The 248,069-nt window shown below is 37.4% G+C and overlaps 4 protein-coding genes and 1 long non-coding RNA gene across 35 annotated transcripts; 1 reads left to right on the top strand and 4 right to left on the bottom strand.

Moving 5' to 3' along the window:
* Nucleotides 1-28,321: 28,321 nt before the first annotated feature.
* MACIR (macrophage immunometabolism regulator) lies at nucleotides 28,322-40,771 on the bottom strand. Of its 3 annotated transcripts, XM_066339855.1 has the most exons (3): nucleotides 35,480-36,585; nucleotides 32,164-35,320; nucleotides 28,322-30,738 (listed from the first exon to the last, which is right to left on the bottom strand). In XM_066339855.1, the coding sequence occupies exon 3, from the start codon at nucleotides 30,715-30,717 to the stop codon at nucleotides 30,094-30,096; it is 624 nt and encodes a 207-aa protein (XP_066195952.1). In that variant the 5' UTR covers nucleotides 30,718-30,738; nucleotides 32,164-35,320; nucleotides 35,480-36,585; the 3' UTR covers nucleotides 28,322-30,093. The 3 variants fall into 3 exon arrangements, with proteins under 3 accessions (XP_066195952.1, XP_066195953.1, XP_066195951.1); XM_066339856.1 differs by lacking the exons at nucleotides 32,164-35,320; nucleotides 35,480-36,585 and adding an exon at nucleotides 40,715-40,771; XM_066339854.1 differs by having other exon boundaries at nucleotides 32,164-36,585.
* Nucleotides 40,772-44,063: 3,292 nt separating this feature from the next.
* PPIP5K2 (diphosphoinositol pentakisphosphate kinase 2) lies at nucleotides 44,064-93,751 on the bottom strand. Of its 18 annotated transcripts, none has more exons than XM_066339328.1 (31): nucleotides 93,604-93,751; nucleotides 81,864-82,264; nucleotides 79,899-80,094; nucleotides 79,467-79,557; nucleotides 78,422-78,507; nucleotides 77,311-77,465; nucleotides 76,855-76,956; nucleotides 74,993-75,154; nucleotides 73,767-73,888; nucleotides 72,303-72,404; nucleotides 71,662-71,748; nucleotides 70,674-70,753; nucleotides 70,479-70,584; nucleotides 69,324-69,409; nucleotides 68,923-69,048; nucleotides 68,687-68,808; nucleotides 67,066-67,248; nucleotides 65,051-65,192; nucleotides 63,578-63,801; nucleotides 61,906-62,033; nucleotides 61,593-61,707; nucleotides 60,212-60,319; nucleotides 60,009-60,125; nucleotides 59,186-59,359; nucleotides 56,605-56,778; nucleotides 55,327-55,396; nucleotides 53,152-53,271; nucleotides 52,219-52,281; nucleotides 48,268-48,415; nucleotides 46,583-46,711; nucleotides 44,064-45,970 (listed from the first exon to the last, which is right to left on the bottom strand). In XM_066339328.1, the coding sequence occupies exons 2-30, from the start codon at nucleotides 82,005-82,007 to the stop codon at nucleotides 46,624-46,626; spliced, it is 3,621 nt and encodes a 1,206-aa protein (XP_066195425.1). In that variant the 5' UTR covers nucleotides 82,008-82,264; nucleotides 93,604-93,751; the 3' UTR covers nucleotides 44,064-45,970; nucleotides 46,583-46,623. The 18 variants fall into 18 exon arrangements, 14 of the variants coding, with proteins under 14 accessions (XP_066195425.1, XP_066195419.1, XP_066195421.1 ...); XM_066339322.1 differs by having other exon boundaries at nucleotides 48,284-48,415; nucleotides 93,604-93,750; XM_066339324.1 differs by lacking the exon at nucleotides 93,604-93,751 and adding an exon at nucleotides 93,429-93,456 and having other exon boundaries at nucleotides 48,284-48,415.
* GIN1 (gypsy retrotransposon integrase 1) lies at nucleotides 93,474-104,036 on the top strand. Of its 11 annotated transcripts, XR_010745838.1 has the most exons (10): nucleotides 93,474-93,617; nucleotides 95,555-95,598; nucleotides 96,956-97,101; nucleotides 98,034-98,227; nucleotides 99,328-99,633; nucleotides 100,343-100,531; nucleotides 100,627-100,794; nucleotides 101,246-101,534; nucleotides 102,974-103,287; nucleotides 103,362-103,488. XR_010745838.1 is itself a non-coding variant. In XM_066339342.1 (9 exons), exons 3-9 carry the CDS (start codon nucleotides 96,963-96,965, stop codon nucleotides 103,661-103,663), a joined length of 1,527 nt encoding a protein of 508 aa, XP_066195439.1. In that variant the 5' UTR covers nucleotides 93,474-93,617; nucleotides 95,555-95,598; nucleotides 96,956-96,962; the 3' UTR covers nucleotides 103,664-104,036. The 11 variants fall into 11 exon arrangements, 10 of the variants coding, with proteins under 10 accessions (XP_066195439.1, XP_066195440.1, XP_066195436.1 ...); XM_066339342.1 differs by lacking the exon at nucleotides 102,974-103,287 and having other exon boundaries at nucleotides 98,094-98,227; nucleotides 103,362-104,036; XM_066339343.1 differs by lacking the exon at nucleotides 102,974-103,287 and having other exon boundaries at nucleotides 100,403-100,531; nucleotides 103,362-104,036.
* Nucleotides 94,153-100,329, bottom strand: LOC136374138 (uncharacterized). Its single transcript, XR_010745839.1, has 2 exons — nucleotides 99,927-100,329; nucleotides 94,153-95,167 (listed from the first exon to the last, which is right to left on the bottom strand). It is a non-coding gene; the product is annotated as an uncharacterized lncRNA (long non-coding RNA).
* A 7,665-nt stretch (nucleotides 104,037-111,701) lies between the features above and the next one.
* On the bottom strand, nucleotides 111,702-236,244 carry PAM (peptidylglycine alpha-amidating monooxygenase). Of its 2 annotated transcripts, XM_066339337.1 has the most exons (26): nucleotides 236,190-236,244; nucleotides 180,774-181,289; nucleotides 179,507-179,627; nucleotides 177,312-177,369; nucleotides 170,460-170,547; nucleotides 162,594-162,679; nucleotides 160,826-160,909; nucleotides 154,084-154,132; nucleotides 153,537-153,604; nucleotides 151,868-151,948; nucleotides 151,686-151,762; nucleotides 151,300-151,403; nucleotides 148,334-148,521; nucleotides 147,318-147,389; nucleotides 134,813-135,118; nucleotides 129,906-130,035; nucleotides 124,823-124,939; nucleotides 124,216-124,288; nucleotides 122,750-122,957; nucleotides 121,897-122,097; nucleotides 119,129-119,247; nucleotides 118,046-118,145; nucleotides 116,665-116,718; nucleotides 114,128-114,340; nucleotides 113,047-113,103; nucleotides 111,702-112,509 (listed from the first exon to the last, which is right to left on the bottom strand). In XM_066339337.1, the coding sequence occupies exons 2-26, from the start codon at nucleotides 180,863-180,865 to the stop codon at nucleotides 112,328-112,330; spliced, it is 2,928 nt and encodes a 975-aa protein (XP_066195434.1). In that variant the 5' UTR covers nucleotides 180,866-181,289; nucleotides 236,190-236,244; the 3' UTR covers nucleotides 111,702-112,327. The 2 variants fall into 2 exon arrangements, with proteins under 2 accessions (XP_066195434.1, XP_066195435.1); XM_066339338.1 differs by lacking the exon at nucleotides 134,813-135,118.
* Between the last annotated feature and the right edge of the window lie 11,825 nt (nucleotides 236,245-248,069).

Genomic DNA, 248,069 nt, shown 5'->3' with positions numbered 1-248,069 from the left:
TGCCAGCAAAGAAATAATAGTCAATCCAAATCTAGATTGCTCCAAAGGCTGAGGAAGTTTAGATTTAAAACCTTTTTCAAAGTTCCCCTTTGGAATGTGAATTTTAGTTCCCTTCTAAGCTTTTGCTGCAATTCCTTTAAAAGAAGTGAAAGTGGGGTGAGTTACTTCACTGCTGTCTTGGGTGTCAGCAAAGCTATGCAATCACTGTATGGTGATTATCCTACTTATGGGTCGTTTGATTGCAAAGAAGACTTCATAATTATTGCTAGGTGTATCTGCTTTCAAGGTTTTCTTTCCAGTATCAGGAAAAAGATAACTGTGTTGAAACTAGAATGTTTGCACTAGCAGATGATATTGAACTGAGAAGAAAGTGTCCTTGAAGCATGGTTCAAATGTTTTTCTGCCCTCCAAACTGAGCTATTTTTCTGCCTTCTTCAGCAGAAAATATGTACAAGTGTCTGCAGCAGGAAGGCCACAAAGGGTCACCAAGGCATTCTTCAAAGGGATGAGTTATTTAGCTGGAAAGGGTTTGCCCTGGTTTGGAATAAATTAGGGGAGAACCTCTAAAAAGAGTCCCCTAAAAACGAACCTCCACCACCCCTTCCCCCCCCAGCCCTGGGTTCGGGAAGGAAAATGCCTTGGAGGAAAAGTGAAAAAAACCAGTTTATTGACAAATGAAAAAGAACACTCCCCAACACCAAAGGAAGGAAAACAGTACTTGGATTTCTGTGAGGGGAGGGCGCAGCGCTTCTTCCGCGGGCCCTGGGGATTCTCCGGCTTCTCAGGTCAGGTCAGGTCCGGAGCCGGTCCAAAATCTTCGGGGGGTGGGGGGGCGGGGAGGGAAAAGAAAAGGAAGGAAAGAAAAAGACAAACAGAAGAGGCGAAAGCCAGCGGCAGGGGCAGGCAGCAGGTGGGCAGAAAGAGAGAAAGCAGAAGCAGCAAGCGTGCAGCCGAGCCAGAGCTCGAGAGAGAGCGAGCAAGCAACAAAAGCGGCAGGCCCCGCCAGAGGGAGGGGGCAGCTGCCAGACACAACAGTGTAATCCAAGATATGGGATAGGGGACAGCGTCAACCCAGAACAGGGTTTGAGGCCACAAAAATATTTTTGGGAGATGGGTAACTCCCTTTTGTATCAGGTTTTTGAAGGATAAAGGCACAGGGGTTAGTTTTTCTACCTTCTTTCTCCTGGAATCTGAACCACTTAAAGCTGATAGTCATTTTAGTAGGAATTTGTTTTCAATTTTTCACAGTTAATCCACTTTACAAACACAGCAATGAGGAGATATACATCAGCAAAAACTGAAACACCTCAGCACTCTGGGACAGAAATCTGACTAATACCCAGACTTTGCTGATTCGTGAGCACATGGCCATTCCCTCTGTCAGCAACACAACCACTCACCAGATGACGCACTAATTTTATCTAAATGGAGGGGAGGGATTTCAGCAAAATGAAGAATGTGACAAATCTTATTCAAGATGATCTTCTCAAGGGTGATTTATCTGACCAAGCCAGATATTGACTATGAAAAAACATGCTGACAGAGCCAGGAAAGACATTCATTTTTCTGGGAAAAAGAGGCTGCTTTCATCTAAAGGCTTCATCATTTTGGAGAAAGTGTCCTAAAGATCTAAAGTAATTCCTTAAAACTTTAGGACAACTAAAGGTTTTGAAGATTATATTTCATGAGTTCATTTGCAGTTCAGATTAGCTATAGTAATGTATAATATCATGTCTATATTTATCATTTGTAACAGTATTTTCTTAATTTTACATTGCTGAGAACCTCTGCTATCTAGCACCGCCCAAAAAGCATTGTTTTCATTACAGCATGCTAGTTACCATGATTAGGAAAAATATTTGGAAAAAACTAAATAGCAGATAATTATAATATAATATAAAATTATAATTTTTGTAATATTTCAATATAAAATAAATAGTAAGGCTTTTTACATTTAAAATAATAAAATATTTAAAGAGAAATTAATTTCTACATGTCTAAACAAAAACATTTGAAAAGAAGAAAGATATCCTGCAAGAAATTAAAAATATTTTTTTCTCTTGTCCCATTTAGGAATGTAAAACAAAATTCAAAATGTGATTACTGAGGAGTTAACTTATTGAGTCAATACGAAAGTATATACCATATACAATCAACTGCAGCTTATTTTTTTTTCCCTTTAAATCTTTTGTTGGATTTTGGCCTGGATTTTTCTGTAAATTACATCATTGTTCCACATTCTGAAATAGGATGGCATGCAACATTATTTAGAAACACTGTAAAGTTTTCAGCTAAATATTCTTCTTTTAAAATTATTTCTTTTAATTTTTTTCCTGTAAGGAAATTCTGCATCATGCATGTCTTGATGAAACCACTCAGAGTGAAAAGACTGTTTGCTGGTGGCCCAATACAGGTTGGTTGGGTACTGGAAGCAAGATCCAGCTTGCTCCCTTGTGCAGCACCCCACAGGAAGGAGACAGGAAACCAGCTTGTATTCTGTGTTCCTGTGTGAGACAGAGAGACCACAAGTCATGATTCACAAACAAGAGTGAAAAACAAACTAGATTTTTACCAATTTAACAGAGCTCTCTCTACATAATTAGCAAAGTAATCTGACGGAGGAAAGGATTGAAGCAGTGAGAACCACCAGAAAGCAAATTTTCAAGTTCAGTCTGCAAGAACCTAAGAAGCAGCCCTAGACAACAGCACAACATTATAATCCACTGTCAAGGAGACAACATGAAAGCTCAAGTAATATTAGTAAGAGCTATAGTGTAAAGGTAGAAGAAAAAAAATAACAGAAGTAGTCACAGTAAGTAAATGAATGGCAGCAGTACACACAGTGACTGACAATCCCATGGGAAAAGGGATTCTCAGAGTGACTCACTGTAGTAGGGGCAGGGAAATCTAATCCTAACTTTGTATTTTACCAGACACAATACAAGCTGGCACTGGTTGGAAACAAGAAGAAATACACATAATCCCTGTGAAATTTTGTTTGAGCCTGCTATGCCTTCATGACAGTAAATACATCCGTGGTAGCAAAACAGAAGTTTACATATGTCTGCAGCAGTTACTCTGTGCCATGCATTCTGGGTATGCTGCAAAGCCTGCTCATCTGCAGCTCCTCTGTTCCATCACTCGGTCACTGCCAATTTCATCATGGTTGCAAGAAAACTACAGCAAAATCCCAACATTATCAACAAGTTGCAGCAACAGAGTAGAGCATATGGCAAGCTCCTTTTAAAAATCATTCCAAGGACAATCTGTGGGAAGAAATGTAGGCTGTAAATAGGACAGGACTGATGCTTTGAGCTGATTGCAAGTGTGGATTTGAAGGAGTTCCACCCACAGCATGGCAGTGTAAGCAAGGTAATCCCACAGGATATATTCAATGCTAAAAAAAGAGTAAGAACAGTCATTTCTCTCCATCAAGCAGGAAGATGGATCAATGATCTCGATTTGAGTCAAGGATTCCCAACAAGTGGACAGAGTGGGATCAGCAAGACCCTCTCCTCACGGACACACAAACAAATATGTAGGATTGACAGAAGAGATAGTGCGTGAAGAACACTTCCAGAGAGCTCTAAGTCCTGATTTGCTGAGATAACAACTGGTTGATAGAATCAATAAGAAGATAAATCTACCTTTGAAGATTTTTAAAAGCATATTCTGACATTCAGATAAGAGTATTCAGATTAACAGCAGCTGTATTTAACCTTTTTACAGAGTGCTATGCAGCTTTCATAGGTAAAGCTTATTTGACGTAAAGTTTGGAAATGAAATCTCAGTACTTGTTATCAGAGATCTGCCAGGAGCTTGGCTCCAGCTACAGAGACTTCAGATCAAAGGACGAAAGACAGAATTTAAAAAGTCATTTTTCCATCTCATCAGCATTTCTCCTAATTTCTTGGGCTTTAGTTGGTAGAATGAAGCAGATATTTTATTGTAAGAGGTTTAACAGAATAGTGATAGTTTCAGGTCCACGTAGCCATGACATAAAATATTTTTCTATTTTTATCTGCCACAGATTTGAGCTGTGATTTTTTTTCTCATATGTTATTATGGGCATCATACTAGTAACAACAGATGTAATTTCTCTCCCAGCAGTATAACATAGCCTTTAACTACTACTCAGAGCTGCCTCCAAAGAGATAAACTGACTCTGATCCATTAAGAATAGCCAAGTAACACCTCCAAAGAAGCAGTTATTTCTCAAATCTAGTGGTAAAAATAAATATGCAAAAACTGCTAAATATGCAAACAAGCCAGGGCAAAGTGGCTGGACTATAAGGTGACAAGCTTATTCAGGTACATCTCAGCTGTGGTGTGTTGCACACACAGGTTTTGCACCAAATTGTCTGAGGCTTAACAGTCTGGGAGATCTAAGCCCCTGCTGATATAAAATGAAAGTTTGCCAACTTCCCTGTGCAGTGCATTATAGCCACTCTGTATGCAAAATATGCTTTCTGTTAACAGAAAGAATGGTGGCTTGCTTGAAAAGCTTGATTTGCTGCACCTACAAAAAACAAAACCAAACCAAACAAAAAAAAAAAAAAAAAAAAAAAAAAAAAAAAAAAAAAAAAAAAGACAACTCTTCCAGAAGAAAAATTGAACACAGCACAGTTAGTAAACCAGCTACTGGAGAACTGCAGTGCCAATGGAGACAATGGAGAGTAAAAAGAAAACTTGTTAGCAAAAACAATTTCTTCAGCAGTCAACGTACATCAAGGTATGTAAGAAACAGGAAGTATAAGAGTTGCTTGAGCTCAAGTAACAGCTTATGTTGTTAATGCATTACTGCATTACTGTCCCATTGTTTGTATCCTCAAGAGGAAGAAGAGATGAAGAACAACACAAAGCAAGTATAAATAAATTAAGATTTTATTTCTGGATATGCAAAGTTATCTTGTCACTGTGACAACATTATGGAGCATTAAAAGACAAAGAGAGAATAGGTGAAAAGAGTAAATTATTTAAAATCTTGGAAGGACTGAGAAAGACCTTGTCTGATGTATCTGTATCCCAATTTATTTATCCTGTAAGTTGTTTTGCTTGAGGTTGCAACAAGGTTAAATAAAATATTGGTAGTCAACATTATACATGCACATGTACACAGACACTCTGGAAGGATTGTACTGCTTGTCACTGCCTTTATTTTAACTTTATCCAGATCACCCTAGACCCTGTGGGACTGAACTCTTGTTTACTGTCTAGAAGCTCAGACATGATTTTCCCTGGAGATAACTGCCTAGAAAGAGCCTTTTGACCAAATGGAAACTCTCTACCAAGACACACTTAAGGGAATAATTTAAAGATCTCCACACTGCTGAGGATAAAAACTTATAATACAAAGCCAGGCCTCTCCTAATTCAAAGTACGAAATCTTTTTGGTTTCAGGTTTTTCTCTCCTCGTTTATTTGGTTAGAGTGCCAAGCTGGCATTCTTACAAAAGCATTGAACCCTAGAAATTTTGGTTCAGAGAGGGAAAGCCAGGTAGATGGAAGTGCTTAAGGGAAGATTTTTTTCTCTTCAGCTTCAGTCTAGTTGCTGTATCAGTAGAAGAACAAAGACTCAGCAGAAATATCTGTACACATGCACAGTGTGCAGCTTCTTGATATTAAAATCTGCAAGTGGCACTCTGATGAAAAAGAAAGTTCTTGCACAGTAGGAGGAAAAATAAGGGTTGGTCACTGAAGAAGTATTCATTGGTGACAAGTGATGCACTGCAATTAATCAATATCACACAAAGAGAAGTTTTAAAGTATTCCACATAAGACATGATCTCTTGGAGGTGTTCCAGCATCTTTTATATATGCCTCTGCTCACCTCAACAAAGTATAAAAGATGTCCTAAAACATTAAACGGGATCTCAAACTATGTTACAGGCTAAAAGGAGGAGCAGTTTCTTTCTCAAACTGATTTATTTATGCTATTCATAACCAACAGAATTTTGATAATTTAATAATTTAATTAAGATTTTAATGCTTGCAAAAGTCTCTCATACTAAGGAAGTGTAGAGTAGGAGAACACAGCACGATTTTATTCACTAGCTGTGAAACAATCTCATGCCTCCAAAGGTTTTTTTTTCTCAGGTTTACTATTCGCAATATGGTCATACTGTTTCTGATCCCATGACACTCCTTAAAATCACACTTTTTATCTGCACTACTCTCTCGGATAATTTTGTTGTTGTAGTTGTTGTTGTTGTTGTTTTAACTGTTCAAAGAGGCACACTACTTTTGCTGACTTTTTCCCTCCACATAAATTTTCTTCCTATTACTTTTTCTCCTGCAAGGGAAAACTAAAAGCATTAAGCACTAAATCATACCGTAAAATCATTTATTCCTAAACAAATAAAGCACCTCTGTGGGACATTTTGGCAGAAACTCTAACCATCAGCATCTAACATTCAGGAAAAGGATTCACCTCAGTGATGAAAAAGCCTTCAAGTCAATTATAGTGCCTATATATATAATGTATGCAAGAGAGCAAGCACAGAAAATGCTTAGTAAATAACATAGATATGTATCTTTCTCTATATACATACACACACACACATATATATACATAGATATGTAACATATACATATAGATAGATATATATATAACATAGAAAACGTGTAATTAATGTAAATGCAGACTGGAAGACAGGAACGAATAACCTCATGCAGCAAAAGCAGCTAAACCCAGCTACACACTAAAACTAACATTCCTGATGGTATACACAAAGCGAGCAGTTCAAGACCAGTCTCAAAAGGAATATACACTGTCTGAATGCATGCTGTGTACATAGAACCACACACTCAGCTTTGAGGGTGAAACCGCAACATAGCTTTATAACCATTAAAGCAAGCAAAGTCTGTCAGCTTCAAAGAGCATGAAGAATCGCTAGGGGTAATGCAAAGAAGCAAAGGTGCAGATGCAGTAAGATGTGTTTCAGCAAGTCAGCTTCAAATTTCCTGTCTTCTGACCCCACCAGCATCTCCACCTCCTCTGCCCTCTCAGTGTCTCAGTAAGGGAACAACGAAATGCTCTGGCCCTGTGAGCAGCAAGGACAAGCAAGCAAGCAATCATTTGTGGGCTTCATGTAACAACTTCATTAGTGCCAGGCTTAAAACAGTACATTCCTCCCTGATCTCTTTTTAATCAGACAGCCACTGGTGACATCAGAAGGAGTGCTGCAAATATGTGTTTCACAGCTGCTTTGCTGTCCAGCTGATGGAACTGTCAGAACTGCAAGCTTGAAATAAGAACTGGAGTTTTAACAGCTTTGTATCCCTGGTGGGCCAAGAGGTAGAAAAGGCGCTATGACACTGCTACAGCCTTCAGTAATGTACAACAGGTTCACAAACCCAGATTAATGGCTTTTCTGTGCCTCCTGTTGCCCCTGCACATAAGATAAAATAGAAAAGATAGAGGAAGGAAACGCAAAAAACTGAGAACAGATACTACAGGCAAAGCAAATGCACCATAATAGTTCCTTCAAGAAAATTAATTTTAAGGGTTTCATTGATGACTGGGGTTTGACAGATAGAGGCAGCAATGCAGGCCAAAGGGACTGCAAAAAAAAAAAGCACCAGCCAGAGACTGTAGGGAGATGAAGCGGGGAGATAAAAAGAAAAGAGCATGATGAGCTGAAACAGACAGGGAAGAGAGGGAAAACAGTAGTAAATGAGGAATTTTTGGGGTACAGCAAGACAGTGAAGTATGCCAGTGAAGACACACAGGAAAGTCTAGACACACAGGCTAGACTACAGTGTCTAAAGTTTGTCAGCAAAGGTGCCACTTCATGAGTACTGAAGGAGCGAAGCTGGGAGAAATGCAAAGTAAACAAAGATTATAAATCTTTATAACTGTATGCACAGCACAGACATCTTTAAAAGTTTCAGCAGTGATGGGGGAGAGAAACATTGCACTTTGACAGGTTCTCCTTGCTTGAGGCAAACTGTCATGTTTGTCTAATAGCAGGTACCACTAAAACCTAAAACACTGGTAACCTAGAAAAACTCTTCAAACCTTCTTCTGTACAGCAGATCTGGAAAAATAGCCATTAAAACTGTAACTTACTTAACCTAAATAGGTTAGCTTACTTAAATACTCAACAAATATTTGAATTCTTTCATCTTCCATATGATCTTGGAGTGTCCTTGTGAATATATAAAGATTACAGCAGGCTATGTGTTACAGAAGAAGCCATTTGTTGCAGAAAGCTGTTGTCAACAAGCCTGGTAAAAGCATCTGGCCTGCTCTGCAGAGAAGCATTATTCCTAGTCATTCATATCTTTAAATCACGTCTGTGTGCACTCAACGTTTGCCCACAGCAATCATCAAGAAAGCTTAACTGTGATACCTCAGATTTACAGATTATCTGTAGTGCTATCTCAATTCCCTGAGGTGTCTCTCAGAAAAGAGTTTGTATTGCAGTTTTTGTGTTGTTTTTTGTGGGTTTCGTCAGTCTCTCTTTAAAGGTTAAACACAAGATTAACCCCCTTTAAAGAAGTAAACAGAAAGAGAAGTGAAAAGAGTTTCTACATCTGTCATGTTACCAGAAAGCTTTTCTTGCCTTCTCTAAAATTTTATACGAAATGCATTTCACCAAGGAGCCAATGTAGTTTCAGTACCTATTCAGCTATTTATATACCTTCAGAAATATTTGTGTAAATAGATACCTTTCCTTAAATTTGGCAGAAAACAGTAGATCTGAACTTCACCTTGAAGATAAAACCAAGTTAGTGAACTTCAAGAAAGCCATGCTATGCACTCTGGTGATAGGCAACATGTTACTTTCCATCTTGAAAACCAGAAAAGCTAGACTGCAACCAGGGAACACTCCTTACTCAGCCTTCTGCAAGATAAATCAGATCTAAAGCCCCAAAATGTCACAGGCACTTCGTTGGTGTCTTGCAGGAGAAATGTCAGAGTCACGAGAAGGTGGAAGTGAAACCAGGCAAAACCCTATTCTTTGTGTGCAGTTCAAAGTGCACCCAGCATTCCCTAGCTACTGAATGTTTCTTGAGATAGACGATCCATACATCCGACCTAGTACTATAGGGCTACAATGTTCCTGTAGGAAGCATTTCTTTCCCAGAGGAAAGTTTGAGTGCAGACTTCAGCTACCATTCTGGCAACCACATAAGTAAGTATGGGAAACATGGAAAAAAAATCTCTGTAATTGTAACCCAAACATGCAAGGCAGCGAGCCTCTTCCAGAGTGGATTGAAATCAGGTCTCTGTTACATGTCCTTTTGTCACCCTCTTTACCTGCAAATGTAATGAGTTCTGCCTAGCTTAGCTGGAGTCTCATCACAGATTTGGATTTGTAGCAATTTGTATAGGTATAAGACACTGGAGGTTTCCTTCTGTCAATACTGTGAGAGAAAATCTAAAATTTACTTTCCATTGAAGCAAGCGGTAACATAACCTAGTTCAAGGCACTGTATTTTGTATACATGCCCAGAAATATGTAACAGATTTCTTGGTCTTCAGATCAGACACAATATATACTTAAATTGACATACTTTTAATACATTCTGATTAAAATTTTGCGACAGTATTTCCTTTACAACTTCGCTTTACTAGCAATGTATACATAATTTAAATAAGTTTATCTTCATGCTTTTATTTTTTCTACAACAAGTTGCATGAGGAGAGCAGCATCTATGAAAACAAAATTGAAACTGGAAAACATGAAACATCTCCTGTTTCAAAAAAATCTTCAATTTACATATCCCCTTATCACCCCAGAATATATTTGCGCAACAGCATCATCAGTGATAACAGCAGAGGTTTGGAAGGAGTAGTGTTTGTTTATTAAGAGCTCTTGCAGAATCATACGATAACAATACCTAACAGATTGTTTGCTTCTGGAATATACTGAGCTGATGACCAATACTTTTCTCATATTCATGTTGTTGCCAAATAAGTAATGACTATTTTAAAGATATCTGTGGCAAACACTTGGAGTCAGATTTACAGGCGTGCTGAATATCCATCCCAGCAGGCATCAACAGGATCTGCAGGTATTTGGCCTCTCTAACAAGCAGATCTATAAACTTCAGTAATTTTCTAACAGTAATACTCTAACACTAATAATACTCTAAGTTAAATAGGTCACAATTTCTACCTACATTGTAAGCGAACTTACATTATTGCATGTTATTTTATCTTGTGGGATAGTATATGTGTTTTCCAAGAAGCTGAATTTACTGGACTTAATATAAAGAATATAAATGCATAGATTATGTTTATATAAATATTTTAATATATACACAAATCAATGAAAAAGGACCATATATATTAGCAACCCTGCTGGAGTATAAATATGCCTCATGAAAAGCTTAATAATCATACACCCAAAGCTTTGTTTATTCTCAGGAAATACAGGAAACTGAAATAAATGAAATGTAGATCCTGACCAAAGCTAAACTAGTAGTATTCAGAATATAGTGCTTACCACTGTAGGTATGAATTCTGAATAGTGACTTGAGACATGCAACTGTTAGTCAGTATAACCTGTTTGACAGACCTCTCACAATTGTGAAATGTTTTTCTGTGTGGAGAAACAGCAGTAAAAATGTCATGAACAAATATATTCATGACTGAGGGATCATAGATATTAAAATGCAATGTGAGTTTCTCATTGCAGTGGACAGGTATCAGCTACTTGTGCAGACAACAAGGAACAGCACTGAAGCCAAGCCTCTGATGGAGGAACAAGATTGTTAAATCCATTGTTTCATATTTTTCTATTTTTGAACGACAGAGAAAGTATTTCAGTTATGAAGACCATAATTACACACCTCCTAGCCCTGATATCTACCTACCACTCAGGTGCTATTAATATTATGTACCGCAGGTTTCCTAAAGCCTTCCACTCCTCTCTGCAGATATTTTGTTTCATCCTTCTTTTTCTGTTTATTGTTATGACTGAAGGATACATACAAGACCATATGTTTGCATGAAATCTATCTTATTAATTGCTTGAATAGCTGTTGGCAGGGCCCATTAGCACAAGCTGAATAGATAGGAATTAAATCCGGGGATGAAGGGATTGTGTTCTGAGGAAATCAATATTTCATATGAATATATCCTTGGGCTTTGTAGCTATTTATTTTGGGAATCCATATAAAATAGATCCTTCACAATGTATTCACATTTAATTCTCAAATACTTCATGAAAACATTCCACTCAGGTGTCTGGACAGGTTGTAATTGTCCTTCCCAGGCAGGCTACTGGGAATGCATTACGCCCAGATAGAGAATGATCTTTGCCAAATCCTTCTCTGCTGCTATCTCTTCTGAGATCCAAATGCTGTCAGTTAGAAGCAATAAAAAGTTGATGCAAATATCTGTGGGCTCCACACTCTTCAAGTCTCATATAGATTTATCCCAGTCATGTCAACTGTGTTTAAAGGGATGTAAGTATGTACCTGTATCAATAGGAAAAGAAAAATTATGTAAGTCCAAAGGGAACACAGTTATTTGACTATTTCTGCTTTTAATTATTTTTTTCTGTTTTTAATGTGTATAAAAGAAAAAATACAGGAAACAGTAATAATCTGAGCACAGAAAGGTATATGACCACAGACTAGTTTATTAACAGATAAGTGGAGAGAATCCTAGTCTATAGGATTTTTCTGACCTGCAGAAAGATTTTTCAACCAAACTTCTAAATTCCAAAGTTTATCGATTTAAATTTAAAAGAACTTCAAAAATTCATTGGCATTCCAGCTGTTTTGACTCAAAAGTGAAATTGAAAAAAAGACCTTAGATTTCTGTTTTTCAGTTTGAGAGTTCAGTATTTAATTTATAAAATGTATAAATGGTATTAAATGCATGTAAGCAAAATTATCCAAGGTTAACATGTAATGTAAGCAAGACTTCATTTTTGTCTGGGTTGTGAAATGTAAATAAAGATCAGCCCCCTGACTGGATGCTACAGGAAGTGATTTATATCCAGAGTACACAGTACTCAATGAATCTCACACTCAGATTTCTGTTTAAAATCTAGAATATGCCCTTAAGATTATATTTCAATTCTTCATCTCATTAGCTGGAGTTTGATTTAAATTAGATGGGAAAATCCCTGTTCTTAGAATCCTAATGGAAGAAGACAGTCCCTATGTAAAGATTTACAGGCATTAAGGAATGGCTATAAAAACCTTTGTGTTGGTTTAATGTCTTACCCCAAATCATAGTAAATGTTCAAGATTTTTTTGATACAAACACATGAAATTTCTGAAGATATGATTTTAAGCAGTTCTTGGCTTTCCACCTAAAGCCAATGTCTGAACCTAGCTCTTTAGGAGGCATTCATTATTATTTATCTTGCTGTGGTTCTGTCTGCAGCCCACACCCCCATGTGCTCTCTGCCCATCTCAAACCCAGGTTCATCAAATATCTCCAGAAAGCCTCTGTTTTTCCCTTTCTTTCCTCTCCCACATTTTCAAACACTTCCTTCTGGTTTTAGAAATCCTCCCGTTCCCAAATGGTGAGGTCCCTGCTAGAGCTCGAAGTTGGGGTTCAGCTTTTTCTGTTTTTCTCCACTTAATACTCATTCACATGCCACGACATGTATGCTTCCTGCTGTAAGGTATTAGCCACTTCTGCCCTCCCCCCCCCCCCCCCCCCCCCCAACAGCCCCTTATGTTGTTCACACGTGTGTTCTAGATGTGCTTGCATTATGTACTTATTTCTATCCCAAAAGCACCATTTCCTCCTACACCACCCTCCTCACTGCTGCCATTGTTTTGGCTCCTGCCTGAGTGAGGACTCCCTCGACACAGGAAAACACACTTCCTTCCCTCTGGCAGATTTCCTGCCTCCTATTTTACCCTTCTTTTTCCTACCTGGATGAAATCAAAACCCATAGTAGTGCCAGCTTTCCAGCACAGTACCAACACTCGCCTGCCCCATAGGAGCACGTGGGCTGATCAGGCACAGTGCAACATCCATCCTGTTTTCTGATTCCTGCTGAAGTCTGCAGGCTCATCCAGTCTCCTGCCTGTGGCACACACACAAGCAGCCAGAAGACATCAGACTGACTGTGCTATAGGTCCTCAGCCTTTGACCACAAACCAGAATGTGGCAGCTGATTTTTATGCATTAGCAGATAGAAGAGGGACTAATTAAAAAATCATCATTGAATTATAATAAGGCGCTTACTTTTTATGACAGGGGCCTAATAGCCTTTTTCCCAGTTATCAGAAACAACTACATCTTGATCAAACAACCTCCAACTTTCAGTCTTAATCCTAAGGTATCTATTATTCAGGAAAGATGCAATTATTAGTTATTTATCAGGAAATGCAAGTTATAATTATACAGAGAAGTCTAGCTTCGGAGACATAATTGGCCAAATATAATGGTGACATTTAAATTGGAATAAAGGCTAAATTGAAGGAGCCAAATTAGTAGTGGTCTTGCAGATGATTGGTTGTGAAAGAGGAAGTAAATTTGAATATACCATTTTATGCAATGTACCCAGAAAGGCACTATAACACATTGAGTAGATAATTACAAAACAGTCAAATAATAATTTATCAGAGAAATAATCTAAAAACTCAGTGTGATACTGGAGAGCGGCATGTACTATAAGATGAAATAATTCCTTTTGGCAATTTTAATTTTAATTCAATTCTTACCATACGACAACTTTGATTCTGTTTTTGCATATAAATTCTGCTTGTCTAAAAAAAAAAATAAAAAGAGAGATGCTACAACTGAGATGAGAAACCATTACTGTCAAAAAATATATAAATTCTCATCTCTCATATGCAGGCTAAAATAATTTAGGCACCACTACAGAAACAACTTTTCTTCACATCTTATCAATCAAAATAAAACTTATCTTACCTGTATGTTCCTCAAATGCTCTTGCTTTCTAGACTGAACAGGTGAAAGAAAAGGTTGTGTATTCACCTCTGACAGTGAGATGTCACGATAGTTGACTTCCTACTGCCCAGCCAGGCCATGGCATTTGGCTCCCCATCCATCTCTCCACTGTTTTAAGAAAAGAGAAACATTTGTATCAGGAACCATTAAGCCTTCACCACACCATATTCAGTTCCCAGGAAAAACATTTCAGGTCATGTCTAACAGCTCCTTCACATTTAATTGCTCCCAAGTCATGACTGAAATTTCCCTGTATATTAGATACTCTAAAGCAATGTGATTTTAAACTGCCTCATCTTAACTGAAGCAACGTTTAAAGAAAAGAGAGGAATAACTGCTTTCTGTCATGAGATTCCTGCTGGGCTAACACAGGCAGAAACCACTACCATAACAAATAATCAACTTCATCTGCCTTGGGCTGGACTTCAAAGCAGCTACAAATGCTAGGGACAAAAAGCTGCTCAACCGTGCACACACACACAGAAAACATGCACCTAAAACAACACCAGCATGGTTTCACGCTGTGCAACACCTCCAGAGAGTGTGCTTAGACTCTGAAAATGCAGATAGAAAGCATGAATGTTTGAACTCATTTCCTGAGAGGGCCTGAAAACTGCTACTCTGTAAAAATATATTTCAGCTTCTGGTCCCAAACATAGTCAAGAAAACCACCAAACAATGACAGAAACACTGATCTTTTACTGCTCTTGTTTATTCCACTTTCAAAAATGCTCCTTAGAAGTCTTGCTATTGAAAATGCTGGCCAGTCACAGAAAACTTGTATTTGGTTATTAAAAATAATACATATCATTAATATATATCACTAGTTATTTCAGGTTTCTCCTCTTACTAATCAATCCACAGTGCTTAGCATATGCTTCATGCTAACACATAGTGCATATTAAATAATTAATCTACCTTACAGACTCATTTCCAGTTAGCATCCTTTTAAAATCATAATGTATATTTTGATGAGGCAAATGACAACTCATATTAATTTATTTCATTCTATTTAGATGATGAAAGAAAACTAATATAGTCATTACTATTATCTTGGTTTTAGCTGGCCTTGTAATCTCTTATTTTCCTAAGTCACAAGCTCTTGTACCACTCCACTACATGCGGTTCTTCAATATTTGCCACAGCTTGGTACTAGGTACTTATTATACAGTATTGGTTTTTATTACCATTTGGAAGCCATAAAAATGTATCAGGAGCGTGTGTTTTCAGTCATTCTTAAACTAAGTTAAACATACCTTAGCTCTATAATTGTTCATCACAAAATAACAGTTCAACAATTCAACACTTTTTTTCCTTTAGAATTCTGCTGTAGTTTAACCCAGCAGGTAGCTAAACACCAAAGAGCTCCTCACTCATTCCCAAACCTCCACAGGGATGAGGGAGAGAACTAGGGGGAAAAAGTAAAATTCACGGGTTGAGTAACAGACTGTTTAACAGAACAGGAATAGGACAGAAAGCAATAACAACAACAAAACCAGAATTAGAATATACAAAAAAGAGATATAAAATGCAATTGCTCACTGCTCACCTATGGCCAATGCCCAGCTTGTTCCTGATCAGTGACTTCCCAACCAGCTTTCCACCAGTTTGTTTATTGACCTTGTCACCAAAGAATATAGCATATCCCTTGGGTGGGTTGAGATCAGTACCAGGCCATGTACCTTCCCAGCTTCTTGTGTCCCCCAGGCTTCTCACTGGTGGGGCAGCACAAGAAGCAGAAAATGCCTTGATGCTGTGCAAGTCCTGCTCAGCAGTAACAAAAACATCCCTGTGTTATCAACATTACCCTCATATTAAATTCAAACACAGCACTGTACCAGCTACTCGGAAGAAAATTAGCTCTGTTCCTGCTAAAACCAGGCCAAATTCTAGTTATTCTTTTTTTGTCTAGATATGACATTCGAACGCATGCTACATCCTAGTAAAAAAATGGTTTTGCTTCAGGATTATACCACACTGTTTTAGCAAAACTTGATTCCATTGAGAAATAACAACACTTTTCTGTTAATAGTCATACAGTTGAATATATGATTTGGAGATACAGCTCCTTTTCTTTTGAAGCATGGATCCTGTGAGTCATACAACAAAAAGAGCTGACATGGACTGTTAATAAAGCTAAATATTACTACAAGAGACATTTCTGACTGAAGGTTTTGGGGTTTTTTTAGCAAATTCCCACCCTTGCATTTTATTCAAGTAGATGTGGAATGGTATACCTTACCGTACTTAATGACACCTCACTGCTTTCTTAAAATCAACAATTAAAATTGCTACTACTAAAAAACCAGCAAGAGTTTACTTAAAGAAAATAAAGTTCACTTTCTACAGGAAAGGACAGTTCTTATGAACTCCTCTAAATCCTAGCATTAAACCAGTAAAATTTCAAAGTCCTTTTTCCCCTGCCCCTCAACTGGTATAATTTATTTCAAGCTAATTTCACTATTTTACCCCTCCTGTCTGTAGTTATTCAGCATTTCATTTTCAATAAATACTTTTTTTAAAAAAATAAGATAAAACAAGACAAGACAGAACAAAACAAAATAAAATAAAATAAAATAAAATAACTTATTTTAGTTTAAAGAAAGAATGCTAGAAAGCCACCAAAGTGGAAGATATGCACCTGGAAAAACCTAGAACCAGCATGAGCTGAGGATCCTGTGATTAATTGCAGCCTTCCATTACCTGAAGGAAGCCCACAAGAAAGATGGAAAGTGACTAGTTATAGGAGAAGGTAGTGACAGAACAAAGGGGAATGGCTTCAAACTGAGAGTGCAAGTTACAGTAAGAAAAAGTTCTTTACAGTGAGGGTGGTGAGGCCTTGGCACAGGTTACCCCAGAGAACCCGTGGATACTGCATCAAATGGAGGTGCTCAAGGCCAGGCTGGATGGGGCTCTGAGCAGTGAAAGATGTCCCTACCTACAGCAGCTGGTTGGAACTAGATGATCTTTAAGATCCCTTCCAACACACACCATTCCATGGCTCTATGTTTCTATGATTCTAAATACTATTATTATCATCTCTAAGCGTCACACTATTTAGAAGCCTGCAATGAAAGAGTGGTTGTACAAAGATGTCCAAAGAGATAAACTCTTTAACAAAACCCAAGAAGTAAAGGAGCAACAAAGACAGGGATTGTGCTGGCCAGTGACAGGAGAAGTGAATTGACTCTGCCCAGTTTCCCACCAGATTTGCAATAAACACTTAGCTGTGTGATCTCACCCACACCCAGAGCAATAACCTAGCTGTATTAAGTTTAAGCAGCTGTCTTAGGAGGACATGTCTTAGGAGAACTGCAATAGTGCAATTTGGTTGTCCCCACACTTGCTGTAGATACTGTACAAATCTCATCACCATACTTCTATTTCACAACTCTTCTGCAAAGTTTTATACTATCTACAAGGGTCATATAGTATATACAGGGTCATAGATACAGAAAATTGTGGCTTTGTGTTATGCCTGTTAAAATCATTCCTAGTTATTGCTAGAAATACCAACAGTCCCATTCATGCTCAGACCACATTTTTAGGGAACTATTAAAGAAAACTTAAGATTACCTTTCTTGCTTGAAAGCTTCTTTTTTGTTGTGCTGGCAATGAATCTCTCTAAGCTCCATTTTTAAAATTGCTCATCCACTTCTCACTGATTCAGGATACATAAGGAAACATCAGTTAAAAGTAGCAAACCTTTTTGTGTGCCTTACTTAATAAGCCTAACAAAATCTGCTAAGTATCTTGACACAGAAAAAAGAGATTTCACAACAAGATGTATTTTAGCCTGTATTATTGCAGATGACAGGGAGTTACCATTAATACAGAGAAATTATCCAACAATATTCCAATTGGAAAAAATTTTATCTGCATCAGCTTACAGTTTCTCTAGTTACCTCTAGGCATTTTTTTTATCTTAATATCAAATTACAAAGCTATTGAAGCAACTAGAATTTTCTAGTTTGTGAATTCAAAAACTAGAAAAAGAAGTGTCATCATAACTCTGTGCCTTCTCACAGACTTTACCATACAAAAAGCCCAAGGTGCATTTCATACATATTTCAAATCTGTTTGGTGGTATGACATCAGTTTTCTTTTTTTCTTTTATTTACAGGATTACCAGTGCCACTTAAATATAGCATTGAGAATCAGATTCAGTCACGAAGAGTTTGAAATTTAGGCTCTGATCTTGTAAGACAACCTTTTTTGTTTGTTTGTTTGAGTGTTTGCAAACCCTGACACTCTTCAGGAACTTGTTACTGGGTGAAAACAGAGAACTTATCATTCCTTTTTTGTAAGATGCCACTTTCAGCAATGTCTTCATGGTGACCAGAGACAGAACCCAAGGGGACGGTCTGAAGTTGTATCAGGGGAAGTTTAGGGTGAATATTAGAAAAAGGTCCTTCCCCCAGAGGGGGCTGGGCACTGGAACAGCCTCCCCAGGAAAGTGGTCACATCACCAAGGCTGACAGAGCCCCAAGAAGTGTTTGGACAATGCTCTCAGGCCCATGGTGTGACTCTTGGGGGGTCCTGTGTAGGCCTGGGAGCTGGACCCCATGATCCTGGTGGGTGCCTTCCAACTCAGCATATTCTTTGATTTTATGATTCTTTAAAAACTCTTTAGAAAAATCAGAATGAGCTTGTAAATAGTTTTGAGAATGTCTAAAATAAATTACCACTTTTTTCCCAGACTGCTAAAATAATGTTTTCTTGTGTTGTAACAAGCATCAACTATCATGCCTAAAAGCAATAGGAAAGTATACCTCCAGTGAGTAGGTTTGGGATCTTCTCAGCTGAAGTCAATTACCATTTACAGACATGAATTCCTAAAATCCCCTTATTTGCACTCATGTTTTGTATTCAGACTTGCTGGTTTCAGTAAGACCAGCAAATATTCATATCTACAATAAAAGATCATTCACATTCAGAAGTAATGGCTAAATTCACACACTTATTATGAGCTGGTTTCAAACAGCTTTTTTTTTCCATAGGATATGGGGAAAATGACTGAAAGCAAAGCAGTTATTTTCCAAATTATTTAAAGAAATCACTGTAACACTTAACTTTCATATAAATAATACAAATTGCAATATCTTCTGAAACCAAGCTTTGGTTGCTAAGGCTGCACTGAAAATAGTAAGCTTTTTCAGCTTTCCTCTGAATTTATTTTCATCAAAAAACACCAAAAAAGAGATTCTTTGGCTATAAAATAATATCAAATGTGGTCATTTCTATCAAGTTCAAAGTAAAAAAATATATTGTTGTTGGGTTTTTCAAAAAAAGGCTTTAGAAATCATATTTTTTTGTGAAAAGGATTGGAAATAGATGCTTCACTTCTAAGTAAAATACACTTGCAAGTGTGTTTAATAACAAGAAGATGTCAAATGAAAGAAAAAAAATTTAAACAAACTTGACACTGGCTAAAAGTCAGGTACCTATAAACAAATACACAAATATTCATTCATTCTTCTCTGATACAGCTGAGTAGAGGAGGGGGAAAGAAAAATTGAAGGGCTCATGAATTGACATAAGGATTAGGAGAAAATATTAAAGGTAAAACAGGCTCAAACTTAAAAGATATAGAGAAAAAAATATTAACAGAAATAAAAAAGGCTAATGGGAACTAAAATAAACCTTTAGAACACCTTTTTCCTGTCCAGCCCCTCCCTCCTTTCCACCGGCACAAGGAGACAAGGCATGGGGAGTTCTGGTCAGTTTTTCACTGGAAATCTTCAGTATGCTTAGGGAGAGGAATTCCTTCTGCTATGCTGTGGGGTTCTTCCCATGGGAGACCACCTTCTGTGAACTTCTTCAACAGGAGTAGGAGTCCTGCCTGACCTGCTGGAACGTGAGTCCCTCCCATGGGCAAAATAGTCTTGAACTACACGGCATGGGTCATTTTAGTTCATCGGCTGTAGTCTTAGTCATACAAGCTACTTTAGAAGCAATGGCTCTCTTTCTCTGTTTCTGGAAGCAAGGGTCTTCTCCCTCTGTTCGAGTTCTCCACTAGAATACAGCTTTTCAGCATCCACGACCTCCAGCGTGAACACCTTTTCTCACGGGCTGCGAGTGGACCTCTGCATCCCCCCATGCACTTCATGAATTACAAGACAGCAGTTTGTTTGTTGGATTGTAGTCCTCATCATGGCTTCTAGAAGAATCTCAGCTCTGACGGCCGAAGCACCTCCTGCCCATCCCTCCTTCCACCGACCTTGGTGCCGCCACGTCGTTCTCCTCACGTGTCTTCACCTTTTCCTTTTTGTTCTCAAGTTCCATCAATTGAGAAGTTCCTATAGGGTTTAGCAGTGCAGAAAGGTCGACCCTGTCCGGGCTCTGCCCCGGGAAATGTCTCGCCATGCCCCTCGCTGTTGGCCACGAGGCACCTGCCTCTCTTCACACGGGGCACTGAAAAGGTGAAGCTGCTGCTGCCCCTCTACCCTCAGCACAGCTGGCCAAAATCAGCCAGGCAGGCAAAGTCGGGCGCGGCTGACTGCGGCCCCAGCCACAGCGCCTCCCCACTGCTCAGAAGGAGGACAATGCACAATGGTTTTCTTTATTAAATGTCATCACAGAGCTGTGACCAGCTTCTCTAATTGGGCCAGCAGTCCATCTTCAGAGCCACCAGAGACTGCCTCAGCCAGAGGCTTCGAGCAGTTTCTCACAGAAGCTGGCCTCTGTGGCTCCCCCTACCCCCACCAAAAAAACCATCCTGTGTTAAACCAACACAGTTTTGTTCTCTTTTTGCAAACACTGTTAAATCTTTGCTTCAGATTACTATGAACTATGAAGATTCCTAGACTGAACTACAGTAAGAAGCAAAATGACAGTGCTCAATATTTTCTAAATAATTTTATTCTGCTTAAAGCCTTTGTGCTGTCAGCAGCATCAAAATTTATTGCCACAGAAAAGCTTGGAAAAGTTAAATACGCTCTTCTAAATTTCAATATATCTTGCAAATATAAATGAGGCCCTATCTGTGAAAGCCTCACTCTTTCTATAGTTTAAGTAGGGGTCAAACACCCATCATGTTTTGCTGTAAAAAAAAGTGTGGAAATGAAATGCCACTTCCCATTGCTTTTTTTAGGCAAGAAGAGAGTAAAAAATGAGGAAAGAAGGCAAAAAGCCCCCTCACAAAGAGAGGTTCTTATAATAAGCAGTCACAAATAATGCTTGTTACCCTAGCAACTGCCACATCCCATGGGATTCAATCTGCCCCCAGGCTGCACAGCATATTATAAAAATTTACTAGGTTTTGATCTTGAGAAATAGTTTATGTTCACACAATACAGACACACATGTACTCCAGAGATTTAATACCCAGGGAAGGAATGCATTTATGTTTCTGAGTAAAGCTTTGTGTACTTTCTAATTTTACTACTTCGTTCTGGAACCCTGTTTGAGAGTTGATTGCATAATTTTTTAACACTGGATTTGAGAAGAAATTAGCTTTCTGATGCAGAGAAAAATAGCACTAATTGGGACCACTGGGGTAAGGGGAAAACAAGAATTCAAAATAACCTATGTGAATAATATGCACAGGGTTGTTGCAAAGCACAGGTATATGAGCATGCCACTTGTTCCAGAAGAATTTATCTATTTTGTATCATTCTAGCAAAATAAAGCAGCTCATAGATGGTGGTGTGCTGCGACTAATAACACAAAGTGAGGAGTGGGAACATAATGGAAAGGGGAGTGAATTAAAATCTTAATTCATGAGACGTACGAAGCCAAAATAAATAGCAAAACTGACATTTTTCATAATTTTAGCAGCATGGAACACCATAACTTTTGTGTTATCATTTCTTTTCTTTTTTTTTTTCAGGAAGATGTATGTTAACAAAAAATCACTTTTTTGAATCATTATAGTCAACATATCAGATGTTGACTTTCATCTACAGTTATTCAGTTCAAATTTAGATAAGCATAGAATAGCCTAGGAAATTATTTCACAAAAGAAGTGTTCACTAAAATATATCTGCTTCTCAACAATAGGGAAATGTGCACCTGGAGGTAATTATTACATGAGAATTGGTCAGAACTTCATCTTTAACTATGCTGTGACAGTAGTTTACATGTAATAGGGAGTTTTTGAGTAAGAGTGATGCAGAAGCCTGTTCTACTGTTTTAATATTGCAGAGAGCACTACCACGTAGCAAACTCTCAGTTACATCCTGCTTTTCTACATAAACACAAGCACAGCAACTGAAAGAAAAGTTTTTAAGTAAACCAGACTACATGCAGCCCTGTTCAGTCTATGGCTGCAGCTTGGGACTTGAAGAAGATTGGAAGCCTTTAATGCAGACCAATGCTTTGTTCAAGGAAGTCTAAACTCTCTGCACTGCTGTATAGGTAAGCTCTGGCAACTGTGAATTTTAGATTTTTCTATTATAAAAGGTAAACTCTTATTTTAAATAAAAACAGTTTTCAATTGGTAATTAAAATAATGTCTGCTTTAATATGCCTAGTGAGAGTGAAGTGATATAAGAAGGCGTAAGGGCATAATGGCTAAAGGTGAAGTTCAGTTGAACATGCAGTTCCAACCAGAAATTATGGCTCTCACGTGCATATATTGAATGTTATATTATGATCAGGCTGAACACTATAATGATGTCTCCCAGTCTTAACTCTAGCAGCCTCAGGGGAAGATGGAAGGAAGGAAAAGAATATAGAAATTCAATCTCCAGTAAGAGAGCTTCACCAATCCAAGGTTCAGGATTCCAACAGGAAATACATTTCAACCCACAAACATCTCTTAAAAGACAATCAAGAACATTACAAACTATTATGAATTATGGACCAACTTTCAATAGAGGTGGGTGTTTGAATAAAGATTTTTCATCCACTGTGTGTAATAATAATTATTAGCTGCTCTCTCAAGAATATTTCCTGCATCTTCATCCATTACCAGAGTTCAGGGCAATAACTGCAAACAGCACCTTAGAATGCTGGAAATAATTTGAACTGTTAAGTCTGGTATGAGACAAAAGACTCAGTGTAAGTAGTTTAATATTTTATGTTCCATCATAATCTCCAAAGAAGATTATACCTGACATTAATAATATCATTGCAAATTATGGGGAAAATTAATTTTTAGGTTTTAAAAATTTTAAATTTAAAAATCAGACATGCATGAGGGTAACAACTTCAGAATTAGGTTTTCTTTTGACCGGGGGCATTTAATCCTTCAGCCAGTTTATAGCATCTTGATAATGTCATCTTATCTGGGTGAATAAAGACAGATTTAATCTTCCAATCAGAGAAAATATTCAGTCTAAAAGGGAGCTTTAATCAGAATAATTACTTGCTGTGTAGAAATCGCCCCAGCAAGCATCATTGTTGACCCTCCCTCTGCAAGAAATTCAAACTTCTGCCAGTTGATCAGTCAGGATTACTACCTTTTCACACCACCTGAAGATTAAATGGACTTCCCAGATCAAAGATACAAGAAAACTTTTCACTTGCATGAGTAGAATATTGCAGACACCTATTGTTATGGGTTTGTTTTTCTAAGTTGTCCTTAAAAAATACCTTGGATGATTCCAATTACTGAACAAAGACACTGCCATGTTTCCTCTGATTAGCAGGTATACTTTTGCTTTTTTTTATTCTAACAGTATTTATATAAATTAGTAATAAGCATTAGCTGCTGGCATAAGGTTTCTGCCTTCTTCCTTCATCTGTCAAATAAATACAAAAAATAGTACGTTCAAAATTATTTCTCCTGACATAAGCATGTCTTAACTGATGATATTTTCCAAACAGACAAAAACAAGTTAAAAATTTTTTCTCCTGGAAAATTGGCCACCTGAGGCAATCTTTTCATTCCAAAAATATCTTATCTTCTGGCTGACGTTCTAAATCAATCAACCAAAATTCCACAGGAAACAGGAATGCAGGCAGCATACTGGAGGTTTTACAGCAAAATAGTGTCACAACTTTTATTTTTTCTTAGTCCAGATCCTCTAATATTAAAACCAATGGTTATCTTCCCATTAACTGGAAGTCTAAATCATGTAAGTAGGGAAAACTCCAACATTTATATGCAGTTAAAAATACACCTCTTTTTGAGGCCAGATAGAGAAGTTACCAATTACTGCAGTAGCAATTTCAATATTGATTAAAACCTTGGATGACTGCAGTTAACCATATACAGCATGTATTATGTGACAAGAGTATGTAAGAATAAGAAAGATTTTTTCCTCCCCACATTTCTTAGAACCTAGATCTAAGACAGAAGTAGTTATTTCAAATGCATCACTGACCTACTGAAAATGGAAGGCAGATAAAAATATTCAGAAGATCAGCTGCACCTCAAATTCAGTGTTTAATTTCTTAGAAGAAGAAAGACATTGAGGTGCTGGAGTGAGTCCGGAGAAGTGAATGGAGTTGATGAGGAGCAGCTGAGGGAGCTGGAGGGGCTCAGCCTGGAGAAAAGGAGGCTCAGAGAGGACTTTGTTGCTCTCTACAATGGCCAGAGAGGAAGGTGTAGCCAGGTGGGGGTCGGCTATTCTAAAGAACAAGCAACAGCACAATACGAAACAGTCTCAAGTTGCACCAGGGGAGGTTTAGTTTGGATGTTAGGGGAAATTTCTTTATGTTAAGAGTTGTCAAGCACTGGAACAAGCCAGCCAGGTCCATGGTGGCATAACCATTCCTGGAGCTATTTAAAGACCTGTAGATGTGGCACTCAGGGACATGGTTTAGTGCGGACTCGGCAGTGTTGGACTCAATGATCTTGAATGTATCTTCCAACCTAAATGACTCTGTGTTTCTAGGAGAGCTGGCTACTCCAGCCTTCTAAAAGTCTCTCTGAAACGTTAAAATTAATACAGCGAAGCATTTCATCATTTCTGAAACATGGCTGTGTCTCAGAAAATGTACAGACTGGAGCAGTGTTTACAGATCACTGTATCCCACCTCTGCTGCCAGGAGTGGTGAATGATTCCTTTTTTTCCCCTCCTAGGTTTGCAGTTCTACTTATAAGTTACTAAACGGATAGGATGACCACTATTTACAGAAAAGTCTATAATCCATTGTTTTCCTGTGAAACTGAGACCCCCATCAGCATCTCTTACTTCAGTATTTTTTTCCAACAATCTCTTTACCAAGACTAATTCTGAAAAAAAAAAAAAGTGGAATATTGAAAGGCTCATGAAAATAAAAACATTTAAATTCTGTAAAAAGCATTATTATAAATGGATAGGTAAAAATCTTGCATACAGTCAGTTGCTTGGAGCTGTAGCTATTCTGGATATCCTCCAATTTTTCTTCATAAGAATTGGAAGATGCTCACCACAATTAACATTAAAAACTTAAAATCACTGAGATAGGGCAGAAACAAATTAATTTGCATTTAATACATTCTTTTTTGCTCTCATCCACTTAGCTTAAAAGGCTGGTGTTCCACTACTCAATATTCCAGTGCACAATAAAATTTTCTCTCCCCTTCTTCTATCCACTTGCAGTTCACACCATGAAGCTCCATGCTGCAACATTCCTGGCCTGAAATAGACTTCTAAAGGCATCCCAGTGCCTCAAGCTTTTTTTGAACATTTTTTGACTTTCTGAAAAATCAGCTGATGTAAATCATTACAGGGAATCATGGCTTGCTCAATTTTCCCATAGGGTTCAGGCTGTCAGTGCTGTTCTCAATGTTCTTGCATATTTTAGCACTTCTGTCTCATCCCAGAAAGAACAGCTCATGAAGAGCTTCAGCAGGCGAGAGTCTAGCAAAATGCGAAAATGAAATGCAACAATATTCCTACAAGGTATCATAGTTAGTATTTGCACCATAATATGAAGCTTGAAAGCTTCCTAATTTTTAGAACTGAAATTAATAATAATGGAAATTAACAGGCTTTTTTTTTTTTTTTTGGAAATTAAAGTTTTGCTTTCTCAGCTACAAAATTGCACCATCTACCTATTCACACTGTAGGGCTGCCTAATAGCATAAAACGCAACAGAATTTGAATTCAGGCTATACTCAATTGGATTTTTTTTTTTTTTTTAAATTCCTTCAGCACTCTTATCTGAATTTCATTTAAGCTTATGAGTATGAAAGTGTTACACAGCCTCAAGCTCCTGCTTCCTACCTTCACTGCAGCCCAGACTGATCACAGCATTTTGCTGAAACATCCCATCGGCCTCCTTAACCGGACAGAAATGCACTCCATTGCTTCCTAGACATCTGAGGCCAGCACACCACCTCCTTCCATGTCTTTGCTTTTTTTCACACTGGAGCCGCACTCCTGCTATTCTTGTAGCACTGCTCCTCTGAGGTTTCCCATTTATTTCTCCAGCCTTTCTCTGATATATTATGGTGATTTTTTTCTGTGCTTCTACTCTCTGCAGAAATTAAAGCACTGTGCAAGGTCCTCCTTCTCTCAAAAAGAGGCTCCCCCTCTTTTTACTACAGGCCAATTCCCTGATAGGCGATACCAGACATATGCAAGGTGAGAGAACTTGTCTGCTAAAAATGGATGGAATGTGGTCAGTTAATTTCCTTACCTTCTCTTCTGTTTTCAGCACAAGACAACTTGTTAGCGAGGACAACACATAATCAGGGGGAATTGATTACGTGGGTGCTTTATTGATGAGAGCTCTGGGAGCCGGGGTACAAACCCAAAACTCCAATGAAGGTCCAAAAGGGGCCCCGTATTATACCATTTCATTACATAGCTCTATGTTAATCATGAAACCTACATTGTTCTATTGTATACATCCAAGCATGGATTTTGTAAATATCTTCCTGTACAATTCTCACGATTCTAGTTTGAAATAATAATAATAATAATAATAATAATGTTCAGCTACCAACAATTATTACAATTCAATCATCTATCTTATGATGATCAGGTACAGCTTCACCCGACCTAGTAAAGGATAGCTTTATTTCCAAGTACAAACCGTCCCAATCTTTTCCTTCTCCCCCCATCCCGATTACCCAGGCAAAGTTATACTTGATTTGGTTGGAACAATGGAAGCAACACCTGGTTGCAGTGAAGCTGAGACTCTATTCCCAGCTTCTGTGGTAACAGAAATTATTAACCCTATCCTAACAAACTGATTCTAGGTTTTCCCCCCAAAAGTGTTAGTCTTCTTTCCCCAGTTTTTTTAATGTGGACCCATAGGTGTGCATCAATGTCATTCTCTACCACCAAACTACTTAAAACTGGGTATTGAAATATTAATGTTCCCTTGCTCCTTTCAAGAAGGAAAGGAAGCTTTCCACATTCTGTAGACCTGATGATAGTTTGATCTTCTCCAAGTTCTTTTGTGATGCAATAAAGAGGAAAAAACAATATTACCCTGGCAAATTCACTGGGGGGGGGAAACTATATGATCTGTCAGAAGGCCTTTCAAGGACTTAGAAAGTTGGCATTCCTTCTGGCTAAAACAATGTGCTCTGAGACACAGGCAAAAAAACCCCAGTAATTCAAACATTATTGTGTTCTTCCAAGGATCTGTCTACCTGGCATGTCTGTGCCACTCTTACAGTGTAATCACCCATCATGGAAACTGATGTCCCAACTAAGAGATTACAGCAAACTAAGAGATTCATGCAAAAAGTTGTCCTCAGAATCATCAATAAACCTGCACTTGCTGGCTCTAGCAACATTCAAAGATATGTACATTTTACTGTTGGTTGCCAAGCTTGACATGGTCTTTAGAACTATTAGCACTGTAATAAATTCACATTTTTCAGTTTTAATCTAGATTTTTCCTGCAGCAGTATAACAACTAATTAATATTTCTGTAGTGTAGCACCACTTTAAAAATAGTCTTATTCAAAGCATTTTTTTCTAGTTCTTGCTGCCTATATTCTCACTAAGGATGATCACTTCCAATTGTGCCCTTTAGCACATAATGCTTTTAAGGTGAAACTTACTAACTGGCTTCAACCAGACCACCTTATAGAACTTTTTAAAACTGATTTATGTTGGAAAATTTGTTTCCGATTTTTGGTACCATTGAAACTTAGAAAAAAATTAAGTTATCTATTAACAATTTCTTGCTTAGTTTGTATTACAGTAGTATAAATAGTATTTCCCACATTATGAGGGCTGCACGTGTGTGTCAGTTAAGCAAACACCATGACCATGTCTGAGCACACTGACAAACAAATCTCCAAAGATAAAATACCAACACATTTTTTATGTCTGAACTGAGCTAGATAGCCAACAACCAGTTCTTGGTGTAGCCACCCAATTACATCACTGGACAACATCAGAACCACGCACAGAAGGCAAATGCATGGCCCTTTTCCCAAAACAAAGCAACGGAGCCATGCATCTATTTCACAGAAATCCAGGACCCAAACTTTCAAGCTGTTTCTAAATGTTCCTCGGTCTAAAGTTTTGTTTTTTTAATGCCCTCATTTTTTTCTACACTGCAAATGAACCCACAACAACAACTGTTTATAATACCCTTTTTATTTTTCAGTCAGAAATACAATTTAATTTAATATTTCAATAAACAGTGGTGTTTATTCCTTAAACAAACCCATCTCTTTGGCATCTGACCATATTCTGTCTTGCAAACTAAAGACTATATAGAAAGACTTTGCTTTCAAGATCATTGTTCAATACATTAAATTTACACCAGTGCAGTTAACTTTGAAAAATACACATTTCTTTTTTTGTTAGTTTCTAATAAACCTTAAAAAACACAAAACCAAACCATAAAATGCTCACTAGTGGGCTGCCTTCATTTAAACTGTGCAGTGACAGAGTAGGAACTATTCATTTTCCAGAGCACATGCACTAACCAGTGCTTTCTAGTAATTCTGAGTGTAAACAATCAAACAAACAAAAATTAACTCCGTCAGAAAAAAACTGATCAAAAAATTTATGTTTCAATGCAATATGAAATTATTTTTCACTTCTGCAAAGGTCATCAGGCAAAATCCAGTTATACACTGCTTCAGTAAAAGACTGCATCTAAAATAAAAGACAGTATGAAAACTATTTTTCATTTTTAAACTAAAGTTACTAAAACGTTTTAAACACATCTAGGAATAGTGCTGTCAAAACTGCATTTGATGTCATGTTTGGATAAAAATTTATTAAGTAACAAAAGTAACCCAGTGCATTATTCTGCTGAAAAAATCAAGATCATCTCTTCTGCACTGACAAGAAGTATTTCACTTGCACTCTAATCAAGAAAAAATCTGCCCTCCAGAGTTCATGCTTCAAGTCAATGCAATTTCCAAAGCTATGATGAAACTCACACCTTCTGCTACTATAGATGAAATAAAAATCACAAACTAAAAGCAAAAACATTAACAACATACCACTACAGACATTCCAGTTTGTCTCAAGACAACGTAAACCCAAAATCTACTAAAAAAAAACCCCTCAAACCCAAAAAAACCAACCAACAAAAAAGAAAACAAAACAAAACCCCAAAAACATAAAAAAAGAGCAACAAAATAAACCAAAAAACACCCCAAAATAACTTCACTTACTGAAAGATTTTCTTTAAATAACTGAAATATTTATTCTGAATATGTTTTATAGAATAAAAAGGACAGCAATTACTTCCAGGCAGAAACTAAAAAAAAAAAAAAAAAAATTTAACAGGATTCAAGTAGCAAAGGTTTCTTTTATGAACAAATCTCACCCAGTACACTAGTACAAGTGCAGTCTCAAAATCTATGAATTGGATTGTTTAAATAGCAAATGATTCATCCAGTCAAGCTCACTTTCCTGTCCATGTGGTAAGAAAAACCCATACATTTTACAACAGAAACAAAAAGTAAACCCAAAAAACTTCCTTGAGTATTTATCCAAGAGCAGTTTCTAACATCAAGCCAAAACTAGCAACAACTAAGCAAACATCATCAATTATTCAGTGTTGAATTACTGTAAATAGTATATATAGCAGTACAGAAGAAGAAATCCCCAAAAATCAAAAGCTTTTTTTTTTGTTAAAATGTGTCCAAAGAAATATCCACTAGTTGCAGTCAAATCTGCATCAGAAGCTGCTTGATCACAAAAAGATTTCTCTCTCTGAGTATTTGTAGAACACACTTACAGTACCAAGGCTGCATTCAAATAAATTACTTTCTGGTAACACTGAGATGGTAAAACCACCTACAATGTGGACAGTCATGGACACAGTATAACAGTGGATTTTTGCAGCAACAGAGAAAAGATCAGAAACTATTTCTAAATTTGAGATGATAGCTCATGTGCTATTCCTTGAAAACATACGATCTCCTCTAAGAGTAAGGTGTTGGAGCTGGTATTGTAGCACTTCTGTGTCAGCAGGTTCCTTAATGTTCATTTTGTCTAAATTGAGGTAGTCCAGGGATTTTGAATGAGCCCTTTTACCTTTCAAAAGGCAGAGAGGCAGGGGACCATGAAGTGCCTTGTAAGGTTCACACGGTAAAGCTCTATTGTATTTATCCCCTGAGCTGGGCATCCGTCTCCTCCTCCTTCCATTTACTGCTGGGATCTCATATGGCTGGTAGTATCTACTTCTAGTTTTGTACAAACGTGAGGAACGTGGGAGTCCTGAATCAAGACGTTTGGAATCCGAGTTAACACCAGATTCTCCTTTATTCTCTTCACTTCCTGTACACTTATGGGCTAATTTTAGCAGCTCCTCTCCAGTTGTGAAACCAACCAGGTAGTGAGAGTCCATGTGAAGGATCTGATATCCTGCAACTGTCCGCCGCAATGGGGAGCAGGGGGTGCTGGAACAGCGTGGCTTTTCTGCTTCCATCCTGGCTGCAGAACTCACCTCTGCAAGAGGCACAGGGAGGGTGGAGAGGGCAGTTCTGGACTCCCCATTCACGTCAACTTCCATTTTAAGCACAAGATTTTGCTCCTAAAAATAAAACAGAGCTTGATCAGAAAATGCAACACAAGATGCTGATAGAGGACCACAGAAATGGAATTTTGTATCACCTCTAAGTCATAACCAGCACTTCCATATTCAGCCTGGTCTTGCCTCTCCACAGTGTCACATAAGAAAACTATCACCAACATTTGTCATTTCAAGTTATCTTGGATGGGTTTTTTAATAAAAGATATGTGGTAGTTTAGCACAGATATGAGTTTTTTTCCTAAGGAAGTCACAGCAGATGTTGACAGCTTGGTTAACCAATTAAAGAGTTAAGATATGCCGCTGGAAAATACCCATATAAATCTTGAGGGTGTCCAAGCCAGGCCCTTTTCCTTCTGGTCAGCAACCGGTCACCACCAGCTCCAGCAGGCGCTCTGAGGAGCAGCCAGGCCAGCTCAGCCCTGCCTGCTTCCCTCTCCTGCCAGGGGGGATGTCGGCCCAGGGCCTGGGCTCCGTCGGCTCTTGGTGGGGAATGGGAGGCTGCACCTAAACATCAGATAATTGCAAGGCCGGGAGGGAGCCATTGGCCCCTGGTAAAAGTTATGAGCCTGATTATCACCAAGGGGTGGGCAGGATTCCCCTGTCCTCCAGTGATTCCTAGGCAGGGAAGAAAGGAAGAGAAGCAAAGCCTGGCTCTGAGATCCCATGCTGGAAAAGCTGCTGCCCCACAGAGATCACTGCAGGCCTGGGCAGATTTAACTCTTTTCTGGCAAAATGAAGCTTCCAAGGCTTAACCTTTCCCGGAAGTGAGACAAGAAAAAGACAGAGTGAACTTAGAGAAGACACAACATTAAGTCAGTGGAGCGAGAGAAAAAGAACTGATTGGAAGAAGGGATGGAGGAAGTGGACATTTTTAGCTGGACTTCTCTGGTATAAATCATGGAGAAATGGACCATTTTTTATAATATCATAATGTTTTTGGTGGAATGCTGATTCTAGTCAAAAGCTGTGGACTGATGTAATAGAGACTTATTTGAGAATCTTGAATAAAGTGAGGCCCTGCTCCTGGGGTAAAAGGATGTCTCTATTACTTTTGAGATAGAGACAATTTTAAAGATAGAAGAAGAGAATCCTTGTTTTATACTAGAAGAAGCATTCTTAAACAGTACCCCAAATATTCTGAAAGGCCCATGATTACCCAGGATAAAGACAGCTAATGGGTGGAGCTGCACAGATCTGCAAAATTCCGTGTGGTAGCAGATCTGTGACATTGAGAGCCACCAGACATTTTTTTTCTTGTGACAAATGTCTCCATGGGACTTTAGAGAGACTCCTCTCCCAAAGCAATGAAAGATTATGTTTAAATGGTGAAACTGAAAAGGGAACAGTTTATGGGTAGCATAAGTGTTTTGAAAGTTTCATTTTTTCCTTTTTTTCTTTTAGGGTGTGTTAATAAAATCTGTTTACCTTATGTAGGGCGTGTTTTGCCTTTTCCTCCCAATGCTATCTCCCAGAGGGGAAAGACAGTAGACACTCAAACCACTACAATAAATTTGGCAAACAGAAACAGAATTCAGAGAATGTGAAACACACTAGAAGATATCATAAAGATACTGATAATTCTAAACTGATAAAAATGTACTTAAATACTACCACACACAAAAATGGAGCATCTCTCTGGATCATTTTTTTTGGCATTTTGGTGCATTTATTCCTTGTAGTCCCTCACCTCTTGGAACATGTACATCCATTAGCAGATCCATAGCATCATCCCCATCTTTACTGTGTAATCTGTCTAGTGACAATATTCTTATTAAACAAACCTTTCAAAAACATGCTTTAAAGATACCACCTCATTCAGATATGACCCTGGACCAGACATGATCTGAGTATACTGCAATGCTTCCATCTTCCAGATGTGCAGACAGCTTGCTTTAAATTCACAGAATGGCATCCTAGCTGTTCCATGCTTGTCTGATTAGGACATCAGCAATCCTCACCCACTCCCCCAAAAAATTCACTAATCATTTTATTCACAATTAATCAAACACACACTCTTTTATCCTAACAGGATTCCAAAGTATTTCTAACAAAGTATACTGCATTTAATTAATATAGCATTAGCCTTACAAGCATCCTAAGAATAAGCAATATTTATTTTGTTTTTTCCCATTTCTCTTGGAAAGAGAATATTTTACTCTTCCCTCACAACTATTCCAAATACATTATTTGGTGTTTTTACAGACACAATTGCAATCTATTAGCACTTTTAACATGGAAAGATATGGTCACCATCACAGCAAGAATACACCCCTAGATGCCAGAATACTAGAAAGCCTTATTTTCATTTCTATTTTCAGCATCATCTGAACCATTTCAGTGACACAGCTATGTCACAAACCAGAGAAGTCACATGTGTTTCCAAATCCATGCTTTCTTCATTGTCAGACTCATCCTTGCTCTAAACTGTAGCTAGTGGCTCTGTAGTCAGTATACTTCACAAAAAAATTCAGAGTAGGTATGTCATGTTTAAAGGCAATGACTCAAAGGAAGGGAAGTCAGCATCTAAGCGTTAAGCAGAAACAATTCTGAAATTCCTAAGTGACCATAAACTACATTCAGAATATCAATAATACTTCATAAATAAGACTAACTTAAAACATGTTTCCAGTACTTTGCAAACTTTTGAAGCCACTACTTCCTGCCACTATGAGGCTTAGAACATCACAGGCCAAGTAACAATGATGGAACTAACAAGGAAATACTCTATTCCATCTTCTGCAATTAAAGATACCCCCCCCCCAAATCCCATTAAGACCAATCTAAATTAATTTGTTTTAAAATAAAAGAGGGAGCTGTGTGCAAATATGACTTGGAAAAGAAAATACTAGCCTTATGCAAAATGCAAGATTTACTTTGTTTCTATAAAGGGACTGAGAAGGAGCAGCTCAAATAGTGTTCTGTCAGAGACTGGAAATGTGTTTTGAGAGACGCTGGGGGCTTGGAATGTGTGGTAGGGGGTGGGTCAGGCCTTGCTCTGGTGAGGTGGTGCCCTGCCCTGCATATTCCCCAGCCTCACAGTGTCCATCAGTCATGGCACAATGGAGGTAGTGCCCAGTTGTTGCCTAACCCAGCCCCTGAGTAGGCAAGCAATCAAAAATCCCACCCAGGAGGCAATGTCTTCAAGAAGGCTGACCACAAGGAAAGCATGTTTTTCTTTAACCCTACCTTCACCTTGGAGCTTTACATGCCTGGAACCCAGGACTCAATAGTTATATCTGTTTTTCTACACCTTTCCTATCTTTCTCCCTTTCTTCTAACTTTCTTTTCACAGAAGACAACATCAAATGGGTTTAAAGGTTTTGTGTGTTCAGTAGACTATGTGCTGTGGTATTTCATGTTGTACTAAATCATTTGACAAAGCTCCTCATTTTCTATACCTCACTAGCCAACTTTTGTGTGATTTTTTACCTCCTGAAGCTATCTGGTTGGTATTTCTCCTTTGCATCAAAAAGGATCTTGGTTTAACCCTGGATTTAAGTGACTGGAATATGACCTCTTCTTCCCTGCTTAGTCCCCAATCAACCTGCTGCTCGTATGCTAATAAACTAGGAGTAAACAAAATGCCCACAGTTCTGCCAAAGAGGATTTTATTTATTAACAGACTTATATCATGGAAAGACTGTTCCTAATGTTCCTTTAGTTTTAAATGGTCTCCTTTCATTCTCACAGTCATGGTGCACTAAAGATTTTTCATCACCAGATTTTGTGTATTGCAACTTTTGCAGATACACTTCATCCAGTAAGTTTTTAAGCATTTTGGGGTAGGACTAGGTAGTCTGTGGTTGGACTTAAATTAAATATGATACAAAGCATTACTGAGTTGTGTGAACTTTCTGCAGTGAAAAATTTTGGCACTTGGTTTGCTTCAGTATTCCAAATCTTTCAACTGTTTTACCTGTATTGTTTGATTCACAGAATTGTTAAGGTTGCAAGGGACTTCTGGAGATCATTTAAGTCAGTATGTATTTATGGAGTCAACTGACAGTTTTAGAATTGCAGAAGCAATTGTTTCTTACTTTAACACCATATCAAGCAGTGAAACAGTAAATTTGATGAGGCTTCAGCTGCTGAGACAGAGGTATTAATGACAATTTCTTTAGTTCAAATTATACACCACCAGGAAGCATGATTACTGGAGGTACAGCACACAGAAATTCTGCATTACAACTTTCATCTACACTGTGATTTTAGGAAAGAAACCTAAGTATCTGTACTTGCTCTTAATTCCCAAGTTTTACCCTGCAGTCTGGAATCTCTCCTGGAACGTTCTAGAAAGACTCAATTTGTTCTGTTAGAAGAAACTGAAATGATGTTAGAAAATGTATAAATAAAATGGGCGTACTGCAAGGTTGGAAATTAATAATATTAATTAATCAATCAATCATATTAATTAATAACATTCATTAATCACATCACCTAGTCACATATAAACAGTAAAACCAACCAAAAAAACAACCAACAAAAACAAACAAACAAACAAAAGCCCAGAACAAACTAATCATTTACCACAGCAGTACGTCCCCTATGGAAGGAGGAAGAGGCATCTTTTGGAGTTTAAAATCTGAAAAGCAACACAAAGGCTCTTCTCAGAACACAACTTTTAAAATTAATTTACTTTCGTTTGCAATATGGGTGTGTGCTCTGGTAACCAAGAGCAATCAACTTGGAAAACTAACCATGCAGAAGGGAAGGAGTCAGCAGTTAACTGCACAATAATTACCCTCACTGTAAACCAGTACAAAGGAAAATCAGATCAGAAAGTCTTCTTATGGTCTTCAAGCCAGCATGGTCCAGCCTAGTATTTTAGGTTCTGTAACTGTGAACTACCATTCTGTACTGTAGTGTGAAGAACAGTACCAAAACCAAGAAATCTGTCATACACTTGAAAGCAACAGAAACATCAGTGGCTGGTGCCACAAACACCAAAAATTCAAGGGAACAGCACTGCTAGCTGGTGACAGGAATGATTGGCCAGCCTCATAGGCAAAGGAACAAAACTCAGCACGTATGTCCTCAGCTCTTTCTTCCCAAGACTTCTAATGCCAGTTATTCAAGCTCCCATACAACTTCAAAATTATTGGTATTCTTATCTGGGAAAAAAACCCAGAAAAGACATAAAGACATTACTTAGAAGACTCCTATGAAAGAAAACAGAAAATAATTTGAGATTCACAGTGAGTGTAGGTACCACCACCTATAAATAGATATTTAAAACTTTTTGACAGTATTTTTAGGACACTTAAATAGGATAAAGCATTTGATAACTTCTGTTATGTTCACTGCTGTTTACAAGTATAAGCTCATCAGTAGTTCCCAGCATCAGTTATAACACTGGAAAAAACAGTACTTCAGTATAACAAGATTACTTCTTCAGGTCACAAGTAGCTTGTCTTCTTGCCTCTCAAACAAAACGACATTTGTGATACCAACTCAAGACAATTTGTAATTACAGATTATTATTGAATCTAAGCAAGGAGACTAAGAACAAGATGGCATATCCTTTGCTGCTGGTCCACATATTAAAAAAAATTTGCAAAGTAACTGAAAATAGCAGTTACCACAGTTACCAAGGGAAATCATTTGACCAATACCTACTAGAATGGCCTCCAGAACAGAATTCAATGAGATTTTAGAAGATTTTATCAATTTCCTTTGCATATTTAAAGCAGGCTCTGCATATAAAATAACAAGACCCAATCCAGATAAAAACTGAGAAAATTGTCTAAAACACAGAGCAGAGAAATAATGAAGATAAATACTAAATTAACTACTAAAATTCACTGTAAGAATTCATTTATTTATTTATATTCTTGAGGTTTTCTTTCACTGTAAAACCATCAAAATTTCTACACTTTGCTAAGCTTTTATAGGCTTTTTCATTATTGAATATTTCACAAAGTTTTCAGATACCGTTTATATCCTTCTTATAACATGAGACAACTGAAAAGCACACATGCATGACACACTAGGGCCTTATATCACCATATATGCACTGCAAATCATTTATTGTTGAAGTGTCTTCTTGCCCTGTGCTTCATTGCACTCAAAATCTTGTAGATTTTCTCACCCAATAAAATGTTATTTCTTCTCTTACATGTATTACTTACAGTCCTTCTGAGCAAAGAAACATGACTTACAAAATACAAACTTTAATTACACAGTACCTAAAGATAAACAAAAATGAAGAGGGAATTTTCCTTGATACTCTCATGCTTTGTAGAAAGTCTGCATTATTTTGGAACCACTGTAAGTTACTCTTAACAAAATAATCGGTTCTCTGTAATTTGGCATTTCTATTGTTACTTATCTCCTCAGCTAGAATCTGAATTGATTTGACAACATGCCTTTTTTTTCTTTTAGATAAGCATTCTGTCCATTCAGTAAATGTTTTCTTCCTAAGAACTGGTTCTTCCTCCTAGATGCCAAGCCTGTAGGCAATACCATTAGTTAAGAATCACTAAGATATGTCACATTGATAAAATGATAGTAGTTGCAACAAGAAAAAGCAGAATGAACTGGTTATAACAACCGTGAAAGAGTCAAACATACTGGACAGAGATATCAAGCCAGTTTTGACACCTCCCTTCTCTGTGCTACCATTACTTGATATATAAAATGCACTTAAAAGACAAAATGTTTGTCTGTTAAACATCAGGCGTAAGCGAATTTGCCAGCGTATGAAGCCAGGACACCTTTAATTATTTCAACCGTCTCTTTGTGAAGAGTAAAAAATAAGGTACATCATTCTCCTTGCAGTCTGAAGGGAAAAAAATGTTTGCTGCTCCTTACAAGAAATTCCATACTCCTCTAAAGAGAATGGGGGCAGTAAGAAACTGTTGCACCACATAAGACAACGTTCAGATGGAGTAACAACTAAATGTAGCACAGATTTACTTCCTCAAAATTAAATGCAAGAAAATGCAATTATGTGTAAGACATATGCTATTATCCTACAGGCCTTAAGAAAACATGAATTGATATTACTGAATTTAAAAAGGCAGTGTGGTAATTTCAGAATGCAAAGTAAAGCAACAGCCTACAAAACAACTAGCAAAGTGTGTGTGTGTGCATTGGAGGGAGGATTCCTGTCAACAGGTAAAATATTAAGCCATTCAGCTACCCAGTATACCAGGCAATAAATACCATATAGCTTACATAAAACTAGGATTTACAAAATGTTCTTTTTGAAAAGATTATCACATCAATTTTTACCATTATGCGCCTACTCCAAGTAGCAGTAACCAATTTTTAAAATTCTTGTTATTAACACAGTTTTATACAGAAAACTATTATGACCCAGAAACCTACCTTTTAAAATTGAAGACGGTCATTAGTGCATTACTGAGAAACTACAACTAGCAACTCAAGTGACTAGTCCAGAGTCCAGCATGACAGAGCATACAATTTATGAAGAAGAGACAGATGGAATGTCAAGGGTCTGACCAGACTACTAATTTTTGTATGAGCAGACTTAGCAAGCAGAAGTGAAAGAAAATGGTGGGAAAGAAGGCGATCTAACATCTCTTTGCCAAGCAATCCTAGATGGAAGTGTTTAACAGACAATAGTTTCTCTGAAATATTTAGAGTCTTCCACATGGACAATGTGACTCCCTTGGTGGACTGAATCACAGTGAATCCCCTTCACTTGGTCAGTAAAATGATGCTCCTGGCCAGCACAAAGGTGATTGTTAACTATGCTGATTCATCAAAAATGAAACAGTGAGATACCTGCAAAGAAGCTGATGCATATTGTAACACAAGTAATTTTTATTCTTTATTGGATTAGTAAGTAAAATCACATTTCCCTTATCATTTTTACTTCTTTGTATTTTTGATCTTCCACCTTTTCATCAATGAAAATCTAAGTTTCACTTTAGAAGTTCTTCTTATTTTCAGGTTAGCCCACTTGGGAGGACACCAAACAACCTGACTTATCAACAAAAAAATAAACTAAAAAACTAAAACTGCCTTTTAGAAATAAGAGCCAGAACAAACAAACAAAAGAGTGCTTAAAGTATTCCAGTTTTCACCTAATACTGATTTCTTTTCTTTAAAAACCAAAGTTCTATTGGGACTTTTTTTTGTGTTAGAGAAGAAATTCAGGTTGGGTAGTATTCTATACTTACAAGTCAGTGCAGCTCTGTGACATTATTTTGAAATGATCAGCCAAAACCATACAATATTCAGCCTTTTACTGGGAATAGCTATGCAAAGAAAGAAACTTTAAAAATAGACCTACTTACAGATATTATGAAAAACATGTTTAATCAATGCAATTTAGTTTTGTCAGCTTTTTTTAACAGAAGCACTTGAAGCACTTTCTCAGGCTTACTAATGTACATAAAGGCTTAAAATTTTGTTGTTTGCCTCCTTCTCAAATGCTCCTTCCCTTACTTAAATGCTGCTTAAAAACAAGTATAACTCAAGTATGGAGTAACAATTAATAAAAGTCCAATAGTACCTGCAGTCACAGTAAATTTCTATTAAACTTACAACTAGTGTGAACAGAAATCTTCCTCCAGGAACACTCAGTTCTGACTTAACCATACCATACCACATTTGCATATGATTATACATGCCCAGTGGCCAAGCCAGCAGCATAAGGCTGATCAAAGAAGAGAATGTACAGAAAGCCACGCCATAATGTCATTACTCTTACGCAAGAGCTTAATTTCAGTGACTGCACTGCCACTGCCTCATTTCCCTCTGCTTCAAAGCCACTGTGAAAACCACCCTCCTCTATCTTCATTATCCTAACAAATGCTCTCCCTCAAGGCAGAAAAAAACCAAAACTGAAGCAAGCACACCCGGTTAGCTGGAATATGGTTCAAAATACACCAACAGCAGGAGGGTGGTGGGAGGAGCAGCTTTCTGACATCGATTTATTTCTGCATGCAGCTATGCAAGCACATATGTATAACATCCTGCTCCACTCTAGAGAACTTTGTAATAGATTTCTTTGAAAGAGAGAATATATTTATGCTAGGCAAAATCCCTATATAAAACAGCATATAAATAATATGCACAGAGAATTAAGATCTGACATTGTTTTCCTGCATTCTACAGACCACTCAAAACAGCACTGCAGCTGCTTAAAGACACTCTTCCAGTAAATGTGCAGAGACAGAACAGAAATAACATGCCTGCTAATGAACCGAAGCACCATAGCAAGTTTCATACTCTAAAGTAATACTTTATTGCACCTCTGCGTGCACAAGGGCATCTAGTGAGCTTCACAGGGCATAAGAGTAAACATTAAGACGAAACTCTGAGTCTGTCTACTGTTCTTATTACAAAGAAATATAAAGTTACGCAGAGAAGGCTGCGCACTAGTGCACACTGTTACTGTCAGAATTAATAGTAAGGTCATATTCAAGTTTATTGCTTGCCTCAGAGTATGGGGCTTCCAGTGGCTTTAAACCGCAACGGGGGGAGACAGTTATGCACACTAAAGACATATATGCACTAATACTACATACAGCCGCGAACAGGTAAGCTCTGGGCTTTTCCACCGCTTACACTGTCACCCATCGGGTGGCACGTAGAGCGCACCAGGAGCAACCTCAGCGCAGGCTGCAGGCCCTGCATGCCAACTCCAAGCTTCCCTGCACACACCGGGACTGCCACCAGCGTCCTGCTCTCCATGCGGGGCTGCCGGGCCGCTCCTGCCTCGCTCCTCTCCCTGCCGGCTCAACCCCGCCGCACTCGGGGCCGCAGGGCGGGCGCTGCCCGGGCACGGTCCCCCCGGCCCTCAATCCGCAGCCCGCCGCCGCCCTCGGGAGGCCCGCTCCGCGCCGTGCGGCTCCCCACATCTCCCCGCCGGCGGCACCACCGCGGCCCGGCGCTCCGCCGCCCGCCCCGCGCCCCACGGCCCCTCCCAGGGCCCACCCGGCTCCGGGAGCCGAGGGCAGGGCCGGAGGCCACGGGCCGGGGCTCGGTTCCCGCCCGCTCCTACCTGCGGCCCAGCGCGGCAGCGGCGGCCAGCGGCGGCGTGCGGGGCGCGCCGGGTCCCGGGCCCGCCCGGCGCCGGGCGAGGGCGGCGCTCCGTGCGGCGGCGCTCCGTGCGGCGCGTCCAGGCCGCTCCGCCTCCGTCCGCCGCCTGAGCCTCGGTGTCCTCCAGCTTTCCTGAGCCTGGCTTAATAAGCCGGGATCCCCCATGCGGTTTTCCGTCGTATACAGCTGTAAGAATGGATCAAGTAACCATCTCTTGGTGACCTTCTCATCAGAAGGATACCTCCCATTTCTGTAATATTTCCATACAGCCTGCAAAGTTTGAACGCTGGCTAGATAACAAACCTTTAGTAGTGGGTTTTGCCAACAACCAAGTAGATAATTTCCCTGTTGCATTTTTCTCCTCAAGCAGATATGTTATTACTGCAGCAAAACTTGCAAACAATTGCTTAACTTGGCTTTTGCAAGTAAAAGGGAAGGGGGAGAGTGTGATGTCATAGTCTTATTTTTCTCCTTTAATAATAGCTACAAGCTCTACCACGCAGCTCTTAAAACCCTAGAGGTGAATCCCTAGCTTTTGTTTCTGAAACTGAGTCTTTAAAGACTCACTCTTAAACACACAGCTGAAGTTTATTACTCTGATTGGGAAGGCATTGATGACCCCTGTACAAAGGCCATGTTCTGTTCTCCCTCTAGTCCCAAAGGTCCTGCCAAAAAAGTCCCAGGTTCTGTGGGTTGCACTGAAGGGTGTCAGCATTCCGTATGCACCCAGAGTAACTACCGTGCATCCAAATGTGGAATTTGTGTTTCTTGGAAATTCTCGGCTAGAATGAACAACAGAGAAATAAAACCCGAAGTTTTTATAAGGAATTCGAATTACAGGCTCTGCGATCCTTAAGAGTTATAGGGTTTGCAGTATCACAAAAGTGCTCTAAGAACTAAATTAGAAAATTTAGCACTGAACATGGGGAATGCATCTGGTCAAGCAGCAGTCTTAAGAAAGGGAACCTGGAGTGTAATTCAGGGCATTACAATGCTCTATGTTGCTTACAATACACAAACTCTTTTGGTTCATGTTGATGCCTGCAATACTGCCTTGAGCAGGAAATCCCATCTTCCTTTGTTGTTCCGAGGTACAAATGAGGCTGTAAGATCTTGTGAGTTAGTATATCACAACTTTTTCCCAACAAACTTCCTCCCAACAACTTTCTGCTCTCGCTGGCAACTGAGTTTTCAGACTCTGAAATGGAGTTCCAAGGAGGAGAGGGCAGGCAGCAGTGGTGATTGACATCAGGACAACGGGTGCTTGGGGTTGATTATAATGTGATCTGACTACATAACTGTTTAAAAGAAAACATGTTTTCCAGATAAGCTGTCCTGTCCCATCATGTGTTCCCCTGCTCTCTCCAGATATTTTAATATTTAATTAGCTGTAAATTTTTTTAACTTCACACTGACTGAATTAACATAGTGCAAAACTTTTAAATTCCTAGGCACCAAAAGAAAGGCAGATCCTGAAGTCTTTTCCTAAAGCTAGTATTCAAATTCCAAGCCAAATATTTGAAAATGAACGTACAGTTTCCTAAATCCCCATAATTTTCAAAATTTTGCATTTTCAATGCAATCATGCTGTTAAGATTTTCCCAAGATAAACTACTGTATTTCATTGCTTTTTTGCAATGTTTATTAAGGCATCCAAGATTGAAGATAGTTTGTTTTCCCACATAAGATCTGATTAACATAGTCCTAACTGCAACACAGAGGGAAAGAGACCGTTACAAGCCATTTTCTCTGCATCATTCTGGCCAGAACATGAAATACCAACATCTTAGAGTTTCTGTGCTCATCTGTATCTTCCCACATCAGGGAAGACAACACAAGATTCTTATAAGGTGTCTACTTAAGTAATAATCACTGTTGTTCACTGTTGTTAATGTTTACTCATTGTTAATGCTGCCTCAAAGCTGTACCCTTGTTAATGCTCCTGCTTGTTTTATCTCCTACCCCATAGCTCTTAATGCTCCTAGTTGCTTATCCCCCACCCTGCAACTCTATCCTTGTTAATGCTCCTGGTTGTTTACCTCCTACCTTGTAATTGTATCCCCTTTCACATTGGATTTTTGCCTCCACTGCTCCCCAAAATGGCAGACATGCAAATGAGGAGACCTCAAGTGCTCATGGGGCACCACTCAGAAGTAAAACCCCTAAAAGCAACGAGCCAACACCACATCAGAAACAAAGAGTGGTACCCCGAGGCAAAGAAAGCAACAGACTACTGGCCAAAGACTTTTCACTTCATCACTGTAACAGTACAGCACTGTACCAACAGGACACCCCCAGACAACGAGCCAAATAATGCCTTCCTGTGGCTCTTGTGAGGACAGAAGCCCCAGCTATGTCAGTCATCTGGCAGAGCTGTTTCACCTCCTCCTCCTTGTTGCTCCAAGGAGCAGTGGCAGTGTGCACAACCCCTCGTGTTCCCCACCAAAAGCTGTCCTAATAAAGGCATTTAAAGGGAGATTTGTCTCATACATTGATGCTGTTGCTCAATGTATGATCATTTAAAAAAAATTCTATTATTATATAATAATGTGTGTAATTACTTCCTGTATGCATACCTCCCCAGGCTTGTTTATATGGATTCCTACGAAAGTAAACTTTGGAATCCCATCTGCTTTCCCATAACAGCTTCTGTGTGCTTGGATAATTACATAACTGAAATTTATTTAGTATAATAAAGAAACATAAAACAGCATTTAAATTGATTTTAGGAGTTTTCACACACATTTTTATGGTTTGGTCTGTTTTTTATGATGCTTCGTTTTTGAAGAGATGCTAACCTAAATTATTACTTAAAGTACATGGCAGGGTGATAATATTTTGGGAGTCATATTCTGACTACTGATTTTCTGTAACCATCTTCTTTGACCTCTGTAAAATCTGGTTGGAATAGAATGTATAGTTAAAACGTTTAATGTGAGAGAGAGTGCTATTGCATTAAAAAACTTAATTAAAAATAGGATCAAATCTGTCCACATGGTGTCCTATTGTCAGTCTCAATAGCAAGTAGAAGAGTACTCACAGTGGTCCTGTATTTGATGTTGCCATTCTGGAACATGACAAAGCACTGCAGAATGTGTGACTGACGCTTATCTTTTTGAATTATCTTTTGATTTCAGTAAAAAATGGTATGGTCATTTCTTTTATGACACATCCTTACCGCCAAGAGTAGGTTTGGCTTATTTGTAAATTGTAAATTTGGCTTACATGTAAATTGTTTTCCACTGAGATTATTTTTTCAGCAACTCACTATACTACACAGTGCTTTTAAAAGAAAACACAATAGAGAGAAGTTGCCAGTGACCTTGGTTTTATTTATGAGCACATAAAAAAATTATGCCACAGCTTTGGTTGAATGGAATGATACATATAGTTAAATTTTTAGAGTTTTTTTTTAATGGTAAACAAGTGTACATTCAGTTGTATGCAAGACCAACATTGTCAGTAACACAATTACACTACAGAAAATGAAATGCTTGAAGTATAGCTGTGAAACCCTTCATATTTTTGGTATTTAACCAGCATTGTTAGAAATAGTCTGCTGAAGCCATTTCATATATGTAAACACTGAAAAAAGACCCTGTGACAAACTGAATTTAACTATAGTTGCACTGGCTCTGGAGACAAGTAAGAGCCCTACTTAAACATTTTACTCATAAGCTATGTCTTCTGCAGCTTAAATGTGAAAGGAATTATCTAACTTGTAGTTATGAAGTCCATTCTTACTACTCAGCAACTTGAACTTAAAGTGGTCTGTATTTTCATACATTTGGGATACTCATAAACCAGTAATTTTTCATGCCACAGAAAAAAATTACAACAATTGCTTAGACTGGATAATTATTCTAAATAACACTATAACTCCATGTTCCACTGATTTAGAAATGCTTTTTACATCTCTTATACTTTTTTCCTTTTTTTTTTTTTTGTGTTTGTTTTGCTTTTTTTCTGTTTTTTTGGTTGTTTTGTTGTTTTTTTGGGGGGCGTTTTGTTTTGTTGTTTGTTGGGGTATTTTTTGTTGGTTTGTCTGGGATATTTGGGGTTTTTTGTGGCGGGGGGTGGGTGGTGTGGTTTGAGAGCTGCTGTCAACTACCGAGATTGGAAGGAAGGGAGGTATGAAGATTCCCAGGCCATGATGAATCCTGAGTATTTGGGAACAGTATGCACTGAGTTCAGGTACTCCACAGTCTCTCTCTATGGTGAAAGGATGATAATAAAGCATAAATGGAATATTTACAATTTTTAGAATAAACCTAGTAGCAGACCAGCTGTAACTATTTCTCCTTCTACAAAACCTGCTTTTTAATATCACCATTTTCTAGAAACATATGGCAAGGAAAATAAAACTGTCTTTTTTAGTAAGCAAAAGAAGGTCTTGATAAAAACATATATAAAAAAGACAGTTTTATCTGCTGGATGATATACAGGTACCTGTAAACAAACATGTGTACTGAACAATGAAAGAGAAGGTAGGTTTGAATGTTACAGGTCTGATGTAAACACAGGAAAAAAAAAGAGTAGTCAAAAGTGCTAATACATGAACTCACTCCATCATGCCTAATTATTGCAGCATATATGATATAAAATAATTAAAATGCAGAAAATATCTGCTTATCTCCAAACCAGGGAAAAGAGATCTCTTTGGAAATGAAGTTAAATTAAAAAAAGTCAAGATGCATGTTACATTTCAGCACACAGAAGAAATTCACAGGGAGATTATAAACTCCTGAAAATAGAAGTTTATGATGCCAACAGACAATACTTTCATTACAGTGACCTCAATAGAGCCACTGTAAAACACCATATTCTTTTTGTACAGGTTTACAGTAGATATTTGAAGACACAGAAAAGGCTCATGTGCAGCTTTTCCGTTAAAAGGTGTGCGGTTCATCAAACTGTTAAGTACATTACCTGAAATGTTTTAGAAAATGAGAAAAGACACTTGACCTAAATACTGTGCACACTAGTTAACCATGTATAAAGATTCTTAAGTGCACTATGAATTGCAGATGCAGACATGAATGGCTTTTGACAGCTCAGTAATTTGCTTGAATGCACACTAAAGAACCGTTTAAGACGTTTCCAGTTTTGTCTGATCATTTCTTCTCAGAAAGAGTTTCACCACAAAGTTCTGCATCCTGTGAGGCCTCTTCAAGAGATGGTTTAATATTAGATACATTAACAGGACATCCAAGGGTAGCTATACAGATAGAGAGAAAAGAAGTATTAGGTTTTACAGTTATTATCCATGCTAAAAATCATCAAAGGCGAGAAAAATGCTTGTATTCTAGCAGAGCAACAAATAAGCAACACTATCTAATGAAATCAGAAATCCAAGTGAAATTTGGTCTCTAAACAGCACAACCATTCAAAAGCAGACAGTGCAGCTGGCCAACAGTGCAGTTCAGACTGAACATACTAATGATTGAATGCATCATTATGTTATTGTCAGCTTTAGTCAGAACAGAATCACAGAGCTCTACATTAGGTGTTCAGAAAACATCTTAGAAATTCAGCCATTTAAATAAATAAATTTATTTTGTCTTGGAGATAGCTGTCATACTTCAAAGCAAAAGCTCATGAACTTCAGGCCATGAAAAATGAAACAATTCAGAGGATAAGAGAAAGTAACTATTAACACAGTTTTACTGTTTAAACTATTTGTGTAATGCTATTGAGTCCTCACTGACCCACAAATTTATTCTACTTATGTGGGGAATGTTAAGAACAGCTGCCCTATGAAGTCACGTAATGAATTATACTGCTGGAAACAATCAAGTTAGTCATTCCGCCTTTGACAGAATTTACTTACATAAGGTTAGTTTCTCCACTGCTAGCCTTTCAGGCAAAGTTTCAAGTGGAGTTGGTTGAATTTTTGCAGGGGTAAATGTATTTAAAGAAATTTTTTTTCCTGAAAGGGGCATCATGTAAGTTGGAGATGCTGAAATGGTGGGAGAAGAAAAGGAATCATTAATAATAAAATATTCTCACCTAAATCAGATGTCAGAAACGGTAGCCACAGGACTGTGTATCCATCCAGCAAAATCAGATACCACATTTATACAACCAGGTGCTCAGCTACCGATTTTTGACTCTAATCTTAAAACTTCACAACATGAAAGACAAGTCTTAAAATCTCTCTTTTTTTTACCACAGAAAGGAACATAATAAGTTCATGCTGTTAAGTCAGAATTTCAGTAACAGGTGCCTTGCCAGAAGATTGGCAAAAGCATTATTGTTATTTCTCAGAAATATAAACATGGCACCTGAATAGGCTTTAAGTCCAACATGTCTATGAAAAGGGCGCACAATGCGTTAATCTCTAGACAACCTCCAAACAGTACAGGAAAGCAGGAGAACTAAACATCCATGACTTTAATTGTATCAGGTTTATTTTCGAACCATTCCTTGGTACAAAGGTAACAACCATACACTAGGAGTATGACACGTTTTGTTTTTCAGTATTTCTTCATCTTGTATACTCTCAATTCTGAACTGATTTTGAAGACACACAAACTTCCTAACAAGTATAAAAAGACATTTTAGGTAGCTGAGAATTTTCATATACTTGTAAACCTCTCTGAGCTCTTTTTCGGTAACATCAATTTTCTTAAATTGCTTATATTCCTTCTCAAATATAGGATGCTTACCCTATCAAATAAGCTGCTGATTAAAATCTAAACTGTATTAAAAAATGGGGGGGGGGGGGGCGGGGCCGGGGAAGGAAAAATCAAGGAAAAATCCTGTAGCAGGAAAAAGGGAGAAGTCCAAACAGGTAGAATACTGTTGTATCAGTACTTGCAAGTACAAGTTTCCTGATTGAAGCATGAGTCTTTAGACACTTCCTTAGGAAGAATTATTTTCAATCACCTGAAACATTATTTATAAGAATTCTATTATGTGGTAAATCTGACCTAACTGAAACCATTTCCAAAGACACAGCAGTAGAATTGTGATGAGAAATTATTTCCCCAGACATATGTACATGGATGGAATTCAGCTGTATTTCAAGATCACCTAAATTTTAAACATGCAGCACAAACTGCTAAAAAGCTAAATAACTGCAAAGCACTCTACACATGAAACACCAAATAATACTGAAAGAAACAGGAAATAATGAAGTTTTAAGTGTAACTGCAACACTATTCTGCTGAGGTTACTTCCAGTACAACAGTACAGTATAAAGCTAGGAACACTGCATGCTCCCTGAAAAGCATTATCTGTAATTCAGCTGAGTGTGGACAGTACAGAGAAGTCAATGTAGTAAAAAAAGAAATTAACTATGATTTCATTAAATCCTTAATTTACTACCTCAGCCAACAGAGACATTACTTCAATGAATTTTAGGTGTCCATATCCACAGACGGATAGAACAAAATGTAAAATTATGGTTTATGTACATTTTCATTTTCTTCAAAAGCAGTATCCTTAACTTACTTGTTAGCTGCAAAACACTGCAAAGATTAATAGTTAAGAATTTAAAATTAATATAATTACAAACTATAGCCAGTACATGTCTCCTGTAGATTTTCCCTTGATGGAGCAGCAACAGAAGCAAGAAATTCATCCACCTGCTTCAGAGACAAGGAATTGTGTAGAGTTTCCAAAGGGCAAATAGAAGGCACCATGGAATACAGTTCAAAACCTGAAAGAAAAAAAAATAAAAAAAGAGATTTCCAAACGTAAGACAGGATTTTAGCTACTGCATTAATGCATGATAAAAAGTGCTTAGTTTACATTAGCATGTGCAGGCATAAGTCTCTTGAAATCATGGAAATTAAATATTACAGGAGCTGGAACAAGATGAGCCAATTTCCAGCTAAAGATACTGTGTAGCATACCATGGGATACAGCTCCCACGTACACATGAAGTACATGTGTATGCATGAATTATTCAAATGAATTATTCAAACATGAGAACTGTGCTCTACTCCCATCATGAAGATAATCTCCCTTTAAGACAAACTTAACAAGTCACTAAAAAAAAAAAAAAAAAAAGTCAGGAAAAGGTAGTATTTCTCCTACTCATTCTGATGCCTGGCACAAGACTAAATAGGTAATTCATTCATGCACGAAAATAGGATAGCTATTTTGTTAGCAGACAAGAGCTAAAAATGCTGTATCTTCCAAGAAATAAATTTGCAGAATTCATGTTCTATCATCTTCAGTATTCTGTGAAAACAAACTGTTAACTGCAGTTAATATCAAAGGAAAAACCACTGTTAGCATTTTTATACCTTGAGACAGATATACACCTACCTTTATGCATATAAAAACAGTAGTGAAAAACTAGAAGTTTCATATATTAGAACAGGTAAGTAAAGCACCCCAAAAAACCTAAAAATTTATTGGACTTTGCTTTTCTATGTTAGTATTGATCATACACTAACCATGCATATCCATATTACTAACAGACTAAAAAGCATTTAAACGTATTGACTAAAAAAACTTTACAGTCCCTTAAAGTGATTCAAGTCTGGTAACCCATTAAACAGCTTTTCATCCAGTTGCATTTCAGAAGAGGAAAATATGTCCATTAGTGTTTTCAACATACAGCTGTAACATTACAACTTTGCAATTCAATACTGTAAATTTCTTCTAAGACAATTAAATGAAGAAGCAATAGTGAATGAAATAATGTTTAGAATTTCAGTTCAAGGTACATTTATTAGAGATAGCACTATGACTATGAACTGTTCTTTCCCATAAAATAATAAGCAACAATGTTCCTGTGATATCCAATGTTGCCCATTCGCTCCCCATCAGTACTTTGCATAAAGAAGAAATTCAACAAGATTTCAACCCCCCAATGTCTGTACTTATATTTAGTACACCTTGGCCTTATTCAAATTTCAGGGACCACTGCTACAAATATTCAACCAACTGAGGTGTATTTATGTCAGCTTCACTTAAATTATGCATTTGATGAAAACTTGACTTGTGTACAAAAGAATCACCACCATACTATTGATTTCTGTTCTCCTATAAAGTCAGTAGCTAACCTTCAGGATAAGCACTAATATGCTTGCCATACATATTAATATCCCAAATAACTATATGCATGCATGTAAAGCGCAAACCCTTTCGTTGCCTTACAGTAAAATGTAAGATTTCTCTTCACCCTAACAGAAAAGTCACTATCACTTGAAGGAGATTTTTCAAATTTTGCAGTTAATGAAGTGGGACAATGTCAGGTTAACTTTTTAGTAACTATTATTGTTATAGTGCATGTGACAGAGAACTAAAAAGGAATTCCAAAATGCACTCCTGCCCTTTAAAAGAAAAAAGAAAAGAAATAAAATTTTCTTGTTTTAGGAATTCCCCCTCCAAATTTTTTTTTGTTGAGTTTTGACAATTCTGCTGTCAGCTAGTCATATCCCAGCAGGCTGTTGTAGTATCTTTATGTCTAAGAGATATGGCTTGAAACATAATTTGGACATTTATGTGTAGTGTTTTATTTTAATGCTTTTTGATAAATATTTTATGATTTATAAGAAATAAATTTGAAATTTTGTGATGAAGAAGCCCGACAGTATCCCTTTAAGAAGGCAATTTCCTGTACACTAAGAGCCTTTGATTTTTGGCTGTATTTATTCTTAGAGCATGAAAAGGTGACAATGAAAGGGTTAGCGCAGCATCTCAAAAAGCCATCCTGCTGTCTTAAGATACAAAAGCTGTAGAGACATACCACTGGAGCCTAGAAATTCCACAGAGGAAATGGACCAGCACCTAAAGAGGTGTGGATGTTCTGCAGAGGCCCAGAAAATAAGGTATAGCACTTTCAGAAGATACTTGTTTCACCATGTTCCTTGAACTAAAGATGGGGGGGGGATAGTCTGAAATGAGTGAAGAGGGTGTGATAACAACATAAAAGTAAGGAAAAAACAGAGTGAAAGGGACAAGGATAATTAAAATGATAATCCAGAGGACAGACGAAACAACATCAATATGGCGTCATGTTAGTAGAGAACCCTGGAAACCTGCAATATACTTAGGGTTCATAGGAGCTCGTATTGCATGCATTAATCTTGTCAAAGATGTGTGGTAAAACTGCTGCATTAAATGAATCAGAACAATTAATATGATCAATAAAAGTTATTTGGATCCTTTTTAAAAAGAGTGGAGTCACAAAAAGTGACTAAATGGAACAGAAGGTAATCCTATTACTAGCCACAGATTCTCAAATGCAGTTCTTACTTTCTGATCTTGTATGTTTTTGGAATATTGTTTGGTTTGAGTCGTAACATAAAAAATGGACTCCTAAGTTTTCTATTTGTGATACGACATTAGATTTGGCCTTTTAGATCAAACACAGTCTTAATGGTATAAATTTAGCCTTACTATAGTTTTACTTCAAGACACACTGCAGTGCAAAAAAGTCACTATGGATTTAAAATGAATGTAGGAAAATATTACTCTGCTTCTAAGCAAAGCTAAACAAAAACTCATGTCTTTTTTTTAACTTTCTTTCTAAGCAAAAATATTTTGAATCTAACATGAAAATACTGATGATTTCCACTGCAATTTCAACATGATTGTCACTGAACTCAGCCAGCAATCATGCACATTTTAAAACAGCAGTTAAGAAATCTGGAAAAGTCTAGTGGGTCTTGAAGACTGAGTCTACTTTTCATGAACAGGATATATCTGGGGCCTATCAAATCATTTAGAAAGGGAGATGCAAAATATTTTGCTGAGGAAGAAAAAGACATACCTCTGTCCTGTGTGTTAAATGAGAATTTTTGCAAACTGAAGATAGTTAACTCTCAACTCTTGAAGCTCAAGAGGTCAATGCTGCTCAAGAAGTCACAGCTCTCTTGCTGTGATTTTTAGTGCAATATTTAAGTAATTTGCACATCTGATGAACAGAGAAGTATGATAAGGTAAAATAAATTTTTGTCCTATAAAAGGTATAGCAATTTAGCAGGAACAGAACCAAAGCCTTTGCTTTAGTTTTTGTAATTTAGCATCACTTCAAGAAGATAGTCATAAAGTCCACCTGTAAATTCAGTGATTTATTTTAGAATGGGCAGGCTCAGAAAATCAGCTCAGCAGGAGAAAGACAAAGAAGAAGCAGCAGCTATCAAGAAGTGTATGTGTAGTAAGATCAGATTTCATTTTCTGTATCCTGTACCATACAGTCTGATCACACAAGAACTTCTGGAGAATAATTTATTAGAGAGATCATGATTAACAGTAGCACTTAATTATTTTTTTCCATGGATTTTTCTAAGTAATGAATTTTGATGTTGTATTTATACTAATGAATGGTAAAGAAAGTATTTAGGATATCTAATGATTACAAATATATTTGGAATTGTGCTTGAAGTTAGGAACGACAGACGGCTGGATGATACTGTACACCCCGTATTTGAAATAAAAATAAAAGGGATGAAGCAAGGAACCTTTTGTTTTCGATTTTGTTTTTAAAATAAAAGCAAAACGTACCATTGGTTGGGTGTCGAGCAAATGAGATAGAAAACCTTTTAACAGCAGAACCGCGTGTGGTGTCTGAGAAAGAGAAAAACAGGTACCTGAAATTTGTAACAGCTACCAAAAGAAGGAGATTTTAAAATAGAAAGGGAAGAAGAAAGGAAAAAAGAAAAGATGAGAAGGTATTAGAAGTGAGTGGCATGCAGAAGGGACCAAGGAAAAGGGCTAAAATCTAAATAGATGTTAAAAAGAAGAAAATTTGGATTGTTGGTAACTACAAGATGTGTAATGAAGTGTATGAAAACAAGCAGAATGAGCTGGTGATTTTGGCATACAAGGTTATTCAGGTTAGACTTGAACACTGGGAAGTGAAGTGGGGGGGAGAACAGCATGAATACTGTTTCACCTCAGAGTTATAAAGGTGTGCTTTGGTATCTTTACATTCTGCAATCTAGTGAGAGAGTTTCTTCTCTATGCCAGATTATCCAAAACTGAGAATCTCCTGCTCCTTTGCAATCAAAACCCCACCAAAAAAAAAAGGTCAGGAATCCTAAAATTTTCACCATCAGTATTTAACTTATTACTTTATAATTTCATTCCTTGTATATGCTCCAATTAATTTATTTAATTTCAAGATCAATTAGTAGTGATAAAGAACAGAGTTTAAAATTATTAAAGAATTTAAAAACAAAACTTTCAGTTACTTAAAAATGTACTTGCTGGAATCTCCTGGCACACATTACAAGCCTGTGATCTGGTGTTCAATTCAAAACAAATAAGAATTAACTATACTATTAAGTTAAACATGAGCAAGCTATGGGCAATAAAGAAGCAATAGAAACTCATAAAATTAATACTAAGGCCAAAGATTCTAGGATTCCATTAAAATCTTTAGAAGTTCAGTGTGGCACATGGGTTGTGCGTGCATGTGCGAGAGTGTGCACATACCATCTATGAAGCCAGAAGAAGTCAGCTTTTTACGATGCGTACGAGCATAATCCTGTAGGTTAGGTGCACTTGAAGAACCCCCGAGCACTGAGGTGCTAAACAGGCCCGCACAGTGAGACCCTGATGGGAGTTAGAGAAAATACATACAACAACCAGGTGTTCGTCCATTCACATTGGGGATGCATGCAGCATGCAAGCACATGGCTCTTACCACACAAAAGGCAGCTTTTGGCAGTGCCTTGGACAGGTTCACAATATGCTTGTAATGTCAGAGTGGGACTTGTAGGCTGAAACTATCATAATTTATTGTGCTTCTAATCATGAAACAGCACATTCTGCTATATGTGCAAAGAGAGGACTGGCTTTAACAAAGTGAGTTCTTGTCCTGTTTTCACTTTTGGTAAAAAAAAGTTACCAGTTAGCATCAATGTAAACATAAAACAACGAAACAAAAAGAAGATGATGATGACAATGATAATGATTGATGGTGATGATGATGTGAAAGTTGTGTCTTTGAAAACCTGAATTCCTGAAACAAATATAAACTGGAAAAATACTGCTCATTGCTTTCATCCAAATCAACCTTTGAGAGGACAGGCCACTATGAAGTACTCATGCAGTTCCACAGACTTAGTATGTGGAAGTGCTTCTAACCCCAACAAAATCTTAAACAAATTGGAAATAGTCTATTTTGATTTCAGCTACAATTACTGACAATGTTACAAACTGAAAATACCTGACAGTTTCATCAAGTTTAACTTGACTTTCTTTCCTGAGAAGACTTTTGCACAGCTCCATGAAAATGACAGTACTTTGTTACAACTCATGCATTCCTGCCACTAGAATGGAAGTTTAAATAAATCACTGAAAGCCACAGACAAAAATATAAAAATAACTTCTGTAATCATCAACCATTAATGGAATTTACATACAACAATGAACAAAATGGGAAAAAAAGTTGCAATTTTTTTCCTTTACATTTTACTACTAGTTGAAAGGAGAAGTGATTTTTCACTCAGAACTTATCTTTTACATTTTAGATAAGTAGCAGCAGATTTTTTAAAAAACCAGCAAGACTTCCTTTCATTACTTATAACAGTCCAGTGAGGGGAAACATTACTAGCACATGTGACCAATCACAGCCAAAATAAACTGGTGCCTGGTCTGTGGCAAAAGCCTTTCACACCAAATGTAATGCCTTAATCTACACTGAAATACATCAACTTCCACAAGCCATATTGTGACACACAAAAGAATATTCATTTAACTTTAGCAAGCACATAATAAAAACCAGGACTTCAGTAAACAAAAGCACCTGATGTATGCATTTTACTATGGGAAAAATATAATGGGAAGAAAAGTATCACAGAAAGATTAGACATACAAAAAATACTTATCTTTGCAAATAAAGGAAAAGCTACTTCTCAGTTATGCATATAGGTGGTGCATTGTTTATACTTAGTAATTCCCACAAAACGACACACAGGGAAAAAAAGCAATATTGATTTACAGTAGTGCGCGATTTCATTTTTTTGCAAGTGAGACATATGTATGCCTGTTTTAATAAAGCAATAGAAAAGCACCACTTGAATTAAGAGAATTTGAAAGAAGCCTTTGAATTATAGCATGATTCATTCTAATGCTGAAAAGAAGAAATTAATTTTAGGAGAGGAATATATGCAAAACCTCTGATACTATCAAGTAACTTTATGTTTGTTCCCCTTCCCCCTCCCCTCAGAAAAAACAACTTAACTGTCATCAAATGCCCACAGTAGGAAACAGAAATTTTCAAGAAAAGTGTTTTAACTGTTTCCAAAGCAGGCCATTTTTATGCAAAATATTACTGCAAAATCCAAAAGCTCATTCAGAAACTACATTATTGTAAAAATCTGCTTTATGTTAAAAACAATCCTGTGTACCTGTTGTGAGCAGTACAAAATCAGTAGTATGAAGAGTCTCAAACAATTTGCTCTTTTCAGTTATTTAACTAATTTAAAAATTTTGCTGCAGAAAAATTGTCCAGTCCAGAGGCAGACATTTAGCATATGTAATTGATAACAAGTACTATTGGGTCCTGTTAACAAAAAAGCTATTCAAAGAATATACAAATATAGAGAACAGCAGGCAGATGAAAAGCTGAAAACGTCAAACAAAATTTCAACAGTAGGCACATACCTAGACCACTCTGCTTTTGTTCCAGAATAGTTCTTGGTGTTCGTAAGTTACTATTGCTTTCTGATAGGACCTGGATGTAAGAAACAGAAAAATAAGGGAAAGTAGGACAGCAGCATGAAACATCCATTTAACTTGATACAGCAGCCTGTTTCAGACAGACAGGTGTTAATAAGCTGTATGATAAGTGTTAGTAAAAATATGTAAAGGAAACATGAGAGATCATGCAATATCCCCTTGTGAAGGGAGTCCATTTCACATATGAGTTCCTTGCAATGAAGTGGTGCAAAGCAAGCATTCAGAATGAGAAAGTACACAGACCAAGACTGATATGAGAACAAACATTTGAGACATTTTATTTCATTTTACCAAATGCACTTTCCTAAACTGCGCCTGTATTGAAAAAAGGAGGGGAGGGAAGGAAAGACAGACAAGCTATTGAGGACACCATACAATCACTGACCATGCACAGGCTCAATCAGTATAATTTTCAGATGCTCACAGCCTTTGCTGATATAAACTTTTTCAATGTAAATAATTTTAGAATTTCTACAATAAATTACGAAAATTTTCAAAGAAAAAGGATATGGTTACAGAACACCATCCATTGTCCTACATGTAAACAATATCTTGACATTCTAAATAGCTTTAGATCTTCACTGGTATTTCCAAACATTTACTGATTTTTTTTTCCCCTGCTTTCCCCTCAGCCCCCATTACAAGGAACAATCTTCAAAATATTGTACAAGTCAATGGATGATGTACTGTGTTGGGAGTTTCAGATACTTCCGGATATAGATGGCAAGAATTATTAGTGCTAGAGTTTTTTTCCCTGCAGTAGTTAATACCAGGCCACTGAAAATATGATATATGCAAAACAAGTTTTGAATAGCAACATGAAGTACCGAATAAATTATTTTAAGTGGTATTGGTTGCAATTTTTTTTTCAATTTACCTACCACCAAATTAAGCAATGCTGGTTTTAAAGTCTTAAAGGACAACTAAACCAAAGCATAATTCTCTTTCATTAGGCAGTACACTAAGTCTTTTTTACTGTAGTAACATTTGTAATTCCTATAAAGAAACCAAATGTTTATGAAAGCGTGTAACACATTCAGTGGAAAAACATGCACTTGCTCTTTTTCCCCCAAACATTCTTGGCAAGTAATTTTAAGTGGAAGATATTGCTTGAAACATAATCCATAACAAGGGATTAGATGTCCTTAAAGACAGTTGTTGCTTGGAATGCATAAAATGTTTAATGAAGTAAAGTTTAAAAACCTGTTGCCATGAGCCAAAAATACTGGATGTGAAAGCCAGTGATTTAGGGGAGACAGGGGAAGAAGTGATTTGTTCCCCTGATCTGCGTCTTCGACGCCCAGTACCCACACCACTGGTGTAATGCAGCCAGGTACCAATACACTCTGGGCTAGACACACTCAGGGGGCTCTCTTCCTGGAAGTGAGAAAGGGGGCAAAAAACAGCAAAGCATGCAAAGTTAGATTCAACAGAGCCAAATGAACAGAAAAGAAAAAAACCCGATCTGCTTGCACCCTTTTACATACTACCTTTAAAACTATTAAACAGTGAAGAGAGAAGAGTAATAATACAATATTAAAAAGTTATCAGTTTCACTTTTATCTCTCCATCCAACTATATATTTTACTGCAACACTTCAATCAAATTTCTAGTAGACTAATATTAGATATGAGAGAAAACATTTGTTATCAATAATTGATTCCTAATTTTAATAATTTTTCACATGTTGGAAACATAACTTTTGTTAGCCTTGACATATTGTTTAATAATTTTTCCCCTCCTAAGTACCTTAAACTTTCCTATTTATTATTTAATAGCTTTCATTTCTAGTCTATAAGCTTATCTGAAAGCTTCTTTTTAAATTTTAAAATTGCCTTTCAGAATTTACAGTTGACTCATTGGTAGTAGCACTAAATTGATTGGTAATAGTTTTCTAAACTTAAAAATGTCCTAAAAATTATCTTATGCTGAACATCCTATCAGGACTTCAAGGGAGGATAGTGTAAGGCTAAGCACCCCTCCATGTCTACATCACTACGTATCATTAGCATTTAACATTCTTGGTATTACAGAGTTTGCTTCCCAATGTCAATGAGCTTTACATTGTTCTTTCACTGCTATAACTCAGTCTTTTTTCTTTTCATTACTCAGTCACAGTTGCATTCCTTCTGTAAATACTGCTGACTATAACCCAGATTAAAACTTCCATATAATCTCACACCTGACAGTGTCCTTTCAAATTAATGGGTGTAGGTGAAAACAGAATTGCCTTACAGGAGGGGAAAAAAAAAAAAAAAAAGAAAAAGAAAAAAAAAAGAAGGAAAAAAGAAAAAAAAAGAAAAAAAAAAAAATAAAAGTTCAAGGCAGTTGCAGTTTAAGTTGCAGTGACTTTTTAAAATTGCTCCATAATAGTGTTTAGTTTAAATATTCCAAACATAGTTTTGCAGATTTCAGTAGGCCAGATGAAACTTCTTATTTTACTTCTAAGAAAAAAATTCTTTATAGTGTATGTTTTCTCAAAATTGGCTATTTCCTTCCAGCAAATAAGCAAGCTCTGAGTGCTGAAACACATTGTCTTTTAACATATGTTATCTGCACAGTCAAAATTTGGCAATTTGTGCTTCTGACATCTGTGAAAGTTAACTTCCATATAATTTATGAAAATGGTTGAAAGTCTGAAGTAATAGACTATTAAACTGTGCATAAGTGAACTCATAGCTAGTAGGGGAGTTTGCATGATCATTGCAAAAACAGATTTTAAAAATCAAAAATACTGATGTTGTGAGCATTTGTTTATGAAAAAAATTGGAAATAGAAAATGTAAGACATTAACATTTATTATGCCTGTTAATTTATGGAAGTCATGTGAAGTTACACAGATATCCTTACAGAAGGGAATCATGCATCTTTTTCTCTCCATACTGCCAATAACCAAGTGATTTCCAAATCTGTAATACTTTTACTGCATACAGACAATTCATTCCCAACACAAACATGAAAGAAAAAGCTTTTGGTGTGAATCTTCATTTCTGATGGTTTTAAGCAACTGAAAATGAGGCAATAAGAAGCTGTTAGTCTGCTTCTAGCATTAATATCACAGAAGTGCCACTATGCACCATCTGAATTTCCACTCAACCATCCCAATGGTATCAGCAATTCAACTGTGCATCCTCCCACCTCTGTGACATTAAGCTATATCTGTGAAGCACACCTAGATGTCAATGGCTTTCAAGACAGCAAACTAGATTGTTTAAGATGTTACCTACAGAATTCATGAAACATAAACCCCAGCCACTTAAAAAAAAAAAAAAAACACTTCCATTTTATCTTTCTTACCTTCAAAAGCTTGACAAGTGGAGTCACTTTCACTCCACGTGAAAGCAAATACAGCAGAAGACATCTCACCTCCAGCACCTCTCCTACCACCCTAATCCCTCTGTTCCCTTTCAGCACAATCACCCTGAAAGTTTGCTCAATTCCCAGTAGTAGCTGTCTTGTAAGGATGAATAGAAAAGCAATGTATGTTAGTTTGTAGATGCAGGTTTAGACTGAAAGAGTCTTCATTTTCAAATACCAACTTTTCTAAAACGGCTTAAAAAAAGAGAAGTAAGTCTTATTACAGAATAGTAAAAATTAAAAAAATATCCCTTCAGAGAAATTATTTGTCATGGAGGATTTCCCACTGAGTAAGGGCAAACATTCTGTGAGATGTATAATGCTGCCTCTGTGTAATCAAAAGCAGAATTACATTTGGTTTTGTTTTCTTAAAAGCAAGTAAAAGTTAATGTCTTTGACAGAAATTATCTGGAACACAAACACTTACTTCAACAGAACCAATCTTCCTTGATCTTGGAAGGGGTGACTTTCTGTGTATGTGAATTGGGTCTGATACCATTGGCTTGAACATCACCACTGATCGATCTGTTTCATCTCTTTTAGGAGCGTGTGCCTCCTCATCACTATCATTTCTATGAGAGGTTTTCTTCGAGCCTTCATTCTATAGAAAATACATAATTCATTTTCAATTTGTCTGCCCATCTTCAAACTTGTAGACAAAAGTGGCTCTTAAATAAATATTCTGCATAAAGATAAAACAAGCTGATTTTAAAAACACAAGATATAAATCACATATGACTGGGAAAACTGCTCTAGACTTCAATAATCTACATAATAATCTGTTTCTTCTTTCTTCTTTTATTTAGAAGAAATCCAGTCAAGCTTTGCTCTCATTCCTTTCTCAACAAGCAGTTGTAACTCCATGTACCTGATCATGTGTCTTGGAAAATATCAATCCTTCCTCAACAATCTGTATTCATAAACATGCCAAACTATTTCTTAAATATGTCTTCCAGTTCCCAGAATATTATTAATGTGACACTCTGATGTTGATAGCATTTTTCTTAAAGTATTTTGCATTTTTAATAAAAATTCTGGCAAAGTCTTCGAACATCCAAATTATCCGTGTCCTTCACCTCAGTGCCCATTCAAAGAGGACAATATTTGGACTACTTATTTTTTACTGCACGTTTTTCTACAAAAAAAAATCACACTTGTATTTTTTACAGAACAGTTTTACAGTGTTCATTTTAGGTACGTACATATCCAAAAAGACTAGGTTTTGCTTTATAGAAAGGCATAATTATTACCTCTCTGGAGGCAGGTCTGTATCCATATCCAGATGGTAAATTTTTATCTTCCTCACAGCCTTTAGCTCCTGGACTGAAATGCAGCTCTACATGAAAACGTTCTTCTGAGGAAAGTTCCTGAAGTAAAATAATTAAATAGGTTTATACTTTAATACATAGCTCAGCACTACTCAGTTATGAAAATATTTATCCATTTTAAATACCTTGTTTGGATCCTCATAAAGCATGATAACAATCTGTGTCATGTAATTGAGTTCATTGACCACATTTAAGTAATCCATTGCTCGTTTCCATTGTTCATCTTTTGATTCCTTAAAGAGAAAAAAGAATATCAACAAGTAAATATCACAGACACAGCTTCTTTAAAAAGACTGATGATTTCAGTTTTCCCCCATTTACACAGATTTTCATAGCAGAAGTGCAAAGCTCATCATAGATAAAGAAAATGCAGAGAGTACAATGAAAAAACAATTATGGACCTCCATAAGGGACTTAAAATTGCTCATCAATTTACTGCAAAGTGAAGAGCAGAACTTTTTCTATGTTATTTCAGTGTATCTTTAATGTTTTTTTGCTAGTGATGATATGTACACAGAGGCACTGTTTTCAATGCTCCTGATGAGAACTGCTAATTTTGTAATAAATTAATTTCAGTTGGAATATTGTGAAAAATGTTTTTTAGATATCACACTAACAGATATATCAGTCAAAAAGAGTAATCAAAACTTTCTATATATATATATAGAGGAGGTATAACTGTCACATCCCAGACTACTTAAACTACTTTTTCATGCTGTAGGAAGCAAAACATTTAGTAATCTACCTTAAAGAAAAATTCAAACTTTATCAACTTAAACTTGGAGTGTACCTGTTGTAGCAAGTCACAGAGGTTTACACATGCTTTTGCCATTGCTCAGTTTAGTCATCCATTACCATAAGCAAATACATCAATACGATTTGAAAAGTAGTATATAAGTCAAGCTGTATCTTACAAGCAGATAGGTCTGTGGTGCTGCATATATCTTCTCTAAGAGCTCAGTTTAAGTTATTTCTAAATCTGGAGACTTTGTCTTTTTCAGTATCAAAGACTATCAGATGGAGAATAACACACTACCTTTGTAGTATTCTAGAACAGTATAGGAAAGTTAGAAAATTCACTGCACAGAAGGAACTTTGTACTCTGTGAGCAGTCTTGAAATTAGATAGGGACATCTTGACAATATGTCAATGGTCAAAGATAGTAAGCTAGGGCAAAAGTAAATTCAAAAGAAGCCTGATTCCTAACTTGAGAACAGAAATTGAAAGAATTATTGGTGACAACAGAAGACAAAAAAAAAAAATCTGGCCTTTTCACATCTATTTGTGATTCTAACACATACAGCGAATGGAACACAGCATTATTTTCATGGAAATCAGCATGCCAGTTAATGTGCAATTTGCAATATGTTTCTGCATATGTAATAGAAAATCAAGTGTTTGACAAAAACGTGATAAATTTCGAAGTCTCTTAAGGTTTCACTTGATACAGTCAGAGGAAAATTCAGGTTCCTCTCAAAGTATCAGGGCTTCAACAGAGAAACTTACATCACATAAGGCACCGTAACGGAGGGTGGATAACAGGGAGTGGACGTGACTCTCGCTGGTGAAATACAGCCGGGTACGAACGTGGCGTTCCGGGGACATAACACCCCTGGAGTAGCTTTAAAAACAGAAAAATGTTATTAGACCATGATAAGATGTATACTTATTTTTAAAATAACTGTTAATAAATAAATAAATTATACTTTCTAATTTCTCTGAGCTAAAAAGATATTTATAAAAAGCAAATATGAAAGCTATAGAATATTTCTAATTTTAATGGGAATTAATGTAACCATGAAAAAGGTAACTGGCTTACAGAGGGTGAAGCTTATTTACAGTGTCATCATCTTGTGTTCTCTGAAGGTCAGAACGAATTTTTCTGACTAGAGGAGTGCAATAACCTTTGGCAATCTCCAATTTCTCAGCTTTAGAAATACCATATTCCTGTGTAAAAACAAATTGAGCTGAAGATTAAAATGCCTTCTAATTCAAACCTTCTACATTAAAGCAAATTAGTCATCTATTGGTTTGCTCTGGCTACAAACCATTTTGTTTAACATTTTTACTACATATGATTACTGACATAGCTTCAACTAATTTGCAGTTTACCTTTTTGTTGTATGATTTGATACAGAGAAAAAGCTTTTCCTTCACTACTTACACCAAAGAAGTGGATCTGGTACAATAAAGCTCTTTTTCTTAACTAAAATATCTAGTCATTCCTCTTTCTTGTCACCATCTCCATCTCCTATCCTGCTCCCACAATGTTCTTTGTTTGGGGGTTTTTTCCTTTCTTCTAACAGTCACTAAAGAGACATATTTGGTATGTCTGTCTTAGTTTGGGGTAAACCACCCCAGAGAAGATCGTCTACTTATGTCAAATAATAATGCGTGGTATTTATGTACAACTGGGAAATTACTAGTGATGTTAACTGTTGTAATAACATGAATATTTAAAAGCATGTTCTTCCAGGAGCTTTGCACTCTGTGCTGCACATGTTATGATACTGCTCTCACAGATAGAATGAATCTTCTTGTTACCCTAGAGAGCAACACAAGCACTCCTCCTTTGCATTGTGCAGGCCATCAAGTTTTCTTTTTCTTCCTTCACTATTCTTCCTTCCCTCATTTTTACCTGCTCCCCTCTAACTTTCAAAATTTCACTGTAACAGACCCACAAAACACAATGCATTCTATGCATCACTATTATTTTTGTCCTCCATGTCAAGGAGTTTGAGAGATGGGAAGAGGAAGAACTTCCTGCACACAATATGGATAAATACCTCTGTTACAACACTGCTCTGTAACCGCAGGGACACTTGGGGAAAGTATCACTCTGTTCTGTCCTGTTATCACAAATCAATTTCATGTCCTGCCACCTAAGAGATTTTAGAGCTAACCCAGATTTAATAGCCTGCAGAGCATGCAAATTGAACTTGTTCACTTCTGGCCTGAAATTCTATGAAATTTAATGCCTACATTCACATCATGGAGTATTAACATTCTGAAAAAGCAGAAAGGTCTTTTTAAATTAAAATTGTTTAAAATGAGTTAAATTACATAGGCTAGGATTAACAGTGTCATTTGCAAGGAGCACAAAAATGAAATTTCTATAAGCAGGAGAAATGAAATGAAAAGCTATTTCAGAAAACAGAGTTATTCACAAAGGCAACAGTAAAATCTATGATGAATGGCGAGATGAACCATAATGTTTTATTTTAATATACTGCTGTAAAGGAAGAAGGCATATTCACATCTTAAATGTCTAGAAAAGTTCACCATGAACACAGTTTAATTAATTATGAATCAAATTTTTCTTAAAATATCCCAGTCAGCTTCCTACTGAAAAATAAGAGATAATGTTTAAGGCTTCTATTACTGCAAAATGTGGGAGCTTCAGAAGAAAATACAATTATAGACATTTCCACAGAAATATAACAAATAATTTATTCTACACTTTCTTCTATTTAATAACTGAAAATACTTACCTGAGGAATCACAATGTCAGCTAAAGCCTTTGAAAGTCTATACAATTCCATTGTGTTTTCTAATTTTAAGGATCCATTGTGTTGTACATCATATTTTATACAGTCATAAATATCGGGAATTTTGCTAATATCATATCTTCCATTTTTTGTTTTGAAGTCTTTTTCCAACTTGGCCCACCTGCGCAACATCAGTTCTAGAGTTTCACTGTGGTACAGCTGAATATCTGGATAGACAGGTGTAAGTAATTAAGGCCATTCAAGTAACAAAAGGGCATTTTAATTACATAGTAGTAACAACTGAATTATAGAGGGATCAAAATAAGTTAACTGCATTACTATTAAGAAGAAGGGCCAGCTGGACATAATATTAATTTTAGTGATGAAAACATCAGAATTACACAGCTCCACTATGATGGAGTGTAAGTGAATCCGCGGATGGCTGGGACAAGAAATTCTGCCAAGCTGTATATTCTAGAACATGTGGGTTTATTGCAAGGGTCGTGGGTAAAAGGGCCTTGCCTTCAGCCACCAGCCTCCTCTGAAGGGAAGTCCCAAAGAGAGAGGGAGAAAGAACAGCAGGGTGAGAGCTAAGAGAGAAGGGAGCGAGAGAGCAAAGTGGCAGGGGGAAGAGTGCAGGAGAGAGCGAGAATAGGGGGAGCAGGAAGGGTAAGAGAGCAAGGTCCTTGTTACAATACATTATATCTCCCTTTGTGATGAATATTCTAATTTTCAGTGACCAACCAACACAAGACACAAAATCCTACAGAATCTACATACAGCCTATAAGAACTACTATATTACCATACCGTGTTACATTTTAAACTTTAAAAACTACTCTTTAAACTTTTGTTTTACTACATTGACCTTAGGGTCCCTTAGCCAAGAGAAAGGTATTTTTCAATTAAAAGGGATTCTCCTTCAGCTAGCTAGGCCATTGTTTTTAAGTTATATAGTAACTAAGACTCAGTATCCTACAACTCAAAGTAAGCTTTCATTTCTATTTCGATTTTAGATTTCATATTTTCAGAATGTTTTGCTAAGCAATCATATTTATAAGGTTTCCCTAATTCATCTTCCCCAACAATGGAGTAAAACACACTGCTGCATAAATGCATCACTGGCCCTTAAATATAAGATGAATCTATGTAACTTAGCCCTTGTACCACAACTTTTCCTATTTTTCCACTTTTGTGGAATGCTGAGTTTCAAATAACTAAGACAAGAATTTATGCTAACATTGGAATTTCTGAACACCACAGAGCCCTTACCTGCAATACAACTCCATGTTCCTCATGCTTTTCACTTCCTTCAAAACTATGCATATGAAATCAGATTGTGCCCATCAACTTAGCCCATTATTGGTTGACTAATGTTTTGCTAAAAGTCAGTTTAGTGAATAAAAGTTATGTTATCATTCTCTTTCATATATGATAACTAGAGAAACTAAATACGACTACAAAAATGTTTCAGTACCTGCAGACTTTGGGTCTTCCATTCTCTGCCTGATTTGAGAAGTCAAACTCTGGATCAAGTAATAGACCTTGTCACATGTCTTTACAGGATTTTTAATAACCTGCATTGATTTTATCAGAGAGATGCTTCCAGATGGAGTGAGCTGCAATTTCAGATAAACACAAAATTAACTGTATAGACTAGATTTGAAAGACCTGGTGAGATAAGATGAAACATGTCAGATGCCAAGTACTGGAGAAAAAGCACTCAAGCAGGTTGCTATGAATATTTTTAATAATTTATCAATTTTCTATTACCTTTGAGGCATTAAGAAAATACATCAAAACATAGGACTATTTACTAGAGATTCAAAAGTAATAAGAAATTCATAGAGCAACTAATTCTATATAGTAAATCTGAGTAACTACAAGAATTCATAAAACCATTTCTTTTATTCCAAGACAGGAGAATTGGGAAGATGTTTAAAACTTTGTATATACTTAGCAAGCTTTCATATCTTCCATACCTTTCAAGTAACTTCTGTATTCAAAAGCTTACAAAAGTAAATTCTGTTAGAAATGTTGTCATTAGACTGCACACCTCACAAAATATTTTTTGCTCGATAGGAACCAGATTTGCAATAGTAACTGGTACCTTAGTTTGCCTGTTCATGTCCTAGGTTTTTGTTTCTACAGGACGGCAGGACACAAACACAAAAAGCCTTTAAATGCACATATATGAACAACATATGAGATGTTCTTCAGAACTGAATTAAATATAGAAATAGTAAAAGCTACAAACTACTACCATCAAGGTGAGTATCACTAAAACAATAGAATAAATGTATGTGTGAGGCTCAGCCTCATTTTTTTCAGAAAAGTCTGCAGAATCCAAAGTGACCAATGATATGAAACAGTAATTTATACAGAAGTCACATACTTATTTGCACCTTGCTCAGTTTCCTGAAATGGATAGAGTAATTTATATGTGGAAAACTTCAGTTCCTATCTATCTATTATGATGTAAATCAAGAAATTGATTATTTATACAAATAGGAGTGAGGCACAGGAATAAACCCCATATAATTTTCCCAAATCACAACTAAACTAAAAAACCTCTATAAATAAATGAACCCCCCAAAAGTCTTTATTGCTTTATAATCCCAAAGGTTAGTAATTTTCAGTGACCAAAGAGTACTCCATTAGTTCCAGCCACATTTCAAATCTGATTGTATCTATATAACAAACATCAGTAAATCCTTGCATTTTTGAATTACTGTTGAAGCCACTGCTAGGAGTGGTTTGCACGATACTTTATATATTTAAATGAATCCACAGAGAGTATATACATGCAGGGTATATTATTCTTAATTAATCTGCTCTCATTATTTTTTTCAAATCGCAGTTGAAAACCTCATTTGAGGACTTCCATTTAGTTGTTATACGAGACAGAGTAAGAGCAATTGAAAGAGCAAGAAGTTTCTTAACTACAACAAAGAATACATTTAAAACCAGGAACAATAACGTGTTCTGTACTAAGTCAACATAAACTATATTACTATGTGCTGATTTAGCATGTTAAGGAGATATTTCATTTCACTTAAAGTATTCTACTGGTTTTCAGTATCTTAGTATTCTAAGTCAAAAAAAAGGCCTTGCAGCAGATTAACAACTGAAACAATTGCAGTAGGTGGGAAAACATTTTCTTACAGCATACACTTTCAAAGTAAAGACTACAAAAAATGCAACAATATAATGTCATTTCTTGCATAATTAAATTATTTTAATGGAACAGTGAAAAAGGTTAACCAACGAGATCCCTGTATACTCCCACTTCAAAGTTTGTGGCTTTCTGATGTCCCAAATTGCAGGACAAAATATCTACAGCCACAGTTGTTACAGCCACCTTTGCAGTTCAAACTATTTGCAAGCACCCAAATAACTTTGTATAACAGATACATAAAGTCACTGCTCAGTACTTTTGCATGAGAATTTTCTTATTTATTTTATTTCATGGGAAACTAATCATATGCTAACCTTATCATAGTCATCAGTAGTAAATTCTCTGTCTCTCTGGAGAATTTCATGGAGCCTTGCTTTAACACGATGTTGACAGCTGCTTAAAGAATCACTGTCACTGTCCAACAGACCATTCATATTAGCACTTTTTACCATCTGGACAAGAATAGGAGTCAGCTCTCCCTCTAAGGCCAGCAGTCCCTGAAGCAAACAACAAAATTATTCAGGCATACAGATGAAGATTAAAAAATGAATACCTTAAAAAGAAATCCAAACCACTTATTTAAAATTCAAGATGGTATCCCTTGGCTATGGGTTAGATAAACAGGGGCACAATGTATGTACTCAGAGAAATGGCGCCCTAAACACTGCTAGTGTGCAGCATGGTTGCAGATGGTGCAACAGTGATGGTGACATGTCACAGAGAATGCTCCCCAGCACCAGCTGTTCACGTCTTGGATTGTGGGGAGTCCAGGTGCCTTCTCCCTGAGGCTGGAAGCAACAGCTGCCTGACTTGTAGGTGACATGCTTTGCTCAAGGACTTATGTTACCAGAGAGGAGCTGCGGGAAGAGTTTGCAAACCATATAGCATCTAGCAAGATTAACAGCAGGTAGGGTCTTATGGAGACTCTACAGAGGCAAAAGCCCAAGCCATGTGAGTCACAGGACAATCAAAGTCCTTGAACAAGAGGTAAATGGAGAATTCTAAAATGAAGAAGACTGGAAACTTTTATGATTTTTCTGGCAATGGAAGGGCTCTCGAATAGAGAAGGAAATGGTGTGATGTCTCTTCCAGCCTGCTGACCAAGGAAAAGCAGGTCAGATGGCTGAAGTATTTCTGTAAAAAAACATGCAGCATAGAAACAAATCAAACAAACAGGAAGTCTGAAGACTTGCAGAGCTTTACGTTAATTCAAATTACAGAGATATGGTAGAATAGTTCAAATGAATGGACTTTTGCTGTCACTAAATACAGGACATTTTGGAAGTCAGGTAGACAGGACAGTATCACGATAAGCCTCTGCTACAGACCACCCAAATTAAAAGCAGAAATGGATGACATCTTCTTAATGTAAGTGGAGAAAGCCGCCTAACTGCAGGCCTTGTTTCCATGGGTGCTCTTGGCCCTGGATACTCCATGGCAATATTGCAGGGAACAAGGAACTAAGATTTCTGGAAAACACCTAGGACAGTTCTTTGACAGAGGTTACTGATGAGCTATTGAGCCCTGGACCTGTTACTCACAAGTGTTAGGAAAATAAAGGTAGATGACAGTCTTGGTAATTGAAATCTGATGTTATAACAGATCCATGGAGAAGTGAACAAGACAAGTACTTGCATTACAGCAAGTACTTTACAGGACTTCAAGTGAGCAGACTTTAGCTTGTTCACAGAATCTTATGGGGAAGAGCCTTGCAGGACAAAAGTGCCTCAGACATGGCTGTTTAATTAAAAACTGTCTTCATATGCTCAAAGAACTTCAAATGTTTGGCACATCATTTGGATACTTTTTTACAATCAACTACTCTTTGCAAATACCTTTTTTTAATAAACTGTAAATCTCTCCCAGACTTGGAAAGAAAAAACAAACCGGAGAGTATCAGAATTTTAGAAGGAAAAATACCATTTTATATTGTACCTTTGCAAAAGCTGCTGCAGTCATCTGAACTCGTCCCTCATCAGAGGCGTAGATTTTGAGATCATGTCGGTAAGTGCTATGTAATCTAAGTAAACCACATCCAGGAAATCCAGCATAATCTCCTACCAAACAAACATTTTGCTCAAACTCTCATCTTGCACTTGATTATCTTTAAAAGTGATTTATGACACTCAAATTTATTTTTTTTTAAATTATTCTTATAATTTTCTTTTTACCTTGTCCACCTGGATACATACACCTGAAAGCTCTTCCAAGCTCCTCTGCTTGAACCCTGCCCGCAGGGGTCAACTCTCCTCCCCATTTTAGAACCAGAAGCAGAGATGGCTCATTTCTTCTATTATCTAATTGTACACAGGGAGAGGAACTTAGTAGTGAGGTATGTTGTTAATTTTTTTTCCAAATGAACAAAAAATATTTGGTCTATGAAAAGCTTCGTCAAAGGATCTCTTTAACATTATGAATCTTTAATAGCATTCTAACATTAAGGAAATATACTATACCTTCTTTCAAAACAAAGTATTACCTATTCTTAACATCAAGACATGTTATACCAATAGTCCATGACTTTTTATATATACATAATATTAAGTGATTAGGTACAAAAGTAATACAATACCTTCCTCTTCACTGGAAGTCTTAGGGCAGCCATGAGGAAGATAGGTTAACTGAACTTTGCGATTTATCCCTGAAAAATGCCCATACCTTAAAAGTGCAAACAGGGAAAAATGAGAGGGGAAGAGGGAGAGAAACATTTTAAATATTTTCCTCCAGAACTGCTAAAATCCAGTAACAGAATATAACAAATCTCTGTTGGTCAATGATTTGTGCATTTGACTAACATTTATTGAAGCAGTCCTTAGAATAAACATTAACTCAACGAGCACAATTAGCAGAAATAACAACTATGCTATAATGAAACATCTTAAAATACAATCTAATTCTACTTTTTACAATACTGAACATAAAACTGGAGCCCACCCCCCTGCTCCCCCCACCCAACAAAACAAGGAGTATTGGGACATGGCACAAGTAATTTATCAGTAATTTATCAGATCCAAAACTACAGTGGCTATCAGTATCCAGAAACTGGTCTCACAGTGTAGATAGCTACTGGTTTTATAGCCCAATAAATTCTCAAGCAAAATTCACCAGTTAAGACAATTATAATAAATTTCAATAATAATTGCCTGTTCCCTGATATTTTTAATTAAAATTCTTATTACGATTTCACAGTCTAAAATCCAGATCTTTAGCAAACCTTATGTTTTTTCTGTTGTTTTCTTTGGTTGGGTTTTTAAAGTGTTTTTCTTTGTTTTTAATTACTAAATATTTCAGGCTTAGTATACAAAGACTTATTTATCTTCAATCCTCAAAGTTTGCTGTAAGTAGACAAGCAAGAATGGTGAAAGTTCTTACTGGCTCTATAAGTTGCTATTATGTCACAGTGCAAGAAGCAGACCCTGCTTACAAGTACTTTCATTTCAAAAACATGCAAGAAGACAAAATTTGACATCAGTGAAAGTAGCCTTCTCTTGCTGAATGTATACTGAGACACTAGATACAGCAATAAGTTAAATTAAAAGTCACAAAGAAAAAAAACACAGTGATGGCCCATTTCAAACATGCCATTCCTTCTCTTCAAAACCTTTGTGCTTGAATTATTATATTATTATGTATTTGATAACATTGTAATGCACATAGTAACTGGTGAAACAAGTCAAAACAGCAGATATAACTTCATTGCTATGAAGCCTGAAAGTTAGACACTTACATTTCTAACACAGTCTTTAGCTGTTCAAGTTTTGCTTTACTTTCTTCAATTTCAGAATCATTGTTTTGTCCAAGTTCTACAAGGAGCTGCCTTGCTATATCAAGCACTTCCTAAAGGAGGGAAACATAGGATTTAATTAAATAAATAGATTTCTACTTACAAAATATTATAGTAAGAAAAACACAAAACAAAAACTTGCCTGCAACTGTTTTGGTTTTTTCAGTTTCAGTTTTCCAGATTTATATCCATCACATTTTTCAAAGAGATCAAAAAATCTTTAAGATAAAGAAAAGTAATTTAAAATTCTATTAATAAATTAAATTACTACTACTTGAATAGGAGGCTTTTAATGTGATCTAAAATTAGTACCTTAACAGTATTTGAAAGTTCGGTTAAAACTGGCAGTACAGAGGTCAAACCAAGTTTTATTCAAATCTACCTCCCTAGAAAGTTCTTCAATGCATTAGGGAAATAAGAGCATTGAAAATATTCTCTTACTGACTTACTAAGTACTTAAAATAAAAGGGGATATTCTATATATGAATGATATACTATTTGAATATGCAGCTATATCAATTCTTATTCTTCAAGAATGATCCTGAACAGAAGCAGGGACCAAAAATACCAAGTGAGCAGCCTTGCTTCTTCAAGCATGTTCTGAATGCAAGAACCTAGTCTCAAAATAAATAATTTCCTTTTACTGAAACTGCACCAACTTCTAGGTCAATTATGAAAGTTGTCTTATGACTGCCAACATAAAGAGGGTATCTACCAGAAATTCAGAGTCATTAAACTTTGACAAAAATAACTACCAAAAGTAATATGACATTGTATACAGGAATAGTTTTGATAAAAAAGCAGAAGTCATGGTCTAAAAGTGAACCAGAAATATTCTCTGCAGCATTATTTTTAATAAATTTTTAATGCATTAACAAATGCATTTTCCATAAAATCAAACAGGACTGTTTACAAGGTACAGCACATGTTGAAGGAAATCTGCAGAAGTAAGTTGACAGCCCTGTTAGAGAGGTGCATACCTGCAATTATTCGCAGCATCTAAAACTGTTAGATTTAGAGAAAAACAAAACAAAAAGCAACTTGCAATTGTGCAATTCCTGGTCAGTTCACTGCTTGCTTAGCCCCAGTAAATATGGAAAGTAACTTTTATCAAGATTCTATTTACCTCTGATGTTTTACTTCCATTTTCATTTTTTGCTTTGGTGTTCGATCCCCATGGCGTATTACAGCTATAACACATCTAAGCTCCATCCTGAAATGTCAAGAGTTGTATTTCACAAGTCTGTATACAAGGGTCTTTTATTTAATATTAAACCAACCACAATCAAGACAATTGACAAAGTTGTAGTCATCTGACATAACTACAGAAGTGATGGAAGCATATGCAGGAATATAAGGTTAACTGAAAATGATGTAAGGTATAAAATATAAATACTGATTTTAAGACTTAGGCAACTATAGGATATCTATTTTAAGTAGTTTTTAAAACAATGATTTTGAGGATCATTAAATGAGAGAGCATGTTTATTAGAAGTGCATATTAAGTTGGTGCTGGAACAATGATTAGCAGTGGAAGCTATGCATAAAAAGACACTACACTAGAAAATCTGCTGTTCTATACTCAGCTTGACTAAGGGTGAGAAATTCTGACTGCTGGTATAGCAATTGTGATTCCTTCCTTGTTTTCAGCACACAAAACAAGCATTCATAGGCCAATGTGGGCACACCTTGTAAAGAGAAAAAAAGATTCACACAAAAGTTACATTGGGAGTTTGCACAATTCAGGTCTAGCCACTATTTTCTTACATTGTTCCAGAGGTGGTTGGCACAATAGGAATGTCTTCGGCTTCCAAAGGAATTGACCATGGTATTTGAAATTGGGGAGCAAGTTCTCTCATTATAATATTTCTAAAATAGGAGTTAAAAAAAGAAAATCAAGTAAGTTTAAAGCATAGGTTATACAACACATGCAAACTCCAAAGAGATTATATATATATATATATATGTATTTTTTTTAATGTAGTTTTAGAGTACTAGCAGCCATGACAAAATATGTATACATACATATTTTTCTTTTAATTGCATAATAAAGATCACTGAGTAATTTAGAGCTATTATAACTGCTAAAGGAGTGTTGGACTACTGGCCCTGTATTTGTAATGAACTTAAGCTTTTCAGCTCCTAAAAAAATTCCTCGGATGAGAATTAGTCTTGCTCATTTATATATGCAGACAACTGGCTTCACTGCCTAACTAGAAGTGACTAATAATTACCAAGCCATTTTCATCAGAGTTAACTGCTATCTTTTACCAGTAGTTTCTCAAAAGTTTTTGTGAAAAAACTGGAAAAATAGGTACAGTCCCTTATGGTAACTATAAAATAACAATGCAGTCTCCACCTTAAGAAGGATGATACATCTAATGTTCATCTACTATTTAATCAAAATACACAGAACTTCAGATTAATGTCTACATAAGCAGCAGTAACACAGAGGGGAAAAAATGTCCATCTTATAGAAGAACAAGGCAAAATATAATAGCTAAAACTCTTGAAAAAACTTGCAAAATCCCTCACATAATAATATTCCAGACAATTAAATCATGCAAAAAGTCATGTTGTATCTCATTAGTGCAATCTTCATGTAAAGCCAGTCACAATGGGGTTTGCCTACCTTGAGGACAACATTTTCTTGGCATAGAGCTCTATGCCCAATTCTACAAGATCCCTCATTACACATTTTTTTGCCTCCAGTGGCAGAGACAAGATGGTATGATAAAAGACAGCTTGATTCTATTTTGGTTTGGTTTTACAAGTATAAAAATCCACAACTATACAATTATACACCGGTTTCAGATCAAGGACAATGTACAGCAATTTGGACACATTAAACAGCAGAAATCACAACCATCCAGTGGTGCTTCACTACTTGAAAAAATCTCAGCTACCTTTAAGAACTTAATCTTGCTTTCAAAATACTTATTCAGTTAGCTTTAAGCACTTTTGAACACTCAGATGTTTGGGATGATTTTAGGAATAAGGAATTGAATTTACTTAGTATTTATTCATTGATTTAGTATGCTCTTTAATGATTTTTCTTATGTTTATGTTAATGACTTTATGGTTATGTTAATGACTTAATGTGATATTTAATTTTTAATAATTAATAATTAATAGTAAAAAATAATAGTATTAAGAAATTTGGCGGTAGTAAAACTACACTAATATGCAAAGGAGTTAAAGAAAATCTGAAATAAATCAGAAAACTCTTACCCCAGTATTTTAGCACAATCATCATAGTATTTCATGGAGTTTTTCACAAAACTGAAGCCATTCACATCACAGACATAGGACTGTCCATTAGCACGTAGCAAATCAAAACCACAAACAGTTTGCTGTTTTAAAGAATAAAAGTTCAAGTGATTCAGGATTGCTTATTCTAAACAAATGTCATATTTTAACAGGGTATTCATCTGGAAACATGACAAAAACATGACACACTTTACTCTTAGTATCTTATGTCAGTTCCATGTTAGGTTCACCTATATCATGCAAACATCTTCCTGTTTTTAACTTTCTATCCCCAACTTGATTTTATGCTTCCTGAATATCCCTAGCAGTATTAATATTGAAGGTCAAGTTCACATAAGGACAAACTTCAAGACTTACAGCAACCGTGGGCCTACAAGTCCCCCTTTCTGACAGTGGTTTCCCCCTACATATCGTTTTTAAGGACGGCAGGCAAGAAATTACAGAAACACCTGAAAAACCATTTATGTCAAAATTTGACAAGATAGTTTTGACATCAACATACTATTGACATCATTAGTAGAGGATATTAGAAGCTATTTCAAAAGATTACTTTTTAAGATCTCAAAGCCCACTTTGCTGATAGGCTCCCACTCTATATGTTCCAGAATGTTCCAGGTAAAGGAGATAGACTGAAAGCCTTTTTATAAAACAGGTGAAAGGAGGATCAGAAACTGAATGAAGTTTTGAACAAAAGAATCCTATTTCTTAAAATTATACAGACATGGAAACTATCAAATTAATATAAATTTATACAAGTAAGTACTTAATCATGTCAGTACCAAATTAACAATTAATCTGTACCTGATGTAAATACTAGGTAACAGAAGTTATAAAACCTTTATTGGAACTGTGTTTTGCTAACTTAGAAACTACTACCAAAAGGTGTGAAAATATTATACACAAAATAGATATACTGTGGGCTAGCAAAGCACAACAGCAACATGTAAATTCAGGGAACTAATACAACACAAACAACTTATCCAGAACTTTTTAATACATTAAAAGAAGAATTCTTCTTGATTAAAAAAATAGGTAGATATGGAAGTTTGACTTTTCACCTTCCTAGGAGTTCTCCAGCAATTACCACTGCTAGCTCATGCACTAAACCCTACAGAAGTTTCATGTAACAAACAATTAATTAACACTAAATGTTTGATCAGATAGCAAAGCAGTCAGATTACCATTACCTTAAAGGCAAGGCATACTTTCCAAGCAATTAACTTCTCTCTTGCATTCAGAATGACTGGATATCTCACTTCTTTTCCTTCACTGTCTCGTTCTACTTTGCCATCCAGAGCCGGAGACTTCCGGGCCTCAGCATGAGCGTAGTCTGGACCTACTGTGTACACCTGTATTGAAAAACAGGAGCTCTTGATCCAGTGTATTTAAATTATGTTGGGTAAATTTGCAAACTGTGTGCATATAACTCAAACGTGACAACAACATCAAAAGATACTAGCTGCTTTCATCATTGAAAAGGTTACACTAAAGTGTCTTCCTCAACGGCATTCTCTGCCTTCAGAGAACACATATAATTTACTGACAGCCTAGGATAAAACAAGAAAAAGAGTCATCATAAAAACTCAATAAATAAAAATTAGTTTCTCAGTTATGTTGGTACAGAGATGCAAATGTTTTCTTTTCCAAAACATCTGCAGAACCTGGAGAACAGGTTAATTTGAGAATTATTTCAGTTTACTTATGGAAATCTGGCTGCAGGACTAAGTTATTCTCTTAATTTAAAAAGCATGATTACATTTTAGACAGGAGTAAGCAAGGATCTGCTCAGCTTTAAGATGAAAAGGCAGGAGCTTGAGAGAACAATTGTGTTATCTATCTACTGCAGTTTTGATGCTCACTGAAGGATTTGGGGCATATTTGTACAGCAGCTTTCAAAAATGCCTACAGTTTAATTAATAAACAAACTCCAAGCATTGATAAAACAAGTATTCAGCTGAAGCAGATGAGTGCCAATACTGGTAACTCAGTGAATTCATTCAAGAGGGTAAGTTGAGTTAAACTGCTGAATATAAAGCTGATAGTCTTGTTAAAACATCCATTATTTATTTTGGGTGTTAAAAGCCTACTGCTGCTTGATGACTTCACTACAACTAGTCAAAATAGTCCCTACCTCTCTATTTGCTATAGAGAAGAGAAGCTATCTGCATCTCTCCTTGTTGCAAGAAATTTTACTGAAAGCTTGTAAAGCTCTTACTCAAACATCTGTAGACACTTGTTAACCTACTGCAAAGTGTTGCACAGAATAACCCTCAGAAGAGTACAACAGGGCACTTTTCTGAAAACATGAAACCAGTATTCCCCTCATGCACCACCACGTGATACCAAAAAGCTGACTGCAATTAATAAAAGCACTTTTTGGATTAGACTTCACACTCCCTACATCTGCACTTTTTTGTCTAAACATAGTGGTCTGTTATGTATATTGTAAAACACTGGTTTTACATGTTTTGAAATGGGCTTAAAATAGCCAAAATGGACACAAAAGAAAAGGATGTAAACTTCACCCATGGCTGGCTACTTTGTTATGGCTCTGTTTTAGCATTCTCTTAGGGTACCTAATCTTTACCTTGGTTAAATGAATGAAAGAGTGAAAATTATTACACATAAGGTCCACAAAGGTTATTTTCTTTGACTACATAAAATTTTAGCAAGTAACTTTTGTTTATTAATGAGCATAATAGGATCTATTTTCAGCTAGATTTCTTTATAACCTTTAAACTTCCAATAAAATATCTAGGCAGCATCTGTTAGCATGGGAAAGAAGATGCTGTTCTGGCACTAATACAATACAAAAGAAAAGACAATATGTTGGGTAGCTAGCCTTCAGCACTTGATTCTAACAACACAAGCACAGCTGCTCTACATTAAAAGTAACATATAGCTAGAATCAGAATTGCATTCTTATGAACTGTATTAAAACTCTATTAAAATTTATCCTCGACCAAGGTATACTATCGACTTTAAAACTGACAAGCTCTTTGAGCACTTGATTGTTCTAAATAGAAATAAGAATCTGCACTTGTCATACCTTCACATCAGTTCCATCTGTAGGCATGAATTCCTCATAAATATAGGAGCCTGTTTTTCTCACGCTGCTTTCAGGAGAATAAACACTGCTTCTGCTACCAATCTGAAAGACATATTCTTCCATTAAAAACTCAGAGGATACTGCTTGAGAAACTTTAAAACTAGCTAAAATAACACACTTGTACTGAGAAAACACTTCCTGTACCAGATGAAGCAAACTTTTGACCATTGCCAAAAGGCTTTTTTAAGATTCTAGAAGTATACTCATGGTGTGTGCTAAGAATCTGCAGTAGCTAAACATCTAGTCCAAGGAACACAGGCCTTCATTCTATCTACATGTTCTCCTGAAATTTCTCTGATCTGCCACTATTCCTACGCAAGCAGGACATGAAAGAATTACTCAGCAATCCTGTTAGACACCTAAAGCTTTTTAATAGCTTTAGTACCATAACCTCACCTTTCGAAAGAGCCTCTGGCTTCCACCCCCAGCAGATGTTGGATAATAAATGTAAACATTGTGGTCCTCAGCACTAACTGGCTTTTCTACAAAGGGCTTCTGGAAAATTTCTCCATTCACTTCCACATGATCTTCTCCTTCAATCAAGTTGCATTCTGAAGAACAGTGCAAAGAAGAGAGATGTAACAGTATACTACTGGCATGCAATTATTAAGAGATTTGCATTAATTTGCAGGTTGAAATAATAATATTCTATTACATCTTTGTTTCTCTGATTTGTTACTGACTGCACAACAACTGACGATCACATGCAGTATATGTTTGCAGTCCCATGTCTGTATCATGTTGTTTATATACTGTGTTCTGGAATTTCTGCTGATTCCCTCAGGGTCAGAGAGGAGATTGTCTCCTCTCAGCAGGTGCATAAGCTGGTATATTTTTGAAATGCTTTGAAGAGATGGAAGCACTATTTGTCCTTTTTTTTCAGTGCGTTTCTCTGAAGTATTTATATTCATATACAGTGTCTGCAGATATATCTAGAACAGATTTCAAATATATGGGTGTTTATACTCAGAAGGGGAAGTAAGTATTCAATAGCTTGACTTGTTCCTGTCAATATCACTATCCTAAGGAAAACTACTAATTCTGGTTAATGTAATATCCTGAATGCTGCTCTCTTTGGTGACATATTAGAAGCTCAGCTTGAGTAAGGAGGCCTTTATATTCTAGTCACTCTATGATGTCTGTAAGTCGTATGGTGTCAGTTCATACTTCTCAGTTGCACACTTCTACTGACTGGCTGGCTGGAGTTAATTTTCTTCACAGCAACTAGTATGGTGCTGTGTTTTGAACTTGTGACAAAAACAGTCTTGATGTTTTTGTTAATGCTGAATAGTGCTTTACAAAACTTTAACCTCTTTTCTTTCTCACATACTGCCCCCACAGCCAGTAGGGGTCAAACCACAACAACACTTTAAATGCTGGTGAAGAAATCAAACTGCAAAAATGAATTGTCTAGGCAGCAAAATTTAGTTTTCCACTACATCCATACTGTTCTCCAGTGGAAACAAAGAGATGCTAATGGTAGATATTCTTCCTCTGTTCTTTTTACCTTGGGGATTGTTTGGATCGCGGTTCAGAACTGCATAGCGAGGAAGTAAAATGCCCTCAGCTTTAAGAATACCATAGACTTCTCTTCTAGAAGAAAAGAACAAATATTGCACAATGAGCCAGCAAATCCTGCTAATATTTGCATTTCACAATTCCTGAGTAAAGGAGGAGAAAAATAAACACAAATTTTTTTCAAATCACACAGGGTAAGGTTACATATATAATACTCCATATAATGCTTTAAAGGTCACTGACACAGGTCTACCTTTACAGTGATTTCTTCAACATCAATAAAAATGCATTTTACAATGCCAGTACTTTCTTCTCTGGCCATGCAACAGGCATTTGCACAAAACAATTGTCTTGTTAAAGGAAATTTGCAACTGTTCACGACAAGTTTACACAGAACAGTACCTGAAGACACCCAAAAGCACAAGTCTGCTCACTGCTCAGAAGGCTTCAATGTTTATACATTTTGTTCACTATTGTTTTATTAATGTTTGCTATGCATGACCTCAGCTCCAAAAGAAATTTCGCTTTCAATAACCACATTTTTGAGTACCACCAAGTTCTGTTAAGTATCATTTTTACAGAAAAAAAATACTGTAAATAACATGAATTCTACAATTATCTGAGTTTGTACAGTGGCTATACATACCTATCCTATGTGCATTTTAAGAGTTTAAACTTTTTTATTTGCTAAGCTTTAGAAAAATGCATAACCAAGTTTTTAACTTAGTAAACCTTCAAACATACCAGTGTAAGAGCAGCAAAAGAAAAAAACACCTGAAGACATCCCAAAAAACTATGCATATATTAATAAAGTGTAACATTTGCTGTATTTTTATTTAAACTACTGTACAATCACGGAATCACAGGACAGTGTTAATTAAAAGAGATGTTAAAAATCATCTAGTTCCAAACCCTCCACCATGAGCAGGGACAATACACTGGAAGTGTTGCTATGCAATAACATTTTTATATACATTATTTTTATAGTCTCTGACAAAAATGGCTTGCTTTAAAAGATAATTTGTGTTATTTACCTGTCTTGTATGTGATACTGCATATTCAAGTCATTGATTATGAATGGATTCCTGAGTTTTGCATATGCTACTGCTTTGTCCAGTGGAAACCCTAAAATGTTTATTTAAGAAAAAAAATAAGTTACAAAACGCATTACCAGTAAATAGTTTGGAACATTTGCTTTAGATCACTGTTTCCACTGTCTTCAAATGTATTTACCAGTGGGACAGCTGTTCTTCTGTTGTGTCAGACAGAACTTTCTCAAGCAACATTAACAGCATCATTTAAAAAACCTGCTCTTTAGAAGTCAGTTGTATTATATTAAAGAAGACAAAAGAATTACTTCCTAGGAAAATCCAATAAAACTGCAAGACAGAAAACCTAAAAGGAGTTTCAAAGAGTTTAAATAATTTAGATGTCACAAGTACTTACAGTATTATTACAAGATTTACCTTTAGAGTGAAAAGAAATGAGACAGTCACATAAAGGCCAATTTTCTACTGGCTCGTTCAAAATAACATCCTCTTCAAATATCACCACAGTTATATACTTAAACATGGAGAGGCGTTCAAGAATTTCTTTCATTGGTTTGGACTTTGATTTCTTAGCCATTGAACAAATCCCAACTGCAATTTGCCTTTCTGGTGGCTGGAAAGGAGGCAAGGGGAAGGGAAAAGTAATTATTATGTGTTCTCAAAACACAACAGGATTTTAGCAGCACAACACTAGAGCAGGTATTTTCTTTTAAAATTTGCATGCTGCCTTTAATTTAGTTTTTCATCAGTCAAATTGCTAGCAGATAGCAAAATGCAGTGTAACAGCGTATCACACTGCATCCTCACAAAAAATGCCTCGAGTGAAACTGTTTAACAGCTCTATATCACTTTTTGTGAGTATTGTTGTGACAATCCCTGGGCCCAGATAGGAAGACCGGAGTGTCACTACAGGATTTAGGGGGCAAAAGTCCCTTTGATGGTGAAATAAACGAGAGACGGGCACAATTTGGTGACCCGAAAAAGAAAGAACTTTAATAAGGAGCAAAATAAAATAACAAATAAAAAGGCAATATTAATAAGGGTTCACTAGAAAAGGCCTGGGCTTTCCCACATATTGTTACCAGGAACAAAGAGAGACGATCAAAAGCTAATTCAGGAGTGCCAAATCTGAAAAAAATCATACTTATGGCTTACTCTGGAATTAACTAGTAAGTGATTTTTCAATTTAGCCATTTTTTAAAAGTCTAATTAACAGACACAAGGCCTCTCATCATCTAATATTACAAGTGAATTATGGGAAAGAAAACAAAAAACAAAGAAACTACTTTTCTAGATTTCTGAACTATTTAGTGCATAAACAGTTTCACTTTTTTTTGCATACTCTGTATTTACTTTCACATTAAACTTTCAATAATTTTTTTCTGTCACGGGTAATTCTAAAGGCAACAGCCAACCTACTCTGTTTTATAAAGGAAACAAACAAAAAACACACAGAGCAGTCCTTTAATTCAACCTACTGCTTTTCGATAACCTAGCCAGCTACCTTCTCTTGCCAAAATAGACTCACTGAATTGAGCCACCTGAGCTGCTAATTTTGCACTGCTACTCTGCATTTCCAAGTTCCTTTTAATCACAGGAAGTGCTTTAGCAATGCTGTTTTGCATTTAAACTTTTTAGACATATTTACAACTAGTGAAAATTTACTCTATTCCATAAAATGCAGTCTTGCAAAAAGAACAAACAATAAAGAATTAAAAAAATGACACGATGACTCATGCATAATAAAATTAAGAGTTTATCTTAAACAAGTTAAAAATTGGTGAGTACAGTGTTCAAACACAATTCATAACACTTCATAAAGATAATAAACTAAGGTATAATTTAAGATTAACTTAGTATGCACTTTCAATATACCAAGACAAGGAAGAAAAAAACCCTAAAACAAAACAAAAAAAACAAGAGTTAACTCTGAAGCAGTTGACAGCACACAAAACAAAAATTCACAATAATTTTTTTGCTTCCAACTATCCAAATAAATATAACAGAGGCTTATGCCATCATCAAGTTCATTCCCTGAATCCAAATCAAGTCGGCAAATCATGCACATCAATCTCAGTTGCCCTGAAATTCTCTAAAATCAAGCACATCTCCTTCATAGTTAAAGGTATACTTAATTTTTCAGCATCCTTTTTTTCCAAACATTACTGACAGATCATTATCTGAATATGAACAATTTCTCAATTTAGAACACCATTTCAGTACTAAACTTACATGAGCTAATGCCATTTTTGAAAAATTATTAAATACTGAAAAATATTTTGAAAAAATATTTTTTAGAAACCATTTTTGAAAAAAAATCTGGAAATCAAAAATAACGCTCGAGAACAAAGAAGAGTAAACAAGTGTACCTAAAGTACTTACAGAGTCATACTCTTCCTCCTCTTCTTCCCCATGGTCATAGAAGTGTTCATAATCTGTAGATCTGGCTGAATCCAATAATCCTTCTCCATCTTCTCCACCCACAAAGAATCTGGGAGGATCATTCTCTGTGGCATTAACAGACATGGTTACGAGACCTATAGAAATCTATGTAAAAATTGCAGGCACTCTGGCAGCTGAGATCCTGGGCATGTTTTCCTGCGGACTTGGGAACACCAAAGTCCCCTGCTGTTTGATGTTGCTTGTGCAGTGTTGCCACCGTGATTGTGTTGTTTACCAGGCACTGTTTAACTCGTTATCATCTGCTCATTACTGATTGGAGTTGCTGCTCCAAGAAACCCACAATGCACTGCAGCTTCCCTGAGATGGTATGACTTTTTAATCTACAAAAAATAGAAAAAAAAATTACACACTGGATAAGGAGACATAAAATAAACTCTTCGCATTTAGAAAAAATGTTTGGAAAATTATATACCTCTGAGCAATGCATCAGAAATAAAACAGTGCACAACACACACAATCTCCACTTTTAGAGGTATGTTTAGAACATGGGAAATAGTTTCAAAATTGTTATCAAACTACTGATGCATAAATTTTAGAAACAGACAATACAACTCACGGAAGTAAAGATGGCAAATGCATTTTCTTCCTAACTTAAGAAGGCTTAAGTGGAGAGTATCTATTTTACATGAAAACTACAACAAAAATATTCTCCAACATTTAAATATTTAACTCACTATCCATGTCATTCACTGTTTTTTTTCACAGAAGTTTTGCGACCAAATGGCAATGGCAAACAGACAGTAGAGCTAATGAAAAACATAAAGCCACCATTAGGACTATCAAAAAACCCCCTAGTCTTAAAGCTCAAGTGAATCTTTTCTATGAAAACAGAATGTATGTGGCAGCTTGCAACAAAGCGTTGCCTTATTTTCACTCTGAAAAATTAAAAATTACTGAGATGGACACTATCACTGCCTTCTGACAAAAGGACTTCTAACCACCAGTGTAGCAATGAAGTGAACACATTTTGTACCCTTTTAACCTGTTATGTGAAAGTAAAATATTGGCAAAATAGCCTGTACATAGCAACAGGCCAACAGATCAGGCATCTGTTGTTTTAACAAGGTAACTGATGCTGTGAGATGTATATGGCCTTATAAGATTACTTATAATGCATCACTACTACTTTGAAAATTAACAAGAAGTTACTTGCTCAGAAGCTCATCTGATCCTATGGGTTGGGTTGTTTTTGTAGTCATTATGCAAATGCCATTCTACAGTGATGTCTCAGCAGAACTGGATTTGTTTTTAAGTATCAGTCAAAACGACTTTGTCCTATGGTTGTCCTATGAACTAAGTGAAGCAATAGTAAATTCCCAGTGGTGGTCAACCATTCAGCTTCCTGTGGAGGGGGAGGGGAAGCAAAGCAAAAGTTGCCCAGACAGAATCTGTCCTAATTCAAAGGTTATGTGTGCGTCAACCAAACTGTTACGGTCTTGGAGACAGATTTCAGGAGAAAATCCCCTGGAACGAGCGTTTCCTCTAAAGAGAAGAAGCCCTTCAATAACTCCCTTTTCTGCTGCCAATGAGAGAAATATACACCAGCGGGTGAAAGTGAAAAAAATAAACAAAACTAAAAATTTGCTTATTAAAAAAAGGGGTGGGGGTGGGGGGGAGTGGTGGTGCCTGTAAGGCACAGAGAAAGATTGAATAAATTCCCAGAAACCTATCCTCCACACACCCGGACACCCACTATTGTAGATGGGTAATGCAACGGTTGGCTCTCCCAATTAAGGGATGAATATTATGTGCATGTTAGGAGTTGTTTTATTGATGTATAGTGAAGTTATTGCCCTATGTTCTCCCCACAGCCCTCTTTCCCCTCCCCGTTGTATTGCTGTCACTGGACGCCCTTGGCAGGCGGGCATTTGAGGGGAGGGGAGGCTTGTTACTAGGAGGCGTGGCATGGCAACACCTGACCTCCAATCAAGTCAGAAGAGAGTGATCTCCACCAATGAACGACAAAGAAGGAGTTGACTGACACGACTTTAGGAGGGGCCAGGGGTATAAAAGGCAAAGCATCCATTTTGTAGACCAGCACGTAGCAGAGGGTCACAAAATTCCAGCTGTAATTTTTCCTTATTCAGTGTTTAGTTGAATTTTGTTAAGGTTTAATAAACCCTTAAAATTTTAAAAGTGAGCATCATTTCTTACACCCACCAACAGCAGAACAAAAAAACCCCAGAAAAATGGCTTGGGAAAAAAAAATACACAGGCTGATTGGGTGGCTTGGAAAACAAAATGGCAGCTGGTCGCTTCTGTCTCTGGGAAGGGGAAGAGGATATCACATGGCAGCCTGGAGCAGAGCAGATGGGAAAGCTGTTGAATTTCCGGTGTGGTCCTCCTCCTTGCCAAAGTTGGTGGATTTTAATTTCCTTTCTCATGTTAGTTCAGCTCCTCTGAGGTCTCAGGGCCAGGGCAGTCCTACTGGCTCCCCGGACAGGCCAAAATGAAAAAGAAGCCAAGCCAGAAACAGTTCAAGGGAACAAAAACCCAGAAAGCCACTGAGAGGACTCACAGTACAGCCTATAGGCTAGAGGAGGGGAAGGGAAGTTTCAGGAAGTTCAGGGAAGGGGAAGGGAAGGACCCTATCTTGCTTTAAGCTATCAAAAAACCCAGTCTAACAAAAAGAACAGTGCAATGTCCTCGGTCCATGCTGTCTGGAGCACCCGGACAGAGAAAGACTGAACAGAGCCCACACCTGGTATTCCCAGGCTCTGGCCCCACCACCTGGTTCATCTTAAAGATACTGCAGACATTTCTGGGCATAAAGCAGATGTTTAGAAAATAAAGTATCATCACAAAATCACCCCAAGACAAATAAAAAAACTTCGGACCCAGAAGCTGAAACTCAGCATAACAATCTGAGGATAAGGATCCTGGGCTCACAGAAGAGGATTAAAAAGATTTATTTCTTAAACCTATTTGCTGTGTATCTATTGTCCTTCAATTCTGCTAAAAATTACTTTCATTTAGAATGTGAAACTGTAGCTCTTTGCCTTTCAAGCAATAAGAACAGGATGAAATTTCAAACAACTAATTTATCTGACTGGCACAAGAGTTAGAAATTGGGTATTCAGGTAAATTAATCCTGTTTATGACATGGTAAAGAAAAAGAGCCTTCCAAATCCTATTTCTAGCAATCTCCAGAAAGGCAGAGGTTATTGCCAACATGTACTGGCAACTAATGCAGAATTTTATAAAACCAAAAATTACCTATGATAAACCCCAAAAATGAAGTTCCTCTTACATCACCTTCTATCTCACTACCCAAAATCTGTACACTGGTAAGCAGTTTCTTAACAACTTTCTAAAACTTAAGGTTTTCTCTTAAAGAAGGAAGAACAATGACTTGAAACAAATAAGTAGAAGGTCTTAAGATTTTTAGGCCTTCTTTCCCCTACCTATTCCTGTAGTACGCTTTGTGAGAGCAGCAGAAGTTATAAAGTTTGTGTACAATTGGTGACTGGTTATTTCATGGGAATATGTGACACTAACCAAGTCTCTCTAGCCCAAAAGGATTTTTTATCAAAGCCCATAAAACTCACACAAATAGACTGAAGGGAAAGAGCAATATCTTTGTCTACAAATGACACAAAGATATAACCTGACACACTTACTTCTCCAACAGACTTATCTGAAAACTCAATGTTCTCCTAGCTTCCTCATTCAAGAATCTGAAGACTGTTGGTGCTAAGAGTGGCAAGTACATTGCAGTACAGCTTCATGTGCAGAAAACAGACTGAACAGCCACACAGTTCGCTTGGCATTAACAGGTTATTTTCTCCAAGATTAACATTGTTCACCCATTTGAAGGCAAATTAATAACTAGATTGTCACTCCATGCTACTGTCACTAGGCCCCACAGTTTTGTAAAAGTAACACCAAAGGCTACAGATCAGAAAAAGATATGGATGTTTTTCAGGCATATAAACTACTGCATAACCTCACTGAATTGCATATAAACTGGCATTCTGGCGGCTGATGGTTGCCAGTTTATCTCCTTGACAGCAGATACTGTAAGCTACTGTAATTACCATAATTTTATGTCAGCATATATTTAATAAATTATCTGTTTTTTAGAATTAATGCTTTCAGAGATAGGAATTAAAATTCTTTCCTGTCCAAATGCTACAATAAAAATTGAGATATCCCCTTCCTTCTTGTGGAATGTGAAATAAAAATAAACCAAGAAAAGGGTCAAGCAAAGAGAAATACTAAGTGACGATAACTACAGTGAACAACATACGCAAGTCTCCCTAACACCATCTACAGTTATCTGACATCAAAAATGCAGTAAGACCATGCCTGACTAAACAATGGTTCTCTAGCTGTATGGCAAGGAGAAATAATAAATGGCAGAGCAAGAAGATGGAGATGTCTCCCTGCTTCAGAAACAGAACTGATGGAAGAAGCTTTCAGTTCATGGTACCCTATGCAGAATTCCATCTTGCTGCCTCTTGAGCATGTGAGACTCTTCCCAGCACCATTTTTCTGTATTAAGAAGTAAGCAGCAGCAGCAACCTAAGGGGCAGAGATCCATCATGTTAGATCTTCTTGCATTTGGTGTGTGAGCATAAGCCTCATTAGACAGTGAATGTTAGACAATTATGTACTCATCTCAGTCATGAACGACTGCACTGTAAGCAAGACAAAATCCAAAGCTTTGTGTTGGAACATACACTGACCTATTTCCAAAGAGATGGCATCAATAGCATCCAGACAACCATCTCCCACTCTGCTATGACTCTCCAGGTAAAGCTAACTATGTTTTGTTTAAACCTCATCTGTAACACAAGGCTTCTCTTTCACAGCTTATAGACTAAAAAATCTTCACTTTTTTGAAGAAATGTACTGGTGTTCTTAAAAAGACCTTCAACCAAATGTGTGGCCGGTCCACAACATGACATGGCTTGGCCAAAAGCACAAAAAAAAAAAAAACTTCCAAAAACAAAATCCCAAAAAAGGGTAAAATAATATTCTGTATTTATAAAATCAGTGATTTTGATAGCCTGTGCCCTGCATTCCAAGTTCTGTGTTTACTCCGGTGGTGCTCTACAGACTTTTCTTCTAAGAGAACATCTCTCGATTTCCACAAGAATATTTTAAAGAAATTCCAAAATATATTCTGAAACAATGAGCCAAAACCTAGTCCTCACTGTGTTAACAGATATATTCACAGTTTTCCTGTCCCCATTCCAAATGTTTCAGCAGCTCAGAAATCCAGCCCCAGTGCTTCTCATATTTACTTAGACCATAATAAAGATTACTATTCCAGTAACTATCGGCAACAAATCAGCTCAAACAGCAGCAGTGGTCTGAGCAGTCATGAAAAGGAGCCCAAAGTTTTAACACTCATATTTTGAATACTAATAAGAACATATACAACTCCTGTATAAACAGAAGCATTTCACTGGATTTTCTTCTGTGTGTCTGCAGCCATCAGAAGAACAAATATACACTTTCTACACTGCACACTCACAGTAACTAATGGAACAAAACTATAGTAGAAGTACTTATTATCTATTATCTCAAGAAAAAAGACAACACATCATGCATTACACAGTTAAAAAATATTTTTAAATTACCACCCACTCAGGAAAAAACTTTTAAAAATAGCATTATATCAAACCAGTGATATTTACATTGTGGAATTTATCAAATGAATAACAAAGAATCATAAACAGTGCTCATCTCTTACATGATTCTGCATATACATAATAGTAACAAAACAGACCACTGCCCTGTGCTCTACCTCCACATTGCTCCTTTCAAAGTTTCACTTTTTATCACTGTAGGCATATTCCAACTGCATCCCTTATCAGCTTTCAGCAATTTAAATTACATCATGAAAACACAAACTGTTAATAGCAATTTTTCAGATAAGTCAGATAAGTTAACAAAAGGTTTTCAGTATCTTCCTGCTAGGAACATTTAAACTAATATTTTCATTAACAGTATATTTAACTGTGAAAATGTTTGCATGACTCTTGTTGAGGTGTTTTACTGGTTTTAAAACTCCAATTCTGCAATACAGTCTAAGAAACCATCAAAGACAGACAGTTTGTTGGATTGCTGGTGATGCAAGAAAGAAATCATGAGGTAAAAACAAAGTGGAAGCAGAGGACAGACAGGAAGAAGACAGGACCAGTGGAGTCTGATAGCTGAGAGCACCAAGAGCTTCAATCCCAACAGCTCTCCACACATGTGTCACCTTTCTAGAGATGATTCAAAAAAGGTGATACTGCTTCAAATTTAAACATGAGACTTTAGAACTACTAACAGTAACCCATACTCGACAATAGCATTTTTTCAGGTCTGACAAAGAGCCAGGAAGAGAGAAGAGATAGGACAGTCAAAAGGCAGAAAAGAGGGAAAGAATGCCAAACACTGAAGCTGCTGAAAACAATGCTGTCAGTAAACCATACGTGACTTGTTTATTTCTGTACCTTACACAGCAAGAGATACATATTCTCTCCAATTTAAAACTGGATAGAATTTAAACACAAATTTTCTCCTGTGTCATGTAATCAATATTAAAAAAAAAAAAGTCAGTATTTACATAGAGATGTTGTGTTCCACCAAACACTGTGTGAGATGCTAAACAGTAGCTGTCAGCACATTACTGAGATGGATTAAATCTAAAAAAAATGTATTAAGCAGAGCTATCCCAGTATCTCTTAATCACAAAGAATGTTATAGTTACTGCCTGATGATACTTTTACACAATAACAAAACCTCAAACCCAAACAACCTAAACAAACAAACCAAACCAACCCCAACAAAGAAAAACCCACAAAGAAACAAAACAATAATCACAGAAAAATCAAGGGGATATAACGGTTTCAAATAAGTACTGCAATTTGTAAGGTCCAAGTGTAGTATATGAAGATGAGGAAAACCTTCATCTCTCTTCATTGAGCAAAAACTTCAACAGCCTTATGAAGTTTATCACCACCTTCAGTAACTCAGCTCTACTTACTAACAATAAGCAAGAAACTCCATTGATGTGCAAAATAACAAGACAAGGAATAGGCTAAAAAAGGGTAACAAAGAAGAAGATTATCATAAATACTACATCACAGCTTTACAAGAACTATGTCACCTGCTCCAATCTTGCATCAAAACAGTGAGCTCTAGATTCCACAATATGCTAACATATTCCCTAATCATGACAAGAATCTCCCAGGAAAGATGAAAAGTAGCCTTTATTTGTCACTTTCAGCCAGACACTGATACTGCATACAAGCCAAGCACAGCTCTCAGACTGCCACATGAAAAGACATAATCAATGCAAATGACAACTGTGAACATGTTAAGTTCTTTCTGTCTGTGGGAACACCGCAGCTATTTTTTATAATGTTCCAGAAGCATTACTATGTAGCAGTTTATGCATTAATCCACCAGAAAAATTCCAGCAATTCCCATTCCAAAAGAGACTATCCATATTCCAGTTTAACTGTACTGAAACCTGAAAAAACCTTCTTAAGAATGAAATGAGTCTTCCTTGCTAGGTAAGTGCCCGCATTGGGTTTGCCTGGTAAAGTTCTGGCAGTGCGTGGGCTGCAGGGCTCTGTGAGAGAGACAAGAAGCTGTCCCCGTGTCAGACAGAGCCAGCTCCAGTCAGCTCCAAGATGGACCTGCTGCTGCCCAAAGCTGAGGCCCTCAGCCATACTGGTGATGCCTCTGCTGTAAGCTGTTTAGGAAAGGGCAAAGAACACTGCACAGCAGCTACGAGGGGTGAGAATAACTGAGAGAAACAACTCTGCAAACCCCAAAGTCATTCAGAAAGGACATTCAGGAGCTGCTCCAGGCACTTGGAGATTCCTGGATAGCCCACTGTAAAGCCGGTGTGACCCTGTAGGCCCACAGAGGTCCAAAGTGGAGCAGAGATCCACATGCAGCCCACAGGGAGCCCCATGCTGGAGGAGGTGGATGTACCCTGGAGGAATATGTGGCCCACAGAGAGTCTGTGCTGGAGCACCTTGCAGGAGCTGTGGCCCATGGAGCAGACACATGGACAGGAATGCTGTTACAGGATGGAGGCCTCTTTTAATTAGGGGATCATATTCAGTGCTCAAGTGTTCTTTATGGACAAATTATTTAATATATTAGAAAAGCTATGTAAAAAATGTGTTATCATATAGTAAAGCATCATAGAATGGTTTTGGTACGAAGAGAGCCCAAAGATGACCTGGTTCCAAACCCCTACAATGGGCAGGGAACGTTCCACTAGACCAAACTGCTCTGAGCTTGATCCAATCTGGCCTTGAAGATATCCAGAGATGAGGCAGTTCTCATCTCTGGATATCTTCACAGGTTATTCTCTGGATAACCTGTGCCAGTGCCTCACCACCCTCTCAGTAAAGTATTTCTGCAGAATACTTAATTTAAATCTCTCCTTCCTCAACCTAAAAGTCATTCCCCCAGTCCTATCACTACAGACCTTTGTAAATAGTCCCTCTCCAGCTTTCTTGTAGTCAGTCTCCCTCTAGTTACTGAAAGGTGCTCATCATAGAAGGCCACTAAATTTGTCAAATTTGCCTTACTGAAGCCACACTGGCTGTCATCCATCACATTTTTATTTTCCAAGTGCCCCAGGAGGATCTGCTTCACGATTCTGCTTAGTAAGCACCTGGTGGCCAATGAATTTTTTTCTGGGGGGGAAAAAAAAAAAAAACCTACTGCATTGTTACTCACATTCCATCCTCAGCAGTAATGTATGCATGCAGATGCTTTTGCCCACAGACTCTTCAGCCTGTTGGCTAGGACCACACTTCTGCTTAACACAAAACAGGGAGGTGAAACCTCTGATACAGGAGAGAGCAGGAGAGAACAGATATTGTATTTGTCCTGTTCTATTCAACTGTTTTAACCACGAGACTACCACAATCCAACTTCACTTTCTCCATCCACCATTAAGTAGGTTTTTGTCAGGTTTTTTTGGCTTGCTTGTTTTGCTGGGTTTTTTTGGTTTTTTGTTTGTTTGTTTTGGTGGTTTTTTTTGTTGATATGTTTTTTTTTTTTTTTTTTTTTTTTTTTTTAAGGTGGCTTCTGGATAGCTTTTTACAGGAGAGGCCTTGCTGATCAGTATTCCAGGCCCTCAGTCTGCCAAATCTTACCAATGAGACACTTCTAAGCACACACTCTCAAGCAGCAGGAATCTAGAAATATCCGCCTTACTGGCATTTCCTACTGGAAACAACTTTGCTAACATTTCTCAAAATTCTGCATAGTTAGGCTACCTAAAAAGCTTCAGTTGCCTAAATCTTTTTCAGGGGACCTTACTATTTTCCAAGCATAATGGATGTTTGTACCAAAGTAACATTTGTACCAAAAGTAATATTCAGTCCGATCCTCTGTATTACAGTATCTTAGGGGACAGAAAACTGAGAAGAGTTGTGCCATGCCATGTAAGTCAGGAGTCTCTTAAGAGGCCAGCTTTGCAGCAAGGAAACACATGCCTTCTGTGTTGTTGAAGAGTAAGATTTCTAGTCTTAGAGCACAACTGTTCCAGTTTTCAAACAGTAATTACTCGTCTGATTTCTCTATGTCTGCCCTCTCACCCAGCAATTATATAGCTAGTTAGGCAACGTATTTCCAGCAATTTTGACTTACCAAACATAAAGTGAAATCACTTTTCAATGGGTCTTTTCCTGACCAAGACCTTTGCTTGCAGAATTTACTTTTCCCTAACAGCTCACCAGCAGAAGAGTGACTTTTCAACACATGTAAAACTCTGAGTTTTATCTCCAAATACTGCAGTGTCACAGGCATATTTTAACTCTCTAGCTGAAACCACAAAACAAACCATTACCACCCTTTGACAAAAGTGTTAAAACAGCCTTAGAAGTCTAGAAAAACCCATCTGGTAAATATCATTCTCTCACCTTCCAGACAGAAAGGCAGTGTTATTTTAAACTGGCAAACTACACAAACTGACATCTGGCATGTGTTTTAAGTGTCTCCTGCACAGCCACAGAACAGATAACCTTCACATTCATTAAACTCAAAGTTCCTTTCTAAATCAAACTGTCAAACACATTGCATAAAGTCATTTACATTTGAGACAAGTTTGAATGTTTCAGGAAGGCTGCCTTCCAAAATTTTAAAGATCTCACTCACAGATGTCAAAACAGCTTCTCCAGATTCTCACAAAGAACTTTAATTCAACTTTGTGAAGATGAGAGGTTTTGCAAAAAAAAAAAAAAAAATCTGTACCCAAATTCATTTGGCTCAGCCTCTGGAGGCCTGATCTGTTCTAACCGTAACTGCCAGAAGGGTGACATTTTCTTCCATAGAGTCAGACAACCAAGACAAGCCAATCAGTATGAAAATTCAAATTGCTTACATATTGAACCATAAAGAGGCATATTACATCACCATATACCATAAAAAAGTTTTACAGAGCAATAGTTTTGTTACTGATTGAATTAAACCTTCTTCACCAAGGCAAAGATGATTCAATAAGAATTTTGATACTCCAAGGAAAAAAAAACCCAATACACTTGTTACTCAGAGAGTACAAAGATGATACAAAAGGGATGAAGAAAAGATGGAAAGATACCGGCTATACAGAGAGGGGAAACACTGCTTAAAAAGACCTAATACAATTCAGAAACACTGTTACAAAGCGCTGTGAAGGGTACACCAGTAGTAGAAGTTGTTTGTATGAGAAAGAAAACGACTTCCTTCCTTGTGGTTATGATACTGATATCCCTCAATCTTCCTGCTTGTGACTAACTACAGGGAAACAACAGAAGTGCCAAACCCCCGGCATTTTCAAAGCTAACCGATACCCTATAAAGCCCCTATGTTCTGGAAAGCACCAAGAAAACAAAGATAAATGTTACACAGGACATGCAGTCTTTGCATCTCTCTCATCTCTGCTCCTGACGTGTCATCAATTCTCAGCTTTGGGGCTGCTGCTGCTTCCCCCCCTCCCCTCCCCCATTTTGATTACAGACAGCAATCCCCCTTGCTCCAACTTATTTTACACTGATTTTATCATCAGTCTTTGGGATTTAACAGCGTGCTCCAAACGCAGAGCTCCAGGAGATGCTCTATCACTTCCCTCCCCATCGCCGCTGTAAGGCACACACCACCTGTCACCCCCTGCCCATCCAAAACGCTTCACCAGACACTGACAGCACCGCACGCTGCAACCCCACACACCGGGGTGCGGCACCGCCGCTGCTTCAGCGAAACCGCGTCCAAGAGTAGAAGGACGCAGAGACAAAGCGCTGGCCGCGCACACGGGCCGTGCCCGCCGCAGCAGCCTCGGCGTGCCCGGGAACGGGCGGGGGAGCTGCGGGGCTCTGCCCGCCCACCGCGACACCGCCGCCCACGGCAACTCCCGCTCGCCTCAGCCCGCCATGCCCACCTGCGTCCCGGCCGCGCCAGGAATGGGAAGAAGGATGAGAAGGATTGGTAGGAGGGGAAGGCAGTAAAAGCAGCAAAGAAAGGAAAGACCACCCGCCTCACCTGCCCGCGGCAGCCCCGCAGTCCCCCCAGGAGGCGGTGCCGCCGCTGCCCCGCCCCCTCCCCTCCCTCCTGCCACTTCCGGGGGCGCCACAAAAGTCTCAGGGCGCCGCCGGGGCCGTCGCTGTGGTGGGTCCGGCCAGGAAATTGTCGCACCCGCGACGGGCCTTGTCGGTACCTCTGCCGGAGCAGGTGCGTGCCTGGCTGTGCCCGCCGGGCCCAGAGGGCGGCGAGGGGCGGAGGTGGGAACAAAAAGGTCGCGTTGGTGTCGCTTCCTGCACGCGCGGGGTGCGAGGCCCGGGGACGGTCACTGGCGACCGCCGCTCCCGGCATGCCCTGCGCGGGCGCGCTGTACGCTGGGGTGTGTAGTGCCGTGGGCGGGAGGGAGGATGCGGAGGCGCCTTCCCGACAGGAATCGCTGCTGGGAGTTGTTGATGGCGGCTGACGCTACCGCGGGCGGCAAGACGCGACTTCGCGTGCTTAGCCACTCGGCCTCATAGGCACCCGCCCCGGCCCTCTGTCACTTGCAGAACCAGGGTGGAATGTAGGCGAATCTGTCCGTCTGACTTACACTTTTTTTTGGAAGCACCTGGTTTTGAAAAGCTGTGTTTTGAAGTTGTGTACTGGAGAGAGCCTATAAGAGAGCTGGAGGGACACTTAGATGATCATATACTGATAGAACAAGGGGGAATGGATTCAAAGAAAGAGAGCAAGTTTAGATCAGATGTTAGGAAAAATTTCTTTACTGAGAGTATGATGAGGCACTGGAACATGTTGCCCAGAAAACACTGTGTCTGTCCAGTTCCTGGAAGTGTTCGAGCCCAAGTGGATTCGGGCTTCTGAGGAACCTGGTCTAGTGGAAGGTGTCTCTGGCCATGGCAGTAGTTTGGAAGTTGATGATCTTTGGAGTCCGTCCCAACCCAAACCATTCTGTGATTGTGATTCAGTGCTCTGCAGGCAATTCCTGTTTCTTTTAGAACAGCAGTCAGAGGTACGGGAATTGGTAAAAAGCTGGACTAAAGGAATAGTTGCAGTTAGTACTGTGTTTGTTTGTAGGGGAAAATGAGCATTAAAGGATGAAATAGCTGAGTGGTAGCAGGTGTGACTGTTTTAGCTAAGCCACTGAAGCCAGAAGACCTCTGGTTATATGGAAGTTTCATTCTCTTTGCTAAAATGCTTTCTAGTGTGTACTTTTCCAGCTTCAAAGGTACTAAAAAATGGATAGCTGATTTTGTGTCTTTGATTTTTAGACTACCAGATGCACTATGAGTATTGAGAGACATAACGTATTAATTGTCTGAATAAATAAAAGCAGATGACTTTATAAATCGTTCTTTTCAGGGCTGTTTTGCTTGGCATTTTTTAGGAGTAGGCCAAACAAAGAAAAACTAGGCACTGGGGGAAAAGATTAGTAAGGGCACCAAAGCTAAATATACAGGAAGAAAGCTCATATTAGGCAGCAATCTAGCAGATTTAAGCACTTAACAGTTTACTGGATCAGGATCCTACTAAATTAATATGTGTTGGTGCTACATTATTTCTTGATTGGCTTACCTAAGCTCTTAAAACAGAAGCTGCCATTGCAGGAGTGTGGATAGTGTGTCTGCTTAGCTGAAATGTATGCTGTGGTCCTGCTTAGAAATATCTTGTTGCTGTGCAACTTCATTCTGTTAAAATGGGCAATTTTAAAAAGTACTGGAAAAATAAAGATTGTTCTGTAAGATCTTCCCACATGTGGAAGTCTGTGTCAAGACCAAAGAGTCCATCATCCCTGTGGCTAAATGACAGTTCATACCGGGCTAGTTTTGACTTCAGGTAGCTTAAATGCTGGACTGGCCTTGAGGAAACCCCTGAGTAAAACATGAATGTGTGCCCCTGGCAGATGGGATATTTTAATTGCCCTTCACCAATGCTCTTTTACTGTGAGAAATGGTAGTTAGTTGACTTATTTGAAACAACAGAAACGTGACTTTACTTCGTGGTAGCCTCACCTCCTTTTGTGCCGTTAGTTACCCAATTTACCTGCTTGGTGGGTTTAGCATGTGCTGTCAGACATAAATTTACAGGAAACTGCTGTGTCAGAACAGTCCTCTCCCTTCCCTGTTCTGAAACACCTTCTTCCTTCACAGGTGAGATCGTGGTGTTGGAAAGTACATCTGTGTTATTTCCTCAGGTATGAAAACCTCACTTTAAAACACTAATGGTGGATGATAAGAGATATGGCTTGTTTTGAAAACCAGCTCTAAGTTGTATAAAATTATATAAGATGTATTCAGTGAGACAAAATTCTTGTTACATTTTGAATGGGAAGTTCCTGGCATGCATTTGCCATTGCTAACAGCAGTGCTTAGTTCACGGTGCAGAGTCCAAAAATAACATATATCATTTTATTTTCTGGGAGGAAAGGATTAAATGAAAGCAGGCATTATCACTCTTTAAACGTCTTTAAGTTCTTCCCACAACCAGCATAGTAAAGGTAGGTGAGAATTTATGAATTGAAAAATAGACATCTTATCTTACACATTTTGTTTTCAAATGGCATCATCACATTATGAGATGATGTGCATTCCAGAGTGACTGGATACTGTCACTTCCCCATAATTACAAGTCACTTGGCACATATGGCAGACAAACTAATTACGCCTTTTAGCAGGCTATGTATTGTCACAGTCTGGCACTGGAACAGTGGCAGATAAGGAAGATAAAGGATAATAAAGAAATTTACTTAATACTGTGGATAAGCAGCATTCACTATGAAATTATGACATGGCAGACCCCAAGCTTGATCCTGCTCCTGCATACATCAATGAGAGCAGAACAAAACTGCTGTTTTGTCTATGCTGCTGAACACTCAAATCACATAGAGACTGCATCAATAATCCTGCCTGTGAATATTTCTATTTTTCATTATGACATAATTATTTTGATGCTATTCTTCTGAACCAAAATGTTCTATATCAGTGGCCAGTTTTACTAATGACAGTATTACTTATTGATGTTATCAGCAAAGTCAGCCTGTGTCAAGGAACGAATTGTTACCTGGCATGGAGAGTCTGGTTTGAAATTTCAAAATCTAATTTTCTGATTGATTAATGAAAAAAAAATTCCATTTGTTTCTCTCTCTGGGGAGTTGTTTTTTTCCTATTTGCCTATGTAGATTTTTCTTAGCTAAGGTGGATCTTTGGATAATCTCCAGCGAAACTGATTTTGAGAGGTACTCAAGAATGAAAGGAACAATTTCTTTCTCTCTGATACCATTCCCTTTCCCTGTTTAATGAGTGTAGTAGAAGTTTCACTGTGTGGGAATTTTAAAATACAGTTTGACAAAACCGGCTCTGCTTAGAACACAATTAGTGTTTCAAGCAGTGTTCGTTGTTGCTAAAGTTGAAGGTGGACGTGTGTAGTAGACAGTGTGTAGTCTTCTTAGAGGCTACATAACCAGAATGCCTCTGAGCTAAAAGGTATCAGTAAAAACGTGAAGATGTGCTTCTCTGACAATTTATCTAATAAATTCTGTGCATTTTGTTCAGGTTGGCAATGGTTCGTAGTGGAAAAAGTGGTGGGCTCCACCTGAAGCAGATTGCATACTACAGGCGAACAGGGGAGTATCATCCCACAACATTATCAAGTGAAAGAAGTGGAATCAGGAGAGCTGCCAAAAAATTTGTTTTCAAGGGTAAAATTTTTTCTCTCAAATTACGCTAACAATAGATATTAATGTGAATATTTGCTAAATGAATAATATCATATTATAATATGAATATTTGCTAATATTAAAAAAAGTGAGATCTTGCTCTACAGCATTCTGTGATTTTGATAAACATTCTCTATGAGACAAATGGTCTGCAAATCCCTGGTTAATATATAACAGGATGTTTGTAGAAATGGAAGCTCAATCTGCTATAGTCCATTCCAGGACAGGTTTATTTATCTATATAAAAACCAAACCTTATTTTATATACTGTAGAAATATGTAGTCACTGCAATCCATAATTGAAAGGACTACAGAAAGGGAAATAGGTCTGCAGCCAGGGACAAGGAATGCTCCATCCAGTCTGGGGGATGGCTGGGCAGAAGTGCGAGGACAAGTTTGCCATCAGTCACCTGAGAGCCTCCACGCCCTTCCCAACTTTATTGCAGCCCTAGGAGATATATGAGCCTTTATAAACCTTTGTAGTCTGCTGTGCTGTCTCAATCCCATCAAAACTGTCAGTGTTGTGTAGAGAGAAGGCAGGGAGGAGTTAAATCTATGGCTATCTATCAGTGTCAAGTTGCTGGCAGGCACCCAACAGCTACACAAACAGCCGTTTCAACACTCCGATCTCCCCTTGCCAGCCCCAGTGTTAGTTTGTGTTTCAGTCACACTTCCTGTGGGAATGCTGTTTGCATTCTGACTTGCCCTTGTAGCTCCTTGTGTCCAGGTAATAAACATGGCTGAACTAATGGCTCCTTGTTGGACATAATTGAAATGTTTGTAAACAAAAAAAAGTTGTGTTTACACCAAAGTGAACTTAGTGTAATACATTCTATTCTGAGTTATGCTCAGTAGTTTAGTAAACTACACAGGAGACAAAGCACTTGCTTATAATTTGCTGGTACTTCTTTCAGAAAACAAGTTGTTCTATGTTGGAAAAGACAGAAAACAAATGCGCCTGGTAATTGTTTCAGATGAAGAGAAGAAAAAGGTCCTCGAGAATTGCCACAAAAATGCTGCTGGCACTCATCATGGTATATCAAGGACGCTGACTTTAGTGGAGTCTAATTACTACTGGACCTCTGTAACAAATGATGTCAAGCAGTGGGTATGGCCTCATAGCTACAGGATACTTTATGTAGTCTGTTAGAAACATTTGGTAATCCTGTGAACTTTGGTACAGCCAGTCCCCGGGCTGTGTCATGAGGAGGAAATGTGAGTGTGCAGTTATGCTGCCACTGGTCCTCTTGGCAATGCATGGTGTTTGTTTTTACTCTTTTGCTGCTTTTTACCCCTTTACTACTGGCTTGCACACCACTGTGATGTGGTAGGGAGCCATAATCTCTTTGATAGGCAGGGTACATTTGGTCCCTGAGAGAGATTTCTCATGTAAGTCTTTCACATATCTTTGTTAGCATGCAATCTGCCATCACAAGGATGTGTGACCAGAGTAGCTGCCAGCAGATAAGAATATGAAAATAGTGTTTCTACTTTACAATCGGGTGTGTTCAGGACATAGTTAGACACATCAAAGCTTGAGAAAGTTCCTTCTTCACCCGTAGATACAGGAGCAGGATTTGATCTTTCAGGAAACTGTATGTAAATGTACTTTAAGGCCAAATTACTGCTGCTATCAGCTTGCTGCATCACCTGAGTCCTTCGAGTTCATGTGCAACTTTTACATGAACTGAGAATTAATCTTTCCCTTCAATTAATCTTCCCTTCCAATTTAGATTGGACAAAGGTGCTCTGTCCTGTAGATAAGGTTGTTATGCATGGAAGATTATGTACACTGCCAGTTTTTTTCAGCCACAGCATACATAGATGAGCCAAAAAGGGAATAATTAGGACTTCCTTTCACTCCCAGTTGCTTCCTACTCCCTTTATTATTTACAGATAGTAATGGATTATAAAATTTGTACTGTGGACTTGAAAGAGCACAGTGCTTTCAGAACAGAGGGAATTCAGCTATGAGTTCTTTTACATGTCCCTCTCCTGGCTCTCAGTATTGTTCAGTTTTATTTTGTTTTTATGCCATTTCTGAAAAAGTCTAAGGGCAAAAAAAATTTAAGAAGGGTGATAAGTTTGTCTTGCATTGCCTGGTCTGACCTGATTTACAGAGAAATAGTGAAGATCTATGATTCTGATGGTTGACGTCATCTCACTGTCACTTTTCATTGGTAACATCTTCCCTGATGTATTCTCTAGGTGTATGCTTGCCAGCATTGCCAGGCAGCAAAGAGCACAGCCACCAGAGTGCCCCAAACACACCCGATCAAAGCAGAGGACCCATGGACAGCAGTCACTATAGAGCTAATGGGACCTTTCAGTGTTACCAACAGAAGTCACAAATTCATCATAATTATGACAGATTTGTTTACAAGATGGACTGTTATCTTGCCACTGCAGGACACTTCAGCAGCTGAAATTGCTAAGGCAATCATAAATGTGTTTTTCTTATATGGGCCACCTCAAAAGATGCCTATAGATCAAGGGAAGGAGCTTGTTTATCAGGTAATTAATTTACATGGCTGGTTAATCTCTTTCTTGTTGTTGTTTTTTCCCTCAAAAAATCAAAAAAGGAATACATTTTCCCTTCTATTAGATTTGAATTTTAGATTTTTTTTTTAGAAAGACTTTAGTATTTTCTTTAATTGAGAAAGTAAAGAAGTTAGCACATACAAAGAATGTCAAACCAATTATTTGCAATTGTAATGCTATGCAGTGTTTTCCAGGGCTTTATTATTTGTAAAAAGGACAAAGTAAAATTATTTCCTGGCAGTCATAGTGCATGTTTTGTCACTCACCTGAACTGGCATAAATTTGTGCACTGCAGTCTGCTGTATATGATTCATTCATATTGCCCAGTATAGCAATAGCTGAGGGTATTTTTGACATTGGCTTATAGTGATTAGGAAGGACTTATCACACTTTGTTCCTCTCAGAGATGATGATGTCATCAGACTGTGATATGGAGGTAATGAGAGATTGAGTTAAGTGGCAAAAATGTGGTTAGGATCCATCAATGACTGGCTCCTAAAAGCCCTACTTACTGCTTTAGCTCTCATTCACAGTCCTGGTGTGTTTTGTGCCAATATATATGCAAGATTTTTCCCAGTCATCATCATATCAGCAAAAGGGGTAGAAAAGTGAGGGTTTTTTACTTGAAATTGGATACTGAACAGGTGAAATGTTCACTAACTCTGTTCTTCTTCTCTTGAAGATAAATGAAGAACTATTTGCACTGTTTGGAATGAAACAAATTGTATTGTCTTATCCTCAGAGAGATGATGTAAATGAAAGAATATCCCAGACAATCAAAACTTTCCTTAACAAGTATTGCATAGACCATCCAAATGATTGGGATGAACATTTGTCTGCTATAGCCTATGCTTTCAATTTGACAAATCTGGTATGTGAAGGTTCTTCTTCTTTTGACTGAAGTCGTGCAAAGTATCTGCAAAGCTGTGTGCTAAATTTGCTTGCTTTTGATCTCCATATAAATAGGAGCCAGATCAAAACACCCCATATTTCCAAATGTTCAACCGTAATCCACGTGTTGTTGAGCCCATGAATATATGTGTGCAAGGAGAATACAGTAGTTTTGCCAAAATATTTGAAGCAACTAAAAAACTCAGTGAAGCACTGGAAGAAGAAAAAACCTCAGATGGTAAGGTAAATGTTATGTATTTGAATTTTACTCGTAGGAAGACTGAAGATAAAGATGAAAAGGTCTGAGGCATAAAGTATAGCTAACCTTCTAAAATAATGTGGGGGTTTGAGTGGTGGTTTTTAGTTTGTTTTCTTCCCCCTGGGATCCCTTAATTTCAGTGTAACACATCTTGTATGTATTTGGAAGGAGTAACCCTAAAAGAGATCTATTGTAAGAAGTTTACTATGTCTGACTTAGAGGGCAGAATAGAGAAATTGAGACCTACTGCCTATGGACTGGTGATTTATGAAGATGAGAGCAATTTCTTCATTACTTGTTAGTCCCACATAATTACGAACTACACACATCCAAAACCACTCAATGTCATGCTTAAGCACTGTTAACCAATGCTACAAAATTGCATGATTACTTTTGGGAAAAAAAACCAAGTGATATACATGTATCTTTCTGTAGGCAGATAAAAGAACTGCAGATGAACAAAAAATCAGAACCAAAATCACAGTCAAAAGGAAGCCAAAACAATTAAATACCCTTCAACTTAAAGTTGGTCATGAAGTCCTCAGGCAAAGAAAAAACTGGTGGAAAGATGGTCGTTTCCAGTCGGAATGGATTGGTCCTTGTATCATAGATTACATCACAGAAAATGGCTGTGCAATATTAAGAGATTCCACAGGATCCAGGCTTAAAAGACCCATCAAGATGTCTCACCTCAAGCCATATATAAGAGGGTCCAGTGAAAAAGGTGTATATCATTTTTTTAAGTTTGTATAATTTTTTTTAAGTTTGTATTTTTATATATGTAAAAAAAAGTTTTTTGATTTTTTTTTTTTTTTGGCATCTTTGTTGTGATGTTAGCTTACTAGAATGAAAAAGTGTCATTCAGTCACCAGTGGGAGTTATATTAGGAAACAATAATGTAATGGCTGTACTTTTCAGTTAGGAGAATAGTGAGTGACATCAAACTATGCAGAGCAGGGAACAGAGCTCATGAATAATGTTCAAAGTCTTTTTAAAAATAGCTTCTATTAAAGTTGCTCCTCATCACTGGCTTGGCTCTATTCATGCTGGCTAATAGAAGTAGAAGCAGGCTGAACTGTTTTCAAGGAGCATTTTCTGACTGTGTTTCTGATTTGGTATAGGCAGGATTCACATTAATTTTGCTTGTGCAATGGAAATTTTTTCTTTTTTACAACATCAGGGTGTCTTCTAAGGCCTTAAAATAGGAAGACTCTATCAGAGAACTGATTTTGGAATAGTTTATTTTAAATTGTCCTATAAATGAAGTCAGTGTTTCTCTTACCAGAGCAAATAAAATTGGCATGCTCTGTGGTAGGATGGCTAGAAATTTCCAGAGATTTGGATAACCAACTTCTGCCCTTGGTCTTACATACTCAGTGTACCCTTTTGCAAATTAAATAGTGGCAGCTGTTTTCTTTTCTGCTCATACTGTCTTTGAGTCACCAAAGGTACTTTTAAAAAAATTAAATACTTGGTGTACCAAAAACTTCTGTCACAGAACAAGCTGCTTTTTACTTTGGAGTTCTTGAAGAGCAGAACAACTGCCACACTACTGGCACATGTGATCAAGTTTTGGTTCTTGCCCATATATATACTACATTGAGATGGTAATTTTTCCATCATCTCTTAAAGCTGAGAGATTTGCAAAGCTGAAACTAGTTCTGGAATTTCATGGAATGAGCCGAAATATTTGTGTCAGTCATCAGTTAGATTTTGTAACCAAGATACTGATTTCATGTCACATCATGAGGCCTGTTTCAGACAATCACCCTGTGCCTTCTGGTTCCTCATTAAATTGCTGATGGGGGAGGAGGAATCATATCAAACATGTAGATAACAAACAGCTATTACAGTAACTTGGTAAATTGTGTCAAATAATTTGGTGAATTGTATAAAGAGATGAAAGTAGTGGTCTTCGTAGTATTAGAGCCTAATATGTTTACTGCTGAATACTGCAGCAATGCGTAAATGTAGAATTCCCATTTTCAGGAAGTGACTGTCTTGGTCTTGGCTGGGATAGATTTTTGGGGCTTTGTTGGTTTTTGGTGGTTTATTTTGTTTGTTTGTTTGTGTTGTTGTTGGTGGTTTTTTTGGGTTTTTTTTTTGTTTTTTTGGTTTTTTTTTTTACTTACCTACTTTACTTACTTTTTAAACTTTTTACAGTTTAAGAAAGCGTGTTGTGCGTTGCACTAAGATTTGCCAGCACGAGCATGAAGAAACCACATTTATCCGTGTGCACACACAAAATGAAAGCATCCCCATTTATTCAAGCTGTTAGTTCAACAGGTGACTATGACAGACATCAAGCTAGTCATTGACTTAGCTAAGGAAAGTTATAAATGTGGATGATCACAAGGATTATTTTGTGGATGTAATGAGATGCCAAACATTTGATGCTCAGTGAAATTGGGAAATTCACATTATCAGTCTGCTGTCACTCAAACATTCTTGTCCTCTTTTGGAAATTGTTTTGAAAAGTAAGTTAGCACCTCACTAACATTTTTAAGTACGGCTTCAGGGATCTGAACTAATGGCTACTTTCTTTTTACAGACAATCATTATATTCTACAAAGTGCAGTAGTTTTTGACCATGACTATATTGGCTTATCTGAAAGATCTAATAATTCAAGCCAACCACATTCTGTTGCTGAAGAGGAAATAAATGCCTACAAAAGAGATATCATGTCTGCTGTACAGATTCCACCTGCAGCCTGCAAAGACCAAGAATCAGCAGCAGATGGTGAACATGGGTCTGAGCTGAGAGAAGACCATTGCATTGAACCAAACACTGCAAAGCCAGAGCAGTGGCCCTCACCTGGTTGGACTCTGCAGACAAAGACAGAGGATACTTAAGCATAGTCTTCTATCACATTTCATTGCCAAGCAGTTTGGAACTACTGTAGCAAACTGGAAAAAAAAAAAAAAAAAAAGTAATAGCTCCAACTTCCTTAGCCCAATCCGCGTTATTCCTTTATGAATCTAAGAGTGCTTCAGGTATCTAATTTGTCTGAGTGTTAAGAAAAAGCACTAGCAAAAGCACATTTTCCAATCATGCATTTAAATTTCAGATTTTGTTAGTAGAATGGCAGTGTGGCTATGCCTTACTGTTACCCTCTCAGGCCACAATCCATCATTTCACTGTAAAGACCTTTACCATTTAACCCTTGGGTGACTCATTCCGTATGTGCACTGTGAGATGAATTAAACCTAAGCAAATTGATGTAAATTTTCCCTCTGCTGCAGAGGAGCTCATGTCTTCCTTTTCCTGTTATGTAACTGTTTTCTATTCTTTCTGGGAAGCTGCAGCCTCTGACTTCTACAGCTTCTAATTTCTAGTCTAATCCATTTAAGATCTCACAAAATACTTGATTTTGGCAGTTTTATTACATGTAGTGTTCTGTGCAGGAAACAATGAGGGCTTCAGCTGTTCCCTGCTCATCAAAAGTCTGCTAGTGTAGGCAGTTCTAAGAGTTCAGGCACGTGAAAAATCTTAAGAGCATTTAATATCTATTTGTGCTTTTTCCACAAACATCCAGTTTTCCATTTCTGTTACCTCTTCACTGAGCCTGTGCACGTTGGGAGGTTTTCCAGGGACAGTGGCCAATGAAAGGTGAAGCACTGGTATTAACTTATTGTCTGATTTCATTGAGTAAGTTGTTACTGTCTGGACTTCCTGCTGAGAAGTCAGAGTCAGCAGCACAGGATTTTTTTCATGTGGAAATCAGGTGGAGTTTGGGGGATTTTTTTTTGTGGGTGTTTGGGGGAGGGTGTTGTTGCCTTTGTTCTTTTGGGGTTTTTTTTTTTGGGTTGGGTTTGGTTTGGGGTTTGTTTGGTTTGTTTTTTGTTTGGTTGGGGTTTTTTGTAGGGGATTGACATGAAGATGGAGAAAACTGGCAGATAACTGAATTGAGCAATTCAGCAACTTCTGGATGATGTGGATGATTTGCTTATGTTACTCTCTGAATTTATGTGTTCCTTCTCATTTCTGCTCCTGAATGTCATGTGACTTATAGCACAGGTGGAGGAAAGTACTATTCATTAGGAGTTTTCAGTTACTTTTAGGCAGTTAGATGTGGTCCTCAAGGCTGATCAGGTACCTACCTCCTGCAGAAATTCACATGCACAGTACAGTCTGTCTTTGATATCATGATGCATCTATGTGAGAAAAGAGTTCAGCACCCTGACAGAATCCTGTCTTAAACTTCAAATGAAAAATAATTAATACTCAAGCTATTTTGTGTCTTCTGAAAATGCAGTCCTACAGATACAGTTTTTCTCCACCAAGACTTTAGAATCTTTCTGAATACATTGTGAGTGCACACACATGGAATAAATATTTATTTTTATATATCACGCTTTTGAAGAAAATATTAGTGTCAGGGATAAAACTGGAGCATAAAGCATTGTTTGTAAGAGTAATTTCTGCCTTAGTCTCTGCATAAGAGAACCAGCCTCTCTTATTTTTTTTCCTTACTCTAAGTGATTGGTTCCTGAATTGTGCACAATACAGCAGAATTGTTTTCTGGGGCAGCTCTGGGGTAACACAAGTGCAGTGGAATTGCTAGAGCTACACTGAAGAGAAGAGAAAGAAAATGCTGGAGTGAGAGAGTAATGGGGAAAACACCGAAACATTTAACATACTGTGTACATTTAACATATTGCTGATCACCCAGGCTTCCTGGTAATTATGATCTACTGTATAAACAAGCAGGCATTAATGAATTATCTGTGCACTGAAATGTGGTCTTCTCTGCACGGGGGAGGTTCACAGAAATAAAATACAGGGGTTTCAAACTATTGACATGAAGAAAGTTACTGGAAACTGGAAAAAAATAACCACAGTTTGGCCAAAGCTGACGCAAGAAAGCAAGATTTAGCAGTGTCTTCAGGAGCTGGATACTATACTCTTCTGCACTTATTAGACCTGTTGGCCTTCTGTTTATATCTTGGTAACCAAACTATGTAGAAATTTTGAATGAAAAGCAGTACACAAAAAGCTTTAATTTGAAGAGGAAGGCTCTTGCAGCTAGAAGTAACCAGACAGTAAACTGAATTTTAAAACATTTGATTCTGGAACAGTTAATCTGGAGAGATGCATTTCCTGGTCAGTTCTTTCAACTTGTGTGTAAATGAGGGGATCTGCAGCAAATTTGCTGCACTGGTTAGCAGAAGCAGGTGTGCCAGTAAACAATAACTGTGGTAAGAAATACAGCATGTACCCCCTGCTAGGCACTGCTGCCCTACTACACCTTGCTAGTGCAGCAATGAGCAGATCACTTGGACACAGCTTTCTATAATTCTGTATTTCCACATACAACTCATTACTCACATGGATGAGCCCTTTTTGGGGTGCTTGAGAAGCATCTCAAAACTCATCAGCAGAGCTGGAGCATTCAAAGCTGCAGCTGGTGGCAAGAATTGGTGTCCTGAATATGTAAAGTGATATCTGAGTAAGTGGGTTAAAAGGCAATAAATGAGATTTCACAAATTCAGTCCATATACAAGTTGATGACTTTTGCAATTGATGCCTTTAAATTCCTTATGCCTCACTTCCCGCTTCTGTTCTGTACAGTGAGTTATACCATATCAGATTGCAGACAAACTGCAAAAAATACTCTTTACTTTTCACAAAGCTGGCAGACATAGTGATAAAGGCCCAATAGAAAAGCCCTTAAGAAAAAGAGTATTGTTTTGTGCAGCGTTTCAGTGATGCGCAGTGAATAATACTTGTGCTTCCCCACCAGATTGATTCTGAGCCTTTACCTAGTCAGAAACATCACCCACCACTCCCAGAGATTAAAGACCAAGAAGAAGGAAAGCAGAGTTACGGTGTCATAGCGGCTAGCATTTTCCGCGTCTCCGCTCTCCGGTGTCGGTCTCCGGAGGGAGCGGTCCAGGGTCCGTGCCGGTCGCACGGTGGCAGCCTGGACCCGCGGGAGCCGCGGGCGGGGTGCGCGGGGCTCGCAGGGCTGCTGCCCACCCTGCCCTATCGAGCGTTTCTTTCCGAAACCGTGTTCGCAGCACAGTGTTCGGTAATTTTTTTCACGTCAAACTGTCGATAATTACAGGAGCATGACGAGATTTCCGAGAGCAACATGACCCGCATTGTGTGAAGGTTGCGTGACTGAGCTGTCACGGGAGCCAGAGTACAAAACACTCCTCTTGGGCACTGGGTGGTTTTATACCACGGCTGCTGACTGCGGTAAACTTTCAGTACAGCTTTACACCTTCCAAAGAACTGGGCACCCTTCAGTACTCATTACACCTTGGTTGCTGCGAGCAGGATCCCGCAGGCAAGTGCGTGGAGCAAGGCCGTGCATTTCCTTACGTGTGTGTGTGTGACGTGGGAGCCGACCCGAGGAAACACGGCAGAACTGTGCGATTCAGTCCTTTTTCCTGCAAGTAATTTTCTCTTGAGCAACCGTTTTAGGCTGTGTCATGGCTGAAGGAAGCAGTAACACACAGAGGGGTGAGGGTATCCAGAGCAATGAGAATTGCAGTGGCCAGGGCAGGGGTCTGTCTGCCCTGAAACCCAAAGTAAGTAGCACCAACTCTAGCCTCTTATGGCAGTTGCCTAACCTCCATTCTGAAAATAAAGCTTTCAATTCTAATTAAAAAGAGTACAAGATTTAGGTTTCTCATATGTCTCAGAAGAATAAATGTAGTCTGTAATTAATAATTTCCTTAGTTTGCTTAACTGTTACTACTGACTGTTTTCTAGGGAGAAAAATTACTCCAGTGCATCTTTAAACCAGTACTTTGGCACAGTGCCCTAGAAGAATACTGCCCAAATATCATCTGTATATTTTCTAAAAGCTGTGCAGTGAAATCAGGCAGAGCTTCACTCACAGGATGTCATGCTTCACATGCAACTCATTAAGAAACATGAGAGGAACGGAGATAAAGAAAGAAACAGTAAAATAAAGTGCCTTAACGACCTGTAGTATTTAGAAAAAATCTAGTGCAGCTTCCTGATGGACTATCATGCCCTATCTTTCCAAAATATGTGTCTGACAATGCCAGCTGGATGTTCTTTTAGGTTTTTTAGCCACCACATGTCCAGAAACAACAAGAGGTTTGCAGGTTTTGCTTGGATAACTAGTTATCACTGTAGATTTTAAATCCTCCTCTACACTGTCAGCTCCCCTCTTTTCTTATGTCAGTTTTGCTTAGCTTTATAGATTAATCTAATTTTTTCCTCATTATCAGAGAAGAGCCTAAAGAGAAGTTAAAGTGTAAATATTAGTAACAAATTTTGATAATTCACATAAAAATATTTTCACATTTAAGAATTAAAAATCCCCAAAAGGTAAAGGCAAATCAGGGTGCTAGAACTGTAGGGTTGACTAGCATCTGTTTTACATAGAAAATACAGTGGCTTAATTTCAACTCTTAATTTTAATTTACTTGAATATTTGGTTCTGTTTTAGGGGGTTTTTTACTAGTACAATACATGAATCCACACAAACTGTGAACTATATAATTGCACAGTCTTTAAAATTTTAAAGTATATCCTAATGTGCAATTAAGTCATTAAATAATAAAGTTGCTTTTGAATTGCTCAGCAGTGATGTTCCTCATCTTTTCATCTTCATCCCCAACTTTTACTGCTAATACATACAAAGTCCTTCAAATGAGTTTCCACATGTGTATTTAAATGACAACCTAAAAATCACCCAGCCCCTTCTCTGTAGCATGACACATGCTTAATCCTAATACATTGTAGTGTGACAGCCATTACTGACTTAAATATTCTGACAAAACTTAAATAGATCTAGGTTTGACAAGAAAGACGCTTTTGCAATTTACCACAATAATCTATAAATCCTCACTAATTTTACAGTGCACTGCTTGATCAGAAAAGTACTTAATCAAGATGCTTCCCAAGGAATCAATTTATGCCTAATGATACTTGGTGGCAAGGACAGCTACTTAATTGGGAGTTGTAATTTCAGTTAATTGGGACACCTTCAGGTGATGTGGGTGGCAACCTGTTTGTTACAGGTCAGTGCATCCTCTTCATGGCACCTGCAGTTGCCCCAGTCTGCTCTCACCACAGGTTCACAAAAAGGGGCCAAAAATTACCCGACCCCTCTTGCCAGTGGATCACAGCCACCTTCCCATAACTGTAAGACTCCCCATGGGTCAGACTATTTAAAACAGGAAGATGCTTAATACAGTACAGAAAGGCGCTTAGCTACTTGGTCAGCCTAATTTTCATGAAAATAATCAGCCCCTATAATAGCCAAGATTCTTCCTTAAAAAGGCTTAAGAAAAGATTAATCAACAACACATGGAAGGTAGTACCATGTCTTTTAAATCATAAAATGTGCAATTACATGTTGTTCATTAAAGCATAGTCTCATCTGGAACAACTGCTGAAAACTTAAACATGCTCTCTCCAAAGTTTAAACTGAATAACCAGAATTCAGCATTTATTACAATAAATAATATTACCAAACAGAACCTGTTAGGATGAAGGATGATCTGCTGGTTTATTAAAATGAGAACTGTGATTCAGAAAGCTTGTATCTTCCTTTTTACATTAATTTTCCTATTGCAGTATGAAGTCTCTGGTACTTTGTTTTCATAAGATGCAGCTTTAATAGGAGATAAAGAATATTCAGTGCCTTCAAGCAGGTACAGATGTTCTAATTTTGCCACTGCACCTGTACAAAATTAGAATGTGAAACGTGAGGTGCTGAAATATGATTGCTGTTAGAAAGCAGTTGGTTGCCTGTCCATGCAGTTGCTAAAAATTACAAGATGGCTTGGGTTGAAAGTGACCTTAAAGATCACTGAATCCAACCACTCTGTCACGGGCATGGACACATTCCACTGGATGAGGCTGCTCGAGCCCCATCCAACCTGGCCTTGAACACTTGCAGGGTTAAGGCACCTATAGTTTCTCTGGGTAACCTGTGCCAAGGCTTCATCATGCTCAGAATAAGTAATTTCTCTCTAATATCCAATCTAAACCTCCTTCTTTCAGTTTAAAACCATTGCCCCCTTGTTGTATCACTAGTCTTTGGTAAAAAAAGTTTGTCTTTCTTATAAACCCACTTAAATTACTCAAAAGCTGAAAAGAGATCTTTGGGGAGCCTTCTTTTGCCCAGACTGAAAACCTCCATCTCCATCTCCAAGAGAGGCACTTCAGCCCTCTGGTCATCCCTGTGCCCTCTCTGGACCCACTCCAATAGGTCCACATCCTTATTTATGGACTCCAGAGTCTGATGCTGCACAGCAGGTGGGGACTCACCAGAACAGAGTGGAATCTGCTTCCTCATCCTGCTTCTCTTTAGGCAGCCCAGGATTATAGTAGAGACCAATGTCTGAATTCCAGCGAGCTGAGATGATGATTAAAGCTCGATTTATCTATTTTAGCCTGTACTTGCAATTAAATGTTTGGCTGATTCCCTCTAAAAAAAGCATTATCTAGAATTGGAGATACAGCTCAAATAAAGGAAAGGACAAAGGGGGAAGCAGCACATTACTTCCACCGAGCTCTGCTAATGGAAGCATAAAACACCCAACATCACTTGGACATAAGGTGAACTAGCCAAATGTTACAAAAAATATACCCTTATTGACTGCTTTTGAGAAAACCCTGAGATCTTTTAGTACCGATGGCATATACACCACCTGTGACAGCAGTTGTCACCACAGCTTTCTTAACTGCTGTCACTGATAGCTTCCTGTAAACTAGTGATTTTGCATTTTTGCAGACAGCTTCAGAGGATTCTAACTAACTGACTTCTTTTTATTCATATATAGAAGGATCAAGGCCACAGCCAAATACTTCCTTGATTTTAAAAGTGAGAAAGAAACATACTATTTTCTTTGTAACATTAGGAAAACAAAAATTTGCAGGAGAGGAAGCAACTTAGTATGCACTAAATAAATTGCACATGAAACTGTGCTTGTACTTCAGCATTTCAGATCACTATCCGGGAGATTCTGCTATATATGAGAAAAGAAACCAGCTTGTAATGCATTTTAAGGTTGGGTTTTTGGTTATGGTTTGGTGGTTTCGTTTTTTCCCCTCCTCCCCCCAGAAAAAGGGGATTTATAAAATCTTGCTGGGGGAAGAATCTTTACCTTTTTCTCCACTAGCATTACCCTTATTCCCCATAAACCTTGCAAAACCACCAAGAGGAGCTTAAAGCCTATTTTCCAGCCTCAATGCCAGAAGCAGACTATTACAACACCTGCAATGACGATAATGAAAATGGTTTCATAAAACCCTGTGGCAATTACAGCTGTGTACACTCTGCTCATAATAGCAGTTTTAAAAGGACATTAATTATGCTCTGATCCTCAAACCGGACTGATTAGTCATTATGATGTTACACAATGATTCACACTCCAGATGAGTCATACAGAGAGGGTAATTATCCAGCAGGACTTCCGTAAGTCTGCTGTTAAATGAGAAAACTCATTACAGGACCAAGGGTTCCTGTTGAATGAATGAAAAAGGAAGTGTGGAGAAAAAAAGAAAAACAGTACTTCCAATCAGGCAGTATTAAGATGCCTACCCTGACCAATTTGCATATTTAATTTGAGACACAGGTTTCGTCTTAGCAGTGACCATGTTTTTTATTAAGGAAACACCTTGCAGTTTTATTATACAAGTAAAATCCCTCTTTAGATGTTTAAAGTTGATTTGGTACATGTATGCAGATTATTAGTCTTAAAAAAGAAAAAAAACCCCAAACAACCTTGTGACATACTAAAATATTTTTTGTATCAGCTTCCATACAAAATAGCATTTTTTTTCTCTGCTGGTAAAACACATTAGAATTTTTACTGTTTTAAGTGCCTCCTGTAGTTTTACAAAAGTTGTATACAAGAGAATGCAAGCAAAAATTCCAAAGTACACTCGGACAGCCAATGCTCTGCGAATACTTTATTACACAAATTACATTCAGCTTCTGAAAATAGTGTTCTAACAGTGATACCATCTAAAAATAAGACATTCCAGAAACACATCAAGTTAGGAAGAAGAAAAAATTAAATAGAGACTTTTTTCTTTCCTTCAATGCAATATCATGTTCGTGATTTAAAAAAATAGAAGAAGACTTAGCAGCTTCATTTTCTTGTGGCACTGTATATTCTCTGTACTGCAACAGGTTAAGGACATTGAAGAGGAAAGGCACAAAACAGAAATTGGCAACTGAATAATTACGGAAAAAATATTTTTACGAAGCAGATAGTAAGACTTATTTACAAGATCCCCATATTTGATGATAAAGTACTACTGCTTTAAATCAGTCCTGCAATTAGAAGACTTTGCTTTATTAAGATGTTCACATAAAAACCAACGGCACTGATATGGAATTTCCATACACTCCTCCATTTAAAAAACATAATTAAAACCAAACAAAAACTAAAGGAACCAGTGTACAGCCCCACACAGACTAGAACAGTTTACAATTAAATACACAAGATCTTAAACGTGCTTAAGGGGAAAAGAATCTGACATTCTGAACCGTATAATGGAGAACTCAAAGGTTGGTTTCAGGATGACGAAGGGGCTGGTGGCAGAGGAGATGCTGAACACTCTTCCTCAGAATCAGAGCCATCATCTTCATCTTTTTCTTGATCACTTCCTTCAGTGCTCAGCCGGTCAAACCCTTTCCGGCTGTAGCCTTTGTGACTTGCAAAGAAGTTCCCAAGGTTAATTCCACCACTGCCTTTCCCTATGGAAAGGAAAGGATTTTCACAAGGTTTGCTTTAACTGTAGGAGGGGAATAAAAATCTATCTACTAATTAAACTACTAAGTATAGTGGTGATTATTTTAAGTGTGCTTCCAGAAACTGTTTTTAAAGATTCAGCACATGAGTCACAAAAGCTAGGTGTATATATTAGGAAAGAAGAAGGAAATTCATTTTTGAAGTAGAAGTTTCAGACTATGCTGTTTTAGCATCCATTATTTCATTAACTATACACAGGTTACTGATGTTCCTACCCATTTGCCCTTAGTTTCAAAATGCTTCATTTCATTCACCAGATTCACAATAACTCATTATAGCTGCTGTTCTCCCACTGGTAGTGACTCATCTTCTTTAGTGGGCAGATAATGACAGATGAAAGTTGTTGTATAAGATATTTTCAAAAAAACCTGATCTTTGCCCCCAATCCTCTGAGAAAGTTTCATCAAATCTGTTATTTAACATGTATACAGAAAAAAAGCTTCTAGTTACTGCATTTAAAAACATCTTCAGTGACTACTTACCTCTAAGTCTGCCTAAAATTCTGCCTGAACTAGAATCATGCTTGTGTTCCCCATCAGCTGAAAAACAAAGTAAATTTCAAAAAATAAGCTAAACTCCCAGTGTTCTGTGATCAAATAAGTACCTGTATTTTCTGATAAAACTCAGATATCCAACAAACCAATCAGCAGCTTTAGGAAGCCATTTATGGCAGTACTGCAATCGACTAGAGTGTTAGCATATTTGATATGCTATCTAGCACATTTGGTATGCTAACGCTTTTGTATGCAAACAGTCACAAAGTTGTATGCTGAAATCTTCAAATAAAATACATCCAATTCAGTTGCAAGCCATATTAGATTGCTGAATGGCCTACTCTGCCATAGCAGGTCTTGACCAGTGGCAGAACTGTGTTTACTCCATGTACATTTTCTTCTCTGGATGAAAGTATTTTGATAAAACAATTTTGTGATACAAAATAACAAGTCTGGTGATCAAACACCAATCGCAGTCTGCCAATTTATGAAAAATAATGTTATCATACAATACAAATTGAGAAACATTTAAATAGCTTCTAAGTACCAACTAAAACTTTCAGAGCTATGGGTTAGGCTGCATTATGGAAGCATGTCTAACTCACAGAATTGAGTAGGTAGGAGAGAACCATAATATATCATCTCTTGTAATGGTATCTACTTTCATTTTGCTTGTATCTCTAATACTCATGGAGTCTTTTGTTCTTAGCAATTTAAAGATCCCATACTAAAAATCAAACTATGCTTGCAGTAATAAAATTTCTGAGTTCTAGACAATAGAACATGAATTTATTCTAGTCATTTCTGAGATACCAGTTTTTGCTTTGACACCAATTAAAGGTTTTGATACATGTTCTGAAGAGGTGCTAGCTTGATACGCACTTATTAAAGGCTAAGGGGGCTGCAGGTGATGTGTCCCTGCCAAGCCTTAGCTGGCAGGCAGCACCACTGCAACTGTTCAGGAGGGTAAAGACACAGGGAAATGCTCTCTTCATACACTCACCCCCCAGTGTTCAGTGATATTTGGAACTGGAATAATAAAAGCCTGCTCTCTAGAACAGTTACTCACAGTTATCTCCATAGACACTTGTCTTCCTCCATGGAATAAATACTAAAATTGCTAGCAGGACAACAACAGGGATAATAAAGAGAGTTGTAATAAGAACAAAGGAAACTCCAGAGCTGCTGGCCTGCTGGACGAAGTGCTGTTTATCCATATTCTTTAGAAGGTCTGTTGATTCTGGCTTGTTTTTCAATTTGGCTTCAACAATTGCTTCCGATTCTTTAAAAAGAAAACAATTTCCATATGTAATCCATATGCATCAAGCAACACAGAACAAGGTGTTACAGGAAACAAGCTAGGATACCTTAAGTGCTTTGTAACAAGGAAACATAAGACAAACTCTTATGGAGACATTTTTGGCTTTTGCTGATGTTATCACAAATAAAATTAAGACGAAGTCAGAACAATACCACTCACTAGCAAAGATTCCCTCCCCTTTTCTCAAATGAGGAAAGGAGATGTGTCAAACAATTTTGTCCTAAAAAGTATTTATTATTTCAAACATAGGAAATTAGCCCAATGATCCATTTTTGTAAATAACTGTGTGGTGTAATCTCAATTAGGTATCTCCTTTTAATAAAATGCTTCCACAAGAAATACAGAAATCCAGTATACATCATATTATCATAAACAGAAAGGAAAAGTTTAAAGATCTTTCTAATAAAACTGTGACAAAGGGTTAAATTTTCAGAACCGTTACATTTCATGAAGGAATTTTGGTCCTACAAATCTGGAGAGATTTTCATAACTGTCATTCCTAACTAATCCAGTCATTCCTACTAATTTGTTAATTCTATACCTACCAGGAGAAAAATGGCTTCAGGGAAAAAACCTTTACTATGTTGCATATGCTTTGTGATAACTTTTAGTAAGTAAAACTGCCTAGCTATATATTTTGAAGTCAGACTGAACAGCATGTCTTAACAAGTAGCTGCATCACAAACTCTTAATCAACTCTGTTTTGATTCTGTAACAAAATAAAAATTATGTTCTACTCTGAAGGAATAACAAATGGTTCTGTTTACACTCAACACTAATACAATGATAACAATATCATTGTTATTACAAGTACAAGAATAACAATGACACAATGAAAACATGCTGTCTGTTCAAGAAGTAGTTACTGCTAAGGAAAACTTTCCTCCATCATCTTTCTCACCTCTGGCCAAAGCTACAGTTCTCCATATATTCTCCCCCATGTCACAGCACTACAACCTGTGTGACATGTTGTAACACTGTGTCACCAGGAGGCTGTGCCAGTGCAGGCTACTCCTTTTCATTTATTAAGCACTTATTATGCATCCATATGTGTCCATTTATTATGGACACAAAGTCCATTGGCTCTTTTCTCCCAGTGGAGGTTAAAGATATTTATTTCGGCCTACCTACTCTAACCAGTTTTAGACATTGTTACTTAAAATCTTTTTCTTACCCTGGTGGAATAGTAACCTACTGCATTTTTTGTCTATGACATTAGAAGTGTGAGCTAAAGAAAGCCAAAATGTATTTACATATCCCTAGATACACTGCACACTGTAATGTCAACACTTCCCTTTTCAGTGCTTGAGGCGGGCTGATGTACCAATGGAGATAAAATAAAAGGAAAACAGTGATGGTGGTAAGCATTTCATTGTTTTGTAATGTTAGCTCTCTTTATTCTACTTTATTCTATAAGCTTTCAATTGGCAATTGGGATTTTTTTGACTTTCTTCTGTCTACATATACCTGGCTGAAGCAAACTACATAAGCTCTGAATTTAAGTAAAGAAAACCAGTTAAGAACATCTGAACATTTTAAATGCCTTTATAAATAGTACCATAACCTGGTACTATTTTTCTGAAACGGAAATAAGCTACATAATAGAATATAAATGGTTAAAATTACTTTTCATCTACCTTAATGTTATTTTACCCCTTTCAATCTCCTCTGTGTGTATGATCTCCTTTTATTGTTCCTGCATGTCTTCATTTCCTTTTTCCTTTTTTATTTTTTTCATTTTCATGCAGATCAATTAAATAAAAAGCCTAATAAATCTATGGGAAGAAATGTAAATAGAAAAAAAAGGTATTTCTTGCCATATGGTGTTACTGACAAGGCTGTGTTCTGAAAGCCTACAGAAGAAAATAAACCAATTGCTGTTTCAAATAACCCTTATTTTGGTGGTGGAGGGTTGTGGAGCAGGGGGAGGGTGCTGGGGTAACTGTCACAGTTGCATTTCAGAGCGATTTCTACATCTAAGGGAGCTGCCACAGATACCAGTATGGACCATACCAGATGGTAGAATGGAATTAACGTACTCGTTAAATTTTTATTCTGTGACAGTGAAGCACTTGTCATCACGGAAAAGGAAATGTTTAGGGTGGCTGTGAAATATCCCCTCCCAGGTAACAGTGTTACAGGCTTCTTTTTAGTACTTCCTACAGGAACTCATGAGAAAAAAGGAAGTCAAACTGGTCAGAATTTTTTCCCTTCAGCTTGGCAGAAGCAGCCCTAGTCTATGTGAACATACTGATCCCTTCATTTTCATTACAAATCAGACTAACCTTTTGTCTCTTGTACCTCAATACCAGCCTTTTTAACTGACCGATGTTCCATTTCTGTAAAACAAAATCATTCTTCAGGACAACTGATATTTCAGAAAGGCACTCAGTGACATTTTCCTGCTTGCTTTCTCAAATGCACAGTACAATCCTACAGTAAACATTCCCATCAACACCTGAATTTCACCATGGAGAATCAATATAAACTATTCAGTAGCTCACAAGGCCATAGGAAGAAAAGGAAGAGCTCAGTTCATGAAAGTTGCTTGCAATAATCAGCTTCTATGAAACAGAAAGGTTTTATGAGTATGCCTAAAGGTTCATAGACTCCCACAAAAAACCCTCTGTTTATTATAATCAAAATCATAATGAATTAAAGGCTAGTTGAATCAGGGTTTCTTAGCTAATGCTCTTTTATACTTCTGCAAAAACTAGAAAGAAATTTTATACAAGGACTTCCCTCATCTAACCTATAAAAAATTCTATTATTTTTTTATTCTCACATTTCTTTGAATAAAAGCTGAGAATTTTTCATGTTCAATTTACTAGATGCAGATAAAAATATATCCAACCAGAATTACAATTTATCAGGTCCAGTCTCCTGTTATTAAGAGCAGCTGATAACAAATGCCCCAAAGGAAAATCTATGAACTATAAACAAAACAAATAAGGAATAACTAGTTTAGTCATTTATAGCAGCAGACTCTTACTGGATGACTAACATCCTGAAGCCTGAGATTTTATGTCTGTCATACACTTTTTTATCCCATATAATGGAGCAGTGGATTACATTTTTATTCCTGTAAAGATGCAACTTCTCTCTGAATCCTATTAAATTGATGTCTGACTAATCAGGTTCCTCTCCCTGAATTGAGGCTGCTTGCCTTGGGGGTAACTAGATTAAACCTGGCAAGTGTTTCCTCTGTATGGAAAAATAATTTTCTAGTGATAAATGCCACCAATGAAATGAATATAATTTCTAAGTTGACCTGTGTTTTTTATTTCATACCTTGGGAGTTTTATGCATGATAACCTCACAGAAGCAGTTGAGTTCTCAGCAAATGATACACTGAAATTACTAAAATACTAGAGCAACACTTTTGTTTAAGCAGGTATTGACAATGGATGTGTAAGGCAAATGCATGTTGATTCCTGCTGTGACAAAGTCATGTGCCCAGGACTCTTCTTTGACAGAGCACACAACAAGGCTGAATGATCTTTGAATGAAAACTGAGCAGCAGCACACAACTGCTGCAGGTGAAGTTGTAGTACACTTAAATCACTCATTATGCCACCAGGCTCTTGGCCAGGGGTATCAGATAAGTGATACTGACCTGAAGGTACAAAATGTGAAGTTAGGACATTAAGAACAAAAAGAACATACTTTCGGCAGATGCAAACTTCCACACTGCTTTGGCATGAACATCTCCAACAAATACTGTTCTATCTTCTGAAGCAACAATATCATGTGGCATCTCAAAGCTCTGTGAAGATAAGCAGTCACAGATTACCCTTAAGTGTCTATGCTTTCATGAGACTCTCTTAACCTCTAACTTGAGCCTGGTCATGTTCAATCCAGCTTTTGACTGGAAAATGCAGCAGGTGCTGATGTGAAACCACAGTGTGTGAAAGGAGAGGAATTCCGTTTCTATTGAATGTTTGCCTTCTCCAGGGATAACAACATAGAGATTATTACATGTATTAATGCTAAAAAAATTATATTAATATTATCTCTATTCATATTATTACATTCCATTTTATCAGCTGAAATATATATTTTCAAATATAAAGTATCTTGGTTTGAGGCCCATACATTCAGTTTTTGTTAAAGTTCATATACAAAACAGCTATTTGCTATAATTAGAAAAAATAACTCTCAATATAATTTAAAGTTCGACTGCAAATAAAAAGTGCATGTGGTAACAAGAAGTGGGAATATTAACATGCATTCTTTAGTCTTACATAATATATAGGAACTGTTAAAAAAAACTCTGCCATTTTTATGTACAATACTGTATGAAAAACACTTTGCCTTAACTTATACATGAGTATTCTGCAAAGAGGGATATAAACATACAATTGCATATTATTTCTGCTTAGAAATAAGCTATATTCTTTGACAAATTACTAGCATCTAAATATATGAGTATTTAAATTCCTTCATTATCCTCTTAAATTAACTTTTAAGAACTGTACTGGCAGTAATAAAGTAGGCTTATCCTGGCTGAAGACATTTATCTGTAGGAATCATCTAGAGGTTATCATAATTTTCAAATGTGTACCACATGTAGAAGTTAAGACCCAAAATTCTAGTGTTTTTATTTTGTATTATAAAGGTATTTTTTTAACACCTTACATTATAAAGCATCTTATTTCCTGCAATAGTCTTATGGAAGTTTGAAAAGGAGAATACCAATGTTTTCATATATGTAATTAGATGCAACAGGCACTCTGTGCAGTACTATACCTTTCTAAGTGGAATGAAAGTATCAATTATTTCTCCAGTAGAGAAGTTCATCACAAATCCTTGCACTGATACTGCCTCTCCAGGATAAGGCATTCCATTAACTGCAAAGAGGAGACCACCTGCAACAACATTAGATTTGCCTTAAGAACCCACACATAGCAAAACACAGTGCAGATGGAACTGTAATAGTTTAGATGAAAAAAGGCAGTTAAGAGACAGAGGGACAGAAAGATAATGAAAAACTGAACTACAAGAGGAAAGTTAAGTGAGGGATAACAGCTGAAACTTTGTCATTTAACACACTTAGTTCAAATGAGAAGAACCAGCCACACAGTACTTTACATAAAGTTTAAATGTAGAAGGAATGTGAAGATGCTAAAAAAAATAATCTGGAGAATGCTTTGCTACATACAGATGGTTGACCTGATAGCAGAAAGTTCTCTCAAGGCATCAAAAGCAGAAAGTCAGCTGGAAAATAAGTAGGACCACAGAACAAAAAAAAGATGTGAAAAGGAAACTCATGGATTAGAGGCCTATGGCAAAGAAATGGGTTTTGTCAATTTTTTCTGCTTAGTATCTTGGGAAGTTTCCAACACTAACTTTTTTTTCCTAGCAAAGAGATTAGAGGAGACAGCTCAACTGGAAGCCCAAGGTGTAAAGACAAGTTGAAGGTTAGTAATTTATAAGGTTTAAATAGCATTTACTCAAATTCAGAAGGAAACCAAATGTGAAATCACAAACTTCAGGCCAAATTGAGTAACCCAGCACTGCAAACAGCCACTTCTCCAGAAGACTAGTAGAATGCTGAAATAGTGCCCACCTAAAAGGACTCGAAACGGTGCTTGTGAACACACATTACCAATGCTGGCATCCATCCCCAGTAAGATGGTATTATCCATAATGAAGAATAAGACATGAGTAAGTGTGGCATGTAAGAACAAGTTGGTATGACTTCTCTAAGGGGTGTGCCTCAGCTCTGGACAGGGAGAAAAAGCCCACAGGTAAGCAGATTCTATAGACATACTTGCACTTTCAGAAAATTCTTGACAAGGTAATGCATATGAGGTTATTGAACGTGAATTATCAAAGCGCTGAATGAAAGACCCACTAATGAACAAGAAGCAAAGAGCAAAGCTTACAGGCAGAGCTTATAATTCTTCAGGACAGAGAAGTCTGAATAGTGTGATCTTGACGTAATCAGAGTCAGAAATTTTATTCAATAGTTTTCATCAATGACTGAAAAATGGGGCAAACAATGACACCTAGCAGTCTGAGGAAGCTAATTGAGTTCTGTGGAGAAGTCAAAAGCTTGATGATACTAAGGTAGTTCAGAGATTTTTTTTATAGGAATAAGTTGTTAAACAGATGAGAGAAGAGCATCTGCAAAGATAAATGTAAAGTGATGTTTCTTCTATAAAATAACCTTGATCATGCCTATGTGATGTTTGAACTTGGAAATGGCAGCTACAGCCCAGGAGAGACATCTCCAAGCCACCCCTAAAAGATTCCTGAAATCTCCACTTCCATGTACAGTGTCAGACAAAATTCCAGTAAAATGTCTGGCATCATGAGGAGAATTAGGAATGGAGGGGACAGTTCTACACTATGTAAAAACTTTGCATGCACACATATTGAGTACTGAGTGCTCTTTTACTCTCTGCATCTCAGAAAGGTTCCAGTGAAGCTAAAGATGCTGGAAGAGAAAGGCAAATACAATACTCAAGGGGCTGCAGCTTATGGGGAGAAACTAAGGTGGCTGGAGTTCTTTGGTTTGAAGAGGATAATGCAAGATGAAGGGGCATCACATTGGAGAAGTGCAGAACTGTTACTCTACTCTCAAAATTCTGAGATTGAGAAGCACTCAATGAAAATATTAAAAATAAATAAATAAAGTGCATAATGAACTTCTGGAGCCTGCAGTGGTGGAAGGACCAGACAATAGAGGTCAGTTCAAAATGGGATTAGAATTTCTGGGTGATATGTCTCTATAAAGATACTATGAAGAAGAGATCAGAGGTTTACCTCCTAAAACTGCTAAATAAAGGGTTTGTAAATGCCTGGTGAATAGGAGAGGAATGACTACAAAATGCATCCAGTCTTACACACACTCTCAGAATGCCTCTTTCAACTGTCAGAGACAGATAGATACCAAGCATCTCATCCAGCACAGCATTTTTTTACATTCTACAAAAGAGAGAAACATGATATTAATTTGGTATTAAGGAGTCAGGAGCCCAGCATGCCAAAACTGCCTCATCCAGTTCTTAACATTTATCCTACCTTCAGTATTAGCATTAAAAATCTAATCCCATAACTTAATACAGTAATTGTTAACCAGACTGTGATATTAAAATCCATAGTGTTTTCTGTTAGCTTTCAGTTCTTTTGTTTTATGAAACCAAAAACCCTTCTTGATAATTTTGCTCTCTTCAATGGAGTTAAAAATGAATACGTAGAAATTTTATTATTAATAATAATAATTCATTGTTAACTGATTAACTGTGCAGTCACCAGGAAGCAGCAAGATCATCTACTTGTTGACATAACATTTAGGGAGCAGTCATTTTTTAAAAGCAGAGATTAGATGCAAGCTTCCTTCATCTGCAAGTAGGAAAACAAGTAGTTCTCAAAATTTCCATTGCACCAGGATGACTCTAGAAGATAACTGATATTTGTCCTAAGATAACACAATAGTCCTTCAGGAAATAACATTGACATCCTGGCTCAAAGCAACTACTTGAAATATGAAGAACAAGAAAAAAGATTACCTGGAACATATGAAATGGCAAACAACTCTCTTCCGAACGCTTTGTGTTTGATCTCTCTTGTGAACTCCCCAGTCTCAAACCTGAAGCACTGAATTCGACCATTTTCTCTGTCTGCAACGCACAGCTGACTTAAGTCAGGGATCAGAGCTAAGCTGTGAGGGATACGAAACTGTCCAGGCTCGGGTTTGCCTAGAGAAGTCTCTGCAATAAAAAAACCCCAAGTCTGTGTTAAAGTACACACTGAAAGTATCAGTTTTACTTAGAAACAGCAGTATGACACATAATGGAATGTAACCCTGGGAAATAACTACGGTCAGCTTGCTTTCTCCTGGCATTTAGGTAGATAACTCACGGTAGCCTATTGCATTTTCTTTATAAATCCCAAATTTAGAATTTGTGATTTTCTGAGAATATTCAGCATAGTTTAATGTGATACATAAATCTGAGTCAGGCAGAAATATGAATATTCACAAAACTTAAAATAGATGAAATCACAGCATAATTATGGCAAAAAATGATTCCTTTCTCATATGTTTAAGAAAAAGATTTGGCTTTATGAAAGTCAGAATATTTTCCTGACAAAATAGAACACGCCAATAATAATTCTGAAAACAAGATAACAAACCTCTACTTTTTATTTTTAGTAAATATATAACCACGACAACTAGCTGTGGAAAAAGCCAAGAGAAAATCTGGATAAAAGGACAAGGCTGAAATTCATGTAGGGCATGGAAGGTATTTCAGTTACAGAAATTAATTTTAAAAAGTTAATAGCAACATCAGCAATTTTGTGGTTCATGATCAGTTCATGGTAACAGCAGTGGGGGTAAAGTATCAAGAGTCCTGATTGTACCTTCTCCCCACTGCATCACATACAGTCCATTTGGAGAGAACTGAATAATCCGACTGTTGCAGTAGCCATCAGAGACATAAATGCTGCCAGTGACTGGGTCCACAGCCACATCAGTTGGTTGGCAGAAATGATTTTTGTCACTGCCTGGTTGCAAAGCCACTCCTAAGGTCAGTAATGGCTCTTCGTCATCGGGTCCTAGTTTGAAAACCTTTTTTCAGTCAAAAGGAAAAGAAAAGAGATTTCAGTAATGGAAGATGAAACCTAAGACCTAGATGGCCAATTGAAAACTCTTGTCACTGCGCATAAAACAAATCTATATACCAAACATAGACTTAATATATTGACCATAATATCTATTATTAGTTTTTCAATAGTGCTGATTCTAGGAAATTTTTGCTTAAAATACCAATTTACCATGATTACAAAGCAAACAATTTAGTTTCACTTTCTAGACTTAAGTGCATCGGTAAGTGAAAGACATAGCAGAAAATTGAAGAGGGATCTTGAAAGGTTGGTGAGAGGGGCTCCACGAGAACCTTGTGAAGTTCAACAAGGCCAAGTGTAAGTATTGCACCTGGGTTGGGGCAATCCCAAGCACAAATACAGAAGGGATTGAGAGCAGCCCTGAGGAGAAGGTGTTGGTTGATAAGAAGTTTAACATGAGCTTGTAATATGTGCTCACAGCCAGAGAGGTTCAACCATGTCCTGGGCTGTACCCAGAGCCCCGTGGGCAGCAGGGGAGGGAGGGGATTCTGCCCCTCTGCCCCACTCTGCTGAGAGCCCAGCTGCAGAGCTGCCCCCAGCCCTGGGGTCCCAGCACTGGAAGGACACGGAGCTGTTGGACAGAGTCCAGAGGAGGCACCAAGATTATCAGAGGGATGGAGCATCTTTTCTGTGGGGAAAGGCTGAGAGAATTGGCTTCTGGGTAACCTAATTGGGACATTCCAGTACCTGAAGGGAGCCCACAAGGAAGACAGAAATGGACTATGTTGTGCATGTAGTGATAGAACAAATGGGAATGGCATCAAACTGACAGGGAGTAAATTTAGATTAGATATTAGGAGGAAATTCTTTACCACGAGGTTGGTGATGCCAGTAATGAAGTTGCCCAAAGAAGCTGTGCCTGCCCTGACTCTGAGAGTGTTCCTGGCCACATTGGATGGAGCCCTGAGCAACTGCCCATGGCAGGACAGTTGGAACAAGATGATCTTCAAGGTCTCTTCCCACTCAGACCATGATTTTATGGCCTGAGTCTATGATTCTATTATTTCTCATGCTATGTCCTTGTAGCAAATTATTCAAAACAATTATATTCCATGAAGTGCACAGGTGTCAATTTCTGTAGGCACATTCTTAATGTTATTCTTAACAGGCCTGAATAAGAAATGTATCTAAAGTCTCTAGGAAAATAAAAGGTTTTTTTAGCAAAATATTAAGGTCCTGGTACTAAAGCTTCAGAAACATACCTGGTGAAGAGCTACATCAGTGACCCAGTAGTTACCATTTTTATCTACACTCAAACCATGTGGTAAATAAAATCTGCAAGCACAAATATAGAACAAAGTTAAAAACATTTTTCTGGAAGACTTATATAGATGTGAAGATTTCATTTTTTATCTACAAATCAAAAACAAATGCTGTACATACTAATTTATGTGTAGCATTTAATGAGAAATACATCTAAGCTTTACAGCTTAGAATTTTCTAGACAAGAGTGTTTCAGTTTTGAGAATTCAGTTGATCTCTGATATCTCACTCAGGCTACCTTAGCATCTATAAGGACAATGTACAATATTCATGAGTTCTGCACTTCTGGTAATCTGGCTGGTAGATGCAATTGCAATTTCAATGAAATTGAAAGCAGGGATGATAGAGATGGCAAATTTTTATTATTTGTAGATTTTATATTTATTTATTTATTTAACTTGAAGATACTCAGAGGCTACAAGTACACAATTGTATATAAATGCACAAACATAATATAAAACACATGAAAATGGGTTTAGGGACTCTTTGGCAAAAAATATATGGAAATATCGGTTCTATTAATAAGAGAAAAAGAACTATACTTACAGCCTTTTGCCTGTGGAACGAAGCAGTTTTGCATTACTTGGATTAAGGACAAGAATTGTGTTCTGTTCAATTGGTCCAAGTCCTCTTTGCTGATAGACAAATTTGCTGTCAAAAGAACTGTACAAAAAGAGTTGAATAGAAAACCAGCATTAGAAGGTTCCACTGATGACCAATATACACACAACCTAGAGCCAAGTTTGTATTCAATTCCAGTGTGGGGTAACTGGGTTCTTTTTTCTTTAAATATAAACCTTGTTACATCACTATATGATTGTAAGAGTTAATAGTGTTGTATGCCTGCATCTTCTACTGAGGTTATGACTTCCAAACTAAAGGAGCACCAAAATCAACCCAGGAACAATTAAAGATAGTCCTAAAGCAAGTAAGTAAAACCCCCTTTTCAATTTTTTTAAAAAATAATTTCACTGCCACTCATTGGCAACCCAGAAATGAGAAATTCAACAATGTAGACTAAGAAAAAATATAGGTAATCACCAGGGCATTCCTGCCAGTAAAACCAGGTATACTTTGCACCATCTAAGGCAATCTTAGTGCATGGTTGTGTACCTTCTGCTTTTTCTTTTTTAATATGCAGTTCAATATTTTGCTAGAGCTTACTACTACAAGATTCAGTTCTTAAGATTCTTATCCTTTTCACAGTGTGCTAACACAGGACTATAGGATATTATACATTCCTCCTAATCCCCCAAAATTGCACTGAATTTTCAGGGTACATGGAATATATTCATAAAGAACATTTGTACATGTCACTATTTCATACATTAATGATCAGGATAAACTTTCCAGAGTACATTTACTAGACATGAAATTATTCTATGCTTCCAAAAATAAAAATATAGCTGTCTGTATCCTTACAGAGAAGTTGGCTATTACTCTAACCTGTTAAAATATATGTTCAGCTTTTAGTGAAGGTAAACAGAGTGTAAAATACTTTGAAAAACATTTCAGGTTAAATGTTAGAGCATGGTGTTTGATGTGAATGAAAAATGCATGAATACAAGACGCAGTCCCTGCTCCCACTTTGTATTTTCAAATCCATTTGTTAATCCCAAGAGAAATCCAGCCACGAATTGATGCTACTTGGTAAACAAGAATATACTTTGTAGTCACAGAGAAGGCTATGAATAAAGCTATTAAAACTATATATTGCACAGTTCTAACAGTCTCACATCTCCATAACATTAAATATTTATATGTCTAGAATTTTTAATGTGGAAAAGCAATATTGGCATCATATATAACCAGAAAAATCAATACAGAATGTGTTTAAATTTCTGCAGAGACTATAATTTAAAAATAATATTTAGATACTGCCATTGCATATAGTAACTATCTGTAACTATTTAATTTCTGATAGAAATAATGTCTGTGGAAAATAATCCTTTTGACTATGAATGGTTAAGCTAAAGGTGATAGCTACTAAAACTCTCTCCAAAGTTCTGCCATCATGTAGAGGGAGACAATGGATAAATGGTAATGACACACGAAGGCCTAGACTGGTGCTGTACCTTGTTTGAACATGATTCAGCAGATGCTGTTATATTCTTTACCATTCATGACAGTAGTTTGCAATGACAAGTTCTCTTCATTTTAGTTTTATTTTAAAAGGAGTCCAACACTCTATGAGGGCTTGCTCTAGCTATGGATGACCACAACTAGAGCATCAACAATGGACTAACTGAATGAGTCTACTTTAATCTACATAGATAACTGCAGAAAATCTACACAAATAATCACAGAAAAGAATCTTAGTGATGGTAGGCATAGTATGAAACAAGCCCCACAGAAAACATGATTGTATCTCTGCATAACTGACTGTCTAGACTACTTAAAATAATTTTTGGTTTTCCTTGTTATGAATTTGGTTCTTAGTAATGGTGCTGTCTAGACGCCTACATATTTCCTGCTATTCCAAACTCTTCTGGGAATTAAGTGCATTCAGTGTAAATATGTATGAAAATAGGTATGTAAAATATGTAAAAATGTATGGTATGCAGAGAAATTCCAGTGAACTTGAGTTTATGAGAATGATCTTCCATTCATCTTCTCCCTGTCAAACTTCTTTTCTTGGAGGACGACTAGAATGCTACAAAATCACAATAATTTTTTTTCCAAGTGTTTAAGATTAATTTCCAGGCAATATTCCTTTTTTTAACTGATAAATAAGAATAAAACCACTGCTGACTACTTTAGCTTTAAAGCAGCAAAAGACCAAAACCACACAAAGAGAAAAACTAAACACAGTAGTCATATTGCTCTAAAACGTGATTTTCTCATAGGTTCTGCACTTTGATACTGAAGGACAAATAAAATCCACTGCATATCTATGACTTATTTCAAACTCCAATGTAATTTCACAGTTATGTTTCTACTTCTCATCTGGCCACTTCACACTAATGCAAACAATTTCTTGCTAAATCTACTATCCTTTTTGTGGTCTACAAAGCAAATTTAGATAGACCACCTGGTCTTGTAACCTCTGAAAGCACAACCCTGAGGTCTATTCTTCTTCAATATCCATCACCATTGTGGTACTGTGCTCAGCCTGCCTACCTTGATAAGAATGCAGTAACAAGAATGTATCTGACATTCTCTAATAAGTTCTTCATAAAATTGGATAAATAGCATACATTTTTCAACACAAAATACAAAATAACTTCCAGCTGGTTCACTGCTTAGCTAGCTAAATAGCTTTATTTTTTTTTTCATTCTACACAACTCATGCTGCTTATAGCAAACACTGTTCTGAAACTGAAGAGACAATGCTGTAGAAGAACCTTACTTATTTAAGAGGATTATTTAAAAAAAAAATCATATACTGAAGGAATGCTACAGTCATTGCAAAGCTGCTACTGTACTACAGGGCCTGTCACTTCATAGCTTTTGCGCTCTAAAGTAAACTGAAGTTACCCTTATGCAACATCAAAGATCATTCAATCAGCTATATTTAGCTGAATGAGGATTCAGCTTTTGTGGCCTATGTTAATAATGCATTGGAAATACTTGTGCATAGCCTCACAGCACAGATTATTTTTGTTTGATTTGCTTCTATACTAAGCTGGTGAAGCACTGAAACAGAAAATAAATTCTGGGCTCTCAGGCTATTGATTTATCATGTTTACAATTTGGTAAGGAATATTATATTTGATTAACTATGTATTTGCAGCTAATGACAAAAGTTAACTTACAAGTTTGATAATTTCTTATGCCTCCCCCATACAACTGTTATGATAAACCCTTTTCAAACACCACTTTTTTCTTGAAAAATGAGAACACCCACTACTCCTTCCTTTTTCATCACAACACACAAAAAGGGACCTCAGACTGAATACCCATGTGTGTAAGCCAAAGATAAAAAGGGAAGGCTGACTGGGTGAACACATTTCTGTGTGCCTCTTCTCCATGCCACAAGATGTGGAACAAACAGCAAGTTTAACAACTGGCATGTTTTCCAAATACATTTTAAAATCACCATACTGTATATAAAAGGCCTACAGCGTTCTATTTCAGCTGACTTAAGACTCCCTACTAACACTAGGTTTCCTATACAATGATCAACTATGCTCAAGAAGAAGAAAAAAAGTAAGACTTGGGGAAAAAAAAACCCCTTAAGAACTAGGACTTAATGATTAGTTATTTTTATAGAAGGCCACCTGTAGTGTTACCATGCACTGATGGTACATGCAGGTTTTAGAGAATGTTCATTTCTTTTGTTTTGTTTAAAATCTGTAAGCTTTCCCAATACTGCTGGATCTCAAACTCAAGTTTCATGCTCTGGATTATTGGTATACTTCAATTGCCAGACACTCAAAAACATGTATTTCAGAAGGACCAGCCTATTTTCAAATATTTTTACAATTCTTTATTCAACAACGCAAAGAACAGCACTTATGTTCCTGAGTAGGAGGATTAAAAAAACAGCTTTTACAGAATACTTGAAGTCTGAGTAATACAAGTTGTACAATGCATCCTTTCAAATTTTATAGTCTGTATTCATATACACTTGAGCTGGAGATATCACTGACGCATGAGAATATTGTATAAGAAATAAATTATTGCCTTATCTGCTGCATTGTTATTTATCTTAAAACCTAAGTAGCCTAATTTCCTTCATAGAACACTATTCTAAGCATAATTTCTGATCATAATGATCAGAATACTGTCCTATTTTTCAGACACTATGTTATCTTAAAATGAATGCATCAGGATTTGAAAATAGCCCTACCCTTTTGTCTTATAGCTATATATATGGAGAAGAGATGCTTAAAAAGAAGACAAAAAAAAATTAAAACGGTATATTTAAAAAGGGTACCACATAACATGTTACAGGCTTGTACTACTTCCTCCCAGTATTCTGTTAGAATTTCAAAAGTATCCATATAAACACGTACACAATTTTAAAAATCAAGGACCTAAGAACCTTGTAAAAATAAAGATAGTACTCTTTATTGGAATTTTCTGTTCTTAAAATAATATACCTTTGACAATATCACTTTACAAACACTAGAAGGACTGCCATTCTAAAGTTCAGATATTTTTTGGTTTGAGCGATGCTAAACGTAACAAATTTTATCAAATTAGTAGAACAAATTTTGTTTTGAGAGAGTCCCTTGTAACAATTTTGTTCAGTGTAAAACACAAAGAAGAATGAAAATACACCGGATATAAGTGTTCATGTCTCAAACCCAAGTACCAATTGTAGTATAACTTACTAAAACATTATTCAACCAGGCTTATTATACCTGCTGAGAGACTCAGTGAGGTATAGATAATCAATCTCAGTGAATATCATACTAACATGATCATACAGTTTAAGGACCTAATGTACTATATTGTTTTCCTCTGGAGACACATTCTTACTATCTAAAGACCTAATAACTCATCATAATCTTGAACTGTCAGTCACCATTTCTATTCTGAGTCTCTGAAAGGCACTTTCAGCCAAATAACTGATTTTTTAAATGGAAAAAGAGCTTCAATACGTCCTTCCTTGCGAAGGTATACAAGCAGCACACAGGAATTAAACCTTCCAATGTACCATTTGGCAAGGGTTTCTACTTACTTTTCATCCCAAACGTGATCACCTCTGTGGAAGACAACTAGGTTATTTTCAGGGTCCAGAGCCAACCCAGAAACTTGGCCTAGTTTGAGGTCTAACCCAGGCCAATCCACAGCCTCTTCTATGTGGAAATCTGACCAAATAAATAAATAAATGAATAAACAAAACAAAACAGATAATCATGTAGCATATTTATTAAAAAAATCCAAATATGGTTAACTGGCATTTGGTACAGACTATTGGGAACTATATGGACATTTTCTTACATGCAGTATTTCCATTCAATGCATTGCAACTTAATTCCAAGCATAGTTTTAACATAGTAAAGCATGCACAAGCACTGGCAACCTGCTATGCACAGATGACAGAAATGTCAAAACTGCTTTTGACTCCATTCTTTTCTCCATCTTATAAAGATATATGTATACAGACTCTAGAGGTTTTAGGAGCTCTGTAAATACTTTCTACACTGAAAGATTACAAAAATATACAATTCAAATCAGCAGGAATGTTTAAATATTAACTATCAGTGTTTCATTAAGAATTGCATAATAAATACCATGAATCACTAAATAAAATATGTAGAAAGTGAATCATGGAGTTTTTTCTATTAAACCTTTTAGGATGACTAAGAAGACTTCCTGTACTTGTCTTAAACTGTGAAATTCAACTAAGGGAGAGGAATTTAATTTTAGAGATTAATATTTCAAAGATAAAAATATAGTAGTCTCTATAGTAGTCTCTCGTGTAAAAGCAGATTGATAAGGACAAAAGGCACAAACTGTCCAATATACAAAAAGTTGCAGGAAGTTGACTGAAATTATTAATTTCTCACAGATCACCTGCTTAAATACTATTTGGAAGAGATTGCTCTTGTGTGGCTCTGGCAGTATGTGAACAGACAAATGAACCAGATTATCAAAAATAAGAAATGTAATGGCAAAAGAGATCTCACTAATTCTGATAAAATAAAAACAAAAAGAAAAATTATAAAATTTGTTCTACATCTTAGGAAATCCACCACTGCTTCCTTTCACAAATTGATTTGTTGAGCATAATTCAGGTACTTCCACAGTGCATACTTTGCATGTAGGCACATACATTTATAGTGATGGTAAATAAGAAGCCATTTCTTTGAAGTTACGTGAAACTGGAGCTACTTTACTAAGACTGTGTTTGAAAGCAACCATGCATTCTTTGAAACTTTCAGTTCACCCAAAGTTTGTGAGTTCTGCTGTGATCCTAAACACTAATCACTGGGGTACCGTCTAGGCAAATAGATAGATATCCAAATTCATGAAGTGCCATGGCATCCTGCTTTGAAAGAAGGCAGATCACAGACCTTAGAACACAGCACCCAAGGAGTCTGAGAGAGTTCACCTTCACCTGGAAGTGATTTTCCAATGAAAGGCAAAATTAATGGGAAGGAATGCATAAGATCTTTAAGCCACCTGTGCGACCCATCTGTCCTGATAACACCCTCCCCTCGGGTTTCACTTGGAAGAGATGTACTCTGAGGAGTAACAGCATGAATGCAGTGGAGGGGAAATCATTCTCTACAAGCTATCCAAGAGAAATATGAAACCAGTGCTGAAAGCCTACTGGAGACTAGAAGATGTTTGGACTGTGATATCATTGCTGGAGTAAGTGACCTAAAAGAAACCTAAACGCTATCAGCAGCTGCAGTGTATCCAGGATAGTAATCAGAAACTTCTAAAACAAGAAATCCTGCTCTGTATAAATTTGAACAAAATGGATAAAAGCTGCAAGCTAAAGGAAAAGCTGTTAAAAAAAATTATACATATTCATACTTCTGTACAGTTGAGTTGATCACAGCAGGTGCAGTGCCAGGTATATTCACAGATGTTTGGATTTTGGAAGGAATAAAAGAATGGAAATTGGGCATCTGCTTCTTCACTTGCCCATCCCATATCACTTTATGTAAAATTCCAGAAAGCTTGTCTATGTTTCATGTTACAGCTTTTTCACAAAAAGCTAGAAAAAATAAAAGGCTAAACACAGGAACACTAAATTTTGGCCTCTATTTAGTCTCTCAGAAGACATATACTATAAAATAGAAAATGTTTCTAATTAAAGGAGTATAAGATTTCTGATAAATCAAAACAATAAAATGAATGGACATTGAAATACAATCTAATCACAAAAGCTCCAGCCTCGATACAATCTTTAGATTTAATCTCATTTTTCTAAAATTTGTTAATTAGTATCATATTTTCTTTTTCCTTTGCAAGTCCATTCTGAAAGTCCTTTATACAAGTTTATCTCAAGGCAACTAGCTTTTTACTAAAACTCACAAAATTTAGACTTCCTTTATCTAAGATTTTTACTATTTCCCTACAAGAATAAGTGGTTCATGGAACAGTTTCATATGAGACTAATGAAAAATTTTCCCCACTGAAGTAATTTAGAATTACTTAGAAAAAACAAGATCACCAGTTTTGTTGTAAATGAGATCTCTCAACTAGTTACTAGATCTTATGTCTTTCAACTTGGAGTCATTCCTTTCTTTAAAAAAAAAATAAAAAATCAAAGAGAGAGAGAGAGAGAGAGAGAATTACCTAGATTTAGAACATGCAGTTAAGTCTCTGAACAAGTGAAAGATGAAAGCCTTATTTATTGACACACAATTGCAATTTACTGTCCAGAATTTCCTGGAAGGTCATTCTGCCTTTTAACTTTGCTAACTTTTAAAGTCATGTTGCATTTACTCCCTGCCATCAGAACACTCATTTAAATCCTGAAAATTTTAATTAAGCACTGCACAAAGGAGTTTTGAAAATTGGAAAATTATACTCTTCGACTGAGTTAGAGGGTATAATTGTACTAGCTGCAGTGGTAATAACAGCCTGACAGATCAGTGACCAGTTTAGGGTAACAAGCTTACAACAGTACCGGAAGAGCAGTAGTATAAGGTTTGAACATTCATAACAACTTCACTTACTGTATTAGCCACTTGATATTTCAGGCCAATTACATGTTAAAGATTGGAATATTTGCAAGACTAAAAATATTAAACCATTTTAATACTAGTGATTCTTAAACAGTTAAATGAATTTAATTAAACAGCAGAGTCTTGTCTAAAGAAAACTGACTTTTTTTTTTTTTTTTTCAATTCAATCCAGTAAAGGTTTTTACAAAGGGGATAAATTTTTTATTACATCAAGAAAACTTTACTTTTTCTCCTCTCCTAAGAGGAGGAAAATTCTCTTATGGAAGATTTTGTTTTAAATATGCAAATACTGGTCCTAATTTTTCCAAATTTGGTCCTAAAAAGGACCAAAATACATACTTAAAAGATTTTATTGCTATAAATGTTCTTTAGCCCAAAGACAGTACTGAGAGCTTCTGCAGGTCAGGAATTCTATGGTTAAAGGTATTACAAACACGAAAAAACACCCCCAAAAATGCTCATTAAGAAAATGTTGGTTTTCTTTTTTCCTATACCTCAAAATTACACCATTTAAAAGTTCATTTATTAACTAATCCTCCACCAACAAATTCTTCCCAAATGAATATATGTCTACTGACACCTCCAAACAAATACTTTCTGAGTTAGAATCATGCTATAAGGTATGTCAAACTAAGCCATTTATTCAGCTCACTGACATTCCCTCCTCTGGATGAGTGAAAATAGAAATTTTCTTCTTTGCCTTGTACGTACCACATATTATTTGTTTAAACTGAACAAACTGCTTTGCAGAAATGCTATCCATGTTACTTTCCTGAACATGTAATTCCAGTGAGGTTTACGGAATTATTTATGATTTACACATATGTCAGGCACATAGTAACATTCCACCTGTTTTTTGTCCCTATGCCAATAATTTGACAGGCGCTTATTTAACTGGATTGCACAACGTAACACTGGAAAGTCCTCATCTTTGGTTTTCTTTAAATACAAACCCAGGATTTTGGTGAGCTTGAACACTGTAACAGAACCTCATATAAGCAGACACAATACATGTTAACATGTATTGTGAACATTAAGAACAGAAATAAAAATCAAATGGTTGATGGAAGATACATATACGTGTACAAAAGTACTTGGACACATCAATCACGGTGGTTGCAACATAAAAGCTGGCATGTGTGGCTACAGCTTATGGATACAGATGGTTTTCATGCATACATATCAGCCTCTTTTATGAGATACTCATCACATGCTGCATTATCTGGCTTTCCACATTAGCAAGTAAGACTAAGGACAATCAATATCACAGAGACCAAAATGCAAGTAAAACAAACACAGTAATTCCATGGTTTCTGCTGTCATAGAAACCTGAAGGGAATAAATTCTATTTCTAGCACAATAAAACAGCTTGTACAAGAATATTTGGAGAGTCAAGCCCAATCTGAAATCAATACGCAGGAAATTTTACTTATGAAGAATTTTTTAGGATTACCTACCACTCTTTCTTAACGAGAGAAAAATATCTGACAGAATTACAGCAACAAATTTTATACAATTGTGTATCTGACAGATCAAGATAATCAGCAAATTCATAAAATGTATTCATCATTCCAGTAACCATTTTATAGTAGTTACTTGTATTAAATTCTTCACTTCCTGTGATTACTATATTGTATGTGTACCTTGTTTTAGCATAACTGATATAAAATCATAATGTAAAAGTCTTAAGAGTAGAAAAAAACTGTACTGTTCAGAAAATACTGGGTTTGTTTAATCAGCACACGTTCTTTCTTCACCCATGGAAGGGGGAAAGAAGCCCCGTGAAATACCTCTAAATTAGAGGCAGAATATTTCAATAATTAGAAAGAACATCACGTAAAATACTTCCAAGCCTCACCTGAAATTCCCTTCAGATTTTGCTAATGTGGATCACAGCTCTTACATTGCATTTCAGTGTATAAAATTAACCCCAACCCACCTCCTTTATGTTCTTTTTCCCAGCTTCCCTCACCATGCTTAAATTGTTGTAAAGAGAAATGTCTGTTCTCTGGTGGTCTCAAGGTAGACTCTAGTCTGGGAAATTTCTGAATTCTGTCTTTGACAAGAATAGTATGGTCCCTTTCATCATGATTTGCGATCTCTCTGGCAAGATCCTTCTTTTGGACTACATTAGCAATCTCTGCTACAAGATCTGATTCTGCTTTTTCTGTAGGGTTATGCTTATGCACATGCACAACATCTTCCCTTTCTCCTAGCAGCTTAGAAAGGAGTGAATAGAAATCACCTGTACAGAAAAGAGAAAAGATAAGAGTAAAGGAGAAAATAAACCAACTATAACAGATCAAGGAATTTTAGAAGGCTTCAGCAACATAAACTGTAATGAAGTTATTCCAACAGTTATTGATGAAAGTAACAAAGAGGTGCTGTTTCAGCCTCCGGAACAGAAGAAGACAGGTTTCTAGTATGAAAAGATACAGTCAAATCTTTACTGCCTTGAAATTACATATAGATGCCCACTTTTACCTGACACTCTGGCATCAAAAAATCATCACCGCTGGAGAGATGTTCTTGGGAACAAGGAACAAAAGAAAAAGAGAAAGGGAAAATGAAAGAGAAAGGAAAAAGTGTGCACATTTCAGTACAAAAATATTTATGATGGGATTACCTGGATTTGCCAGGCTGCTGTAGAATTATCATATTTTCAGAAAATAGGGAAAAATTCTACAGTTTTATCAAATTTTTCATTTACAAAGACAGTAATAGTCTAATACATGATAATACATGACACTTTAAGAAACATAATTCTTTGAAGTTTGTCATTGTATAAGAAGCTTAAGCTGCAAGAGAACCAAATTTCCCATTTGCAAACAGATTCCATAGCAGCCACTGTACAAAAAAGATATGGTCCATTAAATTTGCTTTTATTTATTCAGTCTGGGTTCTACTTCTTCTTTTACTCCAAACAGTTACACTCCTTAGTCATGATATCATCTGGCAGTGAAGGGAAAACTATATTCTCAATGTGCTTGCTAGCAATGCAGTTATCACTGTCATTTTCTTATGCATTCAACAAACATTTCAGTACATTCCAAAGCCAAAAAAAACCCCAGAAAACAGAATTTACTGGCTGCCTGAAACTATTATCAGTTCCATCAAATACCACTACATCATTTGAGTGGAAAGAGACATTCAGTGTGCTTTAAGAGTTACTGCAAGTAAGCATCCTTTTATTTCAAACAAAAATCAGTTGTAATTAAAAAGCTGTATAATTTTATGACAGGCTATATGGGACATTTTTTAGAAAAGTGAAACTATAAATAATGAAGCTTCTACAGAAACCAAAGAAATAAACAAAGAAACAAACACCACCCCACCCTTGCAACAAACAAAAAATCAAAACCCAAAAAACCCCATTCGGAACCAGAAATCATCACTTGCAGCCTGGGACAAAGGAAATTAAGTCTTTTGAAAATGATCCTTAGAGGATCTGTCATGTTATTAAACAGTCCCTGTTCAATGATTTTGAGTAGGATTGTCTTCCTTGCCCTTGGAAATGAAATGTCCCAGATGACACACTCGGTCAGAAAATAATTACTGAAGTACCAGGGCCAATTTCACTGAAATTAACAAAGCAAATTAGAGAAGAGACAAAACCATTAAGCTATATAACAAATACGAGTTATTTGCTTCAAATGCAATTCTTAAAGCTAAAGCACTCCATTATTTTAATACTGTCACTTAACGAATCCAAGTATTGATTACAAAAAACCCCAAATATTTTAAAAGTACATCACAGAAGTTTTTGGATACAAACCATATCCATACAAAGGAATATTTTTAATTATTAAAACAACCATCAACTGGTGCTGAAGCAGAAACACAGCTGAAATCTTTACTAAGGAAATATTCGGCATTACAATACTCTACATGGGCGTTTTTCTTCCCCAACATTTTAAAAATGGTATGAATGTTATACAAAAAAAATTGGTTTGGTTTTATCTGTGGCTGGAGATATACAGATGACCTACATGCAACCATTTCCAATGAGAGCTCAGTGGTAAAATCATTGCTCTCCCTAACGTAACTGTGAGAAGTCTCCCTAAACAAACAAGCCTGATGCTATTTTAAACTGCAGGCCTTTATAAAGCAAGTTTAATGATCCTTGTACAGTTCACTCTCTCCTAGTTCTATATAAACTGTCTAATCAACTGATGTGTAATTATTGCCTGCCAAAGGACATAGTACAGTTTTTACAAAGGTTTCAGAACTCTAACATCTCTTCACTTGAGTGAAGAATTTTTACTGCTTCTTGCTTCAGCCAAAAGCACTGAATTCTATTTCTGGTGTGCAAGTGTTGTCACAGAATAATGAACCCAGTCTCTAAAATAGATACTGCTTGTTGTTTTAAAAATTAATAGTAATAAAAAGACAAAGAAGTTCTTTTGTTTACCTGTCTGATATCAGCTTCTTCAAAAGAAAATGTTAAAGGATAGGGCTTAATAGAGGACAAGAAGAAAAGAGAGCAGGAGAATTCCACTCAAAACCACAAAATATCCATGGAATAATTCTTAGGAAAGGATGCCTTCATAGCAAACTCCAGGGATCTTTACAGAAGCTGTTAATCGGGGATTCAAGTCCAACTCAAATCTGTTTTGGTTTTCTCCTAGAGCTGAGCCAATGGCCATAAGACATATGAGGAATCTTTGAACACTTATTTATAGAGTAGGGCAGTTTGAGTGCTATAGCCATTATCCATGGTTATAGATGAGGTATTTTGCAAGCTGAGTTGTCCTGTTAGAGCTTTCACTAAGCAGGGGTTTTATAACCACAGTTAAAAATATTTAGGAACTGTCTGAATGTATGGAAAACGGTGTACATCAGAGAACAGAAGTAGTCAGAAGTGGAGCTGCCCTGAAGCTGTTATCCTTTCCTTAAGCAAATGTGTTTGAGAAAATGAACATGTAATCTTCACACACAAAGTTCAAAAAACATCAATTAAGTCTACATACGTGACCAGTATCTCCATACTTCTGGCACAAACACTAGGCTGAAGTCTCCTGTCAATGTCCTGACAGAAGTTTTGACAGAACTCAGAGTATTTACAAGGCACAAAAGATGCGGAAGTGAAGAATTTAAGTTTCCTAATAACCCAGTGTCTACAACTCTATCCTAAATTCCACACACTGAAAGCATAATTTTAAGAAGTATTTCAGAATTTGCTAGAGATAAATAGCGAAGAGCAGACTCATGTTGATTCTGAGTAAAAGCTCTGTGCAAAGCAATATCCGGCAAACATCTTGTGTTGCTGCTTTACAGTGGTCTTGTACCAGCTGGAACAGTTGAATGTGTTATTTTTCTGAAGATACTCAGTAGGAAAGGAACATTGCTTGGTCTTGTTTGTGATGAGACAGCCTGGTCCTTAGAATGTCTGAGTATGACTAGACAAAGACATGGGCGAATCAACAACTTGATCTTACTGAAGAAACTGAAATGTAGCAGAGCAGTATCTGAGAAGCTACCTGATTAGGTCACTTTCAGAGAAGATACATGTATTTCTTACATGCAAACTATCGCCCAAATTCCTCTATGGAAAGATAATGGCTACAAACACCTGCGGTTTACTCCTTCTGGAAGAAGTGATAGCTGTCAAGACCAATATCTCAAGAATGAAACAATGCATAAACATATTCCTATGATGGTTCTACACTATCAGAACTCTTTTGCAGAAAAATGTATTGGTATACTCTCACACAAACAAAATCATAACACTGGCAATTTAATTGCAAAACATGAGTTGACCTTCATCTGATTAATAAAAGGTCAGATTAAGGTTGATAAAGCAGTTTACATATGTAATGTTCTCTGTCATGTAGTTTAGTTTTAAATAGCCCTGTGAGGAGCAGGAAGTTGGTCTTAATGATCCTTATGGGTTTCTTCCAACTCTAGATATTCTATGGTTCTATTTTTAACACAAATCTCCTTTTTCCAGCACCAGTTCCCCAGTTTGTAGTGAGCAATCACTGTCTATTATCCTTCAGCAGCACATCATGGTGCTGTCAGAAGCACCAATTTCCAGTCTAGATGAAATATCTAGCCATTGTACTGCAGGATCAAGCTAATTTGGCTGATCCAAAGTTCAGCAATGGTAAGCCTGTCCAGAGAGCCTGAATGTGTACCTGTTCAGATATATAGGTGAAATCTCATTTTACTACATTTTAGAAAAAAAAGATAAGGCATCCTGATGCCTTATCACATGGTGTCTGATGCCTTCATGACATGATGACAAGAACATGATGCCTTTTAGACTTTATATTCTTCCTTCCAAGCTCATGTCTTGCTCCTATCATAATAGGACCAAGAATCAAGTTTTCACAGTTGACTTTGGCCTCCCCAGTTATGTCTGAATAAAATGGGGTGTATTCTGAGACGGCATGTTTCTGTCTTAGCATGACATGCTTCTGTTTAGTGGGTTCAGGTGGCAGAATGTTCAGGGGTTCTGTCCCCTTCCTAAATGAAATCATGGTCAGATTACATGAGTCCAGCTATGACTGACTTACGACATATGTAAGACAACATTGATGGGAGAACAGAATGGGAGAAAGGCATGGAATGACATTACATAAGTGAACAAAACCTAATGTCTGTTTCAAGTGATATTTAACAGTGTTTGACACAATAGGCAAAAAACCTTCCAAAATATCTTTCAGTCTGCTGTTACTTTTCATGCAAGTCACGATTTAATCTGTTGCTTTGATGAAAGTATTGGAATGATTCCTAAGAACCAAAAAGTATTAAGTAAGGCTGTTTTCTTTTTGAAGGGATTTGAAGGGCTGGGAGGCATAGATACGAAGAAATGAAAAGAGTTAAGCTGCTCTAGAGCTTCTTGGCCACCCTCACTGCCCTACAGTGATGTGCACTTACAGCATAGGCAAACTGACTATATTTTAAGAATACCAGCAATTGCATCTGCTCTCAAGGCATCTCTAAGCAGCTTAGAGAGCTAAAAAAAGGATGGAAGAAAAGGTAAAAAAAAATTAAATCTCTTTTTAATTCTATGTCTGCATGTCCTTAAGAAGGGCCTTTACTATTGCCGCAATATAAATGCATTTTGATTTTCAATCATCCTTCCTTTTTCGGTCAAAATATTTTAATGTAGATATGTTTTGAAAGCCTAAGTATATTTTTTTAAAGATGGAGGTTATAGGAGTTTGTAAATGGGAAAGTGTGAAAGCTGAGTGAAAATATGAAGAAAGATGAAGAATGTTCACTGAATATAACATTTTACAGACATTTGTTCCTCATCAACAAATCAAAACCAGATAAACCAAGACATTTGGAGCTACCCAACTGCCCTGTTCTTTTCTTTCCTTCCTGACCAGTAATGATTTCCTGACAATAACCAATCATTTTGTTACAGTAAAATATATTTATTAGCTACTTCTAGATGACTAGCAGTAAAGACAATGGTTTTACTACACAGCACTTCACTGTACTCATTTGGATATACCACAGACATTTGAATTCCAGCACAGGGTGCACCTCTTCCACCTGAAATTTCTATTTCATGCAGTACATATTTTGCAATACATTTAGTCTCACAAAATTACCCAGGTGAGAATACGTTTATAACAGAGGAGCTCTACTATTTCAAATTTATTTCTTTAAGCATCATCATGCTTTATTTAAAAAAAGAGACAGTAAAATTATAAAAAAGTAAAACATTTTTCCAATAGTAATAATAATTTTCTTTTGGTTTAGATTTGTGATATAACTCTATTTCTCTGAACTCTTCCTGTACTAATACAATCTACTACACTTTCAATTTCTTCAGACACACTAATGATATTATAAGCAGATTTTGTAGTTGCTTATTGATAAGCAGACTTTTAGAAAACACTCAGGAAACGTCCCTCTGTAATTTTAAGAGCCAGATAACATAAATCAAGGGTCAGACAGTGAAGACCGAAACATTCAATTTAAAATGGCTTCTTTCCATGCTTGTTAAACTCTTTTCCTGCTTAGATATTCAACTTGTACCAACTGCCTTTTTTTTCTTAGATCGGATGCTCTTTTTTTTACTGTGCTGAAGATGCTTTTGTAAAGATTATGAATAGCCTTATCCTAACCAAATCAAAGGCTCATCTTTTATTTACAACTTTATTTTACAAAGCAGGATCATTCAGTATTGAGAGAGCACGCAAATCCTCTGCTATTCTGAATCTCCCTAATTAAAATTTCCTAGCAGTATATATCACTCTTACTATCTTTTAGTACCAATTTCCTTCAAGGTTTAATTCAGTTACTTTTATCTTACTTTTGTACTTTAAGAAATCTCATATAATCTGAGCCCTAAACATGTTGTCAAAGCCTGAAAATATCTGAAGGTCTTCTTGTATGTCTGGCCTTAATCTAAAAATGTCTTAAACACTTCATTCTACGCATCCCTCATCAATAACTGGAACACAAATTTTTCTTTTGTTTCAAGCCTCTCCTACGGATTTTTAATCACCTACCAAATCAAACTCCTCTCTTTTCTTACAATCATATACAAACTAGCAAGGGTAGATTATAAAAAAATTATTTTAGAAAGAAATGTAACCCATGCTGGCATAAAAATACATCATCTTATTGGTTGATGCTGCTTCCATGGCTTCGCGATGTACATTATCACAAAAACACACTACTGAAAAACTAAAGACCTGCCTGCATGCTGATTCTCCTTTCCTCCTCCTTTCAACACCTGTCCCACAAGATGTTGCAGGCCTCTCTTCATATTTCACCCTCTCTTTTTTTTTTCCCACCCTTAAGGAAACAAAAGAGAGATGGGCAGAGAGCAGAGGAGCTGTACCTCCTTCTTTCACTTAAGCCAATTAGACATTTCTATCCCAGATGCAAAAAGATGTAATTCAATGTATTTTTACCGGAACAAGCTTTTCTTAGACATGCAGACCTTCACAGAAAATATGTAACTCAACACAGACATTTCAGCTTCCCATCTCAGAGATTCACCTACAACCTAGCAAAATATTTCCAGCTAACAAATACCATATGCAAAATACTTATCTCTGTGTGTGTGTGTGCATGTGTGTGCAGTCATATGCAACTGAAAATAATTAAAAGATGGGGTAGGCATCCAACCAGTAATAAACAGGAGATTTATGTGTAACCTTTATTCAGACTCCATTTTGTGCAGATCATGACGTTAAATTTTTTTACAAAGAAATTTCCTCATACAGTCAATGGGCCATCGCTATATATGTGTATTTAAATTTACTTAAAGATTCCTTTTCCAAGAACTCCTGAATCAATATTTTAACCGAAGAGAAAGACTTCTCCTAACACTTTTATTCGATCATCTCTGTTTATGAAATAGATGCTTGCATTAAAGCACGTTTGCACATGTACTGTGAAATTAAGCTCCATAATTACTGTTACTTTGCGAGACAAACAGAATGGTTATTTATTTTGCGTGTCCACCTAGAAACATCTGAGTGTGAATTTACAGGGTACTTTGTATCATATTCCACACCTTGCATTCAAGCCATATTTCCAGTCAGTTTCAGCAGCACCTGTGTATATGCACTTAGCTTCAGTTTTTTGCTTTTTATATCCTCAAAGACTGAGAAAACAGATCTTGACATCAGACTTCCTAGCTACCTAGAAACCACTTCTGCAACTCTCGCAAGAGTCTAGAGAAAAATACACTGTAATCAGAGAGCATCAAATTGACTTAGACTACAGAGCTGTAATATTTTCTGTCTGTTGTGTACTATTTCACTATATGTATTTTAATCTCTAAAACAAGGAGGCACAACTGCAATTAGGTGTTTTCTTTGCAACCTATCTCACCACTAGTCAGCAACTGTAATGACTGCAAATGTGAAGCTCAGTTTTACAGAAGCTAACATCTGAATGCTTGACTGAAACTGCAATATTACTTTAAACATAGAAGGTTTAATAGGATTTCAGTTAACACATTCAGCTGTGAAAAAGGGACCTCACGTGAATCTACCTGGGACATGGCAAAAGCAAGATCTTATGTTCCTTAACACTGAACTTTCCCATTTGAATTCCTGTAATAATGTCATCTCCTGGCAACAAAGATATAATCAGGGATAAGAGAAAAAAATCCCACTGTATTCATAGTACTCAACATCAGTGCTGAGAGCAATGGCAACTTTGACTCACTTCAGATTCCACCATCAGAAGTAAAATATATATTACTTCTTTGGTACTAACTCCTAAATACCGTAAGCCAGACAGAAATAAAAATGTAGTTTTGTAAGTGTCATGGCAAACATAATACCAGAAATACAACGAAAATCTCAACTAATTGCTCTCCCACATATGTGTACGTGACATACATATGTGTACATATATGCTATACTGAAACAAAATCCAAAATCTAATTTTGTTTATATGCTGCTAGTGAATTTTCAGCTCAAGTCAACCTTGAATTTTGCTTCAAACCATTTAAACATATTTAATTATGTTTTAATATATAAAATATATTAAATAATAATATATGAAACATAAACAGTAATATAATCAAATAATTGTATTAATTTTAATAGTAAAAATTCTGCCCCTTCTGCTTCAGTTTATGATTATACCTAATATATACAAACTGAGATATCAAATCATGAGCTAGTCAAATCTAAATAACTATGACCTGTCTTATGCTTTCCTTGTTTTTATGAAACTACTCCTGCTACTGTTTATATGCACAAGTTTCTAAAGCTTTCAGGTACACCATCAGCAAACTTTCTCAGTGGTAAAGGCTGCTTTACTGCTTGAATGCCAAAGCAAACCTGCACTACACTACAGTGTACTATGCCACAGGAAACTGACAAGCAGAATGAAACACATTTAAGTATTTTTCAACACATAAAGACATATGGCAGAGACGGTGAATGCAAACAAATAAATGGTTTTTGCTCTACTGTATCTATTGATTACAATTTAATTAAACCTCTACTGATGAACAAAAAATAAACATATATCTTATTTGTTTTACTAGGGTTTTGATGATTAAGCAGGAACAGTAAACTTTCTGATACACCAAACATGTAAATCAATTGCATTTCCTACAATAATTCACTTCCTCAGAACAGTTTATCTTCACTGCTGTTTCAGAAACTATATAATGAGGTCTGTCTCATTAAGATAAGTTCAGTTAAATATTAACACAGCAGAGATTTGGCTTTGTCTTCATGCAGAGTGCTGGTTCACTTTGTGATTGTTACTGCTTATTTCTATATATTTGCATTGTTTATTAATGTGCCTCTGATGAGTGAAGATGATGAAACTGAAAGTGTAATGTAAAAGCAATGATAACACCTGGTTGTACCAATATAATAACCATACTGAGTGTGACAGGAGGTACCTCTATGCCCAGGCAAAATATGATATACACATTATTTGTAGGCAGATACTTTCATATGGCAGACTTATTTGTTTTCCCCTTTTGAGGCAAATCCTTAGATTTAAGAGTACTGATGTAAAAATTGTCTCTTTGACCATATCTCTAACCTCCAGATTAGCAAGTACCTCTGATGCCTTTTCTCTGGTTCTAGAACTATGAGCCAAACATGGCTAAGGGATAAAAGCATTATCTCAGTATCTAATAAGGATCCTTAGGTGCAACAATTTTTCAAGGTGGAATATGCCAAAATGCACACACACAGTATATTACATATACCATTTTACAGAATTTGTAGATTAGTATATTGGAAAAAGATTCCTGAATGAGAAGTTTAAATTAATGGCATGACATTTATTCATTTTAAAGTATTCTTCCCTAGATGGGGCTTGAGTCTAGTTTATAAAGTATGTTCTAGAGAGAGCTTTGGTTTCTTAAGACAGTGTAAGGTTTTTCAGACCCCCATCTGTGAGGTCTTTAGGATGTTGGAGTTTTGCCTAGCAGAATATCAAGACTATGCCAAGATACCTGCTATGCCAAAATAGTCTGCCCAGGGAGGGGGTGGAGTCACCGTCCCTGGGTGTGTTTAAAAAGAGACTGGATGTGGCACTCGTGCCACGATCTAGTTGAGGTGGTTAGGGCTGGGTTGGACTCAATGATCTTGAAGATCTCTTCCAACCTACACATTCTGTGATTCTGTGATATCAGGCTTAATGAATTATAAGTATGTATGCTAAGAATACTGAGAATACATAAAAGGTATAAAAAAGAAAAGGCAAAAAATCATCATGGCATCACACATTGCAGCACAACAATTTAACAACTATTTCAGTGTTCACTGCAGTAACAGTGAACTAACAGTGTTTATTTCAGTTGCCTGGAACTAAGGAGGTGAAAATAAGCTTTTAAAACAAAATAAATAACAAAGAAAGAAACCCATGCAAGATAAAACACAGAGATATTGGAAAGTTGTTGATGTGCTTTCTTCAGATCAAATCAAAGGCTGAATTTACTGAGCAGCAGCTCAGCAGGAACAGAACTAATCAAAGACTCAGTTTCTGGTGTCTCTGTGCTTTGTAGATAAGGTTATCATGCAGACTATGTCATGGCAGACCATAAAGGGAAAGAGTTATGACTTTTACCTCTGTGAAAGGATGTACTTGCATAATGACCTGAATCCCAGTGTATGGATGTATGTATGTGCTTCCACGTAGAGTCCACTGCCTCCTTCCTCCAAACTGCAGAATTTTCCTGTCATTAAGTCTTTTTCAAATTTGGTTCCTAATGGCTAAGTCACTGAAGTTACTTGAGGAGATGGATGAGTTGGTAACACCATTGCTTAAAACTGATTTGCCCCACAAAAATGAACTCCAATTTCTATGTAATTTTTACAGGCACATTTTGCAGACCATTTTCAGCTCCTGGTTTCCCCACTGTATCTGGGGAGCACTTGCAGAATCAAAACCTAATTTCTAAACCAGCCACTCAACTTTGCCTCTTTGGAGACAAAAATAAAACCAAACCTGAACCGGTTTTTCCTGTTGTTTTGCTTACTCAGACATAATTCAACTAAGTTAGAGCTGTATCAATATAAAATTGAAGACAGGCTCCTGTAAATGATGGGAGAATTTATCTTAATCTAATAATTAAGAACACGAAATTTAATTCACAGCAACGATTGTGTTTTGGTATTTCACATCATGAACCCAAGTGATTTCAAACGAACAAAACAATTCTGTGTGTTTCCATAGAAACGGGTTAGATGACGACGTATATTAAATAGTGCTCTCAGCAAACCAGACTGCATTGCAGAAACATCTTCAAAATACATGTTTCAAAGACAAATGAAAAAGATTTTAACAGCAGGACCTTTTTCAACACTTTTTTTCAAACACTAATGAATTCAGTAAAACATACATATAACAAGAACCTTGATCAAATGCTAATGCACTTATTGTTAACATAAGGGTAAAGCAGATTGTCAACATGAATTTTGATGTACATTTTTAAACATATAGCTCATTCTGCTCTGAAATAGCATTAAAAGTTTGAATTTTCTTTCTTAAAAAATAAATCTTGAAATTACTAAGATAAATATCTGATATGCCACTGCAAATACTGTTTCTAATAGTTCAAAGTTCTTTCATTCAAGACAGTTCCACAGTCTAGAAGCTAGTTTTATGTAACTAAAACTTTATTATTTGAGTTAACTCTAAAAAATGGTAGGGTACATAGAAAATCTAACCCCTTTGGGAGATTATACCAAAAATTCTAAACCCTGGCCAATCTTTCCTCTTCTTAAAGGCAAAAGGAAATTTGCTTTAATTTAGTCCTCAAACCTTGATACTGTTGAATGGAAATTCTATGAATCTGTGACTGATGAGATCTTCCCCTTATTCTAAAGAAAAATCCTGATATTGAGGCAATTTATCTCTAACAGTATATGACAATAACTTTGAAGTAGAGTGTAAGATATTTCTGAAAAATAAATAATAATCTGAGTATTTCTAAAATCTTTATAGCAGTCATATTTTCCTTGAACTAAGTACTACACACATTTTTGTGAGTTGTAATGCATACATGCACATGTACACAAATATAGTGAAAAACAATACAGTATTAAACAGCTGCACTCAACCTCAACTCAGTATTTGCATGTAAAGCAAATATTGAAGCATAAGAACATTGCTTCCTAATACACACATAGATATACACAATATGTATAAACTGAGAAATCAGTGAACAGTCAACAGCAAATCATTACATATAGAATTTACGCACATACAGATAAATTGCAACCTTTAATAGCAAATTAAACAAAGAACAGGAAAACATTATGAGATTAAAATGCACTAATGAATTTTACCTACAAGGGTAGAGATCAATGGTAAACTAATTATTTTGATTATTTCTTATATTCTATTAGCTTTACAGAACATTCCAAATTGCATCAATTGAAACAGATGAAAAATTTCACAACTCACTAAAAATCAGGACATCATTTATCAGTATGTTTCATTCATGAGTCCTTTACTTGACACAGAAATAAACAAGTACATACCCTGATCCAAAATCTCTGCCTCTTCTTTTTTTGCCTGCTGCAGCAAATAACTTGCATCATTATCCTTGTTTTCTGAAAAATAGATTTAGGATATGATGTTAGTTAGCCTTTGCATGTGGATGGAATTGAGTATCACCCTACTGTGGAAAAATGCCCTTTGGAAATGAACATTTGGTATTTTTATATATAAACTGTAGCTGTGTTGAACAACGCAGCACTAAAACAACTGGAAAAAAAAAAGATTTGTATTACAAGATAGAAGTAGAAATAAACATAGAAATAAGCAAGTGCATATCCTGATCAAAAATCTCTTTCTCTTCTTTTCTGGCCTGCTGCAGCAAAGAACTTGTATCACTATCCTCAGGTTCTGAAAAATGGCTTTAGGGTACGATGTTAACCTCTGCATGTGAAGGGAATTACCTCCCTACTGAGGAAAAAATGCCCTTCTAAAATGAATACTTGGTATTTTTATCATAGTGGTCATACTACACTATGCAACAGTAAAAAGTGAAATAAAAAACTACACAGACTGTACTTGCTACACAAACACATCAGTCAGACTACCTCTGCATAATAGGTAATCTGCAATTTATATGCCTACAACAGTTCAGTGTAAAAATTTGATTCCTCCCATAGCATAGCAGTGGGATCTAGAAAGCTAGGGCAATATTATGATTCAATTTTGTAGGAAATAAAAGATAAGGTAAACATTAGGAAACTGTTAATATAGTTTGGCACAGAAAAAGAAGACAGTCTTTAGGGCACCCAGGTCACACAGCTGTAAAAATATGCTGGAAATTGGAAGATGACATGAGAAAGAAACAGACAAAAACTACAGCAGACATTATCACAAAACTCAACAGCAGAATCCCATGATGCTTTGTTAATTAGAAAATTGAATTTTATGCAGAACTGCACTACCTCTTTATGAAAATTTTGCATACCAACCCAATACAGAGAAATACATCAGTCAGCATAAGATGGCACAAATAAAATGGATTGGAATTGTTCTTCACCTTCATGATGTCCATGCATCATCTTCAGCACATCAGACTTGACCGGAATAGGAATATTTGCCTCCTGCGGAATATTTCTGAACATTTCAGGGTTTGCGTTCTGTGTGCAGGTCATATATGAGACAGCATGCTTGGCTTCCATATAGTACATAATGTAAAAGTTGCACATTTCATCATTGGCAGTACCCCTACACGGAACAGAAAAGATGTGGCACTTAGAAAATAATGAGCTGAACAGCTGTTATTTAATTCATCCAACTTGTTCAACAGGATGCTAAAACATTACAAACAATGTTTAGATGTCCCAAACTAAAACATGCAATACCTGCATTGCAGTGAATATCAGAAATTTATTTTGGTTTATACTGGACAAAAGCAGTGTGTACCAAATACCCACATATCTTAGAAATTCCTAGGAATTTGCTTTGAATTTTACAGAAAATTGAAGCACCTATTTAAACAGCTCTTCCTTCTCAATTCTTCAGCATAATCCACACAGTTCCCAATGTGTTATCAATTGTGTCCATGTTCTGACTAAATACGACAGAGCTATATCATTCGTTACACTACTGTTCGCTTACTTCTCTACAAATCTTGGACAAATATAATTTGAAATTGCTGCAAATAACATACATTTTTCATCTCAGCAGCTATTTTTTATGACAAATCTTCCCCCTTTCCTCATCAAATGCATTCATTTATTGTCCAATCACACTGTTTTGACTACTACAAAATTTATTTTTGTTACATATTAAGATACTGTAAGTATATTTTAAAGAGAACATAGCACAATCATATTGAGAATAACTTGTTTGTAAGCTTCTGTAACAAAAGCACAAGTGCAAGGGGAATGACAGAACACTAACAAAATTTGATAACTTTTGTGCCTGTACTTGAAACAGAAGTGGCTCTTCTTTACTGCTACATGGCCCATGTAAGGTTTTTTTTATTAGAAAAAAATTTCTTAGAAAAATACTATTTTCTGAAGCAGAGTATATATGGCCTCCTTACAACTGTGGTCTGTTTCTTCCTCTGCCATATAGGTTAGTATCTTGTTTAGAGCTACAGTCCTGACAATGTATAAGCTAGGACTTTTTGAAGAAAGTTCATAAATTATAGGGGTTTACAGCAAGATTTTTTTAATTAGCTTTCACAATTAAACAATGAGCCTACACCCTTTAAAAAATACCGAGGTGGTGTATTAGCTGTTTGCAAAAGACATCAGTGCTGACTTCTCCAGCAGCATTCTGCAGCATTCATTTATTCACCATAGCAACAAAAATACTACAAGCCAGAGAGGAGAAAGGAAACATGGGAGAAGAGACTGTTTCTAAAGGGCAATTGGTTTTCTTTCTAGGCATTGGAAGTTTGGCATCCCTTGGAGACTACAAAAATGAGACTCTGACTGGGCAAGCTCTGCCTAAGCTTTTAGAAAGCATTAACTTCACTGTTGAACCTCCAGTATCCATCACTACAATTGCTTCCTCTTTAAACTCCAGTAGAAAACGGGATGTGGAAATTACACAAACTGTGTTTCCCCTGACACGTTACTGTATCTAAGCATTTGTGGTGGTTTAATTTCAGATGGTAGTTAAGTACTGTCACTCACTGTCCCCACTCCTGCCCTCACCACAGTGGGACAAAGCAAAACTTGTGGTAAAATATAATACTACCAAATATTAATAAATAGATAAATGATAGTAATACTAAAAATAATAATGATAATATGAATAAACAATATGACATGGTTCATACAATACACATTCATATATTATAGTGGAAACAAATAATAAAAAATAAAAATAGTAAAATAATAACTATAATAATAACAATTACTTTAATGGAAAAGACAGATCGACAGTTTCCCCACTGAAAGAATACTACTACATTGAAAGAAAAGACCATAATTTTCCTAAGACTGTTTCTTAAACTGTAAGGATAATTCAAACAGGAATTACTTTGGGGAAAGTTACAGAAATGTGACAGAAACTCTGAACTTGTGAAAAAAAGGTTAGCAGTTAAATTAAGGTTTTATGATTTTAGTGTCATGATATTTGTAAAAACCTCTTCTCAACTCATTTTTTTCTAACTGTTACACATTACTATATTAACTGCCCACTGAAAGGTGTTAAATCCATGTTGAATCCATTTAAACCTCCACTGAGATGCAATCTTAGGGTACTCAAGGCATAAAAATCTCTTTCCTTGGAATGCTGCAGCACACACTCCCAGAATGGAGAGACTTCCACAGGTTATCAGTGTTTCTCTACATATGCATTCAATTACGGTTCAAAGAACCACAGCCAGCTAAGAGAGTATTAACATTATATATAGTTTTACAGCTATAGTTGTCCACTTGATTTTATAGTGCTGGGTCTGTCACCTGCAGCTGAGCAGCACCAGTGACAAACAGTTCAGATTTTCCTATTTTTTATGAGTAGTAATTTCTGGTTTGATTATTTTTCATAAAAGCCTGTACATTTTATACTAGAAAAAGTTACTGCAGTATTAGTCCAGATTTTTTTAAGGCTAGATTTTGCAATAGGTCAAAATATCAGAATTTTATAAGCTTCTATAAATTTTGTTTCTGAAATAGTATTGAGAATTGTGAAGCTTTATTATTTCACTATGAGCAGTTAATAATGTCACCTGATTAAAAAATGTATTTTCTAGATTGATATTCTGAATTCTTCTCTAAAAACAGATCAGCCCAACATCAGAGTCAGTTGTTTGGCAGCATTGCTTCACTTCAGAACACTTGAGCAAAGTGAATATTCACGTAAATAACGCCAGTGAACATTGTATGAAGTTAAATCTTAAGCAGACCAGACAGCATAACAAAACATTCTGGCAGAAATTGTCTCCTAGAATTACGCTGGAAGAAGACATGAAACGAAAACATTTCTACATATAACGAACCCCTGGAAAAAACACGTTCTGAAATGGAGCAAATAGATAAGATTTACCCTATATGTGTCTCTGTTGTTCTGCCTTCCCCACTGAACACACATCTGGCTGCTAGTATATCATCATAGCCAATGTCTACTGGATATTTCACAGGGTAGAATGCCTGAAAGAGAGGATGATTCACCACAATCAGTGAAAGAGTTTCATATCCTCCGTGTCAACAGACACTGATGAGAAGGACGGTGCTACGTATCTGAAATGACTTCTGCATCATAATCTAATTGTGATAATACTTGGCAATAATCACTTCCAAGAGCACAACTGCACATAATCAGTGGAAACTCCATGACGCAAATCTGTGGACATGTGACTTACAATTTAGCCTCTCAGTTTGAAGCAAAGATAATTAAAATTTACATTCAGAACAAAAAAGAACCCAACCAACCTGTGGTAGTTGTGGACTCTGTCTACCAATCAATGTCCATTGACCATTTCTCACTCTGTAACCACTCACTACTTTACCTACAAGATATCAATATACATAAGAAGTGAGATATATTTTTAAAAGCATGTTGCAGGGTCAACATTTTTTCTATTAAGTATTTGATTTTCCTATGTTACTCTTACCTAGTCTGTGTGTGTGAACTCTGTAGGCAAAAAGGTGCATCGGGGACCTTTTGTAATGGCAGGCAATGTCTGCATCAACCACTGTGAAAACATGACAGCAATCAACAATGACAAACAGATGGTTTATCAAACAGAGAATAGTTGAATTACTGTACTTCATTCAGCATGGTTTACAAAAAGCATACCTACACTCGACAACAGATGATTTCAAAAGATAATATCTTATACTTCTGCAGTGTCCATCTCAAGACATCTGCAAAGAAAAACTAATAAAATATAGTGCAGGTTACTTGAAAATTACTTCATCTGCTGATATATATATATATATAATCTTTCTGGATGAAAGCCAGAAGAACTACTTCCAGTGTACACTACTGCTATTTAACAAAATGAAGTAATAGTTTTACTTACAGACTACGTTGAAGGCTGCTTAAAATAAACATAGCTATGGTAAATTATCTACCCAGGGGAAAATTAAAATCAGCTGATGTAATTCTAAACTGATACAATTTACAATGAAGTCTTGATTATAAAGGCCCAGACCTAAATTAGGGTTAGACAAGAGACTTTATGAGAAAAGTGCTGTACAAAGTTTATGGGGTAGTACTTGTGCTAAATGCAGTAACAGTACCTAAGGAAGAGCCTACACGTAAATCCTGATGCCTTTCTGAGAGATATTGCCATATTTCCTGTTTTAACAAATTTCATGCTCCACTTAAGAGCTGTAAATTTGACTGAACATGAGAAGGCAGTTATCAACAACTACAGAACTGTTTGTTTGCCCTTTTCCCTCACCCTTCCAGTTGAAAAATTACATTCCCACACTGATCAAATATTCTTGGGGGTAGTGGGAGACAAATTTGGAATGGTTTCATATTGGAGGGAAAACTATCTTTAATTTCAATTCACATTTAAAAATGTTTCAAGTTGATGAATTCACTAAGCAGTTGGAGGCAGTGAGCATTTGACCACCTCATCATATTTAGGTGATGGGACAAATGGTGCTTGTGGTTATCTCTTTAAAAATTTTGGTACAGCAGAGTACAGTCAGCATCCAACTTCCTTAAAACAGAACATTCTGTGCTAGCCAAAGAAAGGATCTGGGGAGTTTTCAAGTTGAGTTTCAGGTAAAATCCAGGATTCTGAATAGAAACACTTTGGAAACTTTCTATTACAATTACTTTTTTTCAGCATCTTGACCTTTCAACCAACTAGGAACACAGAAATAAAACCCTTAAATAGCAGCTCCTTATTGTAGAAATTTATTTTTTAAAACTGAAGTCTTAGTAGAATCACAAATATCATGAATGACAAATGAAGATAAAGAAAAGTCCAAAACAGTTTATGGCTTTCTAGAGGGGGAAGGAGGAATTAGGAAGGAGGTACAGCACGTTTTTGTGAAATACTAGATGAAAATAAAGAAATACTCATAATTAGCTGTACACATTGTGTTTATACAATGCTGATTGCCTTTACTGATGTAGTCATAGGGAAACAGGATACAATCTTAAAATAACTCATTTTTTTCCTCATTTGTTCAATCAGTCAAATAATTAATTTGTCCATCTACATATCAGTAAGCCTCTGTTAAATTTTCTTCCGCATTAAGCAACGATAATAGATCAGATGCTGAAATATCTTATAATCACTTTGTAAAACGATGACTCACCTTTCTTGCCTGGCGGTATGACCGTGTTCACAGACATCATAAGATACATTCCCGCAATCAAGGGCTGCCTGCAATGGAAAACCCAAGCTCTGGTAAACAAGTCCTTTGTAAAACACAACTGCAAGTGACTTGACATGCAACATCATTTGACACCACTAATTTCTAAACACTGGATTACATCTGAAACAGGTCTCTTGAAAAATAAGCCGTTTCACAGCAGTTTCCCACTCTCTCTCCTTTTTGCTACCATTTCTAAAGCATTTTCTGCAAAATACATGAAATAGGACAAAGCTATCATCTGCATAATTGCTGTTCTCATCCCTGATTTCTAAATATGAAGCTCTCAAATCAGATTAACCCAGTACTCATAGAACAGCTGTGTCAAGTTTCTTAGCAGAAATGAAGTTTTTTGCCAACAGATGGCACGACTTTGAAATTCTTAATGTTGTGAAGTATGTATTATTTTTATTTCATGTCTTTTCAAAGGAATTCACAATTTCTATTGCAATGGAAAAAAACCCAGGTAAGCATTTTCAAAAATACTCACTTCTGATGTGTCAGATGTAAAGTTACACCAGAGCAGTCCTTGTGTTTATCTGTACAAATTGTGAAATAGTTTCATCATTAGCAACTGAATCCCTGCAAATTATTACATATTAAGAAGATTTTTCTGCTGTGTAAAAAATACCAGAAGACAGAAAAAGTTTTAATCTTACTGTGTGCAGTAAAATTGTTATACTGTGAAAATACTACTGAAATTTGAACACTACAAACTTGATCATCTCAGTACTGCATTTGTAGAAATCCTAATACAAAGAGAAAAACTTTGGTGTATGAAAACTACTGTACTAGAAAATACAGATCTTTATGAACTAGTGTCTGGGAAATCAAACAGTATCATGTTTGCACTAGCAGAAAAAGTAGTTTTGTTTCAAACAAATGTATAGTTTGATCAAAGTCTGAAAAATGAAATATTTGTTAAAAGAAATATTTTTAGTCATAAATAATGCAGCTTCTAGAAATCCTTGTAAATAAAAGTCAGCAGGTGAACTTGATATACCAATACAGACAGTAATTTTGCTTAAATTTGGATATCCTAGAAGGTGAGTAAAACCAGCCAATTAATTTGTCAGTATACTGTATCATCATTAGCTGATACATTTGACATTTTAATTTAAAGACCCAGGTGTCTTGGCAGTTACTCAATTGCAGTTGGCCATCTGGGAGTTCAATCTTTGTTCCTTTAAAAGCAAGTTTCTTTTTCTTATGTTTATACAGTAATAACTGTAGTTAGAAGATGGATCTAACTCCAAAGTAAATAAACAGAATATTTTGAAAAAATATCATTCAACAGGAAAAGTTTCAGGTAAGAAAGAGATGAGAGCAGCTACAGTAACAAATGGTAACTCCTGAGAGCTTTTCTTACCATACATAGCCAGATTCCAAACTGAAAAAGTAGTGCATTTGAACAGAAAAAGGGATAATGGCGAAAGTCGGACAACATATGGAAACTTGACAGATTAAAAACTATCACTCCAGTTTTTCACACATCAGGTATTTCAGTCACCCCACATGTCACTATTAATGGATAATAATCAGTTTGCTCTTCACTATCTATGATAGTAGAACTGACTAGAATTTGTTTTCATTATGTTCACAAAGTAGATCTGTAAATAAATGTATGTGTTATTCAAGTGAAATAGCTGCTAACACAATTTTACTGGGTTCTTATAATGCTCATCATCATGGCATCTACAAATTCTTAGTTACTCCAGCTCTGTGCATCCCAATGCTATTGGATTTAAAAATCTGAATCACTATACTACAGTTGCACTTTTACAAATAACAACAAAAAAGCAAAGTCTTCATTGTACACAGAATAAAAAAGTAAGAACAGCAACTCTTTCATCAAGATAACCTACAAGAATCAAAACTACCAAATCAAGAATCCAAAAGTGCCAAAAAGACTAAGCTATTAGGACAAAAGATGGGGAGTGGTAAAAAAACATTCAAGAAAGAGAAACTAGACTACTTTCCAATGGTTTTAGAAAAAGTTCAACATATGTATAAACTATTCATCCTCTTCCCTGTAGGCAGCTTCACTTACAATCTCAATACCTCAGTGTTTAGTACAAAGGTCTTTGTGAAGTCTCCTCTGCCCCATTTTCCTCATTTCAAACTAAATTTTTCTTATATAAATAACACAAGTGATGCTCCAGAATTCAGTTTTTCTTAAGTCTAATATTGTTAGAACTCTGTATTACATGCATTTCAATGGAAATTGGAAAATACTTCCTTCCTCTCAGAACATTATTACCTAAAGAAGTAAAATTTAAAATTTTAAAATGCAATTAGTCATTTTGTGTCTCTCAATTTTGGAATTTTAGTTGAAAACATCACCATTCTATCTTTTGAAAACAGCTGCAAAATTATCCCCCAATCATCAAACTAATTTCATATTTGAAGAATTTAGCCCTTACTACATCATAGTGCCTCTTAAAAGTAGCACCACAGGAGGAGAGAAAAAAACCTCGAATGTATTTCAGTTTGGCTATATTAGAGTATTTTGACACAATTTTATTTTTAAGAGCATGGAAAACACTTTAATCAGCATTTTCATCTAAATAGAGCAATTTCAAAATGAACTGAAGATAGTTGGTAGGTTGCTACTAATTATTACAATTACTACTATATAAGGCAACCATCTAAATCAGTATCAGGAGCACAAACGAACTTCTAGCACAAGCATCGGATCTGCAGTGCCGCGTTGAAACAGTGGATGGATACATCAGTCTAAACCTTTCAAGAATTCCTAGTGCTTTGTATTTATGTTTGTAGTTATATTTAGCCATAACTGACTAAATGTTTTTCTAACAACTACAGAGGGATGCTGGAACTGATGTTTCACTGCTTCTACTTCCTTCAGTTCACCTCCTTGAAACACTCAAAACTCTGAACACTTCACCAACAAACACTGAGAAGTTGTGTTTTGCCTTTTGTGTTCTGTGCAAATATAACACAAAAAAAAATCATATTAAATATTCCCTGCTTTAATTTACCCATATCAAACAAAGCCAATGGTGCATGTTAAACCAGCTTCAGACTTTATGAATATAATTTTTAAAAATTGTGCCTGACAACAATTGCAATGATCATTCCAAATTTAACTGCCAACAAATGATTAAAGTAGTTAAAAAGAATTACTAATGCTATTTCTGTTTAAAATGTTTTCTAGGAGAAATATCTCAAACACAAGAAATACTCAACAGTTTTTCAAATTAAATACTCACATCTGATGTATCTGATTGATTGAAGGAAAATTATCCTAAAGAGAAACACTCTCCTGTAAGCTGATTTTGCTAAGACTTCTGAAACAGGCTTTCTGCTAATCTGTCTATCCAGATCTACAGTCCTGAACTCTTCAATTACATGCATGAGAATCGGCCAGAGATATCGAGACTTCTAGGATTTTCTCAATGTTCAAAATTAGATCAGTGTTTTACTCAGGAAAACGAACACTCTTCAAAACCTACTTTTTGCAGTCTGAGTATGGGGATCATGAATTACTGAGCACTGCGCTCAAATGGTTCAGCTTCTTCATTGCTCTGTTTCTAGCATTTCACAGGAAAAATATAAGACTCATTCATGGTGACTAGAATACTTAATAAACTTCTACAGTAACAGAGTGGCATTTCTTATGAAGCTCCAAACAGCTTGTTATTTCAAATTCAGCCCTTGATTTGTACCAGAATCTCTACATACAGTCTCAGAATTGGCTTTGCTTCATTAAACATAAGAAGTAGGCTCAAAGGTGAACACAACTTCTGAGCAAGGCAATTCCAAAGCTAATGCCCATGGGGAAGTAACTTTGTACAAGCTATATTTATAGAGAAATTATACAGAGCAAAGAAATGAACTTGAGGTCCTAGTAAAGAACGAGACAAGTAATAATTGCATTCAATATTGGTATCTCATATTTGATACATAAAACTACCTTCATTTTTTTTCATGTTAAGTCAAGGTGCTTGCACTTGATGATCTGTTCACTCACCCAGATCAAATCAGTAAAATTCTTTTTAGAAGTCTAGTATGAAATCTGGAATGAAACTGTACCTTTATTCAATTTGTGAAAAACAAAATGCAAACACAGACTCCCCTGTGACATTTTCACAACTTACTCTCCAAAAAGAAAGGAGGCAATTGTTGATCCTTGTTCAATATAAAATTTTAACAGATGAAGACCTCATAAAGGTCACAGATGACTGATTCGCTAAAAGGATATAAAAATATATCATAGCCATGAATCTCTGTGAATATGATAAGCTAACTTTATTCAAGACACTAGCATATTCAAGAGAATGTCAAAGAGAAGCACACTAAATCTAATGTTCAGAGTAATGATGTTCAAATGACAATGTACAACTCACATTCTTATGAGGAAACAGATCTTTTTAAGACATCTACTAGCTTGATGGCCCAAACGAATTACTCTCCCCAACCAAAAAACTAAACCCAAAGACAACACTACACCCCACTAAGAAACGCAGGTACATCTGTGCTATTACATGCAATGTGGATAACATAATTCTTGCAGGGAGAAATAAATCTACTCTCAGTGAAAAGGTGGAGGTTAAAAGAAGAAACTGAGAATGTAAACATTGTGCAATAGAAAGAAAAAGAATAGGAATGAGAAAAAAGCCAAAGCTGAACAAAGATGAGAGATTTCCCTGTAAATTTGCTCCAAACATACTGACCAAGAATTGTAAATTGCTTCAAACAATGCAACAGTTGTACACATACCAATAACAGGACGTGAAAAGGTTCCATTACAGAATAGCTAAAAGACCTTATCGTTGATAACTTCTAAACACTTTGATTCTTGGGGATAACAGTTATTTTACATGTGCTGGAAGGGACTAAGATAATAAATGGCAGATTAGAAACAACATTACTGTTTTTTATATAAAGGGAAGTAAAAAAACATTATAGGGATTAGAAAAATACCACATTTTTTTAAATTCAGATTCAAAGGTGCTTACATAGAAGAATAAAACAAGATCAGGATGCCAACTGCACTGCATATCCCTACCGTCCAAGCTCAAAGCTGACTGGGTCCCATTACGGACCTAAAGATGGCTAGATTTACTTTAATTCGAATCTGAACTTGAAACACTTACAACTATATAAAAAAGCAGACAAATTTATGACAATTTTTTATTTCTTTACTTATATCCACTATCAGGCACAACTCCACAATAATTTTTGCTTTTATCATACAAAAAGTAAAGAAAATGAAACACAGAAATCATTATTTTTCTAAGATGCCTTTTTACCTATTTTTTGTAGAATGTATTTTTGGCTCTCCAGCCTAAATTTTAATCTCTTTACTTTAGACAAGGCACAATAACTTTTATTTTGTTATCTGAGAGTAAAGTGCATATCTAAATATCAATTCTTAGCTCAGGATTATAGGTAAGAAGGGATGGAAAGCAGAATTAATTTAATACCTGGTTATTGAAATGAAAAGTACTCTATTTAGAAGAGTTAAATATGAGAGTTGGTGATTTTAACTAAAGTATTTTTTCCCCTGAAAACTGATATGTAATAGAATTGGGTGCTAATACATAAATAACTACTACAAATATTTTATATTTGCAAATTACTTTTAAGTCAGAATAGTAAACTCTGAACAATGCTTTGGAATCCTTGATGTACTACTGAAAGCATAACAAGTTAACTGAGCATATTTCATCACTTATCCTCTGTTCTAAATTGCAACACCTGCATGTGCTTACATACAGACTTCAGCGACTGTATCCTTATGCTTTGACTCTATTCTTATGTCTGCAGTTTATCAACAAATATCTCATTACAAGAAAAATCCCTTCAGGTTATTCCTGAAATTTAAAAATACTTGTGAAACCAGTAGAAGATTATGCACTGAATATCTTTGAACACTACTATGAAGGTTTAGGACATTTTATTAGATTAAAATTGTATTTTTCTCTACTGGAATTTTCACAGGTAGGCAACATTAAAAACATTTCCTTTCAGATATGGCAGAAAAGGCAGATTATTTTTTACTTTAAAAATAAGATCACAGACTATCAAGCAAAAAGCACTGAAAACTGGAGGCACTCTGTCATACTCGGTAACAGTTGAAACAGTACATGACATCACCTTCCACATTATAATCCTATCAGTCAACAACAGTTCTTAAACTTTCATAATTTTGTGGGCTTACATCTGTGGCATTTCTAAGTCCTGCATATATATTCTAGGCAAAAAAAAAAGGAAGTCTACTGCAGAGGGTCTATTGGGGGTATAAAAGAATTTTTTAATTTCAGGTGACTATTTCTTTCACTGCAGTTCCTCTAAGTGTGCAAGTGGGTTTTTTGAGTAGAAGCTTTGACTAACAAGTTAAGTTGCTAATAAAAATTTTCAAAGATATTCTTGACTAACGTGCAGCGAAGGTTACTGATCTTTTTATTTTTTTTAGTAAATACATACTCATATATCATTCTTAGGAGTGAATATTAACAGTGGGAACTCTCAATGTCCCCAGGCAATAATGAAGAGCAGGCTGTCGATGAATATACTCTCTTCAGAGGTTTGCAACTTTAATAATTCAGGATTTTAGCAGACAAAGAATCACATGGGTTTTAAGGGTCCATCTGAAATCTCTCATGAAAATCAATTCTTTCAACTTCAGCTGTCCACATTTGCATATACACTCCACTCAAACAGTGCTAGCACACTCAGTTTACTCCTTCCTCCTCCACTACCAATATTGCCATTAAGCCATATTATATCTTCATGTCATGGTAAAAAAACATACCTTCTGCTTCAGACAGTGCTGCTTAAAATTCTAGCTAAGCATTGCCCAAACCTTGCCAGAGATGCACAGCAGAGAGGCTGCATGGCATTAGGAAGCGGCAACTCCTTGTAAACTAAGTCAAGTCTGTGGATCATTTACCATACCACAGAAGGATAGAGAGGTCACAGGCATAGCTCGAACTACTGTTGTAATGCATATTCCTCCCTTAATTTTTTGCTCTTATTCAGTTTTCTCTTCTTTCAAGTCCAACATTTTCATTATCACTAGCCCATTAGGTTCTTCATATTCCTTTTTAAATCCTACATCAGTAATGTATCACAGATGAGTTCCATGGGAAATGACAACCCACAGGTTTTTTGCTCTTGATAATCACAGAGGCTGTAACCCAAAAACTCTACACAGGATGTGATTTACATAGTAAAATTAAGAATATATGTACCAAAATGCATACCTCTAAATGCACTAATATCTCCATAGTGTACCTGGAGAACAAAGTATCTGCTACCTGTTTCTCCTCCAACTCTGAATCCAACACCTACGAGAAGGAAAATACATTGTTTTCAGAAACAATAAAAACGTAAGATGATTCTCCATCACTGACAATATAAAAAAATACAAATCACTTTACTGGCTAAGAGTGAAGGGGTAAAAAATTTCAGACACAACTGAAGAAATCTGTGTCCTGAAAACAAGGAAAATCACCAGCCCATGATCCCAAACAGACTCAGAAGCTAGGACCATAACTTAATTATGAATTAATAGGTATCTCCTTTACGCAGAGAACTCTCTCAATCAAAAAAACATTAATACAGATTTTATAAAAAACCAAAATAAAAATTAAGTTTTGCCATTCATGTAGGATTTGTTGGAACTTTCATTTCTCATAGAAACTCTTCATGATACGGAACTAATTAACACTAACTTACTAAGTAAATATTGAGAATGAGGGAGAAAAAAAGGTCTGCAGTAAAATATTTTTAAGCTAGTAGTAAAGAAAAAATCTCGAGGAAATTATGCCGCCATGTTAATTGATGAGATAAGCAAGCACAGGCACAAAACACAATAGAGAAGTTTGAAATAATTCGAAATAATGAAATTGCAAGTTATCACCAAAAGGGATTTCTCGAAACCAATTCTACAACGAACATTTTTTAAAATAAGCAGAAAAAGCAATTTCTTTGTATTTGGTCAGAGAATCCCACAGTAATAGGCAAAGCCAAGTTATAAATGGGACTGCAGCCTCCCCGTGCATAAATGAGGCATCTTCATGAATACTCCTCACAACCTTTGTATTTTTGCAAAGCTTACCAACAAGAAAAGTATTAATAGCTGGGGTTTAACAGCAAAACTTTCATAGAATCCTCTAAGTACAAAATTTCTACAGAATCCTCCATGTAACATTTTTTTCAACATGACATTCTGATAGCAACATGAGTATTACTTGATTTGGTTAAGTCTGTAAATGGATAATCTAAAAAAGCATTTTCATGATACTGGTCCTGGCTATGATAATGGGCAGTAAAAGATGAAAGAAAAAATACTTAGACTTCAAGATATTTTCAGATCATTTCATATCAGGCTATACAGATGGCAGATATTTCTAAGACGCTTAATGGTTATTACAATAACGAACTTCACCCTGTTTTCCAGACATACCACTCCAAGTAGCTTAAAATGGTTTTATTTTATTCAGTAGAGTTGCCTATTATACAAGAAAATGGGTATATAAGCATCTTGCTCAACTGCATCAAAGCATTAAAAAACAAAACCACATTAAATTGTCAATGTATACTTTAAACAGGAAAAATTAAATGTTTCAGTTGAACTTGTTTGTGCTTTCCCAAACAAACAAAAGTATCTTAATATAGTAATGGTAAGATACAAGAATGGTAGCCTTCTAGTAATATATAGCAGGAAATGCCAGGTTAATGCTATATAAAAAAGAAACAGTATATTATGATAGTTATCTCTCTCTCTGCTTTTTTTACTCCTACAGAAACCCAAAATGGTATACCAACAGAATGACAAAAACCCACAAGTATATTAGCTAGCATAATACATTTCATAATGAGGTTGATATTTTTACAGTTTCTATCAAGAAACTTTTAGACATGATAAAAATATTACAAGATGCTCCCCGATGTGCCAGGTTCTTACTTTCATGTCCTCCTTTTTCCCCTGTCCCTGCACACAAGAATTCCATATTAAAGGGCCAATACCTTTGGGCAGCCTGGTGGGTGGGGCATTTCTTGCCCAAGCATACAAAATGTTAGATTTATCTTTGCAAGTTCCTTCATCACAGTCCCTAAAAATATGAGAAAAGAAACAGAAAATTATTTTCGAAATTTTGAAATCAGGAAACAGCAGGTGAGTTACATGCAAATCCACTACCTTTAAGAAGACAATTTTTAAAATGAATGCTGAAACACAGTTCTTTTAATGTAGATTGCTTTCATGGATATTGGTGTATGTTCCACCTTCTTTTATCCCTCTCCCTTTGTGTTAAGGCAGTTGCACTGGTTTTGCATTGATTGATATTTAGTGAGGAGGGAAGAAGCCACCCACAGAAATGATTTTTGTAAGGGTAGCTGCCAACAGTTTCCTCTGTCCTTGACAAAACTAGTAAGTGACTAGTTTTGAATACTGACACCTTGTTAAACCACTAGGAAGCTGAACATGCCTCTGTGAGCACACATGTTAAAAATGGAACAAACCCTGGGAAAGGTCTCTTCTTCTTCCAGCCTGGAACAGGTCTCAGGCCGGACCAGCCTCCTCTACTGGCTGCCGGGCAGGAGCAGGGGAGGCCAAGGAGCCCCATCCCGGCTGGACTGGGCCCCGGTGGCTGTGAACATCTGGCTGCCAGGCTGGATCCCCCACCTACAGCATGGTCAGGCTGGGCTGCAGCTGGAATTAAACACAGAACGGGCCTGAGACCGGCCGTGTGGCCAGAGTGGCTGTGGCTGTTCTGGGCAGCCCCTGAGATCCTGGCACAGCACAGCCTGAATCTACCACCATGGCTGCTTCCGGCATCATGACCTCTTGCAGAACCTAGGCAAGATATTAACTCTTTCATGGCACAAACTAAACTTGCAGAACATCAATCCTCTCTCAATTGAGAGAAAAGAGTGAAGACACATAGAGAAACAACATGAAGACACCAAGGTCAGTGAAGGAAGAGTCAAGTTCCAGATGGGAGGAGAATAAGATGATGCCTTAGTCTTAGGCTGAAATTCTTTTGCAAGACCATGGTAATGCACTGTGATACACTAGAATATCCTTTAATTCATGGAAACAGTATGGAGAGATGGAGTGTTGAACTTGTAGACATAAGAAAAAGCATTCGTGCTGAAGTAAGTAAGTGCTGAAGTAGTTGTGATCTCTTGAGAAGCTTTAAAAGAGAGAGAGAGATGAGAGTAATGAAAACGCTCTACCCCCACAGAAAGAAGATCTTAGCTTTCAGAGACAAAGACAATCTCAGAGACAGATGAAGAGAACCTTTGCTTTTGAACAGTTCATCCCTAAAAATGTTACCTCATGAGTTTGACATGGCCCATGAACACTGCATGAGATGGAAGGGATTTCATGAATGCAGATTTCTGGGTGGCTGCTGTTAGTGAAACTGAAGCCACAAAAGAATAGTTTTCTTGTGAAGAAGTTTCCATGACAGAGCAAAAAGCTCATCTCTCTAAAAGAACTGATAAAAAACTATCTTAGAGGTAGTAAACTGGCCTAAGTTCCAGGTTTTGTCTCTGTACACTGTCAGCAGGAAAAAAAGAAGGTTGTGAGGAGAGGAAACGTGTTCTGAAAGTTCTATTCTGATTCTTATAACTTCTTTCAGTTCTGTTTAAATAGTTTTTCCTTTATTCCCTTAAACATTTGAGCCTGCTTTGCTCTTCTCCTAATCCTATCTTGCAGCAGAAAAGAAGTAAATAATTCTAGTGGTTACACTGGCGTTTAGCCAATATGAAGACCCACCACATTAATTGGTACATTATCCGGGAAACAAAAAATTAGCAAACTAAAACCACTACAATAAATTGGTGTTTCTTCCCAGTTTCAAACCAGAAACTGTCACAGCAGTGTTAGACAGTTCTGACAGGCCCTGTCAGCCTATTAATCAGTGATGGAAAAAATGAAGGAATAGAATATTTAATGGTAATGAACTGTTCTAGCATTATTAACTCAAGTGATAGAAAATGACAATGGCTGCTGCATTTGCACAGAGGAACAGGACTGATGCACAAAGCAGAACACCGCACACCCCCCCCCGCCCCAAAACATAGAATTGGTTATTTAAAACTGATTGTCAAAGAAAGTGACAGTAATCTGTATATGAACCCATATGAACTCATCCTCTTCCCTGTACTGAATGTGAGCTTATTGCATTAAGTTAATTTTTATTACACTTTACAATTTCTTGTTTTTCAAAACAAAAATCACACACATAGAAACTAAAGAAGCAATCACCAAACTAAACACTAAAGAAGCAATCACCAAAAAAATCCCAAACAAACAAATCAAGAAAATGCAAAGCAAAAACCTAAGGGGAAAGAAAAGAAAAAAGAAGGGTTTGCCAAGTTTGCAGGCCACAAACAGGTTGCAAATATTTAAAGTAACAGAGAGTTTGAGTTGTCCCTAGCCTTTGCAGCTAGCACCTTTCAGGTGATGCTGAGGGTGAAGAATGGAAGACTCCCAAAGACTAGTAAATTCTAGACACCTTAAATCTGCAGGAACTGGGAAACCTGAGGCAGAGACACTACCAAACCTGTAAATGCCAGACACAGTCATACAGACAGCACAATGTACCTGGACCACATCCAAGAATGCACTGACTGATATATGTGGGTGTAGACTTCATGGATATAGACGGATAATCAAACAAGGGACCCTAAGGAGCTTTCCAAACAGCCACCTAAATACACTTCTCCCTCTTGATCCTGAAATAGGGAAAAGGGTTTTTTGCACGGTGTTTTTATACCTTCTTCCAATGGCAATGCATCCATGGCCTTGAGCACAGAGTGCGGAAGTCATTCTACAGGTGCAGTATACACAGGTATGACTTTTAGAAAGCCTCGCCCTGAAACTATTCAGATTACATCAACAGACTCAAGCCAGATGCGATGAAGGTTGACATCCATGCCAATGTTTCATTCTAAACCAAAGTAGTACAGCCCACGCTCTGTTTATCACTTCTCGTAAAACAACACCTGGGAAAACACTTGTATATGTAAGGCATGGTTTCAGCCACCTGAAATTGTGGGGGAAAAAGAGCACTCTACACTGTGAGGAAGAGTATAAACACACAACAGACCAGGACATCTAGCAGATGCAAGCTCAATCACGTTTCCGTTGAGAACGACTCAGCCATATGTGCAAATGACAATTATGCTTCCCAGATATCTCTTAGAGGTAATCAGCTCTTCTGGCATGCGTATCAAAACCACCTCAGCAGGACATGATGCATTTCTTTGATCCTAGTGAGCTTTGTTGCAGCCTAGGTATTGTATTTAGTTCTGACTGAAAGCTCTGCCATAATCAGGAGAGTATCAAGAGAAAATGGAACATGCCACTTCATTTTTAGTAGATACACTCATAACATGTACTTCTAGACCTTCATAACAAACAGTTTGGTCACCTTCCCCTTCAAGCGCACCACGTCCCAAAGGACAAGGAAAACTTATAAGTGAAAAGTTTTGTTGGATACAGCTGCAGCTGAATATTATACAGCTTCCCATTGCTACTATACAAAAGACCCAAGAGACTTCAGGGATCTAACCCGGTATTGGAAACGTATTGAGATTGTTTAGGAGGAATGCCAGAAGGAAGTACAAGCAGAGTCATAGCTTTACACCACACTTTGGGCCTAACAGTCTTTAACTTATACCCACAATATTTCTAAGAACATAGTAATTAGGAAAAAATCCTGTGCAGGCTGCTTCAAACTTTCTTCCTGAGAGGCTATCAGAATGGAGGGGGAACACTGCAGGAGACAAAGATGAAACACTGACACTGGTCTTCCATTCTGTTTAAAAAATGGTCAACCCTCTCATTTCACCATTAATGATAATCTTCAAACTTTATTAAGTTTTCAGAAGAAAACAAACCTAGGAGATTGCAAAGAAGAGGTAATAAGATAAACAGATTAAGGAGCAGGGAGATATGGACTAGAGCTGCACGCTATACAGTATTGCTCTAAAAACTGATTTTGAATCAAAATTTGATTCAAATTGAGTAGGGTAAGGAAGAGTTTACTGACTGTTTCTTGGATCTTTGCAGTTTTTTGCAAACTCTCCTGGACTTCCCAAAGGCATTCTCCCCAGTCTTGAGTAAGCTCAAGAGCTGTTTTTATTAATTGCACTGGGATTTTGACTGCAAGACTTTAGAAAAAGGGTAATTGAGGTGACTGAGTAGAACAAATAACTTTTGGCTCTTGAATGTAGCAGAACATTCTGGGGCAGTGATAATGGTAAGAAACAACACCTAAAATACACCTAAAATTTTTTCTACTGTCCCCACTCTCCCTCACACAGTGAAATAAAAGTCCTTCACTGAACTAGTCATGACATCTTTTGCTACCTCTACTGAACTACTGATGACAAAAGTGTCCAAACCCATTCTTTCCTGCCAACAGAAACAACTAGTCTGATAGAGGAATTAACAGGTGATCATCTATGACCTGCACTTATACATTTGTTTGCATTGCGTAACTATTTAAAGTTGCCCTGCCTGATGTCAAAATAAAGGCTATGTCTATGGATCAGCTCATCCACGACAGTTTATTTCAGTGTTAGGTTTGACACAGCAGAAAACCTGTCTTGCCAGGAGTCTCACAAGTTCTGAATAATTCAACATGTTCTTCTAAAGCATTCAGGTGCATTCCTGATTATCTACAGAGAATCTGAACTTTTATCAATCAGTTCATGCACGTTACTTCAATTTCAACACAGTTTGTCAGCTCAAGCAAAACTTGTCATTGTGGCTGAACTGTTTTTAGATTAATTATGTTCAAGGAATAGAAGCATCTACACCATCTTTTTAATGTACTGAGTAACACCTGAGGTAATGAGCCCTGGGAAACTTTTTTCCCCTGTGGAAAGGCCTGTGTATTCCAAAAAAGGGAGAACAACCTTTAGCATTTCTTCAGGCAAAGATTCTACCACATTGCAGAGAATGCTGAAACCAACGCAGGTTCCACATAACTCGACAGCCTTTCAGAAGACAAAAGATGTTTGCAAGAACAGTGTCAAATCACCACAAAAGGCAGTAGGCCAGATGGGCATTGCAGATTTTGGCTTTGCACTGCTATGGCCAAAGGGCAGCTAATCCAAACAGAGTCACCTGAGATGCTTCTCATTTCTTCCCACTCAAAACTGGTCCGAATGAAACTTCACACCTCAGGAAAACTAATTTTTCATTCTGAACATTCTGAATGCATTCTGAACGCTCCAAACAGCCCAATAATATAACTATCTGCATCTTGATGGTAAAAAAACCCCACCTTGACTTGAAAAACCATATGAACTAATATTGCCAGAATTTTGTAAAAGAAACTGGAAGGAAAAAAGTCTATGTGGCACACCTAATTGAATCAAAGCTGTCTCTGTAAAAATGTTGAGCATGTAAAAAGGAAGGAAAGGATTCCTGCTAATCAAGTCTTACAGTGGTCTACTCAAACAGCTGTTCTTTCCCTACTAGATGGAAGAGTAAGAGGAGTCATCATTTGTTAATAACTTTCAGGTAAGCAAAAGGTACAGCAAATAACCAAACAAAATAAACAACAATGAAGACCCATAACACATTCATCAGAATTACTTTAATAAAATTAGGTTAGAAGTTTCCTAGCACTCTTTAGTCTATTTTATGTAGAAAACACATCATCATTCTAGCCTTGCAAATAACTGCAGGCAGAGCAAGATAAAAAGCTGCAAACTGCTGCAAAAATAGGGATGTGTAATGATGAGACAGTGAATGAAGAGGTTTCATTTTGAGAATGCAAAGCAAACACAAAACCTCAGAAACTAGACAAAAAAAAAAAAAAAAAAAAAAAAAACAAAACCAACAAGATCTAATCAAAACCTGCATATAGCAGATTTAAACACAATACTGATGTATTTGGTCTCGCTAAGATGAAGTTAATTCTCCTCACAGCAACCTTCATGGTGTTGGGATTCACATGAGTAGCTAGAAAAGTGTTGATAACACACCAGTGTTTGGGAAACACGTTAGCAGAGGCCACAACCAAGCCAGCTGACCCAAACTGACCAAAGAAATGTTCCACAATATATTTTATCCACTCAAGAATAAAAGTTGGAGAAGGAGAAGAAGGGGGGTGGGGACACACACAAACACATACACATCTGTTATTTATGACATTTGTCTTCCAGAGCAACCATTACTTGTGCTGAAGTCCTACTTCCTGGGAAGTGGCTTGGTGATGAAAAGTAGAGAACAGATTATTTTGTTTTCCTCCACTTCTGCACAACATTTGCTTTTGCTTTATTAAACTGCCTTTATTTTGACTCATGAGATTTTTTTTTCCATCCTGAGAAGTGGTGGCATAGAGTAGCTTGGTGGGAATCTGGTGTCCAGCCAAGCTCAATCCACCACAACTAAGTAAGTATCTTGTTGTTTGACAGGTACAGCAATCAAGAACAAATGCAACATTAGCTGCCACGCTGCACAAGCTGTCATTGGAGAGTCTTCTGCTGAGGGAGTGAAGGTATAGCCAGGGAGCTCAAACTACCTGAACTCTAGGTTCAAACAGGGATTAAAGTCTGATTCAGTACTGAAGAAATTTGTTTATTGGCTTTGGATCCATTCCTTCTACAATCTCAGGTTATCAGTTAGATGTGACTTCGGCATTGACTCATAACTTCACCTCAACAAGCTCCTGATCTATCTGTAACAATATAATTCTATCATGCACAAATTATTCTAAGACTCTATTAAAACTACTTCCAGAAATATGCAAACAGCACAAGCTCCAAGTACAATCTGCTCAGTTTTAAATAGGATACTCACCTGTTTTTAGAAGGCCAGAATGGAAAAGTTTAATGTTGATGTATTGTTCACATTAGAGTATTCAAGTATATTCTATCACATGAGATACAATAAAAAAACTCACAGCACAGAAAAGCTATCTGCCAGGAAAAGATATTCATAGAAATTTGATGCTTTCACTTTCACTTTGGTCTAAACTTCTTAAGCATCTGCTTTTCTTGCACAACAGCGCAAGATTACAGCATTTTCAGTATTAAAACAATCGGTTATTAGGTACACAGGGGATAAGACTTCTGAGGAAAATTTGTTGCATATGTTTAAATATTAATCAAATCATCTCCCCAAAACAGGCATTCAAAATGTTTTGGGGTATTTTTCCTGAAAATATATTATACTATACTCTTAGTTCTAAATTCCAGGTCTAGATATCTTTTTGGTAAATACTTAAAAGATAAATTAGGATTACACAACTCTATCAGAACACCCATATTAAAATTGTTCTACAGTTCAGAATAGTTCATATAACCTTTGGAGCATCAGCAAAAATACCTCATCTGTTCTCTCAGGAAAACCTACAGAAAATTTGCAAAATTACTGGAGAGGCGATTAATTTCCACCCATCTTCACATTCTTTTCACTTTGCCTCCCCACACCCATTTTACTGGCACTGGGTGTTTCCCTCTGCTCTCACTGCTCAGGCATTTTGAAGGGCAAATCAGGTACCAAATCACCCAATCTTTGTCAGCTTATCCTTTGCTTAGCTTCATTCTGAACACCTGCTACATGACTTCTTGCAGAGAAAAGCAGCCAACTATAGCTCGAAGATTAGATTTCTTGGTATTCAGTGACACTCTATTACAGATTCTGCCTCCTCCTTGAGACAGTAAATTAGTTCTGAAGAATATGGAGGAGTTAGTTAAAAAAAAAGAACAAAGCACTTAAAGTGTGGAAAGAATAGATTTTTATACATTTCTTCCTAATTTCTAATTTTCCTACTTTTCCAAGAGATTCTGACACTGGAAGAAGCGTAAGCAATTAACACCAAAAAAGAGTTGGTTAATAACAAAGCAAAATACATCTCTTACCAATAATTTTCAGTAGAAGAAGGTTCATTACATCCAAAGAGTAACATGTGATGGACTGTGTCCATACTGGCATGAGGCTTAAAGTCAACTGAAAAAAAACAAAACATCAAAACAAATAAGCTATCCATAATCTCACCATAAGTTACATAACTGAGAATCCATCTTGCGCCATTTTTTCCTGTAATACTACAAATAAGGCAAGTACATCCCCAGCCATTTATTTGCCCTCTGAATTCCACTTAAACACTTTCCTTAAATTTTCATTCAACAGCCTTCCTTCTAAGCTAAAACACTGTACCTCATTTATTTATTAAGAAAAAGGAACTTTAAGTTCCCAATTAAAACTACTGTATTTCCCACAAAAATTAAATATAATAATTAATATATCCCAAACCACTAAGTTTTACTGTCACCAGTCTGATTGCAATCTACCTTTAAATCTGCACTTGTGATTTAATCATACTCTTCTACTTCTTTTGTGCTTCACAAAAAATACTATCAGCAAGTTACAGTTAAGAGCAACAATCTTATGCATTAGTTGTACCTTCTTCCAGCATTCTACCTGGCTTACGTTTTCCCTGGATCTTTCTTGGAACAACAGTTCCAAGAAGGGATTATGATCGAGTCTCACTAATATGTTGAATCCTTCAGAATGAAAAACAAGATTTTTTTAAAGTCAGCATGATCCCATTGCCCAAATATTTCTCATTATTAGAAACTTAAATGTAAATGTTCACCTTTCAAATGTCTGTTCTTTAAACTACACCACAGAAACTAAACTAAACTAAACCACTGGCTTGGTTTCTCAAGTACTTGTGATCCTGTTTAGCAGAGTAAAAATTTTACCAACATCATTGGAATAATATTGACTATGAATGTGCAGTGGTGGCATTTCTAAAAGCAAACTACATTCTTTTATTACTACTGAAAAAATATGCCAGTTGCATGGAATGCAATGGTTTTTAACCTTGTACTACAGCAGAAATTCTGAAGACAAGAATGCTCCTGCCCTTACATGTACACAGTGAGGAGCCTCCAAGTAACTGTCTTTTGGCTATTAACATGGAGAGATGATGAAGCTGCAAACCAGTGAAACACTATTCTGCTCCTGAGGTTTATGGCATTACCTGCATTCAGAAATCAGTATTTTAACACAGAGATGTAGCAGGGTTCCTGAAATGAATGATGATGTGGGTTATTGTCCCAGTTCCACTGAGGAAAAAATACCAAATAGCTTCTAACCTAATTTCTGGAGCAGAGATCTGTTGTGGAAAGTAAGGAAAACCAGCCAAAAGTTAAGACATGCAAGGCAAGTTTTGGCTTGAAGATAGGTGGTCAGACTATAAGGAAATGAGCATGCCAGTGCTGAGGGCTTGGTTTGGGAACTAAGAGATGTATCCACACACTCTGAGAAGGTACTTTTAAGTGATATATATGAATTCAGAACTACAAAAGTTGCCATGAAGGAAGTTTAGAGACCACCCAACATCTACTTTTCTACAGCAAAATTCAACTTGTTTTATAGAAAAAAAAATTAATCTGTGTTATGGAAACAATTTTTGGTTTGATGTTTTTATCAGTAACGATTAGTCGTGAAATTATGGTTTATGCTTGCATGGCAGAGGCAATCTGTCACTCTGTGGAATTCCTACCTTAGTTTTCAGATGTTTTGGGTGTTTTAAGATGCTGTTATCAAGTGAGAGGTTAAATTTCTGAAGGGGTTTATAAGCAGTTCATATACGTGCAATTTCATTAACCTTATTGTCAAAACTAGTATGTGCAAAAAAAAATGTGCTGTAAGTACCACTTATCAAGAAAGCCTTCAATAAAGGTAAAATTGAAGGTTAGGCCTGCTAGCTGCTAAAGCCACCACCTGTCCTGCTGCTTAATACTGTCTCTCTTTTTATTTTCTCTACCACTCTCCCATTGCAAGTATTTATTCTAATGAGTGTTTCAGGAAATCTTTTATTTGCTCCACATAGTGCCTGTGTGATATCCTAATAGTGCCTAATGATATCTTAGAGCACAGACAGGACCTTTAGGCACTGTTATAAAACTTATTACAAGTACTTTACTAAACGCTATTCTTACTAAGAGAAAATAATGTGCCAGAGCTAACAAAGCAAAATGAGATTTCTGGCATACACTACTTTAGCTGATATACCTCATCATTATTAAGGAAGCATTGAAAAACCTCACAGTCAGTCTATGAGCTTAAGACAGCTTTGCACAGGTGGTTACAGTATGGTTCCTGTACCGCTACTTTCTTCGCAGCACACCCAGGTATGTAACTTTCCAACAAGATGGTTAAAAGAAACAAACAAAAAATCCATATAAAAAACCCTGTGTTGCAAAAGCCATAAAGATAACTGGGATTCAAGCCAAATGCAGTACCTGTCACAGAATGAGAACGTGGCCAACGTTTGAAGGGACCTTAAATATCATCTTGTTTCAACCCCCCTGCCACGGCAAGCACCTTCCACTATGCCAGGTTTCTGAGAGCTCCATCCGATGTGGCCTTGAACGCTTTCAGGGACGGGGCAACCACAGCTTCTCTGAGAAACCTGTGCCAGGGCCCCACCACCCTCACAGTCTTCTAACAGCTAATCTGAATCTACTGTCTTTACTTTCCCCCTTGTCTTGTCACTCCGTGCTCTTCTAAAAAGTCTCTCCCCATCTTTCTTGTGGGCTGAAGGCCACAATAAGGTCACCTAGAAGTCTTCTCTTCTGAACAACCTCAATTGTCTCAGCCTTTCCCCATGGCAGAGGTGCTCCATCTTTCTGATGATCTTTGTGCCCCTGCTCTGGACTTGCTGCAACATTCCAGCACTTCCTGTGCTGGGAACTGTCACTACCAAAGGCTTAAATATCAAACAGCAGTCCTATTTTCCTAGCTAACAGCCTTCACATTTACAGTAATGAACAAAAGATTACTCAATAGTTAATTTTTTAATGCACAGAGAAGTGATACAAATGATTACTAGAATAACAACAGCGATTTTCATATACATACTAAATTGAAGTCTGACCTAATTTCTTCATCATGTACTACTTAGAACTACAAACTCAAAGAGAAACAGGAATGAACAGAACATGACATTAGTTTAACCTTAACAGTGTATACTTATGCTATGTATTTAAGAAACAAACTTCTAGTAAGGTAATCTTTACAAACAACAATTCAATTAAATAAAGTTGATAGATTTTTGGGTTTTTGATATTACTGTTCTCTCTATCACAGAATTAACTTTAGAGAAATTTATCAAGAATTCAGTGTTTGGAGTTTGGCAAATTAGGGAGACATTAGAGGCCTCCAGTGCAGTGAAGATGTAATTGCTTGGCTATAGGAAGGCTTATACGAGCCGTAACAGAGTAACAAACCTAGAGCTTCTCAGAGTCCTTTATGGATGAAAAGTAATAAACCATCTAATCGCTTCAATCTGAGCTGTTGAGTGTAGAAGGCTCAATTTCATTTCTACAGCACAATCTGACAGATAGGGAATTATCCTAAGTCAGTAAGAAAAAGACATATTTTTTACTGGTCATCCATGTAAATCAGTGTAAGCAGGTGAATATGACAGTCAGGTTTTTAGGCTGAGAGGCCTGCTGTCAGACTCAATTTTTATGAGTAGAGCACCCTTTATCTATCTCTACAGCTTAGTAATGAAAAACTGATTTTTACCAATGCCTGCACCATAAGAGACTCACACGAGTTTCTCGTTTGGCTACTCATTCACAAACACTAATGAAACAGGACAAAGAAAACCGCAACAATATGTTTTTCTTGAAAAATTACATATTAATCTCACTCACTAATAACATTTTACAGATTAATTTCATAACCATTTCACTTCACAGGAGCAAAAGGTATCTTCCTAACATAAACCTAAATGTACATCAATGCACCTCACAAAAAAATTCTCTCCTTTATCAAATTTGTCAGTATTTACAGCCCTTTGGGACAGAGAAACAACTGGTTCAAACAGAAATCTCAGCTTTGACAGTCGGACCCTCCCAAGAACATAACAGAGAAAACAGCATTAGCAAAAGTATTCCAATGCATGGCTGGAAAAGATCCGTAGGACAAAACCCGCACTAATTCTTCTTCTAGCTGGCAACATTTCATTAAGTAAGTGTTATCAATTCCTTCCTCTGATAATGCCTGAGAACTGACTCTGAATAAGTTTGTGAATTCTGGTACAGCATCCCCCCAGTTTTGAGGTACAAAGTTATACCCGCTGTCCCTGTGCAAGCATGAACTATTTTCTATTTCCTTTAGGGAAATAACAAAGTTGAAGTCTCAATGCAAAGTCCTTTAATACAAATTTAATAAAAATACTGAAAAACTGTTACTATTTTTTTTCTACTTTTTAACAAATATGGTACTGCCCACATACAACACTAAAATAGAAGCTCACTCTTCCAAGGCTCTTATATTTCACCAATATGCAACAATAATATCTTCCTGCAGGTTCCATAATAGAGCCCTCTCCTCCACAATGTCTTGGAGGAAGGAAGAAAGAAGGGTAAAAATACGAAAGCAAAGTTAAAAAAAGGAATGAATCAGCAAGTCTTGGTGAAACTGTAAAGACACTTGGTCATAAAAATGTCCTTTTAAACCATAAAAAGAAACAAAGCACAAGGCATTTACTTAGCAAATAAATTGAACGGAAGGCAGAACATGCAAACTGTCTCAGGAATCCAGTTTATTGTTTCAGATACGTGTATTCACACATCCTCATGTTTAAGCTCTTCGGAACACACACAGTTATCTCAATACATCACTAAACAGCAACCCAGTGACAGTTTATATGCTAGTTTTTAGTTGTTTTTGTCACAAATCAAAACAGTACGTTTTAAGGAAAGATAATTGCACCATTTATTGGCAATGCAATGAAGGCAGATTCCACTTAAACCATAAAAATATAGACTCTATCCTTTCAAAAAGAATCAACATTCTCTGTGTGCCAATCTTCTGTGCTTGTTTAAGCAACACAAAATACATGTATGCAAGTTAATACCTTCATAACACTTAAGAGTACTCGAAGTAGTTAAGGAAAACTTCATCAAGCATCCAGTTTCTTAGGTGATGATGCCTATTGTAAGCACCTCTTTCATGAAAAGATTTATTTTTCTATTGGGATATTTTATAAGGTAGGTCATTCTACATTCTTTCTACTCTACAGCCGGGTATGATTGAATCTACTTTTTCTAATGATCTAATGATCAACTTCCATTGTTTATGAAGACTCCACTCTGAACCTTTTCCATGAGGAACACTTTCCAGTTATTCTACTGAAGCAAAATGGGATGATCACATGCTTCAGACTGACCATACACCTATTCATTACATGTGAAAGTGACAAAAGAGGGAAAAACCCAATAATTTTCTTTTACTTTTAAACCATATAAATGTATGAGTTTGTAAGGAATGCTATCATGGGAACACTTAATGTTCATACAACAGGCTGGGTTTTTTACATACTGCTCATCAAGTTCCTCTGCTCTTCAAAGCTCTACATGACAACTAGAATGGTTTCTCTGTCCAGAGACAAACCAGACCTTATTCTGCTTTGTAATGACAGGTGATCACTGGAAAGGTGACCAAATCATGTAAAAATCATGTGAAGAATATATAAATTTTTAGGTCTGCAGAAAAAAATAAAACGGGTTGTATTGCATGACTTGCACTGAGACTTTGCATAACATTTAAGCTCATTCTTTCAGTAGGTCCTTTTAAGGATACACACTATCAAAGTGTATGTTCCTTTAATACAAAAAAAAGATCTAGATGTGCAGCAACCTAATAAAGAATTAAACTATGGAATTTTTCAACTCAGTAAAACACTAAATAAAAACTGCTTAAGGAGGAAGTTAGTAGTATTGCCTTACTGTGAATCAACAAAAGCAGAAGAGTCTACTGCACACAAAGCACAGCAAGCATACTTTATTCAAGAGTGAACACCCACTCCATTCCTTCTATGTTCATTTTTCCTTCTGGGGTCATACTCACAACCAAACCGTGAGGTCAGATTAACCCCTCTTTGAAAAACAGATATATAAGTCCACATGGAATAACAATCTCATAATACATTACATCAAAAACTGCATGGGATTCTCACCATAATTTTATTAAGTGCAGGTATCCTTAAATCCAACAAAAGTGTAAAGGAAGAAAAATATTGTTTCCTTTTATACAGTTTATAGCATGTTCTGAAAGCAAAACTATCTTCAGCCAAACCAATAAGCCTTCTCTCTATCTGAACAACTGTATGCTCACGGAAAGGCACAATAAAATTTTAACTACAGCAAAGATTTTCTGAACAGATGGTGTTCTTCTGCTGATCTATATGATGACAGCATTTGTAATGCATTACAGTATTTCCTTCTACTTGTCTGCCATCTTACTCACACCATCTCATTCTAAAAAAAGAGGGAGAGGGTTTGGTTTCCTCCCCAAGTAAAATCTTTCAGCAGCCAACACTGACTGTAAGTGCAAAGGATTTACAGCCTGTACCAGGAGGTAAATAAACAGTCTGCTCAGCAGTGCAGAATTAAGTATCCAGCCAGAGACAGAAAGCCAATACTTTATAAATGGACTATTTGGTGCTGACTGCCAGAGGCATCTGCATGCTGCTCCTTAACTGCTATTACTCATGGATCTCCACAGATACAGTTTTATCTTGACTCTAAGTAGCTCCCTCTAGTTTGTTTCCGCATTAGACATGACAAATGCATTTTAGAAAGTCTGACGTCCAAAGATTAAGTTAATATGAGTCAAAGAGGAAAAAGACAATGTTGAGGTTCTTCAAAATGGCTTGCTTAAGGTTCTTTCAGCTAATCAATACTCACCTACATAGGCTTCATCATCCACTGGCAGGGGTACTGACATGCAGAGGTAGGTATCAGACTGTCAAAAAAAAAAGAACAGAAATTATCTTTAAACTGAAAAAATTGAGAATTTAAAGACTAGAAACAAAGCATCAAAATTCCCTGCACTTTCTGAAGATGAATGTGGGAATACTGAACAAATGAATACATAAATAGGACCATCTGGATAAAACATCACATACTTCACTGAGATACTCAGGCAAATACAGTGTATGTTATCTGGTTTACTACTGTAAGAAATAAATACCACAATTTACTTACATGTAACAGAGATCAGGCTATAAGATTATCAAAGTGGCTACTAGGTTGGTACGTACACTATTAACAATATATTTCAGACCTCCTTCTTCTTAATTTTTTTTCCAACTTCTAAGGCTGTTTAAAATAGGAAATGTATCACCTACTGGAATTTCAGTACATCCATGAACTCAAAATCTGACAGGCCTTCACTTTCATAAGGAAATCTAAACACAAGATAAAATTCCTGCTATGAATAACTTCAAACATAATTTAAAAGAAGACTCTGTGGATAGGTGCAAATAATTTATGCAACTGAGAGGGAAGGTACAATGTTGATAAAATTATGTGATTACACAGAGCAGTGATTTGCACAGATAAGAAACCATTTGTGGTGCTTTTGCTTGAAAACGGGAAAGATGAACAGAGGTTAACCGATGAGATTGATGTGAATGCATTTCTGTACTGTGATTACATGCATTCATGCAGTTAACAGACTAAAGCCTTCTAGAAACAGAAAATGAAATATTCTGTTCTCTATTTAACTGGGATTCAGAAGGTTTTTTTTTTAGAAGCACAATGTAATTTAGGACCTTATACTGAAACTTTGAAAGCCAATGGCAGCAATGCCTCACACTGCAGTAGAAATTAAACAGTTTCCAATGAATGTTCATGTGTAGTACCTGTGCCAAAAGATGCACAAGTCAGGTATGGGCAGAGCACTCCTAAGTCATGTAAGGGGTTGGTTGACATTCATGTACTCTGCAGTTATGAACTGAACATAGCTGCAGTTATGAACTGAAACACAAATCCTGGCCCTCCCACCCCTTCAACATGCCCAGTAACTCATTTAAAAATGCAGGGATTTTGGCAACCTTTCCCCCAGCCTTGACAATAAAACACACAAAGACAAGAGTTTTTTAATAAGAATCTGAACTGACTGATCTCTTTGTATGTGTTTCCTAGCTGTTCAACTGATGACTCCTCAGGTAAAATCAGTAACACATAACCATAAATGTGTAAACTGAGAGTACTTTTCACTCTTTCTAATGGAGAAGTTTAATATTTTGCTGCAAAGAAGATCTATCAGAAAGCACATTTCTGTTTTGCACCTCTTGCTTTAAAAATTACATGTTCCAGAGGGGTTTTCCCCAATAATTTGAAAACCTCGTTTTTCCTTCACTCCTTTAAAAAGTGCTATCTGCAACAATGAGTCATCAACTACTGCAGCACAATATATTGCTCTTTTCAAGCATCTGTAGCCCTTTAAAAGAGGTGTAGACCTCTTAATTATACATATAATTCCCTGCAATGGCTTACTGCAGAAAGAAAAAAAAATCATTCTTTATCTTGTTTAATGAAATTAGATGTGAAAATGACAGAGGAATTTCAATACTTCTATGTGAATCTTAAAAATGCTGAGTTTACAAAGCTTAACTGTCTTCACTTTTACTCACTTTGCTCAGTAGAATATAATACACTTCATACCTTAAAGAATAAAAATTCTTACTTGTTTATAGTAACTTTTATGGCGTATTTTGAGAGTTGAAAATACTGGGTCAGAAGTACTTCCATTTTTAAAATGCTTTTCGGTTATTTTCTCTCACCTTGCTGAAGTTGCAGCAACATACAGTTTAATGTAATTAGATTCACTGATGCATCACCCAAGATTTGGTGTAAACTACAAGTCCACATCTTACTAGCACAGCTAGAAATATTTCACGTTATCAAACTTCAACAATTCAGTTTAGCAAAACAACATTTTACAAATAAAATTAATTAAATGAAAAGATTTTTCTCTCATTTGAGGCTACTTTTTTGTTGCCTACTTTTTGTTCATTTTATTTGAGTGATATTGTAAGGAAGGCTTTGTTTTCCCAGCTTACTGAAAGAAGTGGCACAAACTGCAATTCTCTCACCTGCTTAGGTGTCACTGCAGGCATGCGAATGTCCAGTGCAAAATCTGACACACCAAAGGAAATCACCGGCTGGTCACTTCCAAGGCATTCATTGGAAAGAGATCTGCTAGTATCCTTGTATCTTGAAAAGAAGGAAGAAAGACTTTTTTTAAAGTATTGATTTTTGTTATGTCTTTATTAAAAGAAGGGCCTTTACAGAACTAATAAACAAGTTAGACAATGCTGAGTAGCTCCAGCAGTGATCTGAAAATTTCACTCCATCATGAGCTGAGGAAAACATCTTAAGTTATGCAGCACTTACTGAAGTAGCTCCTGATCTGAGCAATCAGATGACTAGTTTGGAAAATGCCACCTGAAAATGTCACCTATTATCTCATCCTAATAATTGTCTGAGGCACATGGATGTGCAGAAATAGAATTAGTTCACTACAACATATCAAGCACTATTAATAATTCACTACAGTTTTTGGGGTTTTTTGACACTGTGATTTATAATTCTATACAGACTAAATTTAAATTGTATGCAAAGGGACAACTTTTGATTCAAACACTATGGCATTTATAGCAACTTCTACACTACTACAAGTAGCAAAGTAAAACAGTAAACTTGGCAACATCAAACAAATACCAGATTCTGTATTAAATACAACATACAAACTAATTGTAAGAAAAATATAGATCACTATAAAGAACTGAATGGCAAGATGTGAGAAACACTGATGCAACACTGATACAAGTTTTGACTATGTATATTCACGCATACAGAAGTCACATGCTACCCAACCTCAATAACAGTAAAATCCTTTATTCAGGAGCTAAGAGGCTACTTCCCTTGTCTTCACTACACTGAAGTTTACTTAAGCAATTATGAATTCAAACAACCCCTAATTTCTCAGGACTGTTCAGCTTAATTGATGTTTTCTTCTTAAAACATAGTCTTATCCTGCAAGCTAACTCCAGCATCTGAAATACACTTACTCCCAGTGTAGCCTCAAATACAGCAGCAGTGTTAACTAAAAAAGTTGTATAAATTACCATTTTTTCTTTCTATCTATTTATCACCTTTAATGAGTAACCCTATGGATAAAACAAGAATTTCTGTCTTCAGTATGACAACAGTTTTATTTCAAAAGTGCAGAACAAAAATTCAGAGCAATGATCAAAACTGAACAAATGCCATAACGCATTTTTACCTAAGCTTTTTTCATACATTTGTAATATCCTGACTGCATGCATTAAACACGTAATATTTTCCTGTATAACCCACCTCTTGAAGACTGAAAGTGGGCTTCTGAAACCCAGACAGATGTTTTGAAACAGAAGAAACAGTATTATCAGGTTGTTAATGAAGCCAGCCATGTCCACCCTGCTATTTTTGGCCTGATTAAGCAAGCAGAAAAAGGGCAGTGCAGTTCTATCAGCTGTGATCCTGACAATCGGGTGGCAACAGCAGCAGTATCATTTCACTACTTCATTATTATGTGCTCTGCGGGAATCCTCCAGCTTCTGACAGACCATCTGTCTTGGAAGGCGATGCACTGTAAATCAGGAAGGTGGATGATACTGTGTTGTCTTTTTTATTAGCTATAAAAAGCTGTTGAAGAATCTTCCCTTGTAGATAGATGACACTGTACTTCTGTCCACTTAAGGAGCTGAAAAGGACTAGCACTCCTGATGCTTTCTGCCCAGGTTGAGCTGTTAAATCAGCACGTTACTTATAAATCCACAGTGCTGGAGACTTCAAACGGCATCACAGAAACCAGCATCAGTCATCCTTCAGAACCTGTAAAAATAGAAGGAGCTTAAGGATGACTAACACATTAGAGCATTAGTTCTCAGCAAATCCCTGTTGAGGCATTTTAATACATTAGTAAGTTATTTCATGAGCTTTTACCCAACCCAGTAAAGACTGCATTTGTTATGTTGATTCCTCCTTTTCCTTCCCTTCCTTGCATACAGGATCAGAAACAGACACATTTCATTTTGATTTACAAAATGTATTCTCAAACATATTTTACATGATGCGAAGAAACATAAAAACCTCCTCAATATGTAAAATGCAAAGCATAGAGTATTTCACATATGCAAACACCAGTATAATGTGCTCTACAAGCAGGAAAAAAAAAGCACCAACTTGATATAGCAAGTATTAGGGTTCATAAATTTTATTAACTATCACCAAATGTGTCTGCACATATTGAAGACTTGGACAGTATTTTTCTTTTAATTCAACCTAAAATAAACCATTATATCATTAATAAGTATCTGCTTCTTACATACTTTAGCTACTTTTTATATCCATTTCAGAAACAGATACCTAAAAATTATTTTCAGAAATACAGTAGTAACCAGAACTGTTGACATCAGACTGCTTTATATTAGTTGAGTAGTTTTCTATCCCTTCATACACTGAGGGTATGTCAGCATAAACCATTAGTCGCCCCGCTGTTTAACTTCAACTGTTCTTACTTCCTCATTTTAATTGATATGACATTTAATTTCAAAATTTTAGTATTCTTTCAGAATTATGCTAGAAACATACAGAGTGTCTTACTGAACACATACGTACCAGCATTCTTTTATTTTTTTGAAAATTCCAGTTTTGGCTGAAGGAAAGTTTCCAGTCACAATCAAAATCTTTTAAGTGTACTATGTAGTAATTCTTCTAAATTAGCATAAATAGTATATACTAAATGGTCCATTCTAGATTATAAATACTAACAAAAAAACCCCAAGCAAATAAAATGATCTTCAGCCCCTGGAAGACATAGTCAAAACACTTTTATATGGATGAAATAGAAAATAAGGATTCTGACATGAAACCAATGAAAATGTATGTATTTAAATATATATATATATATATATATATATATAAGATAAAATAAAATCATCACTCCCATTTCAGGGTACATGTACCAAACAGGCTTCTTATAAATCGAAAGTCCTTAACCATAAACTAAGAAGCCATACTGGCTAAACAGTCACTGCTTGCTGTTAAACAGCTACACTAAATTTGCATTGGATTATTTGCAAGATTTAAAAATCTGATTATGTTAATCAACAGTAAACTTGCAAATTGTACTCACTGAAGGATGGCAAAAAAGATTTAGTCACAAACAACTCAAAATAAACACATATTAGTTTTCAGCTTGCCAAACATTATGCCAAGGCTGTCTAAAACCATTAATGCAAGCAATGATACAATCTTAATTCCTTTTTTAATGTAAACATACATGTCTCCACTTCTTTATTAGAAGAAGTAATCTAAATCGTTTTCACTGCTGAACTATAGAAATCTGCAACACATATAAAGGATTGTGCTGTGATGAAGACCAAAAATCATTTAAAAACAAATAAAAAAGACAAGCGTTACATGCTTATACGCTACCCATAAATCAACTACAATAGCATAAAGCTTCACTACTTTCATTCTTTAAGGAATAACTACCCAACAGTAACTGTTCAGTCTTTGTAAACTACCTGACCAGAAGTTCTACTACCTTTCTTTAGTTGCATTACCCAAGAAATTATTTTTTTCTCCATATTATATTGGAAATGCACCTCACAAGCAAGAAATCTGAAGAATGGGGACAGGAAGAATATAATGAATTGTAACATACATGGAACTAAAATATTCTATTTATTATTAAAAGATATTTTCATATTTCATTTTAATATGAAAAGATACTTTCAAATAACTAAAAATAAGAACAAAGGCTTGACTAAGCCTGAGATCTGTTACATCAAGCCTGTTACAAACATCTACATGGTATACAATTTAATAAAGGAGATTTATTTAATATAAAAGAAATAAAAGAAAAGTACTAAGAAATCAGACCAACAGTCCCTCCTCATCTAAAATACAAGGGCTTCTTTATAGCAGCTTTTAATTCTCACTACAAGTTAAGCATAGTAATAGCAAAAATCACTGGAACCCCTTTTAACATTAAGAGAATACGTGACAATTTGTGGCTGACCACAGGAGGTGGGGGTAAAGCAATAATTTGGAATAGTAAAAAAAACCAAAGAAATAAAGCTGTAGTGAGATAAATACACATCTGTATATTCTCCTTAAAAATGGTCCGATTTCATCTCCAAGTGCCTTTTAAGGTTTATCAACTAGATAAATATGAAATACGAAGTTTGATGTACCTAATACTTCAGATTAGATCCCTGCACAATGAAATCTTACATTTGAAAGGAAAGGAGAGGAAAATCTTTAAGAAGCAGTACTATCCTGGAGTTACTCCGATGTAATTTTACGTATTATGCAATACAGAAATTATGAGATGAGGGGAAAAAGTGACAATGAGAGATACAGTAATAAGATTACATAATTAAGGTTCATTATGTGGACTTATAGAAACCACTGTTATGCTTTCAATTTGAGGTAAGAGATCCCAAGGGAACAGAATTAATAAAATAAAGAGACATAATTAATGACAAAGACTACAATGAGAGTAGAGAAAGAGAGATGAAAATCAGATTGGGGAATGCAAGCATGTTATTTTATCCCACATGTGCCACCCAAACAAAGCAAAAAACAAGGAAGAAAATAAAAACAACAGCCTAAAGCAACTAACAGAAAGATGTAATGGGAGTGAGGGGAGGAGAGGCAGGGGAGGAGATACAAGCAAGAAGCTGGATTTCAAAATAGAATGTAGAACAGAGTAACAATATATCAGTGTGATAATATACAAATAAGAAGCGTGTCTGTCAAAAGAATTGCAAATAATTTCCAAAAATCAGTTACATAAAGTTCTGTATTAACCACAAGTTTATAAAGCACTTTATAGTATTTTCTTATTTTCTGTTTAGTCACTACAACATTTTATACACCGTACCAAGAGAACAATTCAGAAGCAGAAACCACACCCTCAACCACCACTACCTTCAAAAAAGAAGAGAAATTAGAAGATGATCAAAATTCATGGAGATTAAATATCCAAGTCTATCATACACAGTAACTTCTCATACATGAATGTCTGGTTTGCTTCTTATGCACAGAAGTCATGGAAATAAGCAAGGACTCCTTGCATTCTCTCTTCAGCTAGAGCCAAGTTCACATTTTGTCTTAGACAAAATTTTAGGCTTAGACATCAACTAGGCATACAAACAAGAGCCAGTTCAACAAATTAACTGCAGCTAGGTCTAAAGGTTGGAATACTTTGCTTCTAGTAACACAAGATAATTTATATGTTTTGGGATCTGCTTAGAAATTAATTAATGCACTAAATGCAGCCACCTAGGACACAAATTCATAAGAAAACACATTTGCAAGCCATCAAATTAGACAACCTCTTGATCCTCAACATCAATACAAATATCTCACAAAGCATATTCAGGGGTTGGGAAAAGATGTATAAATGCAGATGACTCTGGACTAGGACAAGTGACTGATACATCAGAGCATTGTGCTGCTATCCAGAAGGACCTTGACAGGCAGGAGAAATCTTGACCCATGAGCCTCTCATTATATTTTCACTCCCATCCAGCAGAGGAAGGGAATGACAGCAGTTTGGGATGGGTGCCTGGTGTTTAGCCAAGGCTAACCCATCAGACACACTAATGGTACCTTTGGCTGCATGAGCCAAAGCATGGCCAGGATGTCAGAGAGGGATTCTTCCCCTCAGTGCTGGTGAAGCCACACATGGAGTGCTGTGTCCTGTGATGGGCTCCCCAGTGTGAGAGAGACATGGACATACTGAAGACAGTCCAAGCAAGTAGCATGAAGATGCACTGGAGTATCTCTCATACAAGAACAGGCTGAGAGAGCAGAGACTTCAACCCCAAGAAGAGAAGGTTGAGGGAGATCTCATCAAGGTATAGAAATACATGAAGGAAGGGTGCAAAGAGGATGAAGCCAGATGCAAACTTATTCAACATCTTCCTCAGTGATCTGGGCTAGGGGATAAAGTGTACCCTAAGCCAGTTCACAGATTACACCAAACTGGGTGGGAGTGTTGATGTGGAGGGCAGGAAGGTTCTGGACAGGCTGTTCTGGATGGGCTGAGGCCAGTTGGATGAGGTTCAAAAGGCCAACTGCAGGCACCTGCCTTTTAGGTCACAACAACTCTCTGTAGTACAAGACTGCCCCATGGAAAAGAACCTCCAATCACCCATCGTAATTGTTGGCCACCTTGTATTTTCCTCTTCTTGCTCTGCATTTGTTCAGGAAGATGATGCCCTCCCCCCAGCTACTTCAGTAGTGTATTAATTTTCTGTCAGATCAATTGGTCAGTGTGCCAAGCAGAAAACTGCTGGCCCTCTATCACAACAGGAAAGGTGTGAGCATACAGCTGGGGCTGTAAAGGATCCCCTTGCTTGGGCAGCAACACATACTGGATTTCATGTAGTATTAAACATATTTTTTAAAAATTAAAATGGTAACTTATCAAATAAAGGTGGCCTCTTGTTTTAATTTATATTGTGCAAATTCCTATCTTCTGCTACCAACAAAAGCCTCAGACATGAATACCAAAGGAATAACAAAAAAAAAGAGAAATATGATTGCTCCTAATGCTGTTTTCATGAACATTTTCCAAAATTTATTCTGCTGAGAATAAATATGATGCTTATTTTTTACAGAAAAATTTCATAAAGAAACCCAGTCCATCACAGAAAGAATAATATTAATAGATTAAACAAAGGGCTGTAATTTGAATTTTCTTGTATGCATTACAGCAGGGAAACTGGATTCATTCTAACAGGATTTACTCTTCAAACACTTCCCAAATATGTTGAAAGTAGAGTACAATGGGCATTTCTTTCCCATTTAACTAGAAGAATGAAATGATAATTAATATTAAGCTCTCCTTAAAAGGATTGTTTATAAGGGCAACACAATATATGAAAAAAGTTCAATATCTGAATCTGAGCTCAATTTGAGAGATTCTGATGACCCATGAAACATTTTACAGGTTTCCTACTGGGAAAGTAAGTTCTGCTTACTATCTTAAGATACACTACCTATGCCAAGAAAAATAATAAAGCAAAATATTTCAAATGCTCTGTCAATTCTGTAAGTATGGTAAGTTTTACCTACTAGACAGATTTTGTTGTTGTTGTTTTTTAAAATAAATTGATCTTTTTTACAGCAAAGAAATGGAGGATGAAGAACAGTCATTTACACTGTTTCCTTTTGGAGACCAACATGTTCATGACACAATTTGCAATTTCCTAACTGCTAAAACGAGAGAAAAATAAACCCTATGGCCATAAGCAAACCCTATTCATTAAAAAATAAAGGAAGATTTCATTGAGACAACTCATACAGCAATAGTAGTTATAGAAATTACAAACAGAAGGATGCAAGGAAACATATTATTATATATGTTTATGCAAAGGAAAAACAAGGGCATTATTTCTAGGAGGACTGCGCCAAAATTTATAGAATATACAGAAACTAAAACCAGCCTCAGATTTTTTTGTGAGCCTCAGGATACGCATGAGAAAGCACAGAAAAACCAAGGGAAGCAAAAAAACCACAACTGAGGTGTCAGAATTGCTGTCACCAACCTCGGCAGATAGCTGTCACCCTCAGCATCTCCCAGATTGGGACAGACAGCGACTAACTTAAAAGTTTAAGGAGATTTGATTTTGTCAGGTTAACTTCTAGAATTGTTAACTTTTAAACAATGTGTGAGACCTCAGTGGAAACAGAAGAAAATGTGTAATAAAAAAAAAAGATGCAGAAAAGACTTAACTGCTACTTCACAATGTGATCTTATTGAGCAGCCTTTGCTTAAGACTTGGTTATTTGCCAACAAGTAAAGTTATTCCGGGACTACCTTCTAAGCCAGATTTTCCTCCCATTCCTAAAGCAAATATAACAAATGTCACTCCTCAACACAGTACACACTCAGATGTGAGACAAAAAAATACCTGAAAAAGAAGGAATTTTAATATTGCACAATCTGGAGACACTCACCAGAGTGTTTCAGACCAAAATAAAATAAAGTTCTTGGAAATTTTGGAAACTTATATTAAATTTCTGAATTCTAACCTATGATTTTTCAAAACATGATATACAGCTCAAGGTTAGATTTTTTTACTCATTTTCTCCATCACCACACGTATTTGGTAAAAGTATTCGGCATAAACTTTGTAAAGTATTTGGTATAAACGTCTATAAAAACAAAGAATTGTACTTTGCTTGATAAAACAGAAATATGTAAACAAACCACCAAAAGTAATACTTTCCTAATCATATTAATACAACTGTGCCTGCATTAGCAAAATGGGAGACTTCAAGGAGAAATTCGCTTATACTGCCTGAAACTGCTTGAAACACTCCTGATCTTCTTTTGGGAGTCACAGATACATTTCAGAATTATGAAGACAAGACAGCATGTGTTGGTTCACCCACACTGCCATTTTAATAGCATTTGAAAAGCAATTTATTCACAATAAATCACTTTCTAATGCTTCTGCTTTGACCAGGTATCGAAACAAGCAAAATTCTCTTGTCAAGAAAGATAACACTTTTTACAGAAAGACAACATCTTATCAAACTGTTAATTTCATATAATGAAAAAATGAACAAGCTGGATGATACTAATTACTTGCTTAAAAGGGAAAAGACATAAGATGCCTCTGCTTTCATTTAATATCCAGATCACTATCAGTAGCACAATGTAATAAGAATAAAAGTTCACTGAAATGCCCTTTGTTTTCCCTTTGTTATGCAAAAATAGAAAATATTAAAGGGAGAATGTTTTATAGAGTTAGGATTAGCCTCCAAGGATAAAGCAAATGAGAGACCATTTGAAATACTTAAGTTCAATTATGCATTACGTATGAACTATGAATTAAATTAATTGTATGTTCCTCTGCTAAGAAGGACACTGAATTGAGGTGGGCTCAGCTGCAGGGCTCTGTGAGAGAGACAAGAAGCTGTCCCCGTGTCAGACAGAGCCAGCTCCAGTCAGCTCCAAGATGGACCTGCTGCTGCCCAAAGCTGAGGCCCTCAGCCATACTGGTGATGCCTCTGCTGTAAGCTGTTTAGGAAAGGGCAAAGAACACTGCACAGCAGCTACGAGGGGTGAGAATAACTGAGAGAAACAACTCTGCAAACCCCAAAGTCACGGAGGAAGAAGGAGGAAGAGGTGCTCCAGGTACCAGAAATCCACCTGCAGCCCACAAAGCACACAGGCAGATGTACCCTGAAGGAAGCTGAGGTTGCCAAAAAGTCCATGCTAGAGAAGGCTCCTTGCAGGAGCTGCAGCTTTGGGGGCACTACACTAGGGCAGTCTGTCCTCAAAGAACTCAACCTATGAAGAGAACCCATGTTGGAACACCTCATGGAGGACTGTCTCCCACAGCAGAAACCCCACACCCCTGCATAGCTCAGGAAATGAGAAGAATTGAGAGTGAAGTTGAGGCTGAAGGAAGCTGGTTGTAAATATGTTGTTATTTCTCAGTATCCTACTCCGTTTAATTGGCAATAAATCAAAAAATAGAATATCCAGAGCTGGATGGGGGTCCACAAGGATTGCTGAGCCCAGCTCCTCGCCTTGCAAAGTATAGCCCCAAGAGTCACACCATGGGTCTGAGAGCATTGTCCAAAGGTTTCTTGAACTTCCCACTGCAGAGACAGGCTAGGTTTTCCGGTCAGATTACTGAGTTGGAGCAGTTGTCAAAGGTACTAGATGAAGCTAAGCACTGGAACAAAAAGAAAGGAACAGCAGTGTGTAGCTAGGAGTCAGGACAGCAGCAGGGGCAGGACCACTGCTAGCAAGATTCTAACTCTTCTTGGACACACAACTGTAATGCACCTTTAGATCTGTTGTTCTGCAAATGATGATTCCTGGTTCAGTAAAATATTCTTATGAGAATGCTGGAGTGATTACTTGCACAGTTTCTATTTGTTGAGTAGGGTGCTGGAATGACCTGTCAATCCAAATACTATTCATGACAACACCCCCCCAACTCCTGATACCCCCTGCAAAAACCTGCCTCAATAAGCCTTCTATAGACGACATATGTATGGCTACTAGGAATAAAATTAAGAAAAATGAAGAAATTTTTTCTAACCCCTTTAATTGTATGCCTCTTTCAAGTAATTCCAGGTAAAAGTCTGGAACATCTTCCTACATATCCAATCTAGATCATGTCATTAAAATGAGATTTACTGCTCTGTAGCTTCACAGAAGTTACAAGCAATTTCAATTAATGAAAAGAAGTCAACAGAAGTTTGTTAAGAGTTCATTACAAAGTAATGCTGTAGTCTTTCCTTACTCCACATGACGCAGATAGCAACACCACTTTTAGTAAAGGAAAAAGATAGTAAGGAGAGTGGAAGATGAAAACCAAGTCAATGAATCCAATTCCATTTAGTATTCATTAACCACCGAGCAACATAAGATCCATCCTAAAAGCAGTTAAATGAATCTTCAACTATTACAGGCCTTTTTATGACACATTTTTTACAAGTTAAATGCATTGTTTTCAAAAGTAGTATCCGTAGAAGTAAAAGAAATAATTCTGTAAACATCAAAATAATGCTAAAAATCTAGCACCTCTAGAGAGATAGATTTTCAGTATGATGAAATATAAAAAGGCTAATACTAAGGTGACTGAACACAATAAAACAGAACAGTATTTTAGCAGAACAAGTCTTAACATTACATGGAATTTTAATACAACACAATTGCCTGAGATTATACTAGCACTACATTTTTCTGTGAAGTGCCTAAATATAGATAGAATACAGTAATTGTATATACTAAGACACAAATTGATAATCAAGAAGAAGCCCAAGTTTCTTGGCTAGAAGGCACCATTACACATGGGAAAACAAGAGTTCACAGCAGAAAATGGAAGAAAAACTAAGCACACCAGAAAGGAAGAATAAGGGAAAGAAACCAGAAACTGAAACCAATGCAAGAAAGAAGTGCTGAGAGCATGCTATGCACCATTGCTAATTAAAAAATGTCCAATGCCATGGTAGAAGTCAGGAAAAGTGACTGCACACTGGAGCAGGTGAATATGCTCTAAAGGAAGCTTCAGCCTATGGAAACACCAGAGCCAGCTCTTGGTAGGTGCTGTGGCCTGTAGACAGGTACTCCTTGTGACAGGTGTACATGTTCCCTTAGCCAAACAGTACAGATTCCAGAGATAAAGATCTGAGCCATTAATGGGCCACGAGCTCCAGTTTTATCTGTTTTCTGAAAACCCACAAAGGAGCAGAGAGACCCAGCAAGGATCCATGCTCATGAACTTGGAACACTGATCAGGCGATTAAAAAATGAATAGCAAGCGTCTTTTCCAAGCATCATGTGTCAAGGAACAAAGGAAGTTATGGGCACAAAGAGTCATGCATACTTTTCCCACTGTATACAATTTGAGTACGTGTAAACCACACTATTCCATAAATATGACAGCCAAAGTGAGCCTTCTTTGAGTTCTCTCTGCCAGGCAGCATGGTGGTGATCTCCCCCGAGTGACCTCTCAAGACTGCTTCTTGAAGCAGAGAAACCGTTTTACCAAAGGCAGGGTTTTTTAAGTCATTGATATCACATACAACCTTGGTAAAATGGTCACTTTGATTTGTGCCTGGTAATTTTGACTCTCTGCTCAAATGTTGGGCCACACAGTGAAATTCAGCACCAAACTGTATCCACAGCTTTAGAACATCTCATTAATAATGTTTTTGCTAAAACTCCTTGACAGTGGTCCATTAAACAATCTAAATCACCAGTTCATGCACCCATTAGGACGAATGGCCCTGCAGAGGGCTCACGCTAGAGAGATCTCATCTGGAAAGACTGTAGCTAAGGAGAGGACTCACATTTTATCAAATCTTGAAGGATTATATCCCATGTCCCACAGGAGGGATCTCACAGGGGAGCAGGGGCAAGGGCAGGAGTCCTCTGCAATGTTAGATCCTACAGCCTGGCCCAAAGGGGCAAGGGTTGAAGATTTAACCCAAACATCTTTAATTTGCTGTAATCTGTGATTTGCATTTTATGTTACAGGATTTCCTATAAAAGGATCCACCTCAACCAGTGGTGGATGAACGTCATGCAGAGGGCGCAAGCGCAGCTGTGACCCGACCTGAGCTGGCTTTTGTGCCCAGTAACTCCCCAGAACAACACCACCTCTCTGTCCTCCTGAGGGACCACCAGAACAGATGGAGCTCCAAGTCACAGACTGTATCAACTCAGTAAACATTTGTGGGCACTTTACAAGGGTGGTCCATACATGAAGGATCTGTGTATTCGTCAAAAGACAGGAAGTGGTGTCTAGGTGGTGAGGATAATAAGGCTGTTTGGATAACATGGAGTCTGAGCATATAAAGAGTATGGAACTGGGGATGGGGTGTGAGTTTGTGGGTACAACTTGTACTGATTTTGGCTTGGACAAAGTACATTTTCTTACAAGAAGCTTAGATGGACATATGCTCTGGATTTGTAAGCAAATCAGCATTGAAAACAAGTGGATGTTTCAGCTGTTGCTGAGCAGTGGTTACACAGAGCCAAGGTCCTCCCTGCTTCTAATACCACTGCACCAGTGAGAAGGTTGGGAGGGGACAGACACAGGATAGTTGATCCTTACTGCCAAAGAGATATCCCATACCAGATACAGGAGGACTGCATGGATATTTGGAGTGGTGGCATTTGTCTTCCCAAGAAACCACTACACATGAAGGAGCCCTACTTCTTGCAGGTGATGAACACCTGCTGATGGCAAGGAGGATATGAATTCCTTATTTTGCTCTGCTGGTGCATGCAGCTTTTGCTGTCTCTGTCTTAACCTCAATCCCATGAGCTTTCTCATTTTCTTGTGACGGTCTTGCCCAGCCCACTGGGAGCCAGGAAGAGAGGATCTCTGGTGCTGACATGTCCATCAGCCTTAAATCACGACTGGTTTTGTTTATTAGCTACCTCCATAACAGAAAACAAGCCAAAAGAGAAATAACCATGAAGGGCAAAACAACTAACCAGCATTAGTGTCTAAACTACTGTGAACATCTTTCCTGCTCTCTACAAACTTCACCCCAGCCTTCTGATAAGATTTCCTTGTAGAAATGTATTTTACTCTGGTTCTTGGAGTATGAAGGAGGATTCTCAAGCTCATTCATTTCCAGATTAAAGTGAATCAAGTGTTCTTCCCTGGAAAATGCTTTTCAGCTATACATCACTAGGACTGAAAAGATGATACATGAATAATACGATTCTCATCCCGACATCTAAATTTTAGACTCCATCCCCAAATAAATGGTTTTATTGTGAAAAATATAATACTTGTAGAAGAAAGGTTTATGAAACTGGAACTATGCAAGGTTGAGCAAGGTAGCTTATTCCTTCTGAACACTGGATTTTTTTAAAAAAATGTGTTTTAAATTGTACTTTTATTGAAACACTTGTTTTCAAACCATAGGTGATCCCAATTATGTTTAATCCCCTTTTCAATAAACTGCAGGGGCAGAAAAAAATTTAAATCTAAGACTTCCCAGTAATTCTACTGTATGTTTTGTCTCATGCAGCATCAGGGTTTGACTTATGAGGAAGAACATCTTCTTATTTCTTTTACTTCTTTTAATTGTTCAGTAAAAAGTATGTATGAGAAAATGTATAAAAAGTCTACAGTACCTTCTCCCCTCTCAAAGCACAACAAAAACTATTAAAATGATTAAACTATTTACGCAATTAGTTTTCACATGTGAGAGCAATGGCAAGTGCAATTTTTAAAGCTTACTGATATACTGGTTAGTCCTGTTTCTCAGAAACACTGGGCTTTATTCATTCTGAAAATCTTGCCTGGCATTAAAAAAAAAAAAAAAAAAAAAGTCAACAGCCATGAGTCATACATATCTTCTATCTCCCAGGGCATGTTCAGTAATTTCAAAAATTTCAAGTGATCTTAATTTTAATTTCCTTAGCTAAAGGAAATACATTACTGTCAGCATTACTCACAGCACAGTTTAAAAGCAGACCTAGCCTTGAATGAAGTGAAATCAGATACCTTTGAACACAAAAGGAGGAAAGAGAGGCTACTACTGAAGGAAATCTTTCATGCTACAAGAGGAGGTCCTCACAAGTGCCAAAAATTAAAGATATATTTTGCCTTTTAAGGATTTAACATCTATTAGAAAACCCGTGGAAGATTTCTACAAGAAAGTACTCCAAACTTTAAAACGGTACTAGCTCCCTTATAGCAAAACTAAAGAAAAATTGTATGACAAATCTGTTGATAGACACACATTTATTCACTTAAAATTAAAAATTATAAAAATCTATTAATTATTTCAAATCAATGCATAAATGTTAAGAAACAAGATCTTGTTCTGTGACAGACAGCTACACACCTGAAGAACTGCAGCAAGTGGGAAGAACAAAACCACATCACACACACACAGGACTGCAATTCCCATTCAACAGTGCTAAACACTAACTGAATTTCACACACTTATAATTCAGTGTTTTAATATATATACACACACACACACACACACACACACACACACACACACACACACACAAGTTGAGCCCACCAATAAAAGCAATGAAACAAGAAGAAAGTTTCAAGAAAGTTTTTAGAAGTTTTGCTGTAGAAAAAAGTTCCTCAGAACTGGGTAAAACCAGATTTCATGTCAGCTTGATTTGGTTTTGGTGTTTATAATACAATTTATAGCTACATAAAAAACTATCATCTGCTCTCATTCTTAGCAGACCAGTACACTTCACCCATATCTTTTCAGGCAGGTATGTCCTACATTTTAGTTGGGATATATAGACACACACACACATATATATACACACATGTATACACCCACCCATTTATTAGCCATTTTGGCAGTTATTTATGTCCATTAAGGCTCTTTCTAGGTTTTAAATAGAATCTTGCACAGAATGAGTTAAAATCATAATACAGGAAGCAATGTCTTTGCTTGATACTGATCTGTTTTCCACAAAATTACTGTTTTCCACAAAACTCTGAAAGATGCGGGTAGAAGATTAATCATCATACTGTCCTCTTCCTATACCACTCTACAAAATCCTCAAGCTTTATGTTTTCTGACTCCTGCATAATGGCCACGATTTCAGGTTGAAGAAGAATCTTAAGATTTAACTTGTACTTAGCTAATTTTTTGAAATTAATTCAACTGAAAAGCATTTCTGCAATACACAGTTTGGACAGAACCTAAGAAGCCTGGTTTAATGATTTCTGAGCCTGTTTATCAGAAAGCAAAAAAATTTAAGCTCTGAATTTTATTGCAGAGGTTGCCTAGCTGAGATCTGCAGACACCTGGTAAGAGAAAACAGAACATGCTAGAACCCTATTTGGGCTTCTTAGTTTTTAAGTATAACCACTGCTCACTGAAAATTAAAATGAAATTTAAGATGTACCCAAAACCTCCTACAGAAAACAGAAAATAAAAAATAATTGCTTTTCCTAACCTTATTACCTGTGAATCCTACTCATGTCTGGACTCCTGAATTCCACTATAGGGAATGAAATGTAAGATAATTCAAAAGCTATAATGAAATCTCTTCAGTATTGTTGTGGTTTAATCCCAGCTGACAAAGGATTCAGTTCTTTGACTCTATTCGTCTCATTGCTTATGCCCACTCTTACAGACTCTATATTTGTGTTGCAAGTGAGTTACGTCCCCTTCTGCCCCATACAACATTGGTAAATATGTAGATATTTAAATGCCAAGTTTGATTTTTCTTTTTTAGTTTGGGAGATAAAAAAATACTAGGTAATTATTTTAGGTATTTTGTCTTACGCTTCAGAATGCAATCTCTTTCCTGTGCTATTCCATCTGTCAAGTGGTTATTTTGATTAGCTAAAAAGGCAGCAAATCAAGAGGTTGTTTTCCTTTGTGACTTGTCGGTTGTTAAGCACCCTGTGCTTGCCAGCATGGCAGTATTATTTCTCTACGAAGTGTTTGTTAAGTAATGCCTCCTATGAAAGAACAAAGTGAGCTAGGAAGTACTTAGAAATACACTATAGGGAAACGATCCACTATTGGAGGAGAGCACGGGGCACTTTCACAAACAACAGCAACAAACTGGACATCACGGAAAGAAACCTTTCATAGATCATTTTAACTACAGGCCAGCTAAAAAACCCTATCACTTTTCCCTTTACATCATTCTGTTTAGAGATTACATGTTATGGAACAGAGCTAAAAGCAATCTAAACAAAGCAGCTTACATGCTGAAGTGAATTTTTGTGATGTACCCTCATTTGTCTATTCTACCTTCCTCCAGAACAGCCTACTCTTCTAACTGGACATATATGACCCTCCTTAATCACTAAGGGAATACAGAATACAAGTATTTAACAATACAAACAGACAAACCACAAACTGACATCCCACAGAGAAATAAAAAGGAGGTGTTTCTTCAAAGATTGGCCTTTGCTGGAACAGGACAAAGGAAAACCCTCAGAACACCTGGCACAATGCTCACCCAGCAGAGTGGGTCAGGCAGGGGGCCAGGGGAAATGCAGGAGCATCTGCAGAGGGTTGAAACAGCCCTGGGAAGCAACCACAGGGACCAGGGCGGGGAAACAGGGACCGGGCATGTTCAGCCCTGAGAAAAGAATGTTTGTGGGAGTTCTCATCACTGGGGGCTACAAAGAAGGAGATTCCCCTTTCACAAGGAATCACAAAGAAAAGACAAGGGGTAATGGATATAAATTACTCCTGGGAAGATTCCTTTGGACGGCAAAGGGACATCTATCATAATAAGAACAATCAGTCATTGAAATAATCACACCTGGGATGTGGTGGATTTCCCAGTACTGGACACTTTTAAGATCCATCTGGAGAAGGTGCTGGTGATCATAACTGGACCATAGTTTTGCCAGGAAGGCTGGATCAGATGATCCTTAAGGTTGGAGGGGCCTCCAACCCAATATTCTGTGATTCTTGCAAGAACAGCAATGATTAAAAAAAACAAACCCACAAACAAACAAAATACCCACCTTGAGTCCCAGATTTTAAAAATTGTTTATTGTACCTCATGTCACATTATTTTGCTACTCCAACAAATTCTGTAAGTAATAACAAAAAGGTTGTCAGTACTTAGCCAGTAGATTAATTCCTAGCCAAAACTGGTACAAGACAAGAACTTCTTCTATAGACAAAGCAATGAGATCACCATGTTTCTGGGCTTATCGAAAAAGGACATGAACAAATCTTACCATGATTAAGGGCAACAGCATGCCTTTTAGAACAATGAAAGTAAAATCATTATCACAAACTATGAGAGGATATCATAGTTATTGCAACCCCATGGACTCATCCCTTTGACATACAAAAAAAAATACGATGCATGACACAAATATTTCTTATTGACAGATAAGATGAGGTTTTGAAGAAAATTTCTCATTTATCTGAGCAAGAAAGTGTTTAAAATCAACAGTCAGCTATTCAAACTTAATGGCATGTGGAAGGAAATCCAAGCCCTCTGCAAAATATCAGCAAGCCAAGTTTCAGAAATGGTAACAATTCCTTTAATGCCAGAGTCTCTAAGGCAATCATCATATTGAATAATGAATACTCTCAAAAATAGAGCCTATCAGAAGAGATGGGATTTGTCCACATGAGCGCAAGTCTAATCTCATTAACTCAGTTGCAACATTCATGAAAAGACTCACCCATGAGCACATGAATTGGAAACCTGGTTATGAGCCAAACCACATAACCACCAACTCATAAGCACACAGGTGTGTTTGCAAGAAAATGTGGCAATGACTTTTATTTTTAGTATAACATACACTCCTTTGCTTGTTTTTATTTTAACAATCAAGTTCCTATAATGAAAAATTACTTTGACATTAAGACAATTATAACCTAAGAAAAATACTTTGCTGTCAAAAATTTGCACAAAGTTGTCATTCTTAATTAAGAATATATTTTAATGTTTCTCCTTAATGAAGTAGCATGAAATGTCTACAAACTAGAGATGAGACTGTCCTTCCAAAATCAGATTTGTGATGTATATGTTCATATTTTGCCTTGTTTAACTACAAGCCTTTCACATTAGTGAACTTTATAAGTCTCTAAAAATCTATGTTTTAGACTAGTAAAAAGAAACATTTTTAATTAACACTCTAATGCTTATTATGGGTGTACCAATGAATTGTTTGATAACGTAAGAACAGTTGATTCAAAGATTTCTTATGTATTACAGCGCTTATTAGAAATTTTTCCAAATATAATACCCACTCAGCTACTTGCATGCAATAATTTGTCAAAGTAGCATTTTAGTTCCTCCTAAATCACATCATTGGTTTCTCTAGCAAGGAGGCCCAAATTCCCAGTTCCCCACTCAAAAAGATTCATTTTTCTGACATAAGGTGAAAACTACCAGGAGGTGAAGGGTGTGGGTTGATGAGGGAACATACAAAAGTCACACCATACAGAAAGAGCAGACAATATTTTGAATAGGCCTTTTGGATGCAATACTTTGGACACAACTTTTTTTATACGTCTATTACTCTGTAAATTATAAATACAGTATTTTGCTTTCTTTCTTTCTAAATTTTCTTCTTCCTGGGTCCAGAACATTCATTTTTGCAGAAAATAAAATAGGTCAGTATAAAATTTTCCAAAATGCTCAATTTGAAGTGCTATATAAAACATGAAATAGACTCAGCTTACATTACTTCTTGTTTCAAGAACGTTTTTACTCATAAGTGAATTATTCAAGCTGAGGTCCACACACAGAATCCCAACCAATTTCAGAGATGCATCAGTTGAAAGTATTCAGCTAAACACCTGAGACTAAAGTAAAAAAAACAAAACAAAACAACAAAAAAAAACAAAAACAAAAAAAACCAAAACAAAACAAAACAAAAAAACCAAACAAAACCAAAAAATACCCCCGAAGATAAATAGATAAATATTTTTTCAGGTGAGCATTAAAATTCATTCACAAAAATGTTTCATTGCCACATTTTAAGTCCTCCTTACCCATTGATAAAATACAGAAAGAAAGCAGACTTTTAAATGTGTTTTGTTATAAAATATAAGAAAATTTTGCCCAGTTTATGATAATGAAGAAGCAAGTCGGCTTTTAGCAAACTAAACACACTATCAGAAAGTTAGTACTACTTTTGTTGTTAAGAATAGTTCAAAGTTTTTAACTCTATTACTATCTCAAGTGGAGAAACACTCTTTTTTCCAATGGATTTTGGATGTTGACGGTTTAGTATGAGAAAAGTTATTTCACTAGCTAACAATATAAATCAATGTAAAATAAAGTAATACTACAATAAAAGGGTTCTAAAAAATCCAACAGCGATGGAAAGGGGAGAAAGAATTACACATTAATTCCATTCCTGATATTCTTAAGTGTGTATGAAAGCATTAGAATATGACCCCTGAGTAAGAAACATAATACATACGCCAAACTCACCTTGGAGTTTACATGCCCTAACTTTCAAATTAAGTGTGTAAGTTCCACAAACACACCATAAATCCATTGTTTTCACCTAAACTGTCTTCCAGCAATTCAGGGCTGAAATCAAGCTGCTAAAGAACATGGCACAGGGAGGTGAAGATCAAGGCTAAAGTCAAAGATGAAAGCCAGTTCACCAAATGACAGACAGTAATTCTGCATTAAACAACATAATCATCACAGCGTTTTTCAGCTACAATCAAGCATTTTAAGTGTTAGAAACAAGGGTACAACTTACACAGCAGAACCTCCACATCAACAAGAAGATATTTGTCTTTTTCTCAGGTCCAAATCACATCCTATGCTTCCCTTCCCTTTTTTTTTGTTCAAGAGGTATCTTCAAACCCTTCCACAAGATAGGGCTGTAGGTGTGGTGATATGTAGCTCTTTTCCAAAAGTGGCTACTTGCTCTTATCAAAGGTGACAGCCTCAGTGACTCGCATGTTGGATTTCTGTCTTCTTTTATCCTGCACAAGTAGATGTCCAACTTTTGAACTGGACTTTAGCAGCAGGAAGGGATAATATCAACACATGTCTTATTCTGCACACTTTTGGTAGGGTTTGGATAGCCTCTGTAAAGCTGCCATATTTTATAAATTGCATCATAAGCAGAATTATTTCTTTTAGTTTTTAGGCAAAACCCATAAGAACTTACTGTCACAAAAATCCAGATGAAATCCAGATGAGAAACCTGGCTTTCAGACTCTCTTTCAAATTATTTGCTCAGCAAAATTTTTGTGGGGACATCTGTGTCTGTATCAAGACACAATCCAGTATGGCAATTCATAGAAGGTGCCAGTGCTTGCTGCCAACATGCCTGCTGAAGAGGATGGCAGGCACAGCAATGTGGGGACTGAGGGTCAGCATTCTTGTCTTCTGAATAAAGGACTCACTAAACACAGCAAACTTAAACCAAGATGTTTTAAGGTGAGAAAAAGAAAGCTGGAATTGCTCTGTGATGATGAAATACAATTATGTGCCAGAGATACTTAAAAGAAAGTTACTAGAGAGAAAGTTGGAAACTGGGATATGATGGTGGGAAACTTCACCACTGAAACTCCATGGTCTAAACTGCACTTTATATGCAATGATTAGGACGTTGCAAAGTGCTAGCCAACAGTTTGTTAAAATACTGTAAAATAAAGAGTACAGATTTTAGATGTATGTGCTCTTCTGAAAATAAGGCTTGAAAACTCAATGTCAATTTTGTCTCCTCAGAGCTGGATTATTCTAACAGCTACTCATGTCAACCTAGTAAGCACTTCCACGTTGCTTTGATAACACATTTTTACAACCACCTTTGCATGGCTATCTAATGATTTACTTAAAGTCACACTGTCAGTAAAACAAAGAGCAGGAACACAGTGAATAAATGCCATTTCTAGCTAAAGCCTCCAAGGAAGAAAAGTGTGGTGTATCATGGGTAAAGATCCCACACCTACTATGTGATATAGAAATTAACCACACACTTCATTACATCATTTCCTGTTGTCCTATCACTTGTTACTTGGGAGAAAGGCCTGACAGGCACCTGACTATAACCTGCTTTCAAGTAGTCATAGAGAGCCATCACAGCACACCTACAAGTTTAACTCTCAGCTTAGGGCTGTACGCACTGCTTGCCCCCTCTGCATAAAAAACCTGAAGCAACAGGAGTGAAAGTTTTTTGTGCAACTGCACAGCAGCAGGCACACAAATTCCCCAAGTAATGCAAGGCAAGCTGTGTCAGGATACCAGGAGCCTGAGCTGCACAGTTGCACTGTAGTTGTACGGGATTTAAAATCATAGATAAAGGCTTTATCTATTAGCATTGTAACCATACAAAATACATCAACAAAACCCCACTATGTGTCACATACCTTTTGTTTCCTACAGGCAACCTGATGAAGGATAGCAAACTATCTGGAACAAGTAGAAGAAGCAATTTTGAAGCAGCAGGCATCAGTGCCACTATAACGAGATAGCTCAGAAACACCACAGATGCCTTTATTCCTCATGCTGGCTCCATGATCCTTTTAAAGGCACTCAAAAAAGCAGACAGCCCCATACACAGGTCGGCTTTACAGAAGTGATGGAGAATGGCTGTGCAGAGGAAGAGCATGGAGGTAGCATAAAAGTGGTATGGGAAAAAAACCCTAATACTGTTTAGTTGCATGAACCCTTCACATGTTTTTAACATAACTGATAGATGGAAGGCGATCTCCATTTCCTTATCACATGCTCACCACACAAAGCTTTACCCAAAATCTCATGGCTAGTCACTGAGCCATCTTAAATTTGTTGTCAAATAGTTTTAACAGATTTTAATACTTTATAGGAAATTACAGGTTTTTTAAGGGAAGAAGACACAGCAAGCATTTTCTAGTAAAAACAGGTAGAATTGATTCTCACACAATTTGTTGCTTTCCCTATATGTTCAAATTTTCCTATCCATCCCTTTCTCAAAACAGGCAATTCTATATAATCTCTCATTACTTATCCTGTACTTTCACAGGTGTTTTGTATCAGATGACAAAACAGTTCTACTATTTATCAGTCTTGGCACTGTATTTTGGCCAAAGAGAATTAAGTCTGATTTGGCATTAAACTGCAAAGAAAAACACTTCCATTTTTTAAAAGTTACTTGGAAATAAGAGGGCTGATTGAATTTGATCATCATTGTGCTGCTTTTGGAGAAGGACAAAAAAGTGACAAACACCACCAAAAAAACAGAGCTGTATTAAAACAAGCTATATTTATTTGCACTACATGAACAAAAGCCAGTACTGCTCTCCATCATGACACTGACAGTACCAAACAGAATGGCTGACAGCTTTCCAGGGGGCTTTAGCAGCTACTGCTGATGCACTGCAGAAAACAGATTGACAATGAAGCCTATTTGCACTAGGTGCTTTCCTACCACCCAGTTTAAGACAGTTAAGCAAAAAGACATCAGTTACAACTGCCTTTCCAAAATGCTGCTTGAAAATAGATGCAGCATTTATCTTGTTTTCCTGCTAAGCACTGGTCACTTTTAAACAACAAAGTAATCCTGAAGATCCATTAGCAAATATAGTGGGGAACTAAGTATTCGGTGGCAGAGCCCTATCTCCAGTTTTGTCCATCATAATGTTGCACAAACTAAGAATCAGAACATAAACAATAGTGCCCATAAAGAAATCAACAAATTAAAATCTGACAGCCCGCTTTTGAAAAAAAAAAGCAGTTTTATGATGCAAATCTCCCAACTAAACACAAAAGTTTATCTATTTATAGATAAGATGCAAAAACAACTTTTACATATAATCAAGAAAGGTCAAGTTGTTTTCTTGTTCAGAACAACTTACTAGAACATTCTCAAAAATTAATTTCACTGATACTATAACTATTCATAATAAAAGTGAGAAATCATGTATGTTTTTCCCATACCCTCTTGTACATCCCATACAACAAACGAAATGCTTTTCTGTGTATGGTACCTTCAAGACAACATTCATATCTTCATCTTTTTAGCATCTTGACTAGAAGAGGTTTTCCTTTGGTTGGTGTCTTATGTTGCAGTGCAAGATATAACCAAGAGTGTGTATTCTATTACCATCTGTTAAAAACAGATGGGCCAGTGTTCTTTACATATTCCATGCCTCATAACTCTGGGGAGGTCCTTCTCTTAATGGGCGGGCTGTTAAAACAAGGTGGGGCAGTGTCCTTTATCTCTTCCACAACCCATCCTCTCTCCAGGGGATATCTTCTGTTAATGGGCCTCTGAGTCTCACTGAGTGACTGATAAAATTACATCACCATCACCCCGTTGTGAGATGCTCCACCCAGGGGGAGCAGCCCAGCATTCTCACCTGGATAAAACCTGAGTCAGAACACCAAGGTAAACGATTTTCCACTGGATTCCCAGAGGAGGACCAGACCCATTACAACACCACTGGACCTTCAAAAGAAAACAACAGCCTTCACTGCTTCAACAGAACCACATCTGTCACTCCAGAAGGACTGGAGCCACGATTGTAACTGGACTGCTACCGAACACCCTGACCAGCAGGGTGTCAGGTTGTTTCTGACTCTTTTCAGCCTTTTTTTTTTTTTTTTTTTTGTACTACTGCACTTTTATTTAAATTTTCCTAGTAAAGGACTGTTATTCCTATTCCCCTATCTTTGCCTGAGAGCCCCTTAATCTCAAAATTATAATTCAGAGGGAGGGGCTTTATATTTTCCATTTTCAGGGAAGCTCCTGCCTTCCTTAGCAGACACCTTTCCAAACCAGGAGAGCTGGTTGGTTGTTAGCTCATGCTCAGCACCGAGTAATACTGATTGTCACTCAGATACACTTCACCTACAAGCTTCATCTGTGTTTTAATTACTATAGAAAACCCACCCACTATACTTTCCAATGGCTTCACAATTAAGTAATATTAAAAGATAAAAACTCTTTTAACTAAAGGAGGTTATCCATGGTAGTCATAGTGCACTGCTTACAGAGGAAATGGTTAAAGTATTGAAATACTGATAAAATTTAACAGCTCTTCAAAAAAAACCAGTTTTCTATAATAGAGGATGATGAAAATTCCTTCCTAAACTCTCATTCACTCATAAAATAAAAATGCAAGCTTACATCTTACACTCAAGTACAAAAAAATAATACTCTGCTTGCGTATTTATCTTTCTTTTTGAAGTATTCTTCTCTAAAATCCACCAATAAAGCTTTTAAGGCTGCACTAACAAAGAAGAATCTCATACTCTGTTGTGCCACATAAACTTGACAAAACAGTGAAAGATAAAAGATGTAACCCACATCTCTTAAATGTAACAAAGACCTGCACAATATTCAATTATACTTGAAGAGTAAAGCACACTTATCACAGGCCCCGAACACATAAATAAGGCTAAGAAAAAGCTTATACTAGAAATCCACTCCTAAAGAACATCAAGGATGAAGAGCATGAAACACTTAAAAAAACTAACTCTTTATATACTTCTCTACCAATGTGGGTATCATGTGTACCCTGTATAAAACTTAGATGTATCATAAGAGACTAATTCAAGGTGCTTCCATGACACAAGGCAGCAGCTAATTCACTACAGACTGTGAACCAAAGCACAAGTTCATGCAAGGCCTCTTGTAACCACATCAAGAGCTAAAATCAAGCCCACCCATACTAAAGAACTGCTTACAATAAATCGTCACACCAGTTCTTGCTAAGTCATGCTGTCCTCAATAAATCTTACGAGAGAAAGTACACAATTAAATGGAACACTTCGAAAATCTTACCCTAGAGCTGACTGTCAGGTAGACTATTTCTCAGTTACAATATCTCATTTAGTTACAGACAAACAGAAATACAATACTTACCACCTGTGGTTTTTACAAGGTAACTTCTATTAATGGGTGAGCTACCATAAAGAATAAGTAAAACAAAACATACACTTTCATACTTACTTCTAATTGAACGAGAATATGTTTATAAAGCCTCATTAGCTCTAGAGAACAGAATTGCTTTGTGATTTTTCTTTTTTTTAACCTGATGAATTGAAAAAAAATTTTATTAAAATAAACTCAAGCTTTTCCTAAACAAAAGAAATTGCCAGGTACCACCTTAAAGAAACAGGTTACAAGTCTTCTATTGCCCCAAACAGGACAGCCCCACATCTCTTATGTCCCACCACGCATAATTTGTTATTTGACACAAACATACATGAAAAACCAGACAGATTTCTTTCCATGAGCTCCGTGAAATCACAAGTTAGGAATCAAGTGTCTTTCTCCCTTTTATGCCTTTAATAAATGGACAGCATGCTTAGCTGTTTGTTCCTGTTTTTCTTTGAGAATGCCAGATGACCCTCACACAAAAGAAGAAACTGAATCAGCCTTTTATCTCCCCTGCAAAGCCATTGTTCCTTAAGAATCTTGTCAGTTTAGAAAAGGAAACAGATACTAGTTTTAGCAGTTTTGCAAAACTGCACTGATTCATACTAAGGCAACTGATTAATTGTCCAGGATTCTTCTGCAAATTCATCACAGGATGGGGGAAAAGCCTAAGAAAAAGCACTCCACAGTAGTTTGGTCATTCACTGATGCATATACAAAGTCTATGGCAGTGATCACTTGAGCTGACAGTCAGGCTAAACTCAAAAGAGTTTAGCCTGAGGAACTCCTGAGGCTTTCCAATTTCCAGGTAGGTTTCTTCAAAAAGGAAAGGGAGGGACGGCACACTACTCAGTGGAGTACTTCACAGTGGTTCAGATTTAATCTAGATTTTCAAGAAAAAGCTCAAGGAAATTTGTAGTATGACACTCTTTCTGACTTTATAGAGGACTTTACAGAGTTCTTTAAATACCAGAAGGCAGCAACACTGCAGTTCTACAGTAGTTTTCTGAAGAACTTGCTCCTTTCTTCCCTTTAAATACACATACCACTTCTCTAAAGGGATTTCTCTATGAAAGCAGTATGGAATAAACTGCAATCTTCAAATTATGTTAATTTTTTAGTTAAAGAAAAACGCAAACACCCTGAAGAAGAAAACACCCTAAAAATAGTACAGTGGTTGTAATAGTTCTGTGCTCTCATAGCAGTCTGGCGTTTCTTTGCAAGTGATGGATCGACTGTGCTTCTCATGCACTAAAGCTTCTTTCAGGTGTGATTGTAATGACAAAAGCTGGTAAGAGACACCTTACGTATCATCAAGTAACAAGATTCACCAGCCTAGTTCCACCACTTGGCTCTAAAACAAGACAAATACTTCTAGACTGTCTCAGCAAGTAATGGAAGTCATAGACTGGAACCTTGCAGGAAAGTTCAAGACTTTAATTCCTGTAGAAATCCAGATGGACTGACTTAATTCTAGACTTAAATCTTCCTTTTGCATCCCACCCTTTTCCATCATAAAGAGCTTACAGATCTACACCCAGAAAAGTGAAAATAAGATTCACACCCAGTATAAGGCACAGCTTTCACTGAAGTAGATATAAGTTATTTTCAGACAAGATTGCAGCAGCACCTCCAACTGAAATAATTTACTTCAATACTAATTCTAGTGCATATAAAATAATATAAAAACAGCACTGCTAAAAAACTCTAAACCAACAAGACAAACCCTCATCTTCAGCCTGAAGTAACACATGATGTAACTTAGGAACAACACTACCTTATTGAATCATAAATTAATGCCTCTTCTAGATGCTCAACACTGCTTCTATTCCTAAGTTAAATACTTAAAAGATTAAAAATAAGAAGGCAAAAAAATCATGCAGCTTCAAAATTTTGACTTTTATTCAGGGAAAAAACCCAGCATAACATAAGAAAACCCTAAAACTTGGAGTACAGAATAGGGGGATTGAAAAACACAACAGAACATGTTTGCAAGTACAAATGAAGAAGCTCAAATTAAATTCTAAAAAAAAAAAGTATCAGTGAAGTCCCATTTCTCCCACATGTAGAACACACTGAATACTGTCAAGGGATTCTCCTCTTTTTTAAAAAACTCTCCAGAATTAGACGTTGTACATAAAAAAGGCAGAGAGACAAACCAGCCAATTCAGACTAACACATGCTCTAGAGAATGCTAAAATGTTTTTCTTAGCACACTACTATTTTTGTTGTATATTTATCTTCATAGTTTTTCCCTCTTAAAGAACATCCTGTCACTACAAAATTACCAAATTCACAGAATATGACAATATTCCCAACACCAGAAGGCAATATTTTTAGAACAGGAGAATATAATTTTGGAAATCAACACACTACTTACCAGTCAATATGGAATGGAAGTGAGACATTAATTTTGAAGAATTAAGGACTTTAGTTAAACTAGATATTGTTGACGTAAACTTCCCTTTGTTAACAATAGCCAGATTTAAGGAACTGATAAATCGGGAGGCCTGTCAACTTAATCAATAGACTCCAAGAATACAGTGTGATCATAAATCAGATAGTCTTGAGAAAACAGGATCCAGGTGTCACCAACACTAAAAGGTTAAAAAGTCAAAGCGAGGAAGATCCATCTTACTTCATCATTTTGAGACCCCACCCCATAAGAAGGACCACCGACCCATTTCAAAGAACAAACTACACATGCTTAATTGCTTTCTGGCTAATTACCATATGAAGCAGGGAATGGGATGGACCAGAGTCATGAATATGCATTTGTGTTTTGGGTATTCAACACTTTTGTACATAAAAAGACCCTGTGATCATCTGTAAATTGCGCGTGTGTATTTGGGAGCTATCCCGCACATGTCGTAATAAACATACACTTTCTAACTTCAAACTGTTAGAGACTCTTTGTCTATCATAGTTGGATATCGGTATTAGATCAATATCCTTATTTTTAATAAATCAGAAGTATTTATAAAAGCCTTTATGTTTGGAAATCTCATTCAGGAAAATGTCAGTTCTTTCTACCTACCCGTTCTGCTTGTTTTATCATTATTATTCCACAGATTTAAACAAACATGTGCACATGGTTCCAGACAAAAGAAAAACACTTGGAAAAAAAACAGTTCCAAAAAAATTATGGAGATTGTTCCTGATTTTCATATGGCTACAGAGGGGAAACTCTGCATTTCAGGGCACAGCTGAAGCATGATTTTTGGAATAATGTGGGAGGAAAAAAAGACAAAAAAGACACAGTTGTTGCATAATTGCTTATGGATTTTTCTACATTTTTAACACTCCTGGTTAAATTATCCAACCTTACAGAAACACACAAATGCTTATCTACTAGGAATTACATTTTGTCAGAACAAAAATATTAGGTACTTTTCTGTAAATTCTAGCAAGATTAGGGCACATTTCTTCTCCTATTGACTGAAATACCAGGCAAACCACAGAGCCTTCACCCCATTCCATATGCCTGTGAACAAATAATGTCAGAAGAGATATGATGCAATCGAGCAAATTTTATTGATTCTGAAAGGCTGTGCATTTCCTCCATTATAATTAACTTCTGTGCAAACAAATACAAGCTCCTTGCATTAAAGATGTAACTATGCAAAACTGCTTAAAGCTTTGTGCTGGAAGAACATCTGGCCAGATCATGCAGATTGAGAAAGGCAAGGTGGTCTCAGCTCCCACATCCAACCACGGTGAGGTTAAGCATTTATCCCCACACAAAACATATGTGTAATTGTACACATGATCAGCCAAGTGGCAAGGAGGTAGGTAGAGGGGGAGGGCATTCTAATTCAAAACCAGCACATTCCTAGCATCAGGTCTTGAACTCAATTTCCTTGTTTTAAACAAGGTCAGAAATTTATCTAGAATTTCTATCTGAATAGTAACTCCCCTAAATATCAGGGAAAACATTCAGAAACTAATCACAAAATCTCATGTGCCAACCAGCTATTTTTTCTAACAGTTGTATTTGAACAGGGAGATTTTAAGTTCCATAAAAACCCACCACAATTTTAGGACACAACTGTACCTATAGCTAAGTTGATACAGTAGAATATGCTCAGAGCAAATGCTCTGCAGGACAATTAAACCAGTCTTCTCTGCTGCAACAGACTTTGTGAGCCCACAGATTCCAAAGGAATAGGTTCATCCTACCACTTGGTGGAAAAGCTCTTTGCTTTGTTACAGACTATGTTTATGTTGCACCAAACTCATGTCATGGCTGCTGTAGGGAGAGAAGAGCACCAGCAAAGCAAAACTACTCTTTTCAGCATTGAATTAACCTAACATCCTCAAAAACTGTTAGCATTACCTTAGATCATTTTCTAATCTGTTCTCGTGTTAGATAATATAAACTGAAAGAATTCCCAATTTACCCTATTCAAGTTTTTTTGGGTTTTTATTTTTTTTTTTTTTTGGTTTTGGGTTTTTTTTTGTTTGTTTGTTTGTTTTGTTTTTTGTTGTTTTTTTTTTTTTTCCCCGATAAAGAACTTCTCCTTCAGCCCATGTTTGAAGTAGCTGTCTCTCTCTTCAACTTCATCTTTTTGAAAGTCGCTCTAATTCTGTGGTGTCCCTCTATAGGTCAGTGTTATTTTAGAAAAGCATGTTTCTTTCTTTCAAGTAGTCCTTATCCTTTCCCCTTAGTCCTCCTGTAATCCTGCTTGTTTTCTACTCAGAATGGAGAAAACATAGCAATGATTAATGACACCACTATAATGGAAGATATCAAGAGTGTACCCAAACATGCACCCCTATAAATGACCTAACAGGATTATGTAGGAAAACCAAACAGAAACCCTGTTTCTGTAATGAACTGTTTGAATGTGAAATCTGAACACAGAGTCAAAAGACTTGGTGTGAGGAAAAACAAATCAAACCCATTAATAAACATGAAAAAGAAGCTCCCAACTCCAAACTACTACTGTGTCATTAGACATGCAATCGTCAAAGAAACACATGTATTACATACTGGCTGATTGTGTCTAAGATGCCAAACTGAAAACCAACCAACCAAAAAATGATGAGTAAAAAACAAAAAAGAATTAACAAAAAAAAAAAAAAACACCCTAGTCTAACCTCATAAGATAAAACAGAAAAGACACACAATTCCTCAAGCCATAAAGGAAGATACTGTAAACATTAAAAGTTGCATTAAATACATAAACACATTTTATTTTTTTAAGTGGCAAATATCAAAGATAATAGGTATCAGAATCAGAAGGGGAGTAGATTTCTTCAGTTTATCTAAAATATTGTTCTTTTCTATATTGATATCCAAACTAATAGCTAGGCAGTCAAGAGAGAGAAAAAAGGTGCACATATATCTTTATCCAATAAAGAAAAAAATCCCTAGTCCACAAGGAATTAAAGTAACTCAAAATGCACAGTATTGTCTCTAGACTGTCTTTCCTATTCTTCTAATGCACCACACCTATTGCAATTAATAGTATTAAAAACTGTCATATGAGTCATGAATACTAAGCATTTGCTTAAGAAATGTCAATAGAGGACCACTTTCTCCAAAACAGACTTAAGGGTCTAAATAAGCCAAGGAATGTCATGATCAAATAACAGAAAACAGGTACAGGTTAGGTACCTGTATATGCATGGGGGGGAGAAAGAGAGGTACATTGGTGGACTTGTACAATACATACCACCTTAATGTATAATTTCCTGCAACACCAAAGCCCATTTTAAAATACGAGATGGGAGCTAATTGCTGAGTTTTTGTTTTAATAGCAATTTTTTAAGTGAACACTCTTCCCTTAGGTAATACTCGCATTACATAATTTGGATGATCTTCTTATGATTAAAAATAAAGCTCTGCAAATTTTAATTGATAAAAACATTCTAACTATTTAATAAGTCATTTTATTCAGGGATTTTTGCTTTACCTTTTTTTTTTATACTTATGAAAATTACCTAGACTTTGTCATTACACTAACCTATGCCATTGGTTCATCTAAAACACATTTTTTGAATGAAGTGAACAATCCAATGGAATAAAATAAAAAAGCAACATAAAACTTCAGCGTGTGGATACATAAAAATTATTCAGTATGAGGCAAATGTCACTCACCTTCCAGTCTCATGAATTACTAAAATAACACCGGCTAACAGAATGTATGGAGAGATGCTTGTGATCTTTAGTGAGGGCTGAATAACCTTCACGTAGATGCTGTGAACAGCCCCTGTATGCATACTGACATCATCAGTAAAGACTTTGAGGCAAAGGATACTATGGTAACCATGCAATGTGCTGAGAGAGAAGCCTTTAATTGCTTTAACAACTTCCTGAGGCTTGTGCTACTAGGTTTCCATTTGCTCAGAAAGAAATTAAGGTTGTCACAGAGGCAGCAAGCCTGCGACTGTGCAGAAAAAAACCCTGCACTGAATCCTGATTCTATTAATTGTGATGCGACTTTTTAAATGCCAAGTGTCATAGCTTGAATCCATTACTGAAATGTTCTGATATCTGCCAGATCTATCAGGAGTCAATGGTCAAGAAACAATAGTGTCAGGTAGCAATTTTATAAGCATTTCCATTTTCTCTATTTGTGTGCATTTGCACCATCACATTAGATATTATCTTCTTCATGTCACAGCAGAGTTTAAGTGTAGAATGTTCTTCAGCAGTGGGGGTAAAACAGTGTTCACAACAAAACCTAAAGTCCAGCTAACACTAAAGCTCAGGTGTAATATAAACTAACATGCTGAGAAACAAGTTATTTACCCTGGTACTGTGTCTCTTTCAACTTCAATGACTATTAGTCAGCAGATTGCTTAGGACGGACAAACTCCAGGAAATATTACCAGCAGTGATGTTATATGGCCCAAAGAAGCTGAGTAAGATGATTTTGGCTGTTTTCTAAAAAACTGGACTACTATGTCTTCATTTTGCACACAAATAGCTCAGCAGACATTAGTTTACTCACAACTGAAGAAAAGCCATATGACTAACAATCCAATCAGAATTACAGTTAGTTGGGATTCCCCCAGTTTAGAGTATCTAGAAGGGCCACCATAAACAGATTTTTTGATCAATGTCATTGTTTCAATTCTAACATTAATCAAACCCTTGTGAAGAAGTTATGCTTTCCACAGTTAAGTTGAAAGCTCTGATCATCAAATGTGTAGGTTAAGAACACTACTGGGCCAACGACTTACACAACTAGACATCATTTGGTCTTGTCAACCAAATTTTGCACTTATTTTTAAAAAGCACATTTCATGGCCCCGTTTTCAAGCACAAGTGCAAATTCTCTCAGATGCTTCACATACATGCCACTTTTCTTTGGAAGTTTTCTGCATATACACATGGTTTCAAAACCACTTACCTAAGGAGCACAGTGTATCGCCCTCCACCTCAGTATATGTATATAATGCTATGGACACTTGAGGGAAAAGGCAGAGAGAGACTTGAAAAAAATAAAAAAAAAAGTTGGTGACTTGCCTTTATCATGAAGATACAACTCAGTTAAGTTCCCAGTATCTGCAGCAATGCAGAAAGCCACAACAATGTTGATCCTCTGTTGAGACGAGTGTTATGTCTCCAACTGACACTGACAACATGCACCCACGCATAAATACAGATAAAATCAGCAGCTGAAAACTGCAGCTCAACAAAGGCAGAAGACTGCACCCTTCCTGTTCCCTCCAACTCCACCTTTAGAGACTGATGTTACAAGCAAGGTAGCCCCTGCTAGGAAGCCCAAAAATCGAAAGCCACAGCAGTATGAACACTGAAACTTCTAAATCCAAGGTATATGAGATATAAAGGTGTTTACCTCCCCAAATTAATTTCCAAGTTGATAGCTTTAAAAAAAATGTAAAAGGAAGAAAAAAAACCACATCAGCCCGAGGCCGAATATAAAAGCTTGTTCTAAAATCGAAGCACTAAACTTCTGACTATTGAGTGGAAAACATAGTTACAAAGGATGAAGATGAAAACACATATGATTTCAAATTGCTAGATGACACTGAACCTTTAAAGTGACATTTTTCCAAAATACATTTCCCACAGTCTCCATCCTGTTTTGGGAAGCAGAGGATCAGACAGTAGCCGCAGGTCTAGCAAATTACACCCAACCTCTCAAGAGGATATAATAATAAATAAATCCAACACCTCATTTGTTTTCATTTAGTAACTAAATGACTGTCTCAGTTTTTTCCAACTAGAATCTCAGGTAAAAGTATTTCTCTGGGCCAATTCCACAACTTCCTGTTCACCTCTAGTTAACTCAGTTGACTGCTTTAAAAACTAAATAAAAGAAAAAGCTTCATTGTCCAATCCTTGAGCAGTAACTGAATTTAGTATGGAATGCTAATACTGTCTGGGTCTGTATACACAACATCCCTCTTGCAATTGCTACAGAAAAACAAACAATTTAGGCTAGATATCAAGTAGAGAGGCAGGTATTGGAGGCTGACTAAACATACAGAAGACAGTTTTTCATTCTTTTTAGTATTTCTTTGAGCTGAATAAAGTCTGGTTTCAAGAGAAAAAAAAAAGAAATCACAATAAGCAGTCATTTTATTTTTGCATGTCTGTAAACAGGCACAAGCTTAGGATGTCAGCACAGAATAGGACTGCAAATAACGATGCAATGGCATGTAGAAGGACCATCTTGACATCATTTTTGAGGCCACATGTAATGGTTTCCTCTTATGCCTAAATTTCTAGGACTATTATACTAACACTTCACAATCGTTCAAGATTCTCCTTTCTACAGCAATAGAAAGAATCAAAGAGTAGCTCAAGCAATCACAACAGCATATTCTGAAGTCCTGCTTTTATTAAGAGAGATTTCAATCTATTTCCTGGCATTCTTCCACAAATCTCTTCCTCTACCCAAGAAGGTAATCTGAGGGCTGGAGCATCCCTCTTCTGAAGCCAGGCTGAGAGAGTTCAGTATGAGCTGTTCAGTCTGGACCAGGGAAAGCTACAGGGAGACCTTATAGCATCTTCCTGTTTCTAAAAAAATCCCTTTCCAATTTTTTTGTAAGCCCCTTTTACAAGGACATATGCTATTAATACAAGGGAAAATGGCTTTGAACTGAAACAGAGTATGTTTAGATAAGATACGAGGGTGGTGGGGCACTGGCACAGGTTGCCCAGAGACAGTGTGTATGCCCAGTCTCTAGAAGTGTTCCAGGCCAGATTGGATGAAGTTCTGAGCAACCTGGCCTAGTAGTATGTTTCCCTGTCCATTGCACATGAGTTAAAACAAGACAACCCTTAAGATCCTTCCAACTCAAACCATTGAACAATGCTATGAGTTTCTATAAAATCTCCACTCCGTATCGAAATCTGGGCACATGGCCTTTAAGGCAGTAACAGTCTACCTGCTAAACAGGTATGTATAGAACAAGCTGTAAGAGATTGCAGCTTACACAGCAATGAACATTTAACTCATGGTTCAAGTATTGTTGAAAATAATAATAACAAAATAATTAGATACTTTTTTGTCAAAACAGGAAGTACTATATTGATATTACACATAAAAACCCATACTGTTAGAATGATGGAATGTAAGGGATAACAAATACCAAGTTAAATTAGAAAATATTTTTAATTAGGAGATTCCAACTAAATAAGAGAGATTTCTCTAATTTTCTGTAGTGACATGCTGCTAAAACAGAGCTACAGCTCTTATCACAATCAACATCAGTAACAAAAAGAAGGCAGAGTACTGTCCTGCAGCAACTCCTTACTCTAAAGCATTGGTTCCTGAACTTGGTCATAAGATGGAGCAAAACCACACATATAAATAATTCAGATTGTGCAACAATATACACAAACTGTACACAGAGAAGTATTTTAATTATGTCATGTGGTTCTACTACCAAGTCTCTGCAAATCTGCCTCTTACTTAGCACCAGTTCCACTTCAAACATTTGGACTGGGCAGTCTTAGAAGGCTTTCACAGAAATAGTGTTAATAGCAGAATGCTACCTTCCTTTTTACAAGCTACTCCTGCACATATCTTCACAATAAACACTTTTGCTGATATTGCCATGCTGAAGGAGGGGACCACTGTGCACGCACTTCTGGAACAGCTATGACTGTTATCAATCTCTTCAAGGAAAGGCAGGGAGTGGGGAGCAAAGCAGCAGCACAACTGCTGTTCTCAACAGGTCACCTTGTTTGTCTCAGCCACACAAACCTTTTCCCCTTAAAGGCCTGGAATACATCCTATTTTTCTATGTCTATGCATCCCTTTAATTAGCCCTCTTAAAGGAACATCTTCTGCCTGGGCAAATTTGCTTTATGTAAAACAGAGCGATAAACTACAAAAATGAACACCAGAAAGAGCTGGGACTTTACTTCTAAAATAGATACAGTGTAAACTATATATAAATTGTACCTTGTGCACTTGTATTGATAAGTTCACATTTGGAAAAATCAATTTGCTCTGTAGGTCATTTCTACACTTAAAGTACAGCTCTGAAAATCAAAGTCTACACATAACACTGAACCCAATACCCATATGTAGCAAGTCCCTGCAACACGGATCCCTGAAACACATGAGCAGGTTTTTTTATAGAAAACAAGACTTCTTATAACTCTGATACATTTCTTTAAAAGGACTCTGAGTGCACACAAGAGGCATTTTTAATTGCAAATATAATTTGCAAATTTAATTGCAAATATATTCCTTTTTAATTTGTATGGATGGAACAGTACACATCACCATGTGAGAGCAAAAAATGAGGCTCTTGCCAAGACTGCTGTCTTTACTGTTCAAGCTTCATTTCATTTTACATTTCTGTATTTCAAGCAAAAATTTGAAAGTAAATTCCAAGTTTGCATCATCTAAAAATTTTAGTAATGCTCTGTCCAACCGTTCCTCACAGAGACACTGAAAAAGAAACAGATATTAACCTTCTTCCACCACCTTAACTATATGCATGCTCAATGACCAAATGCCTTCTGCAGCTCTGCCAATGGAATGGTTAACAGAGCTTTCTATAAAAATCTGACAGGAAAATTTCCTGCTCTGTCCTAAAATAGGACTGGCCTCAGTCATTAAAAGCTACCATCTCTTTACTGCTTTGCCCATTTGAGGGCTGACTAAAAATGCATTAAAGGTCAGCTAAATGCTTCAAAGAACCAAACACTCATACTTCGAAATTCCTCATTCCACTCCACTGTGCTGCAGTAACTTGCATTCCAAGGAGTATGCTCAGTTTACACTGCTTCCAAATTTCAGAGGTCTCAGTGACACATCCATACCTAACTAATTCTGGAATAAAAAATTTATCTGAAGGAGGGCTTTTACAGAATCACCTCATTTTGGTATTAAAAAAGAAGCTAGGCATCAGAAAATACCACAGCCTGCTTATGGCATAAGAGTAAATTATTTCCCCTTAATGTTCCCAACTTCAAACTTTGCTAACATCTTCAAACATCGGTAAGATGAAGTGGGGGACAGTGGCCTTTTGTGAGTTACCTTTCCAGACAAGCAACCCCTACATGAAAAGAGAGAACTTGAAATCCAGCTACAATCTCCCTCCTGTAACCACAAAATGTCTGACAGAGGGCAGGTAAAATGGATTAGAATATTGGACCTAGTTTTCATTCTGAAGTGATTTACAGTTTCACAACTAGCACATCTCTATGCTAGGTGTTTTACAGATAAGGTGTGTTATTTCTGTCTTCCAGCAGCTCCTCTCTAGCCTCTACAGAGAAATATAAAAGGTCATTTTTGATCATGGAATTCTTAATATTTAATTAGAACATGCGAATGCCTTGCAGAACAACTGGTAGGCAAGCTGAGCAAGGCCAGACACATTTACTAATTTAGCTCAGCTGAGACAGACTTCACAGTACTGAGCAACTTACACTCCTGGTTATTTCTTGATTCTAGTCCTATAGGTGAGCAAATACAGTTTATGGTGAAAGCCTTATTTTTATTTGAAGATTACTCAAAGTGGCCAAATTTATTACATACGAGACAACAGACATGCTTGATTTAGTCAATCAAAACAAAGGATTTGTACCATGGATAGTGAAATGGAAGTTAGGATAATGATCTCTGCAATCAAGAGCCCTACGTAAAGCTGTAGTATTTTCTCAAATAAAGTTTCACATAAAAACAAGAAAGCATAGATATAAAAATAGACCCAATGCCACTGCATCATGTTTTTGTTACTGATTTTTTTGCCCTATGCATAATAAACGTATGTAAGTATAAAGAATGAAAGCTGATAAATTCTTGAAGAAGTAAGAAACATAGAAAACTGCTTTTGATGGGGATTTATTTATTTAAATGGAGCTTGCTTGGTCAGTGTGCAGAAAAAAAAAACGTAAACAGAAGCAGAGAAGTACAGGATATGGGATTATAATTTTTCCAGTTATTAAAGCTTATATTTACCAGAAAGCCCTGTAGGAGGGCACAGCTGCAGCCTGGACAGTCAAAGATTGGCTGGGGCATGAGAGACACCTAAGCATGGACAGCAGGCTACAGCTGGGCCAGCCAATAGGTGCTCTTCTTCTGATAAGTTTTGATTATGCCTGGCGGAAGCTCAAGATATAAAATGGGAGTATTTCCTACAATAAAGCGACATCTTTTGCATGCACAAGGGGGTCTGTATGTCTTTGTTTCCACCATTACTACAGAGAAGATATTTCCTTTATAGTACATCGGAAAGAAAGAGCTAGATGCTAAGACAAGCACGACATTAACTGACCCTCAAACAAATCACCTTTGTGCTTATCTGCACATAAATCTATTAAAAGATCCCTCTAGTAGATCTATATCTTTTAAATACAGCAACACAACCTACATACAGTTATAATCTTTAGCTGAAATATCACAATTTAATTAAAATTTCATCAAAAATCTATTCTCTGCTTATATATAAACAACAAACTGGCACAGAAAACAGTGCTTTAAGGCAGGGAGCTGACTGCAGATGCTCTCTCTCATATATTAGACAAAAGCTAATCCAGAGCAGGACCTGAAACTGTCAACAGCAGCAATGACCACCACTGAAATAAACCAACTCCATTGAATTACTGCATAAAGTACTTCATATGCATGTAGAGGCATATACGGAACCTTACTTGAACCAATCTCTTGGTGTCCTTATATGCTAGAAAATTAGAGGAAACGTCACACTGAACATCATGACATTATCACTTCCCAGGGGAAGGCTAGAGCAAGGAAGATATACCCTTGATCATGTCAGGAAATACCTAAGCCAGCTGGACATACATCAGGTCCATGGGTCCTGATGGGATGCACCCATGACTGCTATTCTTCATAATCTTTGATCAATCATGGCAACTGGGAAAGGTGCACAAGGACTGAGGGAATCATCTGTGAAGCTGAGGAGGAGCCAGGGAGGTAGCAAAGAGTCTAACTTTGGAGACTTTCAAAATCCATCTGGACATGGTCCCAGGCTACCTGCTTTAGGTGGTCCTGCTCTGCCAAGGTGGGTGCACACTGTGAGCTCTAGAGGTCTCTGCCAACCTTGACTGTTCTGTGATTCTGCAAAGAAAACTAATAGTTACTTTGTCACTAGATATTTTGAACTGGAAGAGATGTATGCCCAAACACAATGAGAAAATGCTAACTAATTCTGCATAACTTGTTGCATAGGACTATACACACACAAGAGTCCCCAGATAATTAAGATAATTATTCATATTATCTTAAACACATCAAGTTTTGATTTTTCGTTGATAGTTTTATTTGGTTTACATGCCAAGTACTAGCAGTAAGGTGCCTGCAGGGTGTCTTGATGACAGAGTGTGCCAAAAACATGTGGTAACACATGACCAGAGCAGGGGACTGAGACCCTCAGCCAGGAAGGTAATACCTCTGGAAAAGTACACTTACGAAATGTCAAAGTGTTGCACAGCAAGTGTGAAAGCCACAACTGAGGGACAACCTTACTTACTGACACCACGGACAGTGATGAGAGGAGGAGGTGCTTCAAGCAGCAGGGCCTGCAGCCCCTGAAAAGCCCCTTGTCGAAGCAGGTATCAACCTTGCAAACCATGAAAGACCCCAAGTCAAAGCAGCTGGAGATGCCCTGAAGAAAGCTGCAGCCCACTGGGAGCCCATTTTTTCTGTTTCAATTGGCAATAAAATTGATTTTTCAAATCAATCTCTTTGCTCATGATGGTAACTGATGAATGATGTCCCAGTCTTAACCTTGAGCTGTTTCACCTCTACTTTCTAAGCTCATCCTGTTGAGGAGAGAGAGTGAAAGCGCAACTGAGTGGGGATCTCGTGAGGCTAGCCAAGACCAACCCACACCTTACCTCATGAAGACTTTAAAATAAACAGGCCATACACAGTAAGTGATTGACACAACTGTTCAGACTCTGATTTCATGAAAGTAGTAATGCAACTGTGAAACAAGGCAAGTCACTTTTAGATGTGACTATGCCAATCTAGCCTCAACTGAAATTTCAACTTGCAGTGCAGAACACAGTCAGCAAGCGATAACTGCTGCCCTTGACAACTACTATCCATTCATTAATGAACAAACACAAAAAAACCAACATCCACAACTTCAAATAGCAGTAATAACCAGATATAACACCTGACAAAGATCTTGCCTCAAAAAGCCCCTGGTCTAAGCATCAGTTCATTACTAATAAATGAATATGCACTATTATAATTAAAAATAGATTATATATTCAATTAATGTATACACACATGCAATAACTCAAACTCTTCCTAAGCAAACAACTGCAGGTTGTACATAGGTCAAGTTGCCTTGACAGGGATGAAAAGATGAAATAAGACACAAATGCTGATTTTCATGATTTGAACATCAACCAAAGAAAAGATTCATTGCTTAATGATAACCACAATAAGAAGACTGAGCCCTGTTGTGAATGTACAGGTACTTAGCACTGACCAACAGAATGACTACCACATTCTATTAGAAAATACATTCCATTCTTTGGAAATATTTGCTCCTGAAAAAAATCTAGTAATACAAATTCAAAAGTTAAGGTGCAATTTTCAACAGCGGCCTTCTGAATTCAATGGAACAATAACTCCATGTTGATTTCCTCAACTCATTTCTCAAGAAAAAAAAATACCACATGACAGAAATAAATAAAATTTAGAGGATGCAACAAACTAATGAACGTTAAAAAGTAGAAATAGAAAAAGCCAAAACCTACAAAAAACATGACGAATTCAGAAAAACCAGAAACAGATAAAAAGCTATTTTTAACACATGCTTTGAAGACGTAACTAAGGAAGCTGAGAGTTACTTTTAAGATCACCAAAAAATGAAACGTAGAAATAAAGAGAAAACAGGAGGAAAACCAAAACACTCTCAGAAATGTGGGAAACATCTAAGATTACCCTTCAGTAATATTATTTTTAATAAGCAATATTATAAATGCAATTGAAAGAAAAAATAAAAGGAATCAAGAAGACTACAAGCACCAAAAGTAACAGCTCTAACATTCTAATACTTGGGGGGAGTATTGTCAAAATAGCATTCCTTCTCCTCACAGACCTAAAAGGTTTTGACAAGACAAGGTCAGGTGATAGATCCAGTTTTCTGAAATAAAAGCAATAAAGAATAAAGTTACCTTTCCTTTAGTTTCCTCCCTCACCCAGCTTCTTTGCTATTGCAGAGAAGAAATGCACACATTTCAAGTTGGAGACTGCCTGACTAGAGCAAGGGAGAGAGAAATTAATGGCAACAACTTTTGAGAAAAATACAGCATTGAAGGTCTTTTTTGTTTTAAGAAATACTAAAAAAATTACACTGGTTAAACAGAGAAACAGAACAAGAATAATAGAGTAAAAGCCCAAGTAAGAGACCATAGGAAGGATGGGGATCTAGAGCCATGGGGGCAGTAAATAACAGTGACAAAGGTGCCTTTGCACCAAGGCTACCCCTCTTAGCGATTCATGTATTTGTCAAGATTACCAACAAACCTTAGTAACTACAGATGGTATCTTATACCTGAAACATACCAAGAAACACGAACCCTGAAACACTTTCATATCATATTTCAGTGAACACAAATTCTTCAAAAAGCACTCACATCTAACAGTCTATTCTGTAAATGTATTGTGCACAAATATCCACTAAATGGATAGACAGAACAGAATCTCAATAGAATAGATTATAGAGAATAGGGTAACTAAGTACTGAGAACACTATTTGTAGCAGCAAAACCTTCAAATGACCCAAAAAAGACAGGAAACTGTACTTATGCAAACAAATATAGCTGGGTTTGATAATAATTAAATCATTAACCCTTTCTGTTTGCAAGTTCAGGCCCTAGATTTTACATCTTCCAAAACTAGTCAAATCAAGGGAATGAGCTTGGGCAAGGTCAGATGTTCTTGATTCACTGTTAGGCTCAAACAGAAGATACCACAGAACACTGGAAGTTCACACAGAGGAACCATCCCAATGCAATCACTCCCCTCTCTGGGGTGTGATGCAGCAACCAGAAAAGCCCCGGTGCAGCTTTTCAAAGTTATCTAAGCAACAATATCGGCTTGAGAGCACTTTTTTACTATTGTTACACTAAGCTCAGGTTTTATTCCACTTTATCTAAGAGATTTAAGACCAGCGCTGCTCACACGGGCAATGTATTTTTTTCCAAGTTTCATTTTATGCAATTTAAGTATCAAAGATGGCAATAAAGGAAGTACTTCAATAAAAATTGACTTCCCTAAACAGAAGAGAGATACTATTCCATGCCTGCTAGATCCATTTCCTACATAGTCAGAGATCTGGATCTACAGCAAGACCATCTGAAAAACAAATCAAACCAGGAAGTGTGAGTGGGACAGTAAAACATGTGACAAAGACAACTGCAAAACTAGCTAGTGAGGCAGCTATTCTGAAATACAAAAAAAAGTAGCAAAGAAAAACCTAAATCTTTGAGGAGAATATGAAGGTTTAACTACTTCAGTAGAATACATTCTAAACAAAACTTAGAGAATGAGTGACACAGTTCTCATGAAAAATGCTTCATTTAAAGTGCTGATATTCATTTAAATCCTATGTCAATTTACAGAAAGTTCACACAATCTGGATGACAATCCCACTCAGATCTCCCAACTACACTGCACTCTAACTCTACAATTATAGGCTCATCTTGAAGTGTTGAACAGCTCAGAAGTTCTATACTGAGACCAGTACAAAGAAATGGTTCTTTAAAGTATGAGTTATAACCAAAGACTAGTTATAAAGATTAGTTATAATTTATTTATATTGAGACACTTAAGGGGAACTAACCAAAAAAAAAAAAAAAAAAAAAAAGGTTAATGTTTTAGTTGTGTTCCAGAAGCTTAAGGCTGCAAAACAGAATAAAACATTAACATAATGAATCTACTGAGAATACCAGCGCAAGTTTTCTTCCACTTCATTGTGTAAGAAAGTGCAAGAATTGGTGCTGGAAGCTGATTACTTACTCCTAGGCAGCAATAACAGGACAAGGACAAACTTTAGTAAAAGCCACTTGGGGAAGACTCAAGAAGCAATCATTTCCATAGAGCAAAAATCCTCTCCCATATCAAGCAGCGGTGTAAGACTAAGCACAGACATTTGGGAGAAACTATGCCAGATCAAAGCAAATTTTCCAAAACAAATTGCTTCATGCTTACAGTTAATTTCTGATCCAGCAGCTACTGCAAGAAATAGTCACAAGTAATCAACTGAACAGAAAACTTCTTACTACATTAGCTAACTATGAAATACATTTTTTGGCAGGCAAAAAGATGGTGAAGAGGCACAACAGTATCAAAATGAAAAATTATTAGAGTGCACACACAAGACCCACATGGCTATCGCAATAGAAGTATATCTAACAAGTAGTTAAGACTTTTGTAGGTGGCCAAAAAAAATTACCAATTCCCTAACACATTGCTAGCTTTGATGCTTATCAAAAAATAAAGAGACTAAGTATGTATGTTTTTTCCAAGCTGATTAGATTCAAAAGCCAGGTAAGGCAAGTGGAATGACTGAACTGATTACCAATTCACTACACATGCCCACAATTTCCACTGATATGTATCATGACAGAAACTAAAGTACACAAATCAATCTAGTATAGATAATGTAGATTTGAATTATCTATCTGCATCCTCCTCACACATCCTTAGGAATACAAAGCTGAGTATCAAGCACAGAATACTGTTAGAAGATCAGCCTCCAAATCTGAGATTCTTTTGAAAACCACATAAAAACAGTAATGGATGTCTAAAAGCAGGTATGAATAATTTTTTCTTCTTTTGCCACAAGCAAAGCAGAAGATTTGGTAGCTATTTACTTTGTTCAACTCAATTTCTTTTGAAGGCGAAACAGATCACACCACATAAAACCAGTTAAAAAGGGGAGAATAAAAGCAGGTATCAAACTTCTCAGTACAGGTCACACCTGCAAAAGTATCCTGCCAGTGTGCTCCATGCCAATCTGTGCTGCATGCAGATGACTAGAATGAAAGATACATCCCTACTTTCTTGTCAGTGGAAGATATATTGTGAACACTCTTGTAGATGTATCCTCTGCAACAGAAAACAGTTACATGAAAGGAAATGTTTTAAGTTTTACTCCATTCTGGAATGCCAAAATACACAACTGACCAGAAACCATCCTTTATTTATGCGAAAATATAAACAAGGAAAAGATAAAAATAGATAAATACACAAAAACTAATCACGACAGTGGAAACACTGAGTATACCTACTGCTTTCCTATTCAGTGGCAAAAGAGTACTCCTGGTAGACCAGAACCATTCCCTACCCCAATTTCGTAGCTCACATACTAGATCTGGGTCTTCTCCACAAAGGTGAAATGGGTGGCTGATATCTCACAGAAAGTTAACAAACCTTGTATTGTGTTGGCAGTACACTGCATTCACATCTGCCAGTGGGTGATGGTCCTGATGGTTATAGGCCTGACATCACTCCACAGGGTCCCATCCCTATACCTAATAAATAAACTAATTGCAATTAATCACTTGGAGAGATAGGGAAGAGGAGAAGGTAGAAACTTGTTCTACTTCTTTGCTATTACAGCTGGGTTCCTACTCATCTTTTCTGGCAAAAGTGCAGGTGGCTTAAGTACATGAATACGTTACTCGGTATGACATGATGGCAGGGAAAGCTTTCAAGATAACCTGTTGTTCTAGGGTTCCTGCTATCACTGTGAGAAAAGTTGTTACAGATCCTACAGATTTGGAAACTACCTCAAAACTGACTGCATGAAAATGGTACAGGCTAGCCAGAGGCTACCCAAAGAGGATCCAGATCATTACAGCTGTCAGAGGCTGGAGTCATTCAGCCCGGTCTCCACTCCAGCAGCCCTACCTAAATAGTGAGGATGCCCCCACTGGTCCTAGAGAATGACAGCTGGTCATTGACTGCAGAACAAGGCCATCCCACACAGAGGGGAATTGCCCAAGAGCTCTGAGCCACTGAGCTGTATCCAAAGCTGTGGCATGGGATGCAGTGAAGACTTTCTTTGGAATTCCACCTGCTAATGAGCCAGAGCAGCAATCCACACACTCGTGTCAGGTTCGGCAATACACCCCCACAGTACTGCTGCTGGGGTGTCTACACAGACCCACAATTTGCTGTGGGCTGGTAGCCTGGTATTGGGAAGATCTCAGTACTTCCTCATGTTGTAAATCACACTGTTAGGGGGATGATGTTATCCACATCACTGAACAAGAAGTGGGAGAAGCACTGAGCAATGTCACTGAAGCAATATAAAATCATGGAAATGAACCACAAGAAAATTCAGAGAACTGCCACAGGAGTAAAATCTGGAACAATAATTTGGCAGGCACTTCACAGAATGCTGCCCAAATCAGCTGAACAAATCATACTTTTCATAGCAGAAGTGCAAAGTAGAAACACAGAAAATTCTTGGTCTGTAATGGTTTCAGAGGCAATTTATACCACATTTGGCCCAGATACGAAAAACTTTATATAATAGAATGAGAAAAAAAAAAATCAAGTGGAAATCAAATTTCTAAGCTACATCTCCCAGCCAAAACAAAGCAGGTGCCTTACAGAAGAAAACAGGACAAATTGTCCTAGTTAACAACAGCATGTCTCTACTTTGGGCCCAGCAGTTCCCACTGCTGTATAACCAATTAATCCAAGAGGAGAATGGGTGTTTCACTGATGAAACATGAAGAAATGTGAAAGAAAAACTGCAGTGGAAAGCAACATCCTTTGAAATTGCTGAGCAAACCTTCCTAACCTACCAAGGAAAGGAGGATCAAGCAATATGTTAAATTAATGGCTGTATCTATGGTGCTGGAAGAACAATCAGCTTCAGAAGTCCTTTTTCTGACCCTTGGGAAGCATACAAAAGTTTAACACTGTGGTCTAGGAAATGACAAGCAGGTGACTAGATGATACACAGTAAACCTCACAATGGTTTGGTGTATAAAAGCAATGCGCACTTAGCCATGAAAGAAATGCAGCCTATACTGAAAATCATGGTGAGCTACTGCAGGAACACAATGCTGTTGCTCATCAGTTACCTACCATATGTATTAGTGCAATAACCACTAGTAAGGATGCCTTAGTTGAGTGGACTCTCCTAAGAAATGAAGCAATTCAGGGATGTTTGCCATCTACAAATGAGGACAAAATAAGAGGCAATCCTTGCACCAGAGGGACCATTCAGAAGTCTTTTAAGAATACCTGCAAATAACAGACACAAGAAAAACTGCCACAACAGCCTTGGGGAAAGATAGAGCACTAGGCGGTCCCAGGCCACACCTGACAGACATTACACTGCGCCACTTCCAAAAGGCCTGGGTTTACAATACTGGTGCTGGCAGACACGTGACAAGCACCTGACTGTATTGCCTACCTCCCCTGCCAACCAGAAGGTTATTATGAAAGACCTTCACATTTTAAATCAATGGTTAGGTATTCCCACTTGTATTAAATCAAATAAGGGTTGTCATTTCGAGGAGAAATGGTCCAGTTGTAGGATGGTGAACACCAGGTAACATGAGTTTATCACATATCCCCATCAACCTTGTGAAGCCAGTTTAGTAAAGCATACTAAAAAACTTACCAAAAACCAGTTGTGAATTCTCCCACCTACCTGCCCTTTGGTGGATTTGGCCAACAGTGCTCACATGAGCATTAATAATTCTGATTAGGAGGGCATGAGTCCAAGGTTACAGCACTTACAAACTACTGCCAGGTCATCACCACCCAGCAACAGACACTAGGTTCCTGTCTGAGATAGAAGATGGGGGTGCACCTTGGCACTGGAAGGACAATCTTGTTTACAGTGATTCCTGCCAAGATACTGGTCTAGACACCAGAAAGTACATCCTTAATTTCAGAACACTTTGCCAATACTCCTTAATATGTTCTACAACATATATTTTGCAAAAATCATATTTCCCATTCCTTCAACAGAGAGCAGATGTGGGCATTCTCCCTGGAAATTCTCAGCTAAATTAAACTCACGGCAACATCTGCTGGCAACCTGGGAGAGACAGTGATGCTCAGTCACACCTGCCCAGCATAGTTTTGGCCACAAAGGACACTCCAGTGGGAACTAAAAGGCCAAGAGACCTGATCAATATCCAATGATGACCACAAAGGGAGCCTTGAAAATGGGTGTGTGGGGGAAGGTCTCCAAGCTCTGATGATCCTTAAAGAGATGGCTTTACCTTGCCCTTGCTCTGTACTACTGACCTCTAAGAGAGCAAAATAATCATAATCTCATCAATGAGAGTTACTAATTTTCTTTTGTACAAACTAAAATGTTGAAACATCTTTGGTATGCTAAAGTTAATAAGATAAGTCCATTCCATGAAAGAAAGACCATAATAACTCACTGGCACTATGGGAAGAGCCAATTTAGTTTTGATTTCTGTCTCAACACTGTTTGTCCGAGGCATGTGGGGGAAGGCTTGCACATGTCCACTTGCAGGAGTGGACTAGGAGAAGACGGAGGAAAGCCTTGTCTCTGGGGAGACTCTGCCTGGCAACCAGCTCATGTCTGACATGGGACAGGCCGGCAGCAGGAGATCTCCAGGGACACTGGACCCTCCAGAGGGGTTCCCCAATCAGACGGGAAAAGGTCTCCAGCCAGGGACTGCGGTGGGACACGGGGCCAATGGTCTCCTGACAGCAGGCACCTTGGGAGGAGAAGGAGGGCACAAAAATAACTGAGTCACAAGCTCTGGGGCTTTCTTGAGTCGGGCTTTCCGTGTTGGGGCTTCTGGTTTTGTCTTTTTGCCCAGGCTGGAGGTTACTTCTTACTCCGGCCCCAGCCTGTTTTTGTCCTTTTTGCCGCGGCCCCAGCCCGCCCCGTGGCTCTCCCTCACGCTCTCGGCCTCCCTCTCGCCGGCGCTGGGCCGGACCCCGGCTGAGCCCCGAGCCTTGTGCGCGGCCCGTGTCCGGCCCTGCCCCTCGCCCGTCCCCGCCCGTCCCGCCTCCCTGCGCTCCCGCCCGCTTCATCCCTGCGGTGCCGCCGCCCCGGCCCCCGCCGCCATCCCGGGCGGCGCTCCGGGCCTCCCTCAGGCCGTGCCCGGCCGCCCGTGGCCGCCCGTGGGGCCGCGCCTCTCCGGGCGCCGCGCAGCCCCGGCCGGCAGCGAGCGCACAGCGCTGACAGCGGCTCGGCCACGGCGCTGCCTCTCCGCGCCTCCCCGCCTGCTCTCCCTGCTGCCCTCCTCCTTTGGCTGCCTGCTCCAGTCCTCGTTATAGGGCAGCTTCCTCTCCTTCTGTTACCAACACACGGGTCTCAGATACAAGCCGGTCTCGTTTGACTTATTCCTGTCCTACTAGACCATTGTTTTCAAAGAACTGCTTGTAGTTCCCCATAGTGGAGGAACGCAACACACTACCAAGCTATGAAACTTGTGACTTATGGAAAATATGAAAGATAATTGTCCTTCCTGAGAAAATTATACAGGGAATTTCTTATGGGAATTATAAGGTAATTTCACATAAATTACATGTTACTTCAGCTTATTAACTAACAATTTAAGTATATTTTAGGTTTTGAGACCACATCCTGAAAAAACACAATTGCAGGTGTGCAAAGCTATCAGTAAAAAAAGCGTCAAGCCATATCCAGAGCAGGACCCATACCATGTAGCAGCAAGTGGACACAGCACACAGGTGGAGTCCAACCTAGTGTAAGAGACATGAATACACACTGCAAGACCAAACGCAGGATGCAAAGAGGATTGAGGGATTTCAGCATCTGTCGTATGAGGAGAGGTAGGACTGTTTACAGCCTGAAGTGAAGGCCTGCTTAGGATGGGGTGAAACCTAACCAACACATGTTAAATGAGATTCATCAGCATGATGTGGAGGCCTGTGAACCTACTGAGGAGAGACCAGCAGCCATGCCCTGGAAAGGCTCCAGGAATACCCCAAAGCTTAGGGTAAAGGAAAAAGGCTTTCCCCACAGTGCTTTGCAGCACCACGATAATACCTCTTAGGCTATGTTATTCCACTGGCTTGTTTGGCAGAGGTAAGCCGTTCAGCCCATTTGCTACATATGTATGTTCCCCAGAAAGTTCTCCTTTCCCTGTTTTCCCATTGGTTCCAACCCTTTGCCCCACCAATGTACTGCCCTTGTGCTCTCAGATCATTGTTCCCCAACGCTCCGCTCTGCCCCCTCTTACCCCACACTTGAGCCTGGACCTCCATTCTTCACGGTCTTCTGCAACCCTTCGGCACGTGGCCTCAATAAGCCCCTTCAGATCTCCATACAGAAGGTCTTTCCTGTCTTTCATTCATTGACAGCTACCCTTGGCTAGTGTGTGTGGACAGTGTGATTTGTTGTGTACCTGCCCGAACACTTTCCTGTGGAGACGCTTTTGGGAAGGTAGCAGCAATTTGCCATCCACCCATGCTGCTACAGCATGGGATGAAAGCATGTCAGACTTTCCTCAGCAGTGTCCACTGTCTAGAAAAGAGTCAACAGGGATAAACTGAATCAGAAGGAGTTCTATATGCAAGAAAAAATACGCTTGTTCATTATAAGAGTGGCCAAGCATGAGAAAAATGCTGCAAAGAGCTGTGGAGTCTCCATCCATAAAACTATTCAGAACAAAGTCATATGCAACAGCAATAACTGATCCTATTTAACCGAGGGCGAAAGTTGCACCACATCATCTCCAAAGGCTCCCTGCCACCTCAATGACTCTGTGATCCTATATTAATCTCGCAGGGAGAAAGCTGGGTGAGACAGTCAAAGAAAAGCCAAGACCCCCTTTTTTTTGGTCAAAAAGAAACAAAACTGGAAATCACTGTTTAATTAATGTTCTGGTAATTGCCATGTGTAGTAAAAACTATGTTATATATGAACAGCTAGGTTCTCCCAAACTAGGTACTACAGCAAGTTCTTCTGATAGGCTTACAGTAATTTAACATCCTTAAAATAGTGATTAAAATACGTTAACATTGTCTCAGTACAAACAACAGTAAACAAGCAGAAAGCAAAAAAGTATTTCAAGTCAGGATAAAAAGTATTCTTTAAAATCCAGCATAAATCCTTAATCTCTTCCATAATGAGATTGGAATTCTTAATACCATAAAATCCATCTCCTTAATTTAAGGTCAGGGTACAACATGCTTGTAAAAGGAATTAAAACCAACTGAATTTAACCAATCTGAATATAAATAACCCACGGAAAACTAAAGAATATAGCATAAAAGTCTGAAATAGAGCAGAGATTTAAAACAAGCACTAGCTTTCCCACCCCCCTTTAAGTGGACTGCTGTAAGCAGGCAAGGCTGACTTGATCTGTTTTCAAATTCCTTTTCTTCATTCCTGCTTTAGGGCACACGAATGAGGTTCAGGGAGAACTCTATTAAAGCAAGCTGACTTGTAGAGCAAAATAATCACTGACATTCTGGAACAGTCACAAAGCAGTAAGTAATGTTGTTGTTATTGATAACACACTGGACTACAACCACCTTCAGTACCTGAACTGTACCTGATGAAACTGTAAAGGAGCAGTTTCACAAAGAGTGAACTTAACTGGGAAGGGAGGAGCCACAAATGACATGCTTCTAAAAGAAAAAGCTATGGCTTCCTGAAAACATGAGGATGAAGAAGGTAAGCATAACTGTATACCAATTATGCTGAATTGTGAATGCATGCTAATGAATTTCACAGAACAAAGCATCTGACTATTCTCAATAATTATTAATGCAGTCCTTTAAATATCTGTTAAAGACATGGGAAGTAATATATTTACTCTGACAAGGGTTAGTTGTGTGACCCATTCCACTCAGTCTTTCCTTTTCTCTTCCACCTCATTTCACGTTAGCTTGATTTTCAACCTTAGTCTTTCACTTCAGTTTTTTTCAGTCATTAGTTCATATAAGCCCATCTCCTTTAACAGTTTTCTTCACTTGGTCCAAATCCTTGTCAGCCCACCACAGGAGTTCACAGAGCTTCTCCCTCTCCTACCAGGTCATGGTCCCAGTATTATCTACAGACACCACATTTCTTTGCACAGACTGACCCTCATTTACTCCCACAGACTGACCTTGAACACAGCTCTTTCCCTTCTCCCCAGTTCACCCATTTCTGCTTATTACATTCTCTTCTACTCTCTGTTTCCACTCCTATTATTTTCTTCACAGTAAAACAACGCCTCAACCTTCAACTGGGAGACATCCCACCATTATTCAGTAACTTGTCAATGTTACAGTCTGCAGGCCACATACTTCCCATACCGTAGGAAGTATGAGACAGCCTTCTAGGCCTTCAAGGCTGACCATCATCCTATAGTTTAGAAATGCACCTTGGACCTACTGCTTCTTACAAGTACATTAATCCACCTTTGTTTCAATAAAGGTGCTTTATTAAAACTGAATCAAACAGAAAAGGAAAATGAATACATTCTGAAGTAAAAAATAATTAGAAATAGAGAGAAATTAGAAACAGAGTGGCAGAAAAAAATGAAATAAAAACTTACTTAGCAAATTATACCATCTTTCTTTGATGAAACAAACGATCATTCCCCAAGACAAAAGAAAATGCAGTGGAGCTGGTCAGGAGGGGGGGAATTAACAATTTTTTCATCCATACTACAACACAGAGGATTATTAAATGTGAGGAAAGTAGATTAGAAGATGTGGAAAAAAAAAACACCTACTCAGAATGAATGGTTAAACAAAGAAAATTGAAACAAGATTACAAGTGGTAATTTCATTACCTGTTTCATAAATGTAGCCTTTTATCTGCATATCTGAACTTCCTCTGATTGTGTCATTCCTCTTCCTTGTGTCCTATCACTGTTTCCCAGACAGAGCAGATCTGCACCATCCGCTCCACTTCCTCTGTTGAGGAAGCTGTAGTCTACAATGGGGTCACATTCAGCCCTCTCTTGTCCAATTGAACCCAATAAGCTCCTAGTTTTCCAGAATGTAATGAAACAAAGACAATCTGGACCTTTCAGCCCAACAATATGAAGTCTAAAAGTAGACACAACTGTTCTCTATACAGAAGTATATACAGAGAACAAGCTAAGAATTAAGCTACTGGATGATACTAAACAAGAACAATGAGCATATACAAAAACTGTGAAAAATTTAGATTGAAAATTAGACTGACGCTTTTGAAACAAGCCAGGAAGTATATGCTGTAGGCCCTAATTTTTAGGATAAATAATTGTTTTATCATATGGATCAAAGGACATTACTTAGTGGTCTGCAACAGAAAGTAAATGTACAGCTAACAACCCCCCACCCATTTTTATATGTGTGTGGAAGGGATAAGAGCAAAACAAATCTTCTACAGTTTTGTAGTGGCCCTCTAGTGTTAATCTGATCCTGTCCTTAAAAAAAAAGAAAAATTTCACAAACTTTAAATTCAATATAAACATTTCCTCATAATCCCTTTTTGTTCCCAAGAATGAAAGACTAATACTCCCTTTTTTGATCAAGTCTGAAGACCTGAGGCCTAGACAACACAGAAGACTGAAAGCAAGTAGGGCACTTGCAACATATGACTGCCAGAAGAAAACGTTTTTTGGTTTTTTTTTTGCTTATGTAAGTCTTGATTAACCCTACACACTAGGAACTCTGACACAGAGATAGAGGACCTTGTAACAGACAAACTTGTGACATTCTTTTGTAGGGATTTCTGCAGTAAAGTACTTGTACTAGTACATTAGGACCAAGAATGTACAACAGCATAGACTAAGACACTAGAACAGGACTGAGACAACCAAGAGGAACCACATCCAAAAAAGAATATTCATAACTGTGGAGTGGAACTGGGAGGCAGTGATGGAGTATGACATCATACCACATTCATGGATCAACAAATATGATATGACTCAATATCACCTTCAGCATTCTTTGTCCAAATGGAAGATAAACACAGCAAAGATCACACAACATCATTACCAATGAATAATAAACCAAAATACACAGTGAGGACTTGTTAGCCAGCATCCTTGTTCTCCCTTGTCACTGCAAGTAATCATACTGATGAACTGGCCATCTGTCCTGGTCCTCACAAATGTAGGACTGCAAAAGCAAAAGTATTAAAAAAAAATCTATGAGATTTCAAATACAAGTTTATGAAAATTAACTTGTTCAAAAATAGAAGTCATGTTTCTACCTACACAGTGATCCACTCTGAACTACTGCACTTCAAACTCTCATCTCATATGGTGGCACACTCTCTTTGGCTATTGCAGAACCTTGGTATCTTGAACCAGAGCACTTGCCAAGTGACACCTGTTGCCTAAAATGCAGGAATTTCACCACTGCACCAGAAACAGCCTAAGTTATCTTTTATTGCCTTTCAGTTTCAGCAAAACACACCTTGTTCTTTGAATAAAATGGTGGGTTCTGCTGAATATTTTCATTGCCAATCGATAAATTGATGGGTAGTGGGAAAGCAAGAAAACCCTTCCTCCGCAGTGCACAGCAACTGCTCAGGGCTGCAACCAAGCTCTTCCAACTAATGACTGTTAAGTGTCTTCCTTAGAAACACACTGCCTGACCTTCACCTATTAAATAAATTGGAAAAGCTTGCTTTTGTCTGGCATCTCCTCATATACAATCTATGTGTATCTTTTCAGAGCTTACTGTTCAATTTCATTCACATTCTCACACAGATTTGAAAGTGTATCTCTACTCAACTTATGTTTCTCAACACCAGTAATAATAAACCCCAAAATTTTAGATGAATACCTGAAAAACACTGCTTAAAAAACCATCACTAACCATACATTTTGCTTCCCATATATACTAAATGATTTTTGTGAGTACTTGTTCTTTGCTCACATCATCCCAAGATGTATCTCAAAACCCTACTTGATTTTACTTTTTGCTTCCAGAATGTTGTCATAACAAAAGCACCCCACATTTGCATTCCCACATACCTTTAAGACAAATTCACATTGAAACATTTGTTCCAAATAAGTTATAAGGTAACCCATGAAAGTTGAGATCTATTCAATCAAGTTTTTCAAGTAAAACTTTTATATCCTTCTGCAGGAAAATGCTTTTAGTTGATTCAACATGCCTGAACAATAAATATATAAATAACACCCTCTCCTCTTTACCTTGGTCCATTGGAAGAAACTGTATCGGAATACAGGCAAGAATGTTGACAGGAAATGAAATAAAAGAGTCCTTCACTTATCACAGAGAAATGAAGGGGGTTATTCGTTAAGAAGTATGTTGTAAATTCTCACTGTCTTTTTGCTGCTCTATGCATTTCAATTTTTTATGTCCTGACTGCCTTAGAAAGGAGATAAAAAACATAAAGGAAGAGAAAGAGGTGGGGGGAAAGTGTGACAGGGGGAGAAAAAGGTGAGAAGTAGTGGGGAAAACCAAAACAGAGGGAGGAGGTGACAGAAGTCGACGAAGCAAGATAGAAGGGGGAAGGTGATGAAAAAGGTATTGGAGAAAGAAAGAGTAAAAAGCAGAAAGGAAAAATGAAGAAGGGTAAAAAGGAGAGAGGAAGAGGAGAACAAAAAAGAGAAAGGGTGAGGAGTAAAAAGAGGGAAGGGGGGAAAGGAAAAAGAGGAAAAAAGAAGAAAAAAAAGGAGATAATAAAGGAGAAAAATAGTTAGCTGTGCCTTGAAAAACACCCTGCACTCATTTGATTGACTCAAGCTCTGGAGCATGAAGAAAACATTTTTCACTACTTAGACAACGTCCAATGTTTCTTTCTGCCACTTTAACATTAGACTGAACTTGGACACCTTAAGTAAAGACATTTTTAAAATTACTCAGAGTATCCTGACTATATAGATTGTCATACTAGACCAGACTGGTAAACCAGCCTAGTAACAATTTGCTCAGATCAGCCAGCACTATATCTTGTCCTCAAGACAAGACAACTAACATGCAACAGCCTATCAGTACCATGCAGAAGATGGTAGATATGGCATAGCCTACTCTTTTAAGTATTTATCCGAATTGTTAGCAGTTGTTTTAAAGTATACACTAGAAATACTTTTTCTAGCTTGTTTTGCTTCATTTGTGACACGTTTCAGAACTCTGTAGTATTTGTAACTTTGGATAGTACTACTATAAGCATCTCAGATTTATTCATCTTGAATATCACAAGCAATGGTCAGATCCAATTAAGGATTAAATGGAAACCTGGCAAGTTATGAAATTCCTTTGAAGTACAGTCTTAATTGCATTGTGCATGCCATCATTTTTGAGTATGCAACACAAATACGTCTGTCAATCTATAAAATGAGAACTTCAGAACAAATCCCAGCCTACTGGCACCTTTTGACCCATACTACATGTAAACGGAAGTAACACAGTAAGAATTGCCCTCAATGTATATACATTTTACAACATAATTACTTTGGATTCACCTCTAAGAAATCAAGAAAAAGCATCCTCTCTGGCCATTTTGTGATATTGGCCACATACAGGGAAATAACCTCCACAACAAGCAGATTCAATCCTATCTTGTATTATTTGACACTTGGCAGCCCTGAGATTCTCTCACTTGACAGGGAAGCAGATAAAGCATCAAAATGGTGGGTTTGTATTTTGGATTGGATCTCTGAGATTCCTTTAAGCCTGCTTGCACATACATTTGTGCAGACCTCTACCTTCATATGTGAAAGGAGGCATCTGCTTTTGGCTACCTTACCTCTTAGATCTCTCATTTTCACCTGTCCCAACAGGGAGACCATCACATCAAAGAAGCTAGGTAAGTACCTAAGGCCTAAATTCAACCCACTTTCCATTTTTTCTGTGTGCACTAGTCAGCAAACCAGTCAGCTTCAGTCTTCCAGCAAAGTAATTTCTGAAAACTAGCTCCTGATTTCAGATTTCAGTCTGTCTGTAGACAGACTCATGATTTCAGATCTACAGCACAAAACAGAAATATAAATAAGAATCCAGCACATAAATACTTCAAAAATTAAGTTCAGTTAAAATTTTGGTATTAAACTGCAATTTTCTGAAAGCTATATATTTATTACTGATGTTTTTAATGGGAGAACCCCTGCAAAGACTGAAAAGAAATGCCCCAAATCAAAGAAGAAACCTGATTCATATGAAGACTTGTGATATTAAAAACGCTTGTTCTAAGATTTCCATTTCCATGCCAAATACTTTTTCTTTAATAAATTGCTTAGAAATTCTAATTAATACCACTGATTTACCTTTTTTATTATTATTATTTTTTATTCCAATCTATAAGAACACTCATCTGCAAGCATACAGCAGCCAATGCAAAAACAGTCCATGGTAAAACCTACCGACCTACCAACGATGGCACCTCTGTGTTTGCAGTCCATATAAGTCAGTCCGAGAACAGACCATGGCTTTACGATTACTGGAGAGCTTTGGGACCCACCCCTTCACGTAGCAGTCGGTTCTCACAGCACAGACACGCTCTAGGAAGAGCATAGTTATCTGGCACGCTCAAAATTATACGCGAATCAATTTGTAACAGATTGATACACAAAACATACATATTTTTGATAGTAATGCCTAAAAGTAATACATGACTTTTAAATGAACAGAATGAGGCTTACCAAAAAGAAACCAAAAAAACCCAAACACCAAAAAAACCCACCAGAACTCAACAAAAATAAAAACAAACAAACAAAAAACAACCACTCCCAGTGACTATTGGGAACCATATCCAACTCGACACGGCTGGAAGTCGAAACTAACAAAATGTCAGCACTTGACCGCTTCCTACGGCTGGACACAGAGAGCTGAAGAAAGGGCAGCGCCAGCGGGGCAGTGCCGGAGCCCGGAGGGGCTCTGCCTCCCCGCGTTCAGCCATGTTCCCACCGCCGGCCCGCCGCCCGGCCCTTCCAGCCGGACCTCACGACGGGCGGGAGGCAGCGGCCCCGGGACGGCCCCGCTCGCTGCCCGCTGCGGCTCGGGCTGGCGGCGCCGGGCGCCACGAAACTTTGTCGGGCGGGAAAGCGCCGTGCCCCGGCCGTCCCGGGGGAGCTCGTCCCTCCCGTCGGCCTCGCACGGGACGCGAAGTCCCGGCGGGGGGAGCGGAGGCTCCGCCGCATCCACCCCCTCAAGGCGGCGGCGGCAGCGCTCCGCCGGGGACGGGAAGGGCGGGAAGGGGACTGCCGCAGCCGCCGCAGTCCGCAGGGGAAGAGCCGCTCCTGGCACCCGCACGGCCGTGGCCCCCCGGCGGGGCTGAGCGGCCCCCGGGCGTCCGGGAAGCCGCCCTGAGACATCCGCGGGAGGCGCCGCGCCTCGGGCAGCGCGCAGGGGAGCGGCGCCGCCGCCGCACGTGTGCCCAGGCAGGGGCAGCGCCGAGCGAGCGTCCGGCCGAGGCGCGGGAGCTGCACCGGCACGGCCGCGGGGCTCGAGAGAATCACCGCAACTCAAGGCACCCCCCGATCCTGATCCTCCCCTCCCCGCAGCCCCCGTGCCCAGGCGAACGCGGCGCGGGTGGAACTCACGGGAGAAACGTGCGCCACACCACCAACTCCCGGCCGACCTCCCCTCGCACTGCCAGCGGCGACACCGACGCCGGGGTCCACCGCCGCGACCCCCCTTCCTGCCCCGCCCCGGGACCGCCCCCCCCTCGCGCCCCGCCCCGCCCCGCCCCGCCCGCCCGGCGCGGGGGACGCGGCGGCGCTCACGTCGGCCCGGTGGCCGCGCCGCGCTGCGCCGCCGGGAGGCGCTGTCCGAGCCGGCTGCGCGCCCCGCCGCGCCGAGCCGGGCCGGCAGCTCGGGGAGCGGCCTGGGTTCGCGGGGGAAGGCCCAGAGTCCCCGGGGGAGGGCTCGGTGTTCGCACTGAGCGGGCTGGAGTCCACAGGGGAGGGTCTGGAGTCCGCAGGTAACGGGCTCGGAGTCCGCTGGGAGGGGTGCCAGCCGTGCGTGGCCGCGGGAGGGAACAAAGCGCCCTGTGCCCCTCTGAGTGCCCTCGGGCGGGTCCGTGTGCGATCGGCCCCGGGGGTGAAGGCAGAGGAAAGGCTGCGGTTGCGGGGTCGCAGCGGTGGTCAGCGGATTGGGGGAAGGCTCTGCAGGCCCCTCTGCGAGGTGTAGCGGGGCCGTCACACCGGCTCAGGAGAGCGGGGAGCTGCGGTATGGGATCCGCCGAGGGATGGGTGCCGGGGATGCCACAAGGCAGATCCTGGTAACGAAGGATCCAAGGCCAGCGTGCCGATTTGTAGTGGTAAGCTTGTCTAGAGTGCCAGTGTACTTTAATGACATGACATTTTCAGTGAAATTCATAACATAAAATAGCGAGCTGAAGGTTGTGCCTATATTAGCATGAGCTCTGTCTCAACCATACATACCCACCGCATGGGAACCCCGCTCAACATCTCTTGCTGAACAGGTTTGTGCAGCAGACCTTCGAGAGGCTTATCTGCATAGGTAAAATGGAAGAATTAAAATCCAAATCTGTATTGTTTTCCAGGGGCTCTTTTATCAAACAGGACTGTCCTAATGCTCCTTAAAAATATAAAAAATATATGTGGTGAAATATAATTCTGCCATCCTCAGATTAAAATAACAGCTTTTTTTTTCTGAGTAGATCTACCAACTTCTTTATAACAACAAATCTGGGTAATTGGGTCTATGATGGATTTTTCAGTATCTCTGAAAAGGCTAGATGTATTATAAAGATGGAGCATTGTCCTCATTCATATAAAATGGAAAACACAACACGAATGAAAAGCTTTGAAAGCTTTTACTTTATTTTCTCAAATTTCTCCAAGTACATCATTGGAGTTCTGGCTTGGTCTTAATTGCCTGATTCTTTTTCTTCAGAAGGTGAAAATTTGCCTTTGTGGGGCTGTAGGACATACCAAGCAATTAGTGGTTAATGTGTCCCAAAGATGCTTTCAGTCTTTGATGGCAAGAAATATTAAGCTCTTTGAACAGAAATGGTGACTTACTGGCTCCAACTGATTTGCAGTCATACCAGCATTTTTTTGTAGAACTCTTTGTCAAGCCAAGCCATTGACAAAGTTTGTGCCAGACTTCCCTTACATTATTGATCTGGCTCATGAAAATGTGCACTGTTGATGCAAAGGCCTGGTCTAAGAATTCCAGGATTTGCCCTGAGCAAAGCACATGGTGCTTTTGTGAATTAAAAAATTGATAAACACCTGTTGCTGAGACAGGAGCAACCCACAGGCTTGCCTGCGTCTTAAGCTCTGGGTAGCATTACTGAAGGGTGCAGCTTCGCAGTCTCTCACAGGGGCCTACATCCTGTTCTAGAAGTGTTTCCCATGATAGCTGCTCTTATGCAAATTCTTTAATTGGTGCAGATTAATATATTCTCAAAGCAGTCTTTGCAAAGGAAAGCATGGACAAGAATTTGAAGGACCTCAAAACAGTCTTTAGCATGTGAATGTTCCCTGAATTAGACGGTTTTATTTTATGACAACGCTAGGGACCTACAATTCAGTCCTTTTTCTAAGTGTGGAACACCTGGCTTACAGGTATTAATAAAAGAAATCAAGGTATTAATAAAAGAAATGAAAGTATCTGGGAAAGGAAAAAAAAAAGAAGAGAAAAGCATGAAAAAGATATCAACTCTGTGAAAGGGAACTGGGAAAGAGACTGACCTTGGGGCCTACTAAGAGGGTAGGCTTTAAAGTTTTCTTTCTAAATTTTAAAAGTTTTTTCTTCAAAATTAGAGAAGATTAATTAAAATCTCAGCTTTTTATGACTATGTTTGTACCAAAGTCATTAATTTGAGTAGAACCTGTCAAATCTACTAGTTTTCTTTGTGGTTAATGTAAGGCAGTCTACCTTAGACTTCATGTTTAATGACTCTGTATATCATTCTACTGCATTTTCCTCAATTTGCTCATACTGCTTTCATTATTTCAAGTGCTGTTTTCATATTGCTTCACAAAGGCAATAAAAATTAATACAATGAAATGTGATGTTTAATTTTTGTCTCCTTCTGAAATCTGAGACTTGGCTTACAATGTCCTGTTCATTGAATTTGAAAATTTTTAACGTAGAAAAACAAAATAACTTTTAAACTTTATTCTGTTACTTATGTCGTTGCCTCCTAGTATAATGTATTGAAAAATAAACGAGGCAAACCTCAGATCCTGTAAAGTACCAGACTTCCTGTGAGATTGACTACACTGAGTTGAAAAATTATCTCTCACCTTGCATGACTGGATATCTACTTCTATGATAGCTTTTCATGGGAAATAAAACTGTGGGGTTTTCTTTAGCTTGCCAGTCTTTCCATCTGCATTAGGTCCAAATTCAGCAAGGACTTGAATTTTGATATTAGGTACATGCTAAAGCAATTAATTCTAGACCTTTGACATGAAAGTTATGCAAAAAGATACATTTGGTCTGTGGTTGTAATCTCATGAAAAAGTACTTGGGCTTCCTTGTATAAAGGAATAAACTTAAATTAAATTAATGTCCTAAGCTTTTGCATTGTGGCAGACTTATCTTGAAATTTTTCTGTATCCATGCTTGAATCATGCTAGACCATCACTACCTGCCATTTATAGATCTGTGAGAAAATATTGTTTCAATTTGTGCAAAACCCTTTTGAGTCATACAGTTTTCTTGCTTATACTTCCATAACAGAATAATATTGTTACTGGCAAGCAACAATAGGAAATATTAAAGCATAAAGGTCAGTATCATATATCTTGATGAAGTACTTTAGATAGGTAAATTGATTCCAAGCTCTGAGCTCTTTGCTTTGAGCACAGTTTGCTCTAATTTTGTCACAGATACTTAATTTCCTTTTGCCTTGGTTGTTGTTTTTGGTTTTTTGGTTTTGTTTTTGTTTTTGTTTTTAATCTTTTTGTGTGTGTTCGGGGGTTTTTGGAGGGCAGGGATTGAGGGTTTTTTTTCGGGGGAGGTGGTTTGGTGGGCTTGTCTCTTTTTTTTAGGAAAAACAAGATACAAACTTTCTCTTTATTCTCTTGCATATCTGGAAGTACAGACTGCATCATACACTAGAGAGCTGCATGGAGATTTTACTTTGAAAATGGAACAGCATCCTGGCAGCAAAAAGGATGAAAGCCTTTGAAGAGCTCTTTTGAGGATAGAAATTAGCCCATGATCTCCTTTGGGCTGCAATTTTATTCATCACTATTTCCCAGATTTTTTTCTAGCACTCACCAAGATAATTTTAAGTTTAAAAAAATAGTCCCAGTGAAGGACATATATATTATAAAGATATGTAACACAGCCATTGTTAAAGTACTTTGTGTACCTTGGTATGAAGCAAAAATATACAAAACAAATACCTTTATATTGGAGGCTTAATTTTTTCCAGGTGAATGGAAATATGCAACAAATCCAGTTACACAAGCTAGCATCCTCAGCACAACTTCAACTCTCGTGCAGTTAAAGGTCTCTGCAGACTGCAGATGAGATAAGCTTTTGGGCCACTGCTCTTTATATAATGCCTTCATGTGTGAAGGATGTTCATCTCTACCTCTGGTAGGAGAGCACTTAATAAATAAAACAATAATTCATGTCAATGTTTTGAAGCCAAATTATTCATAACAACATATTACCTAGAGTGATGCCGTATTTTGCATGCCACTGAAAATTGTTTCTAATTGTTTCAGAATAGAAAATGTTTATTATTTTATATCTCTCATCTATTTGTGTGCTGCTATCCTACATATACACTATCCTTTGAATCTTCAAACATGGTGTGGCTGAACATATATATGAGTGATCACTGGTGCCTCAATGCAGGTAATCCAGTTGTCAATGATTTGAATGTGACAACTCAAATAAGTGTCCTTGTGAAATTGTGTACATTTCTCCTATACCTTTTTGCGTGTCTAAATAATCTTACTCTTGTCCTTTTGCCTCTGGGGTATCTGCATAGGTGTCTCTAAAGGGTTAGTTTATTCCTGTCCTTACCTTTTATTTGTTTGCCTGTTTGTTCTGAGAAAAAAAAAAAAAAGTCAGATGTCTGTGATAATAATGAAAGATTTGCAAAATAAGTCGAGTTGAATTAGAATTTAGATTCCATACTTAGATTGTCTCCTAAGAATTTGGTGTAGGAAAACACTGGATTTGCATGCATTGTTTGCACTTAATTGTATTAAGCAGCGACTGAGAGTAGATCCCTACTAAATTAGGGATTTAGTAGCTCACTACTAAATTCTGACATGTTGTGCTGAAAGACCTGATGACTAACTTGCAGATATGGTCTCTAGCGAGATACATCATTCCAAAAGTTAATCTCTCTTAGTGCAAAAATACTTTTTTTACAGAAACAGAGGTACCAGTAAATGAAAAAGTCTTATCAGTAGTCCTTTTTGCTCTGGAGGCTTGTGCTGATGTTATATTACATGCATTTAAGATGTACTTCCACTACCCTTTCAAGATTAAATTACAAAATATTCATAGATTTTGGAAAACAAACACAGGCACTCTGAAAATAAGGGAAATCAGGTCTTTCTTTGTTCGAAAATCTTGAAAGAAAAATAGCCATAATAGGAGATGCAAGAAGATAAAGACAGAAGAGTAGTGATGTCAAATTGTCCTTTGCATATATGTTCCTATCTGACTATACATACAACTGATTGTTTGCCTAGAACAAGTCAAAATCTGCTAACAAAGTCTACTGAACAAACAACAGTTGTTTAACTTTTATAATTCACTTTTTCTATGCTAACATTAGTTTTTAAAGGTAACTGCATTCAGAATCACATGAACAGAAGTAATTCTTCAATCCAGAGGAAATCATGCTGTGACAGCTGTATATAAATAAGCAGATTTTATTTTAAAGTGTGGAAAAATAAGCCCTTGAAAAACTGTCAACATTTAGCTGTGGTTTATCTAGGGTAATTTGCCAGTGTTGTGCCAGAATTAAAGCACTTTTTTTATGGGTTGAGTCATGCATCTACACCTTTTGAAAATCCAGGTAGCTCAATTTGTCATGGGAAAACTCATAGTGGGTACCTTACAACTTCATTATTAGACACACTCAGTACAAAATATTACAAAATTTAATATTCTGGACAAGGGTGTAGCCTCAGATGAACATTGAGGGAGATCATTCAGGCATTAATATACAACATGGCCCAGACTGTGCCACATCAAGCAGTGGTGGGATGTGGGATGGAAGCCAGCTCTCACATTGCTTCAGTCAGTAAAATAATCACCCATTCAAAATTAATCAAAAAGTATGAAATTATGACACTGGTAAGAGAGGCAGTGAAAGAAATTAAATGGATCTATTTAATATTTACTTAATACATTAGGTGTATTATTAAGCATATTTAAATACTATCTAAGCTTTGCAAAAGCAGTGTAAAGAAGATAAAACAAATTTTTGCCCGCATTTTCTACCATGTCCCACAGAACCTGTAAAGTTTTCATTTCTCTAAGACTAAAAATAAACATACCCAGCTGTGGATATAGAAAGAATTTAACAATCTGCCAAACTCACCATACCATTGCACTTTTATTGAACTATCAATCAAGAAGACTCTGAATTTTAGGAGTAAAAGGCTTCAGCTGTTCATGGAATTAGTGGAAGAGATCCCCTGCAAAAATGCAGGGGCAGAACAGAAATGGCAACTAAAATTTTAGTTTTCTTGAAACTAAAGATTTCTTGAAACTTGATAGAAGTTTCAAGATAGAAGCACAGATGAGTGAGTAAGAAGGAAATGCACAGGCAGTGGGTGCAGGTACGTGTACCCTGAAAAGAGAAGGCTGATGTACTGTTTTTCCTTACTTTTCACTGTCATGGCAGAGAGGTGAAGGATGCAGTGACAGAAGGAAAGGGCATAATACTGCCATTTCTAAAAAGGGTAAAAAGTAGGAGCACTGGGGAATGCTGACCAGTCTTCATCACTTTATTAACCAGTAAGGTAAAGAATAGATACTCCTTCAAATGATGATGAAGTGAATGGAATACAGAAAGGTGATTAGAGACAGTCATCATGGCTTCACCATGAGAAAAATGTGCTAGACTACTCCAGTGGCCTTTAATGATGGACATAAGGAGACGAGAAGAGATACTGATGTGTCTGTCTGAGTTACCCTAAGTCTTTTGATAGGACTTTTCACAATATTGTCTAAATCAGAAAGACAAAAAAGGCCTTTTAATGAAGGCCTATTGTGGCAGGACAAGGGACAATTGTTTTAAACTCTAAAAACATAGATATAGATTGGGCATTGTCATCGTTTGACACTGGCCCAACACGAGGCACGCATGAGAGTTGCTCACGCACCCTTCCCTGCCACAGCTGGGCAGAGGAGGGAAAAGGAAATAAAATAACAAACGCTTCATGAATAAGGAACAGAGAAAACACTTCAAGGGCGAAACAGGCTCAACTTTAGTTGAAAAGTGAATTTATTATTACAGGATCAGAAGAGGATAATGAGAAGTAAAATAAGCCCTTAAAACACCTTTTTCTTCCCCCCGCCCTCCGTCCTTCCCACCGACAGCGCAGGGAGACAGGGCTCGGGGGTTTGGTCAGTTCATCCCCGAGATTTTCTTCCGCTGCTCCAGGAGAGGAGCCCTTCCCCGGTGAGGCCGTGGGGTCCCTCCCACGGGAGACAGCTCTCCGTGACCTTCCCTGGCGTGGCTCCGTCTCCCGAGCAGCACCAACCCGGCCCTGCTGCAGCGTGAGCCGCGCCCAGGGGCAGACAGTGCTCCCAGCCTCAGCCCCTGGGCCTCTCTTTCCACGGGGACACTCCTCCAAGGACACGCTGCTCCAGCCTGGAGCCGCGGCCCCTCTCTCCTCCGGGTCTGCCCTGGATCACAGCCTCCTCCGGGATCCACCTGCTCCAGTGTGAGTGCCTCCGCCGCGGCCCTGGGTGGATCTCTGCATTCCCCTGGATCCCCACGGGCCCTGGGTGGATCTCTGCATTCCCTGTGGATCCCCACGGGCCGTGGGTGGATCTCTGCATTCCCCTGGATCCCCCCGGGCCGTGGGTGGATCACTGCATTCCCTGTGGATCCCCACGGGCCCTGGGTGGATCTCTGCATTCCCTGTGGATCCCCACGGGCCCTGGGTGGATCTCTGCATTCCCCTGGATCCCCCCAGGCTGTGGGTGGATCTCTGCATTCCCTGTGGATCCCCACGGGCCGTGGGTGGATCTCTGCATTCCCCTGGATCCCCACGGGCCCTGGGTGGATCTCTGCATTCCCCTGGATCCCCCCGGGCCGTGGGTGGATCTCGGCATTCCCTGTGGATCCCCACGGGCTGCAGGGGCACAGCTGCTTCACCGTGGTCTCACCATGGGCTGCAGAGGAGCCTCAGCTCTGGTGCCTGGAGCACCTCCTGCCCTCCTCCTCCACTGGCCTTGGTGTCTCCATGTTGTTTCTCTCACATGTTCTCACCTCCTCCTCTTCTCTGACTAGAAACCAAAACTCTGTGACTTTATGTTTTCTTTTAAGTATGTCATCACAGAGGCGTTATCAACCTCTCACTGGCCCAATTTGCTGGCCCACTGGCCAGCAGCATGTCCATCTTTAGAGCCATCAGGGCTCTGCTGGACATGGGGGAAGCTTCCATAAACTTCCCACAGGAGCTATCTTTGTGGTCCCCCTGCTACCACAAACCAGGGCATGCTGAACCAATACAGGCATAGGGAAGAACTTTACTGTAAATGTGATGAGGCACTGGAAGTTGTTGCCCAGATCAGCTGTTGATGCCTCATCCATGAAAGTGTTCAAGGCCAGGCTGGATGCAGCTCTGAGCGACCTGGTGTAGTGGAAGATGTCTCAGCCCATGGTGAAAGAATTGGAACTAGGTGGTGTTTAAATGTCCTTTACAACACAAACCACTCTGAGATTCTATGGTGTCATTATTTTATTATTTGATTGTTTTAACACTTTGTTAACATATTTTCATTATTCCTCATAAACGCAGGATTTACTTGTCCTTTAAAGAGCAAAAGAGACACTAGGAAATATGCATGAAAGTAGAGATCACAAACTGCCCCTCTTCTGGAATGAAGGAGGCAGAATTCCAACAACATGAAATGTTTGAAGATGATATGCAAATTGCTCTTATTTGAAAATAGAGCAACCAGTTCAGACATCCTCTTCCACTCTGACATCTAAAAGAGGAGTCTAGGCACTGCTTGTGGTCTCTGAAGAAAGAAAGACCATTTTTTTCAGACAGATTTAATTCAGCTTCTCTGTGCAAAGCCTTAGAAATGCATTTAGATCTTAAAAATGCAGAACATCTTTGTCTTCCTTGTCATGTATTTACTCTTTTTCCAGTTTACTTCCTTTATATCTTACCTTAAGTGAACAATGATCACCAATGGAGAAGGACAGCAAGCCTGAGTGAATTTGGAGTATGTCAGGGGGTATGAAGTCCAACAGCATGCCACCAAAATGAAATTTCTCCTGGCTTACATGAAGAAAACATGAAGAACAAAATACATGAGCCTATGTGAAATTCCCTCATGCATGATATGCTTATTTGTCTTTTCAGTGGACTCAGGTTTCCAGAAATGAGATCCTTACTTTTGATCCCACAGCAGAGCAGTTACACGACTTTTTTTTTTTTTTCCTTGGTTGATTATTCATCTGAAATAATTGAACACTGGATTGCTGGAGCCAACTAAGTTATTTTTTATCGGATTCCTAACATTGTGGCAGATGTAGTCATTCATACTATGTATCTGGATTTCTCTTATATGTAAAAAAAGAGGTTTAACACCATCTTGCAACCCTTTTTTATCTCTAATGTAAACTTAAACCTGATTATAAGCTGCCTCTTTTCATGTGGGTAAACACTGGACTAAATGCAGTTAGTTCTTTTGATGCCTGTCAAGGTCAAAGGTGCAGGATAGTTTTTCAAAAATTCAGGGTTTGTGTTTTTCTTGTTAGTTGTGTTTGTTTCATTTTAATGAATCAAATCAAGATATCTGTCCCTTGTGAGATACCTGTCCTTGTCTTGTAGATTTCAATATTTGCCCCCTTGTTTTTTTTCTAGTCCTCCTGAAAATATCAGGATTTCTTTTTTTGTAAAATTTTCTACCAGCCTACCTTCTGATAGTTTATAAATCAAAAATGATATGCAATTCATTCATTGGCTGGTAAAAGATCTGCTGTATTGTAAGAGAATAATCACATGGCAATGAAGACTTGGAACATCTTTCCAAATGTAATTAACATTTGAAGTACCACATTATTGCAATTCTTGAATTACCTTTGGCATATGTTGCAAATTCCTGAAAGTGAATGAATGACGGAAATGTTAGGATGTTTCAGCAATGATTTTATATGAAAATATTCTATGCACTGATAGCAAGTGTTATTAGAAATTCATGGTACTAAATTCCTCAGTCTGTGTCAGAATGGTATTTTCTTTCATTCAGATAAAAACACATCTCCAGTCAATCTCATTCAGTAGAGTTTTAAAAAATTCTGTCATTGCAGCTGGTTATTATGGACATAAAGTTCAATCAGGAATCTCAATTGGGCAAATACAGATAGACTGCTGATGACAGGCTATAATTGCCTGAGCCATCAATACAGCTAACAGCAGTTCTTATAACTGTCTTTTTTCCAAAAGTTGGTGAGTAATATGTGATATAGTCTTATTCAATAATTTCCATTTAATAATTTCCATTTATGGACTGTTTTAGAAGAAACCTAGATGCAGCCAAGTCAATCCTTTTGCAGATTGTATAGTGTTTCTACTGGTGGATTGAAAAATTTGGTGAGGGATGGGTCTGAGATGGTTCTGGACTGTTCTGGATGTAACAGGTACAGTGATACTTGTTCAGATGCCCCACAGAAAACAGTAGAGGAGACAGAGCAAAGACAATAGCCTTGAATGCAAAGTTGAGAGAATCATGCAAGTTGATCACTAGAAGAAATATTTGTGCTTAGGCAGGTCTTTTGGATCTTACAGAAGCAAGCAACGGGGAGAAAAAAATGCATGTGAATGAGTACTGCTACAATGCAATTTTTTTTGCATTCAGGAGCTGATAGTAAAGTAGTGGTTCAGTAAAACACTTAGGTAGTGTCTGTCTTCTGATCCAAGTATGGCATGTCTGAAGCTTCTGTCTGCTCAAATGGTGCTATAGTGATTATATCCAGGCAGGTCACTTGGAAAGTGATTTTACAGTGAAAATGGCAACCTATAGCATGTGTTTTGATACAGACACTTTTGTCATGATCCCTTAATTAAAGAAAAGAAAGAAAGGAAAAGGGAAGGGGAAAGGGAAGGGGAAGGGGGAAGGGGAAGGGGAGGGGAAGGGGAAGGGAAGGCCAACCCTTTGAGAAGATATCACCAGTCGCTTTATCTTTAAGTGTATATATGGGTCTTTCACCTTTATTCTAGCACATCGCCGTTGGAAAAGTTTAAGACGCCTGTCTCCCTTCCCTCTTTTCCTTGAGCTCTAGTGTTTCCTATAGCTCTGACTCCTGTGAGTATCCACAAGGTTTACTACACTCAGCTGAAATAATCTGCCCTGAAAGCACATGTTTCTGAGGCAAGAGGACTCAGTATTATGGGCCTTGGATCCAATTTGTAAAATTAGCAACATACCTAAAATACATGTGTCCAACCTCACTGAGATTTTGCTATGTCTCCATAAATATAACCCACAGAGGAGAATTTAATTCCAGATCCTATTAAAAAATTCTGTGTGAATCTCTATGATTATATTGCTGTTACATTGAATTTAAATTATAATTTTTAATTTCTCTGGAAATCAGGTGGACAGATTTCTTCAAGCATACATGTGATATCAGGGGATAATCACAGTTAACAGAAAAAAATCCATTAGGTTCCAAGTATCTTTTAAAAGTGTTCTTTTCATACTTTTTCCTTTTTAACTGACATATTGAACAGATAATCCTGATGTTATACATACCATACAGACACAATTATTCAGTCCACACAGCTGTCAGTACAGCCCAAAATCACTAACAGGAAGAGTAATTTCTCAGTAAAATCTTGATGTCTTGGTTATGAAACCTTTAGTCATGTAGATTCATGAAGTGAAACAGAACCCAGAAAGTCACCTGTTCCATTGCACTGCCCTTCTGTTACACTGCCACAGAGTGGGGGTCATGATGTTTAAAATGAATGCGGTTTCATTTAAGTACTTCTGAAGATTATAAACAATACAGTTTCATAAGTAAATAATGTTCAAATACTTTTCTTTAATGCTCTGAAGTTCACAAGCCCCTAAAACCAATTAAGAAAACTGGAATGATATAGGATAATCCTCACTAGATAAAAGCTGGCATTAAGTCCACTGATCTTAACAGATATACATCACAATCTATCAGAGGATTCTTTGATCAGCCATAGACAAAGAAACAGAACTAGACAAAGAAACTAATATGAAATCTGAATGCTTGCAAGCAGCAGCTAGAAGAGGCCCAGACA

This window comes from Sylvia atricapilla, chromosome Z, assembly GCF_009819655.1.
Source record: "Sylvia atricapilla isolate bSylAtr1 chromosome Z, bSylAtr1.pri, whole genome shotgun sequence".
In the NCBI taxonomy this organism is placed as follows: Eukaryota; Metazoa; Chordata; class Aves; order Passeriformes; family Sylviidae; genus Sylvia; species Sylvia atricapilla.
The sequence above is the reverse complement of the archived record's forward strand: the minus strand, read 5'-3'. Positions and strand labels throughout refer to the sequence as shown.

Excerpts from the sequence above, each read along its gene's own strand:
- PPIP5K2 (XM_066339322.1), bottom strand. The coding sequence starts at position 82,007 with ATGTCTGTTAATGCCACAGAGAATGATCCTCCCAGATTCTTTGTGGGT. Across the intron at positions 62,034-63,577 it reads CTGACATTGTGATTCCTCAG|GAATATGGTATTTCTAAAGC; the intron begins GTAAGTATTTTC and ends GTTTTTACACAG. Across the intron at positions 61,708-61,905 it reads GTAAATAAGCTTCACCCTCT|CTACTCCAGGGGTGTTATGT; the intron begins GTAAGCCAGTTA and ends CTGTTTTTAAAG.
- GIN1 (XM_066339339.1), top strand. The coding sequence starts at position 96,963 with ATGGTTCGTAGTGGAAAAAGTGGTGGGCTCCACCTGAAGCAGATTGCA. Across the intron at positions 97,102-98,033 it reads CAAAAAATTTGTTTTCAAGG|AAAACAAGTTGTTCTATGTT; the intron begins GTAAAATTTTTT and ends TACTTCTTTCAG. Across the intron at positions 100,795-101,245 it reads AAAAAACCTCAGATGGTAAG|GCAGATAAAAGAACTGCAGA; the intron begins GTAAATGTTATG and ends ATCTTTCTGTAG.
- PAM (XM_066339337.1), bottom strand. The coding sequence starts at position 180,865 with ATGGCTGGCTTCATTAACAACCTGATAATACTGTTTCTTCTGTTTCAA. Across the intron at positions 151,763-151,867 it reads AGTTCACACACACAGACTAG|GTAAAGTAGTGAGTGGTTAC; the intron begins GTAAGAGTAACA and ends GATATCTTGTAG. Across the intron at positions 116,719-118,045 it reads GAAGTTTGCATCTGCCGAAA|AAATGGAACATCGGTCAGTT; the intron begins GTATGTTCTTTT and ends TTTGTTTTACAG.
- MACIR (XM_066339856.1), bottom strand. The coding sequence starts at position 30,717 with ATGGAAGTTGACGTGAATGGGGAGTCCAGAACTGCCCTCTCCACCCTC.